This window comes from Paroedura picta, chromosome 4 (assembly GCF_049243985.1).
Source record: "Paroedura picta isolate Pp20150507F chromosome 4, Ppicta_v3.0, whole genome shotgun sequence".
Lineage (NCBI taxonomy): Eukaryota > Metazoa > Chordata > Lepidosauria > Squamata > Gekkonidae > Paroedura > Paroedura picta.
Genome location: NC_135372.1, coordinates 100194416 through 100482773, shown reverse-complemented (window position 1 = coordinate 100482773; position 288358 = coordinate 100194416). Strand labels below are relative to the sequence as shown.

Here is a 288358-nt window from a genome sequence, read left to right as displayed (position 1 = left end):
ATCTGTGGCGCCTTTGTTGTGGAGGATCTCCCACGTTACATTCTAACATGCCCATTGTATACAGATCCCAGGGCCAATTTTCTTGATGGACTGCTAGATGGGCTAAATGATAAATCCGACCAGGAAAAACTTGTGTTTTTGCTACCAGATACTAATGAATTTGTCTCTAACAGAATGTCATTATTTGCCCTTGCAGCTAAGAAAATAAGGGCCAAAGTGGTCCTGCAGAAAGCAAATACCTAGAATAATGGTAGGGTAAGTAATCTAAAATGTTCATATGGTGATTAATAATTATTATCTGCGATTGCTATTCTCTTATTTACTAGTTTGAAATGTTTTAAATCTTTTTAAACTCTTCTTTTTGTATTGCAATGGCCTATGGCTACATGCAATAAAATCTGACTTGACTTGACTAGAAGTAAGTCCTATTTTAATATTTGTTTTATTTATTTATTTGATTTTTATACCACCCTCCCAGCAAGCTGGGTCAGGGGAGTGCACATTGTTTCATAGATATTTCAGTTAATATAGTTAAAACAATGAATTAAAGCTAGATTTAAAATTAGATTAATCAATAGTTTAAAATAATATCTGCCTCAACAGTTCTGATTTCAAGGACCTGTAGCTTTCCTGGAATCTGACTATTATCTGAGGGTCTTTAATAGGGAGGGCCCAGTAGATGTTATTAGGCTCATTAGCCCCAACCAAAAGCCTGGAGGAAGAGCTCCATCTTGCAGGAACTGTGCCAGCCCTGGCAGGGCCCGGATCTGTTCCAAAAGCTCATTCCACTAGTTGGGGGCCAGAATGGAGATGCCCTGGTCCTGGTTGAGGCCACACATTCTTCCTTAGGGCCAGGGATCACCAACTGGTTGGTGTTTGCAGAGCAGAGTCCTCTTTGAGGGATATAGACAGAAAAGCAATCTCTCAAAAATGTGGGGCCTGGACCAAGTAAAACAGCTTCCTTCCTGGAAGGGGAGGATTTCAGCCACACTCTTGTAACATTGTACCAATGCTCAGCATCTCATTTAAGGCCTTCAGAGACGGCATGGAATATTAGTACACCTGCCCTTTGTGTGTGTTTGTGTGTGTGTGCGTGCATGCACACACACACTCAGACACGCACATGCTGCAATTTGCATTATATGTATAGTGGGGTTACCATGAGCAACAAATATCAATCAGACTAAAATGGTAGGTTAAAGGGAAGTGGAGTAGGTTTCAACTCTCCTACCATAAGCATAATCTTACTGGGATGATCCTGACCTCCTTGGCATGACTATCACCTTTGACAGTCTTCAGATACCATTTTGAGAGTCAGCTGTCTGCCATAAAAAGTGAGGGATCTCATACTTTCCTCCTTATCAGATTCTCTGGACATATCTGTTATTCTATGTAGGTACTCTTCCTGGTTTTCTGTCTCGACTGATTATGCTCCTGGGATTTTCAGTACATATGTTAATAAGCCTTGTTATCTGGCACAGAAATGATTGCTTGGCTCCAGTGCCTGAAGCCGTTCATGACTTGTTTAGCTCTTATTGGCCAAGGGACCTGGGCATGTGGAGATACAATTTGATTATCAAGATTTTGCTTTTAGAAGATGCAAGAACAGTAGCTTGTTTTCCCCATCACTAATGATTACTGTTAGCTAATGTAGCAAAACTCCTCAATTTGTCACTTCCTTTGAAAATCCTATGGGTCTATCAGCTTGGTATGAGTCAGCTTGGTGTAGAGGTTAGGAGCATGGACTTCTAATCTGGCAAGCCGGGTTTGATCCCCCACTCATCCTCCACATGCAGCCAGCTGGGTGACCTTGGCCAGCACTGATAAAGCTATTCTGACCAAGCAGTAATATCAGGGCTCTCGCAGCCTCACCTACATTGCAGTCTCACCTACATTGTCTGTTGTGGGGAGAGGAAAGGGAAGGGGATTGTAAGGCACTTTGAGACTCCTTCTGGTAGAGAAAAGTGGCATGTAAGAACCAACTCTTCTTCTTCTTCTTCTTCTTCTTCTTCTTCTTCTTCTTCTTCTTCTTCTTCTTCTTCTTCTTCTTCTTCTTCTTCTTCTTCTTCTTCTTCTTCTTCTTCTTCTTCTTCTTGAAAAATTATTCTGTCAGTTCCCAGAGTTCTCTGATCATGCAAACCGGGCACCTGTGACCTTACTTGTCTCACATATTTTGGCCCTGCAGTGCTCAAATGAATACAGATCCCTGTGAAAGCAACATCTTCCCCTGGGAGCTATCCTAGGTGCTGCTGACAAAGTTGGCTATCTGAACTTGCTACCTGTTTCTTGTACTGGAAAACTCAAGTTTACAGCTTCACCAGAGCAAGAAATTATCATGGTGGGCAAGAGGGAGGAAGCTACATATTGATAAAGAATATTACATAGACAGCTATGAATCATGAGAATAGGAAGGAAGGTTTCTCTTTGTAATTTCTTAAATTCTATTATTTGCTCATGCACCTGATACATTATTCAGCTAAGCAGAGATCAGTCTAAAGCAAAGAGAATGCATACAGCCTGAGTCAGATCACTGATCTATCAAAATCAGTATTGTCTATTCTGATTCGAAGTGGGTCTCCATGTTTTGGATATGGGTCATATTCATCAGCTTACTTGATTCTTTTAATTGAAGACATCTAAGGTTGAACCTGGTACTTTCTGCATGCAAAGCAAAAGCTGGGTCTGATGCCTTCATGAAAATGTAGGTCACCAAACACAGAGGAAATTTCTCCATGATAAAAACTGCTATGGCATTGGTGCATGTAGACTTATGAGGCTTTTAAAAATGTACTATTTACCATGTCTGTGGCTTTGAATATAACCCCTAGGATGCATGCTTTTTTGCTCTTCCAGGTTTTATGAAAAGTGATCAAATAGGGTGGTAGAAATAGCTCATGCTACATGTTTAAAGCAAAGGAAAAACTGCATCTCTATAGACTTGACTTCTTTGGAGATCTCACTAGGGTAAGTGGAATGGGATTTACAAGCCCTTATCTATTTTTTGCAAATGTCTAACACAAAGGAATTGATCTGGAAGTACAAATCCTGTGTCTGATGAACCTACAAAAGTGTGGATTTGATCATTGATCAGAGAGGAGACAATGGGTAGGTGAGTCAAGCTGAGTTACTAAAGGAAGAGCAAGAGATATAATATAGATAAAAAAATAAAATCTTTTGTGCCTCGACTAAATTTTGGAGTACAACAGCTGATGGGAAGCTTTCAATTTTGTAAAGAACACTATGGAACAGTAATGTAGGATCAAGCCACTAGGTAGCAGCAGAACATCATTATCTAACAGATAATGGTGGCAAAGTCCTGTTAATCTTTTTTAACATTTTTATTTCACACAGAAGTACAAAATCATGTTGACACATGCATTCACAGAAAACAGACAAAGAAAAAAAGAAGTTAATCTGAATTTCCATCATATATGTATATACATGCACTCAAACTGTATTAAACAACACAGTTGTAGTTAATAAACTAATCTGATGAATTTCCAGAAATTATTAAATCTGTAGCTAAAATTTGTCTGACAATACATAGAGTTCATTTATTTATTTTATTGGTCGATTTATATATTGCCCCTCTCAGACTCAGGGCAGGTGAATAACAAATAAATTATAACATTAAACAATGTAATAGAACAACAATTAAATTATAACATAACCCCCCTCCCCCCAAGCTGGCAGGGTTCTGTAATGACAAATGAGATTGAGAAAACTTCATTCATCTGTCTAAGATCTATGTAACTGGCCGAAAGCGATTCTTGCTTAACTCTTGACAACTTTTTAATTTTAATTCCAATTTTTTGTCATAAATGTTACTACTAAAATTTTAATAATTTATTTATATGCACACATATATATGTACTGTATTTGCCGGTGTATAAGTGGGCGTATAAGACGACCCCCCAACATTTCCACTCAAAATATCGAGTTTGTTACATTCCATTACAGTACTATGGGCCACTATGGGCAGCTATGTCTATCCCAACCGAAGTGCACCCGGCGTATAGAATGACCCACCACTTGGAGGCATGTTTTTCAGGGGGAAAAAGTAGTCTTATATGCCAGCAAATACTCTACTTTAATGTTATGCTTTGGCTGGTGTATACTGTTTTTCATTTCCTTTGTAATGTGATGAATGCAGAGCTACAGCCACGAATGTTCAGCTTCAGCCACAACCATGAAAGTCCCAGAAGACAGTCAACATCAACTTGTGAACAGTTGTATTGTGAATTTCTTTGCTACAGGAAATGATGGATGCTTCCATTGCAAAAGGGAGGAAGGATGACCCAGGAAACTACAGACCAGTGAGTCTGACCTCTGTTGTGGGGAAGATAATGGAGCAGATATTAAAGGGAGCGATCTGCAAACATCTGGAGGACAATTTGGTGATCCAAGGAAGTCAGCATGGATTTGTCTCCAACAGGTCCTGCCAGACCAACCTAGTTTCCTTTTTTGACCAAGTAACAGGTTTGCTGGATCGGGGAAATTCAGTTGATGTCATTTACTTGGATTTTAGTAAAGCTTTTGACAAGGTCCCCCATGATGTTCTGATGGATAAGTTGAAGGACTGCAATCTGGATTTTCAGATAGTTAGGTGGATAGGGAATTGGTTAGAGAACCGCACTCAAAGAGTTGTTGTCAATGGTGTTTCATCAGACTGGAGAGAGGTGAGTAGCGGGGTACCTCGGGGCTCGGGGCTCGGCCCGGTACTTTTTAACATATTTATTAATGATCTAGATGAGGGGGTGGAGGGACTACTCATCAAGTTTGCAGATGACACCAAATTGGGAGGACTGGCAAATACTCCGGAAGATAGAGACAGAGTTCAACGAGATCTGAACACAATGGAAAAATGGGCAAATGAGAACAAGATGCAATTTAATAAAGATAAGTATAAAGTTCTGCATCTGGGTCAGAAAAATGAAAAGCATGCCTACTGGATGGGGGATACGCTTCTAGGTAGCACTGTGTGTGAACGAGACCTTGGGGTACTTGTGGACTGTAAACTAAACATGAGCAGGCAGTGTGGTGCAGCGGTAAAAAAGGCAAATGCCATTTTGGGCTGTATCAACAGGGGCATCACATCAAAATCACAAGATGTCATAGTCCCATTGTATACGGCACTGGTCAGACCACACCTGGAGTACTGTGTGCAGTTCTGGAGGCCTCACTTCAAGAAGGATGTCGATAAAATTGAAAGGGTACAGAGGAGAGCGACGAAGATGATCTGGGGCCAAGGGACCAAGCCCTATGAAGATAGGTTGAGGGACTTGGGAATGTTCAGCCTGGAGAAAAGGAGGTTGAGAGGGGACATGATAGCCCTCTTTAAGTATTTGAAAGGTTGTCACTTGGAGGAGGGCAGGATGCTGTTTCTGCTGGCTGCAGAGGAGAGGACACGCAGTAATGGGTTTAAACTTCAAGTACAATGATATAGGCTAGATATCAGGAAAAGGTTTTTCACAGTCAGAGTAGTTCAGCAGTGGAATAGGCTGCCTAAGGAGGTGGTGAGCTCCCCCTCACTGGAAGTCTTCAAGCAAAGGTTGGATACACACTTTTCTTGGATGCTTTAGGATGCTTAGGGCTAATCCTGCGTTGAGCAGGGGGTTGGACTAGATGGCCTGTATGGCCCCTTCCAACTCTATGATTCTATGATTCTATAAACTCTGGTGCTTGCTTTTGGGCTTGCAATTGTGAACCAACATTTCATTACCAGTGACTATCTGCTGCAGAAAATGGTCACCTTCTTAACGATACCTGGCCAAATGTTGAGAATGAACGTCTAAGCACTTGTGCTTATGCTCCTCTGTTAGTTGCTTAGGCACCCACCTGGCACACACTTCACTGAACTTAAGGCTGTCACAATTCAGGGCATAGGAAGATCCAACACTCACATTCAGTTTTCCTGCAACCACTTAAACTGTTATTCTTCTGTTTTCATAAATCAGTTCCAGGGTTCTTTCTTCATGTCTTGTGGTCATGGCTGTCCGTCACACTAGTACAGCCCTCTTGGAACATGTCAATCCATTCAGGGGATATGGAGCTAGATAAAACCATCTTCTCTTCTTATTTTCTCTTCCTCTTTTGCACTCTTTTCTGATTCATTTATCTTTCCCTCCCCCTAATTCTTCTGTGTTCTTTTGAAGTCTTGGGCTTCTCATTCTTATCCTTCTTGCCAAAAGAATGTACTTCATAGAAGTATAGTAGCCAACCTTTGTTAATATTATGAACAGATGGTGGGGGGAGGTAATATTTCCCCAAGACCTAACAAAGTAGTAAAAGTATACTCCCCCCCTCCACCCTTTAGATGCATGGTAACAGAGCAGTAATCTGTTTTAGTGGTTATACAGGTGGGACAGAAGATACATCTCCCAGTTCAGGCACTGGGTTGTTATCACTGTTATTATATAGGTGGAAGATGGAATAGCCCTTTTTAAAGCCCTTTCTTTGCTATATGAAAAATGGCACAATCTTTTACAAGTAATTAAACTTAGATTTATAGCAAATGTCATACTCATCTTTCTCCCCAGTGGGGACCCTAAGTTGCTTTGTTCTCCTGTTCTCCATTTTATCCTTACCACAACCCTGTGAGGTAGGTCCAGTTGAGGATGTGTCCCCAGAAAGCTTGCACGGCATACTGGGGATCTGAATATTAGTGACACATGAGAGGTTGCGTAAAAGCTCTCCTGTTACATGTTGCCTGTTGTGAAGATAATCTAGTTCATGATGTTCTAATTCCCTTCATTTTTGGCACTAAGACTTCCAACATTGGTGGCCCGTTTTCAAACGTGAAACATTATTTTCTGATGATGTTAAACCTGCTGCAAACGGGGATTCTTCTTAGCTTCCATTGCAAATAGCATGGGGGATTGTCCGGAGATAATCTGGGCAAGGCTATTCCATGTCTTTCAGTTTTGGACCCAAAACCCTGAAGCTGGTGGTCAGTTTTGAATCTCCTAGCTTTGTTCTCTCCCTTCAAGGATCGCTGCCTTGTTGTGGCAAGGGGGCTTGCGTAGTTCAGTGAAGCTATGAGCTATGCCGTGCAGGGCCACCCAAGACGGACAGGTCATAGCTGAGAGCTCTGACAAAAGGTGATCCACTGGAGAAGGCAATGGCAAACCACTCCAGTATCTTTGCCATGAAAACTCTATGGACAGTTCCAATAGGCATAACGATATGACGCTGGAAGATGAGCCCCTCAGGTCGGAAGGTGTCCAATATGCTACTGGGGATGAGCAGACGGCTAGTACGAGTAGCGCCAGAATGAATGAAGCGGCTGGGCCAAAGCCGAAAGGACGCTCAGTTGTGGAAGTAACTGGTGGCGAAAAGACAGTCCGATGCTGTAAAAAATTTTATTCCATAGGAACCTGGAACGTCAGATCCATGAATCAAGGCAAGCTGGACGTGGTTAAACAAGAAATGAGAAGACTGAACATCGACATTTTAGGAATCAGTGAACTAAAATGGACAGGAATGGGTGAATTTAATTCAGATGACCATCAGGTATACTACTGTGGACAAGAATCTCGCAGAAGAAATGGAGTAGCATTCATAATCAATAAGAGAGTAGGAAAAGCAGTCTTGGGATACAATCCCCAAAATGACAGAATGATCTCAGTTCGAATCCAAGGCAAACCATTCAACATCACAGTGATCCAGGTCTACGCCCCAACCACTGCTGCTGAAGAGGATGAAGTTGATCAGTTCTATGAAGCCCTACAACACCTTATAGAAGCAACGCCAAAAAATGATGTGCTTATCATCATGGGGGATTGGAATGCTAAAGTAGGAAGCCAAAAGATAACTGGGATAACAGGCAAGTTTGGCCTTGGAGTACAAAATGAAGCAGGGCACAGGCTGGTAGAATTTTGTCAAGAGAATACAATGGTCATAGCAAACACTCTTTTCCAGCAACCCAAGAGACGACTCTACACATGGACATCACCAGACGGTCAACACAGAAATCAGATTGACTATGTGCTCTGCAGCCAAAGATGGAAAAGTTCTATCCAGTCAATAAAAACAAGACCAGGAGCTGATTGTGGTTCAGATCATGAGCTTCTTGTTGCAAAATTTAGGCTTAAATTGAAGAAAGTAGGGAAAAGCACTAGGCCACTCAGGTATGAACTAAATCATATCCCTGACGAATACACAGTGGAGGTGACAAATAGATTTAAGGAATTAGATCTGATAGACAGAGTGCCTGAAGAACTATGGACGGAGGTTCGCAACATTGTACAAGAGGTAGCAACTAAAACCATCCCAAAGAAAAAGAAATGCAAGAAATCAAAATGGCTGTCTGAAGAAGCTTTACAAATAGCTAAGGAGAGAAGGGAAGTGAAAGGCAAGGGAGAAAGAGAAAGATACACCCAATTGAATGCAGAATTCCAGAGAAAAGCTAGAAGAGATAAGAATGCCTTCTTAAATGAACAGTGCAAACAAATAGAAGAAAACAATAGAATGGGGAGGACCAGAGATCTTTTCAAGAAAATTGGAGATATGAAGAGAACGTTTCATGCAAAGATGGGTATGATAAGGGACCAAAATGGTAGGGACCTCACAGAAGCAGAAGAGATCAAACAAAGGTGGCAAAATTATACAGAAGAACTATACAAGAGCGAGCTTAACATCCCTGATGACCACAATGGGGTAGTTACTGACCTGGAGCCAGACATCCTGGAATGTGAAGTCAAATGGGCCTTAGGAAGTCTGAGCAACAATAAAGCTAGTGGTAGTGACAGCATTCCAGTTGAACTATTCAAAATCTTAAAGGACGATGCAGTAAAAGTGCTACACTCAATATGCCAGCAAATTTGGAAAACTCAACAATGGCCACAGGATTGGAAAAGGTCAGTTTACATTCCAATCCCAAAGAAGGGCAATGCCAAAGAATGTTCAAACTACCGCACCATTGCACTAATTTCTCATGCTAGCAAAGTTATGCTCAAAATCCTACAAGCTAGGATCCAGCAATATGTGGACCGAGAACTTCCAGAAGTACAGGCAGGATTTCGAAGAGGCAGAGGAACTAGAGATCAAATTGCCAACATACGCTGGATCATGGAGAAAGCTAGGGAGTACCAGAAGAACGTCTACTTCTGCTTCATTGACTATGCTAAAGCCTTTGATTGTGTGGAGCACAACAAATTGTGGCAAGTTCTTAAAGAGATGGGAATTCCAGAGCATCTTATTTGTCTCTTGAGAAATTTATATGCAGGTCAAGAAGCAACAGTGAGAACTGAACATGGAATCACTGACTGGTTCAAAATTGAGAAAGGAGTTCGGCAAGGCTGTATACTGTCACCTTGCCTATTTAACTTGTATGCAGAGCACATCATGAGAAATGCGGGATTAGAGGAGTCACAAATTGGGATCAAGATTGCAGGGAGAAATATCAACAACCTCAGATATGCAGATGATACCACTCTAATGGCAGAAAGTGAAGAGGAACTAAAGAGCCTGTTGATGCGGGTGAAGGAGGAGAGTGCCAAAGTTGGCTTGAAACTCAACATCAAGAAAACAAAGATCATGGCATCCGGCCCTCTCAATTCCTGGCAAATAGAAGGGGAAGAAATGGAGATAGTGACAGATTTTATTTTCCTGGGCTCCAAGATCACTGCAGATGGGGACTGCAGCAAAGAAATTAAAAGACGCTTGCTCCTGGGGAGGAAAGCTATGGCAAATCTAGACAGCATCCTAAAAAGCAGAGACATCACCCTGCCAACAAAAGTGCGTTTAGTCAAGGCTATGGTCTTCCCAGTTGCAATGTATGGCTGCGAAAGTTGGACCATAAGGAAGGCCGAGCGTCAAAGAATTGAGGCTTTTGAACTCTGGTGCTGGAGAAGACTCTTGCGAGTCCCTTGGACTGCAAGGCGAACAAACCAGTCAGTCCTAGAGGAGATCAGCCCTGACTGCTCTTTAGAAGGCCAGATCCTGAAGATGAAACTCAAATATTTTGGCCACCTCATGAGAAGGAAGGACTCCCTGGAGAAGAGCCTAATGCTGGGAGAGATCGAGGGCAAAAGAAGAAGGGGACGACAGAGAATGAGGTGGATGGATGGAGTCACTGAAGCAGTAGGTGCAAACTTAAATGGACTCCGGGGAATGGTAGAGGACAGGAAGGCCTGGAGGATCATTGTCCATGGGGTCGCGATGGGTCGGACACGACTTCGCACATAACAACAACAAGCTTTGTTCTCTGATGAGTTATGCCTATCACAAATGGGCAGATGGATAGACAGCCTGATTCTTTTATTCATATAGATCCACAGTAACAGCAAGCAAAGTGATTTATCATATTTGGTTTGAATCAGGAAACCTATAGGGGCCACAAAGTGGAATCTTTTTCTGGGGGTCCATGGTGGCTCTCAGCAGCTCTGGTGATTTCTGATAATATGCTTGATATTGAACTTTTGAATGCTTCTTTTTTTTACTTCCTCTCTAAAAATATGAACTTATCTTGCTTTCAGAATGATGCATTTCAACCATTTGTTATAAAGCTTTTGCCACAGTTACAGTTCAAGGAAACATACAATAGCAAAGAAGATACTCTGCCTTAGAGAGGCTACCAGTACAAAGTCTAGCAATGGAAAAAAAATAGAAAAAAATGTTTTTTTTGACAGCATTCAAAATATCTCCTGTCTTCATTGCTACTGTTCATATAAGTTGATTAACTGCTGGATATTTTCTCTGTTCTCAGCAATATTTCTGGAATATTGTTTCACATGAAAGACAGATTTAATTTTTAAAGTTTTTTTTTTTTTGAAAAACCTTAAATAGAGCTGCATTGAGGGGAAAATATTCCATAGCGCCTGTGTCATTGGCAAATCCATTTCTCACTTTAGGGATAGTATAACTTTTCTCAGTGTATCAAGCATGGGGTTCAGGGCTGGCTTAGATCTTTTACACAATGTACATTTTCAATAAGCCATTATAGGTCATTGGCAGCTGCAGGTGATTTTAGAGGTTGATCTTAGAAGCACATATAAAACTTTATAGTACTTAGTAGCTATCATTATAGTTTGGGGCTAATTCCTCCGATCTAAAAATGTCTCAGTGGTTACCAGCTACTGAAGCTACCTACATCATCACTGGTCAGGCATGGCCCTGTATATCATTAATACTTAGACAGTACTCATTGAGAGGGCAGCGATGTGACTCAGCACATAAAGCTGCATCATGTGCTTTGACTTGGGAGGCAGGTCATCAAGGAGGTGCATGAAAGCTAATGTAACATAGAAAACAGTCCACCAGGTAAACCTCTGGCAGGACTGTCATTTTAGGCTATAAGTGTGGCGTCACAACAGAATGCTCCCCTGTACAAAAACAACCCCTCACACAGAAAACTAGCCAGTTAGGAGGCGTTTAGGGTAGAACTCTCCCCCCTGACAACTTGCTTGCTATGTGGAGTTCTTTTTTAAATATGGGAAAGCTTTCCATTTTGTGATATGGTAGAGAGACAAGTTTACCATCCATGAGGGTAAGATGGACAGTGAGTGGAAGACGGAGAATGTTAATAAGCAGGGAATGGCAAAGACATGAGAGGGGCTCTTAATGCACGACTCTATCTTGTTCTCTGCTATTCAGTGGTTCTGGCACAGGATACTGCCTTGCATGGCTGCCTTGGCATTACAATGGGGGCAACCGCAGCCATCAACTGTGAGGCTCGTTGCTCAATAAATTCTTTGCTATGCTGCAGGCTGGCCTGAAGAATTGTTTTAGTGTTCCAGGCCAGGCTGCAGTGTGGCAGAGCCTCTCTGACCCGGAGCAGCAATGCGGGCGGGTGTCATGCATTTTTACTTTTAAAAGAGGGTATTGCGACATCCGGCCACCCCACTGCGTGGCAGATTTCTTAGAAATCACAAGAATGCGGTGGCAGGGCCAGGTAAGAGGAACGGGGCAGGGAAAGATTGGAGCAGAGGAGGCCCCGGTAGAGGACCATCCTGTTCGGCTTTCCTTGCTGTAGCAGCCTCTGATGGCCCATGGAGCGTCCGGGAAGGAGGGCGTCACAATCCTCCATTCCAGGACATGGCTTCTGGGAACTGGTCATTATTCAGCCATTATTTTTATTGATTTACAATTATGGAGGATGAAGCAATTGCTGTGGCTTGTTCAAGTCCCCTGGAAAGGGGGGGGGGGAGGGAACTGAGGTGGGATTTCATTATACTGGAATTGCATTGTAACACAACTCCAGTCTATTTAAAAAAATAATAAAACCAGATTGATCTCAGCCTCAGAAGGGGTGGGTGGGGGTGCTCAAATGTGACAAAATGCTGCTGGAAGATGATTGGTGGTTCTCACCTCATGACAATGATTGATGCATAAAGCAGGACACTTCTGGGGCCATTTCGCACGGCTTCAAAATAGCACAATGGTTGCTAATTGGAAACGCTACTAATTTGCCATAACCCACGACGTCGTAGACAATCTGCAACAATCCTGAAACCGACCCGCAAAAAGCGCTTCGTTGTAGCGCTTTCAGGGGAATCCAGAAAAGTGGATTCACCCTCCGGATAGCGATACACTCCTGCAACCAATCTGCAACAGTAGCGCTAAAGACCTGTGCGTTACCATTGTTGCTGGTTCTTCAAAGTCCCTCCCCCTGGCTCTCTCCTCCAAACTTCCGGCGAAGCGATCGCCATTTTTTTTTCTCCGAGCGAGCGGGGATAAACGCACCAGCGAGCCTCTTTCTGTTTAGAGGCTTCCCTGGCTTCAGTCCTTCACCTTTAGTCACTAAGCACAAACCACATGAAAGCCCGTTTGCTGAAATAAAGTCCCTTTATTTTTTACACATAAATTCATCCGAAAATCGGGCCCGTGAGAGGGGGGGGGATTTTTTTTTTATCACTCGAGGCAGCGTGCCAACGATCATACAATCAAACGACAGCTCACATTAGGCAGCTGGATGGGTCTCTCCGTAGCAACGAATCTACCTAGATTCGTTGCTATGGGTCTGTTTTTTTTTTTAAAAACCTTTCTTAAAGGGAAAGGGGCTGTTTGGGAGCATGCTAACGGCTGCCCATTGGCTGCTTGACGGCCAGGGGCGGGACGAGCTTGGCAATAGCGCTTCCGTTCTAGCGATTTCTGCCGAGACCGGAAGCCTGTGGGAAACGCTAAAAAACGCAACTGATTCCACTACAAAGGCAGGTATGCATAACGACGAATTCCACTATTTTAAATGGTGATTTTTCATTCCGCAAACAATTTGCAACAAAGATCCCCGTGCGAAAAGGCCCCTGGTTTCTGTCCATTGACTGCCTTGTGCAGGAGCAAAAATCCAGGGTGGACAGGTGGAAATGAGCCAAGCATTACCCTGGGCAGTAATGGGAAGAACTCGGGCAACTAACCGCAGGCCAAGAACCAGAGGGCAGCGTGGCATAACATCCTCCATGCAGTAACAGACTGAGACCACTTAGCTCTGGCCAGGCCAACAGCTCTCTTTGCTTCTGGCCACTGCTGGCCCACCAGATCCGTGGCCTACTGGGAACTTTCCTGGTTAAATTAATTGGCCAATCTAACCTTAGGGACTGAGAGTGTTCAGGTGGATTGCTGTATACATGCACATGAAAGCTCAGAGCTTGAATAAAACTTTCTTGGTCTTCAAGGTGCCACTGCACTCAAACTTTGTTCTTAGGGAATGTTGTTATTGTTACTCAGGCTGAGCTTTCGTGATGGGGAAAATTAGAAAGGAATATGAACAAGATTTCCTGTAAATTGCCACTTGCTGAGTGTTAAAAAAAAAGAAAATTGTTGGTCTGAGGTTTGGAGGGCCTGGGGTGGATGCCAACCCTTTGACAGAGCTCCTCTGCTTCTATCAGGAAGAAATATTGGAGCGAGTGCTTCATCTAATTTGGATCTATCACAATAGTGAAAGCTTAACCTACTAAAATTTTCTGTGATAATCAGCTGCAAAAGGAAGGGACATTTTCCAGGAAAAAGGTATTACCCTTAATTGGGTCATCTTCCTAATAGGATTGATTCTGCCACAAACATATTCCAGAATGATCCATGTATGCCAAGTTCCTTGCTTAGGGATCAGAAAACAACACGTGAGGTGCAATGTTGTGAAAGCTAACCAGTTTTTAGGTGCCTAATGTGGAGTAAAAGGCAGATAATTAAGCAAAAATCTCCTTTGGCTGTCTGCGGGAGAAATGTAGATCACTCTCATGACTGGCACCAGCATTTGGCAGGTTTGACCCACTGTCTGGGCAACGTATGCTTCAGAACCCACCAAAACAGACCTACTGCAAGGCCTGCTTCACACACTTTTGACTCACAGATAACCTGTAGGAAGGGTGGATTAACAATTGCACTCACATCCGTGCCAGCCCTTACCGTGGGAAGTGACTAGATGGTCCCTGCATCATATTGCAGACCACGCCCACCATGAATAGCATTCTTGCCTGGTCCCTAATAGAACCATCCTGCCCCCTTGGATTTGGGAGGACAAATGAGAGTGCAAGTGGGGTTATCTGAATAGAAGAGGGCAAGCATTTTGCTTATAGACTGCCTCAAACTCTTAAATTGGCCATTCCAGTTGTACTCAGTTGGGATATGACAGCATTCTGAAGGATCCCATGCTATGGTTTGAAAGCACTTGCTACAGCACCTTAGCTGAAGGTAAGCAAGAATACATGAACACATATGAAGCTGACTTACATTAAACCAGATGATTGACCCAGCATGGTCAGTATGGTCTACTCAGACTGGCAACAGGTAGAGGTATTTCATATCATCTACTGTCAGATTCTTTAACTGGAGATGCCAGGAACTGAACATGGGACGTATATACCAAGCAGATGCTCTACCACTCTACCATATAGATGCTCTATATGTGTGTGAGAGAGAAGCACTGTCAAATCACTTCCAAATTACTGAAATCCTATGAATTAATGACCTCCCCAAATTTCTATCATTAACAGCCTTGCTCAGGTTTTGCAGACCCATGCTGAGTTTCCTTTTTCCTGCTGTTCTTAACTTTTCCTAGCTTTATTGTCGTTTCTAGTGAATCTTGTCTTTTCATAATGAAACCAAAGCATGATATCCTCAGTTTAGTAATTTTAGCTCCTAGGGAGAGTTCAGGCTGGATCTAGAACCCACATATTTGTCTTTTTGGCAGTCTATGGTATCTGTAAAAATCTCCTCCAACACCACTGAGCCATGACTCTTCCCTCCAAAATGAGTGTGGTCAGTTTGGATGAAAATCCTATGTAAGCTTCTTCGAGTTCCATGTAACTAAGCTGTGTATTCTGGAGCATATTGTCTACAGCAAGAGTTCCCAACCTTTTGGAGCTTGGTGGCACCTTTGGAATTCTGACACACCATGGTGAGTGCAGCCACAACATGACTGCCACAGAAGTCAGAGTCAACCTCAAATGGCTGCTGCAGCTGGTCTTCAATCACACCTTGAAGCTCCTTATGCTGCAGTGGCAGCTGCTTTCAAAACAATGCTTTTAAATATTTGTACAGCCAAACTAATCTCCAGTGACCAACTAGAAGCCTTGCTGGGCAAAAGCCCTACCTGGCCCTGCCTACTTTCCAAAGATAGTTGGTGGCTGCCAGAAAATGAGTCATCGGGAGCCATGGCACTCGTGGGCACATGTTGGAGACCTCCTGCTCTACAGATTAAAAGGAAACATTATACTGCTGCCTTGTTTAAACTCAGATATACAGTTTGCTTTGCTATGATAACTGCAAACTTTATACCTTTATGTGACATTGAGCTGTTTCCTGTTCACAGCTTCTATATTAATTTCATTTTGATTCTGTAGGACTGTCAGCTTGATTAAACATGTATTAGTTGATCCTAGCATGAGCAATATTTCTAAGCATTTTGTGCAGTCAGATCACATTGTATAAATGCATCCCAAATGAACCATATGCATGATTAATAAATACTAAGTATTTTGTTTAATCTTACAGCTGTCAAAATGTCCTGGTCTTCAATTAATTTTATCAATTAATTATGGATCTCAAGTTATATAGACTTGATTTTCTACAAAAACAAATATAGTATTTGGAGGTGTGTAGCCAGTCATTTCTTTTGACACCTTGTGATACAGCATGGTCATGGAGCTAAAGATAGCAGATTTCAGTCCCAAAATCTAAATAAGTAGCAGAAGATTTTCCAAACAAAGTCTCAAAGATGAAAACAAGTAGTGTAATAAGCCATTTTACTTATTTGGACCCAAAATTGCTTTGGCAAACAGATTTTTAAAAGTCATTGTTCTTCCTTCCCCTGCAGATTGTTACTCACTATGGTCTCTAGGTGGCAGGAACTTGCTTTGCAATCATGGTTTTCAGATGCCGTTATTGAAAAAGCCTTCTGGTTACCATGTTGATACACTTGCTGTGGAAACTGACCCTTGGATTTTCATGACAGTAGGGCTGATGGTGATCATTATTCATCCTCACCTTCAAAACCTTCCATAGCATCGCTCTTCTCCCTTCCCTACTCTAATATCTCAGAACACCTTGGCTCCTCCATCCTCACCACCTCAAACAACTCCCCCTTCCTCATTTGCTGCTCCTTATCTGAAATTGCTGCCAGAGTTCCAGAAAAAAACTCCTGTCCTTCAAATCCTTCTTCAAAGTGGTTGACAACCTCCACTCTCTGTGCCTAAGAATGTGTAAAGAGATGCAGATTCTTCTCATGTTTATCCCTACCTCTGCCTTCCTCTCTTCCCTTTATCGCATCCCTTTTGGCATGTTTTAGATTGCTAGCTCCTTGAAGCAGTGACCTAACTCATTGTATCTTGTAAACTTCAATGCAAGCTGATCTTGCTGAGGGGCGATGAGTCAGACGAATCTGCAGATGTTCTGAAGTGTTGTTTGGAGACAATAACAGGCAGCCTGGGGGGTCAGAAGACTACAGCCAATGTGCAAGCCACAGCTGCTTCTAGACTAACATGATTTAGTCACAGTTATCCACACGTAGTGGTGATTCAACAAGTAGTGCCACCCGACACCCCCCGCCCTCGCCGCTAAAGTATTTCCCCAATTCTGTACTGCTTGCCGCATTTTTTGGTATTATGCCCCCTCTTGACATTCCATCTTATTTTCATCTGCCCTCAAATTTCAGAAGGTTTTTTATTTTGTCTAGGAAAGTCCAAAGGCTTTCCCTACTACTGTTTTGGTGGGTAGATACTGGAGACTGTTTCCACATGAGGAATCTGCTCCTGGACAGCCTCCAGTTGTTGGTGGGTTTTAGAGCCCCCTCTGCATGACATTGTCCACATCCCAAGGCTGTCTAGGGGCTGGCTCGAGTTTTGGGCAGATTTGCCTTGGGTTGAGGGAAATTGCAAAAAGTGGATTTGTCACTCTTTATCTCACAGCCATTGGAGAGCAACCCGTGAGCAACCAGGGGCAACCCCATATGAAGTGGAAACACGTGACAGTCTCTAGAGTTTTAAAGTATACAAACTTTTATTTATTCAACAGGACAGAAGCAACAACAAAGCCCACAACCCACCCCACCAACCCACTCTGAAAACACCAACAGCTCTACCTTTAGTTGTCCTGATCCCCTTTCCCTTCCATCCCCAGTTGAGCTGCCATGCATTCAAGCATGGCCTTTATCTCTGCAGCTTCTTCCCTCCCAGCCCTCCTCCAATGCTCATGGGCTTCCAGCCTCTCGTTCAAGACATGCACATGGGGGGGGGGGACACACAGGGAATAATAATGGAAGAGGACATCCAATCCCCATGCCTGGGGAACACACAGAAGCCCAGATGGCCTTCACAGGCTGACATGGTCTTATTCTGTAGGCCATCGGTGGCTGGCATGAGCTCCTCCACTGAGGGGTCTGCCAAAGGAGCCTCACCATGCTCCTGCCTCTCCTTGGCTAGCAAGTTTTGGCCTGCATTAGTCTGAAAGCTCTGCCCATGAGGCTGGGAGTTCAATCCCAGCAGCCGACTCAAGGTTGACTCAGCCTTCCATCCTTCTGAGGTCGGTAAAATGAGCTTGCTGGGGGGTAACGGTAATGACTGGGGAAGGCACTGGCAAACCACCCCGTATTGAGTCTGCCATGAAAACGCTGGAGGGCATCACCCAAGGGTCAGACATGACTCGGTGCTTGCACAGGGTATACCTTTACCTTTAGGGGAAAATAGTTGTAACTATGGGCCCATAATCGCAATGGACCTGCTCATAGTGGACAGGTGACAGGACCCAGCAGGCACTTAGTTTGTGGGTAATGATCATCCTCCTCCACATCTAGCTCCTGAACCCCCTCTGCCTCTCCTTCTGGTGGGGAGGATGCCATCTCCTCCTCAACTTCTTTCTCTGGTGCCTTGGGTGGTGATGGAGGGTGCTACCACTCTCCTTGGTCCCATTGTTGCTGCAGAGGTTATGCAAATGGGGGGAAAGGAGTAGATACTCTGGTTAATCAATTACAGTGATATTTATGTCCACCACTGACAAAAAAGATGAGCATGACGCTCCACCACATTCCTTGCATGGGCATGCCTCATGTTGTAGTAGCTCTGCTGGTTGGTGTATGGCCGCGTGTAGGAGGTCATGAGCCACTTCTTCAGATGGTATACCACATCAGTCAAGATCAGGGTGGGCACATGAACTCCCTCTATTGTTACCATCAGGTTCTGTGGGACAATGTTCTCCAACCAGTTGATGCTTCTCCTGTCTACCAGCACCTGTTTTGGGAAGCTCATCTCTGTAAGAGCGAACCAGCTTCCCTTGTTTTGATGCCTTTCCTGCTTTATTTATTTATTTTATATATATTAGAATACAACATTAAAACCAATACGGTAACAACATAGAATATAATAAGACTGCCAGTGAAGGGGAGCTCACCACCTCCATAGACTGCCTAAGGAGGTGGTGAGCTCCCCCTCAATGGCAGTCTTCAAGCAAAGGTTGGATACACACTTTTCTTGGATGCTTTAGGATGCTTTGGGCTGAGCCTGCGTAGAGCAGGGGGTTGGACTAGATGGCCTGTATGGCCCCTTCCAACTCTATGATTCTATGATTCTGTGAAATGTCAAATATTAATATTAAACTATTAAAATATGCAGCTATCACCATATGTTTCTTATGGCCCCTCCTTTACCACATGTGTTCCAGTCCTCTGATGCATGTTTGTCCCATGTCCTGGGGGAGGCGGGATATAAATTAAAGAATAACAATAACAATAACAAAAGATAACAAAAAAATAACAAAAAATAACAAAAAATAACAAAAAATAACAAAAAATAACAAAAACAAAAACAAAACAAAAACAAAAACAAAAACAAAAACAACGTTTATCCCTACCTCTGCTTTCCTCTCCTTCCTTTATTATGTCCTTTTTGTCAAATTTTAGATTCGAAGCTCCATGAAGCAGTGGCCCCTCAGGGGCCCCTAGAGGATGAGCAAAGGGAATACAAGGGGTTGTAGCAGGAGAGGAGGTCCCATAGGTATTGGCGTTCCAGACTGTTAAGGGCCTTAAAGGTTAATACCAGCACCTTGAATTGGATCCATAGACTAATTGGTAGCTAGTGCAGCTGCTGCTGAATTGGAGTAATATAAGCTGACCATGATGTTCCAGTCAGCAACTTGGCAGCTCCATTCTGGACCACCACCAGCTTCCAAAGTGCTTTCAAGGGTAGCCCTACATAGATCAAATTGCAGTAGATTTGGAGCTCAATTGGTTCAGTATGTAGAAGTAAAATTGCCGACAGGAACAAATTACAGGCAATATATTTTGTATCAAAAGGACTGGTTACCTATTTGCACAACACTGGTTCTTTCCTTGAGAGCCCTATGTGGTTTGATTACAAAGTATTTTAAGGAGCACCTTCTGACAAAGAACAAAGTCATAGGCTGAATCCTTTCTTGATGTGCTCTTGCCTCCAGAAGAAAGGTGGACTTCCACCAGGGAAAGGTGGACTTCCACCAGTGGTTACTTACAGTGCTTCTATGTGCTACCCAGCTGACATTGTGTTCGTGCACTGATGTAAAATTTTTAAGATTTACCTGAACATATGGCTATTCTTGTTGAGTTGTTTGGCTATTATTGTGGCATTTTCCTTTCATTGCCTCTTTCCACCCCAACACAGTCTAGTATCTCATCTTACCCTTTTATATTGTTTGGGCTGCTGAGTAGTTTTTGCATGTCTTTAGGTATTTTATATGTAAATCTTGTTATTTTGTGTGTGTGTATATGATATATATATATATTACATATATAATGTTTTATCAACCTTTGGGTGAGAGGTGGCATATATGTGATTTAAATAAATTAATAGTGTTGCCTTGATTCCAGGAAACAACAAGGGCTATACTAGGGGCTTACACTCACTTAATACTTGACAAAAACAATTTGTCCCTAAGCTCCCACTGATTATGGTAGTTATAAGGGAAATCCCTGTCCTTATGGCTGAAAAAGGCTTTCCTGATTTGAGTCATTAGTAGTAGCGTAGCTAGACTTCCTTTTCAATTATGCGTGCCAACCTCTAGTAGGGGTCTGGGGATCTCCTGGAATTACAATTGACCTCGAGACTACAGAGATCAATTCCCCTGGAGAAAACAGCTACTTTGAAGGATAAACTCTATGGTATTATGCCCTCCTAAAGTCCTTCCCTAAACCTCACTCTCCTCAGGCTCTATCCATAAATCTCCAGGAATTTCACAACAGGGCATTGACAATCCTATTGTGCTTATTATCTCTGTATAAATTGTTGGATTTTAAAGGCTTCTGCTTATCTGGTATGTGGTTACATCTCTGTATTTGTGCATGACTGAGAACAGGGTCAACAAGAGAGGCCTGGAGCACTGGTCTCCAGCTCAAATTTATTCAAATTATGTTGCACTCCATGTTTGATGGCATGTTTTGCTTTCCTCTATTGTTTATTTGTATTATTCCTCTTGGAAGCCTCAAAAGCTATAAGTGAACAGGGTCTCTTTCAACAGCTTTGGAGAGCTGACTCTATGGGCATCAAACCCATGCTGAGCTCCATCCCTTCCACAAACTCCACCCTCCCCAGGCACAACCCCAAATCTCCAGGTATTTCCCAATGTAGAGTTGGCAACCCTACTTCTGAGAGATCTAAAAAAGAGATACAAATATGAGGATTTCTAGCCCCTTATTAAGGCCAGCTCTGCCAGCTAACACCAGTGCAGTACTAGAGAGCTTAGAGTAAAGTTTTGCCCCTTTGTTTTCCCTTATGAGTTGCCAGATTGATTGGTCTCTATATCTCTTATGTTGTACTAAAAAAAGAAAAACTGCCCTCACCAGTAACCTTATTCTGCAGAGTGAGCATCTTGATGACAGTGGATGCTAGGGAAGAAAGAAAGGTTCAGTGCTCAGAGGCAATGGGAGCCATAGTTCTATGTTACACATTCTGGAGCCCCCTCCCCTACTTAGGGGAGATAAATAATCCATTGAGGCCTCTTGCTGACACACTGGCTGGAAGGAGAGATCAGGATGTCTAAGACCTAGATAAAAGTGATAAAAATGAGTATTTAGGAAGAGTCTACTAGTTTTAGAATGAGGTCTCATAGTATTAGCACTTCACCTAGAAAGTACATTTTTGCATGTTCTGGTTAACATGGGTTATGCTCCACAATTCTGATATTTTTCCATGTAATTTTCGATAAAGCTTGCACTGACTATTCACAAAAATCAAAAGAGAAGCATCAGTGGAAAGAAAAAAAGGTGACTGATGTCAATCAGAACACAGAAACATTCAAAGTAAGTCTTATGATCAATATTTCTTTATATTCAAGGTCTAATTTATTTAAAATAAATTTTTATTTAAAATAAAAACAGACTGCTTCAGTACCAATTCCATGTGAAAATGAAAATTATAACAAGGAATCAAAACAGGCTTCCTAATTAGACCCTACACCCAATGCATTCCAAGCAGAGTTGCCAGCTCTGGGAAGACTTTGGGGGTGGAGTTGGGGGTGGGCAGGCTTTGGGGTGGGGAGGAACCTCAGTGGAATAGAATGCTATAGAGTTCATCCTCCAAAGCAGTCATTTTCTTCAGGAGAACTGATCTTTTTAGTCTGGAGATGACCTGCAATTCCTGAGCATCCCCAGGCCGCACTTGCGGAATGACATCCCTAATTTCAAGAGCAAGCTCTGTTTATCAGGAGAAAAATAAAAAGGAGTTTAATAATGCTGAGCCCATTGATTCCCACTTAGAGCTGCAGCCATGCATCTACCAGCAAGCGAGAAGGTAAACAGAAACAAAGCATAATTGGACATTAAGAACACCTGTTTTAAAATTTAAGTTGACTAGTAAAGCGCAACATTTCAGAGATCTTGCTTCAAATATGTCATTACAATATATTTTACAACTCTCTTATACCTCCCCATGTAAAGTGTGTTTTGGTATTTTAACTTGGTGTTTGAGTTTGAACAGAAAATTTTGTTCTGAACATGCACACCAGTGTATGAAAGCCAGCATGGTATAGTGGTTAAGGTTTCTAATCCGGAGAAGAAGAGTAGGATTTTATACCCTGCTTTTCACTACCTGAAGGAGTCTCAAAGTGGTTTACAATCACCTTCCCTTTCCTCTCCCCACAAAAGACACCTGTGAGGTAGGTGAGGTTGAGAGTAGGGTTGTGGGTGTCAGTGTCAGCACCACACCGCGGGGGGGGGGGAAGGGAGGTGCAGGCGCCACTGCATCAGTTGATTTACACATGCAGGCTTGGAGCTCCGCGCCTGTGTGTGTGCGCCAAGTTGTGCACCGGCACCCACACCTCCCCTTCCCTCCTCTCCCCCCCATGTCGCAACACTGGCTGCGTCGGTCTGGAACAGCCACTTTGGATGCTGCCGTGCACAACCCTAGTTGAGAGAGCCCTGATATCACTGCTTGGTCTGAACAGCTTTATCACTGCTGTGGTGAACCCAAGGTCACCCAGCTGGCTGCGTGCGGAGGAGGAACGGGGACTCCAACCTGGCTCTCCGGATTCCAGGCAGCCACTTTTAAACACTACACTGGGTTTGATTCCCCACTCCTCCACATGCAGCCAGCTGGGTGACCTTGGGCCAGTAACAGTTCTCTCAGCCTCACCTACCTCATTGGGTGTCTGTTGTGAGGAGAGGAAGAACAGGTGATTGTAACATGCTTTGAGACTCCTTCAGGTAGTGAAAAGCAGGGTGTAAAAACCCAGGGCCTTTTCGCACAGGGATCTTTGTTGCAAATTGTTTGCGGAATGAAAAATCGCCATTTAAAATAGTGGAATTCGTCGTTATGCATACCTGCCTTTGTAGTGGAATCAGTTGCGTTTTTTAGCGTTTCCCACAGGCTTCCGGTCTCGGCAGAAATCGCTAGAAAGGAAGCGCTATTGCCAAGCTCGTCCCGCCCCTGGCCGTCAAGCAGCCAATGGGCAGCCGTTAGCATGCTCCCAAACAGCCCCTTTCCATTTAAGAAAGGTTTAAAAAAAAAAAAAAAAACGACCCATAGCAACGAATCTAGGTAGATTCGTTGCTACGGAGAGACCCATCCAGCTGCCTAATGTGAGCTGTCGTTTGATTGTATGATCGTTTGCACGCTGCCTCGAGTGATAAAAAAAAAATCCCCCCCCCTCTCACGGGCCCGATTTTCGGCTGAATTTATTTGTAAAAAATAAAGGGACTTTATTTCAGCAAACGGGCTTTTCAGTGGTTTGTGCTTAGTGACTAAAGGTGAAGGACTGAAGCCAGGGAAGCCTCTAAACAGAAAGAGGCTCGCTGGTGCGTTTATCCCCGCTCGCTCGGAGAAAAAAAAATGGCGATCGCTTCGCCGGAAGTTTGGAGGAGAGAGCCAGGGGGAGGGACTTTGAAGAACCAGCAACAATGGTAACGCACAGGTCTTTAGCGCTACTGTTGCAGATTGGTTGCAGGAGTGTATCGCTATCCGGAGGGTGAATCCACTTTTCTGGATTCCCCTGAAAGCGCCACAACGAAGCGCTTTTTGCTGATTGGTTTCAGGATTGTTGCAGATTGTCTACGACGTCGTGGGTTATGGCAAATTAGTAGCGTTTCCAAATAGCAACCATTGTGCTACTTTGAAGCCGTGCGAAATGGCCCCAACTCTTCTTTGGTTTTCATTCTCACATCTCCAACACATTGGCTTGGATCCTGTGACATCATTCCCCTCACACTTCTGCCTGTCTGCTACAAAAGCTTTCCTGTACTATGACACTCACTTCCTCTGCTGCTTGCACTTCAGTGTGCACAGGGCTCCTTGAAAAACATTGACCTTGTTCACAGATGCTCAGTGGCAGAGCAAGCAAGTGCCACAGCAAAGGGAAGCCTCCTCAGGGGCTGGAAAGAAGCACCATGGGAACCAAGTCAACAGATCCAAGTCATTCTTTTATGATACATTTTCCATCTTTCATCATCTTCTTGAGTAAGAATAGGAACTCCTTATTTCAGAATGATAGACTCTGTTGAATTAATAAAACACCACAAGAGCTTTGTTCAGGTTTTCAGTATTTGGAAACTAGACATATGTAAAAGAGGAGAAGGACTGTAACAGTAGGTACTTCCCCCAACCTACCTTCATTTTCTAGATCATACCCTATGCATATGCATGCACATGTAATTGTGCCTATATGAACAGTGCCTATATGAACAGTGACCGTGTGTTTGGCAGTGCACCAGATTTCTCATACAGCCTGGATACGTATACATTTTTCACAAGCTTGTACTATCTACTGAATGCTCATGGGTTAGGAGTGAAGTCTGCCATCATGATCTGCCCCTTAATCTTTGAATGCCTGAATGGGGATAGTGCCTTTGAGTTGTGAAATGGCACTTACCATGCAGACATCTCCTTCACATATGCACTCTGACACATGCACATAGCACACAATGTGGAAGCTGCAATTTCAGTCAGTATTTTTCCAGTCTGCTGCCACTGCTTCTTAAGGACATGTATTTTCTAAAATAGAAAACAAGGATCAGACTTTAAATTGATGGTGCTCTGTTTTGGTGCACGAAATACTTTCCTTCAGTCTAGTCTCAATCTCGCAGCTTTGTATGTTGTTTCTCCACCAAAGAAATGTCTACCTTTTCTGAAGTTGTTCAATTAATTTTGAGATTTGAATATCTGGGATTGTTACACAGAAACTGGGCTTAGGGAGTGGCATTCATCAGGCAGGGGGGTATTGATTGCTGCCAACATTCATCCCTATAGTGTCAGATGGAGCATTAAGCAAAGGTGCTCCACAAACAGTCATCATTTCAAGAGATGGATGTAAGTAAGGAAATCTTATTTCACCTTCTCCTGAAGCCCTTGGTTTTTCATCCAGATTATAGCCCCTTTTTCTTATTACCCCTTTTTTCTCATGTTTTTGTTAACCTCCTGATTTTCTCCTATCCTGCTAGCCTTGGAATACAACATCCAAACACTCCCAATTTCCAGCCTGTTAGAAGACTGGGCTTGAAAATTCCCCAATATACATTAAAACCTCAGTTTTCCTTCTGGAACTCATGTCTAAGAGAGCCAAGAAAAAAAGTAGAACATGCTACAATGTGATATTTCCCTTGAACAGAGATCACAAACACTTAGAATGCACTTTTACAATATACTTCATCTGAATTTTGAATTATGCTCTGTCACAACCCAGGAAGCCCATCTGGACTGATGTTTTATCATAGACCTCCAAGCCCTGGCTTCTTCATTCATGTGCTGGACAGCATGCTTTCAAAGTGCATGGCAAACCATGCATGTTGGGTGGCCTACAAGGTCTGGTCTCAGAGTGTAGTTCATTATGTAGTTCCATAGTTCAAAAGGTTCTGACCTAAATTCCAGACACTCTCATCTCTTCATTGGAAAGGACTTGGAGACTGGAAAGGCAACTTCTTTATTGGTTAATAACTTCCAGCTAGAGGTTGACTGAACAGGGATAGGAAAGCATCTGGAAAAACACTTTCAGGGACTTATGGTGTGGATTCATAGTAGACTTATGCCTCCAAAACAATGGAGGAATACCACAGCTGAAAACACTAGCTGGAAAGTGAATCCAGGCCAGTGTAATCTGTCTGGATCAAAGGGAGATCAAGAGATAACCTAGTTTTCCTCTGAATGGCAGCTCCCATGGGTAAGTTGCCAGCCTCATTTATAAAATTCTAATGGCTGCAACTAGAATGGCTGCAACTAGAAAAGGAAGGAGTGGCTCCATTAATTCACCACCTGAAAAACAGTTACATCTGAGCTATTCGAGCAGATGGGTAATAGGATGGAGGCTTTTAAAGAAAGAATGGAAGAAATACTTGGTAACATTGAGTCAAAACTTGCAAAAGTGAAAGAGAAAATGACAGAGGTCATTAAGAAGTTGGAAAGCTCTTTAAATCAAACAACTGAATGCAATGGTTAAGTAGAGATTTTAAAAAAATAAGAGAAAATCATAGACTGAGAGTTGAAAAGAGAATTAGACTGCTTGGCTTTATTAGAGTTGAGAGAGAAATAATTTTTTTTGCAATTCAGATCCATTCCAGATATGTTTGATGAAGGTATTAGACAGATTATTAAAGTCCTAGAATACTTTTGGACCTGGAAGAGAAAGATATAGATACTCAAACTGACAGGATTTATAGATTAAATTCCAAATTTGCCAGAACAAAAAAAGTCCCAAGGGACTCTCTGGTATACTTTTGTTTAGGAAAGACCCACGAACATTGCAACAGGAAATGAAAAAGGAGGATTAGTAACCAGACAATATAAGAATGGATTCATCCCACAAACGATACTGTTGCCAGCACACCTGAGCTGCTGCCTGGACCTTCACCACATCATTCAGGTGGCTGCTGCTGAGAGCCTTGCTGCTGGAGGCTCATGAATACCCTGCCATCAAGGGGGGAAGACAGGGGGGCAGAGACAAAGGGGAGCAGGTTACAGAGAAGAAGTGGTGGGAGAAAGAGTGAGGATGGGAAGATTGAGAGAAGGGATGGGGAGATTGGGGAACCTCTGACAATCTGCTGATTCCCATGTCAGCACTACAATGAGTGTGTGTAAGCTAGGAAAAAGGATGCTCTTTGAAAAGCACAGGTAATGCATGCATGTTTTCTCAAGGAGGCAGGGATGCTGAGTTCATGAGAGAAGTCAGTTAATTATGTCAAGTCTTAAAGGTAAAGGTAAAGGTATCCCCTGTGCAAGCACCGAGTCATGTCTGACCCTTGGGGTGACGCCCTCTAGCGTTTTCATGGCAGACTCAATACGGGGTGGTTTGCCAGTGCCTTTCCCAGTCATTACCGTTTACCCCCCAGCAAGCTCGGAAGGACCTCAGAAGGATGGAAGGCTGAGTCAACCTTGAGCCGGCTGCTGGGATTGAACTCCCAGCCTCATGGGCAGAGCTTTCAGATAGCATGTCAGCTGCCTTACCACTCTGCGCCACAAGAGGCTCTGTCAAGTCTTACTGATGCTTTTTTTGGAAAGGTTGGCTTGACTTTGCTTTTGTCTTGGCCAATGAGAATGTTCAAAATCCAGAGTCCAGAGTCTTGATTGAAGAAGCACACAAGTGCCAGTCCAGTTCACTGACAAGATCTGTTGTTATGGGTACTGATCCAAGGGTCTGGTAACATAGGCTACAATCCAGAGATTGGTATCACAGGTTACACTGGTGAATGGCTGAGGAGAGAATGAGGCAGGCAAGAGAGAGAGGATATGGGAGTTGCCAGTAAGAGAAAACAAGGAAATATGTGGGGAGGGGGATACAGGGAAAAGTGGGATGCCCCCCACAAATCCTTGCGGGTTTCCTAACATGCCAGTAAACCTGGCACATAATTTTCCCAGGTAGAGACTGCCAGAGGGAAGAAAAGCTAAAGACGGGCAGATAGAGGTAAGTTGGTTGTTGGATCAGGAGAGCTGGAAGCAGGAAAAAGGAGAGGCTATGGGGCTTTTGGGGAAGGGTCAGAGAAAATAGTACAGGAGGGAAAATAAGGTACACTCTCAAAAGTCTTTGTGGCTCCCCTGCTTGTTCAATTGAAAACTAGCATTGTCTATGACTGCAGTGGTATTTCTCTGGCTCTCTGGTGTATTTTCATTGGGAAAAGAGTAGAAATCAATTTAGTTTTAGTCCCAAAGTAACTATGACAACTATATTAGGGCTATACCTCCTTGGTGCCATTCAGCAAATTAGAGTTCCTAGGGTTGAATTACTGCAACCTGGAAAGTGATCAGCATTTTTCAGCTCATGCTGTGAGTTGGTCTGAAACCTAGGTGACTACAGATGGTAATAGCTCTCTGAGCTCCCACCTTTTCTTTTTGTGCACTCTGAATATGCTGAAACACACTCTGTACCCTGATTTTTTATATTTAAAACCTGCTTCCTGACAGATGGGAAGGGCTTTTTGTACATGCTCAAATGCACATGCTCAGATGCCTGAGGGGACAGAATATAACAACAGCTGTTGACCCTGATATCACCTTTTTCATAGTCAATAAGGAGGGGGGGGGGAATCTTTAATGGATATTGACTTTTTCATGTAAGATGGGCAGTGGTGTTCAGATGGGAGGTCAAATTTGCAGGGAATGTTTCCTTTCTTTGAGTTTGGCTTTTTAATGCAAATCAGCAGTGTGAAATCACTATGCTAAAAATATTGTATGGGGTTGATCTTTTCCTTTGTGTGTGACTTCTGGGTGCATCATCCAGGGCTGATGTGAGAAGCTCAGCACAGTGGGCCATTTGTGCAGGCCCACAGCCTTGTCAAGAGCCCCCCCTGCCAACAAGAGACACTTGGTTCCCAAAAGAAATAGATTCTTCTCAAGAGGTCCATTTCATTCTGGTAAAGGTGTGTGAAGGAAGTAGAGCACTATACTTCACACTTCCTTTAGCCTTGCAGGCTCTAGCGTACCTGAAAGAATTGTAAAAATAGTTCTTCAGGAAGGGTGTGTATGTGTCTGCATGCATGAGCACATGTGCACATGATGGGGCAGGAGACTTTGTGACTGGGGACACTGGAAGATTGGCCCACCCCTCAAGCTGGAGCCATTACTGCAGAACCCCATTTGTTAAAGACTATACAACTCTGACACTTATGGGCAAGTGCACTGAATCAGCCACACATCAGAATCCCTACACGACCTTTGCCAACACCCATTCCGGCACTCATAGCCTCTGAGCTGATTAAAGGTGGCAGGCTGATTGTCTCTGGGTAAAGTGTACCATTTCCTTTCTCCTTGCACAAATAGGCGCTTTCACACCTCATTGAATTAGTGGCTGTTGTTTGATGGCAGAGCTCCAGAGCCTGAAGAGCCCTTGATGGATTAGATACTGCCAGAGACAATGCTGACAATCAGGTCCTGGGCTTTATTTTATTCTTATTTCCCTTCATTTTTTATTTCTTACCTTAATGACTAATGTGGCCTTAACGGTTTCTAAATTCCAGATTGCGCAAGGTGTGTTAAACTGCCCAGGCTTCCATTATTACTGCTTATTATTCATAACAGAACAAGACTCAGACAGCAAATTGCTTTGTTGATCCTGTGAAGAGAATCGATTCTCATATTCTTCGTATACTTGGCATATTTATTTCTGGATTGGAGTCATAGGAAGGATCAGGTTGGCTGTTAGTAATATAGGACATTGGTATGGGAGAATGCTTTGGGTTCTCTGGTCTCTGTAGGGATGCTAGACCTCTGGTGGAAGCAGGGTTCCCCCACTCCCAGGCACCATTCTCCACTGCCAAGCAGCTGTCTGGCATGGGTGACTTACAAGAAAAAAAGGGGAGGAACACCTGACATTCTGGCCATATGCCTATATGACTTCAACATGATCCAGAAGTGATTTAGGCATATCAGGGATATTGGTGTGAATGCTCTGGTTTTTGGGCAAAAACTGTATGGTAGAAGCTAATTCTCCCATAGAGTATTTGCTCCAAACCAGAATGCTGCCTCAGCATCCACAATGTGCTTATTTCACTTCCAAGTCATGTTGGAAATCAGCCTTCCTGCTCCCCATCCTCTGCTGGCTTTTAGAAGAGACCTGGCAACCCAAGGTCTCTGCATAGTAAGCCTGATACAGACTTAAATGAGGATTCATACAGTTCAACCCTTGATGCAAGACCAAATAGAAGCTACAGATGGTCCAGATTGCCTGGTTGAGCCATCAGCTTCATCCAGTTAAGAACAGATTGGAAGGAAGCAGCACAACTAAAGCTGAACCCCAGAGCCAATAGTTTAGCCCTCCCCATAATGCAATTCTAACCTCCTAGAAAAACCAGTCCTCCCAGTGGGTCTCAAGGTCATCATCACTTCATCAGGATGTCAGAGGACCTGCCAGGAGGTCACAGAGTACCACAAGGATGCAAGATTTTAGCAATGCTGCAAACATTACATTGCATATGTTTGCTAGGTGAACATGCCATGTTCAACAGCAGTAGTCACTTATGAGCTAAGCCTCAGAATCTCTGCTTTGAAATGCCTTGAGGAGCTGTTGAACCCCTTTGAGCCATAGCTGTACTGTTTCAGTTTCATTTCCTACTGACTTACAAACTGCTTTTGCATCTACAGAGTAGCTAAAATAAATTATCCTCCAGGGTCATTGATCTTGAGGTCAGGTAATTAAATGATATATGGGGAGGACAATCACTTCCATGAAAACACCCAAGACCAAAACAATCCTGAAAACATGGTCACCAAATGGTAAGTTTTCTCATTTTTAAAACAGTATTTATAATCCTAGGTGAACTAATTTGTTCACTACTTATACAGTTAAGTGTTGATTTGTTAGTTGCAACAATAAATTTCAGGGTTGTTCACCCACCATGCAAGGTTTGGCTTCTGTGATTGTTGGGATGCTGCAGTTCACACTAAAACTGACAAAATTGAGCACACATTTTAGCTTAAAACTCTAGTGCTTTTCAGATTAATATGTTAGGAACAACACCTTTTAAAAAAGTGGCTGAAGCCTTTTGAGTGTTGAGCAGGTCAGCAAAATGAAGAGTTATGAAATAAAAATAAAATTCAGACATGTAAAAAGACTGTCTGCTCCAGTCCAAAGAAGTGTTTAAAATTATGATTGATTTAAATACAAGCCATTTATATTCATGCAAGTGATTTATTTCCATCTCCAGATCTGCAATAACATCTTCTGCTAACCATCTGCAACAGAAACTTTTGCTGATCATTCTTACAGCCTGAACAGCATGCTTTGCACTGTGCAGACAAATGTGTGCCAGACTCCATCTAGTAGATTTACAGGGCCATTTTAGCTACACTCTTCTATGCCCACTGACTTCAATGGCTTTTGAGAGTGTAACTCTCTTTAGGATGGCTGTGTTACCATCTCTATATTAGAAGTACATGGAAACAAGTGATTAAAGGAGCAACTGAGGAGCAGGTGAGCTAAGTGCAGTGGCTGGGGTATGAAGCATCCATGGAGTTGAATTTGCAGAGAGGCAGCCAAGTGATTTTACCCAAATTATTTTCTCTTTAATCAGAGAAGTAAGCTGTGATTAATGAAAGCTCATATTGAAATAAACATTGTTAGTCTTTAAGGTGCCACTGAATGTTTGTTTCATGGATTTGTTTGCCATAGATATCTGGGCCTTGTCCATGACGAGTCCTGTATGTATGACATTAGGAACAATTCTAAGCAAGTCTGCCTGGAAGATATTCAGTGGGATTAATTCCAAGGAAAGTACCCTTAGAATCATAGCTATAGCTTTTCCCAAGCCAACACATGGGTGCTAGAAAGTCTGGCTTGGATTTTGTACAGCTGCGGTATTAGCATTTCATGGCAGTAACGTACAAAACAAGTCATTCTAAAAGAGAAAGAACAGGAAAAGTAGGTAAGCATTGCAGGTTAGCTGCCACTCTTCTGTTGAAAGGTTCAGACAAGGTCAATATTTTATTAAGCAGAAAAGGATGTACAGACACCTTGCTCTTGTCTCCCTGGTTCCTCTCACTGCTGTGCCATGAGAGAGTTCAAAGCACCTTGAGAGCTAGAGAAAATTAGAGGAGAGAAGCAACACAAAAGAGAAACTGGTCTGGACAGTGGAAAGGGAGGCAATTATTTGTTAATGGATCAGAATGTGTGCTGGGAATGTGGCCGTCCCCACACTACCATTCAGTCAGTGTAACCCACCCACTGGGAACTTTGGCTACAAACTCTTAATGAAACATTACAGAGAATAACAGATGATAAAGCTGTAGTGTGCACACTGATCATTAATGCATAAAGACGGCTGATGCATACACAAGGAGGTAGGTGACAAACACATGGAAAGGACAGCTTTACTTGCTTAGGCAAGACATCACTCTGCCCCTAACGTTAGTGCAAGTGGTAATAATAATAGGTGCAAAATATCCATCAACTATGCATAGACAATAGAAGCGAAATTTTGCTAATTAAGAATTGATCCATGTAACGGGCATTCATGTTATGCACAGATGGCACAAAGCTGTTTGTCACAGATCTCCAGTCACACACCACATAAAATACTACTTAGCTTCATTTTCAGTCTTCTAAGTGTGTCATATGCATTGCTTTGTAATTCCTTACAACAGACCTATAAAGCAGGCCAATATTATTATCCCCCAGATGCTCATTGGCTGAGGGTGAGAGATGGCGGCTTCTCTAAAGACCACCTAATAAATTTGTGCTAGAGGCGAGCTTTGATCAAGGGATCTCTGGCATCACGACTCATTCTCTTTGCCACTAGTACAACAGTTCATATATTTACATGCCATTTGACAGTCTGTCCAGCAATACAAACAGCTGTCTTTCCCTATCTCAATACTTCAGGAGAAGTGGTGGCAATCATTAGGATTGCTACACACTGCAATAGGATTTGCACTACCTTATATGTATTGCCTTAGCCTATGAATATGCAATCTGCATTTCAGTAGACCACTAATATATGAAGGATGGACCCCTGGTTTAATAAGCGTAAAACCCGTGAAGAGGCCACAAGTAATTAGGCAAGCATCTAAGAAGAGGTGTAGTGCAAGAGAATAAAGAATAAAGCTTGCAAGGAGGGAGGCTTTAGCCATGTAGTGTACACTAAAACGAAGCCCAAAGTATATAGTCTTTTTGTTTATTTCTGAAGCACCTAAATTAACTAGACTCTGTAGATAAATCAAAATAAGACAGCAGTCCTGCCCTCAGGCTTACAATCTAAAATGCAAGAAACAAAGGGAAGGAGAGTGTAGGGAAAAGCTAGAGGTGTGCAATCAAAGTTAGAACACAGGCATTAATATCTAGTTGGGGCCAGATTGGTCTTCCTGCTGGGATGGAGAAGGAGCTATTACCCATCTGCCCTTATTCTTCTGGCCAGTACCAGTGAGGACCAGAGTGCCCTTCTGTAGTTGCAGAGCAATTGACCGCAGGAGCAGAGTTCTTTCTGGCTGCAAGAAGGGAAGTAATCGACCTGCAGCTTCTCATAAAGTCTGTAAGTCTTTCCCAGACCCAAACAATTTTAAGAACTATTCACAATCTCCTTTTCAAAGTGTTTTTAAAGCATGAGGTGGCTGGATAGCTGTAGATTTCTTATTGTTCTGTACAGTTGTATGGAAGACAGCCAGTAAACTAAAGTGCAAGCCAGACAAACCTGAGACTTGTTCATGGATAAACAGGTGGCATCCGTAAAATGTATAATTTGGTCCACTAGATATCTGTGGAATCAGCTTGCGTGAGAGAGGGCTGCATTCCCACTCAAGGAGCAAGTCTGCAGTTTATGAGTGCTATCAGAACCAGCCCTGCAGATTTCACACCCTTGAGGCCAAGGTGGCTGATCTGGAGAAGCAGAGACGGTTGTAGCGTTTACAAAGTGTTATAATTCAGCTACATTTAAGTTGTGTGGAATGGACCTCAGTTAGGCACACAGATAAGACTCCCAGGGATTTGTTAGATGAGTCCCACTCTGAGAATGGCAGCCCCACTGCTGTCAGGGTGCATGAGGGTCAAGGGGAAACAGGGCACCATGCAGAAGAAGGAGGGAATGTTCCCTCAGGAGGGTTCCCTTCTACACTTGGGGAACAGTATCCTTTCATACCAAAGCACCAAATGTTCTTGGAACACACACACAAGAAATTCACTCAGGAAATGCAGGGTTGAACAGGAATAGTTTTGAGCAGTGGGGGAAGCTATAGTTACTATCATGATGTGGAGAGGGAAGTTAAATGACCAGCATCTTAAAGAAGGAAAAGGAGTAGCCTACACACAAGCAGGTGGTGTATACAGGATACCCAGAGAACACACAGAGAGAGACTGATGCTACGTGTTTTGCTTTTATAGGAAAATTGTATCCTCAGGCTATGGTTGATATGATAGTCCCTAAAACAATGTACTTGATGTGATTTCTTGTGTATTATAAAGAACTAGAAGGCATGTGAAGGATTTTTCCAGAGTGAAGACAATACCCAGGGTGGATCCTCTGAAGTTTACCAATAGAAACAATTGTTCTACTAGGATTAATGTGTCTTGATGACCCCTAGATTCCAAGACAGGAGATTGCTAAAGCGAGACAGGCACTCAGTTAGTGATCACTAATTAAACTTAATGAGTATAAGGGGGGGGGGGAGGAGAGATTGGGAGTTAGCATCTTTCCCAGAGAGCCTATTGTCTCAAAGCTACGCATCCCTGTTCTGAGTGAGGAGAAAAGGTCATTAGTTCATCAGCCCCTGTGATCTCACAAATCTAATCTAAAGAGTCCAGGTAAATCCTGGAGATGGGACATCTGGCTAGCTTTCATGTTTTCTGCTTGGGAGCCTACAATGTACCTTTGTGTTTAGATGCATTTGTCATTTAACCCAGTGTCCACTTCCTCTCAGACAGTACATGGTAAATCAATATTTGGGATGTTCTAGAAGGGCATCTATGCTGTTTATAAACTCCCCCTCACAGTGATTGCAGAACTGGCTACTAACAGTGGTGCTCAGTATTCTTGGAGGGCAATAGTAGGAGGGCTTCTGGAGTTCTGGCATCTCTGGGGGACCTCTTGATGGCATCTGAGTTTTTGGCCACTGTGTGACACAGTGTTGTACTGGATGGACCATTGGCCTGATCCAACATGGTTTCTCAAACATTCTTATGTTCTTATGACTGGGGTGTCATGTCATTTACTTTCCTGCCGATCATAGCAAATTAATTGCATGCCTACTGCTGTCCACATGAGTTTCATTGGACTGTGTGTGTGTGTGTGTGTGTCACTCGTTACAAGGCAGTTTAAAGGAACATTGCTTGGTGGCTGAGCCTGGGAAAGCTTGAAATCCATTATACACAATTTTTATTTCATTTTGCTTTATTTCACCCAATACCTTGGGGGTTTAGAGGTTCATCTGTGTGTTACTTCTCCAAATGGAAAAACAGAATAAATGCATATTCTAAGTAATAAAAGCCCTTTCATACCCACACCGAGTACAAATTAACAATTACTAGTACTATCTAATGCCTTTCTGCCCGAACATTTTCATTTAACGGCCGTACTTTTATCTTCAATGCTCCAGTTATTTTTTCCCTCCAAGATATTTATTGTTAGTCTGCTGCTGTTGTTGTTTTATTTTTATTTTTTTCCAAGTGAGCAGCAGGAGGAAAAGATTTCATCCTGTTTGCTGTGCAGGCAGGCAGAGACCGCGGGAGAGAAAGAGAGAGGAAAATCAATTTGATCCTGATGCAGAGGCTGTGTTGCACTGCATCTCTCTAGCTGAGAACAGGTTCTGGACTCAGTTTGCCTTTTGGCATCCCAGAAATGGCTTTGTTGCTGTGATAAGCAAGACCTAAACAAGGTGCCCTGAGGGTTGCCAGAGGAGCTCGCAGGCAGAGTCCAGCAGATGCTGGGAGTTCAGGCTGCAGGAGCCTCCCGGTCACAATATTTTTAATTGCCCCCATCTCCTAGTCTTCTGCTACTTCTTTAAAAGTCCTGGAATACACTTTCAGAAGTACCAGCACAAACAACACAAAGTGGTGCACAAGCTGTCTTAGCCACAACCCTTCTAAGGTGGGAGGGTGGAGCTCTTTCAGGGTCTAATTATGAGGCCTTTTGTCTGCACCCTTGGTAGAATGCTGGATGGGTTCAATCAAATAAAGTGACCATCGGTGGAGCTGGTAATCATTGTTTTACAAACAGTCATTGACTGAATGTCTCTTTGGTGACAGTTTTACTTTTCTCTCAGTACTGGCCATCGAATAAAACTGGACTTAATTCTGAATAGATGTGCTCTCTATAATACCAAGTGGAAAATGGAGGGCCCTTAAAAGGCTGCGAGATGTGTGTGGGCAGATTCTTGGTACCCATGCCCATTCAGGTGTTTTTTTTTAGCATCTCTGAAAGCAAAATGATTCACACTAGGCACAGGTACAGTGTCCTGAGGCCCTAGTAGCTATGTGAGTATGCAGACTCTCTAGTTAACTAGAAATGCTGCTGGGTTTTAAAAGCAAACAAATTCGGTTTCTGGCAACCAGCCACAATGCCTGGCAACTGATGGAAATAATCAGAAGGGCTGGTGGCAACTCAGGAGGACACCAGAATCCTCCAGAATGAGAGTGTAATACCCTTAAGCTCAATCCTGTGGCTCACACCACTGGTGAAGAAGCCCATAATATTAGCCACGGCATCAGCAGTCCAGCACAGATTTAAACACCCACTGACATCAATGGGCTCCAGCATGCCTAACCCTGCCTTGGACTGTGGCCAGATTTACTGAGCTTGGGAACACAATGCTGAAGCTGACTGTCTGCCAACTCAGGGTATCTTACCTCATTTGACAGCACCGCTTTGCTACCCATGACTCCTGCCAAGGGATGTGATGGAGTGTCTGGGCACAAAGGCTGCATGTTGGTAGAATATGAATGAGGGGAGGGCAGGGGCAGGATTCAGGATGGATTACTTAATGTGCCATCCTTAAAGTCCACAGTTTTCCCATGGCCAGTTATGGCAGCTCCATTATAATTTCTAGAGGTGCATTAGAGCGGTGAGTGCATGAATCTACAGCAGAGCCCCAGCTCAGGGACCTTGGTCAGTCTCTACAAAGCATACTGTGTATTTGCTGCAGTCCCAGTTAGGATCAAGGCTATTTTTTAATTATTATTTTAAACCTCCCCAACTACCTGCTTGGATCGGGTCATGAGGGACGGAGAAGGGAGAATAACTGAAAGAGAGGAAACAAACGGAAATTAGGTCCTCCACATCTTTTATTAGAAGTTTAAAGGGGAACGTAAAACAGACTTTCAAGGATATGTCTTTTCCCTTTAAAATGCTGATAGCAGAGTGGGGAGCCGGCTTGATTAGCAAGGAGTAAGAACTGAACAGTTAAATCCCTTTTTCTCTTCCCACACAGCCCCTAGTTTGATTATGTCTCGGTATGTACACAGGATTCACCTTTTACACATGGAGGAAGGTCTCTTGAGCACAGGCTTCCCAGAGATCAAAGCCTACACACAAGGGCAGACCTAGCGACAACTCCCTTTGCAAAACCAGCAAATTGTGAGAAACATCTGAGATACTCTAAGCCACCGTCACTTTCTAAAAAGCGAAAATATATATATACAGAAACCCAATCTAAGCAGCCCTTAGATTTGCTCCTTTGAGATCCCTGACTTATCTTTGTCCTGTCTTTAGCATCTTTCCCCTTTGCCACTAGGTGGCAAAGTGTGGTAAGAGACTAATCATAATCCCTTGGTGTAGCCTGCACAAGTGAAATGGTTTGAGAGCAATTCTGTTCACCTTTTGTATATCTTAAAAGCTATGGGGAAAATACGTTTGAGAAACATGAACAGACAGAGACAGGATAGTAAGTTCTTGGTATCCACTAGGGAAAACCCAGAAACACAGTTGTTTTTTGGGGGGTCATCTTGTCACATTCTTTTCCCCCCTGGAGCCTATTTATACAATATGGCTGTCACATGATGACTAATGGAATTGCTCCATGTGGTGGCTCTGGACACACCTGGACACATATATACATGGACACTTATACTAAATCCGACAATTGGTCCAGCAAGGTAAGTATTGGCTCTTCAGATTGGCAGTGGCTCTCTGGGATCTCAGAAAGCAGTAATCCACCTATTACCTGATTCTTACTTAACTGATGAAGCCACAGATGTACACTGGGGCCTTCTACATGCCAAGCAGATGCTGTACCACTGAGCCTTGGCTCCTCCTCATGTGATAAGATATGCAGCTGCTCCGGCTCATTATAGAGGGGGGCCTTTGAATGTTTGTGCCTGCATATATTACGAATGGATTACTGCATTCAGCACCTGACTGAATCCAATTAGCATCAGAATGCTTTCCAGCAACATGTTAACAGGAATGGGCACAGTACAGTGGTTGGACAATGAAGGGTGAAACTAAGCTGACCGGAGACTCAGCTCATGACCAAGAGTAGCTGTGAAAATGCCATATCTGTCTGTTGAATATGAGTGCTGTGAAGTTCCCAGCATGAAGGTTTGCAATGCTGACATAAAATATGTCCCACTCTTTTGTTATATTGCATGGGATCTTGTCTTGTATAAAGGGCAGGATTATTTGGCAATATGTTCTTGTTCAAGATTATTCTGGCACAGTACCTAGAAAGAAAAATCTAACAAGCTTTTCCCCTTGGACTGCCTGAGAAGCAGGCCTGGGTTTCTCGGCACTCTTCAGATTTTTGCCCCACTGAGGCCCAGTGTTGTCATGATACACACATGCCATGTACATACAGCTTACCTACATGGCGATACATGTTGCTGTTGTCATATTTGCAGTGGATCACTAGTTCCTGCTCTGCTGATGTTAATAAGCCAGTGCAATGAAGACCTAAGCTAAGGATTCATGATATGCAAAATATAGGTTCCAGCTGTCTTATTTAAATGCCACAGCAAAGACACATAACTCCCTGTGGATGGCTTTCTTTGACTTATCTAGTGTTTAGATCAGACTTAAGGGATCAATAGTTTGGCCTTACTGGAACTTTCCTTGTTGCTGTCATCGAGCTATGCTTGTGAAGAATTACATGCCTCGTTTGCGACTTTGTGGACAATAACACAAAGGCAGGAAACATGAATGAATTTGAAAAAGGAAACAGGCTTTTAACAACTCCTGCTGAGGCGAATAAGTTGCTCGCACAGACGGCCAGATCTCAGAGTTCTAATAGTTAAAGCTGTGTTCTACACAGACCCCTTACTGGCAGTCTAGAAACACTCTTCAGCTTTCCTGTCGGGGATGGCATTGAAACTATACATGAATAGCTATTGCTGCTCCTCTGACAACCGACACCTCTGAATCAAACGCCACCAGCAAGTGGTTGTGTGCGTGCCTTCTGAGCATTCACTCCCATCTGAAACAGCAAGTGGCGGGGAACAAATCTAATAATAAATAAATAAAAATAAAACAAGCAGTTGCCGAGCTGCAAAGCCATCCTGATCTTTTAGTCAAAGAAAAATATTATTGGGAGAGGAGGAAGGGGACTGGGGGAAAAAGGAAAGGCAGTATGAGCCTTTTAAAAAAATGAAAAGTAGCATCCTATGCAAATATCAGGCATACATATCAACCTGTAAAGTTCCCAGCCAAGAATGATGGCCTTTAAAGCTTGGGAGCAAATCCAAGAGACTTGCTCCAAAGGCAAGGGGACCCAGAAATTATGTGGGAGATATTTTCCTAGTAGTTATAAGGGTGACTGAAGTTACAGGGTGGAAAATGAGGAATATAAGAGTTGTAAGCTCACAAGACAAGAATAAATTAGCCAGATCAAAATGTAATGGATTGGGGGACCTCAGGTTGGTCTTTGATGGATGCAATTGTCATGGATGTAATTGTCCATGATTAAAAACCTCTTAATGAGAGGGAAGCATTCAAAGAACAGCATTTAAGATTAGACATGATACTAAGTCTCTCAGATTTCACAGCCTATGGCATACTGTCTAACAGAATTCATGATAGGAATGGATATGAAACCAAGCTGGTTCTAGTGAACTATATTTTAGTCTTCCCCAGCTCTATATAACCAAAATGAAATTGAAAGCCTTATAACAATTTCAAGTTGTGACTTTCAAGCTGTGACTCCAAGGGAGTTGTGCCAGAAAGCTAGAAAGTGGGGAATAGGTTTATAGCACTGTCTACAAAGGAGTCTATTGAGAATGGAGAATCTCTTAATGGCCATGCTGGCTCAGGTTGCTTCCATCATCCAAGTCATCTCTTCCACCCTTGCTCAGATCAGAGGGAACATGGCTTATCTCTATGGGAAGATGACCCATCTAAGGCACATGTGGACCCCATGCAGACCTCACTTATGGTGTGCCTGGCTCTGCCAGTACATTAGGATCTCCCTGAGGTATAGGAGTGCAGTAAGATGCAGGTGGTTTGCTCTCACAGAGGTGCACTTCCCAAAGCAGGTGTGGGTGGATAGGAGAACCACCGACTGGAGAGAGAACTTGGTCCTGTCCCCCTGGATTGATGACTAATGGATCCTGAACTTCAGGATGACCAGAGGCACCTTTGGGGAGATTGTTTCTGTGCTTACAGGCAGCTGCAATGCCAGGCAACCAACATGCGCCTGCCCATCATGGTGAAGAAGAGGGTGGCCATGGCTCTATGGTACCTGGCAAACTGCATCCTATTCAGACACCTCCCTGCAGTTCGGGCTGGGCATGTTGGAGAAATCATGCTGGAAATCTGCTTTGTAGTGGAGGCCGAGCTCTACAGCAAGGTGGTGTGCCTGGGAGAAGACATTGGCATGGTAGGTAGTCTGGGGTCCTGGTGTGTGCTTGTACATTTCTTTTTTGGCACAAAGACATGCAGCAATGCAGATGTGCTGATATGCCCCACTGAGCATCTGCATGGAATACTGACGAGGTTTGGTGTGCAAGGTTGCTTTTGTCTGTTTGTGTGTTTCCTGTAGAATATGGATGGGTATGGCCGCCTGGGATTCCCCCACTACATTGGAGCTGTGGGAGTATTGCATTGGAGCATATGGGAGTATTGCAACAGAAAGAACTTCTGCTCCGTTCTCCTGCAAGGGACTGTGAACCCCAGTGGATAGTTCAAAGATGTGGAGGTGGGCTGGAGTGGCAGGAGACACGATGTGTTTGTCTTTCAGAAGTCCCACCTGCGCACTGCCAAGGATGCTGGGGCCTTTGTCCCTGGAAACCCAACAGTCACGATAGAGGAAGTTCAGGTGCCAACCCTGATCTTGGCTGATGGGGCATACTCCATGAGGAAATGGCTCATGACCCCATATAAGCAGCCACACACCAACCAGAAGAGATATTACAACACGAGGCATTCCCGCACAAGGAATGTGGTGGAGTGTGCCTTTGGTAGACTCAAGGGATGCTGGAGGTGCCTTCTCACTAGATTTCATGTTCTACTGGACGATGTTACCCCTGCAGTCATTGCATGCATGATCCTCCAGAACAGTGGTCCCCAACCTGCGGGCCGCGGCCCGGCGCCGGGCCGCAAAGGCCATGGCGCCGGGCCGCGGCTCCCTCTCCCCGCCCCCCCCCGCAGTAAAAAACTTCCCAGGCCGCAAGCTTGCGGCCCGGGAAGCTACTTACTGCGGGAGGGCGGGGAGAGGGAATCAGGGCCGGGCCGCGCCCGCGAGGCCCGATCCGCGGGCGCGGCTCGCGGGTGCGGCCCGATCCGCGGGCACGGCCCGATCCGTGGGCGCGGCTCGCGGGCGCGGCTCGCGGGCACAGCCCGAAATGTGGGCGTGGCCCGATGCCCTGCCGGTCCCCAGCCTAATAAAGGTTGGGGACCACTGCTCCAGAACATATGCAAGGAGGAGGGGCATGAAATCCCATTGCATAATGAGGGGCGGGACAATATGCTTGTGGATGAGGAGGCACCAATCACTGACCAAACAAAAAGAGATTTTTATAGTGAGGGACAGAGATGCCATTGCACCGTTCCTATTTACACAGTATTAGGGGGAGATGAGCCTCTTGTGGCGCAGAGTGGTAAGGCAGCTGTCTGAAAGCTTTGCCCATGAGGCTGGGAGTTCAATCCCAGCAGCCGGCTCAAGGTTGACTCAGCCTTCCATCCTTCCGAGGTCGGTAAAATGAGTACCCAGTTTGCTTGCTGGGGGGTAAACGGTCATGACTGGGGAAGGCACTGGCAAACCACCCCGTATTGAGTCTGCCATGAAAACGCTAGAGGGCGTCACCCCAAGGGTCAGACATGACTCGGTGCTTGCACAGGGGATACCTTTACCTTTACCTTTAGGGGGAGATGAGAGTTCAACCACATGGGTTCTGTGAAAAAAAAAGTTGGTGTTGCTTTTTTAATATTTGAAATTCTCTTGTCTTACATAGCCTGTCTGTAATGGATCCATCATTCTTCAATGTACACTTTGAGAACCAGTGTGGTATAGTGGTTAACAATGGCAGCCTCTAACCTGGAGAACCAGGCTTGAATCCCCACTCCTCCACATTCAGACAGCTGGGTGGCCTTGGACTAGGCACAGTTCTTTCAGAGCTCCCTCATCCCCACCTACATCACAGGGTGTTTGTTGTGGGAAGAGAACTATTACAGACATTTGCAGATCCCATCCTTAGTACACATAGTTGTTCAGGGAAGGGAGGAGATGGTGACTCAGTTCTATCTTGCCTGTCTGTCTTCTTGAGCAGGAGATGCTGCCCATCCTCATTCACAACATGCTATTGTGCACCTATGTGAATGTGAGTCATGTATCCTCTAGACTTACCTTGCAGCTATTAAAAAGCCTCCAAAATGTTTGTAAAGCCTGGGGAGAGACAGACACGAAATAAGCTGTCAAATACAAAGAAAAGAAAGCACCCTATTTGCATTTTTGCATAAATTAGCTGGAGGTACTCACTCTGTGTGCTTTTCCTCTCCCAGCAGGGACACAATCCAGATTCTCTTTGATCAGATCCTTTAAATTGTCAGTACAGCACAGCAGCAAGGTGTCAGTGCCAAGGGAATGGTGGCACATTGGAACACCTGTGCTTGAATAAATACTGCTTCACAGACTCCCTGCAAGGTCTCATATTCCCTCACAGTCAACTGAGTGTGAAATCTGTGACACCACCTGTTGCATCATGGCACCTGCCACAAGCTGCCTACTTAGCCCTTGGCATATAAAGACTGTGGGCTGGGTCCAGAGGCCTTTCTCACTCAGTCTCAACCCATTTCCTATCCTCGCATAGGGTTTTTTACATGCAGACACCATCGTCCCCAGCATAACCTTTTGATGGTCCGAGGGGACCTTATTGTCTTCTTTTTTTGCCAGGGGGAAAAAAGGTTGGATCTAACCCTGTGATTTCAAGCATATAACCTCCCTAGCGATGCTAACCTGGAATATCCCTTCCAGCCATCAACAGGAAATTATAAACCAGTTCTACATCCAATGAGAAAGGAGAGTAGAGCCAACTGATATTGCTAAAAGGACTTCAGACTGCTTCCTGAAAAGTTTGAGATGCAGAAGTAACAAATAAACATAATGCTATTCATGTTTTTTTCTCCCTGAATGCAAGGAGGAGGAGGAGGAGGATGATAATGATGATTTAATTTATTGCCTACCACTCCCCAAAGGCTCGCGGCGGGTTACACTCCATTTTGCAGGCCCTGTGGAAAGCTGAAAGCTTCAGAATTTTAAAAACTCTAGGACCTTTTCTTCATGAGGGAAAAAGGCCAGGCCTGTGCTCATCTGGCAGCAGGGCTAATCCCTGCTTCCAGATGATGTTGGTGCTGACCCAGGCCTGACCCTCATCAGGCCCTTGTTTGCCCTGTGGCAAGGGAATGCAGATTCCTCCTGCACTCCCTTCCCTGCCACTGTACCATCAGGGCCTATCTCAGGCCAGGCCCATGGGGAAGGGGAGGAGTCGGGCCACCTACGATAGATTTTTTTTAATGCCCCAGTCAGCTCTGCGGTGCTTTGCGGCAGCACAAAGCTGACTGGGGCATTAAAAATATTTTTCAAGAAGGTTGCAACACAATCCCACCTTTGTGAAAATAATCCCCCACACACCATGAATTGGAGGGAGTAATCTGGAGCAGAGTGGGTCCAGCGGAGAAAATCTTCCCCCATCTGGACCCAGGAAGCAGCAGGGGTAACTGCCCCATCACGAAGAACCAGTGGCGGTCCAGCTAAGTGGAATGGGCCTAGCATTGTTTTCTGATACAGCTGCAAAGTAAAGCAGGCAGTGGACTGATCCATACATACATATAATCCCTTTGTTTTCTTCTTGGTCAAAATGGGCAGACAATTCTGCCCTCCCTCCTGTATTCTAATGTGTGGTTTGACTTGCTTGCTTGAGACATCTGAAGCTATTGTTTCTGTTCTATACATTTGACTTCTTGTTCTGCTCTGGTCAGCACAGAATGATTTTGCAGGGCTGGAGGTGAGTTATCCTATCTTTGTGATAAGTGCCAAAACTGGGTGATCTTTTAGACAGTTTCTAACTTCTTGGTTCATATTTCTTGTAAAGACTCATGTTCTTCCAGATGCAGAGTCTCCATGTGACTAAACGTTGTAAACTGAGTCTATTGCTTCTGTGAGCATCTGATGCTCTAATTCTCATACCTTTAAGGCAATTGTCATGGTTTTCACCGAAAATATCTTGATAATAGTGTTTTTTTCTGCTTCTGAATGGCCTGCGACTAGAGTTCAGTTCAGTTCAAACTTTATTACAGTCATTCAGACCAAGTTGTATGAAGTTAATACATAAAAGACCAAAAGAATATGGTCATTTGATATAATGCAATTTAAAACAGATCATAAAATAGAACTTAAGTCTTGAGGGCGGAGCCATGGCACTTGGATAGCTCGAATACTTCGAGCTCCTGTTCCACTGAGGGTCAATCACTGCTGTGATTGACAGAATCGGGTTTTGGGTACGCAAACCCACCTACCATCTTCTCAGGAATTCCTTGTGAATCTCTGGGGCCTTTCTGTTCCGCAGGGAATTTAATACTCCCTGGAACATAAGCTCAGTGTGCACAGGGTCCAGCAAGTGCCGTTCGCCATTTTAAAACTTTCGTCTTTTCTTACAACTCTGCAATCTACACAGCTTTTACTTTAATCTTCAAAGCTAATTGGATTCTTCCTTGCAAGACTTTTGACTCATCACAACTCCGGAGTGAAAACAACTGGCAGATATCGGATCGAGCCTACAAACAGTGAGTGGGGGTTTCCCCCGGCACCTTCTCCCTTTGGAACAAACTCTCGGCGTGAAGAGCTGCTCTCCTTAATTTAAGCAGCTAGAGTGACAAGGAGATAAGTGGGAGAAGGTAGAGAAAGGGGCTAAGACAGCCAGAACACCCCCTCACCATTGTTTATAAACCGGAGATTGAAAAAGCAGATATAAGGACTTCGCGAGAGTTCTGCGAGAGTTCTGTGCCAGAACGAGATTTCAGGCTTGGAAAAGCTTCAACAGGTCATCAAAGCGACGGACAACAGCTGGTGAAGAAAATAGTTTTGGTTTCCCATTGGCAACTACAGGGACTAGTGTGTGCAAAGAGACAAAATTTTATCTGGAGTGCTATTTTTGGTCTTGTCTTTCTGTTTTGCTCTACAATCGCTCCTTGTTTTTTAACTGTCTTTTGGCTGATTTCCCAGGACTCTGAGTTTTATAAGGAGGGACCTCTACTGGTTATTTGCAAAATTGCAAATATATTTTGGAAACAACATATGCATAATTGATTAAGTCTAACAAAATTCCAAACCTGGAACATGTTTTCGTTTAAAAAATTTGCATATCTTCTAGAGAAACAAACACAAGACCTGAAAGAATCTATAAATGGCTCACTTAAAAATATGCTCATGGAGTTTAAAGGTATTAAGGAAGAAGTCTCCAACAGGAATGATGAACCAATAGTAGTGGCTGATGATAGCTCTAAACAAGGTGGAAAATTATCAGCTGAAGAGGAATCTGAAATTATGGAGATGGAAAAGGGGATGTCAGAGTCTTGCAGCTCAGATAAGGACACCCTACCTGAGAAGATATATAGCCACTCCAAAGCAACAATACACAAGAATCAATTAAAAGACATATGGATCTGCGGTGAAAGCAATCGATTGAAAGGAGCTTCATGGAAAAACATCGGTACTGATATTGGAGTCCAGGAGGTACAACTGCTTCAAGATTTATCGATGTGTACTCCGAGGGAAAGACTACAACTGTACTTTCCCAGCGAAAGACCAATAGGACAGAACATTAGTCAATGGGAGCCACAAGACGTAATAAGCCTCGATATGAGACCCCCTTAAGAAGCTTGGGGAATGGAAATGTAACACAGTGGTTGAAATTCTTTTCCTCTTTTCCCTCCTTTATGTAGCCATATAGGCAATATAACTAGTTAAGAAGTTAATCTGGGGTCTAAGATCTTTTAAGTAAGCTGAATTTGTATTATTAAACCTAATTTCGCAGTGTCTACCAGCCCAAAATCAAAGCATAACTAAAAGAAGACACCTAATGGAATGGGCTTATATTATAGTGTGGGGTTTTAGATTTCCTATGATAGCTGAATTTGAATTATCTAACATATCTCTGTAGTGACTTTCAGCCTAAATTTAAAGCATAACTAAAAGGAGGTTTCTAACTGAGGAGGTGTAAATATAACCAACGAAAAATCTATTCTACTAATTAATGAAGACTCCATTTTATTATTTCTGGTATTAACAATGTACACTTATTGTTTCTCTTCTTTCCATACAACTAAGCAGGCTTATTTTTTTTCCTTTTTCCCTTTCTTTAGTGGAACTGTGGAGGGCTCTAGGAATACGTTAAGTATAAACTGTTTATGATTGTTAAAACTATCAGAAACTATGCAAACAAATGTTGAAATGATGGTAACAAAGTAGACTTCTCTTTTTAAATGTGGTGCAAACGTGAAAAAGTCTATAAGCTTTGGGTAAAAGTCCATAATATTGTAGCCAGTCTTATAATCTTAAATGGAGAGAAGAGGGTTTTTAAGATTGAAACGGAGAACCAAAATGTTTTTCCACAGTGCTTCCTAACCCACATACAGAGCTTCTTCTTCTATGCGACGATGGCAGCAAAACTAGAATTGGCCAAGAAATGGAAAACACAAGAACTACCCTCGACAGAAGACTGGCTGAATAAACTAGCTGATCTTGCCAAGATAGCCAAACTGACACTAATAGTTAACGGAAGAATAGAAGAGGCCTTTCAAGAACAATGGGGCCCTTACCTGAACTATTTACAAAAGGGATTAAAATGGGGAACCAAGTGTATCAAATGAAGAGCATAGCTCTCCTTTTCTGTATTAACAATGTAGATTGCATGTATCTCACTGTCTTCAACTTTGGAAAATAAAATAAAAACTTTCTATAATAAAAAAAATAAAATAGAACTTAAAATTATGCTACTTTAGAGCATCGGATTTTTGTGGTGGCGGCACAAAACTTAGCCAGCTAAGTTGTCACCTGGAGGGACTTGTGATTAGAGTTGAGACGGGGGGGGGGGGAGGGTTGCCAAGATCCATGTTGGAGGTTTGGGGATTGAGCCTGGGGGATAGGGGAAGGGCCTCAAGTGGGATACAATGCCATAGAATCCCCCTCCAAAACATCTCTGCAATCTCCTGAAGATGAGCATCCTAACTGACTGACTATAACTATCACTGTGTATTGCAGCTATTAACTATGCTAGGAGAGGGAAAAGATAAAGATAGAATGCCTGTCTTTTTCTCCCTTTCAGAGCAAATCGGTTTTGATCACCAAAACCATGTGTGGAGAGACAGGTTAAACATTCTCCTTCCCTGTTCCATGATCTTGATCTGATTTTGGATCCTACACAGCTCCTTTTGCCCTAAAAACACTGGGGAACACTGCGCCACAGAGCCAGCCAGGACACAAGAGGAAAGTATTGGAAAAATGTCAGGAAGTCCCTATTCTAATTATGCTAACTATGCATCTCCTTTGATGCCCCCTGCAGGACATTCCTCGTGTCCTTTTGAATCACACCCATGACAGATCTTGCATATTTCATCAATTGGCTGTGAATCCAGCCTGCACATTCTCCACAGCAAAAGGCAAAATGTCCTTGAGACATGATTTGTTCTTGGAATGGCTCATTCATGATTCATCTAGGGGTGGGGTAAGCCATGTCAACTACATAAATGGCTCTTCTTGACCTGCCATCATGAACTTTTAATACTGGGTGGAAAAGAGAGTTAAGTTACTTCAGATCTGTGTGAACCTTTGAGCCATAATGTATGGTAATATTAATGGAATGGCACTGTGGGAAACAGGTGTCCAGCCCTTAGCCCTCCCCCTAGGGTACATTAGAGGCCCTCAGTAACGACAAGGCAGAGGTGGAAAGTGATGGAGTACAATCAGGAGCAGGGCTGGAAGCAAATGGACTCTGTCAAGAAAGCAGAGATGTTGTCTCAGTTAATAAGATAACAATTTAATATGTTTCCTTTCCCCCCTTCTCCTTATTCCCCATTTTAAACAGACTAGCAAATGTTCAGAGTTGCCTTTAAGTAATTTAGTGGAAAGGCTGCTATGATTTCAAATTCCCATCTGCCCTGCTTCCCATCCAGCGATGTTTCTTGTCACCAGCTAACAGCATTTAAAATATTTACAGCCCTGGGGAAGGATCCGAATAAATCATCTTTGCCAACGATAAATCAAAAATTAATCTCCCGAAAGCACGATGCCTGTCCGATCTCTCAAATAACAAGTAGCAGAATTTATCAAGTAAATTGGTGCCGGTGTCTCTCTGGTGCCACTGTGGGGTATAATGGATGGGGCGGAAGGGCAGGCGGCACAGCCAAACCAAGGTGCTTAGTCGGTATGAGAAAAATGGCCAGGCATGGAAATTAGCATCATTAAAACACCACCTTACAACTCTGCCAACGTAACCTTCATTCATCTCCCTCATTTCACGGAGTCGTTTTTCACCAATCTCCATTCCCATTCCCAATCCCTTCTTTATGAAATATTCGTCTTTACTTTGGTTTAAAGGACAGCTGCTTAGCAAACAAAATTTTTCTCTCCTACATATTCTGCCAAGTTTCAATATGAATTAGGTATAGGGGGATTATTCCAGTTGAACTGAATTGGGTTTGAATTTTTTTCTGACAGGACACCTCAGTGCACCATGGGACATGTAGTTCCAATGTCATTTCCCCTTTCAAAGCATTAAAACTTGGCAAACTACAACCCTCATTGCACACTATGGAAACTCATGTCTAAAATTGGAAAAAATAATTTGACAATAGCAAAACATTTTCCAGTATACAGCTCCCACTTAAAAAACACTTTTCTCCACAGCAAATGTTGTGTTTACAATAGCTAATATTTTTCCTGTTCAATAAGCATACTGAAAGATTACTGTAACTAGTTTTATTTTTAAAGTAAACAGTTACAATTTAATATTTTAGTCGATGTAAAACATTGGTGGACCTGCTGAGTGAAGTATTTTTACGTTGAAAAATATAGAGAAAAATATGTATAATCTTGGGAAGCTAAGATATTGTGTATTTTTAAACTAATTTTTAGGCCACACTCTCACCAGATGTTTCCAGAGCAGGTTACCAAATTAATTAAAATGTCAAAACAATTAAAATCCCATTACTGAAATATACATGTATCCATATATATCCTGCTTTTCTCCGCAGTGGAGATCCAAAATGATAGATACTGTACTCTTCTCCATTTTATCTTCACAAAGACCCTGTAAGGTAGGATATGCTAAAAATATATGACTTGCCCAAGTTCACCTTCCGTGTCAGAGTGGAGATTTAAACCTTGGTCTTCCAGATTCTTGTCTGACACTCTGGCTGCCGCACCCTGCTGGCTCGACTCGCCATGCGATCCTAAGTATAGTTAGGTCAGTTCTATTTCAATCAGTGGCTTTAGACTGGAGTAACCCTGCATAGAATTGCATTGTAAATGTAAAGTCCACAAAGAGGCTAATGCAGTTATTTGAAATATACATATCCAACCAGATGACTACAGTGCATCCCACTAGAGTTCCTGCTGATTAAAATACAAATAACATTTCTAGCATTGCTTTTATTGAGTAGAACTTAATAAAATGGGATATCAAAGGAAACAGGATGCCTCTTATTTCCACTTTTGCAGAAGGAAAACTGAAACTTGAGGTCGCAGCAGACTTCGTGAGAGATGGCAGGGTCCCGGCAGGGGAGGCGGAACTCTGACTGCTATCTGCTGTTGCTCACCCTACCTCAGTCGCTGGCAGGAGAAAGAAAAAGTAATAATTACAGTTGATGTTACAGAACAAGTGTTGAGTCCAGTGGCACCTTTAAGACCAACAAAGTTTTATTCAAGGTATAAGCTTTCATGTACGTGCAGACTTCTTCATTATGTTATGTCCCTTTCAAGGAAAACCTAGAAGAGGCATCACTCCACTTCAGAAATCACCTGAAATACGATGGGTTTCCACAGGAGTGACAGAACAATACTGCCCCCATGCCCCAGGGCCTCCAAACTCCCTTCAGTTGCTGGCAATGTTAGATGGGGCAGTGATCACAGAACTCTTGTGGTCTTTTCTATTTGGATCAAGGCTAGGCAGGAAAGGAAGAGAGAGTCTGCTAACCAAAATTGTCTTCATGATCTTATTAACCATTTAAGGAGGGGGGGGAGAGACCATAATTTTTGTTCTGTCTGTTTTTCTTTAAGAAGCTATGGCAGAAAGGGAAGTTTTGAAATGCAAAATCATGCAGAAGTCCTTCCCACACAACTCTCATCTAAACCAGGTGGCTGAACAGCTGTAATTTTCTTTTAAGGGAAGACAAATCATTCAATTTCTCATCTGTTTAGATCCTCAGAGATAGTGAGGGACAACCATCTACTGAACCTTGCCTCCCCCTGTCCAGTCCAATGTTCTGTCCACAGTCACTGTAACATGAATGTTGGAAGCTGTCATTTTCCTTTGCAGTATGTGTTCATTATCATGTATATTTCTAAATCCCCTGTGATGGACTAGGAGAGATCCTGGAACATTAATAGGTACTTGATAAATGGTTCGTGCAAGTTAAAGGCTAGCAGGAACCATTATGATCAGCACATTTACCTTTCATTAGCACTACATCTGCCAATTTTTGCATCAAGCACTACATTACATAGACCTTAATCAAACCTGCATCTAATCATTCTCAAGCTACCAGAGGACTCTAGGTCCACATCAGCACTCTGAGCACCGTCTTTAATGAGGGAAGGGTGGGGGGCAGCCCTCATCTCATGCTTGCCTTAACAATAATCTCTGCCTTGAACCAAGACTATTTGTCTTTCAGTTGATTTACTCACAGAGAGCACCCCTTGATTGCAAGACCCTGCTGTGTGTGAGCCTTGTAAGCTTACATGTGTCTCTTTTAGTGGATGAAGCCATTTGATTCAGCCAGCCTTTCTCTGTGCTGCCTTGGTTAAAAAAAAACAGAAGACTATGTTACAGATTAAGAGGCAAAAATGGGTTGTATGCCAAGGGTCTCCTAAGCTGACTTATCTCCAAGGATGGGGCACACTGTCCCAAAGCATTTGTCCCTTTCTGGTTCAAATAACCTGCTTAAGAAATGGCAGTCAGTGAACTCTTGAAACAAGTCATTAGTCTGTTCAAAGAATTGGAACGTTCCTTCCAGTTTTAGAACTCACATCTTTCCCTGCTCTTTTTTTTGTAATATCGATTGTTACTTGACATTCAGTATTTGTGGCAGGTCATCCTTAACTGTTTTAATTTATTTTGCAATCACTGAGCACCTTCACATCCCACACTTGCAACTCCGTAGCTTCCAGTTGTTGAACTGATATTAGGCAAACTGATTACCATATTCTTCAATATGCAGATGTAAATTATGGAACCATTGCTATTAGTTTTAGCTGCCATAGACCTACCCTGGGTTGAAGTGTGTTTACATGTGTGTAGTGCATATGTGTGCATGTAAAGAATGTTTCTCTTCTTCGTGCTGCCCAATTGAAATCCAGCCTCCCACATTACCTGTGACCTGGGAAACACTAGTAAAGGCTGTCTCTGAGCAAGTACAAAAGCCAGAGTTTTTCAGTTACTTCAGCCTTTTCTCTTTGAGTGCGTATTTAGTGTCAGCATGTGGTTAAGGTTGCACAGGGATGAGTTTGAAACGGTCTGTCTTTCTTAAATAGGAAACTTGATTGCTATAGGTTAAGCCAGAACACAAGTCAGGGAAAATGCCTATTAATTTACTGAACTAAGGAAAAGAACAATTATCACCCCCCCAAAAGAAAGAAATTGTGGTGCATCTGCAGAACCAGACTCCCCACCTGCTTTGTGCAAGGGAATCTGACTCCTAGCATTTGAACAATGTTACCTAATGTCGCAAACCTTTTAACCCTTCCGATCTTAATTGGCAGGAAGCCTCTGACCCAGTTGAGATTTAGAGCCCTCCCATGTGGTAAGATGAGCCCTGATCTACCAATCACTGCAGGGTGTGTGTCCCACATATCTCAATACCCAGCTCATGTTTTACAACAGCTGTCTATCTTGTCCTTCCTGGCAGGAAAAAATGGGGCTGCCGGGGTACATCGACTGCTCTCCCCCGGGCTTCTTGAACATCGTTGACCTCCTTCTCCTCCCCCCCCTTTTTTTAGGAATGGGGGTAGGAAGGGGATCTTATTATTGTGCTGCCATGTTGTGACATTTTAAAGTCTTTTAATGGGAGTTTTAATGGGTTTTTTAAGACATTGTAACCCGCCGCGAGCCATTTGGGAGTGGCGGGAAATAAATCGAAATAATAATAATAATAATAATAATAATAATAATAATAATAATAATAATAATAATAATAATAATAATAATAATAATAATAATAATAATAATAATCTCTTGGAGATACACCTATGCTCTTTCTGACTTCTTGGTACATTTTGTATTTCTCTTCCCTGGGAACCCAAGTGTCTGTTGAGGTCCCAAGGAGCCCCCTGATGATCCTCAAAGCATCTTACATCTCTGAATAATGACAAGGGCAACCTGTTATTCAGATTGTCTGTTTACCACCATCATGGTTTGCCCATGAACAATAAATACTATTAAAGGAAGCGGATTATCTCTTCTTTAGATGTCAACTCAAATCTGCCTGAAGGGAAGTCATGAAATTGGTTTTTCTTGTGAGTATGGAGGTATATGACAAGAAATGTACAGTGTGATCCTAAACTGAGTCAATCCTGTTTGGTTTGGCTGAGGGTGATTTGTCATTTAGTTGGGGGTATTTGGCCCTCTTCAGCCCTTGTAGTTTTGGGGAATGGTGGTGTTCAATCTGATGCTGGTTTCTGAGACAATAAGCTAAGTTATACCTGTTGAACCTAATTCCTTACCTCTCCCAGATCTAGTAAAACCCTCTTAAGTACCGTATTTGCCGGCGTATAAGACGACTGGGCATATAAGACGACCACCCAACATTTCCACTCAAAATATAGAGTTTGTTACATTACATTCCAGTACTATGGGCCACTATGGGCAGCTATGTCTATCCCAACTGAAGTGCACCTGGCGTATAGGACGACCCCACCACATGGAGGCATGTTTTTCAGGGGGAAAAAGTGGTCTTATACGCCAGCAAATACTGTACATTGAAGCCAGTGGACTTAGAAGGTTATAACTTTGTGTAGAACTGCTCTGTTAAAAAAAGAAACCACCCAGCCAATTTAGGTAGGCAGTATACCAATTAACATTTATCTACGGTTAGATTCAAGTGGGTAGCTGTATTGGTCTGAAGAAGCACAACAATAATAGAGTCCAGTAGCACCTTTAAGACCAACAATGATTTATTCAAGGCGTGAGCTTTCGAGTGCATGCACTTCAGACTAAAATTGTTGTTGGTCTTAAAGGTGCTATTGGACTCTATTTTTGTTATTTTTCTACGGTAGTATTGTAAGCTCCAGAAGTTATGTTTTATTACTGACTAGGGGCAAAGCCCGTTGTGTCCAAGAATACAACGGGCGCTAGAGCTTGGCAGTGGGAAGAGGAAGGGGAGGAGTTGTCCAGTCTGTAAGGGCATGGGGTTGTCATGTGTGTTGTGTGGGAGGTTGTGGTGGCATGGTGGCAAATGAGGCCATGGGTGTGGAGATATGGGTGTCAAGAACCTGTGGTGTGGAATGTTCGTTGATTGTGGGAGAGGACTGACCTTTGGGAATTGTGGCATAGTGGTTACAGATGAGCTTTCCAGAGCCATGTCCTCAGATATGTGAAGGGAAAATCAGACTGGAGACTCTTCTTAGGGGAAGATTACATGGCAACCAATTCCCCCCAGTTCTGCGTCATTTCCCTTCTTGTGTGAATTAGGCCACATTCACCGAAATGCCCCTCTGCCCTAATACACATAGGGTAGTCACAGTACACAGGTGTCCACCCTGTTCCTTTTGTCTCCCATATTTTCACTGTTGGTAAAATGTTTTGTGCCCACATGCTTCTTTCATGGTTGCTCCTTAGAAGAACGGATTTTTGTACCCTATTGCTTACTACCCAAAGGAGTCTCAAAGAGGTTTACAAAGACCTTTTCCATTTGTCTCTCCACAATAGTCAACCTGTGAGGTATGTAGGGTTGTGAGAGATCTGAGAGAACTGGGAATGGGCCGCAGTGACCCAGCAGGCCTCAGGTGTCTCAAAGCATTTTCCAATCGTCTTCCCCTTCTCTCCCCATAGCAGACTCCCCATGAGGGAGGTGGGGTAGCGAGCCTCACAGGGAAGCTGGCAACCCTAAGAGGAAGACTGTCTGTGCACAGCAGTCTTGACCTTAGTAAGGTTTTTAATACTGTTTTTTTATTTGCCAGGCCAAGGTTATTTGCCAGTTACTATTTCAGTTACGATGTGTCTCCAGACATTTACTTGTTCTCTATTTAGTTTCAGGCTGTAAATATTTATTTAGATCTTCCTGCACTTTCCAGACTCACAGGACTGATGCTGGTCTGCCTGTCTGCGCCCCAGAATACAAACAGTTGCTGATAAGGGCTGGCCATAACCCATGGGCCAGGAGGGTCACTCCTGCACCACTCCCTACCAACTGCAGGCAAAAATGGCTCATTTGAAGGCTGGACTCTGAGGCATTGTACGATTTTGAAGTCCCACCTCCAAACCTCCAGGAATATTTCCAACCCAGGGGTAGCCAACCTACAGGTGTGGCCTGGAGAGCTCCTGGAATTACAGCTCACCTGCAGAGTATAAAGATCAGCTCCCCAGGCAGAAAGGGCTACTTTGGACAGAGTTGTGGTAGAGAAGAAACATTTAAGGCTTCCCACACAGGTTGTTGTTGAATTGAAAGACTTGAGGCCTACTGCACAGGGTTGTTGTGCAGATGAAACAGGAGACAAAAGAACCAACTTCCTCTGCAGAATAATGCTGTGCAGTGGCCTCAAATCTGCAGAGAGTTGCAAAGAAGAAAGACACATGGCTTGGCTGTGTCTAACCCCCGGCCAGAGCAGTATTTTAAGTGAGAAGGGGCTTTTCTGTGGCCTCCCTGTCAGGCAACTGTTTGGAAGAAGGGGAAAGTCCCCCCCCCCCTCAAAAGGAAGGCCCTCAGGCTCCCCTGCGTTGCTCTTGGAAAGGCCTCCTTCCCTCAGTCAGGGCCTGTCAGAGGCTCCTTTGCAGCAGGCCTGGAGGGGGGAGGGGGAGCACTCTGCAGCCTCCTGCCAGCTCTGTCAGGGTTCTGAGGCCATTTGCAGTTGGACATGACAGTTAGGACAGCCTTGGGGCGAAAAGGGCTGGCACAGCCTCTGTTCTCATGCCCCTTGGCAGCCCTACTGACCTCCTCTCCCTGCGGTGGTCAGGAACAGATTGGCAGCCAGACTGGGCTGGGTGAATGGAATTTTGGTCTGTCTTGGTGAGGGGCCAATAGGAAGGAACTTTGCGCGCTTCCCCATTGGCTGCTTGGCCCTGGATGGACACTTGGAGGGCCCAATCAGGAGCCGCTTCGCGGCTCCTGATTGGGCCCTCTGAGTTTTTATCCAGGACAGGGCCCGCCCTAACTCCTCCCCAGGTGGCCTTACTCTTTTATTTAATAGGACCCTGTCCTATTTAAAGATGAGTTTTCTGAGCTCCACTCTCATGGCAAAAGTTTGTGTTCTTCCTGTCAGGTCTTAAATACTGGCCACCATTACATACATAAGCCATTTGAATGACTACGTGTTTGCTAAGCATGGTGCACATGGTGCATGTGTGTCAGCACTAAAGCAGTCAAAGGCTAGCATTTGATGATTAGCATTCGGGACTGCTCTTAGCTTGAGTCAGATTGAAGTGGCTGCCTTAGGAGGCAGATCTTGGGTGGCATTAAAGGATAGCACATTTTGGAAGCAATGAAATTTTGTTTATCCAGGAGAGGCATTACTTGGCATTTCTTCCTCAAGTGGCAAAATGTCTTGGGCCAGCTTGATTGACTGAGATGCACAGCAGGTAAAGACTCTGCCATAAAACTGCCAAGTTTGGAGACCTTGGGGAAGACCGTGTAGTTCTGCAATCTCCTGCCTAAATAGGAAAATTGACAGAGTTGGGACAGATTGAAAGATAAGGCCGAGGTATTCCATGATGTGATGATACCAAGAACATGAAAAAAGATTGGCCTGCTTCAAAAGAATTTGCTTCAAAAGAATTTGGTGGTGAAAGTTGATTTAAATTGTTAAGATGATTTATTTTATACAATTTGCTAAATAAGTATACGTGGGAGTATGTGTTGATGTGAACCCCCCCCCCCCCCGTCAGTCTGGAAGTGAAGAGTTTTTCTTTACTACCACAATCCTTCCCTCCTCCATAATATTTTTATGGCCTATCTATTTATATTTATTAGTCTAGCTGTATGGTCTCCCTCCCTGCCTCCTCTTACCCATAATGCCTGTAGGCTCCCTCCATCGCTAACTGAAATTCACATAACTAAATCAGTTGTAATTCATATCCTTAATTCGTCTGACTCTGGGTTCTGTCTGAACACACTTACTGCAGATTAAGAGCATCCTGTTTTGATTTAGTTTAATAGTCTGAAGGAATTGCTTGTAATTAACTTGAAAAGGGATTCTTCATTGATGCTGCTGGATTTAGGCAGGCTTTGTGGTTTTCTCTGGCTGTACAGCTCTGAAAATGCTAAGGTACTGTTTAATATTTTAACAAAGAACCTTCTCTTCCCTACGTGCAGGGTAATGACTGTGGGTTTGTTTGGATGCCCATGAAATACAAGCCTATAGTGCCTATATTTGTGCAACTAAAAAAATCTAAATGCTTTGTTGAGAATAATTATGGCAACAAGGAATCAATATCCTGTTTGTTGAAATACTAAGCTATCGGCGATGGTTAAAAGTTTACTTATTTAAAAGTGGAACAAGGCGGCATTATCAGTTATTTAATTTTAATTTTTTTTAATGTTTATAGCCCAGTATTCTCATGGAGAGTTGGCAAATTGCACAGTGTAAGTACATGTAATCAATAGACATCTAATAAACAATTTACTAGGACTATGGAAATCTGAAAGAAGCATAGAATGATAGACACAATTCAGCATGTGGATACAATACAGAATAATGGTGCCGCATCATTAGATCCACTATAGTACAATAGTATTACATCAGTAGAATATAATGCTGTGACAGCAGGGTAATACCTACAGTAAACAGAAAATTTATCCTACGCAATCAATTTCCCCTTATGAGCACCTTTTTGAGCCATTCAGTTCTAGTATAGCCCAATTATATTTGTAGAAATATCCTCTAAAACAATTCTTATATATATATCCTTATCCATGTTTCCTCTATATATTTGTGAAACAGCCTGGGGGTGGAACTTGTCCGGCTGTCCAAGCTGGAATAGGGCCAATCAGGGTGCAGCCAGCAGCACTGTCTGCACCCTGATTGGCCCTGCCCCTTCTGCTCCTGCCCTCCCTCCCTGGGAGCTAACTACGTTCCTCTCAGATGCACCAGAGGCAGAGACACACAGAGCCCTGCCAGACTGAACATGAGCCCTCATTCCCTCCTATCGCTCCTGCTGCAAGGGAGGCATAAAGAGACACACAGAGAGCTGCCCAAACATCTGACCAGCCCTACTTCTCTCCTAAGAACGAGCCCTAATTACCTGCTATGGCTCCTGATGCAATGGAGGGAGAGAGAGACAGAGAAAGAGAGCTGCCCCAAACTGCACACCAGCCCTGCTTCCCTCCTATAAACCAGCCCTGATTACCTGCTATGCCTCCTGCTGCAAGGCACACTGAGAGACATGCAGCGAGAGGGAGAGAAAGAGACACAGAGAGAGATCTGCAACTCCCGGTGTGCCCTGGGTCCTAGTGCCCATTGCATTCTTGGTTGCAATGGGCTTTCTTGCTAGTATATATATGTTGTGGGATGATGGAAGCATAGGAGTCTTCCTGACCTTCTTACACAAGTCATTCCACTAGGTGGGGGCCATAACAGAGAATGTGTATGTATGGCCAAAGAACATTTAGGGCTTTGTATGTGATAGCCAATGAGCCTCTTGTGGCGCAGAGTGGTAAGGCAGCCATCTGACAGCTTTGCCCATAAGGCTGGGAGTTCAATCCCAGCAGCCGGCTCAAGGTTGACTCAGCCTTCCATCCTTCCGAGGTCGGTAAAATGAGTACCCAGCTTGCTGGGGGGTAAACGGTCATGACTGGGGAAGGCACTGGCAAACCACCCCGTATTGAGTCTGCCAAGAAAACGCTAGAGGGCGTCACCCCAAGGGTCAGACATGACTCGGTGCTTGCACAGGGGATACCTTTACCTTTACCTTTATGTGATAGCCAATACCCTTCATTGAACCCAGTGACAGATGGGCAGCCAATAGGATGACTAAAATAGGCATAATAGTTCCTAATAATAACTGAGCGGTGGAATTCTGTACCATTTTGTGTAGGTGCATGAATTGCTCCAGCAGTAATGTAACCCCCTAGGCTCTTAAGTCAGTAAGGGTCAGCTGAACCCCAATGAATATAGGAAGTACAATGTTGCAGGGATGACTTGATTAACACCCTCTGCAGCTGGAGACTTGGTCCTTTGGTCTCTCACTGGAGGGTTGGCTTAAAGGACCTGGTGGTGGCTTGTCACCTTGGGCTGTGAAGATTCACTCCCCAGTATAATGAATTTTGTTCTTGATCTTCACCCAGAGCTTTCTTTTGGGGCAAGGTGGCTTTGACAATGCAGGACTAAGTATTACACAACTGGTTTTTACTCACCTGAATGCTTACAAATAAAATGTAGGCCTGCAAGTAAGTATATCATGCTGGGTTCAGGTAGCAGAAGTTGTAGGCACATCATTAGTACACTGGCTTTCACTTAATTAGGAGGGTTCCTATTTGTTTGTTTGTTTAAATGGTCGTGGATCAGCACAATAAAAAACAAAGGCAAATATAAGTAAAGCAAGAGGGGAAAAGCAAGAGGAGAAAAAGGAACAACCCCTATCCGTAAACTAAAACAATACATGAATTTAAAAAAATTACCCAACTATAAGACAGAGGATTTTACAGGCAGCACAAAACTTTACTCCAACAGCTGACGACTCAAAATTCTTATCTTTCAATAACATTTGTACCAAAACAGAGTCAGAACAACCAGGAAACCTTTTTAACACTGGTTAATCAGGAGGGTTCATCTCTGGTTTTAGCCACACCCTGGCTTAATTGACATTCTGTTAGTCACTACAGTTTTTATGGCTGTCTGCTAGGCTTAGGGCATTTCTGCACATTGAAAAAAAATAGCGTTTATACCAGCGCCATGGCATAATGCTATTAAATAACATGCCTCCAGCCATTCCTCACCTCCTGGCTCTTCCCCTTCCCTCTGCCACCTTCTTGCACTTCTGGGCACTCTGCACAGTGTCTTGAAATGGCAGAGGGGGGGAATGCACTATATTTGCGACTCTCCTCCACCTGTCAGTCAAGCCAGGCAGCCAATCACCTCTCTCCCTGTTTTAAAGGGCCTGCAATACAAGCTAATTTTTTAAAGTAAAATTTCTCAATTTAGACACTTGTGCATCTAATAATAGATGCATAGAGCTTTTACTAATGCTATCCCTTTTGGAATCAATAGCCTTGAAACAATCTTGTTCCTGATTTTTTTTGGGGGGGGGACTTTAGAGAGGCATGATTTGTGTGTTAACTGGTGGGGAATTTTTTTTTTTTTTTTGCTTTGCTTGGGCGATTTAATGCATATTCATTGCTCCAGGCAGTTTTTTTAAAAAAGAAAATCTCCATCCCTGGTTGAAGGGAGAGGGAGGCAGGTGCGAGGGTGGGCACTGAAAGCAGAGATAGCGCTACTTCGGCTCCGCACTTCCTTGGCATGTGGTTTGCTGGGTTGCTCACGCCAGATAGTTGGGGGAATCCACTTTTTGGGATTCCCCAACTTGTGCTTTAAAATGGAGGATGTAGCTGCCAGTTTGCTGCTGGGATGCTGGAGATTGGCGACATCATGCAAAATGCCAAAAATGTGGCTTCTGCAAAAGGTAAGCCTTTAACTTAATTTTACGGGTGCGAAATGGCCCCTATTGCCTGAAGTCATGCTCAGTTTCTGAGAGATGGGAAAAGGGGTGTCACAGAGAATAGGAAGAACTGATGATACAGCAGGTATATTTCTGATGCACCTAAATTTAAGAAAGATATTTAAAAGCCAATCATAATTCTAGAAATGTGTTTGTAGGACTGTGATGTAGAGGAAAGGGGTTTAACCATTTTCCCTGTATCATTTTGATGTCCTCTGTATTTGTCATTGAAGGGAAAATAGCCCCTAGTGTTTCTGTATTGATTTCCTCAGGGTAGCCCCAAGCCATGATTAAGGCTGCAAAATGACATGGAGAAAGTGTTAGAACCTTGTTCCCTTGGCTTGCAAAGCCAATTCATATCTACTATTTGCAGTTTTAAAAAATACCAAGGGATTTATTCACAAATCACCTGTTGTCATGTCTAGATAAGTCCTAAAATTTTAAGGATAATGTTTAAGCCTCCAATCCATTGCTAGAAAACAAAAACTTGCAGCACATCAATGGTTCTCTCCTACTTCCAGGCCCTTCCACTATAAGGCCTGTTTTCTGGGGAGTTCCTTGAGTGGCTGAAGTAGGCTGTGGTTCACCCTCTCATTAAAAAACCATCACTGGACCCGCGGAACCTGGCCACCTACCACCCGATAGGTGCTGCTGTGGACCTGCTCCTGGCATTCTTGGAGGAAACTTTAGCTCTCAGTCCATACCACTCGGGCTTCTGTCTTGGCCATGGGGTGGAGAAAGTGCTGATCACCCTGATGGATGATCTCTGATGCCAGCTGGATCAGGGCGGATGGGCCATTCTTGTAATGTTAGCTCTTTCTGCCACCTTTGATGTGGTCGATCACAAGCTATTGGCCCACTCCCTCACCAGGGATACAGGGCACAGCCCTTAGTTCCCTATGCTCCTTTCATACCCATGCATTACTCTCATAACTAGGGAAGATTTTATGTCAAAAGGTAAAACCTGGCAATACTTCTTATGCAGGGAGCCTCTCTAATCAGGTCTCAAAGCTACAAAATCAGTCAAGGAAGAGATTTTACCAATGTGCTTACCTTCAAAAGGCTCCCTTATTTTGTTAAGATGTCCTTCACTGAATCTCCCCTTTATGAGAAAAATCCTTCTCTATAGATTAATATAAAATGTAAGCACAGCTAGGTCATTTCCACTGTCTTCAAAGAGTCTTGTCAGCATGCTCATTATTCCATACAGGCCCATCTCTTTGATAAGGTTAGATGCTGCATGGATTGAGAGACCCCTTTGCTATGTGTTTGCCATTACTAAGTTCACACTGCTGAAACACCTTACTGTTTGTATTGGTCTAAATCAGGGGTAGTCCAACGGCGGCCCTCCAGATGTCCAGATGCCAGCGAATGCTGGCAGGGGCTCATGGGAATTGTAGTCCATGGACATCTGGAGGGCCGCAGTTTGACTATCCCTGGTCTAAATGACCAATAATAAAGAAGTACTTACTTACACCCCTGAAACAATGTGGATTGCTTGACATCTGTGGCATGCGGTTTTACCCTGCTCCCACTACCATCCATTCCCCTTTGATTGTGAGGGCATCGGAAATTACTCATTTATTAGTTCCACGACCATTGCTTTCCCCCACACCCATGGCTCTGATACCTATTTTTAAGTAGGGTGTACAGGACTGAGATGGAATGGAGACAAACATTTCCTTAGGACTTTTTTTTGGGGGGGGGTGTATCTGAGTGCTGTGGCACTTGATGAAATCAAATGATGACATTCAAGTTGGGCATCCTGGATAAGGCATGAGGTGAAATTGCACATACATGAGACATATGATGAACAGCAACATGGATGCTGGACAATAAAAGAAGCGGAATGCAATGACAAGATTTTAGAATGCTTCAGATCCTCATTCTGGGGAGATCCTAATAGCATTGGAAACCAGGATTCTGCAGCAAATCCCATCCTTGTTGATTATGTTGTTTAGGGAACTAGCAGAGAAAGAGTGAGTAGATGAAGGAGTAAAGATGGAAGAGTAGCAAACAGAAGGAAAAGAAAGAAGGATGAAATAGATTTACAAGTCCCTTAGCTTGTCAGCAAGCAAGGAGCTAAAATTGATGTCTACCTGATGTGCAGCAAGGATTCTGAGGCTGCAGCACTAGTTCTCTTTAAAATACACCGAAGTTTATCCTGTAGCAATTTTCCATAATTACTCTGACAGTATCTGACAGCCCCATGTCATCAGCAGAAGGAACAGTCAGAGTCAGCCAATGTGTGGCTGTTTCTGTGCCTTGCTTATCGCTTTTTCCTCTCCCAAAAAAGTATTTCTCCCAATTTCCAATTGTTTTTATGCTTTCTGTCTGAGCTGAGATTTTGGTTTCATGAGTTTGTTTTAGCATGTGGATTTAGGATTAGGTTGCAATTTTCAGAAGATTTCAGCATCCTCTAAAGCAGGGGTAGTCAACCTGTGGTCCTCCAGATGTTCATGGACTACAATTCCCAGGAGCCCCTGCCAGCATTGCCCATTTTCTGGCAGGGGCTCCTGGGAATTGTAGTCCATGAACATCTGGAGAACCACAGGTTGACTACCCCTGCTCTAAAAGGTCTGGATTTTCCAGCTCTCCTCGCTGCTCATATAGGTATGGAACGTAATTATCGCACGGATGCAGGAGTTGGCTAATTCTAGCCCTTCTCAAAACCATATAGCAAGGAAGCCAGTTAAGTAATCATCTTGCCAAGTGTCTAGCCACCAGTAATTATTTCTATGGAGTGTGCAACGAGTGGAAAAACTATGAGCAGTTCCATTCATACCTATGTTATCCCCTTGCACTTTCCAGCACAGGTTTGAAGTACATTTTTTCATATGGAGCAGACACAGAGGATTGGTGTGATACTAGCAGATGTTGGACAGACTGAAAAATCTTTGTTTCCAATCCTCACTGGGCTCCAAAGTTCCCTAGTGAAAGCCAGTGCAGTACAGTGGCCAGTGGGTTGGACTAGGGTATGAGGCAGGCTTAAACCTCCACTCTAATATGGAAGCGTGCTGGGTTACTTTGAGGTGGTCACAAGTTCTTAGCCTCAATACCTCACGGAGCTGTTGTGAGTGAAAAATGGAGGAGACAAGAAAGGTGTAAGGCACTTTTGGTCTCCACTGGAGAGAAAGGCAGGGTCTGCCCTTACCCCGAGGGTTCTGGGTGGGCTACATTGGGTCAAAACATACCATTTGACACTGCATATTGCATAACATTTAAATAAAAATTATTTATAAATATAAACTGTAAAATATATAATACTAAAACAGAATTCTACGATAATATCAAGTGGCACAGTTTGCCCAGATTCTACATTCTGCCTCAAGGGGGTGGGATATATAAAGATGTCAACTCCTAATGGAGTTGGCTTGGTGGAGTCAGGCAGGGAGGCCAGCTGACATCAGCCGCACTCACGGCCTCAGCCATGCAGCAAACACGTACATTTTCTTATGACAGTGAATTCCACATGTTAATTCACCCAAAGGATAATTAACACATAGAAGCCACCGACCCAAGAAGTGGTGGCAGCTGCAAGCCTAGATTGTTTTATGAGAGGACTGGATAAACATATGGAGCAGATGTCTACCAGTGGCTGTTAGCCATGAGGTATAGGTGGGACACTATGGGAGGGATAAACTGGGGTGGCGCTCGCATAGCAGCAGGGCAAATCCCTGCTGATGAACAACGTCACCATTAGCCCAGCCTCCTCCTGGTCCTGGCCTGATTTAGGGCCTCTGATGCTCTGCGGTAAGGGAATGATGAATTTTGTCATCCCCCCCATCCCACTGTCATATGGGGAACCCCCTGCCCCCTATTTCCCCGTTAGTACATCAGAAGCGGCAGGGCATAGTGCCCAACTGCTGGAAACTGCCAGCAGCCACCATGCATAATCGATCACTGTCTGGGGCAGTGATGCTCTGCATTCTTGCTGCCTGGGGCAACAGTGGGAGGGTTCCTGAAGTTTGGGCCCTGCTGGTGGAATCCCTGAGAGATTGTGGGTTTTGGCCACTGTGCAAAAAAGAGTGTTGGACTAGATGGGCCACTGGCCTTCTCCAGCATGGCTTCTTTTATGTTCTTATATTAAAATGTCCTTGGGCAAGCGAATAGGACCCCAAACACATTTTGTTGGCATGCAGTTAATACATGTGAGAAGAATGAGGCCCTGTACATTCATGTGCTGTGTACCTGTTTTTTGTGGGCCTCCTGGTTTCATGCACAGATGCCTCATGTGATATGTTCAATATGCATAGTGGCAGGAAAGGAGCGAGGAGACATCATCACCCTACGTCCCTTCTATACGGTTGATTTTACATCAGTGGAATGTATATACAATTTCTGAGCTTAGCCTAGCTCACAGGGTTATTGTGAAGATAAAATAGGATAGTCCCAAGTATACCATTTGAGCTCCCTGGAGGAAGGGAAGAATACAAAGTACCTTTTTAAAAAGGCAAATAGCGACGGATGTATTTTTCTTCTATGAATTAGTGCTCACATTATCATATGGCAGTGAATTGCAAAGGTTCCTTTGAATTATGCATTAAAAGTTTGGTACCATAGCGAGAGACTTAAACACGCAAAATATACAGCGCTAGCCTAAGCAGTCATACCTTTCTAATCCACTGATTTTAATGAATTTAGATAGATGTAACTCTGCTTAGGATGTCATTATTAGGAAATGACCTCTAGTCATAAGGGAGTGGCTAAGCAGTAGAGTGATATTCAGAGTCACACAAATGCCTCTGCTAAAGGAAGCATAAGTGGGCTGAGTACTTAAAGCTTCATGCCGTGCAGGTAGGCCAGCTAAATGAGGGATGGACAGAGACAGCCTCTGGAATGCACCTTTCTCCATTAGGCTGACCTTCACTTCCACATCTTCCTCCCAGATGGGCTCTGAAGTGTAAATGCATCATCTGACCTAGCCTTAGTCTGTATCCCTAAAGTGGTTTAAGAGAGGACATTGTAACTTTTGTCCTTTTTTCTCCAGAACTACCTTGCCCTAATCTACAGCTGAGGTTTCTCTTTCCTACGTTTCCTTCTATTATTCATTGGCCACCATCCCTATCCTTTCACAAATAATATGGTGCTGTTCTATTACTTGGATAAGTCTCTGTGTGACAGTGGATTTTGACAGTCTTGTCTCCTTTGTAAGCTCAGTTCCATGAACAGAGAATCATAGAATAACAGAGTTGGAAGGGACCTTCTGGGTAATCCCCTGCACTACGCAGGACACTCACAATCCTATTGCTCATCCAGTGTAACCTGCCATCCCCTTGAACCTTCACAGAATCAGCCTCTCCGTCAGATGGCTATCCAGCCTCTGTTTAAAAATGTCCTGAGGAAGCCTGTTCCACTGAGAAACCGCTCTAACTGTCAGGAACATCTTCCTGATGTTGAGACGGAATTTCTTTTGAATTAATTTCATCCCATTGGTTCTGGTCTGTCCCTCTGGAGCAAGAAAGAACAACTCTGCTCCATCCTCTCCATAGCAGCCTTTTAAATACTTGAAGATGGTTATCAGATCCCCTCTCAGTCGCCTCCTCTAATACTAAGCATGAGTCACTAAGACACACTTGATTTCAATTGCATTTGTGCCAATTAGCTTAAATTAATAAACTAAATCAATTAATACTTTTGATACCCAGCATCTTTCCAAGAAGAAGTATTCATTCTCTCTGAACATGCTGGACTCATTCCTTTAGATGCTTGCTTTCCATGCATGACATATCAAGATCCCTGTGCCTTTTGTGTGTGAATATGTTAATTCTGTGAATGAATGAAGAGCAGAAGAAAGTGAGTGTCTGTTCTAGGTGGTGTAGATCTGGCTGTGTTTATTGATTTTGGCACATTTCTTTGATTCCTCTTCAGAGTCCTACTTCTATAGTTTACAGTGTTTAAAGGTCACAATATAAAAATAAACCATTGTACATAAATAATTAAAACATAAAAATTAAATGTAAAACAGAAGCAGAGGTTTAAAAGCTGTGTTCTTGATGATCCTGATCAGGTCTGATTCAGGTCTAGGCGTGCACTTAAGAAAGCCTGGGCATTTAGTTAAGCTTTCCTTGATCAGATCATTTATCTCCTAGCCACAGTTACACCTCAGTAACACTCTAGGTTTGTTATGTGTATAGCTCACAAATAAATACTGTTAGACCATTTATGCACTGGAGGTTTCATGCCAGGCTGCAGGCTGGAGTTTTAGTCGTGGCAGGTTGCCCCACCTCTTCCTGCACCCACACGGGGGAGCATTTGGCCCTATGCACATCATACGCCCCTGATTTGTGCTCCTGCACGGGAGTTGGGGCAGTGAAGTTCCCAGTGCGTAAATGGTCTTAGAGAATTTCTGCTTAGATTCTATTAAAACATATTTATTGCCTTCTTAAGATAAACTAAATCAACAAAGCATTATACTGTCCACCTATCACTGTTAGGCTCCCTTCTTGGCAGACTTCCTTGAGAGGCTGGATTTGTTCTGACTTTGTGTGCCACAGCATCTTGATTTATCTTTTGGGAAAGTCCAGCAACTGGTTTTTCTATATTTCTGACCATACCTGTAACAGCTGGTAAAGTAAAACTAATAATTAAAAGCCTGGATAGAAAAAAAGTTCTTTTGGTCTGACAGTAGGTATAAGGTGAGATAACAGGGGAACAGCATTGCAAAAGTGAGGTTCCACCACAGGAAATGCCTTGTTTTTAGTCACCACCTTCCTCCCCTCTGAAAGCAGGGGCACAGAGAATGGGGCTTAGCAGGCAGAGCTTAACTGGCAGGCTGGACATTGTGGGAGGAGACGGTCCTTCAAGTATATTTAATTACATTAAAGACAAGGGAATATCAAAAAGTTCTTCTGCTATCAATGGTAAGAGGCATCTTGCAGAATAGATATTTGAGGTTTATCATATTCAGGGAGATGATAGCATCATGACTACAAAGCCATACAGCTCATATTCAGCAATATCTTTAAAAAAACCTTTCACTGTACTGAATGAATGCAGGTCACAGTTTCTTGGGAAAAGGTTTCTAGGGCCATTTCACAAATGATCTGGCAGCAAAACTGGATTTGCCATATGGAATGAAGCTACTGCCAATCAGACCTTCAAAAGTACCAGATTTCCTATAGAGCATGCTGTATTAAAAACAAACAAACATGGAAACCACACATAATCGTCAGGAGTAACAACCACATATATGTCTATTTAGTTGGGTGTACACTTTGAGGGAAACCATGACCATTTGCACTCAGCAGTCAGATTAGAAATGAAAGATCATGATTTTTTGGAATGGACAGACATTTGACAGATGCAGCTTCTCACAGATTGGAAATACAGTCTTATGGTTGCATCTGATGAATTTTGCCTAAAGTAGGCCCATTCTGCTTGTCACGCTGGGCTGCCGCCAGTGTGTTGCTGCAACACTGCATACTCCACAGCAGTCTGTGTCCAAATGGGGGACACAGGTGACCCACTGAAATGCCCCCCCAAAAAAAAAAGCAGTGGCTGACTAGTTCCGCTGTGCAAGGGGATTTTTTTTTTTTTTTGCAGGAAGGTGGGATTGCATTCCACACAGTATCACCTTCCTGCAAAATATACATAAATGCCCCGACCTACCCCATAGCACACCAAAGTGCAGCAAATCCAACTGGGGCATTTTTCGCCCCCTCTTGGCCACTGAGGGACAGGCCCTGTTGGCTCCCACAGTGGAAAATTCCACATTCTCTTAGCCTGGGGCTTCTGGGGCCTGATCCACGCCAGGCCCAGGAGGGTGGTGGCCTGGCGGCAATGACATATGGTAACAGGGATTTGCCCTGCTTCCATATGATTGCTCTCTTGACTTTTTCTGATTGGCCATACAGAGCAAGAGATAAACAATAATTGCTTCTTGGTAGCTAAGCTGGAGTGGATATGGCCATGAACAAGGTTCCTGAATGCATGAAGTATCCACACACCTTTAAGCCCTCTAGAGACATTACATTCTGTTCTGTTCCCCAAACCAGGAGCCCCCAAAATGTGAAAAATCCTTTTATCACCCAATTTACACAAGATGATGATTGCACACATCTGATGTATCATGGAAACCCACACTACTCCAATACATGTGGTTGGTAGACTCCCAGTTTACATAAATAGAAAGGAAAGGAACAGGATGCCTGCAGAAGGCTAGAGGCCAACTCTTGTTCAAATGTAGGTCAAGGAAACAACTTACTCTTGTGATCCTACTCTTCCCCATAAGCATTCATTCTTCCACTGGAGAAGTCTGGAATTTTCTCTGGGGAATTTGGCACTTTGACTTCATCGATTTATTTGCATTCTATTTAACATAGCTTTTGCTCTAGTCTTCATGCTTCTTTACTGTGAAAGAACACATTTTTTAAAAAACGCACATGCTGTTAACTTTTACTTTTTAATTTTTCTCTGAAGAACCAAGCCTAATGAAGAGTTTGTAGTTTTAAAAAATGGCCCCCAAAGACACAGGGCTTTCTTCGTGTTCAAGAGGAAAATGGGATTAAGGAGCTCAGGGACTTTGGGTTCCCTGTATTCAGATACAAAGGAACTTGATAGCTACTCTCTCTGGCAAGTTGGTCACATGGTGAAGTGAGATAACGAAGTAATCAGATGCACAAGATGTGATGGGTCCTTCACCAGCTAAAGTTACCTGGAGGCTTTTTGCTATCAAACTGTTACAAATTTGGGGCTAGCTTGTTTGCTGCAGAAATGGGAGACACAAATGCAAACCAAAGGGGCATCATGTCTGACATTGTTAACACAAGCACAGAAAGTTCACAACTGAACTTAAACCTAGAGATCAAACTGGCAACTAGCTTAAGGCTATTCCATTCATTGTCTTTGATGTAGAACATATTTTCCAAGTTATGTAAGGCCAGGCTTCATCACTGCTAGTCAAGGAAACCTAGAGTGACATAACAAAAAACTGTTGGGTGAATTGGTAGGCTGGGCTAACCCAGACCCCTACTGGTGTTCCCAGAAACAGAATATGTAGGAAGTGAAGGGGGGCTTTAGAGAAAGAAAATTACTAACAGCTAGTAACACATATTCTGATTTACTAACTAAACCCTTGAGCATGTGATGTAACATCCCTAAAGACATTTAACTGCTTCACTAAATCATGGGTTTATCTGGGTGGAAGTGCCACTTCAGTCCAGCTCCAAATTTGCAGAAGTAAATGTTGATCTAGTGAAAGACTACTGTGTATCTGTTTTTTGTGTGTTTGTGTGTGCAATCTGATTACTGTTTGGGTCTCATTAAAATAGCAAAGCGCAATATCCTTTGATATCTGGTGCTTTACTAGAAAAACAAGGGATTGTAAAACTGTGTGCTGTGCTTATTTATTTATTTATTTTTCAATTTATTTCCTGCCACTCCCTAAGCAGCTCGTGGCGGGTCACAATGTCTTAAAACCCCATTAAAACTCCCATTAAAAGACTTAAAACCCAGCACAACATGGCGGAAGCAAAAAATCCCCTTCCTACCCCCATTGCTAAGGGGGGGGGGGTGAAGAAGGAGGTGGTCAACGATGTTCAAGGAGCCCAGGGGGAGCAGTCGACGTCCCTAGCCGACCCCAGCCTCAACCATAGACCTGGTAGAAGAGCTCCGTTTTGCAGGCCCTGAGGAATGCTGAAAGATCCCGCAGGGCCCGCAGCTCATCCGGGAACTCATTCCACCAGGCAGGGGCCAGGACCGAAAAGGCCCTGGCCCTGGCACTGGTTGATACTAGGCGCACTTCCCTAGGGCTGGGAATGACCAGTAAATTCTCACCCACGGGGGGCATAGGCGGTCCCTCAGGTATGTGGGTCCGAGCCCGCATAAAGCCTTACTTGGTGTAGATACAAAACAGACAGGAATCCAAAATCCATGATTCAAGGCACTAGTCCATGTATTTCAGTACTGCCCTATACCATTGCCAGGTGTTCATGAAGAAGCTATTTAATGAGCTAGCCATCCTCATCATGTATTCCCACATTCTCTCGCTGCAATATCCTTAGTGCATAGGTTTTCTCATGACACCTGCAGCATGATCATGAAAGGACAATAGGTCTGAGCCAATGCTGCTTGAAAACTAAGATGAGCCAGCTGGCAGTCCCTTTTCTTTCTCTCATTCTTTAGGATCCTCTTTTAAAAAAATTATTAAAGATTTTAATACAGATAAAGAGGGACATGAAAAATACAATAAAATAACAGAAATACCAAGTTCATTGCAATATTTTAATTAATACAGATAAAGAGAGACATGAAAAATACAATAAAATAACAGAAATACCAAGTTCATTGCAATATTGTTTTAAGTTTCAAGTCAACCAGATGAAAAGCTATAATCTATTATTCAAATTTTCCATAATTTATTCCAAAATTACTTCTTTGAATTAAAATTAAATTTATTTCCATGTTTATTTTCTTTAATCTATAAAGCTGCAAATCATCTAATCTTTTTTCTGTTCCCTGCAAGAAGTCAATGAGGAGTTTCCCATTAATCATAAAGGAACTTGTTAGATTCTTTCTATTCCAGTCTTTCTCAACCTTTTTACCATTGAGAAACCCCTGAAACATTTTTCAGGCTTCAAGAAACCCCGAAAGTGATGTCACCAGGCTACACCTTCCTGCCATGCCCCTGGAAGTCACATATCGCCACAAGTGACATCACTTGAACCGTTTATGCACTGGGAACTTCACTGCCCCAGCTTCCATGCAAGAACACAAATGGAGGGGGGGATGAGGTGCACTGGGCCAAATGCTCCCCCATGTGGGTACAGGAAGAGGTGGGGCAACCTGCCATGACTAAAACTCCAGCCTGCAGCCCGTCATGAAACCTCCAGTGCATAAATGGTCTTAGACGCTCTCATAGCTTAAGTGGGCTGGGTACTTAGAGCTGAAGCAAAGGTCTGGGGCAGGCCTATGCTACTGCACCCATCCAAGCCAGAAACAGAGCTGGGATAGGCTTGTGCCACTCTGTTGCTCCTACCTCTCCATTCAAGAAACAGGGCTGGGACAGGCCTGTGCTAGTCCACCTGCTCAGCCGGTAAGTTAAAATGAGAGCATTTGCCTCTCTGGACTCCAGTTGCTATCATGTGCAATGAGCTCAGCCAGCAAGGATTTTTATGTCTGGGGCTCCTCCCTTTCCCACCCCCTCTAGGCCATCATTGGCCTTTTGGGAAGGGGGGCAGGTCAACATGACCACATTTGGTCATATCACTTGATAATTGCTTATTTTTAATAAATTAAAAATTAACTTCTACCCAATTAGCAAAACCCTTCTGAGGCTGTCACAAAACCCTAGGGTTTCATGAATCTCTGGTTGAGAAAGGCTGTTCTAATCAGTGATGTAAGTTGAGTCTTTTTTTTTTTTTTTGTCGTCTTCAACAACCAATCTTCAGTTGTTGGTATTCTTGTAATTTTCCAGTTGTGAGCATATATGTGTTTTACAGCAGTTATCATACAGACAAACAAAATCCCATGGCTATTTTCCAAGTCTTTATCAATCAATCCTAAAAGAAATGATTCTGGTCTCATTTGTGAATTAATCTTTAAAATCTTTTCACATTTCCAGGGCCAACTTGGTATAGTGGTTAAGAGTGGCAGCCTCTAATCTGTAGCACCAGGATTGATTCCCAGCTCCTCCACATGTAGCCAGCTGGGTGACCTTGGGCCAGTCACAGTTCTCTCACATAACCTCACCTACTTCTCAGGATGTTGGTTATAGGCAAAGGAAGGATAGACAATTGTAAGCTCCTTTGAGAGTTCTTCAGGTCATAAAAAGCTGTGTACAAAAAAACAGCTCTTCTTTGTCTTCTTCTAATATTTATTTGATGTATGTTTATATATTTCATCCAGTTTATCTGGTGTCATATATCACCTATAGGTCATTTTATAAAATTTTATTTGAAGTTCGAACTATGTAAATTTGATTCCGTTCAGCCCTTTCCCCCTTTGTTCTATTAATGTTATAACCAAAATTCCTGCTACATTTTATCATAGTTTTTCACCTGTTCATCTTCTGAGTCGTATTTCAATAAAAGTTTATATATTTTTGCAATGTTCATCATTCCCTCTCAAATACAGATTTAGATTCTTCAAAATCATATATTTTCTTATCTGCTTTAAATCATTCAAATAGTTGACAGTTAATTCCTTCTCTTATTAGATTTTCTGTTGATTTCATTTTACATTTTACTTGGGAGAAATCCAGTATATTTCAATAAATTACTTATCTTTCATTATCATGTCATGTCTATAAAAAGTTTCTTGTGGTGAAATCCATAGCAGTGTTTTTAAAAGTCTGGTTTAACATTTGTTTCAAAGCCTCAATCTCACATGCCTACTATAATAACTTTTAAAATCTATATTAACTTTGTCATATCATAAATATCCATGCTAACCAAACCTTAAATCATGACTTTCTAATCCCAATAATCTTTGGTTTTTCAATAATAGCTATTCGTTCAGTCATACCAAACATGCTACAAAATATGTCTTCCAGTAAACTCAAGCCTCCTCTTTGTTTAGTGACTTGTAGTATCTTGTATTTAATCCAAGGCTTTCCCCCTTGCCAAATGAATTCTGAGAACTATTTTTACCATTGTTTAAATGTTGGATCTGAAAATAACACAGGTTTTGTCTGTGCTAGGCAAAGCACTCGTTTTAATCACCTCTGTTCTCCCCATAAGGACAATTTAAGTTTATTCAATTTTAACAAATCTTTAAAAACTTAATTCCATACTTTAACATAATTATTTTGAAACTAGCTTCAAAGCCCATTCCTAAGAATGGGCCTTGAAAGGGATTCCTCCCCTGGCCCCCGGCCTTGCAGCTTAAGGTGGCTTTGGGGCGCTTGGACTCCAGAGCAGCTCGCAGCTAGATCAAGTGGGGTGGGCGGGGGCTGGCCAGCTCATTAGCAGGGCCATGACAAAGCTCTTGAGGAGGCAGTCAGCAAGCTTGGAGGCCCTCATTAACAGGCCCAGCCAAGCAGGCCAGGAGGCCCTTCTTAGCAGGCCCTCCACCAGGACCCTTTGCCTAGGGCCCTCTCCCCTTATCTGCTGCTGGTTCCAGGCATTGAGGTGCATCTGAGAGCAAAGAGGCTAGATCCAGGCACAGAGGCGGGAGCTGCAGGACAGGGCCAATCAGGGTGCTGTCAGCTTTGGCCCTATTCCAACTTGGACAGCCAGACACGTTCCACCCCCCCCCCCCAGGCTGTTTCACAAATATGTAGAGGAACCATGGATAAAGATAGCGAACAATTCTTATTTGTCAACATTATATCCAAATATTTCACCTTTTTCTAAAGTTTAAGATCATTTTATTTTGTTTGGTCTTGTATACTCATATTTTGAGTTAACATCTTTGTTTTTTTAAATCTGCAACTAGATCAAATTCTTTCAACTTTGTCATTAAAATCTCTAATCTTTTGAAAGAAACAAGTAACCCACAAGGACTCGCCATTTATAATTTTCTTTTCTGATGTTTTTACCTCCAATATTCTTGTCTTGTTAATACTAATATTCAAAATTTCTAAATCCAAAATAAACAAAAGAGGTGATAATGGATAACCTTGTCTAGTTCCTTTTTGAATCTCATGTGATTTGGTTAAATCTCCATTTACAATTCTCTCTAAAGTTCATATTTTCCAAAATCTTAAAATAAGAAAGACTTTTTCTGCATCCAAAAACATTATTGTTGCTGGCTTTTCATGTTTTTCCAGATATTCCAATATATTAAGAACTGTTTTGACATTATCCTTTAACTGTCTTTTAGGTTGAAAGCCACTTTGCTTTTCATGAATAAAGTCCATTAGAATTTTTTTCAGTCTTTCTGCTAAGAACATTTTAAACAGTTTATAGTCATCATTATTTAGTAAAGATATTGGTCAATAGTTTCTTATCATATTAAGGTCTTGTTCTTCTTTATATATGTATTAGCCTTTCCCCATGTCTCTGGTATTTTTCTGTTTGCAAAATAGAGTTCATTGTATTCTGTAATGACTATGAAAGTTCATTTTTAAAACATTTATAGTATACTCCTGGTAAACCTGATGCTTTTCCTGGTTTTATTTTCTTTATAGCTTCTACAACTTATCTTATTGTTATGGGGATATTCATCATTTGTCTTTGTTCTTCTGTAATCTGTGATAATTTTTGCTTTTCAAGATATTCTTTTATTTTTGCCAGTGATGTATCATGCCCTTTATACAAATTTGTATAATATCTATGAAGGGCTTTATGAATAGATCCATTATCAGTAAAAGTCTTATCACCTTCTTGAATCTGAGTAATCCTTCATTATGTGCACTTGTAGAGAAGAGAGCAGACCTCAATTCATTCATGTTCCTTTTAATGCCTTTGGGTCCAGCATGGCAGAAAGGAGCTCAGAAGATCATCCTCCTCCCCCAGCATGAAATCAAAGAATGCACCCCAGGCTCTGGCTATTTCTGCTTCCTGATAGGAATGAAACAGTCAAGCATCTATGGTTAGTGGTGAGTTCTATGTCAGGCAGAGACATATCAACTCCTGCAGGTAGATAGAAAGCAATAGAAAGGCAGATGAAGATGTGACTAGAACTCCTGGTAAGATTCGCATGCACAGCAAAAGAGAAATTATGAGATTCCACATAACCTGTCCATTAGATGGTCATTGTCACAGGGTTAGGTATGGAACTGTAAGTATTTCAGCTAAGCAGGGCCTGGCTTCATTGCATTATAGCTGGTGTTTGGAGAACATACTCATGGAAGTACCATGTCAATAATATCTTTGTAGTGAGTGTGACATTTCATCCAGTTCTTAAGATTTAATGTTCATTTTTTAAACAATAATAATAATCGCAAATAGATGGTTGTGCTTAATTCAATTCTCCCTCTCCCTTAAAGTCAAAATTATAGAGCATCAGTCTTCACAGCACAGTGCAATGTTTCCTGAAAAATAAAGAAAATTTAAAAACTCTTCCTCCACCCCAGCAAGATTTTAAAAAGTTGGAGAAATACTGTTTAGAGATAGAATATACAATGAACTTTCAATGGGGATGCCTCCCCAAATGGTATCCCTGTGATGAGCTCTTCATACACCCACACGTAGCAGTAACATATGGAATGGCTTATTACATAGTAATTTCCTGGCAGCCAGGGATGAGAGCTTGGGGACTCGAAATGTGATGGCAGATATCCATGTGGTAAGTTGCTCTAAATGTTACAGCTGGAGGTTGGAGAATGCACCACAGGGATGCCATTTTCAGTGTAATATGTTCCAGCCCTTAGGATTTTTCTGACTGATAACAGTCACAAACGGATGCATTTCCATACTGTACTCCTCCATTCCACAAAAAAATTCACAATTCTAAAATATCAATAGACTTTGCAACATAGTGATAATGTGTTCTGCAGGTTAATTAACTCTCCTTGGGAAAAATCCTTCCTTTCAATCCCATCCACTTAATCATGTGTATCAAGGAAACCTGGCTGTGTCTGTGTAGCATTATGATTTGCCTTCTATGCTGTGAGCAAAATCATAACCACTCAGTGCAATCAGTGGTCTGTCAGCAGAAGGCACGGAATATTATGGATCTCCCTTGGCTTTTGCTGCCCTCAAGCAGTCTCTTCTGATCTCGGGAATGTTGATTCTCAGCATCATGGGGCCTGCATGGACAAGGAAGGGGGAGATGTTGCCCTTCTGACCTCTTCTGACAGCACAGCCTCACATATAGGTGACTTTTCCTCCTTTAACAAGGGGGTGGGAATTTGGGGGCCCACAGACAGGGTGGGCTGTATGACCATTGACAAAGTACCATGTCACAAAATTTGGAAAGATTTTCCTTCCTAAAAATGCAAATATAACTCCATTAGAATGAGTCATTCCAGTACTTTGGATTTCCTTTGCTCTCCATTTATGAGGCTGCTGGCATCAGTAGAAGGTTATGCTCTTACCAACTTACTCTTACTGACTTTGCAAAGTCAGAAGCCTGTGGAGCCTGCCTCCCATTTAAGTACCTTTGCTGTGGGAGGAACAGCCACTGGGCATTGGCTAGAGACTACGCTGGATGCAGTGGTAGGACACAAGCAGACACCATCCTGTTAGGCTTGCTAATTCCATCAGCATTTAATCAAAAGGGCCTGATATTCTTGTAATCCACCTGAGTAGAGTATATAAAGGCTTTAAAGGAGGGAAGGAGGCTGGTGGCAGTGGACTACCACAGGATTAATGACAAATCAGTTACCTATCCCTGCCTTCTTAGAAATAATCCATGGCCTAGAATATCTAGTATTGATGTAGATGTTACATTATCCTTAGGGATTCATTCCTATGACCTCCATTGATGTGGATTTGTGGCAGGGAACCCTAACTTGGATAGCGCAAGCAGGGCTGACCCTGGATAGTATTTGGATGGGATTTGGATGATAGTTCCTCCAAGGAACACTAAGGGTCATGATGCAGAGGCAGGAAATGGCAAACCACTTCCAAACATCCCTTGTCTGGATGCCAGACAATTCTCAGAACTTCTGGTTATACTACACAAGCCATATGGTAGATAAATAAATAAATGTGGCAGGGAAGCCAACTATGTGATGGCTTCAACAATATGGTGAATATGCCATCTAGACTCACTATAAGGGGGGATAAAAAGAACACCAGTAGAACAGGCTGGTTCTATCATAATCCATATACATTTTTTGTTTATTAAATAATAATAGTTAATTCCCATGCATTCGGGAAACACTTCCATGGCTGTCAAGAAACCCCAGGGTTGAGAAAACCTGATTTAGAGAGACCAAATATTCACTTCCTTCATGATGTGAAGTCTGGTTACTGCAAACAGGTCTGCCCTATGTGCTTGGTCAAAAACAGCATGGTTTGGGGAAAATAGATTCTACAAAAAAGGAATGCTAATGGTTCTTAATGAATGTAGGCATTTTTCAATGGGTTTTAATTATTAAGAATGCCCAAGCAACCACTGGAGACCAAATGAGACTAGTGTGAAATGGATAACAATACCAATGATATCTGAAGAAGTGTGCTTGCACAAGAAAGCTTACACCTTAAATAATACTTTGTTGGCCTTGAAGGTGCTACGAGACTTAAATTTTGTTCTGCTGCTTCAGACCCACATGGCAACCCATCTGAATATATCACTTCACCTGTAACCCTCTTAGATGTTCATTCACACTGTGAACAGTTTAAGAAATTTAGTACTTCCAGAAATGTAATGAAATGATGTTCATAGGGCAGTGTAGTGCGTATTATGGCTTACCTGTATGATGTATAGAATCATAGAATCATAGAATCATAGAATCATAGAATCATAGAATCATAGAGTTGGAAGGGGCCATACAGGCCATCTAGTCCAACCCCCTGCTCAACGCAGGATCAGCCGTAAGCATCCTAAAGCATCCAAGAAAAGTGTGTATCCAACCTTTGCTTGAAAACTGCCAGTGAGGGGGAGCTCACCACCTCCTTAGGCAGCCTATTCCACTGCTGAACTACTCTGACTGTGAAAAATTTTTTCCTGATATCTAGCCTATATCATTGTACTTGAAGTTTAAACCCATTACTGCGTGTCCTCTCCTCTGCAGCCAACAGAAACAGCATCCTGCCCTCCTCCAAGTGACAACCTTTCAAATACTTAAAGAGGGCTATCATGTCCCCTCTCAACCTCCTTTTCTCCAGGCTGAACATTCCCAAGTCCCTCAACCTATCTTCATAGGGCTTGGGCCCTTGGCCCCAGATCATCTTCATTACTCTCCTCTGTACCCTTTCAATTTTATCTACGTCCTTCTTGAACCAGGTCCCCACATGCAGTTTCATTTGCATAGCCTGAAAAAAGCTCTGAACTTTAATATATTTGATATATGCCCCTTTTTAATTTATTATTTATTTATTATTTATTATATTTATAACGCATTGAGTCTTCAATAAAGATCCCATTGTTATAGTCCATCCACTTCTCCAAGTGACAAAGTGTCCCAAGGGTTATGCTTACACGGGATGGGTTCCCCCGAAGGAGAGAGCGCTGGAAATTTGCAGTAGTTTTGTGGGATTTCCCCTCTGTTATTTGCAAATATTACAAGTAGATCTGTAGTTCACAAATCCAATTAAACCTCATTTAAAGCTGTTTATTCCTGTGGGCATCCTCTGATGATAGGCACAGGCAAAGAAGCACTCCTACAGAACAGTGTGCCCACTATTCCACTTCAGATCCCCAGAGCAAGCAAAAGAGATTCAGCAACACAAATTACTTCAGCCTACTCATAAGCAGAATCTTTCTACTTCATTCTCTGACTCTTGCAACATTTAAATTATAGTTTCTTCACATTAAGACTCCAGTTTCCCCACTGGAGGCTCTGCACCAGGCTGCAGGCTGGAGTTTGAGTTGGAGCAGGGTGCCCCGCCTCTTCCTGCTCCCACACGGAGGAGCATTTGACCCAATACACCTCATCTGCCCAGGGTTTGTTCTCCTGCACAGGAGGCGCGGCAGTGAATTTCCCAGTGCAGAAATGGTAGAGACACACAACTGCCCTCTCCCTTCAGCTGGTATAGGGGTCACTTCCTCCAAATGGTGCTGGGTGATGGACAGAGCCATTTCATCACAATTAAGGCCTGCTTGGGGTAGTATCTACAATCCTTAAGATACATTTCTGTTCCTTTTGTCATGGACTCTGATTTCCTCCTGACATGCCACTTTAGAACAAGCCCATAGGATAGACTAATTCACAGTATCCCATTCTCTGGAGCTTGCAACATCATTATCCTGTGCTCTGACCCAGGAAGCAACAAAAGAGAACAGTAACCCAGCAAATATCATAATCGTTTTGTTCTACTGGCATTACTACAACATTATACATTTTGCTACTGCCTGGGAGAGCTGAGAGAATAACTTGGGTTTTATGCAGAGTTGCATTGCCAAACAGTCTGCCTAATTAAGCTCTCTGACAGGCAACCCCATAGTTTAGTAAGTGGAATAGTTATTTCACAGCACCACTTCTGAAGCTGGTGTGAATATTTTGAGAAACAAAAGCATAGTGAAGAAAATGCAGCTGTAGATGCAGAAAATGGTCTTGCCACAGGCATTGCAACATCAGATACTGGTAAGGCTGGCCATAAGAAACTGTCAAGCCCATGGAAACCTGCATAAGCCACAGCACTGCTTATTAGAAATACTTCTAAAACAAGGAAAGGAAAAAAAGATTTGTAGTTCCATGTTTGGTAATTCTGTGTTTTCCTGCTTAGAAGAAGAAGAAGAAGAGTTGGTTCTTATATGCCGCTTTTCCCTGCCTGAAGGAGGCTCAAAGCGGCTTACAGTCGCCTTCCCATTCCTCTCCCCACAACAGACACCCTGTGGGGTGGGTGAGGCTGAGAGAGCGCTGATATCATTGCCCGGTCAGAACAGTTTTATCAGTGCCGTGGCGAGCCCAAGGTCACCCAGCTGGTTGCATGTGGGGGAGCGCAGAATCGAACCTGGCATGCCAGATTAGAAGTCTGCACTCCTAACCACTACACCAAACTGGCTCTTAGAAAAATAATTTATGAAGACTAGAATTTTAATAACAAAAACAATGATTCTCTAGATATATATAATAGTATATCCAGAACATAAGAAACATAAGAAGATCCATGCTGGATCAGGCCGGTGGTCTATCTAGTCCAGCATCATCTCATATAGTGGGCCATCAGTTTGTCTGGAGGGCCAACAAAAGGGCAAAGAGCGGTGTGAGAAAGATGGTTTTGCAAGCACGTGGGTCCAAAGCAATTAAGGGTTTTGTTGGTGGTAACCAATTCCTTGAACTAAACCTGGTCAAAAAGTGATGACAGAATGGATATCCCCTGAATCTCCTAATTATGGGAAGCCAGCTTATAATGATGAATACCTAGTTTAAGGTGACCAAATTTTAACATTGGTAAAGCGGGACACCCTTGACTGGGGGGTTCTTGATTTAAAAAATGGTCTATATGGAGCAACAAAAATTTTCATAGAACGCATAGAACGCAAAAATAGTATTGTAATATATATTTTTACTTGTAACATAAGTACAATTTGCCAGGTGCCCCCAGATGTCTCTCAAAAAGTGGGACAATATGGTCACCTTAACCTAGTTGGTCATCACCTCGGCCTGCTCTGTATCAAAGTAACATCATTTGAACTGATGGGATTATTTGGACCAAAATGTTACTTTTAATCTTTGAAGTTCAAGTCTTTGGAACTGCTTCACATGGGCATGCTTCCCTTGATCACGGTATCATCTCTTTATGAAATCCCCAGACGATTATGAGCATTTTGCCAATGTGATACTACGACTACTACTGTGACAGTATATTGGAAGAGCAACCACTGACAAAGATAGAACAGAAAGCGGGTCACTTAACCTAGGATCCCATTTTGGTTGACTCTTTATGTTTGATCATATGTTTGACCATTTAGACTTTATGTTATAACCTTTTCATCTATAAACATAGAGAAGACTACTATGTGCCTCGTGATTTCCTTTTTTCTTCTGAGTTCACATTGAGGAATTCACGGTTCTATATTTGACACGGTATCATCAAAGCACAATTGATCTGTGTGAATGACCGGTCCCATATATGACAGATACAACAGATAGAACATATTTGCTCAAATTTTTATTGGAATCAGTTCAGATATTCACCTGCGATTCATCAGCAGCTGTAAATGTTAAGTGTGAGCCAGTCCTAAGAAAGGATTCTCCCCCCCCCCTCCTTCCATTTCTGTATCTTTCTAGATAGTGCAAATGACAGGCCATGTGAAAGTGAGGGATGTCTTATTACATATCAGGCCTAGTAAATGAAGATGAACCTTTACCACCTCAGGGGAAAATAAATGCATTTATGTCGAACTACAATGCTAATAAAGCCTATCCAGGGACGCTAATGTTATGGTTTAGTTGTTTATATCATTTGCCCGCCCCCCCTCCCCCCGGCTCTGAAGGCAAGGAACAAATTTTTAAAAAGTACTTTGAAGGAAAAGCTGTTCCTGCAGTTTCTGCCTAAGGACCTGGCTACGTGTGCGTCATTACAAGAACCAGACAAGCGTTTGCATTTAATTTTTAATTGGGGATGGGAAGAGAATGCCAAATGATTAGTTACTGTTAATTAAGGAATTAAAAGGCTTTGTTTTTGAAGTGTAGATAAGCACATATTTGTTGCATTTGCAAATGAAGCTACATGAAGCAAACTGTAAGGATATCTTCTCTCAGGTCAGAACTGCAAGTTCAGCAGAGATCCAAGTCCTCACCAAACAGGTGTGAAATGCTATGGATTAGGTAGGGAGTGCTGAATCTTTCTCTGCCTTTCCTTTCACTGACTTCTCTGCTGCCAAAGATTAAGCTGTCTCCTCCCACTCTCCAATTCTGCTTCACTTCCCCATGCCCGTTTGCAGTTCTTGGGCAGAAAGCCAGGCTCCTAAACCTTGGTGTCTCTAAATCATGTTGTTCTGGGTATAATTGGGCCAAGGACTGCACTGAGATAGTATGTGATTAAACTGAAGTATTTAACCAGATCCAATAAGAGAACACAATTCTATCTAAATCAGAAGACCCTTGGGAAATGAACAACAAAAAGGCTATTTCCAAGTTTCTAAAGAGGAGTATGTCTCATTCTTCTGGGCCAAAGTCAATCTATAGTTTAAAGATTTTAATGCAATTTCCATGGGAAGCTTATCCCTCTTTTCCATATTGCAAAGATCATGTCAGTTTCTGAATAAAGCAGCACGGCGTCATCCATTTTGATTTCATCTACCCTGTATTGACTCATAACTGAAATGTCTAAATGCATAACTGAAAACTTATTTTGGAGACCACAAAAGAAAATTCAGTATCACACCATTGTGATTAAAATGGGAGTATAGCTTCTGCTTTTGAAATCTCTGGGATGTATCCTTTCCTACTGCCAACTAACCATAATGCCCCAGGCAAGGATTTTACTGAGCTTTCCCAACTCTTCCCTGGAAACATTCACCAGATGTTTGATGGTCTGGCTCAAGCAGAGTTGCCTGAAACTCAGCCCCTCCAAGATGGAGGTCCTGTGGATGGGTAGGAAAGGACCAGCTTACCCTGACCACTGCACAATCTGCTAGGCACTTGGGTGTGATTTTTGATGCCTTCCTTTTGATGGAGATGCAGGTCACTAAAGTAGCACACCTGGCATTTTACCACCTTGCCAAGCCAAGCTACTAGTGCCCTATCCGGCCCCAGAGCACCTAGCCATAGTGATCCATGTGACAGTCACCTCCAGGCTAGACTACTGTAACTCACTCCATGTAGGCTTGCTTTTGGGCACGATCCAGAATGCAGTGGCTTGAGTCCTCACTAGAACACCTAGGAGGGACCATATTCAGCCAATCCTTAGGCAGCTACACAGGCTCCCAGTTGAATTCCAGATTAAGCTCAAGGTTCTGGCAGTAACCTTTAATGTCATTCATGGTCTGAGCCCAGTGTAACTGAGGGGGTGCCTAGCTGACTATACCGTCTGAAGAGCACTTCACTCCACCAGTTACAACAGGCTTGTGATCTCTGGCCCTAGAGAGTTACATCTGGCTTCAGCCTTTCCTGTCCTGGGCAGAGTCTGCACTTTGTTTATTCATTGTCAATCCTGTTGAATTCAGATCGCTTTGAACTCGGATCTTCCTCTCCCCCCCCCCATTGAAACAGGAAAGTCTTCACGTGGTTAGGGTAGTTCAGAAGGGGGGGGGGAGCCAAGCCTCTTTCTTTCTTTTCTTGAAGGGTGGGGGGAGAGAAGCCAAGCAGGGAGCCTCTTTCTTTTCTTGGAGGGGGTGGGGGAGAGGATCGAAAAAGGCAGAGAAGGGAGAAAAAATCCTGGACTGACAGAAGTTGAGAGAAATTAGGGGCTTCTCCTTTAAGGCAAGTTTGTCACATGACCACCTGTGGCCAATCACGGGTCCTCTACCATGAAGGAGAGCCCAGATTCAAAACAGCCTTAAAATACTGAGGTTTAAACGCACTCTAAGATATCGCACAATAAAGGTAGGGTCACTCCGGATCAATCCTTCTTGCTGCATAAGGAAATTTTAAATCGCCCCAAATCCAAATGGAAATCGCATTCTGTGTAGAGGGCAGGGACTGAATCGATCTGGGGTTGGAATAAAAGCTCCATGAAGTTTACACCCTGGCCCCTATGTGGTGGAATAAGATCCTGGAAAAGTTGAAGGCCCTGCCAGAACTGGCTCAATTCTGCAGGGTCTGCAAGATGGAGCTCTTCCACCAGGCATTTTGTTGGGGCCTGTGAGGGCATAACATTGACTGGGACCCTGCACAAATAAACCCCCTGAATGCAAGGAGCAATTAGCAGTCCGGATGCCAGAAGTACCAATAGATACTAGCTTTTATACTAAATGTTATTATTTTATTGTTATGTCATGGATAACATGTATGTATGGTTTTAAATGCTGTAAACCGCCCCAAGCTAGCTATAAATAAATTCAGGTTCCTTCCTGTTTAGAGATGCTAGGTCCCCCTGGACACCCGGGGGATAGGGGAGTACAGTTGCCACACTGGGACCATTTCTACACCAGGTATTTAATCTGACTCACTTCTCATCTGGTCATGGGGCTAAGTCCTGCTTCTGCATGATCTTGGTGCAGGCCTGGGGCCGTCCTAGGTCTGGCCCAAATCGGGTCCTTTCCTCCCCCCCCCGTGTGTCATTAGGGCCTATGCCGGGCCTGAGCCTTGTGTCTGCAGAAGAAGTGGGCCATCTTGGCTAAGCTTCTTCCCACCTGCACCTGAGTATGGCATCCCAAAAGGAAAAAAAGAAATGCCCCAGGGGGCTCCACCATGCTGTGCAGCGTGGCAGACCTGCCTGGAGCATTTTTTGTTTTGTTTTGAGAATGAGCTACTGTGTTGTTATGAAATACCACATTCTTTTTTAAAAAAGGCCGCCCCACAGCACAACGGAGGTTTACTGCCCCAACTGCCATCTGGGTTGGATGGGGTACAGTGGGCTAAATTCTCCCCTGTGCAGAGCCAGGAAGAGGCGGGGTAAACTGCCCCAAGCCAACAACCAGGCAGTGATGCGGAGCAACACCTCCCATCTGGTAAAGTCCTGGGAAAATCCTGGAGATTTAGGGGTAAAGCCTGGGGAGGACAGGGACCTCAGTGCTACGGAGTCCACCCTCCAGAGTAAACATTTTCTCCAGGGGAATTGATTGCCAAGTCTGGAATGTGGAAACAAGTGGTGATGGGAATCCCTAGGTCCCACACCAAGGCTGGCATCCCTATTCCTGTTCATCTATCATTTTTCTGTTCTGAGAAGTGGCGTCCACAGTCTTCTCTGCCCTGGAAGATAAGCTGAAGCCACACAACATCTCTGAAGAAATAACAGTCACTCTTAATTAGTATTCACAAAGGACAAGCTGTTATATTCCCATGTCAATGGCTGAGACACTGATTTGAGTCATGTACATAATAACCAAGTGCTTATTATTTCTTAACAATCCACTTTATTCCATCTTCAATCATGTATGCAAAATTACTTCAGAAGTAATTTTTCATTGGGGAGGAAATGAGAAGTGCTCTGAGGAATAAGTACGCTTATGTCCAGATTCCATTTTTCCTAGGGTCAGAATCAGTATAGCTTGAGTATCTGCCTAGCCCTGTGACCCAACATGGTTCATTTTCCTGGTGTGACATTGCCCAGTGACACACACCAGTCTGGAAAATCTTTTTTATGAGTTTTTGTTTCAGCTGCAACAAAAAGAAAAGGTCACAGGGGGGCTGTGTCTAAAACTCCTGTAAAGGATAAAGGGTTACATAGGGTTTTATACATCTACCTGCTATCTACCTCATAGGGCAAACAAAGAAAACATTGAATGCCTATTAGGGTTGCCAAACCCAGGCTCCACCTGGAGATCTCTTAGAATTACAAGACATCTGAAGATGACAAGATTGGTTCTGCTGGAGAAAATGGCTGTTTTGGGGGGGGGGGGAGTGGATTTCATGGCACTATACCCACCTAACGTCCCTCCCTTCCAAACTCTGTTCTGCCCTGGCCAGGTTTCACTTCCAAATCTCCAGGAATTTCCTCACCTGGACTTGGCAACCCTATTTATAGTACATTAGTATGCACATTGAATTTACATCATTGCCATGTAGAAGTGACATCTATAAATATTTGATGGATAAATGGATGCATGCAGCGAGCCATGTATAAAGAATAATGGTCCCACTTGGTATATACATGAACCCACTTTCAGGCTGGGTAATGCAATGCAGAGGGAAAAGCAACAGTTGTATGCACTAGACCGGCCAACTAGCCAGGAGAAAAAAGTTCTATCCCTTTAATAGAGGCTTGGTAGGAAGCTGTGTACCAAGTGATATTATATGCCTCAATGCCATGAAGAAGCTTCAGCTACCCAATGCCTCAATGAAGAAGCTTCAGCTACCCATTTCCACACATTAAGCCTCTGTTGAAGGGACTAGGACATTCTCCTCCAGGCCAGTTAGTAATCCTGGTGTGCACAGATTCCTGCTTCCCAGTGTAGAAACAGGTAATTAGATATTAAGGGTGCAAGGATGAAATTCTCTTGTTCGCTTTGTGGTGATAATCTTGGCAGAATGCTGCCAAGCTCCAGTTGATCTCCAGACTACAGCAATCAGTTTCCTGGAAGAAAACGGCTGCTTTAGAGGGTGCCCTCTATGACACTATACCCTGAATAGATCTTGTCCCTCCCCATATCCCAACCTTCTCAGGGTCTACCACTAAAATGACCAGGAATTTCCCAGCACAGAATTGGTAACCCTATATCAGTTGTATGTTAATTATAACATTGCTTAACTGAACACCTTTGAAGATTAGTCTGTTCCCTGACCCCAAACAGCCTTATATATTACTCTCTCACTAAACACTAGAGAAGGAGAAGGCTCCAGAACAGAGCATGCTGAAAAGTAGATCAGGTTCTCGTACCTTTAAAGCCAGCTCGGTGTAGTGGTTAGGAGTGACCAGCTGGGTGACCTTGGGCTCACCACAGCACTGAGAAAACTGCTCTGACAGAGCAGGAATATCTCAGCCTCACCCACCTCACAGGGTGTCTGTTGTGGGGAGAGGAAAAGGGAAGGCAATTGTAAGCTGCTTTGAGACTCCTTCGGGTAGAGAAAAGCGGCATATAAGAACCAATTCTTAGAGGAAGTGCTAGTTTTGCAGTTGCAACTTCTCATGCAAAGGTCAGAAAAATTGTACATGCTCAAATCCCATTTTTACAGAATTATTAAAGGCAAAAAAGGCTGGACTACTATTGAATATGATGATTCTGTGCTCCAGATCCTGGCCCCTTCTCCAGTGTTTTGTGATTCCTGGAGATGGAAAGAGACGAGGCCAGCTGGGCCAGGAGACCTCTCTTCTGTTCCTAGGTGCAGTTTCACATGCACGGCCCTTAAGCCTCCGTCTCCCTGGTGAAGGTGTCAGTGTCCATTAATAATACCCTGAGCTCCCGCTGCACTGCATATAGATTGTTGGTGAGCACAGGCTTGAGCTAATTAGCAAAGTTAATTAGTGCTATACCGCAAAGCACAGACTAGGAGGGAAAGGATGCGTATCAGAGAAAGAGAATGAGAGACGGAGAGACTGGAAGATAAAAGGCCTTTAAAAATAGGAACTGGCTTGTTCTCCCTTATTTATGTGCGACACGGAATCGAATATCAGCAGCCAGAGACAGGCTCCCTACCTGGGGATCTGACGCAGACCTTCAGGGGAAACATCTATTACATAGACAAATCCTTTCGCACTCTCCCATCTCCATCAAAGAAATGAGCATTCCTGCTGGGAAACCAGAATACTTCATTCCTCTCCATATTAACTGGCGTACCCACTCACGATGCTCATTTTGAGGGATAATTGCTAAAATTATAAGCACCAGGGCAACAAGGCTTGCTGGAAAAGATGCTCCTTGGCAGCCTCCTCTTAACTGGGGCAGGGGGGTAGAGGGGGGCAGTCTCCTCTTAACTGGGGCAGGAGGGTGGAGGGGGGCAGCCTCCTCTTAACTGGGGCAGGGGGGGTGGAGGGGGCAGCCTCCTCTTAACTGGGGCAGGGGGTGTTAGTCTGGTAAAGGGCAGCACTCTACATTTGCTCAGAGGGATGGTCCCTATTACTGTACAGATTCCTAGACTGAGTTCTGGCAGTGACATAAGGAGTGAAGCTCTACCTTCTGCTCCTCTTTATTTCCTATTCAGTGTTGCATGTAGAAAGCAAAGAAATAGACCAGGAAAACCAGCACAAATTAATGGCTACAAGAGTCAAAGGACTTCTGGGTTAAAATCTGAATGTGATGTATATTGATGGCTGATTCTACCAAGTACACAGGACCTTCAAAATCATATTAGCTGCTCCTGGTTCAGTTATGTTGGCATTTGATCAATGCTTTATATGTAACAGGTAACCCACACTGGAACAAGTATTAGCAAGAATCTGAGGTGCTCTAAAGAGGTTTATGTCACACAGACACACTCCGTTAGTCGAGGAAGCACTTCTTCCCCCCTTGCCATGTTTAACTGGTGCAAGATTGAGCAGGGGAAATCTTTTCCCTGTAGGAAGGTGCAATGAAGATGGAAAGCTCTATTAATTAAATATGTGCAGGTGTCATGCAGCAGCAAAAGGCACAGCACTCTTATCAGAAAGAAGGTAGCTAGAAGTTGTTTATCAGCTCCTAATCCAGAGAAGTTCACCATTCTTTTCTACTGTGCTCAAGTAGATCTTTGACAGACTAAGATTCTACAGTTGCAAGAGAAGCTCCATCTCTTGGTTATTAATCAAGTCTCCTTGACAAGGAGAAAGGGGTAGGACTGCTTTTTGCTGGTTTCTGTTGCTGTGGTAACACATCAGGTGTCCCTTGGGCTCCAAAATGGAGTGTGGAATGCTCCCTGAAGGGTCTTTGTGGAGGCACTGTGTTCGAAATACCCCTGATAAATTACCATGTAATTAGCACTGAGGGTAGCTTCCTTCTCATAGTTGGGGAATAGCTCAAATGATGGTTGGTTGCTGTCTGGAGGAGCTGAAGCTACCCATTTTGATGCTGAGGTAAGTATATGAGTCTTTCTTGTGTAGGTTTCAGTGAGCAGAAAGATCATACAGGACTTATAGCAACTTCATCTAAAAGGCTCACATTCCCTTACTCATAAATGTAAAAACATGAAATTCTGAGGGATATTTCACTCATGCAAGAACCAGTGGTTATGGTGGTTCGAATAGACTACAAAGACCTGAGTTCAGATCCTTGCTTAGTTTACTGGGTGACCTGTGAATCAGTCATGTTCTCATCCTAACCCATCTCACAGGGATGTTGTGGAGACAGAATGGAAAATGATGTATGGTGCCCTGAGGGAAAGGCTGGGTGATAGGTATGAAGCAAGCTTATTTGCTTCTCATTATTGTGGGAGTAGAATCAAAAGTGCAAGAATTGTTTGTTTGTTTATTTGTTTGTTTTAGTATTTATATGCTGCCTTCCCCTGAGGGTCAGGGGAATGTGTTAATATGGAAATACCCAGGAAATGAGAAAAGATATATTAAATCAGAAAATGTGTAATGAACAATCTGATTCTGGCAAACTATAATTGATGATAAATGTGTCTAACAGACATGCAATAATTATTGGCAAGGTTTAGACACAAGAAATAAAGTTGAGATCCTAGAAAATAAATTCCATAACATAAGAAGAAGAAAAGCTCAATTTAACTACCTAGTTTCTTTTCTAGATGCAAACCCTTTGGGCACCTGTAAACAGCACCTCCATTCTACCAAAGGTATGTAAAGTTCATACAGCTCACCCAGATATCAAAATTCTGTAGCCCTTGGTGAAGAGTTCACTCCTCCAGCCTTAAAGAGAATCAGGGCCTATTAACACTACCTTCTTTTGTATCTGTGGACATTCAGAGATCTTGCGCTTGGAACCAGAGACTGGGATTCTGAACCCTTGTTAAGGATTTGCCAGTTCCCAGGTTGCAGCCAATCACCTAACAAACTTATGGACCAATCATGGGCCTCCGTGAACAGCCAAACACATGTCTTGGTGGGAGGCTTGTGTATGTATATAAGTTCCATAGTTCTTATAGTTGTTGTTCAGTATTTCCTGATTCCAGTAAAGTTGTTGGTTGTTTGGTATCTTACTGATATGCCAAAATATAATGTAGTCCTATTTGGAGTTATACTATTTTAAATATATTGGCAATCAGGAGATTTAGATGGGTGTAGCTTTGATTATGATCACACCATCTATGAGTCCTTCAGGAAGCTAAAGTTTTTTTAATTATTGATTTTTTTCTGGCTTCTTTAAGAATGTTTCTTCATACTAAGTCCCCCAGGCCTTCTTTGGTCCTAGAGTAGTATGGACCAAATGTAAGCTTCCTTCACGAGGGAGCAGAATAACCACAAAAACGCCAAATTCATAAAAATAAAAAAGTAATTATATTTGCAATTAAAGTCATATATTACAGAAAAGGGGTAAGATGTGAGCAAAAGAAAAAATAAAAGGATGATAGGCATAATTGTTTCTAATGTATACTTCTCTGTAAAAGTTAATTAAGAAACAAGCAGAATAACCAAATTGTTAAATGACACTGTCCTGCATTTTGTCATGTACATGAAACCACTTTTATTTCTTCAGCTAAACCATATTGTGTCATCTGCCAGAAAAGGAAAAGAATAGCCCTCTCCCCTATCCATCCATTCTCTGAAAACTCTCTCAGAATCCCTAGCCTCCCAGCAAATGAATCCTCTCTCCTTTAAATGTCCTGGTGATTCTCCTTCCTGAAAAGACAATTGTGGAGGGCCTGCAAAATGGAGCTATTCCACCAAGCCTATGATTGAGGTCAGACAATAACTTCATGAGATGCTGGCTTCCCTACTAAAAAACTCATTCACAGACAGGAAACCCCTCCAGATTCTCTTCAGTACTTATAGGAATTGCAAATAAATTGCAAATAAGAGGCAGTTTTGTATTAATGATGCACTGTTTTTTATTGTTTATTGAATTTTTAAAATGTTGTTAACCGCCCTGAGTCAACAAGGTATAAAAATAAAATATTTATTTATATCATCATCATCATCATCATCATCATCATCAGCAGCAGCAGCAGCAGCAGCAGCAGCAGCAGCAGCAGCAGCAGCAGCAGCAGCAGCAGATGGTTCTCCTACCTTTGAAAAACCACTATTTGGCATCAGGAGACTTCTATGAGTTCATGGTTGACATGAATATCCTGATTCAAGTGGTAGCCAATGAAGTGTACATGCACATTAAAACTTTTACCCAGAGTTAAACTTTGTTGGTTTTAAGGGTGGTTCAAATTTTGTTCTACAGCTAAGTAAGCATTGTTCGGTTGGCTATCCACCATTTACATGTGAAATGCTGTCCTTCTCATGCAGTCTGAAAGCTACTTTGAAAAACAGGTCTGACAACCCTCCATTTGGCTGAGAAGACTATATTTTGGCTCCAGTATTTCCAACTCTATCTTGCGAAATTGCTGAGATTTGGGGAAGGGGCCTACTGGCTTAGGAGGGCAGAGTTTGGGAAGGGGATAAGCTTAGTGGAGATGTGACGTCATAGTGTCCACCCACCAAAGCTGCCATTTTCTCCAATAGTCTGGTGATCAACCAGAATTCCAGGGGAGCTCCAGGCTCTGTCTGAAGGGGTTGGCAACCATCCTCTAAGAATCAGCAGAATGCAAATTAAACATTTCTCTTCCAAAGTTGTAAGTTTTGCAGATTGGCTTGGATACAATGGAGAATTTTTGTAGACTTGCTTGCCTCCCCACCCCAGTGCAGCTCCAAATGCCTCCTGAATTGCTATTCCTGGATAGCTGAAAGCAGAAGGTGAGAAAGTTGATGACATTAGAAGCACTATGTTGGATCCAAGCCACTACCTGTTGGATGATGTGCTGTTTCATAACACTTGCTCAGACACATTGTGATACATGTCTCAAATTATGAAACTGAAACATATGTCAACTCTCTGAAGGAGCTGTAAAATCAATACATCTGGCTCAAATATATACATCAATGAGATGTGTTTGGCTAAATAGTATTGCCAAAACTGTAGGTGACAAATACACACTGTATTTTGTTGTTGCATTTTAGAGCAGATTGTATGCCAGTTATGTGAGGACAGTGAGATTTTTTAATGGTATCACTCACAAACCTCCTTTCTCTTCCTTAGGGAAAAGCCATTTGCCTTTAGGTGGGTGCAGAGTATGCTATATAAAAAGGTCTTTACTTCTCCTTCCTTCTAAGAGATCAAACACATATTTTGCCTCAGGCCTGTGCCTCCTCTCTGCAGTTTGTAGGAAGTTTGCTTTTCCCCCTCTAGGCAGTAATAACATGAAGCTTTCCTAAAATGCTTTTAGCTGGAGTTTGACAGTTTTTTAAAGGTGGGGAACAGCAAGCTTAATGCATTTGTTTTGGATGAAGTATTTCTCAAAAGTGGGGCCCTCAGGCAGTCAGTACATGACCATCTTGTAATTAAAAAATCCCAGCCTTCTCAACTGAAATACCACAATGTTTCCAAGAAAGAATTTACTTCCCACCTCTCCTCAGCATGACTGGCAAATGATGCATTAAGATGGGTACCTTTGTCCCCCAAATGCTCTATCACAATATGCCTCTTTGAACAGACCCTGGCTTTCACAGGTTTACTGTGGCAGCACTTCTGCAAAAAAGCATCCAAATGGAAAGCTGGGAACCTGCCAAGCCTGAGTCTCTGGCCATTTTAGCTTTACAAGAATTGTCTACTTTTTTGCTATTACTTTTGGAGCCTCTTTGTTGTTTAAACAACACCTCTTGGCAAATGGGAGGCATTGTGGCAGCTCTCGGCTATAAATGAAAGATACTCAAAAGAATTCCTGGTGGTTCAACAAAGTCAAAAACGAAGAAATAGGGAGGGACCGACAATTGCTGTGCAAAAAAGTCTTTGAAATAAAGTCTGTGTATATTTATTAAACTTGTTGAACAGGTATAAATGCCAAAACAAGTTTCCAGATACACAAAGCTCATTTTCACACCCTTCTTCAGTGGCGTTACCTAAACACAAATAAATCTCATAATTATACAAAATATGTCTAAATAAATAAATCAAAGATAAACTATGGTTATAGTCATAATTTGAAGATTTTGCAAAAGACATCAGTAGTTGGGAGTGGTGGTAGACTTTTAATGTGGAGGTTAGTCAAGATTCATAGCTAGCCAAACGATAGTCTATCAGAAATCAGTTTTGAGGCATTTGTGAGCTAATTCACTGATAAAATTTCAGCATTCCACCACAACCTCCCACCAACTTTGGACACAGAAAATGAACCAGAGGCTTCTTGGCCGCCTCTGGAGGGAACACTGAATGACTTCAGACAGTCACACTGACTGAAGGGGACAGGATGCTAGCTTCAGTAAGACCAACCCACACACCCACTAGACCCCCATCCCTCATGGCTACTCAAAACAGTTGAAGAGAAGGTAGTGGGCCTCCTACAGGAGATAATTAACCTCTCCCTGTCAATGGGAGAATTCCCAGAAGGGCTGAAAGAAACAGTGGTTCATCTACTCCTGAAAAAACTATCCTTGGATTTACTGCCCTGTCTCACATCATGGGGAAGATGGTGGAAAGGTCTGCCATGGACCAAATATTAGCATTCCTAGGTGAAGCTTCAGTCTTAGATCCATTCCAGTCAAGTTTATGGCCTGCCCATGGGGTGGAAACAGTGCTGGTCACCCTGATGGATGACCTACATTGCAAGCTGGACTACAGTGGGTTGGCACTGCTTGTATTAGTCGACCTCACAATAGTGTTCAACGTAATCAACGATGAGCTCAGCTCATCATCTTACTGATGCCAGGATATATAGGACAACCCTCCAGTGGCTGATCTCCTTTCTCTGGGAACGCAGACAGAGGGTAGCAATTGGAGAGAAACAATCGAGCTGCCGTCAACTCATATGTGGTGTGCTGCATGGAGCAGTCCTCCCTCCAATCTTATTTAACATCTTTATGTGCCCTCTTGCTCAGCTGGTACAGAGGTTTGGACTTGGGTGTCACCAATTTGCAGTTGACACCCAACACTTCCTCCTAATGGACAGCTGCCTGGATTCACCCACATAATCCTTAGCCAGATGTCTAGAAGTAGTGACAGGATGGCTCAAGCAGAGTCATCTGAAGCTCATCCCTTCAAGGATGGCAGTCCTGTAGCGGGCAAGAAGGGCCCTAGTGGCGAAGCATGATTACCTGGCCTAGATGGGGTGCAGCTGTCAATACCCTATTCTGCCAGGAACCAGGGCATGATCCTGGATGGCTCCCTCCCTAAGGAGGCACAAGTCACAAGAGTAGTATGGATGTCATTTTTCCACTTGTACCAAGCCAACCTATTAGTGCCCTACCTAGACCCAGAACACCTAGCCACAGTGGTCCATGCGACAGTCACCTCTAGATTGGATTTCTGCAACTCAATCTATGTAGGCCTACCCATATCCGTGCTCTGGAAACAACAACTGGTTCAGAATGCAGCAGCCAGGATTCTCATGGGAACACCTAGGAGGGCCCACATTTGGTCCGTGCTCCAACAGTTGCTCTGGTTACCAGCTGAATTCTGGATCAAGCTTAAAGTCTCAGTAACTACCTTTAAGGTTATTTGCGATCTGGGCCCAGGGTGCCTGAGGGACCATCTCTTTGCCTACACCCCTCAAAGAGTCAACCAATCCCAACCTGGCCCCAAGGAAGCACATCTGGCCTCAACCAGGGTGTTCTCTGTCCTGGCCCCCACTTGGTGGGATGAGTCGATACCCAGAGCACCTCCTTCCCCCAACAATTGTTTTATGGGGATAGTAGTTTCTATAAAAGGCCCAGCTAAATATGCAAGGCTGCCAATGTCTAAAAAGGACATCCTTATCCATTGTTGTTCCTCTATATATTTATGGAACAGCCTAGGGGGTGGGACGTGTCCGGCTGTCCAAGTTGGAATAGGGCGAATCAGGGTGCAGCCCGCTTTGCCCTGATTGGCCCTGCCCCTGCAGCTCCCACCCTCTGTCCCTGGACTCTAGCCTCTTTGCTCTCAGATGCCTCAGTGCCTGGAGCCAGCAGCAGGTAAGGGGAGAGGGCCCTGGGCAAAGGATCATGGTGGAGGCCTTGGTAACAAGGGCCTCTTGGCCTGCTAGGCTGGGCCTGCTGACGAGGGCCTCCCGGCCTGCTGACCTGATTAAAGACTGCTAAGGAGCTAAGGAACTCTATCCCAGCCCTGATGAGCTGCCCAGACCCCGCCCGCCCCACTTGATCTGGCTGCGAGCTGCCGCCCAAGGCCACCTTAAGCTTCTAAGCCAGGGACCAGAGGAGGGGACCCTTTCAAGGCCCGTTCTTAGGAACAGGCTTTGAAGCTAGTATTACATAATATAGAACCACCAGATGTGTAAAATTCTATTTAATGTGATGTCATAGTTTACAAAGTCTGCTATTAAACTGAAACATTTTGAACAAATGTCTCCAACTGCAATGCATAATTACCAAGTGGCATAAACCCCAACAGATATTATATAGTAAAAAACAGCATAGTAACCAGACAAAATATGTTCATAAGCAATGATAGTTGCAACAGTAGCACTGTTGCTAGAGAAAGGTAGAAGGAATCTCCGATAACTCCCCATTTCGGTCTTGCCTTTCTCTATTATCTTTAAAACAAGTGCCTTCCAAAAAGTATCCTGTTGAAAAAGGTAACTGATTAAGAACAATGTTTTGATGGCAAATCGTGTCTTCAAAACTAAGTAATACACAGCTTGCTTCTCCATTGTAATTATATTCACATATATTTACGTATCTTTGTGGACATACATCCCTCAGTGTGTTAATGATCTCAACCTTATATAAAAAAACAAAAAGGTATTGAGAAAGGAGTTTAATCAAATGTAAACTACAAGCGCATAACCATGCAATACCTAAGCTCATTAATGCTCTAAACCAGTTAGTCTTTCCAATGTCACAAGATTCCATTGTTTAAACCAGGGGTAGTCAAACCGCGGCCCTCCAGATATCCATGGACTACAATTCCCATGAGCCATGAGGCATCACAGCCCCCAACAGGAATTCCATCTCTGCTCTGTAGCTAGAACCCAATTTTTGCAGAGAAATGCATTTAGAACGAACATTGAATAATGGTTGGGTGTCTCTGACAACTGTCCCATTAGTACTGTTTGGCTCAGTTCAATGCAGGTCCTTTTCGTCAGTCCTACTCAGCTGAATCTGATTCTGATGGTTTTTACAAAGCGCTCTCCTGGTCAAAGGATATTAACTTCCACATATCCCACCTAGAGTAATTAAAAATCCTCCTAATGCCTGACCCTACTGATTAGCCAAAGCATGTCTGATGGAAGTGGAAAAGCCCAGGGAGATACAATCCTAGCTCCTGCTGCCCTGATTTCTACTCAAATAGCATCAGATGCTCTTTACTGTTTGCCTTCAACCCCCTTCTGATGTGGTTGGCATTGCAGGACATTGGGAAATTTTCACTGGCTTTTGGGCAGAAATGCTTTCAGAATGGAAAACCATATGAGGAATGACAAAACCCAAATGTCCAAATGGGGTGTGCATGCACCAAATGGGTGTGTAACCCTGCCCTGTGGATGCAATAGCTTCTGCAAGCTCAATAGTAGCAATTCATCTGACTTCAGCTTAAGTCCTCCTTGGACAACGTGGTGCAATCACCCTAGGCAAGACTGTTGCAAGTGTCTAGATCGCACTTTTTCACACTGAATGGTTCACCCTATTGTGTTGTAGGCATAACCACCCATACTGTCTGAAGTATCTGTCCTTAAAAAGGATCTGTTTATTTACAAAAAAAATTAGCAGGAAGTTCCAAGGCAAAACATCAGGCTGTTGCAATCAACAATAAAATGCTTCTCTTATTCCTTCAGATCATAGTTTCTCATGGGCTATGATAAAAAGCAGCAACTGGTGACTCATAGTTGCAGTGACTTGTCTTGCCAGTTCACATTTCCGTAAAGCTACCATGAAACACTGCTGGAAAATGAAATAAACCAGAATACTTTCATTCCCCTGACATCCTTGTGAAAGGGTTACAATGTCAAGAAATGTGAAACTGCCTTAGCTGTCTGAAATGTAGAACCCAGTTTTTACCCCTCCTGCAGAATATTGGACAGCAACTAGATTGATGGAAGGATTGTTTTATACTGGGGATGAAAGCTAGTTAGCCAAAGTGGAATGCTAGCAGGACACATTGTTACAGCCACCCTTCTGCCTCTGCCTTTCTCTCTCTCTCTCTCTCTCTCTCTCTCTCTCTCTCTCTCTCTCTCTCTCTCTCTCTCTCTCTCTCTCTCACACACACACACACACACACACACACAGAGGCACATATGCACATAGTTTCCCACGTGCAATTGCATGACCTCTTGTGTAATCACTTACACCAGGAACATTAAGACTAAGCCTTTCCCTTTGAGCACCTGGGCTTGCAGGGGACTATTACTTGATGTAAGCAAGTTACTGTTTGGCTTAATAACTGAAACACCACCCTTGGAGCATCAGTCTGGGTGAAAATACATTGCTGCGCTTTTCAGAGGTTGTATCTTACAGCATCCCTGCAGGCATGAACTTCTCTGGCATGACTAGAGCAGACTAGGGTATCTCCTTTGCTTCTGGAACATACAGTTCACTTGAACAAAGTTACTAAATGCCCAGTTTTCTCATATGGTCACTGACCTGGAAATTAATTGAGCTCCTTGCAAATGAAAATTCCTCAGGTACATGCAATCTTGGTAAAAACCCTGGAGAGATGAACTGCTGCTCAGAGAGAAGGGGGAGGGAGACAGGAAGGAAAAGAGAATATTTGTCTAGAGAATGTTGTAAGGGTCACTGATGAGAAACTCAATTTAGTCCTAATCTTAATCAAGAGTAATAAATATTAATACTAACTGCTTACAAGGCTCCATTAGCCTCCAAAGCACTTCACAGTACTGATTGTGCTGATTAGCCCTCAGCGCAATAGCTTTACAAGGCAAATGAACAGGATAAAACTTGGATCTCTGTTCTGCAGGAAAAAAAGTGTGTAGACCTTCAAGACACCATGATCTGGATGGTGGCAGCAAGAATTTCTTATTTTTTATTTATTTATTATATTTATATACTGTCCTCCGATGAGGCTCAGGGTAGTTTTCATGGAACTGGAGAAAAAAAACAGTATAAATAACCTGATAAATTGAACAATAGCAAAACAGTCATAACAGGAGAACAGTAACATAATGGAACAAACATAATGGATGTGAGAACATCCAATTTTAACTGTAACATACTGATGGCCCTGTGGGATGGACATGTTGGTGGTGGTTTTCATGGGGGGGGGTAGGGTCAGGGGCCAATGGAAAGTGATTGAATTCAGGTCGACCTCAACCAAAAGCCTGGCGGAAGAGCTTCCTTCTGCAGGCCCTACGGAACTGTTTTAGCTCCACTAGATGCCACCAGAATTGATTGGTAGGGGACTCTGTTTCCAAATATCCAGCCTCCATCTTGGTAAACTGAACTCCCATTAATCTGACTATGTTCTTCTGAACACAACACACATCTAGCAATTGGTAGAAGAAGAAGAAGAAGAAGAAGAAGAAGAAGAAGAGTTGGTTTTTATATGCCGCTTTTCCCTACCCGAAGGAGGCTCAAAGCGGCTTACAGTCGCCTTCCCATTCCTCTCCCCACAACAGACACCCTGTGGGGTGGGTGAGGCTGAGAGAGCCCTGATATTCCTGCTTGGTCAGAACAGTTTTATCAGTGCCGTGGCGAGCCCAAGGTCACCCAGCTGGCTGCATGTGGGGGAGTGCAGAATCGAACCCGGCATGCCAGATTAGAAGTCCGCACTCCTAACCACTACACCAAACTGGCTCTTGAAAAATTAAGGCTACAGTTCTAAGCCTTGATAGTATTTCCACATTAATATGTTAGGAATCAGGTTATAGGCATGAAATCAAATGATCTCCATGGGCTTTCTAGTCAAGAGGCTGATGGGTACATCCTTTTGAAGGAGACAGTACTAGAGAAATGTGTGTGTTTACCAATAGTGTGTTTACCAATCAGCAGGCTGAGTAGGCAAATCAAGGGAAAAGAAGAAAGTACACTGACTTACTATTTGCCTAATAACAACCAGTTTAACTCCCCCAAACCTAAGCCTGCCCAGCAAATTCTAAAATGGCCTTTTAAAGTCCAGGTACATCTGAAACCCTTTGGAGCTGTACTTTGTTGTTTGTTTTGTGTCTTATTGTTCTTTTGTGTTATTGGTAGCTGTATTGGAAGTACATACAGGGAAAGAGCAGCATGGAACACTGAGAACTCTGGTAGAATTAATATCAGTGGATATTGTGTTTTTGTGATTGTATATCTTCTGGATTTTCCTGTCTGAACAGGATTTTCAGCCTTTTAATGGAACCATTCGTTTATTTTATGCCAAGTACTTTGCTTTCAGGTTCTGCAGCCATATTATTGTATTAAAGAACTGAGACTGGATGCAACTATGGCCAGGGCTTTTTCAACCTTGGCTCTGGTCTGGTGAAAGGCTCTGCTTTGTGAAATCAGGGCCCACTGGGACTTTAAACAATTCCAGAGAACCTGTAAGGCAGAGCCGTTCTGCCAGACTAATGGCTGAAGACGGGAAATTAATATCCAACAAGATGTTGGCTTCCTTATCTGAGAACCTGTTAGAAACTATCTAAGAAAAATCTCCCTAACACTGACTAAGCCCCCTTTCTTCGGTAAGATTCTAATTATAATGAGGCAACTTTTAACTTAATTAATTTTAAAACCTAAACCAAATTTTTCTGATTAATGTTGTATTGTTTGTGTTAATTATTGTAATTGAATGTCTTGATCATGATGTTACCTTCCCTGAGCTGACTAGGGAAAGGTGGGCTATAAGAAGATTATTATTATTACTATTACTACTATATCATTTAGGACAACTTCATACTCAGAGAAGCCAAGCATGTAAAGACAAAAGAGACCACTTTTTGCCAATCTGACTTAAGACATTCCACTTAAGACATCCCCTGAGCACTGTAAATATGGATATCTGGAACCTGGAATTTGCCTGGAATTCTACAGTTCTGCTTGTTTTAATCTTTGCTCCCTTTCTCTTTTGTTTCCCTTCCCAATCTGGCATCGCCCTTGCTTATTCTGGGTGAGGGAAGGTGAGTCAGCAGCCCTGAAAGAACTAGTCCCACCAGGTTACTCGGTCCTTCACCAATCTCAGACCCACAAGAGGGGAGGGGGGGTGGCAATTGTGGTCCAGGAGGTCCTCACCTGCAGGGCTCTCCTGGTGCCGGAAATCAGTGGAGTGGAGTGTGTCGGTATTGGATGGTACTCGGTTGAGAGTGTGGCTATCTGGTTGGTATACCGTCCGCCCAACGTGCCACCAGATGTCCTGCCCCGCCTGCTGGAGGCGGCGGCCGCCTGGGCGTTGCAGTACCCCAGGCTTTTGATCCTGGGTGACTTCAACGTCCACGTGGACTTCAGTCCATGGCAGAGACCTGGTGTCATCCATGGCGACACTGGGACTTTTGCAATTTGTTGCTGGACCCACCCATCACTCCGGCCACACACTCAACTTGATTTTCGGCGCTGGGATAGAGGTGGACCTGGATACAGCTCTAGCTATGCTGTGGTCAGACCACTATGCCCTGCGGGCCTGGCTCAGGATTCTAGCCCGCCCACAGAGACTCATGGATCCAATTGGATTCCGGAATGCTCTGTGGGATCCGATGCCTCCTGGCGACTCACTAGCGGCTTTGGTGGCGGACTGGCCATCCCGCCTGGCAAAACGTGAATTTTTTGACACAGAAATCGCGTCCAAAAGCTCTCGCCTGGCCCAGTTATTTAGGGTAGTTAGATCTCTTACCGCCCTTGAGGGGCGCCAAATAATAGCAAATTGGAACTCGGCCGTGAGGCATTTGTGAGCTATTTTGCGGACAAAATCTTGTCTCTCCGCCGCGATCTTCTCACCACAGTTAATACAGTAAATGAACTGGAGGCCTGTTGGCCGCCTTTGGAGGCGACGTTTGATGGCTTCAGATGGCTCTCTTCATCCGAAGTGGACAAGTTACTAGGCTCGGTTAGGGCAACCACTTGCCCCCTTGACCCTTGTCCATCATGGCTCCTCAAAGGAGGTGGCCAGAAGATAGGAGGCCAGCTCAGGGACATTATCAACCTCTCCCTGGAGTCCGGGGAGTTTCCTGAGCAGCTGAAGGGGGCAGTGGTTCACCCTCTCCTGAAGAAATCCATGCTGGATCCGCGGGACCCCGCCAGCTACCGCCCAGTGTCGCACTTTCCTGGGCAAGGTGGTTGAAAGGGCCGCGGCAGACCACCTCCTGGCATTCTTGGAAGAAACTTCGGCACTCCTGGCCACGGGGTGGAGACGGTGCTGGTCGCCCTGTTGGATGACCTCCGTCGCCAGCTGGATAAGGGCGGGTCGGCAGTGCTGGTTCTTCTGGACCTGTCGGCCGCTTTCGACATCGTGGACCACGAGCTGTTGGTCCACCGCTTCGCCGGCACGGGAATACGGGGCACAGCGTTACGCTGGATACACTCCTTTCTCCAGGACCAGACCCAGAGGGTTGCAGTGGGGGATGAGTTCTCGCGCTCCTATAGACTCCCTTGCGGGGTCCCCCAGGGCGCGGTCCTCTCCCCCACATTATTCAACATCTTTATGCGCCCTCTGGCCCAGCTGGTACGGAGTTTTGGACTGTGTTGCCACCAGTACGCTGATGATACCCAGCTCTACCTCCTCATGGACGGCCGCCCAGACTGCCCCCCGAAACCATTCACCAGATGTTTGGAAGCAGTGACAGAATGGTTTGAGCAGAGTCGCCTGAAACTCAACCCCTCCAAGACGGAGGTCCTGTGGCTGGGACGTAGGGGGCAGGACCAGGAAGCGCGCTTACCCACCCTGGCAGGGACGCAACTCACCATCACGTCCCAGGCCAGGAACTTGGGTGTGACCATTGACGCCTCCCTGACTTTGGAGACGCAGGTCAAAAAAGTAGCGAGCCAGGTGTTTTTCCACCTTTGCCAGGCCTGACTACTACCGCCCTACCTGTCCCCCGAACACTTAGCCACAGTGATCCAAGCAACGGTCACCTCCAGAATAGATTTCTGTAACTCGCTCTACGCGGGCCTTCCCTTGTCCTTGATCCGGAAACTTCAGCTAGTGCAAAACGCAGCTGCTAGGGTCCTCACGGGTACACCTTGGAGGGCCCACATCCAGTCAGTGCTCAGGCAGCTGCACTGGTTGCCAATTGCTGCCCGGATCCGGTTCAAGGTTCTGGTTCTAACCTTCAAGGCTTTACGCTCTGCGGGTGAAAATCTGTTGGTCGTTCCCGGCCCTAGGGAACCACGCCTGGCCTTGACCAGTCCAGGGCCTTTTTGGTCCTGGCCCCGACCTGGTGGAATGAGCTCCCAAGGAGAGCTGCGGGCCCTGCGGGATCTTTCAATGTTCCGCAGGGCCTGCAAGACGGAGCTCTTCTGCCAAGTTTATGGTTGAGGCCGGGGCTGATAATATAGATCTATGCCCCCCCCCGGGGACTCGGGTTCTGGACCCGAAGCAAAACATCATCAGGACCTCCTCTCCACCCGCTAGTAGTGGGAGGGGGGGGAGTTGAGCTGCCGTTCTTGCCATGCCGGTAATACTGGTAATGTTATTATTGTTTTAATGGGGTTTTAATGGGGATTTTGGGATACTGTTACCTGCCACGAGCCGCAAGGGAGTGGCGGGAAATAAATCTAATAATAATAATAATAATAATAATAATAATAATTCTGGAACCTTCCGTATATGCAAAGCTAGTATAGTGTCACCAAAATCCTTTTAGACTATTTTGCATCCCCTTCCATTTGGCATCTTAGGAAATATAGTCCCAAATGTGATGTGCTTGTGTATAAACCTTTCCATCATGTTGTGTTATGAGTTGGCACTCCACCTTAGAACAGTTTCAGAGCTCTATCACATCGCAATAAAAATATTTTAAGAATTCATGTTCTCTATGGCACTTCCTGAGGCACGGGGGATCAGTCACTCATCAGCTGCATGCAGCATTCCTCTGAAGATTTCTGAATTGTGAAACCAGTAAATCTGTGGACACTGATCGTGCTCAACCAGCTTGATTGTAGCTTCAGACAAAAGAGATTTGTCTGGAATATTAACCTCACACTGGCAGCATGTGTGCAGGGCTGCTGAGGCGGACTGGAGCTGACTAGAAGCAACCTTGGAGGTCAGTGAAGCTTTTAAGAGGCATAAGAACTGAAGGGAATGGCACATGGAAGAGACTGCCAGAACTGATGCCTGAGGAAACGCCTTAAGACCTGTGAGTGAGAGATTATAAAATCATGCATATCCACCACTATTGCAGAAAAATTTATCGAGCTTGTACAGTAGTTTTCAAATTTTCTGGAAATGCATTCTGAAAAAGTGCTTTAAAATCAAGAGGAATTTGGATCTGCTGTATGCCTGGAGCTTTGTGCTGAAAATCAGCCCAGGTTAGGACTATAGTTGCACATAGTTATATAGTTAACGGTTTAAATGTTTATACTGTTTATAATGTTCATAAGCTATGAGTACGTAATGTTAGCACATGTAAAGTTCAACTGTACTGTACCAATATTAGAATGGATTTGTGTGCTGTGAATTCACATTGTAAACTGCCCTGAGCCGCAAGGGAGGGCATTATAAAAATGGAATAAATAGCTAGATAGATGATAGATAGATAAATGTCTTAATCCATTCCCTTGCAGTGTTTTCCTGACCTGAAATGGCCTTGGGGAGCTGGTGTTGACCCCACTGGGGAATCTTACACATTCTGATAGCTGTATGTAAGACAAATCAAGACAAATCAGGTGCTTAATCCGCTTTGTGCCCTGAGAATTAAATTTTCAATACAGAACTTCATGATTGTATCTGCTGACAGTCCACATTTCCACCAAACTGAATCTCCCCCCCCCACCCCCATGATTATGGGACTGAGAATTTGAGCACTACTGAGTCCAGAGAGTTGGGTGGAGGGACTTGGAAGTATGCCTTTTGATAAGAGGAGTCAGGGACCAAGAGGAGAAGCTTTTTGCCAATGTGACTCTGGAGTCAAATTATCCCAAGGACCTAGCTTTGGTAGTAGCTGTTTTGATAGGCAAATAAAATTAGCACCCATTAAGCCTATTTGTGCAATGAAAATGTGGATTGAAAACAAAGACCTTTTTATAACCCCAGGGAAACAAGAGCAACCTTCCTTTAGAATCACCTGATAGTGACATTGGTTTCAAGCTACGCAAAAGTGTCTCCAAGCATGTTGGGGAGAGTGTGCCAGAGTCCCTGCTTTGGGATGATAGCAAGTAGCTCTCTATTGGCTGTGGCCTGTTCTCCAAACTGACTGCTGAAATCTAAAGAAGGCAAATGTTCTCCTGCACTTGTTCAGCTCCCCTTTCCCGCCTCAGCCTATCAACCTATGTTATCCAATCAATACATCCTTGTGGCCGGAAATGGCTGATTAGCACTAAAAGTAGAGGCAGCAGGCAGAAAATCTCCTTAGAGAAATTACACAGCGGCTAAGATAAGGTCTAAGGACCCTCAGTGCTTTGAGATAATGTTCCCCCCCCCTCTTCTTTTATTGGACATGTGTGCAGTAGCTGATAGAAACAGGTACATAATGTTTTTTTCTAGAGAAACAGAGCCCTGCAGCTCAGAGGAAGGCATTTCCTCATCACAATGTAAAATTGCTGGGAAATTCTCCACTGATGTGAATGGCTTCAGGGTTGAACCCTTATTTTCTGAATTTATGCCCTAGAAGGTTCTAACAGTTGCAAAAACTCAGCTGATATTTTCCTTATGTTGCTGCATGTGCATATGCATGTCAAGTATCATTAGGAAATATGGCAGCTGGACACAGGAAACCTACAAGTGTGTGTGGTGTTTGATAGCTTCAGAATGTCAGATAAGTCAGATAAGTAAGACTGACTTACTCAATAATTTAATAGATTAATCCTGTTCAAGTCACTGTGTATCTTTACAGTGAAGACTGATGATCTTGGGATCCTTAGCCTGACTAGTAAACAGGCTGTGGTAGACTGTGGGATGAATCTCCTCTGGGTGATGAGGCAGATACATGTTTATGAATGGAAAGAACTGGTCTTTTTTCTTGGCATAGCCAGAGGCACCTGCTTTTGCATGTGAGACGAGGAGTTCTTGGTGGGCTGACGTGTTCAATCCATGATGATTTGTGTACAGATTTTAAATTTACAGAGTATTTTATTAATTCACATGTTTTATTCCAGTTGAATTGGTATTTTTGAATGCTGGTTTGTGTCCTCTTTGGGGAGAAAAGTGAGATGAGGGATACTCTAAATAAATGAAAGCATGAGATATCATCATACATCATACATATATAAGTAAGAATCCACAGAAAGAAGCTTTATCATAGAAAATGCAACACTCTCATGAAGATAGTTTCTGCCTTTTTCAGTGCTAGATGAACTAGAAAGCACGTTTCATAAATCCTCTCTGTGGTGCAGTCCAATTTCTTATATATTCCTAGATAAGTATCGTGTTCGTGTATGTGCGCAGCTATTCTGCATGTCAGAGTTCACCCCTGTAGCATGAGAAGAAATTTAAAGGAGAAAAGTAGAAGAAGAAGAAGAAAAAGAGTTGGTTCTTATATGCCGCTTTTCCCTCCCTGAAGGAGGCTCAAAGCGGCTTACAATCGTCTTCCCTTTCCTCTCCCCACAACAGACACCCTGTGGGGTGGATGAGGCTGAGAGAGCCCTGATATCACTGCCCGGTCAGAACAGTTTTATCAGTGCCATGGCGAGCCCAAGGTCACCCAGCTGGTTGCATGTGGGGGAGCGCAGAATCGAACCTGGCTTGCCAGATTAGAAGTCTGCACTCCTAACCATTACACCAAACTGGCTCTCAGTACTTCTGGGCATAGGGTTACATTTTTCTTTCAACTGTACAACCATGAAATGGTCCACACACTCATGGGATGAGGCAGGGGGGGAGGGGGGAGAACTTCTAAGTCAGAGTGTGGCTTTCAGCAGTCCTGAGCCTTGACACTTGTCTCTTCTGAAATTGGCCTCTCACTTGTCTACTTCATTTTAAGTTTTCTCCTTAAAATATGAAGTGTGGCTGTAAAAACATGCCTTGGAAATCAGCTGAGACAGGCTGTTTGAATGTACTCGCCATGACAAAGTTAAGTGTATTGCTCTGTAATATGTGAAAGGCCTTAGGCCAGCCTCCAGAGTTGAGCTTTCTCTCATCCAGGCAGGGTCTCTCTTGTCTCCCAGGCAACCAGTTCATAATCCTTTCTCCAAGCAGTTGCAAAAGAGGAAGATAAGATAAGGCTCATGTTCTAAAGCAATCAGATGGTGTCCAGCTACCCATCAACTGTAAGGGAAGGGCTCTACTATTAAATTTAAATTGAGAAGGGAGGGATAATTTCATTCTTCAGAAGGGTTATGAAATGGTCAGTTTAGCAAGTTTAAAGTTAACAAGGTGCCGGTATCCATGTGCATAGCCTGTATGCCAGTCTTCAGAAAGCAGTGCATTCCTCCCAGTGTCACTGTTTCTGCATTCATTGTTAAAGGGTTGACTTTTTTGTCTGTTTTTGCACTAAAATTTGCTTCTTCAGGTTCAGTCCCAGATTCTTCCCCCCCCCCCCACACACACACACTTGTCCTGCAGCAAAGGAATTCCCAGAAAATCAGATGTCATCTTTTCAAGCAGGGTCTAATTTGGGACTGCCCAATGTGGAAATGTGTGCAATAGGGTTTTCCCCTGTGCTCACCATTTTGAGTAATTTTGGAATGCCCCTTTCCTTATTGCCATCCTCCCCCCCCCCTCCCTTCCTACCTCTCCCACCTTCCATTCCAAAAAATCTGCTTTTTTAAAAAGGGGGACGATAGAAACAATGCTGTTTCTATGGTTTTTTTTTTTTCAAGCAGTCTTGTACTCTTGCACAGCAGTGTTATATTTTAACATTATAGCCCAGGGTTTTTTTTTAATTACATTCAGGACACATTGGGGAAAGGAGGAGAGGCAATCAAGGGTGCAGAATAGTGAGATTAATGGGCACAATGAAAATAAAGATGCAAGCAGGTACCGTTTTGCAAAAAAAACCAATTTTTTGAAAAGGGGAAGGGAGCAAAGTATGTTGGGGGGCTATCTCCATCAGACTCAGTGCAGAAAGCATGTCATGAATTCCAGCCTGAGAAATAAGGGGAGGAAAGCCCAAATGTGGAAATGCTAGAATTGATTCAAAGCATCCAAAGGAAGTCCAAAGCGAGGCTAAAACAAGGTATGGCTCCTAATGGGGAAATGGTCTATGTGTTGACTATCCAATTATCTATGGCCAATGGGGATGTGATTACCTTAGCAAAGAAAATCTCCATGTATCATGGAGTAGGTGTCACTTAGTTTTGAAGATACTAAGGGCCATTCCGCACAAGGATCTATGTTGCAAATAGGTTTCGGAAAGAAAAAACGCCATTTTAGATAGTGGAATTCGTCGTTATGCATACCTGCCTTTGTAGTGGAATCCAGTTGCGTTTCTATCGTTTCCCACAGGTTTCCGGTCTCAGCAAAAATCGCTATCCAGGAAGCGATATTTGCCGAGCTTTGTCCCGCCCCTGGCCGTCAATCAAACGAGCAGCCAATGGGCGGCCATTATCATGCTCCCGAAAAGCCTCTTCCCCTTTAAGGCAGGTAAAAAACAAACACGTTGCAACGAATCTGCGTTGATTCGTTGCAACAGAGAGACCAATCTAGTTAGCAGGTGGCGTGTGAGCTGCCGTTTCATCGTTGCCACGCACCCCCCGAGTGAAAAAAAAATCCCCCCACCCTGCACGGGCGCGATTTTCGGCCAAAAATAAAGGGAAAAATAAAGGGAAAATAAACCAGCAAACGTCGCTGTGTGGTGCTTGGTGACTTAAAACAGCTCTGGGGAGGGACTGCAGCCGGGGAAGCCTCACTGGGTGAATGAAGGTGAATGAAGGCTCGCCGGTTCGTTGATCTCCGCTTGCTTCGAGAAAAAAAAATGGCGATCGCTTCACCGGAAGATCAGAGGAGAGAACCAGGGGGAGGGACTTTGCTGAAACCGCAGCAATAGTAACACACAGAACTTTCCCGCTAGTGTTGCAGATTGGTTGCAAGAGTGTAGCGCTTTCCGGAGGGTGAATCCACTTTTTGGGATTTCCCTGAAAGCGCTACAACGAAGCACTTTTTGCGGATCAGTTTCAGGAGTATGGCAGATTGTCTACGACATTGTGCATAACCGCATTTTTGTAGCGATTACAATTTGCCACACTCCTGCTACAAAGAATCTGTGCGGAATGGCCCTAAAAATTCCATGACACTGACACCTTAGTTATAGGGATATTCTAAAAGTAGCAGTTACTTGTAAGCGCTAGGTCCAAGGGCGTGTGACCTGTGTATTGAGTCATACTCTAGTGCCCCATCTTTCTGAACTGATTTTCCTTCACTGCTGCTGCTATTGGAAGAATGTTTGCTCACATGAAATCTGGGGGGGGGAGGGGAGAATCTAGAAGCATGTTGCTTGTTTTGTTTATTTTTAGCTTTTATTGTTTTATTTTTAGCATTGTAGTTTTTGATTTTTATGAACAGAATTCATATGACCACATTGAACCAGTGTTTTAAAATGGAGACATGGTACAGAAAGGCTTTAAATAAATAAGAGATTCTTTTCTGCCAGTTTTCAAACAGGAGGTCACACAGAATTATCCTCTTTCACAATAAATAAACAATTGCTGCTCTTTAGTTGTTTAGGATCCAGAAGAAGGATCCAGACTCTTGAAGGTTGTATGGTAGAACTGCTACTGTCCATATTAATGCCTTTTGTTTCCCTTTTGTCTCCATTCAAATAGGTATTAATGTTTTGAGGCTTTGCAGAAAATGAAGAATTATAGTGAGAAAAAGAGTAATATGCATACCATGTGCAAAGGTCATGCCACTTTTGTGTTGGTCTGAAGCAGCAGAACAAAGTTTGAGTTCAGTGGTACCTCTAAGTCCAACAAAATTTTATTCAAGGTATGAGCTTTCAGGTGGTAGCCATGTTGGTTTGAAGCAACAGACCAGAGTTCGAGTGCAGCTGCTTCAGACCAAAAAGCCTACCAACCTGAACCTGTCTTCATGGAAAGCTCCACATTAAGCCATACAGAATGGAACTCCATCAGCCTTATAGTCTCTGAAGAAGTATGCTTGCACATAAAAGCTTATACCTTTAATGAAATTTTGTTTGTTTTAAAAGTGCCACTGGACTCAAACGTTGTTAATCTACATTTATCTTTCACTTAAGTAGTAGCTTATGCTGAGTCTGCAGTTCTGTGATTGCTACACGAAGAAGAAGAAGAGTTGGTTCTTATATGCCGCTTTTCTCTACCCGAAGGAGGCTCAAAGCGGCTTACAGTCGCCTTCCCTTTCCTCTCCCCACAACAGACACCCTGTGAGGTGGGTGGTGAGGCTGAGAGAGCCCTGATATCACTGCTTGTTCGGAACAGTTTTATCAGTGCAGTGGCAAGCCCAAGGTCACCCAGCTGGCTGCATGTGGAGGTTTTATTCAGTGTTTTTTCCTGATTAGAATATGGTCTTGTCTATGAATCTAACTGTAGTAAGATTAACAGCAAACATCATCCTCTCTTTAAAAAAAAAAGAAAAGAAGAGATGAACAATAATACAGGCATTGTTCCATTGCCCCGTGTCAATCTACTCAAAATTGAATTGAATTGCAGTATTGCCTTTGAAATGGAAACTGAAGAACTATCGCAAAAGGCACAATGGGGTTAGAACAGAAATAAGTGCTCATTTGAGGGGAATCCAAAGAGTTGTTACCATGGAATTGGAGTCATACATGGGGTGTGTGATTTGGCCCTCAGCACTGCTTGGCCTCTTCTGTAGTATAGACTATGTTCTTCTATTCCTCATACAGGTCAACCTACTAATCTTGTTTCTTTATTATTGGAAATCAGATTCTGTATCTTGTACTCTGAGAGCAGCCACTATGTTCTGATGTGCCAGAAGTGTTAAAGGATTGAGATGCAATGATCATGCAGGAGAAACATTTTGTAATGATACCACAAAAGGAGACCTACTTTGAACCTCCTTTGATCTTGCTTAGCATATTAGGTCTGCATACTGGGATTCACTGTTCTGTGGTTTGGCACAGACTGAGTGTTGCATCTGTCAAGCTGAGGACCAATCAGAAGTCTTTGTGTTCACTGCCAACATCTTTGGCTTCATGTAAATGGAGGAGCAGGCAAAGGTGCCAGAGTTACAAAGTTATCACGTACTCAAGCTGCTGCAATTATTGCTGCAAGATGGAAGATGTATTTCTGACCCAACAGCTCTGCCAAAATCCCCATTTACTATATATAACTCATTCTTTTTGTTTATAATGCCAAGTGTCTGAAGACCCAAATGCAACTTATCAGAGTCAGATTGCCTGAGAATTCCAAATGGGTTTTGCCTGGTTGAACATAAATTGTCAGGATAGGACTGTTACTGATAAAACACTTGGCATAGCTATAATTGGTGGACTGCTAAGTGCAGAAGCCTGTTTATTTAGAGGTGATGGTTGTACTGTCTGTCAGAGGGAAAGTTCATTTTCTTCAGATTAGTAAATAAGGCTCTTTAAGAGCAAGATAGATCATGAGTTTTATTCTAAGTAAGATTCTTTGCTATTATAAATCAGAATGGTGGTACAGATATCTATGGAGATGCACTTACTAGCATATAATGAGGATCCAGCTTAGATGATTTCTTTGCAGTCTTGACTTTTGCCCAAGTCACCAGACCCAGTACACAAACTGTAGCTTGCCCTTTACAGTAATGATGGTGGGTAATGAAGAAACAACAGCAATTAGCAATCAATTACTTGACCGACATAAAAGCCAGGCAAGTAAAACCACTCAATTTTACAAGTGTATATAGGTAATTTAAAACAAAAAGCCAAAGCCATCCAATTTGCTTTATAGTTTTCCTGGAATCCAATTAGCAAATGAATGCAATTAGTCAAACTTTCTTAAAAATGCCACATATTTATAGTGTCTTTAGGTCATTTACTGAGTTCAGCGTTGCAATCAGCCTGACCAACCATATGTAAAAAAACAGGTCAAAGCATTGTGACTTCACCCACAGAAGCATTTAAAAGGACGACCTTTGTCTGAAATAATACGCATCACCCCCTGAAGTCAAACAGAAGACTGAATAAATAACTCCAACTCACTGTAGCAACTGGCATGTTATAGAAAAGCTCATATTTTCTTCAGTCTGTCCCCATTTGAAACTGAATTGATGTCAAAACTAGCATAATTAAAAAAACCAAAACTGTATAGTTGCTATAACGGTACATATTGTGGGTACAAACTACAGGCCAGTAATTTGTATCTGTTCAATTGTGTGATGCAGTCTTAATCTTCAGAGAGATGATGAGGCCCAGGCCATTCAAAAATTCTCTTGGAGGAGCTAGAAATCACAACAATCTCACAGGCACTCTTTGTTACATTGTTACAATTTCCTTTTGCTTCCAAGTAAATTGCTGAGTGTGGCCGGGGGGGGGGGGGGGGCTGTTTACAGTGAGACATGAGTTTTGTCATTTTCAGAGTGCAGATGATATACAGTTAGTGTGGACAAATATAGGCTGTTCTGGGGAACTGTGTTCAGAGCAGTACCCAAGGGGAGTCATCAAAACTGCAAACTGTCCAAATATGAAATAAAAGTGTTGATTCAAACAGAGCTAAGCCTTTGAATTTGTACCTGTAGCCCGTTTGAAAACAGAGAAACAATGTTGGATATCACCAGAAAGATTATACCTTCTAGGAGTAAGGAAGGTGGAAAAGGTTAGCCTGGATATCAGCTGATTAATAAAAGAGGAAGCCTAATAACAGTGACCTTTAAAGCTGTAAAATGCTCCAGGTTTGCAGAAAAGTGTGAAATAAAAAACCCAAAATGTGTATGTTGAGGAAACCCTGAAAATGATAAAAGGAGTGTGTGTAGCTTTAAGTAATGGGTTCCCTCTCAGTGGTTGTTGCTATGCAACCGCAGTCTTCCAGGCTCAGTTCCTGTGACGAAAAAGACAGGGGGAGCCAGTAGAACCGTTTTAGATACTAAGGGAGGACTCAGTGGGGCTAGGCCTAGCTAGGGTTGCCAGCTCCAGATTGGGAAATTTCTGGAGATGAAGTATGAGGCAGCCAGGATTTGGGGAGACATCTGCTGAATGTAATTCAATAGACTCCCTCCTGCAAAGCAGCCATATTCTTGAGTGGAACTAGAGTTGCCATCCTTCTTGGGTGGGTTTGAGATCACCCAGAATTACAACTGATCAGTTCCCCTGCAGAAAATGGCTGCATTGGAGGGTGGATTCTATGGAATTCTATGGTCTTTTCCTTCCCTAAACCTCATCCTCCCAAGGCTCCTCTCCCAAATCTTAGGAATTTCTCAACCTGGAGATGATATGGAGGATTAGGCCGGAATATTGGTTGCCAGACCATGGCAACTTGCAGGAGATGACAAGCTGGGGACTTACCTTGCTGGCTTTGTGCCAATGCCATTCTATCGCTTCTAGCATAATCTGGAAGTGATAGCATAATGCTGGGAATAATGCCCTAGCATTTGCATAAAACTGTATAGTAGAACCACAGGGATTGCCAGAGTGTTGTCTGATGTGATGGCATCACTTTTGGGCTGCCCTGGAAGTGACATCATGGTGATGGCATGCTGCCAATCATTTCTCACTCCATTTTGCCTGGCATTTATCCTCCAGTGCCCAGCTGAGCAGCAATGGGCAGAGCTGGTGGGTGGTAGGTAGGGGGGACATCTCCTGCCAACATGAGAGCCAAGGTGGTGTACTGGTTGAAACCTGCAGATTGGAGAGCCAGGTTTGATTCCCTGATCTTCCACATGCAAGAGTGACCTTTATCCAGTTGCAGTCCTGTTAGAGTTGTTATCACAGAGCAGTCCTGTCAGAGCTCTCTCAAACCTACCTACCTCACAGGGAGAGTAAAGCAAGGTAATTGTAAGTTGCTTTGGGATTCCTTTGGGTTGTGACAAGCGGGGTATAAAACCAACTCAAGGTGAGTGATCAAGTGACTGCTCTTTAATTTAGTAGTTGAAAAGGGAGTTGGCAAAAGTGGGGAAAGATAGAACATGAACTGGTAGTTTGGTTCTGGAAACTCATATTTATTCTGTCTAAAAAGAAAAAAAAAGGAAACGAGGTTTCATCTTCATTCAACACAATACAGAGACATGCCCTTATAAGGAACCTAGAGGATGGGAGTGTCCAGAGGATACAGGGGCACAGCTGCAGACAGCTATGAATTGGAGATCATTAAGAGAAGGCAGGGGAAATGGGTGTTTGTTTCCCAAAAACTATTACATTTCCTTTTCCTCTGGTGTGTTCCTCATACAACTGAGCCCCTAACTTATCACACAACATATTTGAAAAAACTTATTTGAAGAAATAATTGAGTGAAACTCATCAGGGTGGGTTATTATAGGGTCAGTAGTTGGGGTAATATTGTTCAATTTACTCTTTAAAAATCTTTTGAAAAATGTCAATAGAACATAAGTAATAAAATAAATGATTATTTATGTCAGTGAACGTAATTCAGTGCATTTTCATGTAGCCTGTAGACTTATTTTGTTATTCAACAAATAGAATTTTTCCCTTTGATACGGAAAAGAAATTCTTGTTTTTTAATGTTAAATGGGAACACATTGAAAATATTCTAAATAAATGAAAAGCACACTGAAAAAGATGTTGGGCAAACATTTTCCCCTAATGAAAAACTAGGTCACCAGAATTGAAGATATGGGTTCGAAACTGGTAGGAAAGTTCAGTAAGAAACTTTAAGGTTGGGCATAAAAGAGATTAAAATAAAACACATTTATTATCTAGTGCACATAAATCAGTTTAAAAACACCATTAAAATATAGATTCTCATTTACAGCAACCTATAAAATATCGCATGTACAATTTCCCATATTAACACCAGATATGACCAGATATGTTTCAACCTTAGGGTCTTCTTCAGTGGTCAAATAAATGATATACACACATATATGCATATATAATATTATATAATTAAGGCCCAATAGGTAGTATAAGGCTCATAAAAGTGAAGCTCCAAATGCTATATATAGTCTTATTCTCATACACGGAGTCCACAGTCAAAAATTATAGAACTGAATAACCACCATTCTATCCTGGGCCAAGATCCAATTCTGAGTGTGTGTTCTCATGTGTTTACCAAAAAGAAAGGCAAATTCAGTAATCCACCCCCATCAAGTCACAGCCAGCAAATGGCAACCCCATTGGGCAGGAGTTCCCAAGTTGGTCCTCATGGGTACTGTGGTACCCACTGACACCTTTCATGGTACCCACCAAATATTTTTAGTAAGTGGATGCGGGGAGGTAAAATACTTGCCCAACATGGTGTCTGAGTGGCTACTAGAGATACAATTAGTTGACCAGATTTTTAAAAGGTTGTTTTAGCAATAGCCAAGAACACAGTTTTGGTGCTATTCTCTCCCACTCTAGTTTCCCAGTGCATTTTTAAACTGGTTGCTCATGAGCTACAAGTGGTTTGCCAGTTGTTCCAGGGTATCCGCAAGGCTTGGAGAAAAACTATGAGATTTGCTTTAGACTTTATATTTAAAAGCTTTTATTTCATAGGGGTTTTCTATGCCCTCCTGAGTTTCATTTCAGGTGTTCCACATTGTATTTGTAGCATAAAACCAAACCTGGAAACTATTGGAATATGTAAGATCTGCAGTGGGCATAATTGAGCAGAATGTAAAGGGCATTGGAAGAGATGAATATGTAGCACAATTAGGATAAGAACTTCCTGATGGTTTTCAAATTATCTCCTCCAGTGTCCTGATTGGCTCAACAGGGGACTTCCTGCTTGTTTGAACATACTTCCTCCCTGCTTGCCTCCAGGACAGCAGTTGAACAGACAGAAGGGCTGCAGACAACAGCCAGCTAGGCAGTTACATCTCTTCTATCCTCTTTTTGTACATAGTTGTTTCTCTTCTGTTTTATAAATATACTAGATTTAAAGCCCATTGTATATTGAAATACAATGGATTCTAGCATGGGCAGCCTGGTGGCCTTGGAGGCCTCCTGGTGGAGCCCTGCCGCCTCCCCCCCACCCGAGGGCCCAGCATTGGCACGGTGAAAGGAGCAGGCCCTGTTTCTTTCGCAGCGCTGAAGCCTTTCTCCCCTTTCCTGTACCCCCCCTCCCCCCTGAAGTCCTGGCAGGGCTGCTGTGACTCCTGCTCCTTTCGCTGTGCAGAAGCCTTTCCCGGCAAGCTCCCAGATGGCTTCGAGGGCCACCAAGTCTGCAATGCGGAGGGGCTGTCCCCTTGCTGGGGGCTAAGCCTCCCCCCCCCACGGCCTCCACCAGGATGCCCTGGCCGGGCACCTGCCTGCCTGTTTTTGTGGCGGGCATCCTGATAATGGCGGTATGGGGGGAAGGCGGTGGACATTGGGGGGTGGGCAGGTCAGGCCGGGGCCAAGGCACCAATTGCCAGCCGTGCTGCACACGGCTGGCAATTGGCCCCTTGGCCCTGGCCTGACAAGCAGAGAGCCCTCCGCTTCTCAGTCTGGGGGAATGGGCCAATGGGCGCCCTTCCCCATCACGGACAGGGCCCACCTCAAGGGCCCTTAGCGTTTTATTTATACCGCTCCCACGGAGCAGTTACAGATATTTTATTTTATAGCTTAAAACTATATTTTATAGTTTAAGCAGCTTGATACTCTCTGCATAGTCATACTCTGTCAACAGTAAAATGCCCCTCCCCAGTGTGAGGTATGAGGATATTATTCATTACTCAGAAATAGCTCTCATTTAAAAAGATGGCAAACCCTGACCTAGAGGAATCCTGCCAGCTGCGAGGCCTACCTTTTGTGTTAAAATTCAGTATGGCCATTTGAATAGGCTGACTTCACAAGCCCTTGTGGCATATGGCCAGACATAACACAGTTTCCAGACTGGGGTACTACTTTGGCACACCAGCCAGCCAGGAGCTGATAAACTAAAAAACTTGGTTGCTACGTCATACTTTTTAGTCAGTCCAAATAATTATGCTATTATTACTCCTGATTTTTTTTACTGGACTGCTAGCAGCAATTTTTGTCTGCAGTGATTTCCTACTGCTTAAAATCCTAATTATACTAGGAGACAGAGGAGCAATGAATGTCAGAGAATACATATTCATCCTGGACTCATCCTCCGGGAATTGTTGCCCAGAATCAACAAATGGATGGGCAGTAATTAAGGGCTGAGGAGCCATTACCTAGCAAGGAAAAACACCACCACCACCACCATGGGTTGTAGCAAGAACATTATGTAGAAGACAGAGAGGCTTTGATCTGTAGAAGAAACATTTCAAATAAAAGGTAATTTGTTTAGGGTAAGCACATTGTAGCTGATACTTCTGGCCTGTCAGGAGCAGGTTAAGGAAGAACAAAGACATGGCTACTCATTTGTTAAGATCAAAGTGCAGAATATTGACTTGCTATTACAGCTTATTCACAGTTTAATGCTCAACAGATTCGACATTCAGGAAGACTCTTAATCACTCCATGAGGCTATGATGCAGCAACTGACCCCAAACAGCTAGGACCACATTGAATGTAGAACTTGTATTAGAGTATGGATCTAATATCTCACTAAAATTCATTACTGCCAATATATTTATACACCAGGTATAACATATTTCCTGGTGATATTTATCTCAAGAGGGGGACTTACAAATATTTGTGCAATAAGAAGGGATGCCAGCCCTCAGGTGGGACCTGAGGATCTTCAGAATTACAGCTCATTTCCAGGCAACAGATATCAGATCACATAAAGAGAATGGCCACAGAAGGTGGACTGTATGGAATTATACCCCATTGAAGTCCTTCCCCTCCCCAAATCTCCAGCTTTTTCCCAACCTGGGACTGCCCACTGGTTACACCCCCCCCCCAATCCCCCCACTGTGACCTTCACAGCCCTTCACAAGCAGGACAGTTCTCTCCTGCCTAACAAATGTTTTTACGTATTTATATGTATTTTAAATCTGTTGTGTCTGTAATTTAACTCTGTTTTTAATTTGTTTTAATGATAATGATATGTGTTTGGAAGGGGGGTTATTTTAATTATTTTTAATGTAATTTTATCACGTATGTTTTCAATTGTTGCCTGTCTTGGTGGCCTGTAAGGGCAGAAAGCTGCAATACAAATTCTGTAAACAATTAATATGAATGCAAATGAAGACAGTAGGGGTCCTTCCCACTTAAATTTGTTGTATCACAGGAAACCTGCATTTAACACTTCTGTCTTTAAAATGTAAACATCTAGCCATGAAGAGCTATAGAGAGTTCAAAAGCCTGCATAAGGTTTTGTGTCAATTTGTTTGGTTATCATGAAAGGTATCACATGGATTTCGTTCATGTTTTGGGGGTTTGAACAGATCAATAGCTCTTGTTCTGTATCAGAGGGAACCAGGTGCAAGGAAGGAAAAGGACAATTGTCTAACAGAGGTGATTTTGTAGAGGCAGCCCTCATTGTCAAGGGTGTGTGCATGAACCCCCTCAAAATCACCACTGCTGCACAATTGGCCTGTTCCTCCTTCGCAGCTTGTCATCTTTTTCAATCTTTTGTTTTTAAAAAATGTTTACTAATAGTCAAAAGAAAATGGAGGTGGTGGTGCCAGCAAAACACCCTTATTAAGGTCAGGGAGGGATTGACTAATGGGTCCCATTCCACTAAGATCTAAGAGGAAAGAAAGAGAGAGAAAAACTTTCTTCCTTTCATTTAAAATATTCTCACCTGCCTTTCAGCTGATGGCATGACACCAATAAAATCACGTATCCATTTTGATTTTTGAAAGGTAGAAATATGAAGCTCCAAACGGATGGCTTCCTCTTGATTACTTGGAATTCCTCTTTGATTTAGAAGCTGAATGCTGCATTAATAAAATACCTGCAATGCACAACCCATGCAAATTTGCTCAGAAGTAAGCCCGGCTTTGTTCATGCATAGGCTTTATTCACAGGAACTCAGGATTAGGCTGTATTCTTCAGCTTATATATTAATGAGTAAATGTTCTCTGCAAAGTGAGGTAGAAAGTTTTCCTTGACCCGCAGAGCAATCCTAAACAGAAAGAAGTCCCATTAAGACCAGTGGGATGTATTAATGACTAAATTGCACTGGATTTCTTTGTTTAGGATTGCACATCATGTCAAGGAAAGTTGTCAACCCCCTTTGCAGAGAACATCTTTAGCAAAAAACCTTCTGAGCTCAGGGCAATCGAGAACAATTAATAAACTCTGAGAATTCTATACAGGTGCCCTGTGTATAGACTGTGGATGGGCATTCTTGTACTGCGGTCTTGGAAGCACTCAGAAAAGGAAGAAGGTTCAGCTGGCATCTATCTTGGGGCTGCAAATTCATTTGGGAAACTGATTTTGCCTTTTCAGTTGCTCTGGTCTGTTAGAATAGGAAGAAATAGGAAACTGAAGTACGGGTTGTACTTCATGATTTTTTTTTTTAAGTCTAGGAAAATGACTAACAGTGTACAAGATAGAGGTTATATAATTATGTATGGTGTGTGAAGTGCATGACTAGAGAGAGATGATTCTCTCTGAAAACACTTGAACTCAAGTCACCCAGTGAATTTATTGGTACTGTGTAAAGAATAACCAAAATAAAATGGTTTTTCTTCAAGCAATGCATAATCCATTCATTTAAAATACATTTTATGCTTCCTTTCTACCCAATCAGGGGCGACATGGCAGTAAACATTTAAAAAGTTTAAATGTTTTAAAGTTAAAATTATAAAATGTAATTAAAACACACACATTTATGGAGATCTAACAACATGAGAAGAACTGACCCACCTTGATCCAACTGGTGCCAGAGGTAATCTATCAGGGCAACCAACAAAGAATATATACTTCTGATTAATAGATTAGGGGAAAACAGGGAGTATCACCATCGTGCCCATATAGTGTTGGACTAGACAGAACTGTGAAATAAGGCCTAACCTATATAGTGCAGATGTAGCTATACAGCGCTTGTGACACTGTAGTTATTGACTTTATGATCACTTCCTTTTGTACATCCATTTGGGGGATAAGTCATGTGTTGACTGGCAGCTGATCCACAATTGACTCAATAGATTTGTGGAAATGGGAAGAAGGTTAGGGCAAGGGACCTGTAACATCAGAAAGAAGGTAGGCAACAGCTACATGTTCAGATATAGCATACTAATCAGTCCTACCACTGCAAAATGTAGATGGGAGGTCACAAAATAAACAAACTTGCCAATGCAAGTTAGCATTTGTTGGAGGGGGATGGTAGAGTGGTTTCCATGAGATGGGAGAGTGTAGAGTCATTACAAGCTCTGTAGTTAATTCCTTTTCCTCCATTCTGAAGTGATGCAAATCAAAGACAGGCTGTTCCTCATGATACTTTTGAACATATACTTTGGTGCTTCAAAGGTTTTACCAAGTTTGAAAAGAGGGCAGGGAATAAATGTAACAATAAATAAACAAGTCAGGGGCCTATTCATAGTTTTAGGAAGAGGATACTGTGCAGTCCTTTGAGTCAAAGGCAAATAAAGGCACTGGGATTACCTTTTGCATAACATGAAAAAAATATTGCTTCACAGATGTCTCAGTTCGACAGTAAAGTACTAGTTGTTGCGCTGCCTGTCCTCACTGGAGCTTGGAATCACCTTTGTTCAAGGAAATCATTCCCATGCACAAGGACCAATTGGGGCAGTCTGGCATATGTGAGGGAATATCTTCCTTATGTTTATCCATCATATTTTTATTTCACCCTCCCACCAAGGAATTTAGGATGGTTGATGTGGCTTTCCCATCTTTAATGGAATCCTCAAAATAATTGTGTGAGGTGGATTAGGCTGAGAAAGAGCAATTAACCCAAGGGCTTCCACTGAGCTTTTTATGGCTGAGAAGGAATTTGAACCTGTTTTTTACACTCAGAGACCACAACTAAATCACCTCACAATATTGGCGCTGTATGTTCCATACTAGAGCCTCTTGTGGCGCAGAGTGGTAAGGCAGCAGACATGCAGTCTGAAAACTCTGCCAATGAGGCTGGGAGTTCAATCCCAGCAGCCGGCTCAAAGTTGACTCAGCCTTCCATCCTTCCAAGGTCGGTAAAATGAGTACCCAGCTTGCTGGGGGGGTAAATGGTAATGACTGGGGAAGGCACTGGCAAACCATCCTGTCTGCCATGGAAACGCTAGAAGGCGTCACCCCAAGGGTCAGACATGACAGTGCTTGCACAGGGGATACCTTTAACTTTATGTTCCATGCTATATATCACTATGTTTAGGAAGCATAATATGTACCTCTGTCCAGATTACTAATTCAGCATGGCAAAAGATTATTATTATATAAATTATCAAACCAGGTCCATGTGCTTGTTAGACATACCAAATGGGTAAGTCCCTTTGCTTCAAAACAAGTGATGTAATTCCTGGGAGGAATTTTTAACTTTTTTTCATAAATACTTTCTCAGTTTATTGGGCATTTTGTTTGTAATTTAATCCTGATTTGAGTTTTTGGACTTTGCCAGGTTCCCCATCCACACACACCAATACTTCCTAATCCTTGTGTCCAGGTCTCACAGCAATTATGTGGTGCCTGATGTATACACTTATGCTGGGTATTATGGACACTGCAGCATACCATGACGTTACAGCAACTGTCAAAAATGGTCATGGCTGTGAAGGCACAAAGGGCTGGAGGCAAAAGCATTAGAAGTATGAAATGTTGAAGTCCTGTAACAACAGGGGCTATATAAATAGCAGAAATCAGGCTTAAAGGATTAAAATAGATGTGTTAATGGGTCACACACCAGGGCAAACACTTATCTGGCATTACAGGCACCCTCTGAGCAATTACTGAAGATACTCAAGCAGCCATCTGATTGCCGTCTCCTGCTCACCCAAGGCACGGCCCTTCCAAGGCTACCAGTCAGTTGTCATGCTCTGCGGCTTTTGTCACAGCGTGTGTCACCAGCAATAGCAGCTGTCGTTTTAATACGACATTTTCCCTGGCTTTCCCGAACTCTAGCCACCGAAAGAGACAAAATTTACATTTCCAATTCACAGGCAATCCAGTCCATTAGGTTTAACAAGTGAATGAACTTCGTATGTAACCTACAGCAAGCATCAGCTCTGTGGCTATTCATTTTAACTGATTGCCTCATTCGCTACATCTAGAAGCCCCCGGCGTGGCCATGGCAACTGGTTTTGCTTAAATGCAGCTGAACAGTGGAGTTAATTTTAGACTAGAGGAGGAGGAGGAGGAAGCTGGGAATCTGAGGGGAAGCTACAGTATTGCCTTCCCCTCTCGAAAGGAGTGGATGCTGCCTGCCAGTTTGTTTGTAGATAACTGTATGGCGGCAGAAATATATGAAGCCAGAGGCATGCACGTATGCGTACCACCATATTACAGATGACCGCTATACTACATATACTCTACACAAGCCTACAAGTGTATCCATATGCAGTCATAAATAGTGGGACAGCATATGAATGAAACAGACCGCTATCCGGAAGGATCCTTTACATGAATATAACAGCACGTACAGGAGAGTTTTCTAGGGTCGTGAGCATAGCCTCTCCTCACAACAGTGGATGGAATCAGAAAAAGCTTTTCAACTCAGAGAGTGTTTTCAGAGCCACTTGTGACCAGCTGAAAACCAGCATGAAGCTACAGCAACCTCCCCCTATAAGGCTGTCAGCTCTAGCTTGAGAAATTCTAGAGGGTGCTGCTAGGGAAGGGAGCTCAGTAGAGAGTCCAGCCTCCCAAGCTACCATTTTCTCCAGGGGAACTGATTTATATAGTCTGCAAACTGGGTAGTTGAGGGAACCCCACGTGGAGCTTTCCAACCCTACTTACCCCCCCCCTCACACACACACACACACATTTAAAGAAATACAACCTGAAGGAAAAAGAGAAAAAGGGTGAACAGCGATAAAAAAGTATATTGGGGAAAAGATGGAGGAAGTCACCAATGCTTAAAGGAGAAAGCCTGTCTATGAATCCAATCTCTCCTGTTTTAACTCTGTGCTTAATTGGATGACATAGTAAGTTCAGTTGACATGAGTTCAATGGAAGGAAACATTTAGTCTCAATAATGATGGATTCCTAAGGATTCTAGCTGTTGTTAGAAGCTCCGTGATTGAAGCTATAAGCGAGAACCAATGAGCATTCTCTTGGCATTCTTTCCCTTCACATGAGAGCTCAGTGAGGTAAGTGGATTGCTTGCTTTCTTGGTCCCCCCAGAGCAACCTGGCCCCTGAGAATTTTTCATTCTTTATCTATCCTGACTACAGCAACCATGTTTATGCTACGGCACTTGTAGAAGTGAAAGCTTCTCTTCGGGAACAAACAAAATCCGAGGACCATTCCGCACAGCGTTAATGTTGCTGAAGTGTTACCATTGTGTAACGCTATTTATTTTTCATTATTCACGACGTCATACACAATCTGCAACACTCCCACAACACTCCCACAAATACTGCTTCGTTGTAGCGCTTTTCAGGGAATCCACAAAAGTGAATCCACAAAAGTGGATTCCCCCCTAAAAAAATGCTAGACTCTTGAGAACAACCTGCAACACATCCAAAAAAGACATGTGCGTTCTCAGTATATCGGTAGCAAGCATGTCCCTCCCTAAGCTTTCGCACCCAAGCTTCCGGCGCCGCGATCGCCATTTTTTCCTCTTAAACTGGCAAAAGCAATGAATAAGCGATGCTTCTTCGGCTGAAATCCCTCCACAAGCAATTGCCTGTGAAGTTTCCAAGCACAATACAGCCCCCCGTTCGACACTGACCGTAATTTCAGCAAGAAATAGCACGGAAGGGGGGGGATTTTTTTTTTACTTTAAGAGCTTGTAAATGATTAAGTACCAGCTCCTACGCTAGTGAAAAAGGCCTTTCAGATACATCGAATAAACAAATATGCATTGCTACTGGTGTTTTCGGGTTTTTAAAAACCAGTTTTTAAAGGGAAGCACGAACACAACAGTTAATTGGCTGTTCTTTTTGATTGATAGCCAGGGAGAAAGCATGGAAAAATATTGCCTACTTTGTTGCAATTTCGGTGAGAGCAGAAACTTGTGCGTTACCAGAACAGCGCTAGTGGGAGAGCCTTTTTTACAATAGAAACAGCTGTGTGCGTTACCGAGACCTGTCGCTTTTGATTGCAGCAATTTTCAATAGCGCACAGATTTATCAACATTGCCTATTACGCGGAATGGCCCTTGTATATGCATGGATATCCACTCTTTTAAAACAGGGTTACCAGCTCTGGGGTTGGAACTGGGAGTGGGCAGGATTTGAGTAGGGAGTATAATGCAATGGATTCCATCTTCCAAAGCAGCCATTTTCTCCAGGGAAACTGATGTCTGTCACCTGCAGATGTGCTGTAAGACCGGGGGATCCCCAGGTCCTACTTGGGAATGGGCATCCCTACCTTGACATGTGCGTTCACAAATAGCCATATGGCATATTTCAAGAATCCACTGAACATGGTTTTCTAAACCTAAAGGCAAATTTGTGCCAAATTTGTGCCAAAATTAATTGAGAAGAAGTCCCCTCCAAATGATTTTACAGAGGCATGGGAATGATCACAGATAGTGCCCCCTTTTCACCAAAATGAATATAATGGATTGAGAACTGCTTTACTATAGGTATCCTGTTACACAGTAGCCATTTGAGATAAAAATGGAAGGCCAGATGGCACTAGGATTCACAAGAATTGGGCCACTAGGCACACAAAATTAGGATTGTTTGATTTCTATGGTCTTTATTTTATTGTGTCATTGCCATATTATATGAATTAAAAGTCACTGATGATACTGTCCCCTTACTTAAATGGATGGTTTATAGTAACTCCTATAGCTGGCAAAAATTTGCCTACACTGGGTACATTTGGCCTTCTAATGTGGGAAGAACCTTCAGAGTGCTTTTCATCCCTTCTTGTAAAACATGGGAAATAGGGGGAGGGGGAGAAAGGTCCTGCTCAGTATTTATGCAGGTCCATAGTAGAAGCTATTGACTTTAGATAAGCATAGGAGTGTACTGAGGCTCCCAGAGGCAGCTGTGCTAACACATCTACCTGATCTGTGTACTCAAGCTCCAGACTCAGGAATACCTCTGCAGTTCTAGGCTTGCCAAATGTCAAAACCATTGACATCAGAAAGTAAAACAGCCCAATGTGTTTGCTATACCATTACAGATTCATCAATTTGCTTGCCTTCTGACATGAAGGCCATTTTCAAATTATCTTTGTTTTCCATTTTAGTAACTGGTTGCTCATGGATTTTTCCCTGTAATTTCAGACAGACCAGTTTTAGTAAACAGCTGCTCATGAAATTTATTTACCTGTTCATACAAACCTGCTTGCATTGGATTAACAAACCATGGTTGATCCTTTTCTAACTCTTTATTGTGCTTCTGAATCACCATCGCATGCTGTTTCAAATAGCCATAGCATTTCCCCTCACTCTTTTGCATCACACAATTTTCCTCAGATTTTTTTTAAACATTGAAAGTTAAAGATTTAACCAATATATCTCTTAGAACTACCCCCCCCCCCCCGCCCTGTTCTGAAACTCTCCACGTAGGTCTCTCCATACTTATAAATTCCTTCTCAGCTTTACCAGAAGTGGGCCTTAATACACGGCTAATTGATTCAAATGGTGGGGAAAGAATGAGAGTCAGCATATAAGGGAAAATGTCCCTTGAAAACATTCTAGAGGAACATTTGCAATCTTTGAAAAACACCTGCTAGCCTACAAAGAAGTAACATTACAGTAACTAATAACAGTCAAGAAGTTTCTTTAAAAACATAACAGTTTTCTATAAGTGTTGATCCTCAGATTTTGTAGGCCTTGGCCTTTTTGGTCATGTCAGTTAATCCAGGGGTGTGAGTCTGCCCTAAGAAATTGTTTCGTAAACTGATTGTTGTATGTGGACACACTCTATGCCAGAGAGGCTTTGATGAATTTATGTTTTCTGAATCCTCCCTGTCAATACAAAGCATGGATCTTGGAGCCAGATTTTCAGATGTTCTCAAGTCTGGCTTTTGTGCCCTCATTTTAAGCATTGAGCTTCCCCCAACTTCTACACCAGGGCAACTCATGGGGGCAGGCTGTGCTTCTTCCCCCTCCCAAATTCTACTGCAGGACAACTCAGTGGGGTAGGCTTTGCTCCCCCCCTCCAACTTCTACACCATAGCAACTCATTGGTTCAATCCATCCTCCTCGCCCCCGCCCCCGCCCCCGCCCCTGTCCCCGCCACCGCCACCGCCACCGCCCCTGCCCCCGCCACTCACTGGGCCCAGCTATTCTTCTTCTTCTTCTGCTACTGCTGTTGCTGTTTCTCCTCTCCATCCATGCCTAATCTATTCAGTAGGGTCTCCTCTGCTGCTGCTACTCAATGGGGCCAGCTCAGCTTCCTCCTTTCATGTTCCAAAGGTGGCAGGAATTTTGAGGCGGAAGAGATAATCAGCCCTTCCTGGCTAAGGGCTCCCTCCCAATAGGGGCTCAGGTACAGGGGAGGGCCTTTCATGGGCAAGGGGCAATCAGGTAGTGAGTGGCAGCACTCATTGGGACAGTTCTCTTTCCCTATCTGCACATAATTTGAACTGATTGGCCCTCATTGAGACAGTGCTCTCTCTCTCCCTCTTGGCAGCACTCATTGGGACAGTTCTCTTTCCCTATCAGCACATAATTTGAGCTGATTGGCCCTCATTGAGACAGTGCTCTCTCTCCCTTTTGGCAGCGCTCATTGGGACAGTTCTCTCTCCTTATCAGCACATAATTTGAGCTGATTGTCCCTCATTGGGCTAGTGCTCTCCCTATCTGCCTGCAATTTGAACTGATTGGCCCTCATTAGGACAGTACTCTTTCCCATCTACATGAAATTTTAACTAACTAGCCCTTATAAGGACAGTGTTCTTTCCCTATTGGCAGCACAACCCCAGGGAGGGCCAGTCAGGTAGGGAGTGAGTTGTCAACTTGAGCTTTAATATGTTTAGTGATGATGATATCAGTAAATAAGGTTCTGAAAAACAAAGGATAGATGATTTAGGTTCAAAATAAAATTTTAAAATAAATTGGCCACATTTAGAATGGTCATTAAATAAAGCACAGTAAAAGAAAACAAAAGGTTCTGTATTTACCCATCTTTATGCATGTTTGCATAACAGCTTCAAAACAGATACAAGTAGCATCCTCTCCAGCATGTACCTTGGGAAATGCTAAAATCCAGTAGCTACAGGCTTGCTTGGATTGAGTTTTCTGTCCTTTCCTTTTTAAATGGATGCAGAGAAACCTATTGAGATTGATTAGCCAACATTGTGATTTGTAATTTTGCTTAATGCTATTAAAGAAAGGCATTGACCGATTGTGCAAGAGAGTTTGGGTGAGTGCCAAGATTTTGCATAATGAATTCAGAGGATTAATCTCATTAGTTTTCCACCACCCCTCCTCTTGTTACTGGTCTGCATCTCGGAAAGCCCGGCACAGATACAAACCAACAAAAATGCCTGTTACTCACTGGACTGCATCTGATATCTCAGAGACCTTCCTTCCTGTGCTGTCAGATAGCAGCATGACTCAGCACACAGTGGTATGTGAACAGAACAATGGCAAGATTATTTGAGAGTCTGGATGTGCAGTCGAAAGGTTGATGGCAGCTGAAATATACAGAACAAAAGGAGAATAAGGATCCGGTTCTTATAAAGTGTTAATACCCGACAATAAATGGATGTGCATGTGGGTAGATGGGTACTCTGCAAATTGGGGCCCCATAACAATAACACTTTAAAGCACAGGCAGTCCCTCGGCCACCCCATTAGCAAAGGTTATGGCAATATGGTGGATGGCTTTGTAGTCACAACTTGAAGTGTGGATGGCATCAGGACACTGGCAATCATCATGGATTAATATCATCAAGGCTGTGAATCACAGAGCCTTTGGAAAGATAGTGATGTTTCCATGTGCAAATGGCAGGAATCAGAGAAAATGAGGTAGTAGTGAGTCTTCCATGGTTTTTAAAACGGCAAAACTGTGGAAATCAGTGGTAGAGCATCATCTTTGCATGCTAAGGGGCCCCGTGTTAGCTAAAGACGCAGTCTTCTAATTGTTGTTGTTGTTAGGTGCGAAGTTGTGCCTGACCCATTGCAACCCCATGGACAATGATCCTCCAGGCCTTCCTGTCCTCTACCATTCTTCAGAGTCCATTTAAGTTTGCACCTACTGCTTCAGTGACTCCATCCAGCCACCTCATCCTCTGTCGTCCCCTTCTTCTTTTGCCCTTGATTGCTCCCAGCATTAGGCTCTTCTCCAGGGAGTCCTTCCTTCTCATGAGGTGGCCAAAGTATTTGAGCTTCATCTTCAGGATCTGGCCTTCTAAGGAGCAGTCAGGGCTGATCCTCTCTAGGACTGACCGGTTTGTTCGCCTTGCAGTCCAAGGGACTCACAAGAGTCTTCTCCAGCACCAGAGTTCAAAAGCCTCAATTCTTTGATGCTTGGCCTTCCTTATGGTCCAACTTTCACAGCCATACATTGCAACTGGGAAGACCATATCCTTGACTAGACATACTTTCGTTGGCAGGGTGATGTCTCTGCTTCTTAGGATGCTGTCTAGATTTACAATAGCTTTCCTCCCCAGGAGCAAGTGTCTTTTAATTTCTTTGCTGCAGTCTCCATCTGCAGTGATCTTGGAGCCCAGGAAAATAAAATCTGTCACTACCTCCATTTCTTCCCCATCTATTTGCCAGGAATCGAGAGGGCCGGATGCCATGATCTTTGTTTTCTTGATGTTGAGTTTCATGTCTTCTAATTAGCTGAGGGAAATTAACTTAAAGAAGACAAAGCAAGGTGGAAGTAACTGGGATTCTAAGTCTATGTCTATGGGAATTATTCCCCCAAGAGAACTCTTGAAAGAAACCAGGCTAGGTTCACTGGAATTGGGGGGAACTATAGGTGCTTGATAGGTAATGACTGGGGAAGGCACTGGCAAACCACCCTGTATTGAGTCTGCCATGAAAATGCTAGAGTGCGTCACCCCAAGGGTCAGACATGACCTGGTGCTTGCATAGGGGATACCTATACCTTTACCTTATAGGTGCTCGATGACCTTGTGAGTACCAGATAGTAAAACTACCAGGTTTGGTGATCAGTGCTAAGTATTGCTTAATTAGGGTAAATGGCTGGGGGTAAGTGAGGCTGAATTGATGAGAATAAACCAAGGCAAGACAATAGGCTCTTGGGATGCTCAATGAGAGGTGATCAACTGATCAATGCCAGCTGATCAGTTGGAGTTTTCATAAAAGACCCTCAGAATTCTTTGTTTTCAACCTTGCTTTCTAAACTTTAAAAAACTTTTCAAAATTATTCCTTTATACAGGGCTGAGGGTGGGATGGAGAGACATTCAAATCATTCTGTGGTCCTTCTCCCCCCCCTCCCCATCTATATCATAAGCCAGGAGTGGGCCAGAGGTCATTCAGGAGTGACCAGTCATTCTCTAAGCAATTATAAATACTCCCCCCTCCATTGTTGCTCTAATCCCCTTCAAAATTTCCACAGCAGCTTCTCTCCCTGTGCAAAGGAGAAAAATGAACATGTTTCATCTGGTTGGGAAAGCAACAGCACCAGTATCCTATCCCATCCACCCCTCCTCTTCCTTCATCTATACACACATGTACCCTGGATAGTGGGAGAGGAGCATGCTATTATCTCTTTCCCCCTGCACCAAAGCTGGGAGAACAGAATTAATTGTATATTTTCTATTTGTAGGGTATGTTGCCCTGACCTGACCAGGTCAGGCGAGACTGGTCTCATCTGGAATAGCTTCGCTGTATAATATAAGAAGCTAAGGCCTAGGCTGGGTGGAGAGTGGGTGGGGCCAGTCAGACCTTTGGACCAATCGGAAGGCACTCCCCCTGGACTTTGGACCAATAGGGAGGCAACACAGCCAGCCCCCCCCCCCAGCCCGGCCGGGGGCAATTTGGCAAGCTCACAGCCAGTTTGCCCCTGGCTGCTGACAGGGACACAGTAGGTAGGCTGGGGGTGAAGGTGGTGGCCTCCTTTCTCCCTTAGGCTGGGAAGCCTTCATGCCACCTCACAGAGGTGGTGTGAGGGCTTCCCAGCCCAATGGATGCTGTTCTGGAGGTTCTTTTGCCTCTTTTTTCATCTACACAACAACCCTGTGCAGTAGGCCTCAAATCTGCAGAGAGTTGCGTGGAAGAAATACACATGGCTTGGCTATTTTTTTTCCTCCAGCAGTGAGACTGGCCAGAGTAGTATTTTAAGTGAGAAAGGGCTTTTCTGTCAGCCAACTATTAGGCAGAAGGGGAAAGCTCCCCCCCTCAAATGAAAGTACCCCCACAAACTCCCCTGAATTGCTCTCAGAGGAAAATGCCTCCTTCCCCTCAGTGGGGGGCTGTTAGAGGCTCCTTCACAGGAGGCCTGAATGGGGGGGGGGAGTGCTCTCACCAGCCACCTGCCAATTCCCTCAGGGTTCTGAGGCAATGTGAGGGAAGTTGTTGGACATCACAGTTAGGTCTGTGCAGTAGGCCTCAAGTGTTTCAACTCAACAACAACCTGCATGGGAGGCCTTAATTGTTTCTTCTCCACAACAATCCTGTCCAAACTCCAAAGCAGCCCTTTCTGCCTAGGGAGCTGATCTTTTTACTCTGCAGATAAGCTGTAATTCCAGGAGCTCTCCAGGCCCCACCTGGAGGTTGGCTATCCCTTGTTTGGAATATTCATGGAGGTTTGGAGGTGGGACTTCAAAATTGTACAATACTCCAAAGTCTGGCCTTCAAAGTAGCCATTTTTGCCTGCAGAGCTGATCATTATAATCTAGAGATGAGGAGCAATCCAGAGACAATGGTAGAGGCTCGCAGACTGTGGTTGGGGTGGAGTGGTGCGGGTGTGTCCCTCCTGGGCTATGGACTTTGGCCAGCCCTTACCAGCAACTCTTTGTATTCTGGGGCACAGACAGACAGACAGACCAGCATCAGTCCTGCGAGCCTGGAAAGTGCAGGAAGAACTAAATAAAGATTATTTACAGCCTGAAACTGTAAATAGTGAACAAGTAAATAGTTGGAGATACATGGGAACTAAAGTGACTTTTTTCAAGCTTGGCCTGGTAAATAATATTTAAAAAGTATTTGCCAGGATGGTCCTATGAACTCAAAGGCCTTGTGGACAACAACAGGAACTACAGTTGCCAGCAGTAGGCCTCAGGCTTCAGAAGGGCAAACATCACCAGCCAAGCAACCAAAGGGTATCTGGGGCCACGTGCATTACTTTTGAAGGGATGCATGTGAGGGGACAGAGCTTTCCCTTCAGCCTAACTTCCTAGAAATGAGCTGTACTTCCAGGGAATTCCAGACCCCACCTGGAGGCTGGCATCCCTAAATCTCATTAGGATACAATACTACACAGTCACCCCTCCAAGGCAGCCATTTTTGCCTGGAGAGCTGATCTTTATAATCTGGAGATCAGCAGCAATTACAGGAGATCTCCAGGCCCAATCTGGAGGTTGGCTGTCCTTGGTCTGAACATTTTATCAACCGTAAAAAAATGGAGACAGAAGGAGCAGGGCAGACACCTGTGTACTGTGACTACCCTATGTGGATTAGTGCAGGGGGACATTTCGGTGTTTGTGGCCTAATTCACACAAGAAGGAAAATGACATTGAATGCAGAACTGGGAGGAATTGGTTGCCATGTAATCTCCCCCAAAGAAGAGTCTCCAGTCTGATTTTCTCTTCACATATCTGAAGACATGGCTCTGGAAAGCTCATTTGTAACCACTATGCCACAATTCCCAAAGGTTAGTCCTCTTCCACACTCAACTAACATTCCAAACCACAGGTTCTTGACACCCATCTCTCCACACCCATGCCCTCATTTGTCACCATGCTACCACAACATCCCACACAACAGACACATTCAACCCCGTGCCCTTACAGACTGAACAAATCTTCCCCTTCCTCTTCCTGCCACCAAGCTTTAGCACCCGTTGTATTGCCCCTAATTAAATCATAAAATCTAAACAGGGTCAGCCCTGGTTAGTATTTAAATGGGCAGATCACTAAGGAAGTGTTGCTACATAAGTGCACGCAATGACAATCCACCTCTGAATGTCTCGTTTTGAAAACCCTACTGTGGGGGTCCCCAATAATGTGCCTGCAAACTCTATGGAGCTTACCAACATTTTGCCTGATGCCTGCCATGTGTATTTAGAAAGTAGGGCTCCCACCGAGGAGTCTTCTGACTGGACATTGGAGAGCTGATTGGCTGTGCAGGTTAAAGTAGTGTTGTTTTGGTGACAGCTACCACTACAGTACTGGTTTTACTCTTTTCCAGTGTATTTTTAAAAATTACTCTTCTCGTCTCTTGCATTTGGACTTTGTATTAGCCCCACCTCTCATGACAGCCATTTTGTGATTCACTCTACCTTCCATTGAAGTCATTTTGATAGAGGCTCCTGCCCTACAGGGCTGCTAAAAGTAAGCTGTGATTTGATAGCAATTTATACTCACACATGGCAGGTTACAATTTGGTCCAGTGGTCTGCTTTGTGAAAACAGCAGACAATTTTTTTCCTCCTGAGTGCTGTAAACCTACTCTGAAATCTTTATACTATTTTGTGACCACCTCCATCTACCAAGTTGTCCTTTTGTGACTAGTAGTTCCCAAGACATTTTGAACAAGCATTAAGTAACGACCAGATACACAGCCTACCTACCCTTCCCTGCCATAAATCAAGAAAGGGACTCTTAAGAAAACAGCTGCAACATTACAGAAAACAGCTGGTTTTTCTCATCTAAGGCAACTGTGAGGTAAGGGCCCCTTTTAGACAGCCTTTTGTGTAATTTCAGACACAATAGTTTTAGCAACCAGCTGCTAGCAGATTTTATTTACCTTTTCTTACAAAGCTGCTTGTGCCTGGTTAGCAAAGCATAATTGAGCCGCTCTTGAGGTAAATTGCTTTATTCCATTTTCACCTCTTTTTTGCCCTTCTGAATCACTGTTGTGTGTGGTTTAAATTGTCTGCAGAGTTTTCCATAGCATCACATTTCCCCCTGCCCCTTTTTGCCGTGCTGTAGCATTCAACTTAGAATGTGGTTTGAGAAAGTTTGGGCGGTTAAAAAGGGCAAGGGCGGAAAGTGCAGCTCTGTCTCAAATGGCCAGATCACTTTAGAGATGGCTCAATAATGGAATGAAATTCACTGCATGAAACCTCTGGACCAACAACAGATAACATCTGGCTTGGAATGTTAATGTGAAAGGAACCTAGGTTTATGTGCAGTTCCTCACACCTAAGCTAATTTAATAGAGTGCTGATCCCCTCCCCCTTTCAAAACCCTTCACCTTTTCCATGATTTTTTAACTTTCTCTGCCAGAGGGAAACAACCCACAATTTAACTTTACAAATTGAAAAAAGGAAAGCATTTATCCCCGGTCTGCTGCTGTTGCACATGTTGTTAATGCTGCTGTTGCTAATGCTGCTGTAACTCCCAAGATGCTCTATATGGAATGGAAAGAGCGAAGAAAGCAGAAAGCAGAAAACCAGGAACTGTGGAGATAGTAAACCTGTGTTTCTGTTCCTCCCTGGGGTGTCCTCTTTGTCAGGAATTAACTAGAAAAGCATGCTTTCATGGTCAGGCTGGCCCACTGAGCTGCAGCACCAGGCCAGAACCTTCTTGGATTCCTGTTTAGAACTTTGTGGGCAGCTTAAGCATTTCTCAGCCTAAGCAGCAGTGTGAACATAGCTGTACTATACACCAGCACCTTCGTCTCTTTGGTCAGAGGTCAGTGCACTTTGTAAATGTTACTACTGATGGAAGTTCAAAACATAGCAGCCACAGCTTTCTCTGGCATGCCCTTGCAGGCTTATGCATATGTCATCCATGGTGCCAGGTCCACCAGCAGCCCCCAGGTCAACACTGTTGCCCACCATCATCAAGTCCTCTCAGAGGCCTCAGAATGGGGTTTAGCCAAGCAGGTAGCTCCGGCTCACCACCCTAAAGAAGGAGGAGCTAGTCTCACTACCTCTCTATCCACTGCCTCCGTAGCTTCTGGCTTGCAGCCTCCTTTTACATTCTACTACTTCCTTCCTTTGCCCCTCCCCATTGCAATCATAAGGCTTCCCCAGGTCCACCTCCCTGCCCAGCTGCCTTTTATTTTTAAAGCTGGAATCGGTATGGCTAATTTGTTTCGCTCTTTTTTGTTCTTGCATTGACATGCCGTCACTTAGCTTAGATTGTCTATTTCTCCCTTCCTGGTCATCCTTGTTGCTGGTACTTGGTGGCATGCTTGGGTAGAGTTAATGTGGTCAGAGTGGCTGAAACCATGCATGCCAGTCTTCACTCCCCCCTGTGGTGGCCTCTTGAGGAGATTGGGCTATGGCTCCAGCACGTCATTCTCCCTATGGTTCTCAGGTGGCTGTGGGTCCATGAACTCCAGCTTGCTTCTCTCATCTCTTTTGAACTCAAAGGAAAGAGCCTGGCCCACTCCTGTGGAGTCAGGATGGATGTATCTTAGGACATGTGAAGATGCTTCTAGGGCTTGTTTCCTCAGGAAGTTCCAAAAGGGCTGCTGGCTCTTGAGGTATTGGTGAGAACAAGAGTTAGTGTGGTGTGGTGGTTAAGAGTAGTGGACTCCAATGAGAGAATTAGGTATGATTTCCCACTCCTCCACATGGAGCCTGTTGGGTAACCTTGGGCCTGTCACAATTTTCTCAGCTCTCTCTCAGTACCACTTAGCTCACAGGAAATCTGTTGCGGGCAGAGGAAAATAACATGATTGTAACTCACTTCAAGACAACTTAAGCTGAAATTGCAAGGAAGGATTTGCACACACAGACACAATCTGACAATATTGTCCTGTTAGGGGCACTTCATTCATCTGTTGTAGTGTCATACCTCATTAGTATTTGTTGTCGATCGTGGGAGGCGAGAGTGACTAATGTGAAATGGCTCTCAGAATATTCCAGTGAAAAAACAACAGCAATTGATACTAGCATGATCTTTTGCTGTTTCAGAGAGATTTGTTGCCTGGACAGCAAGGGCAGCCCAAATTTCTTTACAAGTTTAGGGGTCAGCAGCAATAGAGATGGAAAGATAATAGCTTACTGACCAGTGAATGAATTAATGGCTGGGGGAAAGTTTGAATCAAGGCCATTTTCATTGCAGTGCCTCAATTCAAATTTGGGGCCACAGCTCAAGTGGATGGGTGGATAACTGGGGCTCCCCTCACATTGTAAAAGCTGTGGGAGATTCAGATGTGGATCTCCTGAAGCCATCTGTTTGGCCTTTAAACACGAGCTACAAAGCCCCTCCCCTGTTTATTGTTTTTCTGCATTATTATCTCACCTTCTTTACAACACTCAGGACAGAATACATAGATCGCCCTTTATTCACACAGCATCTCTGTGGAGAACATTAGAGAGTGTACATGGGCCAAGGTCACCCAGACCTTTACTGCATGGGAGGCTCCATACTGAGCTGCCTCCTGGTATTTGAGCTGGGGCAGGTTGCCCCACCTCTTCCTGCTCCCGCATGGGGGAACATTTGGCCCATTGCACCTCATGCACCCCAGATTTGTGCTCCTGCATGGCAGCTTTGGTGACAAGGTTCTGTTGCGCTGTGGGGTGGCTGGAGCCTTTTTTTTTTTTTTGCTTATTTGTGGTATTATGTACCAATGCAACAAAAAAATAAAAACAAAATAATGCCCCAGGTTTAGCCACCTGGGATTTTTCTTGTCCTTTCTGGGATACCATACCAGGGTGAAGGTGGGGAGGAGGCAGGTCAGGACAGCCCGGCTTTTCCCTTCTGAATACCCCTGGCTCAACGTAAGGCCCTCTTGATGCCTATGGCAAAAGAAGGAACACAGATATTTCCACATTCCCTTGTTGCAGGGCAAATGAGGGCCTAAGTTGGGCCAGGCCTGGGACAGCCCCAGGCCAGCACTGGCATAATTCAGAAACAGGAATCTGCCCCGCAGCCAGACAAGCGGTGAGTTTGGGCAAATTCCTGGTGCAGAAAAGGTCCCAGTGAGCTTCAGTTGCTCTTGCATTTATGCCATTTTCTGTTGTTTTAACTAAGAGAGCATGACTGTGGCCCATTTTGCATGGCAGTGGCCACACTGGGCCACTGCCAGTGCACTGCTGCAGAGCTGCATGCTCTGCAGCAGTTTGTATCCACACAGGAGACACATTTCACTGCTGGAGCAGATCCCACCGGGAAACGAAGCAGTGGCAGATTAGTTACACAATCCCATCTTCCTGCAAAATAAAAATAAATGGCCCAGTCTGCCACACAGCACAGCAAAGCACCATGAAGCTGACTGGGGCATTTTGTGTCCCCTTTGGGCCATCTTAGGACAGGGAGGAGCTGGGCATTGAAGGCTGAGCTCTTCCTTGTCTACACAGGCCTGCACAAGACAGTGGGCTAAGGGAACTCGGAAGAATCCGTGTTCCCTTAACCTGGGGCTTGTGTGGCCTGATCCATGCCAGGCCCAGGAGAGCGACGGTGTGGCAGCAATGTCATGTGGAAGTGGGGATTTGCCCCACTTTCCTATGACTGCTCTCTCTGCCTTTTCCACCCATGCAGAATTGGCCTGTGCGATAGATCTCCTTCTGTAGTGTGCCACTCAACTCAGGTACTTCTGGCAAAGCATTTCAACCTACACATCACCTGCAGACAATGTCATGTTAGTTTCACATAATCACATGCGACAAACTTCAGTATTAGATTCTATAAATATTTATTAAGCACTGACATAGTGAAGGAAAAGGAGCAAAGCCTTTCAAGCTCCAAAAAAAGAAAAGAACGAAAAGAAACAGATGAAAGATATCTCTGAATGCTGTGAAGCAGGTATCCCTGCAGAGATATAAACAGCTGCTAGAAGAAGTAGGTTTCAGAGGCTAGTCATGTTGGGCAGAAGAGCTATATTTTTATCCAGAAACACCTTAGAGACCAACAAGATCTTCAGGGCATGAGATTTGGAGAGCTCCCTTCACCAGAGAAGAAGTAGGAGGACCTTTCTAGCCGGTCTTAGGTGTGGTATTAATCTTGATGGGATCAGGAGACTTCTTTGTCAGTGTAATTTGATATGAATAGTTCCATCAGTTTTGGTTGATGGTGCTTGAGACAAATTTGTCAAGCGATTTTTTTCTAGAGCCTCTTTCATGGATATGTCAAAATATGCAGTGTTTCATGTAAGTTTCTTCCTCGTCATTGTCCTATGGCTTAGGAAAGCCAAAGAGCTGATTCCAGTGAACTTAACTGAGGTGGAAAGAATTTTTACAAGCAGGCCAATGACAAAATCACAGGAAAGCACAAGAGTTTGATTCTTTCAGCAAGTGAAAGACAGTCTTCCCTAGGAAACAGATTTCCATCAGTTTTGATGGAACAAAATAATTTGATCTACCGAAAGAAAGAAAGAAAGAAAGAAAGAAAGAAAGAAAGAAAGAAAGAAAGAAAGAAAGAAAGAAAGAAAGAAAGAAAGAAAGAAAGAAAGAAAGAAAGAAAGAAAGAAAGAAAGAAATCCAGTCTGGTCAGAGGAAGGAGAAGCTTGGCATACTTTTTTATGATGTAGGAGGGTTGCCTCATCAGGTACAATTTTTCCCATGATGGAAATTAATACCTATCTAAAATTGAAGATTATACCATATACATTTTTTTAGAACTGTATACTATCTGATTTCACTATGTATAAATCAGCCCTTGATATGCTTAGGAAAACTGATTTCTTGGCTCATAGAAACTGTGTCTAATAACTATCTATTTAAGGTATTTCAGGAATTTCTTTATACATTTTTGAGGGCTTCTCTTTACTTTTTATTGAGGCTTTCATTGTAAGGTTTTGCAAACTTATCCTAAAGAAATCAAGGGATCAGATATCTATCATCACTGTGCCTCATCCTTAGTACATGAAAAAGGACACATGAAACTGCTGGATACTGAATCAGACCGTTTGTCTATCAAGGCCTGTATTGTCTGCTCAGACTGACAGAAGCTGACAGAGTTCCAGCCTTTTTCAACTGAAATATTTTTCAGGATTCAAAGTACTCCCAGGAGTGATGGGTCCCATCCACCCAATGCACCGCCAGCTGCCCTGTTGAGCTTGCTGGAGGCAGTGATGGGCTAGAAGCTGCAGTATCCCAGGCTTATAGTCCTGGGGGACTTCAAAGTCCATGCCAATTTACTGTACTCTGGTTCAGGTTAGGAGCTGGTGTCAACCATGACAACGCTGGGCTCTACTAGTTTGTTACTAGCCCCACCTATCAGTCCAGCCATACCCTTGACCTGATATTTGGCACAGACATAAAGGTGTAACTGATAGCGATAGATGTTGTCCCATGATCAGACCACTATGCCCTGAGGGCCTGGCTGCAGGTGCTACCCCCTCCTTGTTCAAGCGGTGGACTTATGGATTCAGTTAGATTCCTGAATTCTCTGGGCCTTTTCGCACATCTTTGTTGCAAATTGTTTGCGGAATGAAAAATCGCCATTTAAAATAGTGGAATTCGTCGTTATGCATACCTGCCTTTGTAGTGGAATCAGTTGCGTTTTTTAGCGTTTCCCACAGGCTTCCGGTCTCGGCAGAAATCGCTAGAAAGGAAGCGGTATTGCCAAGCTCGTCCCGCCCCTGGCCGTCAAGCAGCCAATGGGCAGCCGTTAGCATGCTCCCAAACAGCCCCTTTCCCTTTAAGAAAGGTTTTTTAAAAAAAAAAAACGACCCATAGCAATGAATCTAGGTAGATTCGTTGCTACGGAGAGACCCATCCAGCTGCCTAATGTGAGCTGTCGTTTGATTGTATGATCATTTGCACGCTGCCTCGAGTGATAAAAAAAAAAATCCCCCCCCCCTCTCACGGGCACGATTTTCGGCTGAATTTATTTGTAAAAAATAAAGGGACTTTATTTCAGCAAACGGGCTTTTCAGTTGTTTGTGCTTAGTGACTAAAGGTGAAGGACTGAAGCCAGGGAAGCCTATAAACAGAAAGAGGCTCGCCGGTGCGTTTATCCCCGCTCGCTCGGAGAAAAAAAAATGGCGATCGCTTTGCCAGAAGTTTGGAGGAGAGAGCCAGGGGGAGGGACTTTGAAGAACCAGCAACAATGGTAACGCACAGGTCTTTAGCGCTACTGTTGCAGATTGGTTGCAGGAGTGTATCGCTATCCGGAGGGTGAATCCACTTTTCTGGATTCCCCTGAAAGCGCCACAACGAAGCGCTTTTTGCTGATTGGTTTCAGGATTGTTGCAGATTGTCTACGACGTCGTGGGTTATGTCAAATTAGTAGCGTTTCCAAATAGCAACCATTCTGCTACTTTGAAGCCATGCGAAATGGCCCTCTGTATGACCTAATGCCTTGGTGGAGGACTTGATGGAGGACTGGCAATCCCACCTGTTGGCCACAATTAACAAGATCACTCCCTGATACCCTCTCTGCCCTTGCCTCAAACTTGCTCTGTGGTATACTGCGGAACTATGGGAGGGAAGAGAGAAGTGAGATGGCTAGAGAGAGTGTGGAGGAAGATTTATGACGAGGTGGTAAGAACATCTTATTGCACACTTATGAAGGCACATGAGATGGCAGTGAAGTAAAACTAAATGAGAGTTTTATGCCACTTCTGTTGCATCCACAAGCTCTCACCTGACACAATTATTCACCCTCAAGAGCACCAAAATTCTATTATTCATTCATTCATTCGCTCGCTCGCCCATTCAGTTCATTCATTTGTTTGTTTGTTCGTTCGTTCGTTCGTTCATTCATTCGAGTTATATTTTGCCACTCATGACAAGCCATCTCATGGCAGGTTACATGATAAAATGCTACATAACAAAAGATAATTCCCCATTAAAATCCCCATTAAAACAATTACATCAGCTCATTTCTGTTCATTTCTGGTGGCAAAACTATCACCTCCTCCCACAACCGATGGTTGTCTTTCAGTGTGCCAAGGGGACTCCTCCAGCTGAGAGCCACCAGCAATGATGGCCAAAAATCTGGTGGCAGTATTTTCCAGGGGGGCATGTCTGATTTTCCATGCCCTGTCCTCAACCATAGACCTGGTAGAAAAGCTCTGTCTTACAGGCCCTGTGAAATGTAGAAAGTTCCTACAGGGCCCTCTAGTCCAGTGGTCCCCAACCTGCGGGCCGCGGCCCGGTGCCGGGCCACGAAGGCCATGGCGCCGGGCCGCAGCTCCCTCTCCCCACCCCACCCCCCGCAGTAAAAAACTTCCCAGGCCGCAAGCTTGCGGCCCGGGAAGCTTCTTACTGCGGGAGGGCGGGGAGAGGGAATCAGGGCCGGCCGCGCCCGTGTGGGCGTGGCCCGATGCGCGGGCATGGCCCGCGGGTGCGGCCCGATGCGTGGGTGCGGGCCGATGCGTGGGCGTGGCCCGCGCGGGCCATGGGCCACGCCCCGATGCCCTGCCAGTCCCCAACCTCAGAAAGGTTGGGGACCACTGCTCTAGTCAATTGGATCTTGGCTGTGAGGCATAAGTGAACATTTTTGCAGATAATGTCTTGTCACTCTATTGGGACCTTCCTGCCATTCATGATACATTAAGGGAACTGGAGGACCCTTGGTTGTCTCAGGAGAGTATACTTGATGGCTTCAGGTACTTCTCAGAAACTGAAGTGGACAAGTTGCTGGGGAAGGTGAGGGTGACCACTTGCCCCCTGGATCCCTGTCTATTGTGGTTGCTCAAAACGAGCAACCAGGGGATAGAAGGTCCTCTGAGGGATATTATCAATCTCTCTCTGTCTACTTGGGAGTTCCCAGAGGTGCTGAAGGGAGCAGTGGTTCATTCCTCACTGGAAAAAAAATCACTGAATCTGTGGGACCCAGCCAGCTACTGCCTTGTCTCACATCTTGCATTTCTGGGCAAGGTGGTGACTTGGAGGAAGATTCAGTGCTCGACCTGTACCAGCCGGGCTTCTGTTCAGGCCATGCGGTGGAGACAGTGCTAGTTGCCTAGGTGGATGATCTCCATCGCCAGCTGGATTAGGACATTTCAGCCGTGCTCATGATGCTAGATCTGTCAGCCACATTTGATGCAGTTGACTATGAGTTACTGGAAAACCACCTCACCAGGGCCAAGATACAGGAGACAGCTCTCTAGTGGCTGTGCTCCTTTTTCCAGAAGTGGACACAGAGGATTGCAGTGAGAGAGGAGTTATCACGCTCCTTCCACCTCCCCTGCGGGGTTCCACAGAAAGTAATACTCTCCCCCACTTTGTTTAACATCTGGCTTAGCTGGTTTGGAGTTATGAGTTGGGTTATCACCAATATGTGGATGACACCTAGCTCGTTATGGATGGCTGCCCGGACTCCCCCCCAGATACATTTGCTAGATGTTTAGAAGGGGTGGCTAGTTGGTTGGAGCAGAGTCACCTGAAACTCAAACCTTCCAAGACAGAGGTCCTGTGGCAGGGTTGAAAGGAAGCAGGTCAGGAAATGTGCCTACCCAGCCAGGGTGCAATTTAACACTGCTCCTTCAGCAAGGAATTTGGGAGTGGTCTTGGATTCCTCCTTATCTATGGAGGCCCAGGTCACAGGAGTAGCCTGCTCAGCATTCTTCCAACTGCACAGTCCTAGTGCCCTACTTGTCTTCAGAACACTTGGCCCTAGTGATTCATGCAATGCCACCTCCAGACTAGATTACTGAGCCAGAGAGCCTTTGAGTGACAGGTTGTTCAAATGGATTTCATTGGATAGTGTCAGTTGAGAAGAAAGAATTGGGAACTGATTGCTGAGGAGAACTCAGTTTATCAGTGACTGAAAACTAGGAAGGTGCAAGGAAGAATGGGAGAATCACTGAAGACCCCCATTTGGGCCAGAAAAAGGAACAGAGCTTCTAGGGTAGAGAAGTCCTTCCCTGCCCAGTTAAAAAAGGGAGACAGTTCTAAATAGTGGAGTGATCCCTAGTTTGTTCATAGAGAAGGATTCTGGGTACTTGGTAGAGTATCCCTGTCTTCTGAAATCTGAAGAGTTAGTTAAATCAGGAACATGTTTCACAGACACTGAACCCAAAGCCTCTCATCTCAAAGATTCTAACACTTTGAGAAAAGCTTAAAACTCTTACTTGCTAAAAACATATTAACTGGAGTTTGTGAATTTACTAAGCTACCTCAGAGTTATTATTAATTCACCTCAGGCATTTTACTCCTGATTCCATCTGACCTTTTCCCCTGTATGTTGATTTAAAAAAAATTTGAACTTTCAAATGCCTCTTGTGTGCCATTTTCAGAAGTATAAAGAAGGTGATCTTGTCTCTTCCTTCAAGTCCCTGAGATAAGCCAGCATCAAAATATAACAACATGACAGGGTGGGACAGCCATAAACCTTCAAATAAGAAGAAAATAGAGGTTGTTCAGCCAAGAAAGTACAAAAATAGAGGGAAGATCCTGCATGTGAGGGAGGGAAGAGAGCAAGATTCTCATAGCTGAATATGAAGATTCAGATGGAGAAGCCTCTAAATCTAAAGGTTCATACATGGCATTGGTACTGCTAAACATTAAACTTCAAAATGTGAAATGTAAATTGACAGTACTGTGAAACTCAAGTTTCAACATAATGTTTCCACGTTTAAAAAGATATGGAAATGTTTAATTTTCAATGTCACATGTTCAGTATTTGAAATGTCAAAACCCCATAAATTATGCATTTGATAAGAACATGGAGTTTGCATATTCAAAATTAATTTCAACGCCATTAACAAGACCTCTAATATTGCTATTATCCAAATGCCAAGTGAAGAAAAGCAAGAGTGGGAGTAACTAAATTTATCTTTCTGCTCCTAAAGAAACTTGTTACAAAGCTCCTGCTATCTTTCGATTGACTATCTTGGAATGTTCCATTTGGTGCAGCAGACACATTTCATTAACTGCTAGATTTTGCAGTTTTCATCTGGATGCCTCCCTTTTTAGCTTCTCTTTTCCAGAAGGGCAAGGACACAAGAACCATTCATTACTGGTGTCCTTGCCCTTCTGGATAAACATCCATGTAGCCTTTGTAGCACATGCTATGGGATCCACAGTTCAACGGGGTGAGTGAGCTGGCCAGATCTGGGGCAGTTTTTGGATTCCATCCCATTAGGTACTTTGAAGTGATTTCTTCATTGCATTGTTGCAGAAGATGGGTTTTGCAAGAAGTCCTCCCTCAATCCCGTCTTTAGGTGCTCCCCTTTCGGCTCAGCCCCACAGGAAAGCCTGGTTTCAGCTAAGATCCCAGAAAAATCCCAGAGGCTCCTTTTTGTAATGGGCAGGGGAAATAAATCTATGTAGTCATAGGAGCTGCAGAATGCAACATTTTATTGCAACCCAACTCCAACAAACATAGGAACTGAAAGCTAAGGAAAAAGAACAAATTCAGGGGGGTGGAGTTTCCCTCCACTTTTAATCAGGTTTCAGTTAACTCTTTGCTATACATTTCACTACATTCACACACAAAGGCACAAAGCACAACAGGAATAAAGGGGACGGAATGCTCTAGTGCAGTGGTCCCCAACCTTTCTGAGGTTGGGGATCGGCATGGCATCGGGGCGCGGTCCGCGGGCTGTGCCCGCGCATCAGGCCGCACCCGCGGGCCACGCCCACGCATCAGGCCGCACCCACGGGCTACGCCCACGCATCGGGCCGCACCCGCGGGCCACGCCCACGCATCAGGCCGCACCCACACGGGCGCGGCCGGCCCTGATTCCCTCTCCCCGCCCTCCCGCAGTAAGAAGCTTCCCGGGCCGCAAGCTTGCGGCCTGGGAAGTTTTTTACTGCGGGGGGGGGCGGGGAGAGGGAGCCGCGGCCCGGCGCCATGGCCTTTGCGGCCCGGCACCGGGCTGCGGCCCGCAGGTTGGGGACCACTGCTCTAGTGGCAGTGTTTGCTTCATTTGATGGCCTCCACCACAGCCTGTCAAGTGACAACTCAACCCATCTCCAAAGAAACAGACTCCCACACAAGAAAACCTTTGAAAGGAATGCCAGAGCCCTCCCCTCCTCCCAAATGTGGAACAGACACTGAAGGACAAAGCGGAACGCAGTGTGTGTGTGGGGGGGCAGCTGTGGGCAGCTTGGAGCTGAGGTGTCAGCTGAGGTAGGAGAGTGCCCTCTGAACTGCAGTGAATAGCTGCCACATGTAAAAGGATCCCTGAGAGAGACATTAATTCTCTGGAATTGGAATTACAGCCCACAAAGAGGATAATAGTTCCTGAATGTACTCAAATTTAGAAAATTAAGTTGTTTTCTTTTTAATGTTAAGGAAGTTTAGGTTTCAGGATAATACTAGGAAATGTTTTCAGCAAAGTGAAGATAACACTTGCTTCCAAAGTTCCAAACTTTCCTTGGGAAAGGTGCCCCACTGTTACTTGTTCAACACAAATAACAGTGCCAGTTGTGATCTGCTAGGGCCTTGCTGTCGTTGGTGAAACAGGCCCTGCAAATCCTTAGAACCAGTGGTCCCCAACCTTTCTGAGGTTGGGGACCGGCAGGGCATCAGGGCGCGGCGCGCGCGGGCCACGGCCACGCATCGGCCGTGCCCGCGGGCCATGCCCACGCATTGGACCCTGACCCGCGCCCGCGGGCCGCGCACGGGCATGATTCCCTCTCCCCACCCTCCCGCAGTAAGAAGCTTCCCGGGCCGCAAGTTTTTTACTGTGGGGGGGGGCGGGGAGAGGGAGCCGCGGCCCGGCGTCATGGCCTTCGCGGCCCGGCACCGGGCCGCGGCCCGCAGGTTGGGGACCACTGCCTTAGACCATGCCTGGAACCATTTGCAATCTTAGCATCTCACACAGAAAACTTACAAGACAAAACCTGAATATCAAGGCCTTAGATTCCCCACACTCACTTTTAAAAAACACGCAGCCAAATAAAGAGTTCTACAAAACATGAAAATGTGCATGTGTGTTTAATGTGTTAAGTACCATTAAATTGCTTCCAAAGTACAGCAACCCTATACATTAATGACCTCCAAAATGTCTTATAGCCATACTCAGGTCTTAATTGAGGGCCATGACTTCCTTATCTGAGTCAATCCATCTCAAGTGGAGTCTTCCTCATTTCCTGCTGTAGCCATCACAGCCAGACCCAGAGTGTCCAGAGTACCACTGCCAGAATAATTATTTGGGGGAAATTAAACTTCCATTTAAAGATGGTGAGTGGTTTGGAGACCAAGTCGTATGAGGAAAGGTTGATAGAAATTGTTCTGTTTATCTTGGAGAGAAGACAACTAAGAGGTTATATGATAGCCATCTTCAAATACTTGAGGGGCTGTCATATAGAAGATGGAGCAAAGTTGTTTTCTGTTGCCCCAAAGGGTAGGGCCAGAACCAATGGGCTGAAATTAATTCAGAATTTTCGCCTAAACATCCAGAATAAGTTCCTAACAGAGTGGTTCCTCAGTGGAACAGGCTTCCTCGGGAGGTGGTGGCTTCTCCTTCTTTGGACGTTTTTAAGCAGAGGCTAGTCAACTTACAGAAATGTTGATTTTATAAATTTAGGCAGATTGTTAGTGGGTGGGCAGGAAGGGATATGCCAGTGTTTGCCTGTTGTGTTCCTTCTTTGAATACCCAGGGAATTGCTAACTGCTGCTGTGGGATGATAGGTGAATTTCCTCCAGGCCAGGCTGGATTCTGGAGAATTTTGTTGGAGGGATCACTTGGGCATTAAATTGGGGTCACTGTAGTTGGGCAGGTATTTGTGAGTTCCTGATTTGTGCAGGGGATTGGACTAGATGATCCTGGAGGTCCATCAAACTCTATGATTCTAAGATTTCAGATTTTTCTGCAAACCTCTTTAGTGTCTAAAGAGCCAGTTTGGTGTAGTGGTTAGGAGTGCAGACTTCTAATCTGGCATGCCGGGTTCGATTCTGCACTCCCCCACATGCAACCAGCTGGGTGACCTTGGGCTCGCCACGGCACTGATAAAACTGTTCTGACCAGGCAGTGATATCAGGGCTCTCTCAGCCTCACCCACCCCACAGGGTGTCTGTTGTGGGGAGAGGAATGGGAAGGCGACTGTAAGCCGCTTAGAGCCTCCTTCAGGTAGGGAAAAGCGACATATAAGAACCAACTCTCTCTCTCTCTTTCTATGTGGCCCTGATCCACAAATTTAAATATCCACATATGGGGCCATACATTGCCATTAGAGATAGAAATGATTTCCAGTGACTCTTTTCTGAATGTTGCTCGAACATCTCATGTTTCTTGTTCCATTTATAGTAACAGTCTTGTTTTAAGATTCTTAGCATCACTTTACTCACATGAGAAATCAATGCAATGGTCAGATGGTTGCTGGAGTGTTTGACATGTGTTTTGTTTTGGAATTGGGATTTAGATCAAACTTTTAGATCAAGCTTATTTTCCATATTTGTTGGTATATTCATGTTATGATTTTAATGGACTCTCTTTCTGTGGCTTGCTCTATTGCTATCCCATCTACTGATTTGTACCTATTACTCTCACTGCAGCTTTCATTTTACCTTCTAAAACTGTTCTTTTTCAAAAGCTTCTTCTTGGAAGGAATCTATTGTCCTTTCATCTCTTCTATACACTTCTTCAGTGTACTGTTTTGATATTTTCTTTATTTTGTCCCATTCAGTTAATGAATTTCCATGTTAATTTTCCAGCAAGTCTAGCTATGGTTTAAATTCCATTTGATTTCTTGGATCTTGTGGAACAAATCTTTTATTCTTTCTTTTCTGTTGTTCTTTTCTATTTATTGACATTGGTTACTATAACAGTTCTTCGTCTCTTCATTTCAGTTGCCAGAACACTGCATCTTGACTTTTGATTCTATTTCAATCATCTTTTTCTTTTGCTTCTCAATTGTCCTTAGCAATTGTAAGGGATTCATCAGTCATCTGTCAAGACCTTTCATTTCTTTTAACTACAGGACTAGCCTTTACACATTCTTCCTTGGTAATACTTCTGGCCCATGGTTCTTTCAATTTGCATTCACTTGAACTTGTTGGATGTAAAGAAAGATTTTCCAGTTTTCATCCCTTTATTTTCACTGAGGACCTCTTGATGCTGGATGGACTGAATCAGTTGTTTGTACTTTGAAACTCTATTGGACTCAGTTTTGTCAGGTTATCTCTGGATTTAGAACCGATTCTTGTAAATGTGCTTAGGATAGATATTTATTATTTTATCCTTACTGTTTATTGCTTTTTATTGTATGTTCCTGTACATTATTTTAATAGTTCGCATTAAGTATACTTTGTGATATTCTTGAATTGGGGGGGGGGGGGGGCTTCAGCCTTAATCTATCACTGTAGCCCATAATTGGCTACAGCTGCCAAAATAGCTGTTTTTTCTGGAACTCACCTTTTTAGCATCCTACCTTTCTCCTTGATTTTATATCAGAGAGGGCTCAGTCTCTTGGTCTCTGGCTAATGGGCTAGTAAAGGGACTGGTGGTATCATTACCCTAGTGTGTGTGGATTCATACTTTAGCTCTTTTGGTTTTGTCTTTATTGACCTATCATCCTTAAGGAGCACTTTCACATTTGATACCTCCCTTGCTCTGAGGCCATGCAGAAGCAGGGATATCAGTGAAGATAAAGTAGGAATCCTATCTCCCCCAAAGTAGTTACATGGCTTTTGGCCTTGTGCATATTTTCAGTAGCAATAATCCCAGAGTAATCTTGCTTGTCTAGATACCCAAAATGTGAGATTTCTACTGAGCCAGACTACTTTGCAGTGAAAAATAAAGCGAAAGAGCCAGTAGTATTAATGGACTGCCAATGGGACATTGATTAACTGGCACTTTTCAGCTACTGAGATGGTAATCCACTAATTGCTTCATCTCTCTTAACAGGCACAATGCCAGATTGGGCGGGACTAAAGTCTCTAAGCATATGCCTTCCATCCAAAGCAAATGTGGAGATTACTTCTTACGGCAAAATAATTATGCTGCTTAAGTGCCATAAGTATCTAACACAAATAAAGCACCTGTAGACTGAATCAAGGTTGTTTTCATGATGATAAACTGAGGAAGCCGGAGACATGAGGAGATGGCAGCAGCAGTGAAAGAGGAGACTTTGGCTCCCCTGAGGTCATTGCCTCATCTTGCCTCTTTACAAAGATGGCCATGCATAGATATGGGAAAGTTCGTAAGATAAGGGTGAAGGCTCACTGTATTTTCAAAAATCCAGTGTGGCAGGGAATTCACATGTCTTGCATTAATTTCTCATTAATCCAGAAAACTAGTTTATTGGCGGGAATAAAAGCAAAAACTGCCAAATCAGAAATAAGCCGCAGTGTTTTCACAATCAATAAACCTTCTATTTATATGTATTTTTCCATGTTTTTCCATGTATATTCAAGAATTAGCAAAAGCATGCATGATCTCTGTGTGACCAGCACAAAAAAATAGCCAAGAGGACTGTCAACAAGAATTAGAATACATGATATTTTGCTGAATAAAAAGGCAAGGACAGAAAATGTCACAAAGATTTCCTTGCAAATAATTTTAAATGGGGTAGTATGTAACAACTGCTTGTAACTTGTGAAAGAAAAAAAGGATAGCATTTCTCCAGGAGAATGATTTCTTGCAATGCCTTTGTTTAAACCTAAGGCTCAGAGGTCTTCAACCTTTCCATAGACATGAGCCTATATTTTATCTGAGGCAGCAGCATGGGACCCATTGAGCTGCAAAGACATGACAGGAAATCACACATCACAGTCATGAGACAGGAAGATGAAGAGGCAGAGTCTCTGCACCTGTTTGAGTTATAAAGAAATCCTATTCACTGCTGAGTATCCTCACATCATGTTTCTGATTCTTCTCTCTCTCTCTTTCTGTTTGTGTATGTGCAAAGAGACAAGAGGCCTGGTAAGTGTGGTTTCTGCCCACTTTCTAGAAGCAGCAGGCTCTTCCAAAAAGCTGCAAAAAAGACAGCTCTAAGGGCTCACAACCCAGCAGGTGGGCTGCATGGCCCACCTGAGAAGCACAACTAGACCACTAATCTAGATGGGCCTATGAGAGGCTTATATTATTTCCAGTAGTCATTTGAAGAAACAACCAATGAATAGTCCAAATAAATATAATACATTTCCATGAACCCTAAACATTGAATCATTACTGAGAGGGGGGAATATTCAACAACAAATACCCTCGCTAGCACTTGGAAGGACAACTTCTGAAGAATACCTGGGTTGTAACATGGGGGCAGGCAATAGCAAGCCACCTCCAAGCATCTCTTGCCCAGCAGCCAGACAATCCGAGGATCTCATGGCTATATGACACATATTCCACAGGATAAATAAATAGTCCACAGCTCAGATTTGCTCAGGCTGGGCTTTGAGTATGTCCTCCTGCTGAATTCTTCCTCTGCTTCTTACAACTGATTAAAATGCTCTGGTCCCTGCATGGAGGCTTCTAAAAGTGTTTACCCAGGTTGCCACTCTGGGGAGTATAACATTTAAAATTTCCAGGGGGTTAGTTGTGTCAATCTGTTGCAGCAAAAATAAGTGAAACTGAAAATTAAACCTTAACATTTAAAAGACTCTTATCCTATGTGCAGACCCATAGCTCTGGAGCATTTGTATGCTAATAGATTTTTGCCTACATAACTGGCTCATTAACATTAGAAAAATGTCAGATTCTGAGATGAACGTAAGTAAAGATCAGTAAACTTAACCTACATACAACTATACAAACTTAAAGTATCCAAAATAAAAACTAAAGATGATGCTCTCCATGGAGTTTTCAAGGAAAGAGACATTCAGAGGTGGTTTGTCATGACTGCCTATGTGTGGCCACTCTGGTATTCCTTGGAGGTTTCCCATCCACATACTAGCTGGAGCCTGCTGCTTAACTTAAGGTATCGGTACTCACCCATAGGGCCATTTGCAGTCCAGGCCCCTCATACTTGAGAGATTACCTTTCTGTCTAAAACTCCTGAAGAGCACTCCACTCGGCCAACATCAACCAGTTGGCGATCCCTGGCCCTAAGGAAGTATTTCTGGCCTCAATTTATTAATTTAAAAGGTTATTGCCAACTTTTTCCCCAAAGAGATGTAAAACTTCTGAGATTAGAAGGAAGAAATAGGTGACTGGAGAAAACAGTGAGCTTCTGTACTCCAAAGACTTGTACAGAAGAAGGAGTTGTTGGCAGCTGCTTCCCCCGCCCTTCAAGACGGTGACATGACAAACTCTGCCTGTCAAAACAGCAGGGTTCTGTCTGATCCCTGGGAATGGTTTTCCAAGGCTGAAGACATAATTTCTGGCATTCAAGGATCTGAATTGGCTTCCAGGTCATTTGCAAAATGTGATGCTATAAATAATGCTATAAAAGGTCTGGGGTCAGTGTATTTGGAAGACTGACTGCTCTCGATAAATTTTCTGCTAAGAACGTCTGTGGCAGAATAGTCCTGCTCCAGCCTGCAGGCCATGTCCCATTATGCCCAACAAGATTTTCTCAGCATCTGCAGAGGCTTTTCTGTTTCTCCAGCAACCCACTACCACCACCTGAGCTCTGTAGGAGTTGTCTGCTGGGTGGGACGGGGCCTTTCCAAGTTCTGTGTCTCCTGCTGCCCTGTGCCTAGTCACCTTGGGGTCTGTTTACTGTTTTGTATGTCCCTGGAGAAACAGCCGTTTTCCAACTGATTGCCCTTGCCCTGATGCTCCTGATGCTCCTTTTAAAACAGTGGGGCATTTCCCACGGCTTAAAAATAGCACAATGGTAGCTGATTGAAAACGCTACTAATTTGCCATAACGCACGACGTCGTAAACAATCTGCAACAATCCTGAAACCGAACCGCCAAAAGCGCTTCGTTGTAGCGCTTCTAGGGGAATCCAGAAAACTGGATTCACCCTCCGGATAGCGATACACTCCTGCAACCAATCTGCAACACTAGCGCTAAAGACCTGTGCGTTACCATTGTTGCGGGTTCTTCAAAGTCCCTCCTCCCGAGCCTGTCCTCCAAACTTCCGGCGAACTGTTCGCCATTTTTTTTTTCTCCGAGCGAGCGGGGATCTACGAGGCAACGGGACAGCGACTGGCTTTCAAGCACGATCACTTTCGGAAATTCTGCCCGGACACCACAAGAGTTTTTCACAAGCACAGTGGCACACACCGTCACGTTCCCAAAATTTGCCCAAAGCTTAAAACCCCGTCTACCATCGGCCAGTCCTAGCGGAGTCAACGTACAGGGAGCATTTTAAAAAATTTTCCTCTGAGCGTGCCAACGAACGTTCGCCGCTCGCAGTCTCCTGCTTAGCTTAGAGGGGTTCAATAGACATGATTCGTGGTGATATCATGAGGGGCGGCTTATGTGTAGTGGGTCTTTGTGTGGTTCCCGGTGCGTGCTTGTGCTTGGGTGCGGACAACCCCTTCCATTGGCGGCTAGACCTCCGGCAAGCGGAGTCGCCGTCCCCCGTTCATTTTAAAAAACATTCCTCTGAGCGTGCCAACGAACGTACGCCAGTAACATGTCATGTTTGGTTGATTTATGCTGTGGCTGGTGAATATTATTGGGGAACTGCCGAGTACTGCCGCACTTGCTCTCGGTTGAACACCGGCATGCGTTTGTGTAATGGCGGACATTTTCCTAAAATGGCTCCCGCTGCATGTTCAAACTGCTCTTCTCGCGTGTAAACGAATACGCGCATGCGTTAAGTCAAACAACAAGGGCGCCAATCTGGCCATTAGGAGCAGATCCTGTTCCCGCGCGAGGAGTTTTGAACGTGACATGTGACCTGATGTGGCCAATGTGCGTGTCCCCTGCTGCCCTCCACCAATCAGGAGCCGGCTAGTCCCTTTGTCTTTGTGTGCGGGAAGGTATATGATCCGTTGCACCCTGCACCTCCCACCACCATTTTGCTCAGCTACTAGCGAAAGCAACATGGAATCGTCTTCTCAAGCCTCGTCCGTCCCTGCAACCGGCCGTGGCCCTACTTGGAGGGACGCGGAGATCAGGGACCTGATCGGGATTTTCTCGGAGGAGAAAATCCAGGACGCGTTCCAGTCCTCCCACAGGAATAGGGAGGTTTTTGAACAAGTGGCTATTAAGATGCGCGCCCTGGGCCACAACAGGACCGGCCTTGAATGCCGGTCGAAGACCAAGACAATGAGGGCAGAGTACATGCGTGCCGTGAACCATAATAAGGGTTCCGGCAACGAAAAGGTTACCTGCCCCTACTTCGAGGAGCAGCGCCAGCTGTACGGGGACGGGGAAGGATCCGGCAGGCCGAAGCGCGTCGGCCGGAGCCTTAAGGTGGTTCGGAAGCCGGCTGCCCCGGTCGAGGAACCACCCGCTGAGGAGGATCCCGGCGAGGGAACCTCGTCCAGCTTTCGCCCTCCACCCCCCGTCCAGCAACGAGCCGCGGAATCGGTAACGCTGGACCTGATCGCCATCGCTCCTGGGGAGCAAGAGGAGGCTCCTGAGCAAACGCCCCTTGCCTCCGGTAAGTGATTTTCTTTTTATTTTATATTTCCTTTTGAGCAAATGTGTGTTCTGACGTTTGGGCATCGTTTTCTCGTGTGTTCGTTGCAACGCATAAGATGGTAGGCTGTGGAGTGCTTGCTGTGGTTACTATTTGAAACGGTTTTAATTTTATAATTTTATAATTTAATTTTTAAAAGATTTTAAAAGAAGGTAGGCTGTGGAGTGCTTGCTGTGGTTACTATTTGAAACGGTTTTAATGTTATAATTTAATTTTAATTTTTAAAAGATTTAATAAGATGGTTGGCTGTGGAGTGCTTGATGTGGTTAGTATTTTAAACGGTCATGTTTAACCCACAGCCCCAAAATATTTGCTGCATGCCTCGCCCATAGGCCTTCTGCAGTACTTTGGCTCACTACTTTGGGAGCTTGCTTTGTGGTTCATGGTGTATGCTTGCTCATTTTTCACTATTTTCTGCTCTTGTCCACAGAGACACAGTTGCCAGGGACGGGGCCCCTAGAGTCTCCAGCAGCACCTGACGTGGATAGTGATTCGGGGGCATCAACTAACATTGGTAAGTATTAGTAAAAATAGGGGGGGGGCTGTTTTAACTGCTTTGTGCTTTTCTGTTTGTGCAGGGCAGCAGCACTGCTAAGAGAAAGAAGAGAGTCCCTCTGCGTTGCTGGTGTAGGCTTTGAAGCTGGCTTTGCCACCCTTTGGTCCTAGATCTGTTTTTTTTCCTTTTTTTGCAGATTTCATACCCGGAACACAGGAGGAGGAACAGCCTGGGGTGCTTGGACCTCCTGCCCGGCGCAGGCGGATACAGATTCAAGATGGTGAGCGTGCATGACCTGTTCCTTTCGAGCCATAGCTGCAGGACAATGTCGCTAGGCACTAACCATGTGCTCCCTTTTAATTGTTGAGAGTCCTGCTGTGAAAGTAGGCAAAAGTAAAAGCACAACATGGGCAAACAAACAATAGCCATGTGCTCACCGGGGATTGTTTAAATTCTTGGCAGGAAAACACGGGGACAAAAAAGGACACCATGTCCACCATGGTGTGTTTTGACTTTTTTGATGTTACTAACAGTTTTGTTTCTCATTTTTTGCCAACAGAGGTTCTTTCAGATGAGGAGGAGGAACCACCCCTGCCTCCAGGCAGCCCACCACCTAGAGGTGCGCTCCCAGCAGAGGAGAGGCTTACGAGGGAACGCGGCAGGCTGAGGCGCGTCTCCGTCTTGACAAGCGTGGGAGAGAGGCTCCTTGAGCACTGCTATGAGGAGTCACGGCGTGCCGCGGCCGCTGACCAAGCCATGCTCACACTCATTGCCCAGGAGGGGAGAAAATTGAGGGCAGTCCTTAGAGAGACAAACCAAATCCTACGCGAAGGCGTGGAGGAGGTGCGACTGATAAGGAGACTCATGGAGAGGGCTGTAGCGGTCATGGAAAGGGCCTACCCTCCACAAATCGCCCCCCCACCACCACCCACACCAACACCACCACTTCCAGCACCCACCCCACCAACTCCCTCTCAGAATGCCTCCACCCAAACAAGAAGGAGGACTATTCTCGGAAAGAGAAAAATTAAACCAGCAGACAAGTACTCCCCCTCCTAGTTTTGCCCACTTTTTCTATTTCATGTTATCTGTGTTTTGTTGTTTGTTGAATAAAGTTTATATTTTTGACTCTGTCTCTGTGTACCCTACTGTAGAATCTGCAAGGCTGAAAGCGGCCTCTCTAGTGATTGTGTATATTGTGGTACTGCTGTGTGGGTTGGAGGTTGGAGGGGTGTTAGTTCAAGGAGTTTTAGGAGTGTGGTGTGGGGTTAAATATGTGCGAGTTTAAGAAGTCACACTGGAGTCTTGTTATAAAATTTGCAATAACATTTTATTTTAAACAACATTTTAACAGGGGAAAAACATTAGGGAATGAAACTTGGAGCCCCACCAGCACCACCACCCCCCACCCCCCTGGAAAACCTATTTTTTTTAACAAAGGTATACATTTAACAGGGGAAAAACATTAGGGAATGAAACTTGGAGCCCCCCCCCCAACCCCTACCCCAAAACACAAACAGGAAACAAAACTCAGTTCCCACCGCTCCCCTCCCCAGCCCCTTCCATCGCCCTAACTCTCCTGCACAGCCGTCCCACGGTCCCCCTAACTTTGCGCCGGAAGAGCTCTTCGTCCTCCTTCTTCTTAACTGTGGGGAGGGAGAAAAAGTACACATTAGTACCACACATATTTTCAAATTTCTTTAGTTTACATGCATACACTTTTAAGTGGCCTTAGCCACAGTGTGAGATGAGTTGGGCAGTGGGGAACATAACCTACGTTCTTCCGCCTCCCTCTGTTGCCTGTGCTGCTCAATCTCCCCTTTCAGCTCTGCCACTTGAGCCTCCAGGGAAGTAACTCTGGCCTCCATGGCACGCAGCCTTGCCTCCACAGTTTCAGCTATAGAAATCAAACAAAGAATTTGATCACAGTCCAAAAGGAAGCATCACATCAGGCTCCCATATGGCTCCGTGTGGGTACACACACATGGGTCTCCCTCACAGACATAAAACTCTCACCTGCAGCCTGTCCCGAGGTGGAAGGTCCCTCTTCCTCCCCCTCCTCACGCTCAGGTGCTGTTGCCAGCTTGGATGGTGATTGTGTGGCTGGGCAAAGAAAAAGACAAATCATAATTAAAAGCACACAAAACAGAGATGAAACACAGCTGGTGGACACACCACAGTTAGAGTCTAAGCGCATAACCAAAGTGGTTCTACAGTACTGGCTGGCTAAGTCTGAGGGGGTTGACAGCATCTAAATACTTTCTCGAATTTCATTGGGGACAGTAGGGGAAAGAGGCAGCTAGTCATTCCATGCATGTTTAAGGGCAAAACACAACGAGGGCAGCACTCACCCATATGCCTCCTCATGTCCAGGGGGGGCTTCCCAGCCTTCTCCCATATTTTAACCATCTGGTCGTGGAAGACCGTCCTCCCACTTGGCTGCGGGATCCCCCCCCACTGTTCCAGACTGTTTAGGAAGTCCAGCTTAAGGCGCTTGAATTTTGTCCGGACCTGCTCCCAGGTCCGGACGTAGCCCCTCTCCCTCAGCTTTGAAGCCAACACCAGGTAGGCACCCTTGGTGTGGCAATGGGTGCTGGCCATTAGGCGGCCAACACTTTTTGATTGTAGCACAAGCTCCAGAAGTGCCTCAGCCTCGGCGCGCTGCCAGAAGGAGCCCTTCCGTGGCTTCGGCATCTTCGGAATGACGGTTAGGGAACGAACGTGCGTTGCTCCGATCGACCACCCCGTTTTTTAAATGTATCAAAGCTGCCCACCAATAAAATTATTCCTTGGAACATGAGTGGATTGATCCTCCGGTTTGACAGGGGTCGCCAATACTTCCTGGCTACCCGCCTCCCCGAACTTTCCCCATTCAGCGCTTCCGTATTGTGTTTGTCAATTTCAGTGGGGAGTTAGCATTTAGGGCTGTCAAAGTGCTTTTGGACCAGAGAATCCCCGTTTTTTTGCTGGCAAAGTACACAAACCGCACAAGACAAGGTTAAACAAAGAACACAAAACTTTATTCAACAACAGAGTAGGAAAAACAATTAAACACGCCTCCTGTTTCTGTAGATGTGGGTGGCTATGGCGTCCCGAACCTTGCACCCCTCAGCATATATCCTTTTTCTCCTTGCTTCAGGGATGTCCTGTGTATCCTGAAGGACTACAGGTTCAGGTTCGTCCTCAGGGAAGGGGATGTTATGTCCCTTGTCCTCGCATATGTTGTGCAAAATCACACATGCGATTATCAGCGGAGTCACATTGTCAATATGTACATGGAGTCGTGACATTAAACAACGGAACCGTGACTTCAAACGTCCAAAGGCACGCTCCACTACATTCCTTGCCCGGGAGTGACTGAGGTTGTAGTGGCTCTGCACGTCCGTCCTTGGCCGCTTGTAGGGAGTCATGAGCCAGCGTCGTAATGGGTAGGCTCCGTCCCCGAGGACCAACGCCGGCACACGCACGCCCTCAATGGTGGCGGTGGGGTTTCCTGGAACAAAGACCCCTTCGTCCATGGCTTTCCTGAGGTTGGATTCCCTGAAAACAAGGGCATCATGCCTCCTGCCACTCCACCCCACCTCGGCATCGATAAACCGGCCGGAGAAGTCCACTGTTCCTTGCAGGAGAACAGAGCAAAAGTCCTTCCTGTTCCCGTACTCTTTTATGCTTCCCCCGGGGGCACGGATAGGGATGTGGCTTCCATCGACGGCCGCAAAACAATGCGGGAATCCAAGCCTGGCAAACCCGTCCATACTCTGGAATAAGGGAAAGAAAAGAATATAAGCCATGGCATGTCAGCGTGGGGTGTATCGCGTCTTCGTTGCTGACCTGTCAAACAAGAAAAAAAATTTAAAGGGCAAAGGGGATAGAATGACACTCACCGCTCCAAGCCGGTCTCCGAGGCACACGACTTTGCTGAACAATTCCGCCTCCATGGCGAGGCAGAACTCCTTAAGGATATCGCCAACCGTAGTGACTCCGAGTCCGAATTGCTGGGCTACTGTCCGGAAGTACTGAGGGGTGGCCAAGTACCACAATGCGGCAGCCACCCTTTTTTCAACTGGAACGGGGCGCCGCATGCCAGTGACTTGCCTCTCCATGCGTCCACGTAGAGCCTCCACGAGTTCAATAAATGTCCCCCTCGACATCCTGAAGTTGGCAATCCAGTGGTCATCATCCCAGCGAGTCCACACAAAATTCTCCCACCAGTCAGAGGATCGTTCGTCCACCCAGAACTGTCTGGGGAACCGGACCTCTGCCAGAGCTTGCCAGCGTTTCTTGGCCGCCATGGTTACCCTTACAGAACGTCTTCTGCTGCTGGTCAGCGTTCCGGCCACCCGTTCTCGGTACTCCGCGATAGCAGACGTCCGACGCGACAAGGCGATATTCATGCGCTGGACCACCGCGAGCATGTAAGCCAGCAATTGAAAAATAAGCCTCTCCATTGCAACGTTGACCTGTGCTGCGGGCAGTAGGCTACGCAAACAAAAGAGTGAGGCCGACCGCGTGTCTGCCCAGGTGCATATAAGCAGGTAACCTGTGGGCGTGTACTGTGGGCGGGGATTAACCAATCAAACATGTCAATGCATCTGGTTCCTAGAAAACAATAGAAAACACGTTCCAAGGGCGCCAATGATTGGACGATAACGCGTTGCTACGGGGTTTCCTGGGTTTTTTAAAAAAAAAGGGAACCCCGACAAGTTCGGCTTCAGGGTCGAGGTCAAAGGTGTGCCTGCAGTTTGATTGACGGGCACGGGAGGCCAGAAGCGCTAAAAAGGGACCTCCTTTGTAGCGATAAGACGGAGAACCGGAAGCCTGTGGGTTACGAAAGTGGCGAGAAGTGAAAGTGCCAAATTCCGCAAAAACCGCAGCTGTGCGTTACGGGCACGGCTAGTTACATTTCGCTACTTGAAGTAGCGCTTTCACAAACGGCAACCAAATAGCAACTTTGAGCTCTGTGCGAAATGGCCCAGTGTTTCCACGATGGTGGAGGTCTATGTGATACAGAGAAACACTACCAGGATCAAAAGTTATAAGCATATTCTTAGCATTGCATCAGACTGAGCAGGGTATTCAAAAGAAATAAGTAAAATGCAGTTCATCTGTCCCTCTCTCTGTTCATGTCCTATCAGATGTTTAAATATAGTACAGGTTCCTTAGCTTAGAATGGTTTAGATCTCTACAGAATTTCCATTACCTTGCAGCGTCCTTCAACACTCCAGGCCTGGGGAGAGGGCTTTCTGTAGCCCCTTGGCCTGGGAAGGCCTCTCACAGATGCAGCCAGAGGCCTTCACTAGCCAAGCAGCTGCTCCTGTAAATGCTGGCCCGGGGGGGGGTGGCTTTCCATAGCCCCTTGGCCCACGAAGGCCACTTGATGTGTTGCAGACATGGCCAGAGGCCTTCGCGAGCCACGCGGCTGCTCCTATGAATGCCAGCCCAGCAGGGGGGGCTTCCCCTGGCCCCTTGGCCCATGAGCGCCTCTCGCCACATTGCACACACAGTGAGAGCCCTTTGCAGGCCAAGCGGCAGCGACTGCCATGTCCCACCCGGTATGAGGGTTTTCTGTCACCCCTTGCCCGACTGGGGGGCTGCCAGGGGAGGCCACGGGGAGGCCTTTCCCTAACCCTTTCAAGGCCCATTTTTAAAATGGGCTTTTCTGCTAGTAATAATAATAATAGTAATAAAAATAATCTTTGTTTATGTAGCCTGCCCTTCCCATAAGGCTCAGGGTGGGTAGCATCAACAGTAAAATACAACTATAGTTAACATTTAACTATGTCTTTAATTAAATTAAAAACATTTTATAATCCTTTGCAAGTTGTTGATATAATCATCAAAGGTTTTCTTGATGTAGTGGTTAGGAGTGCAGATTTCTAATCTGGCGAGCCGGGTTCAATTCTGCGCTCCCCCACATGCAGCCAGCTGTGTGACCTTGGGCTTGCCACGGCACTGATAAAACTGTTCTGACCGGGCAGTGATATCAGGGCTCTCTCAGCCTCACCCACCTCACAGGGTGTCTGTTGTGAGGAGAGGAAAGGGAAGGCGATTGTAAGCCACTTTGAGACTTCTTTGGGTAGAGAAAAGCAGCATATAGGAACAAACTCTTCTTTTTCTTTGGGTGGATGGATCAGCTCTTCATCCGATGTTTCCTCAGGGAGATCAGCCAGTTTGATGTTAAAAAGGTAAAGGTAAAGGTATCCCCTGTGCAAGCACCGAGTCATGTCTGACCCTTGGGGTGACGCCCTCTAGCGTTTTCATGGCAGACTCAATACGGGGTGGTTTGCCAGTGCCTTCCCCAGTCATTACCGTTTGATGTTAATGGGTGTTATATTCCTGGCCTCAACCATAGGCCTCGCAAAGCAGGCAAACTTTTCGCAAGCTGTGTTAGATCTGTACTTCACCTCTACCTTGAAGCAGTATTCTGCCCACCTACATATCTGGAAATAATCGATGTGTAAATGCTGCCAAATGAGTGCTGGTTCATTTTGATATGCTTCAGAGCTGACCATGGCACTAAATTAGCATCTAGTTAAACATCCCTGGGGCAGGAGAAGATCAATCAGCTGGGAAGGAGCTATGTGCAGCCATATATCAGTTAAAGAATGTCAAAAGGAAAAATGGGATGAAAATGAATCAGGATTTCTTAATCGGCTGATATGTAATGTTTATATTCTTGATGATGCCCTTGACAAATCAGCGAGCCTATGTCTTGCACCCAAAATTATTTTGCCAGTTCAGATTTCCAGACAGTTGCCCTGTGCCATTTCATTAAGACAATGTATTATCTCCCTCCCCCACATCCTCCTTCCACACTGTGCTTGTTCAGCTGTCATTGCTTATGCTTCACCTTTCCTGTATACCTCTATTATCATTTGTTGTTTATATTGAGCAAGTATCTTCCGCGTTTGCCTTAGGGAGAAAAATATAGCACTCCAAAAAAGCACGATCTAGCCAGACATGCCATTTATTGTGCAGCCACTGTACACTGATGCCCAATTCAATATGGGTTGAGGCTCCTGTGCCTTTTCATAGGACTATAAAAGGGACACTCGGGGTGGATACCATCTATCTTTAAAGGTAACACTATTGAGGCAAGTTGCACTCACTGAAATTTGCAACAGTACAAACTATAAACCCTGCCCTAATCTCACTCTGTATGTGGTAACCCAACCTTCATGAGATGATCTAAATGCTTGTTCCCTTTTAGAAGTCTGCAAGAAATTTTCTGGACTCCAAAATAGCTCTCTTGGCTCTCAGCCACTCCAAATGGACCAATTTCACATCTCTGATTTTTTTTTTCCTTCCATGCATGTAATGGAGGCCTTTGATGCACCCCCTTGTTCTTATTGGTCTGCTACTGGAGCTTGGAAAATCCTTGCTCGGAAAGATGGCATAGTCAATGAGGAGTATTCTGTTTGGAGAGAGGGGGGCTCTTAACCCATCCCATCAAGAGGCTAATGTAAGCATTCTCATTTACATTTCCTTAGCTATTTATGCAACATAAATTAAAATTCACTGATAAAAACTAAATAACACAGTATGGAAAACCATCTAAAATGCAGCATCCAAATTAACTCATCATACTTGTATCCTTATGCTGATAAGTACATTTAAAAAATTAGTACCAAGCAAAACATTCAATAGTTCTATATTGTCCCTGCTTATGCATGTGTTCGCTTCTTAGGGCATTTAATTATTTTAATATTTATGAAACTCGTGTCTTAAATTCTGTTATGAAATACTCAGAGGGTTGGAGCCTTTGGTAACGTTTTCTTGTCTTCCCCTCGTGTTGTAGACCAAAATTGTCATATTCCTAGGTAACGGGGAACTGCAGGGGATGAGCTGGGGATATAAAGTAGGAAGGGGTATCAGTGAAAAATCCTGTCTTTCCTTTAGCAGAAATTTACCAGTAGATCCAACCCATGAACAAAAAAGCCACCAAATTATAGTAACAGAAAAAAGGCTGAAACCTTATTTATACTTAAGTGGCCTGGTGGGCAATCTATCTTACAGCAGCAGAACTATCACTAAGCGAATCCTGTCCAAAGCATCACTTGCATCAATGAGGAAGCTCCCAGTATCTCACTAGATCTCAAAACTGGGGAAGTTCTGATGGGCATGGCCATTCCTGTAGGAAAGCTGGGCCAAGAACATTCAAGAATTTGCAGGCAATGACTAGTAATTAAAATCAGGTCTTAAAACTTCTAAGCAAGAGATGTTACTGTTTATGTGAACCAGGAACTGGCTAGCAGAAATCTGTATAAGCTGAGGTCTTGTTACATGAGCCAACAAATCAGACTGTTCAGTGCTATTATGTATATTCCATATTTTAGTGGCTACTAGGAAAAGTTATTGAAATCCTCGGTTTGATAGTATTTTGAGGTAGTTGTCTGTTACACTGTAAGTGCATCTATTTGAAAGCAGTGCTGCGATGTACTTAAAACACCCCCACTAGGGATGCCAGTCTCCAACTGGGAGCTGGTGGTGATGCCTCAGAATTACAGCTCATCTCCAGATTACAAAGATCATGTCTCCTGGATAAAATGGCTGCTTTGGGGGGGGGGGGTGGACTTCATGGCATTGTACCTCACTGTCTCTGTTCTCCCCTGTCTCTATCCCTAAATCTCCAGGAATTTCCCAACCTGGTTCTGGCAACCCAACCCCTATCTCTTACCAGTGGTTATGGGGACTTGACAACCCTAATCCCCACATTAATTAAAATCAGATTACCAAAATCTCATGTTGGAAGTGAATGCCACATGTATACCCCACATTTCATTCAATAAGGTTGAATCCCTGTTAGTTATTTTCAAAAGTACAAAACACTTCCACAGGTAGAAGAAAGGGACAATTTTCACCAGTTCCCTTAGTGCTCCCGAAGAACTCTATATCACACCCAGTAGTGTTCATAGGAGGACACAGTTCCTGTACTGCATGGCAGCTATAGAGGAGGGGGGAGTTCTGTTTCATGGGCAGATTGCTGGATACAACCCATAATTTCCACAAATAATTGCAGAAATAAAAGCAAATGGAGCTGTTTTGATTATCTATCCTTTTGTGTTCTGCATCCAGCAGAAATAGATTATACAGAAACAACATAATGCATACCTTATTAATGAGAAAAAAAAAGGAAAGGATTTCCTGTCAATGTATCCTTCTATCTGGCATGGCAACTGTTTTAAGTGCTCCCCACACCAAGCCATGGTAATTACATACTATATGGGCTTGGATAATTGCACAGCGGCTTTAAACCCATGAGAGAGAGAGAGAGAGAGAGAGAGAGAGAGAGAGAGAGAGAGAGAGAGAATGAATCATTCTTTGATGTGATTTATAACAGAAAAACATTGTGTCCATAAAGAGGAAGGTGCTCACTCCATACACCGCACAAGAGAAGCAGTATGAAGTCCCTAAAACTGTTATGAAGTATAACATACAGTATTCTTTTTTCCTTCTCCTAAATTGTGGCCTGTTTTTGAACAATATGTAAATGACCTGCTCATGAGGTCAGATACCTGTCCTTGAATAGGATGGGAATTATAATCCTTTCTCTTCCGTTCTTTGTGGTAGTGGGTGAAACACATTTGTTGAATCAGAGAAACAAGCATTAATTGATTCATCAGTGTTATCTTGTTTAAATGGATAGCAAATAGCAGAATACATTTGGACAGAAACCTCCTTTTCTAAACCTGGATCAGTCTTTGTCCCTCCCAAGGGAGAAATGTCTGCTCTATTCTTCCAACCTCAGCAGGTCAGTTGTTGTACAGATAACCTTAGACTGAAGTGGTGGCTGTCATTTTATCAATTGTTCCCTGTTGTGGCTTTAGCAGGTTTAGTTTCCTGCTAGTTTGATTGTACTTTATATGTCCTTTTAAAAAAAATTTTTTCTTTTTAAATTATATATGTTTTTTTTAAAAACATACATGTTATGCATATACATGGTTTGCATTTCATTGAACAGATGGTAGGGACCATACTGCATGGTGCAAAGTCTATTATTAATGAGAAGAATGGCCATGATCATTGCATTCTGCCTATTTCTGCTTTCAAAAGGTCCTTGTCATGGAACTCTCCTTTGCAATCCACTCAAAGAAGTGAACCCAGCCATCATTATCATCATCATCCTATACATTTTTATTTATATTCTACCCTTCCAAACGCTCAGAACAGATAACCACATTAAAGCACATACAAAATTTTAAATTTCAAACATTTACAGTTTACGATAACGGGTACCTTCAGCTAGATTCCCATATGGGGAAACTTTGTCAGGAACCGATCTTCTTCTTTCTTCTCCTCTCTCCCCTCCCAATGGTGAGGCCAGCCTCTCATGTGGATGTTATTTTTGGCCCTGACCATAGGCCTGGAGAAATAGCTCTGTTTTGCAGACCCAGCGGAATCGATTTAGGTCCCATAAGGCCCTGATCTCTCCTGCCAGCTCATTCTTGAGGCTGGGTTGGTCAAGGCCAACTTCACCTCTTTCAGGCCAGAGATCCTGAGCAAATGTTGTTCCATGGATCTTACTGCTCTTGGGGGATTATAGGGGAAAATGTGGTCCTGCAGGTATACTGGCCTCAGACTGTTTAGAGCTTTAGAGCATCAGCACCTTGGACCTGATTTGGTCTCCAATCTGGAGTCAATGCAAGGGCAAGTACTGGGCAAGCATTGGGGTTATGTGCACACTCCAACTGGGTCTCTGTCAGGACTTGGGAAGATGCATTTTGGAGCAGTTGAAGTTTCCAGAGCAGTCTCAAGGGCAGCTCTGTGTAGAGCAAGTTGCAGAAGTCGAATATAGAGGTCACCATTGCATGGATCTCTCTAACTAGGTATGGCTCTGAGAGGTATGGTACAAGCTGCCTTGCCTGGCGCAGATGGAGAAATTTTTCAATCAAACATTGAATCAAATCCAGATAAACCTTATGTAACAAGAGAAATCATCTGACCAACATGAAAGCCAGAAAGACAAAATAAGAATAAGCAGCGTCAGAAATCAGCAAAGAGTACCAAATGCAAGCCGGTATCTTTGTCCTTTTTTTTTTTTTCATACTCCAAAGTAGAATTGTCAACTCTGGTCTGGGAAATACCTGGAGATTTTGGAGGAGGAGCTTGAGGAAAGTGAGGATTAAGAAAGGGAGGAACTTCAATGGGGTTTAATACAATGAAGTAAGGTAAAGGTAAGGTAAAGGTATCCCCTGTGCAAGCACCGAGTCATGTCTGACCCTTGGGGTGACGCCCTCTAGCGTTTTCATGGCAGACTCAATACGGGGTGGTTTGCCAGTGCCTTCCCCAGTCATGACCGTTTACCCCCCAGCAAGCTGGGTACTCATTTTACCGACCTCGGAAGGATGGAAGGCTGAGTCAACCTTGAGCCGGCTGCTGGGATTGAACTCCCAGCCTCATGGGCAAAGCTTTCAGATGGCTGCCTTATCACTCTGCGCCACAAGAGGCTCCATGAAGTACACCTTCCAAAATAGCCATTTTCTTTAGGTGAACTGGCCTCTGTTGCCTGAAGATCAGTTGTAAAATATCAGAAGATCTCCAGCTACCACCTGGAGAATGGCAACCATAGTTCTAGATTGTTTTGTGGGCTTTGGACATCCATTTATTTGGGTACATTTGTCCCACTTTTCTTCACCCAATGTCGACTCAAAGTGGCTGACAATATGAGAAAAGGAGACAGCAGGTTAGGAGGTACAGAGCAGATGGTAGCAGATCTTACCCACCATGGAAATGATCTCTCCCTGTGCCATCCTTTGATGTAACATGTAGCTGTTCCTGATTCTGCTGGGGCAAACAACTTCTGTTAAGCCTAACTTGCCCGATCCTGGAAACTTTTAAAATTTAATTATTGTCATTTAGACCCATTATGCACGGGGGTTTTAGCCATTCGGGGTGGAATGGCGGCGACTAAAATCACCGATAACGCATGGTGCCAGCTGCAACTGGCTGCAGATTCGATGCATGCCATCGAAAAAGCCGCGTTAGCGGAACGGGGAAGAAACTGCAGCTTCCGGGTGACTGGGGCGCAACGAGAAGCGGCGCCGGGATTGCCTCGTGCATAATCGGTTACTCTGGGTTTTGCCACCGTTGCATCCCGTCCCATGCATAACCGGTTTGCTTCGCTTCTTCCCCCTCCATGTTTTCCATATGACCCGAAATCGCCGTTTCGGTGGCCGTGCATAATGGGCCTTAGAGAGCAATCTTAAACAGGTCTACTCAAAACCCTACACAGTTCTGTTCAGTGGGACTTACTTACAGGAAAATGCTCTTAGGATCAGAGAGTTACACCTTTCTAAACCTACTGAAACCACTGGTTTTAGAATTATAGTATGCCTTTCTCTCTGAGACTCAAGGTAGATTACCAAATTTGGCATGGCAATAGAAACTGTATAAGACATGACATAAAAATGCAAAAAAAATATTAAAGAAATTGGAAAACAACAAAGTAAAAACAAGAAATGCTTACAACAAAAAGTGCAATAAACTATAGCCATTATTCATTTATTAAAGTATTGAACTCAACAATTCCATGAAGATTCCAACCACAGTTACTACTGAAACATTAGGGACTAAAACTAGCAGACCACAGCTTAGAAAACCCACAGCAGCCAGTTGATTCAACCTGTAAAAGCCTTCGGCTATCTGGAGTTTCTGGTTTGTCTTTGAGGGAAGACCCATGTAGAGAACTTTATAACAGTCTAGCCTTGAGGTTATTGGCCAAATCAACCTGGTCAAGGAAGGGAAATGGAAACTTGCACCACCCACTGGAGAGTTCTGGATTGCTGTCGACGTCATGTGGAAGCAGCACTAAAACCCACAAGCAATGAGAGGTTGTCCAAGGGCAAATTCCTCAATACTGATAGAGGCTCAAGACATGTAAAACATGATGAAACATAATTTGCCCAACAACTTTAAAGGGTAGTATTAATAACAATGTCTCCATTCACTATACCCTCTACTATACTCCAACCACCACAGCAGTGCCATATATGTTTTTTTTTAACAGCTCAGTTTTGCAGCTTTTTCTAAATGTTAAAAGCAAGGGAACTTTCTTCTCATCTTTGCGAAGGTTATTCTAGAAGAAAAGGGGGGTGCAATTGTAAAATAATGTGAATGTGTCACAGCTATTCATACCTGCTTGCAGGAAGGGAAAGAAAGAAAAAGAAAATTGGTTTTAGGAACAATCTGAGAAACTTGGACACTTTATACCACTCACTAGATTTTGCCAGGAGATAGTAGAAATAATATTCAGCAAATATAAAACATATACTCTTCCTAGCAATTTATCTTCGCTAATCCTATTCTAACATGCAGTGCAAAGTTAGATAAAAGAATCTCAGGTAGTATAACATAAGCACATTGTTTACACAAGATCACCATCTGTCTCAAGACAAAACAGGGTCCACAAACTGGGTTCCAATTGTCTAGAAGTTCTTTCCCTTATTTTCAATGTGCTACAGCTTCTGCTTAACATATTGATTGTACAGGGAAACCATTTAAGAGGTGAATATTAGAAGTGAAAGGAATCTCCGATTCAGGCCTGACTCAGGCCTTCCATTGCCCGGAAGCAACGGAGCACAGATATATCCACAGTCCCTTTTTTGCCCCAGGCGACAACAGGGCCTTGGTCAGGGCAAGCCTATGCAGCAAGGGAAGAGTTGAGCTATCCTCTTCTTCTTTTGACAACTGCCTGGAAATAAGGGAAACAAAATGGGGGAAAGCTTGGAATGGTACTGCGGAAGTTTCTTATCTCTATTAATGATCTTTCACAGGAAGCCTATGGACCTCTCATAGGCCTATTATGCACGGCCGCTGAAACGGTGGCATGGAGAACAAGGAGGAGGAAGAAGCGAAGCAAATGCACGGGACGGAACACAACGGCGGCAAAACCCAGAGTATCCGATTATGCACGCAGATACTCCGGAGCCACTTCTGGTTGCGCCCTGGTCCCAGGAAGCTCCACTTTCTTCCGCATCTCGCTAATGTGGTTTTTTTCGGCGGCATACATTGACTTTGCACCCGGTTGCCGCCTGCAGTGTGCATAATTGGTGATTTTAGCCGCCGCCATTCCACCCCGAATGCAGACTTTCCACTCCGTGCATAATGGGCCATACTGACACTTTAAAGAACAAAGTCAAACTTACAAAAATAGCAGTAGAAGCAGGAGCTAATAGCAACATCAACAGCATTCCAGCACTGTGTGTGGCAACTGTACCCACTAATCACAGCACTGCTTACTAATAATACCATTAAGTATACACAGTAGTCACTAATCAATGTAGCAAATGGTGAACATTTCTGTGATGTCACCTGCACACAGGAATAAAAAATAATTTCCTTAGGCCCAATGACACTTCTAACATGACATCCCTAATCTATTCATTCATCTATCCATGATGCTGAACTACCCTCACCAGGGCAACATTCCCACCTTTTAGGTGGGCCATCAGCAAGAATGATTTTTGGTGCAAAAAGAAAGGGGAGAGAAAGAAGCAGCCTAAAACCCACTCACAGAACAACCCCCTAGCTACAGAGCCAAAGGAAACAGTCGTATGAAGAGAACCAGCTCATAACATGTGGCCTTTTCTTCCCAATCCAATATGGACCTAGCCACACAGATCAATACTGTATGGTTTTGTCTTAAGGTCTAGCATGGGGATTCTCAACCTTCCTAATGCTGCGACCCTTTAATACAGTTCCTCGTGTTGTGGTGACCCCCAACCATAAAATTATGCAAGTGTTCTTTCACAGAAATGTAACCAAAACTGACCAATGGTGTGAAGATCCATTGTTCATGATTGTATATACATTGTTTTTTTCCCCTGGGGTTTCTCAGTTCAGTTCTGCCTCTTATCCCACTGTGCTGATCTTGCTCTTTTCCACAGCTCCAGACAGATGAACGCTCTATCTCGATCTACCCCTCAAGGCTGTTGTGTGGATGGCACACCCCCCAGCCTATTTGTTTGCCCTGCTGCAACCCCTATGAAAGAGTAATTCGACCCCCAAAGGGATCCCAACTCTCAGGTTGAGAACCACTGGTCTAGCACAATGAATGCAGGTTTGATAAATATGAAGTCCTGGAGTCCAGAGTATGATCTCCCCACAAAAATGGCTGGGAGGAGCCAAACACACAGGCTCATGTCATCCAGCTTGGATTTTACATACTTCTGGTAGCCTGCCCTTTGGCTTTTACCCCACTCAGCCACACCTCCCCTATTTTCATTTGATTGACTGGTGTATGTGCTAGCTACAATTGTCTCTGCAGGTATTGCCCCACTCCCCTCCCCCTCCACTGTCTGTGTGTTCATTAGCACTCCCACAACCATTTGATAAATGAAATTGTCAGCAACTTTCTGACCTGCCTGGCTGACAATTTCATTTATCAAATGGTACATGAACCCACAAGAGGTTCAGCCATACTGGACTTAATACTGACCAACAGGCAAGAGTTGGTGGATGAGGTGAAGGAGGATGAGGTGGATGAGGTGAAGGAGGTGGGGACCCCAGGGGAAAGTGACCATGTCCTCATAGAATTCCTTTTGAGATGGGGAAGCAAGGAAGCTTGTAGCCAGATGCGGACGTTGGATTTTCGAAGGGGAAACTTTAATAAACTCAGAGACATGTTGAGTGTCATACCATGGACGAGAATGCTGGAAGGGAAGGGAGCTTGTGAAGGTTGGCACTACTCAAACAAGAGCTATTGCATGCTCAATCAATGACTATCCCAGAAACACGAAAACACTGCAGGAGCTCTAAGAAGCCTATTTGGATGAACAGAGAACTTCAAGAGGAACTAAGAAAGAAAAGGGAAATGTTCAGGAAATGGAGGGAAGGACAGAGCTCTAAACAAGAGTACCTACAGGTTACTAGGCACTGTAGATTAATCATCAGAAAGGCCAAAGCTGAGAGCTAAGATTGGCCAGGGAAGCCCACTGTAACAAGAAAAGATTTTTCAGTTATGTTTTCTCAGTGAGGAGCAAACGTAAAGTAAAGGAGGCAATTAGGCCCACTGTTGGGTGCGGATGGACAAACTCTAACGGAAGATGCAGAGAAAGCAGAAAGGCTTAGTGCCTATTTTACATCTGTTTTTTTCCCACAGGTCAAAGTGTTTAGGCACATCTAGAGATGGCCGTAGCCAAAGGTTAGTGTCTGGGTGGCAGGTTGACATGGACAGAGAGGTTGTCGAGAGGCTGTCATTTGGAGGAGGAAAGGATGCTGTTCCCATTGGCTACAAAGGACACGCAGTAATGGGTTTAAACTACAAGTACAACAATATAGGCTAGATATCAGGAAATAAAAATTCACAGTCAGAGTAGATCAGCAGTGGAATAGGCTGCCTAAGGAGGTGGTGATCTCCCCCTCACTGGCAGTCTTCAGGCAAAGGTTGGATTCACACTTTTCTTGGAAGCTTTAGGATGCTTTGGGCTGATTCTGCGTTGAGCAGGGGGTTGGACTAGATGGCCTGTATGGCCCCTTCCAACTCTATGATTCTATGATTCTATGAAAAGTGGAAAGGCAGGAATACAGTGAATTTTGGGGGTCCATCCTTTTCATGTTTACCTGTACTTCAGTTATTCAGCTCAAAGCAAGTAATGTATGTATCTGAGGATGACCAGGCCAGTAAAAACTGGTGTGACCTAATCACTTCCATAACTGATGCATGGAAGTTACAAGCTCACATCAAGGAAAGAATGGAATTCATACCATAGAATTTCTGGCAATTCCTAGAGAGGTATGATGTTCTTTCTGGATTTTTCCTGGAAGTGACATCATGGTATCACTGACAATATGACCCCCATAATGCCCACACCTCCTGCTGGTTGTCAGGCTGGATGTGGAAAACCTATCACCGGACTTTACAAGAGAAAAATCTAGCCGGACAAATCTATTGCAATATCCTATTTAATTAAGGGCTTTATATGGTCCATTTTCTTTGGCATCTCCTGGTTACTTCATGGCAAACAATAGACTGCCTGATCCATTGTAAATCATGCCACAGGAACATAAAAGAGCTGTAAGCACAGCCTCAATAAATTAAAAAGAGCAATTGGTACATCACATGGCATAAGAAAGTTTGGGATGATGGCCTAATGGTTTAGGTTGCAATGCAGCTGGAAGAAGAATGAGCAGAGCTGTTATTCATTGGGATTTATGAATGCAAAAGAAGAAACATCTTGGAAAATAGTTTCTGTCTTGCTCACTCAATGTGTTTTGTAATGAAGTTTGCAAGCCATAACATTTTCAATACTTCAGTGATTCTTCCCTCTTACATCTTGCAGTGTGCCTCTAAGAATTAGTTGCCTGAATACTGAATGTCAGACTCAGCTAAAAGAAATTTAGAAATGCAAGGCAGTATTCTGTCCAGACCTGCCCCCTCCTCACCCTTTTGCTGACTCGCTCTTCTCTGCTGCCATTTCAGGCTTCTCCTCCTCCACAAGTGCTGCTGGAAATGGTGGGAAGAGAGCAATGCACTTTACACACAACTCTCTTCCACCTGTCAATCAAGCCAGGTAGCCAGCCCCTTTTCTCCATGATTTAAAGGTCCACCAATGTCCACTACTTTTTTCTTAAATGTATACATTTGAACAGCCAGTTGCCCTAAGTTAACTACACTTATACTGAGAAAGTGTTGACCTTAGCAACATTCATGGCTGCACATGTAGGTTCCCCCCCCCCCCACACACACACCCTATTCTGCCAGTCTGTGCACCTGCATGGCTGCCGCTGCCCCCCTCCCCCGGCAAACACACAGATGCTCCCCAGTGAGGGCTTGCTGCTGCTGCCTCCACGGGGTTCCCTTGCTGTGGGTGGCCAGGATGCCTGCCTGGGGGCCTCTCGTGCTGGCTGGCTGGCTGGCTCTTGCCGTGGGCTTAGGGGCCCCCTACCCTGCCCTCCCCCAGGTGCCTCTCAGCTCTCTGTCTTCTCCAAGAGAGAGAGGGAGGGGAGGGAGGGAGGGAGGAGAGAGCGCCCGCCTCCCCCATGTGATCTGACAGGGAGACTTCTTCAAAGGAGATAATTCCAGGGGCAGGGGCCGGGCAGGACAGGAGAAGAACTTTCTCTGGGGAGGCTAGGGGGGAGATGGCAGGAGCTTTAGAGAGGCATGCTTTGTGCTACATTTGGAAAAAATATCTTTCTGCCATCGCCTGCGTGCTTGTCCACTTATTTGTTGCTTGACATGCTCCAAGATATGAGACATTTAAAAAAAAACTGTTCCTGTCCCTGGGAGAGGGGGATGGAAGTGAGGGCGGGATGAGGCAGGCGCCTTTCATGCATTTGAACCTCCATATCTTTCTTTGGCTGGTGGGCTGCTGGTTGCTCTCCATTAGCTAGCACTACATAGGTTGGTGAATCCACTTTTTGGGATTTGCCAGCTAGCATTTTAAAATGGAGAATGTAGCCAGCCATTTACTTCCCAGACACTGCATGTTGGCAATATCATATGGAGGGGCCGGAATATAACAACACCAAAAGGTAAGTATTTCACTATTTTTAAAGGGTGCGGAAATTCCCAGTCTTTCCAGCTCATAGAAACATCTCATCTCCCAACAATTCAGGAATGTTCCCAGATGAATGATCACACCAGGGGATCTGCTGGAATTATAACTCATCTCCAGTCAAGAGAGATCAGTTCATTTGGAGAAAATGGCTGCTTTGGAGGGTGGACTCCATAGCATTATACTCCACTGAGGTCCACTGAGGTATTTCATAACCCAGAGCTGGCAACTCTAGTAGTCATGGTGGTTGCTTGAAAAAAGTATATCAGTGGAAAGAGAAGACGTATTTTTTGATGGTAATAACAGTGCTTTGGAGAAAAAAAAAGATTCCTGTTTGTCTTTGAAATATGCTTGTATCAAAGCACACTATCTTAAGAAATAGACATTTTAAAATATGTAAATATAACACATTTCAGTGGAATGGTCAATATTCATGTACTAGTGGGGGGTTTTCTTTGAAAAGTACTCCAAAGTAAGGAGACACTTGCTTATACTTTCAAGTCGTCCCCCCCCCTAGACTTTAAAACGTTCAAAACATGCTTCTAGAGAACCGTAGACACTGAAATTCAGGGCCATTCTGCACATCTAAAAACATAGTGTTAAGCAACCACAATTACTTAATGCTATAAAAAGTGTGTGCCCTGCCATTTCTCACCTCCTCGCTCTCTCGCATTTTTCTCCTGCTCTCTGAAACTTCCAGGTACTCCACATGGCTGATTAAAATGGCTGCAATACCAGCAAGTCTCCCCATGCCTGTCAATCATGACAGCCAGCCAATCAGCTTTCTCCTAGATTTAAAGGGAAAGCTATCTTTTTTTTAAAAAGTACAACATCATTGCTATGTCTATGCATATAATCATAGATGCATAGTTTAGCCAGCCCATTTTGAAAGTTTGACACTTGAAGATGAACAGAAGGGGGAGGGTTTGAGAGGCATGCTTTGTGTGCCAACTGGTGGGTGGAAATTTTTTTTGTTTTGCCTCTATGGACCAACACTTATTCGTTGTTTCACGCAACTTGCTACAAAAAAAATAATAAAAGCCCCATTCCAGGGAGAAGGGAAAGAGAGGCGGGCATGTGGGTGGGCACTGGATCACGCTACTTCTGGCCACTTTGGTTACGCACAGCGATTTTGCTAGTGGTTGGGGAATCCACTTTATGCGATTCAACAACTATCGCTTTAAAATGGAGGATGTAGCTGCAGGTTTGCTGCTGGAACACTGAATGCTGACGATGTCATGTAAAACATTTTTAAAAAGGAATCTGCAAGTGGTAACCCTTTCACTACATTTTCGGGGCGCGGAATGGCCCTGAGTTTCCTTGCCTATCATGGGTACTCCACCATAGATTCCTCCAACAGTCAAAGTTCAACACTTATCAGTTGTCTTGCTGGGACACCTGGGCTTGGCTCTGGCAGAGTACTGCTTGACATGCTGCAAGCTGTTGCAAAATCAGCAACTATGCACATGTGTGCTGTGATCTCTCCAAGGCCATGTATAAATCAGGGGAGGGGGCATTTAGCAAGTGTCTGTACCTCACTGAAAACTCTGGAGGGACTGGGGAAATATTGAGCTCTAACCATGCAAAGCTGAAGACAAGTGTGTCTGATGCCTTCCTGTGGGCTATTTACGCAGCTCTGATTGATTCCTTGCAACCTGTAATTATTTTAGTGGCATTTGTTTTCATGCTGTGTGTGCATTTCATTCTCAGCCTGCGGAATGCTTATTTCTGTACTGTTAAAGCCACTTTGGTTATGGAGGGGAGTGAGAGAGCCACCCACCCGCTTTGTGTGCCTCAGCAGGCAGCAGACGCTCATTCCCCAAGAAGCAAGTTTGAGCAGGAGTAGATTTTACTTTGTTGATGCTTGCCTCTTGTTTCCTCCTTCCCAGTTGTTCCTCTCTGGTCCTTTTTCTTGCAAGTGCCAGTATCAGTCCATATTATTCTCTCTCCTTTTTATTCTCTTCCTGTTTTTTTCCAGATTGCATATCCATCCCATGATGGCTGACTGGCATATCAGGAGGAGTCAGTGCTAATGTCAGTGAGGGATGCAAGCACCAGTTCTCACCAGATGCCTTGGCACCGAGTGATGCCTATTGTGCCAGCCCCCCCCCCCCCAGTCTGCTTTCATCTCAGCTGGCTACAGGCTCCTACACCGTTATTCAAGTAAAGTATCAGCCAGAACTGGTATGATCCTGATATGGTACTCATACATAAATTCTTTTCATGTTTTGGTCAGAAGTCTCTAGTAGTGCTACTATTTATTTACTTTGGGGAAAATTCATATGCTGCCTCTCTAGAGACCTGCTGGATATACTTCCATTCAGTTGGTCCTAATTTTGAATGAATATGCTGAGTTACCCCTATAGAGCCAGCTTGGTGTAGTGGTTAGGAGCGCTGACTTCTAATCTGGCAAGTTGGGTTTGATTCCCTGCTCCTCCACATGCAGCCAGCTGGGTGACCTTAGGCTTGCTGTTCTGACCAAGCAGTGATATCAGGGCTCTCTCAGCCTCACCTACCTCACAGGGTGTCTGATGTGGAGAGAGGAAAGGGAAGGTGACTGTAAGCCACTTTGAGACTTCTTTGGGTAGAGAAAAGTGGCATATAAGAATCACCTCATCTTCTACTTTGGTTTAATAACTGCTTCCAAATACCTTTGGGTGCTCGGGTAGAACTTCAGTGGTCTTCTTCTCTTTAGCTCATTTTCCTGACAAGCATTAATTCATGTGTGTGTGTCCCCCCCCCCCAATATAGACTTCTGACCTGGCTGAATACAAAATGTAAAGACCTCTGGAGTTTCCAAGTAGCCCACCAAGTGCCACATTTTTGCTTAATCCGCAGTAGCTAGCTACCATCTATCTGCTACATTTATATCTAAGTAGGCAGCAGTTCCTGGTAAACACAAAACCCAGGAGTAGTTGGAATAGATGAGAAATATGTGATTGTCTTTCATATGTAATACAAAAGAAGTGATTATAAATCTCAAAATTCTCTTCTCGGTGTATTATATATCCCATTGGCTTTAAAAGTAGTGGGTTAGAAAGAGCTTTAAAATTGGCCCATACTGGAGTCCCTGCATTTGAGGAAGCTGAGTCTTATAAGTCACCACATTATATTTTTCTCTCTAGCCCTTAGTTACTGGTATTCAGTTGGATGGCATCCTTATTCAGTTTTTCCCCTGGCAAGGCAGGACAGAGAAGTATTTTTTCTTCCCTAGCCAGTTTTCTCAGTGTGCCTTAGCTAAATCCCCCAGAAGTCCTTGCAGCAAGCAGCCCAGGGAAGGTGCCTCTGTGAGATAAAAACCCTGCTACTGCTTTCTTGCTGCTTGTAGTCCATTGAGCCAGGAAAGCCATGCCAGATTTCCTGCCCTCTATTCCCATAAAGATAGCCAAGGCTCAGTTCCAGCACCTTGCTCTATGCCAGGCATTTACCAAAGCCAGAACAGAAGATCAGGTTCAAAAGCCAGATGCCAGCTGTATTTCAGTGACTTCAAAGATGGGAATGATTCAGAAGTTTATTATATACATCTGTATCAGAGATCACAAAAGAATATAGTACTAAGCCAGCGTGCAAGGAGAGACATTGATTTGTGATATCACCTTGCATGTCTGTGTATAGCGTATGTATTTTTAAAGAGGGCTTTGTTAAAGCAGAAAGGAAGAATAGGGATTGCCTCAATAAATACAAAAAGCCCCTTTGCTGATAAGACCCTAGCTTGTTGGGGACTTTTTCACATGTGATTAGTATAGACTGGCTCAGTCTGTTTTGGCTGCAGCTTGGCGATGATAGTGCAGGTGTCTGACTTTACTACCCATCCAGATCAGTTCACTGATTTATTGTGTCCAATTAATGCTAATTTTCTCAAGTGAGAAGTGCTAGAGCTCCAATTTGTGTAGAAACCATGCTCTTTATTCTACGTTTATTGGGATGGGTGGTGGCAAAAAATACTTTGCATTTAAAACCTAAATAAAACGTTGTCTTATTAGGATTGCTTTTTGCTTTTCAGAAGAGTTATCCACGGGTAAGTAAGGTTGTGTTTGGATCTTAGCACTCCATGGGTCCTTCCAGTAGCTGTTGTTGCTTCTCCTCTTTGCTAAAGTTTCATCTAGAGTGAAATCTTACATCTCAGCAAATCCAAGCAGCTCTGAAAAGCAAAGCCATAAATCAGGGTGCTGAGCAGACTGCTCAACAATGACAGGCCCACCCAGCGTTTCTGCAGGGCCTCAGCCATTTGTAGGGAGCACTGACAGATGGTGATAAATAGCTCTGGTCCAAGCAGTCTACCTGGCAATCATATTCCTTTGGCTTTAAGAATGCAGCCTTGTTGGGGTAGAGACTCAGAAGAAGGCACTTAAGGCTATTGTATTACCTGGAGATGAAATTCTGACCTCACTTTTAGCTTTTTGGATTTTTTTTGCCATTTAGTAAGAGAGGCCAAGTTTATAGCTTTAACTTCTCCATAGCAATAGTCACAATAGCAGAAATAATGCAGAGGCAGACTTACAAAAGGGCAAGTATTAGGCATGGCTACTTTGTTGATCCTTTCATTACTGATCTCTAGATCCCAGCACTGGCTGGTTAAATATTTGGTTCTCTATAAGGCACAACTGGTGAGTAATTTCTAAAACAGCAAATGGGTAGAACCCAAGCCTGCCTGATATTAACTGGCAAAGAATCTGGACTGTAACTCTAAACATCCAGAAGAAGTTCCTGACAGAGCGGTTTTTTTAGTGGAATAGGTTTCCTTGGGAAGTGGTGGGTTCTCCATCTTCGGAATTTTTTTAACAGAGGCTGGATGGAGAGGATGGATGGATCTGATGGACAGGCTGATTCTTTGAAGGTTTAAGGAGGTGGCAGGTTACAGTGGACGAGTGATAGGATTGTGACTGTCCTACATAGTGCAGGGTGGTGGACTAGATGACCCAGGAGAACCCTTCCAACTCTATTGTTCTCTGATTCTATGATTCTAATTGTATGGGATCTCATTAATTGGTGATGACTGAATGGCTGTCCATGTTTAGAGGCATCTTTGGGTTTATTTTGTATTGCATCACATGCTCTAGAACTTGTAACCGTGTGTCCTCCCTTTCACATATATCCTTAGGCATGCATGAACTTGGGTTTAGATCATTTAACTCGGGGGGAGGGGGTGACCATGTCCTCTTAGAATTTCTTTTGAGATGGGGGGCCAAGGAAGTTTGTAGTAAGATGTCTGTTAGACATTTATAGGGCATACTTTAATAAACTCGGAGACATGATGGACAAGAATGCTGGAAGAGAAAGGAGCAAATGATGGGTGGGCTGTCCTTAAACAAGAGCTATTGCATGCTCAAGCCATGACTATTTCAGCAAGATGGAAACATGGTAGACAAGAAGCCTATTTGGATGAACAGAAAACTTCAGGAGGAGCTAAGGAAGAAAAAAGAAATGATCTAGAAATGGCGGGAAGGATAGGCCTCTAAATAAGACTATCTGCAGGTTTTTAGGCCCTAGCCATCAGAGAGGCCAAAGCTGGAGCTCAGACTGGCTAAGGAACGAGCTTCTGGAAAAGCTAAGGGCCCTGCCAGAGTTACCAGCTTTCTGCAGGGCCATGCGTATAGTTGAATCTGGGCTGTGGTCCTGGAGTTCCCATCAGGGGATCCCCTAGAACCAATGAGATCAGGACACTTGCCCCTAATGAAAGAATGCACGCTGGACAGGAGAGGAGATAAAGGGTTAATTTTTAATGAATTGCTATCTTTTATGTCTGGGGATTTTAAGGGTTGTTGTTTTATTCTTTTACTAGCTTCAAAGCCCGTTCCTAAGAATGGGCCTTGAAAGGTTCCCCTCCCCTGGCCTCTGGCCAGGCAGCTTAAGGTGGCTTTGGGCCTTAGCTCACAGCCGGATCAAGTGGGAGTGGGCAGGGGCTGGCCAGCTCGTTAGCAGGCCCAGGACAGAGCTCCTTAGCAGGCAGTCAGCAGGCTGGGAGTCCCTCGTTAGCAGTGCTAGCCTAGCAGGCCAAGAGGCCCTCATTAGCAGGCCCTGCTTAGTAGGCTGGGAGGCCCTCGTTAGCAGGCCTTCCACCACAACACTTTGCCCAAGGCCTTCTCCCCTTACCTCTTGCTGGCTCCAGGCACTAAGGTGCATCTGAGAGCAAAGAAGCTAAAGTCCAGGGATAGAAGATGGGAGCTGCAGGGGCAGGGCCCTATTCCAACTTGGACAGCCGGACACGTTCTACTCCCCAGGCTGTTTCATAAATATATAGAGGAACCCTGGATAAGGATTGTAAACCACCGTGAGTCTTTGAGAGCGGTAGTATATAAGTTAAAATATTAAACAAACAAATAAACAACTACACTTCTGAGTAGCATTTTGTGTGAACAGCATCCTGGGATACTTGTGGACTATAAGCTAAATACGAGCAAACAGTGTGATGCAGTGGTAAAGAAGGTGAATGCAGTCTTGGTTTGTATCAATAGAGGCACCACGTCAAAATCACAAAATGTCATAATCCCACTGTATATTGCATTGATCAGACAACACCAGGAATGCTGTGTGCAGTTCTGGAGGCCTCACTTCAAAAGGGACCTGGACAAAATTGAGAGGGTTCAAAGGAGAGTGACAAAACTGATCCGGGGCCTGGGGACCAAGCTCTATGGGGAAAGGCTGAGGGACTTGGGAATGTTCAGCCTGGAGAAGAGGAGGTTGAGAGGGGACATGAGTGTTGGCTTTAAGTATTTGAAAGGTTGCTTATTATTGTTATTGTTGTTGTTGTTATTACTATTATCTGCCACTCCAGAACCGGCTTGTGGCGGGTTACAAACATCCAGTTTAAAACCCCATTAAAATGGACACAAAATACATGAAATACAGTAAATCAGACAACATGGTGGAACACCCCCACCCCCACCTCTAGAGGGAAGCGGAAGGAGGGACAAGATAACCTAAGTTGCTACTTGACACCAGGGGGGCCCCATCGATCTTCCCCACTGCCCCAACCTCAACCATAGACCTGGCAGAAGAGCTCTGTTTTGAAGGCCCTGAGGAATGCCAAAATGGCCCGCAGCTCACCTGGGAGCTCATTCCACCAGATCGGGGCGAGGACTGAAAAGGCCCTGGGGCTGGGATCAACCAGTAAATTGTCACCTGCAGAGCACAAGGCCCTGCAGGGGGCATAGGGAAATAGGTGGTTCCTCAGGTATGTTGGTCCCAACCTGTGTGAAGGTTAGAACCAAAACCTTGAACCTGATCCGGACAGCAAATGGCAACCAGTGCAGCTGCCTCAGGACAGGTTGGATGTGGGCCCTTCACATCCTGTGTTCCTGTGAAGACCCTAGCAGCTGCATTTTGTACCAGCTGGAGTCTCCAGATCAAGGACAAGGGCAGACCCGCCTAGAGCAAGTGCAGTGAGGACAGTAAGCGGTTTCTGTTGGCAGCAGAGAATAGGACCTGCAGTAATGTCTTTAAACTATGTGTAGAACAGTACTGGCTAGATATGAGGGGGGAAATTCATAGTTATACAGTGGAATCAACTGCCTCACTTTAAAAAGCAGCTGGACAGATACTTATCATGGATGAGTTTGGCTGATCCTGCGTTGAGCAGGGGGTTGGACTAGATGGCTTGTATGGTTCCTTCCAGCTCTATGATTCTATGATTCTAACATAACCACAACCAATTAAAGCTCAATGTCAGAGGGAAAATCTTTATGCTTCTGCAAACTGGCTAGCCTAGAAAACTGACACACTCAACAATTAAGGAGAACAATATGTGATTTAGGAATCTTTTCACTGAACAGTGGGCAAGCAATGCTTCTATTAAGCTGCCAGTAGCCACAAAAATAACCATATATTTTCCAAAACAAGGTTTAGATTTTATTTAAGAAAAAGATAAGGGTACCAGAACTGAATTTAAAGAAGGGAAAGGTGAGAACAAGAGAGTTTTGAGAGAAAATAAATGAAAGTTCAAGGCAGTGAAAGTGAAGCTTCAAATGTGGTGCTGGGTCAATTTAACAGAAGGCTGATTAAACAGAATTTGAATCTGAGTGAGATCTAACTGTACCTAAGAAGGCTGTCATGGACGTGAGCTGCTTGAATGACATTCAAAGGTGATTTGTCATTGCCTGCCTCTGTGTAGCAGCCCTGGTATTCCTCGGTGGTCTCTTCTCCAAATACTGTCCAGGATTGATGCTGTTTAGCTTCCAAAATCTGACCCTTGCAGGGCTAACCTGGGCTATTCAGGTCAGGGCAAGAGTTGCATACAAGGAGCAATTAAACAAGAGCTCTTTTTCTCCCAACTATATTCAGTTAGCCATTGTAGCAGGTTCTGCCTTTTGCAGAGCTTCTGCCAGGGAAAAGGTAAGAACCTCAAGATGATATTTCCCTTGAAATGTGTCATAGCCACTGGGCACATGCTCTATCAAACTTGAAGGAACCATTCATCACTCTGCCAGTTCTTCCTTTCCTTAGGAGTAAAGAGACAATGTGGACTTATTCTTGGGCCTTTGTTGGTGACCTTCCTGCCCTGATTGCACTGCAGACTTGCTCCAGGCAGTGGTCTCAGGTGCTTAGCATGGCAAGTTCAATATATGGGCTCTGACAATTCCTGGTCTGCCTGCTTTCTATTCCCTCTGACCCCACACACATCTTATTATCTTTCTTGCTTCTTTTATCTAACTGGGCATGTTAGGATATGGAAACTGACAATGGAATTACCTGGAATTGCAGACACTGTCAATGTCTATTAAGCCTAAAGCCAGAAAGAAATGGGGGGGGGGTGTCTGGCATCCCTACATCTTCCAGTGGTCAAGTCAGTCAAAAGAGGAGTTTAGAGTTTAACAACAGGGCTTTATGAAAGTCCTCTATGTATTGGAACAGGAGAGTCAGCCTTGCTCCTTCATCCCTGCCCTTACTGACAAAGATCTGACCACAGATCTAGATACTAAAGGCTTTTCCATTTTAAGCTCATTACTATGTAAGGGGCGAGAAGGGCATAAAATTCGGTATCATGCCTTCACTTTTATGCTGGAATAAATTCCTAGCCTTTATAGAGCTACTGGACTCTAGTTTTATTTTCCTAAACTGAAAGAATATGCTCCCATTAAAGATGCATTATTTATGCCTATTTACATTTTAACAACTAAGAATTTATTTGCATGGAGGACCAGGTCAACAATGGCCCGCCAGATACAGGTATCATCCTTACAAGGATGGACAACATTGGACCCATCTGGGTCAATTGTCTTTTTTTGTTTTGTTTTAAGTAGACAAAGGCTACATGTATTTCTAGGAGAAAGACTAATTCTGTACTCACTAATGCTAAGTATGCTGGCCACCATTCCTGGACCATACCCAAGTGACTTACTCAGTTTTATGAGCCTAATAAAAGCACTGATGCAGGGGAAAAAACAAAGAAAATGGAGGATGAACTTATAGTGGGGATGGCCAAATTGTGGCTCTCCAGATGTCTATGGACTACAATTACCATGAGCTCCTGTCAGCTGGTAATTGTAGTCCGTGGATATTTGGAGTGCATGGGCATTTGGCTGCCCCTGACCTATAGGAATATTTAAGGTGGTATAATATGTGTCCACTCTTCTTCCTCCATCTCTGATGCCCTTTCCTTTCTGCTTTCCCCAAATTGTTCAGTGTTGCATTGAACAAGGAGTGAGAGTTCCACATTGTCTTGATGTCCGTCTTAATGACTTTCAGATACCGAAACTTCATTTGATCCCAGTCCCACCACAGAAGACTGCAGATTTTTAAAAATTAAGAATATAATTGAAAATAATTTTTAAAACTTGCAATGAGGCCAAGACTCTGATGTTGCCTCTCGGCTCCAGGATTCAGAGCCTCGGTGCATCTGAATGTGGAGTCATCATGATTAGTAGCCATTGACAGACTTGTCCTACATGAATCTTTCTAATCCCCCTTTAAAACTGTTTCCTGTGACCATTATTAGTTCATTCAGGGGTCACTCAAGCCCAATTGATTAATTAATTGTGGCATTCAGTACTAGGCCACTATCATTTATGGTAGAATGTATAAAGGGGGTTGGACAATTTCATGGAGAGTCCTGTCTCTCATTCCTTTCCCTGAAGATAAATTGTTACATCTAAATACGAAAGATTAACAAATCGAGTTTCCTTTCCCAAGAACTGGCCTTTGTAATCACAGTTTAATCACTAAACATAATAAAGCTCAAGTTGACAACTCACTTCCTACCTGATTGGCCCTCCCTGGGATGTGCTGTCAATAGAGAGAGAGCACTGTCCTTATAAGGGCTAGTCAGCTATAATTGCATGCAGATAGGGGAAGAGTACTGTCTCAGTGAAAGCCAATCAGTTAAAATTGTGTGCAGATAGGGAGAGAGAATTGTCCCAATGAGGGCCAATCCGTTAAAATTGAATGCATACAACTCACTCCCTACCTGGTCAGCCCTCCCTGGGTGTGCTGCCAATAGGGAGAGAGTACTCTCCCAATTAGGGTCAATTGTGGGGCTTATCTGTCCTCCTCTTGCTGCTTGCTAGGTAGAAGAGGTTCTGGCCTCTCTGAAAGGCCCTGCTGCTGGTAAGTTGCCCCATCCTCAGCCTTTTCACACTCTGTATCTTCCCCAGAGCCAGGGAAGCCAGCTGCTTCCTTTACCTACTGTATTGACCTCAAGTTTCAGCTCCCTGCTGGAAAGAAGCACAGACAAGCTGACACAAGAAGGCAGAGAGAATCAGTATTTTAAAAACAGAATGCCAAGGAACATACAGAATGCACTGAATGTATTAACTCATTCTAGGGAGTCAAGGACTCGTCAGCAAAAGGAACAGGACTACAGCTCTAGCCTCCCAGATGCAAGTTTATATAAGGTGACAGCAGCCTTTCAGTCGTTACTCTGTGATGACTCACATTATTCCACAGTCACCAACTGTTTTTTTTTTAACATGGGGTGGTGCCTTTTAGACTGGAGTTATCTTTCATCACATAACTGGCATTGCTTCATTGGCTCAGGTGAACCAGGTGGGTTGACAAGGCAGGGAGCTACAAGTGGAGGATAGGCAGAAGAATCAGGACCTCCTGTAAGTTTGTCTGTAGCTCCATTCCCTCCTGGTGGTCAGAGCTCTCTGCCTGTTGACCATCTGGCTGTGCTAAGCTCTCATCCAGCTGAGGCTCAGGTGAAGCTGGGAGCTCCTAGCAAGGTCTTTCCTCTGAGGAGTCCTCACTAACAGGACCTGGGCTCACAACACTTGCCTGTGGCCCTGCAGCTGTAAGACCATCTAACAAGGAACTTAAAAAAAAACTGCCATGTTCCTACAGCTCACAACCCTTTGCCTTGAATTTGATAGAAAATTATAGATTTTTTTCCAGCATGGCAAGAAATGTAATGCTTGTGAAATTACAACTTCCTCAATATAATGACTGCAAATAAAAATCACTTTGCAAAATGTAAGGCTCTTTTACTGCAATCTTCACTGTCTGTAATGCTTCATGCAAACCTAAAATTAGTTGCAAGGTGTATGACTGTAATTCTGAAGTAGTAATACCTAGGCTTGCAAGGTTTCTACCTAGCCATGATGACTCAACAGATGAAAGTAAGAGAGGCTGTTGCAGAAAGTTCTATAGAGTTGAGGAACAAATTGATCATGCTTAATTCAGGAAGGTAGATGAAACAATTACCAACTGGATCTATGTATATAGTCTATGTATACTGAGCTTCTTAGTCAAGGATAAACAACTTACAACCCAATTTCTTTTTAGGACAAGGGAGACACAAATAATTTGTCAAAGCGGCAGCAAAATGGGATACCAGAATCTACACAGCCATCTTAATGGCATTTATTTGTTTTTAAATATCATAATTTTACAAAAAAATTGGATTATTGTGATTGTAATTGGGACATAATAGTGATTGCCATTTGATTTCTTTGCAATGGAAGCCCTTTGCTGTGCAAACATCTCTGGGTTATGTGCAATGGTTGTTTATTCCCCAAAGTAACAAACTCCTCATGGCATGAAAGTAATAATATCACCTGGTACATGAATCCTACAAAATTCCCATTAATATGATTTCCCCACCCCTAGACAGTTGACAATCTCACTATAGGTAATATCCTGCAACAACCAATGATTGAATGATTGGGGGGGGGGATACCTGGCTTGATAAGTAGTACTTGTGAAATGGAGTTGACGAGTTCTGATGGACAATTGAATATGAGCCAACAATGTGATATGGCAGCTAAGAAGATTAATGTGATATTAGGCTGCATAGCTAGGAGCATAGAATCTAGAGCAAGGGAAGTTATAATACCACTCTATTCTGCATCATTTAGACTTAATTTGGAATATTATGTCCAGTTCTGAGCACTGCAGTTCCAGAAGGATATTGACAAGTTGGAATGTTTTCGGGGGGTTGGAATCCATGAGGAGAGGTCGAGAGAGTTAGGTAAGTGTAGCTTGAAGAAGAGGGGGGCAAGAAGTGATGTGATATCTAAAAGGTAGACATGGTGAAGAAATGATCAACTTATTTACTGCAGCTTTAGAGACAAGGATGAGGAGCAATGGGCTCAAATTACAGGAAAGGAGGTACCACTTAAATACTAGAAAGCATTTTCGATCTATAAGGGCTGTTTGGAGATGGAGTATGCTGGAATAGATAGAGTCTCATTTGTTGGAAGTTTTAGGAAGAGATTGGATGAGCACCTGTCAGGAGTGTGTCGTTTTTAAGTCCTGTCGGGGACCCGCTTGCTAACTGAAAAAACAGGGTGCCCCTTTGAAGAAAACGTCACGCCAGGCCTGGTGAACGATACAACAGGAACAAGCTTTATTTCAGCAACGTGGAGTCCGCTGGTATGGAGTAAGAGCTTCCACCGAACTCCAGGTGGAAGCTCCCTTTTATACAAAACCCACCTCCTTAGGCTGTATTGCCCCACCCAGTACTTGCGGAGGGAACATGCTGATACAATCATGACTCATGCACATATGCGAGGTTTTCCGGGGTTCCTGATGGCCCATTTTCCTGGAACAAAGGGCCATCTCCGGGCCCTTGTCAAAAGGGGGACATTGAGGTTCTTTAGCGGCCATTGCCACCTCAACGATCGGGTGGGGCGCCCAGCTGCCGGCTTGCCTATGATCACCATGCCCTACCTCCGTGATCGCGGGCGCCTCTGATGGCGGGGTTCGGTCCGGTTCCCAAGCCACCAAGGACCGAACCACGACATTCTGCCCCCCCAAAGGTCCATTCTCCAACCCCCCGGGACGGCCAGGATACCGCTTGTGGAAACGTTCAGTGAGTCGGGGCGCAAGGACGTCCGCTGCCCAGACCCATTCCCGGTCCCCCAAAGCGAAGTCCTTCCATTCCACGAGGTACTGCAACTTCCCCCTGTGGAGTCTAGAGTCCAGGATATCCGCCACCTCGTGGTGCTCCCCCCCCGGCAGGACCTCGGGCGCTGGCGGGGAAAACACGGGGTGCCAAACGTCACCGTCCGGAGTTTTTTTTAGAAGGCTCACGTGAAAGACGGGATGGATGTGCCGGAGGTTCTTGGGGAGCTTGAGCTTGACCGAAACTTCGTTGATCGGGGCCAAGACCTCGAAAGGCCCCAAAAACCGAGGGCCTAGCTTCTTGCTGGGCAAATTCAACCGTAGGTTCCGGGTGGAAAGGTAAACTCGATCCCCCGGTCGGATCTCTTCAGCTGGTCGTCTCTTCCGGTCGGCGTCCTCTTTCTGCGCTGCCTTGACTTTGTGGAGCTGCTCCTGCAGCGACTTCCAGCAGCTCCCGGCACGCTTCCCCCACTCGCGAAGGTCGGCCGATTCCCGGGCGGGGACCTCTCCAAGCTCCGGGAAGTGTCTCAGGTCTGTCCCGTAGACGACGGCAAAAGGCGACATCTCCGTGCTGCTGTGGTCTGCGTTGTTGTACGCGAACTCGGCCAGGGGGAGCAGGGGCACCCAGGTGTCTTGATGATAGGAACCGAAACACCGCAAGTACTGCTCCAGTACTTGATTAACCCGCTCGGTCTGCCCGTCCGTCTGGGGGTGGTAAGCGGAGCTCAGCCCTTGCTCGATGTCTAACAGGCGCAGGAAAGCTTGCCAAAACCGGGACACGAATTGTGAGCCCCGATCGGAAATCACCTTGTCCGGCAGCCCGTGCAGTCGGAACACGTGATCCAGGAACATCCGAGCCAATTGTGAAGCACTGGGGACACTGGCGCAAGGAATGAAATGGGCCTGTTTGGAAAATAGATCTACCACCACCCAGATCACCGTTTTCCCCTTGCTGGGAGGCAAGTCTGTTATAAAGTCCATGGAGATCACTGACCACGGCCGGGTCGGGACCTCGAGCGGGTGCAGCAGACCTTTCGGCTTGCCAACCCCCGGCTTGCAGGTCAGGCAGACAGGACAACCACTGACGTAAGCTTTTGTGTCCCGCCGCAGACTGGGCCACCAAAACCGCCGCCGGGCCAACTTCCAGGATTTTACGAAACCGAAGTGCCCGGCGGTCTTAGCATCGTGGCAGAGGCTGAGGGCTTCCCGTCGTAGCCCTTCCGGGACGTAGACAGCCTCCCCCCTCCGCCAGAGACCGGAGTCCAAAATCAAAGAGTTCCGGAGCTCAGCCAGCTCCTCGTCTGTCCCGTAGGCTGCCACTAGGCGGTCTCGGAGCGGGGCGGTCGCCGGGTCGGGCTCCCATTCCTCCCTGGCCCGACGCCTAGTGACGACCCCCCGTCCCAGCTGCTCCTCACCAAACACGGACCTGGTGCAGGGAGCGTACCCCTCCCCATAATGCGGCAGACGGGAGAGGGCGTCCGCGAGGAAATTCTCTTTGCCGGGGATGTGACCAAGCTTGAAATTGTACCGCGAAAAGAACTCCGCCCACCTCATCTGCTTGGCGTTCAGGGATCGCGGTTGCCGGAGCGCCTCCAGATTCTTGTGATCTGTCCAGACCTCGAACGGCTCCTCTGTTTCCTCCAGCCAATGCCGCCATTCGGTGAGGGCGAACTTAATCGCAAACGCCTCCTTCTCCCAGGTAGACCAGTTCCGCTCCGTTCCGGCGAATTTTCGTGAGAGGTAGGCCGCCGGCCTCAGCTGTCCCGCCTTGTCTCGCTGCAGGAGAACCGCCCCGGCTGCTGCGTCGCTGGCGTCGACTTGTACCACCATCGGCTGGGTTGGGTCGACGTGCAGTAGCGTGGGCTCAGACGCGAAAGCTTGCTTGAGGGCCAGGAACGCTGCCTCCGATTTCTCATTCCAGCCGAGCGCTGCGCTGGGCCGCGTGGCGCGAGGACCTCTCCCCTTGGTACCTAGCAAGTCCGTGAGGGGAGCCACTACGGAGGAGTATCTGGGGATGAAGCCTCTAAAAAAGTTAGCAAACCCCAGGAAGCTTTGTAGCTGTTTCCGGGTGCGGGGCCTTTCCCAGGCCAGCACCGCCTGCACCTTCTCGGGGTCCATAGCTATGCCCTGGGCTGAGATGCGGTAGCCCAAATAGTCCAGGGAGGGACGGTGGAATTCGCACTTAGCCAGCTTCACGTATAGGTGGTTTGCCAGCAGGCGCTTTAACACCTCCCTCACCAGGGTCACGTGCTCTTGGGGATCTTGGCTGTAGATCAGGACGTCATCCAAATAAACAACCACCCCCTGAAACAGAAGGTCCTGCAACACCTCATTAATTAGACTCATGAAAACCCCAGGTGCCCCGCTTAAACCGAACGGCATCACTTTAAATTCGAATTGTCCCAATTGACAGTTAAACGCTGTTTTCCACTCATCCCCCTCCCGGATGCGTACCCGGTAGTACGCCTCCCTTAGGTCCAGCTTAGTGAACAGAGTCCCTTTGCCCAGCCGGGCCAGCAAATCCGGGATCAGCGGGAGGGGGTAAGCGTTCCCCGCTGCGATGGCGTTGAGGCCCCGGTAGTCCTGGCACAGCCGTCGGGACCCATCCTTTTTCCGGACGAACAAGACTGGAGCTCCCATGGGACTGGAAGCGGGCCGGATGAAACCTCGGGCCAGATTTTTACCCAAAAACTCCCGGAGGTCCTTGAGCTCACCCTCACTCATCTTGTAGATGCGCCCTTTGGGTAGTACCGCCCCCTCTGGGATGTTGATAGCGCAGTCCGTGCGGCGGTGTGGGGGTAGCTCGTCCGCTTCCCGCTCGCTGAAAACGGCTGCGAGGTCTCGGTACTCTGGCGGGACCTCGGGCTCTGGTATCTCCTGCTGCGCCGCCGCCGCTCCCCTGGGACGCGCCGCCGTCCTCTTGTGGCTGGAATTCTCGTGGGGGACCCGATGCCGTGCACCCACCGTCAAGTCGAACTTCAGGGTCCCCGCCCGCCAGTCCACCACGGGGTTGTGTTCCTTCAGCCAATCCAGGCCCAACACCGCCCGATATCCCGCTACGGGGACCTGGATCAGCCACCGCAGCTCTTGGTGGTCCCCTATGTGGATGGCGATAGGACCCACCTCCTCCCCGAAAGGTCCCCCCTGAATCGGGCTGCCGTCCATCTGGACGAAAACCAGGGGAACCTTCCGAATGCGCTTCGGTAGCCCCAAAGCCCGGGCTATCTGGGGGTGGACCATGCTGTGGTCGCATCCAGAGTCCAAAAGAGCCTCCCCCACCCAACTTAGTCCGTTCTCCGGGTTCCGGAGCTCTAAAATTACCACGTTCGGAGGTCGCGCCTCATGCTGTAGGGGTTTTCCCTCGCACCGCGGGACCTGCTGCCCGGCGCCGTCTACAGCAGGTCCTGGCCGTTTCCCGTCGCCTGGGCGCTTCCCGGTTCGTTGCGGAGGTCCTCCGCCCGGCGTGCCTGCTGGGGGCGTGTCGCACCTCCCCCCTGGGAGAGCCCGCGGTCCTCCCCCCCTTGCCGTTGGCACGCTGCTGCGAAATGTCCTGACCCCCCGCATTTCAGGCACAGACCTTCCCGGCGTCTCCTTTCCCGCTCGGGGTTCGGGGGTCGTTTGGGGCGAGAGTTGTCGGGGCCCGGTCTCGGCGCCTCGGCTGACCCGCCTTTGGCCTCCCGGGGGGGTGCGGCGGCCCAACCCAGGCTGGCTTCCAGCTTGGCGACCACAAAACACCACCCCTCCAGTGTAGACAGATCTTCTTCCGTCCCCTTGATCACGGCCCATTCCCTGAGCTTCGGGTTAAGGCCCTCCCGGAAGTACTCGATTTGGGTCTCCTCGTTCCAGGAGAACACCTTGCCTGCTTCCCTCCGGAAAATGTCTATATAGTCCATAACCCCCCTAGTACCCTGTCGAATTCCCTTGATCCGACTCTTTGCCTTGTCCTCAGCCTGGGGGTCCTGGAATCGTCGGCGGAGCGCGACCACGAAGTCCTGCAGGTCCCGAGTTGCCGGGTCGCCGCGCTCGGCCAACCCTAGGTACCACTGACCCGCCTTGCCCTGGAGACACGAGGCCACCCCCCAGACCAAGTCCTCGGAGTCCTCATACCGGTCTCCATACCTCCGGGCATGCGTCAGCGCGTGGAGGAGGAACTGCGGGAGGTCGTCCGGCGTCCCGTCGAAACGCGCCTTAAGCTCTGGGGGGGAACGTTTTGGAGAGTAGTCCGACCCCCTCCGGATCCGGGATTCTCGGCGTCCGCCGTCTCGTCCTGCTCCGCTCCACCGGCTACCAACTTGCCCAACGACGCCGTGCCGCTCCCTGCCTTGCACGTCGCTCCTGCGTTGGTCCGGCTCTCGCCGCCCCGTCGGCTCACCCGCTCCCCCGAGATCCTCTGCTGTCTCGCCTCTCCGCTGGCCGTCTCGCCTACTCGGGACTGAAAACTGCTCCGGGTCGGGGTCCGGGGCCCGCTCACCAGTGCCGGGCTCGTCCTCGTCGCTGGAGACGTCCTCACTCGACGCGATCCCCTCCGCCGTTGTATTACCAGTCCCTCCGGGCCCGGCCCGAGCTTGCTCACGGGCTTCAGCTGCCTGCAAGCGCCTGGCCAAGTCCGCCATGGCCCGCCGCAGGTCCTCTAGGGATTCCTCAGGTCCTACCGGGCGAAGCGCCTGCCTCAGCTGGGTGTCCCAGGTTGGGGCCAACCCCCCAGACCTCGGCGCGCTCCCCGCCGTGCTTGGGAACCCCATGGCCCGGCGCCTTCCCTTGGCCGCCGCTGCCGAGGGTCTCGGGGTCCCGGACAGCTGCTCCTGGCCCCCCGATTTTCGGAGGAAATCTCCCGGGGACATTAAACTCATGTTCCCGGGGTTCGTGGGGGTCGAGACCGCCCCGTTGCTTGAAAACGCCATCTCTGGATCCGTCCCGATAAGCGCTCGGATGCGATGCCGACCCTGGAGTTCGGTGGGAAGCTCTTACGATGTCGGGGACCCGCTTGCTAACTGAAAAAACAGGGTGCCCCTTTGAAGAAAACGTCACGCCAGGCCTGGTGAACGATACAACAGGAACAAGCTTTATTTCAGCAACGTGGAGTCCGCTGGTATGGAGTAAGAGCTTCCACCGAACTCCAGGTGGAAGCTCCCTTTTATACAAAACCCACCTCCTTAGGCTGTATTGCCCCACCCAGTACTTGCGGAGGGAACATGCTGATACAATCATGACTCATGCACATATGCGAGGTTTTCCGGGGTTCCTGATGGCCCATTTTCCTGGAACAAAGGGCCATCTCCGGGCCCTTGTCAAAAGGGGGACATTGAGGTTCTTTAGCGGCCATTGCCACCTCAACGATCGGGTGGGGCGCCCAGCTGCCGGCTTGCCTATGATCACCATGCCCTACCTCCATGATCGCGGGCGCCTCTGATGGCGGGGTTCGGTCCGGTTCCCAAGCCACCAAGGACCGAACCACGACAAGTCCCTGAGAAGATGAGGAAATTGTCTGGATGGCCTTCTGTGGTATCTTCCAGCTCTGTGTGATTCTGAACATCCCTCCCTCTCAAGAACTGTTCTTAGTTTTATTGACATTTCCCCTGAAATTTCTTAGCTAAAGAAGAATCGTTGCTACCTTTATGTTTCACTTTAGATATATATTTGGTAGCAACCTTCCAGTCAGCAAACCCAGAGAAGTCACTGTCTATAGGCAGACTAATTTTTGAAACCTGAATTGTCCTCTGATGGGCAAGACAGTGTAAATTACTGTTCTAAATTGATGTTATTAGTTGGCCCAGTTTTGAGTAAAGTTATATAGGGATGAGGGTTTCATATAGTGAATTTCCTTCCATTAATGAGCCAGCTCTATGGTCATTTTAAACAGTGCTGCTCTGCACCGCCCCTGAAGTTCAGGTGTCACTATAGCACTTCAGTGCTATATTGGCTTAGTACTATAGCGCTCAACTTAGAACATTAAAAAAAAACCTCAGTGGAAGATTTTATCATGAAAAAGTATGTTGGGGGGGATTGTAGGAAGCACTGGACATTTTAAACAGCATACCACAGCATCTCAGAAGCACAATGAAGGGGTGGAAAACATAAGAAATCAGTTTCCCTCTAAAGCAGCTCAGTCACAGTTTGGCAAGCGGGTTTGTATGAACAGGTAAATAAATTCTGCTAGCAGCTAATTACTAAAATTGGTCTGTCTAAAATGACAGAAAAAATCTATTAGCAACCAGTTACTAAAACGGAATACAAAGGCAGTTTGAAAAAGGCCAATGAAAAATTCATTTCTTAACTATATTTTCATTCCAGTCTGGGAAAAGTTCAGATCAGCCTTGAGAAAACTGTTTGCTTGCAGGAGATTACCTGTTTTTTCTTGTGTCATATCATTCTATTCTAGTTATAAGTTATTGCAAATATGAGTAATGCTTATGGGAGAACACAAACTAGAGAGGCATGAGACAGGCAAATGAAATATTGGCAGAAAAACATTGGGATCATTTCTGAATAAAGATGAGCATGAAGAAAACAGCAGGCAATGGAAGGGATAATGCAAAAAGGAATGGAAAGCCCTACTGAAGAAAGCACAAAGGGAACCAATAGGGGTTAGGGTTGCTAGCTCTGGTTTGCAAAATGCATGGAGATTTTTTTTTGGGGGGGCGGGGGTGCTTGAGGAGGGAGCTCAGCAGATGTATGATGCTCCTAAGCTGCTATTTCTTCATACTGATTTCTGTACTCTGGCGATCAGCTGTTAATTCCAGGAAAAAGCCAGGCTCCACCTGGAGGTTGGCAGCCCTAATGAGTTTAGAAGGTTATATTTCTACTTAGGATTGCATTGTTAGAACCCGATGGCTCCTTTTAGTATAACAGAATAGCTCCCAGTTTGTTGTGCTCTCATTTTTCATTGTATATAAGTCAGAAACACTACAGGATTAAGCCTTGCTCTAAAGTGCTCTAAAACTTCCTCCATAGCAATGGTTGTGGGTTTTTTTCTTCTTCTTGAAAATATCTATTGCCAGCTTCAGGGAACGAGATGGTTGTGCCTGCTGCTGCTCAGAGATGTTTAGTTTATGTACTCTCCCCAGGAAAGGAGAGGTCATCCCAAAGGCACATTTGAAATCACAGGTGCTTCAAAAGCTGTGATTTCCTATTTCCTGGAAGGAGAAGTTCGTAGAGAAGGGATGGAACATACATTTTCCTCAACATTTAAATCCCTGTTGTTGCCAGCTGAACTAAAAGTCTGACTCTGATTTTAGGAACTTAGGCAGATTGTGAGTGGGTGGGCAGGAAGGGATGTGCCAGGGTTTGTCTCTTGTGGCCCTTCCTTGCATACCCAGGGAATTGCTGAGTGCCGCTGTGGGATGGTAGGTGAATTCCCTCCAGGCCAGGCTGGATTCTGGAGATTTTTGGTGGGGGGAATCACTTGAACATGAAATTGGGGTAACTGTGGGTGGGCAGGTGGCTGTGAGTTCCTGCATTGTGCAGGGGGTTGGACTAGATGACCCTGGAGTTCCCTTCCAACTCTATGACTCCCTTCACTCTTGGCACCACTGACCCTGGAGGGTCAGGTAGGGAATTTTTTGCATATATGACTGACAAAGAGTAAAGAGGACAGATCAAATGGAGCCATAGGAGGTGACAAGGATATGCAATTGTGAGCATCTGACCCAGGATCCCTCTTACTGCAGCTAGCCTCACCTGGACTACCTACAATGAAATAATAGGGGTCCACATGGATCTCGCACTACGTTGCTTTCAGTAAGCTTAGTTCTCATTGAGCTGTACTATTTCAGACTCCAGATGGGAGCTCAATTACGTGTTCTAGCATACAAAAGTCCCCTCCCCGTTGTAGACTCACCCACCCACACAATCTGAGGTCTAAGCCAAAAGTCCCAAAGAAGCACAAGCAACCAAATCCGAAGAGCCAGAAAGCAGCCAACCCCAAAATCACAAGCCAAAGTCAGGCTCACAAGGCAAAAGGGGTGAGTAATCTGGTACTGGGACTCCAGTGACCAGGCCGATGCCAGGGGACTAGAGCAGTGGCCCCCAACCCCCAGTCCTGGGACCGGGACTGGTCCATGGATCAGTTGGTACCGGGCCGTGGCTCCTCCTCATCCTCCTCCCTGTCTGCTGCCTTGGGAGTTGCCCTGCCACTCTGCCATTGCCTCATCTTTGGTGCTCTTCAGGGGCCACCATGGCTGGGGCTCCCCCTCGGCGTGGCACGGCACAGCTGCTGCTGGAAGTGCCCCCCAGCGAGCTGCGGGAAGTCAGGGTTGCCGGCGAGAAAGCAAGTGGAGCAGGGGCTCAGGTGGTGGCGGCAGCGGTGTCCCTCAGCAAAAGACTACCCCCCCTCCGGGCCTCAGTAAAATTGTCAAGCGTTTACCGGTCCTCGGTGATAAAAGGTTGGGGACCACTGAACTAGAGTAGCAATCCCCAACCTGTGGGCTGCAGACCACATGTGGTCCTTCGACTAATTGGAGGTGGGCCCCGAAGGACGCCTTCTCCCCCCCCCTGGCCCTGTACTTCATCCCCCCCCCCAGCCCTTTACAACACACTTCATTGTTGTGGCGTGTCTGTATTTTATTTTGAAGGGATGTTTAAACATTACCATAGTGATCAGAGAGCATTAGGGCAGTGGTTGAGAGTAGAGGAGTAAACTACCCCCCCCCCCACCGGGCCTCAGTAAAAGGCATTGAGTGGTCCCCGGTGAGTGGTCCCCGGCGTTGAGTGTTCCCTGGTGATAAAAAGGTTGGGGACCACTGGACTAGAGGACCTCAGCAATTGTGGTTCTAGTTTTGATTCTGCCTGCACTTCCTGAGTCTCTGAGTCTGGTCTTGCAGAGACTCTTGAAGGTTCAAGTTCTGATCCTGCAAGTAAAACCTCTCCTTCTGCAGACTAGCATGCAGCTTTCTGGGTCCTCTGATTTTGACCATTTCCTCACAGAGGGGTAAAACACAAGTGGCTTCTTGCTTACAAATGTGGGATGGTAAATCTTGCGTTTGCAGCCCTCCTCATGGGGAGACTCTGCTTGTGTTTTCCCTCTGCCCCATTGAGGTTTTTTTGCTTCCTGATGAGGCTACAAGGTTTGCTCCTTGGTTTGTCAATCACAGCAAGCCACCAATCACAGTACAGCTGTTCTCTCATGGACTCAAACTTTCTCCCCTCCCCCCAGCCCTTAAATTATTATTATTTTTAAAGGCACTTCTGTATTGCTACGTGGTAATGCCACAATGCACATGGATTTTTAATAGAAATCAACACTGCCCTGTTGCTGTGGAGAAACTCCAGCACGACATAGCATCCCCCTCCCCCTTTTTGGAATGTATGTTCTTTTGCAGTTTATTTCTGCCTGGGCTGATTTCTGAGATCCTGAACATGATAACTGGACATTTTGTGCTAATGGTTGTGTCAGGATCAGTCCCTGCTCTCTGCCATGTTTGAGTTCAGTGAACCTAAGAGACTCCATCTTGGTGTATTGTGTCTTTGTTAACTTTCCCATGTAACCAGAATGCTTATGCCTGTAGTTTTCCTTTGATTCACCCCTCTGTTTGATATTTTCATTTTCACACTGCATAGTCCCCCTGCTGTGATACATTGTTTCCTGTGTTCCTGTAAACATCTTATCTGCTAGCCTGGGGCACCAGCCTGACCAAGGCCGTGCTAACTTTGGCACCTTGGCAGGAAGCCTGGGATGGCACCTGGGTGGGAGGGTAGCCCCCTCCTCTTGGGAACGCTTGGGTTTCGGCAGGAGAATTGTATTGATAACTGCCTGCTCTTCTGATATCGAACAGTCTTGAGTTCGAATGTTATAGTGTTCAGATCTACTTCCAATTAAAGCTTACTTTCTATAGAAGCTTGTTTGTGAGTTTTGTCTGCTCTTGACAGGTTGGCTTTAAAACAATGTGCTCAGACCCCTTCCACCAGATAGGGACCAGGACCGAAAAAGCCCTGGCCCTGGTCAAGGCCAGGCACGCTTCCCAAGGCCCCGGAACCTTCAGCAGACTCATCCCCGCAGAGTGAAGTGCTCTGTGGGGGGCATAAGGAGACAGGTGGTCCTGAAGGGGATAATAACAGTTCTCTTTTAGAAGTATTGGGGGAGGCAAACATTTTCTTGCATACAGACAACCCCCCTTCCCCAATCTCAAACAACTCCTCACCCATAACAATTCAGCACCTAATGTGAACATGGACACTGGTACTAGAGCTTACAACAAACCCAGATGCCAGCTTTGCTGCCATATACATTGTATATGCTATTAAATGCCAACAATGTCCCTCTGTTCTCTACATAGGACAAACAGGTCAAACCCTCTGCTAAAGTATTAATGGTCATAAGTTTGACATCAAAAATCACAGGACTGAAAAACCTGTAGGGGAACACTTCAGCTTTCCAGGACATTCAATAAGGGACCTCAAAGTAACTGTTTTATTGCAAAGGAAGTTCAAGAACAGACTAGAAAGTAAGATTGCAGAAATGCAAGTTATCACAAAACTCAAAACAATGGCATACCCTGGACTCAACAAGGACATAGGTTTTTTTATCTTACTATCTATGCTAACCTTGTTCAACTCTTATTATCCACATTCCTTACAATCCTCTCTTCTCTTTAATTTATTTTATTTGGGGCAATGTGACTGTAATGTGATGTTAGTAATATGTAATGTAATTTCGAATTTAACTCTCTGGTCTCAGGACAAGCTAGTTGCCAGCACAGCTTGTCACTTGTAGGGATGTTTCCATGCTTGGGTGGAGATGGATGGGGCCAGCAACTAGTCTAGTTTAATTATTTCTTTATACAACTGGGAAATTGTCAGCCATTAATTACTGACATAGGCAGTTTTATTTCTCCAATATTTTTGTGAACTACAATTGAACTCAAAAGGACTGATTAGCCATTTTAGCAAAGAATTATCATATGGCATATGGCTTAATTTGGATATTATGACACAGTTTACTAAATTACCGTAATTTGCTTTTACTTTATATCTCCACAGTTATGATGGTTGTTCATTTAGTCTGAGAAAGACTGCATACACTTGAAAGCTCACACCTTGAATAAATCTTTGTTGGCCTTAAAGGTGCTACTGGACTCTGATTTTGTTGTGCTACTTCAGACCAACATGGCTACCCACTTAAATCTATCCATATGTCAAGGGAGTTACTCATTCCAAGTTGAAGGAGCACCTCCCTCCTGTTTTTCCTTTTCCTCAGCAAGTGATCTGTTGCCCTAGCCATGAGCCAGCCCGTCTATCTAGCTTAAACCAATCCCCTTTTCAGGAAGGATGTCCAAAAACTGAGGAGGCAAGCAAGGGGTAAAAAAGCCCAGCAGATGGGGATAAACACATTCATGTCAATTGAAGTTCCTAGGAAAATGGTGGTCAGGGAAGTCAAAACTTAATAAGACATTAAGACAACAAACTCATTAAGAAGTCATTAGTCTCTGTCAAGAGCTGCTTTAATTAACAAATGCCAGGAATTGCAATCTTGCCTTACTGCTGTCCCTGTGCAAAACACCATTATGGCCACCTGAATGCAGCTAATTAAATGCCATTTAAATCTCCCCAAAAGCTGGCAAGGGGGAGATTTGCTTTGCCAGCTTCCTCTGCCTGCCTCTGAAGCGGCCTCATTTTTCATTGTTTTCCTGAGATGAATGGGACAGGGGCTTCTTGGAAAACAAGTTTTTAAAGAGAGGTGAAGGACTACTTTTAAACATTGCCTTTGTCTTTTAACTTAAGTTATTTCATTCATCTTTGTTGCCAAATGTATTTTTAATTTGAGTTACTGAAGGTCTTTTGGCACTAAGAACTAAATGGGGGAAATTCACAGAGGGATTCTATTAGCCAACGTCATAGAAGGAGCTTTGGGGAGTGCAGACCTATCATCAGCATCATTAGCTGGTTGTAGCTTAAATCTTGCATATGTCTTATTTTAATCTCCTTAATTCTCAGACATGCAGCCAGGACATGGCCCTTGTAAAATAGCAAAAAATATATATTTGCTCAACTCCCTACAACGTTCCAGCTCAGCTTTTTCTTTTTAAAGCACACCTCTAGGCCTCCTGCCAGAATTTTCTGGGTATGAGCCAGAAATTTGGGCTGGTTGCTAGAATTTTTCATGAAAGCCATTTTTTCTCTTCTGATAAATCAGGTTAGCAGAGGCATTTCCCTTCAGTGCACCAAGCTGAACATCGTAGACTAAAGTACCAACCAACTGATGGAGCTCAGCCCCATGGGAGAAATCTAGAGCATGCAGACATTTAATTTCTGAGCAGCCACCTTCTCCATAGCCATCCTGGGATGGGGGAAGGTGAATAGATGAAGTCCAAAAGGGTGTGGTGGCAGACCACTGTGGCAATTGCAGCTCTAGGGACTGCCCTCACACCTGATTCCCCATGGTGGGTCTTAGCCATTCCTTCTCAACCTTGCAAGAGACTCCTTTTTTAGAAGTTCTATGAATTATGTGGAAACATGGTCCCAAATATTATCAGTGGTGGTTTTGCAATTCTGCTTCCTGCTGATACCTGGAGGGCATTTTTCATTCCATGCCAGAGTGACAGCAAGAGTTATTGCCCTCCCCCTGATTTGGCATCAAGATGATACAATGTAGTCAATTTGATGTCACCAAATCAAATCAAGTTGAAGCTAATGCTTCTCACCCTAACCTAATCATTGATGCTGAGCAGCAGTGGTGAGTGACATTACCACTTCCACAGGATACACAAACAAGCAATGATGAAGGGGCACAACAGAAGAAGCAGAGGGATATTTGTAATTTGGAGTAAGGATTGCCAGCTCTGGATTGGGAATTCCTGGAGACTTGAGGGTAGAGCCTGGGAAGGGCAGAGTATTGGAAGGAGAGGGAGCTCAGCAGGGATGTGATCCCATGCAGTCTATCCTCCAAAGCTGCCATTTACTCCAGGGAACTGATCACAATCTGGAGATGTAATTCCAGAAGAACACCAGCCCATATCCAGAGGTTGGCAAACCTATTTAGAACCAATAATGCTCTTTTTAGAACATTCAGTTCAGCCCTAACTGGAATCTAAGCATGCTATCACTACATAAGCACAGCAAATGCTTTTGCTACTAACTCCACTGGATTACTCTGTAGGGTGGCTCTCCCATCCCAAGCTATGGCTAGACACATTGTCATAGGTGTGATTGGGAATACAAGCATCTGTTTGTGTATGTGTGTAAAAGTGCCGTCCAGTTGCAGCTAACTCATGGCAATCCCATAGGGTTTTCAAAGACTTACAGAAAGGGTTTGCCGGTGTCATCCTCTGTATTAGGGATGGGCATGAACTGCATTTTTGCAGTTAATTTCATGGCTGAACCACAAACTGATAAGCTGGTTCACAAACCAAACCATTTTGTATTTGTTTGTGAGCCATAAAAAGTTTAAACTCCTGCTTTCTGTTCCCCATGGCTCTACATGGGGAGCAGAAAGCAGGAATTTCCAGAGAGCTGATTTAAATTAAATAGCTCTGAGCCATTTAGATGGAACAGCTGAAGTAACTGCCTTCTCTGCTGGGAAAAATGTTTTTTTTGTGAAGACCATTCCTGCTCTTCATGAGCAGCCACGAACTACATCAAAATTTATGGCAGTTCTTCAGTTCATGAATATAACTTCATGACTCATGAACCAGTCAAAATTTATGATGAACTTTAGTTCATCAGCCAAACTAAATAATGATGATAAACTTTAGTTGGTTCATACCCATCCCTACTCTGCATAGCCACCTTGGAATTCTTTGGTTGCCTACCATCCAAATACTAGCCAGGGCTGACTCTATTTAGCTTCTGAAATCTGACAAGATGGGGTTAGCCTGGGCCATCTGGGTCCAGGTTGCATGAAGTTAGGTGAGGAGATCACAAAAGGATCTTATTGAATCTTCCTACTCTAGAGAGATATAGCAGAAGAGAGTTCACTTTTAAAAACCTCAAGGAATAAATATTCACAAAATATTGGAGAGGTGGGAAACATGGCATGGGCAAGAGCACCCCCTTAACAGGCATGAAGATTTGGCACTATCCAGTAGGTGCTCATGACATTCATGCAGCCACGTCTCTTATAAAACTCAGAGAAACAAGGTGTGCTCACTCCCTTTTCCTGGTAATCCCAGAGTGTTGAAAATGCTTCAGTTGGAAAAATGGTAATGGGTCTGCTGAATGTCATCCCAGTGATGAAAAGGGCTCTTTTTTTCCCTCATGAGGTATGGCAGGTTGCCAATGAACATCACATCTGTGATTGCTGCAGGGAGCACTCCTATGAGGAAATAACAGCCGAATATTAGTTGCAGGCAAAAAACTTAATTAGCAGATTCAACAAAGATACCAATTAAATAACATATCAGCAGCAGCACAGTATGCTTGCCTCATGGCTTTTCCAGAGACACGGAGAGGGGACAGCATCCTTGATCCAGAGTTCTGAAAGGCCTCTGATGAGAGGCCATAATGGCAGCCAGGAAAGAAAGGCTAATGGGATTACTGGAGCTAGAAGTAGCTACATTCCAAGCCAGGGATGATGATTAATGGAGAATCTGTTTTGCTTAAGAAGGCAGCAGCTGCAGGGCTGTAGAGCAATGAAATTGAGGGGGGGAGGGGGCTGTTACTACCTTCTCTGCTGGGAAGGAGGCGGAAGCACTTTTAAAATCTTAGTTTAAATCACAGGTTACAGCAAGCATGGCCTCTAAAAGAAGCCTGGCTATCTACGTAAAAATCCTGACTCTTTCACCGACAAAGAGGAGATTTGGAGTTCTGCTTTATTTACATCAACATTCTAAAGTACCTTAGTGCTAACTTGAGATGCTAGCGGGAGAATGAGATAAGTGACTTGGGATGGATATGAAACAGGAAAATTCTGTTCAGTTTGTGGCATGTCTGGTTTGTAAACTATGGAGAATCATGAACCTTTTAATGCTAGACAAACCAGATCTGTTTGTGAAATTTGTGATATGGTGCAACAGCTCCCCTGGCTTGATAGAGACACCAAGCTTGCAGGCAGTCTCTAGCAGTCTCTCTTCTACCTGCCTTTTAAGTTTGGTGAGGATTGATGAGGTCTGAGTTACAGCCCCCCAAAGAAAAGTGTTTTTCCCTCAGGAAAGTGTTTTCTGGGGAAGTGACAGGCGCAAGTTCAGGAGTGTTTAGAGCAGATCTTGTGTGAGCTAGAGATACCAAATGCACTGCAAATCTATGACTGGGTCTCCTATACCAGCCCTGCTAGTTTGGTGATGACTGGATTTATGGGGCCTAAGTTATGCATCCCAAAGAAGGCATCCCCTTTTCCATTGTTTCCAGTGGAGCGGAAAAAGCACCCACACCCTCAGTCAGTAGAGAGCCAGCAGAACGGAATCAAAGTACCTGAGAATTTCTGCAGTATAAACTGAAGGTGGGGGTCATTTTTTGCAAGACCAGTAGAACAAGCACAAGGCAAGTGCTGAGCACAGGCTTTCTCAATATACTTTTAAAATTTGTTAAGTTTTTATTGGGTCCTCACCCAGCTTGCTGGGGGGTAAACGGTCATGACTGGGGAAGGCACTGGCAAACCACCCCGTATTGAGTCTGCCATGAAAACGCTAGAGGGCGTCACCCCAAGGGTCAGACATGACTCGGTGCTTGCACAGGGGATACCTTTACCTTTACCTTTACATTCAGCCAAGGCAGCCCCTGTGCTCAGTGTGAGTGGGGTGATGGGGGTGGTTCCGACTCCTGAGTCCACCTAACCCACAAACCTCAGGAGGGAACAGGAATTCACAGCCAGGAGGTCATAAATGAATGTGCTCTGCTAGTTGGCTTTCAATAAGTTCCCTGCCTTTCTGTGTAATTGCGATGCTGACAGACTAAAAGGAGTGGAACAGAGCATACATATAGCTTTCTGATCCCTTAGAGCAGAAACTCTGTTATTGGCAGCCAGCAGTGCCTGTTAATCTTTGGAGGGCTCCTATTGGTGTTTCCAGGGCTACAGAATTCTAATTCCATGTTGCCTTGGAGTTTTGCAAACCGTTTAATTGAGCAAAGACAATCTGGAAATATATCCACTCACAAACCACCACAAACTGCCACAAACAGCACCAAAGTTTGTGAAACGTTTTGTGCCAGACACCCTTCCTTGAAAATCGTTTCGTAAACTACAAACCACCCCAAATGCAGTATGTGAACTGGTTCTTGTCCATCTCTATAAGTCACAACCAACAATGGTAATAATAATTGGCTTTCCACTGTAGAATCAAGTATTTATCGACCTAGACAAAACTTGGAATTCATATAAGTAGTGATTGAAGACAGTGTCATCTGTGTTCAAAACAGTTTCAATTCAACAATGTGTGCCGTGTATTTGAAATCTAAACCACTGCTATCTGAAACTGCATCCCATAATTACCATTCGGTTTGCTTTTGAACAGTGAACCAAGAGGACCTACACTTCCAGCCGTGGTGCTGAGTTCAAATATGACTGCAACAGAGGCGCTCAGGGCAGAATGTTGGTTCATCATAGAAATGGAATGTTAGCCTGATAAAGGGCATGGCAGATTAGCCCCGTCTAAATCTGAGATTTCTCTCTGATAAAGGGAAGTTGAGTTCAGATGTCAACAACATTTTATCAAATCGGTGTAAAGCAGCAAACATTCACAGAAAGCTCTACTTTTGTTCAGTTCCTAGACATCATTCTTCTCAGACCATATTTCCAATAACACTTCTGTCAGAACACGTTCTTATTGACCCTACCACCTCTTCATCTTCCCACAGAATAAGTGGGTTCAAAGTAAGTGATAAACAGCCAAAGGACTATATTAGTGCTTAGCAAGGGACCAATTCGTATAATACATGTATTTGAGGAACAATGCAAGGATTGCATATTTAAGTTTGGATATTAGTTGAAGAACAGGAATCTGTGCAGTTTCACTCAGAAGTAATTGCCTTATGATCAGCTCAAACTTTCAGATAAACCTGTGTAGGGCTGCATGCTTAGCTGAAACTGGCTTATAATGAATCAGACCAATATAAATTATTAGCATGGCTTTCTGGATGCACATGTTTCCAAAATTATGCAAAAAACTTCTTACTAAACACAAGAAAAAGTTGGGGGGCACAGAAGTCCCCTCCCTCACCCATCCTGCCCTTTGTCAGTGAAACAAGCTTCTTAAGCTTTTAAAGTGACATCTTCGAAACTGATGTGCAACTCTGCATCAAATCAGTGAACTTGGAGCCAACTCATAAGTAAACATATGGTGTGGTTTAGCCCTGAGTCTGGGAATCATAACCATTTGACCTGATATAGGACTAGCACACTGAGATGAATTTTTCAGAATTCAGGATGGTCATATGATTGATTTAAAGTACAGACATCATTCTATGTATCCATCAGTCAAAGAGCTGACTTTGGTTTGAACTGAGGTGGCCTTTTTTAAAAGGCCCTTTGGAGCCTTTTATTGTACATTTGTACAAAATATTAGCGCTATTGTCCTCCCTACCTGAATATTAGCTGGTGCTGTGGTCATGCAGAGAATAATAAGCTATATCCCCTCCTTCCAAATTCTTCATCAGGGAAGAAGGTGCTTCTCTCAGTATCCAGCGACCATACATTTCCTGTGTTCTGCACCTGCCAACCACCCCATGCTTTCCTTAATGAAGAGTCAGAGGGGGGAACAAATGGAGGGGTACCGTCAAAAATAAAAAGCTACATTTCATAAAGGGTTCTTTCTCCTCTGTAGTTTTCTCCCAAGCATTGTTCATCTGCAAGGGCCAACTCTAAAAGCAGCAAGCCCATTATTGTATTGTTACTAGCAAGCAGTGCCTGGAGGCCTGGGGAACCTCCCTTTCAAATGGAAATGAAAGATAAAAACAGTGCAGTACCACAACAGGGTTTTAAGGAGTATGTCTGGAAGGGAAAGAAGATGGATTGCTATGGCAACATAAACTTCACTCTCTCTCACACACACATTCAAAACTTATAATTGAACAGTGAGGCAAATGCCTTTAATGGAGAAAATGTGAGGAACAGCCGAAATATGTACACAGAAAATATTATATTCTCTTGTTTTCTCTTGTTTTCTTCTTCTGCCTTCCCTGTGTCTGGGTAGGACTTGAGGCCCAGTGTCTAGATTGCAGCCCTGCACTTACTTGTATATTCTCAGCAGATGTATAACCCAGACAGCTGCAGAGAGACACTGAGTCTTGCTTTGTGTTGTCTTCATCCCATGGGAAGGGGGGGACATCACAGAAGCCAGAAGGGAGAGTGCTGCCGTGTTCTAAAACCTGGCCTGTAGGGAAAATGAAGAAAGGGCTTGCCTGATTGTTGCAAAGGATTCAGTTGCAAAGTATTACCTCAATACTGATGTAAAAAATACAAGAAGTGCTAGGGAAACCACAAACAGGAACTGCTGCTCTGGTGACTAGAATGGCAATTACACATAACTCACCAGGGTTGCATGCAGCTGGTAGTATTTGCATTTGTACATTGATTTGTGTAAGGTTGTGCCACTCTACTAATTTGACAAGCCTGAAGGAGTAAAGACCATTTCAGCTGGAACAGCTGTTAAATCAGTTCTTTTCAAGGATAGTGCTCATCTCAGCAATGTGTCCATGAAATTTTAGACTGCCTTCCAGTGCTTCGGCTGTTTCTCCAACACCCCTTTCACTTATTCAGCAAGTGACTTACTAGCAAAATTCCCTGCTCTGCCACAAAGCTCACTGGATGATGTAGGGCCAGTCACTGTCTCTCAGCCCAGCTTATCCTACTGGACTATTGTGAGGATAAAACTGAGAATGGGAAATCAACATTGCACTGAGCTCCTTTATATTTATTAGTCATGTATTAGTCGTGTGGCATGTGTGTAATATAGCTAGGAGTTCCTAAGATTGTCGCCTGCCAGACAAGAGGTTTTCAGAGGTGGTTTCTCATTGCCCATTGGCATTCCTTGGAGATTGCCCTAACAAGTGCTTCTGAGCTCAGATGGGATCAGATTTGAGTGGGCTATTCGAGTCAGGCTTGTGTGGATGGCAACCAGAAGGAGGTGGCAGAGGCAGGGACTTTCATTGTCCTCACTGCTGTTGCTGCAATGGAATCAATTTTGGTTTGACCAGGAAGTACAGGGGCAAGCATGAAAGTTTGGGTCTTGAATGATGCTGAAACCTAGGTACATCATATAAAGCTTGATTAGTGTGGTGTTTACCACTGACCGACTACCTGACAAATTTAACTCAAGTGGCTTTCAACTGTAATAAGACCAGTACTTGAGAGGGAAACATGAAAAAAAAACACCCATGGATTGATTCTGAAAACAGGGTAAGAACAGGTGTAACAGTCTTGCTGGGCCTATTCCTTTACAAGGTTACAGTTGAATATTTAGGAGTGCGGAGAGTAGTTAACAACCAGCTTTTCCCCAGAAACCAGACTCTAAGTCTCCAGAGTCTTCTAGCAAATGTTTTTTTTTTCCCGCCCACTCCTTTGGAGGTAAAATCTTTACACCATTCTTATTTTTGCCTGCTCAAAAGGCAGATTGTCAGGATTTTGAAGTGTCTTGAAATGGGACCATCTTTCTGGATTTACAAGACCCATCTATAGGCATGACCACAATCTGGCGCATGGATCAAAACGCATCACAAATTTTGGCTGGTCACTGGTCTGTGAAGTGATGTTAGATGAATTCCACAGATGTCTCAGTCGTCATGAATTTTCACTAATTTTTTGGTGGGGTCCATGGCAGGCCATCAGCAGACACAGACTGGTCCCAATCACTTAAATTGAAAATGCAAGACAGTAGTGGGGGCAGAATTTTCCAGCCTTGGAAACATCAATAGGAGTCTTCTGAGGCTTAACAGGTGCTGCTGGATGCTAATAACCGAGTTCCCATTTTGGTGTATGATCTCAGGAGGCTATAAATTGAGCTGAGCTCCCTCCCCTTCTTTTGTTGGCTGATAAAACAAAAGAGAGCCATGGAGTTAGCAGAGCTGATTCATTGCTTTGCTTTCTGTTTGCTTGAGCTGTTCTCTGTTGATGGGGTTTGGGATTAGGATGCAGTAGATTCTGCTGGGCTCTTACTTGCAGCAGAGGGCCTTAGCTATTGCGCTTTCCTTCCTTATGCCACACCAGTGATCTCCTCTGCTCTCTGCTATGGGGCTGTGGGAGCTTTCTAGAACTAGGGATCTGGGTCTGCTGCTCTTAGCTATTACTGTACTCATGCCAAGCACAGGGGCTTAGCTATTGGGTGCTTTTATATTCCCCTCCCCCGTTAATTATCTTATCTGGTGTCTGCCATTGGAATTTGGGAGGTTTATGGAACTGAATTGATGGTCATCTTGTTTCTGTGCTCACTTTCCCAAGAGAAAACAGACATTCCGAAGAAGAAATAGCAGTGTTAGGAATGTCTAGACACTAGCAGTTGCTAGAATTCTTCAGAGAGAAATCCTCTGATCACAGAGGACAAGCATTTCCCCCTCCCCAGTTGCAACTCCCTCCTGCTGCCACACGCCTTGCTGCTCTTCCTGCATCACGTACGCCTTCCCAGCACCTTCCAGTGCCAGAAAGAAGTTGTGCCTAGTCCACCTGTTCAAATTATAGGACCTGTTTCCAGTAAGGCCCTGTTTCCACTACTGAACCTCTTGAACCTGCATCTCATTTCCAAGAAAGTCCTTGGGAGCATCTTCTTTGGTGTGCGTGTGTATAAACTGGACCCCTTAAATCCAGTTTCTAGGCTCAGGATATCATAATAAAAACATATGTTCTGTGGGATGGTCCATGATCGCTCTGTGGGTATACCACAAACCACAAACTGAGCCACATCCATCAGGAGATAGAGCTGGGTGTCATTAGCGTACTGATGACAACCCAGCCCAAAACCCCAGACCAGCTGTGCCAGAGGGTGCATATAGATGTTGAAAAGTTTGGGGGAGAGTATTGCCCCCTGCAGCACCCACAAGGGAGTGAAAAGCGTTTCTCCTTCTTTTTTCCAGAAAGAGCAGGATCTTTGTCCATCTGTCATAGCAACAGTCTAGCATTCACCCAAAACTTGACAGTTTAATCAGAGTTTTGCGTGAAGCTACAGCATCACCTGATATGATGACATCACTCCACAGTCACACCTGACAAGATGTAGCTGAATTGAGTAACACTGATTCCTGCCCCAGACACACAATGGCAGCAGGCCAAGGCAATGGGGAGCAGGACATTTCCTCCCCCCCCCCAGCAGGAGACCTACCAACCCTGAGATAGTCAGAAAGGCAGATAGACTATATTCCCAGAGCAGGTACCTCTATATTTCTCTGCATATTGATTTGACTTTTACATACATAAAGTTTGGATTGAGATGGCTGAACACTTTCTCATTTATCTTATGTCCTGTTTGCCAGTCACAGACAACGATCCATTTTTTTGATGGATCTTGCTTCCGGATCTTGGTTACTCGATTTGTGACTTTAGGGCAGGTTCCTCCACCTGTTTCTTCCTAATTGTTACTATCTTCTGCAGTGATTAAAAAAATATATCTAAAGGTTGTCCTTTACAAACAGACTGGGGAGTAATTTTTGCCATTCCCCTGTTCCCTGGAGACTACTTCTTTGCCTCCACTGTGCTCCCAGCGTTTTGCAGAGCTAACTGGGTTGTAGCTCAGGGATGCCAGCCTCCAGGTGGGACCTCCAGATCCCTCAGAATTACAGTTCATCTCCAGACTACAGAGATCAGTTGCCCTGGAGAGGATGGATGTTTTGGAAGGTGGATTCTATGGCACTGGTGCTGAAGAAAGGCATTGATAAAAAATCTTTCCATTGGTGTCAGAGAGTTATGCCAGCAGAAAATTATCTTTGGACACAACCACATATCTTGAAAAGACTATCACTTTTTCAGTCCCCTAGAAAATAAATCCTTACAAATAAAGCAAACCTTGTCTAGAGTTACGACATGTTTCTCCTGGCTATGGCACTGCTGCAAACCTTATACACTTCTTTCCTTCCATTATAATTATAATCATACATAAAACTTGCTGCAGATAGATCCCCTTTAATTGGTTATATATTTAGGCCTGAATGTGTTACCTTGAGAGCTGGCAACACTAGCAATCCCTAGAGTACCGTGCCATGACATACATTTGAATGCGAAATTTGGTTCTGAACCAGCCCTTTCTGTCAGAAACTTCATTCCCATTCTCTGAATGGCGTTATTGATGAACAGCAATCACCATTCTTGTCATTTGATAATCTAAAACTGTGTGATGAGAAGGTATTTTTGAACTTTTAAAGTATGGATTATGAAAGAAGAAGAGAAGGTTGTATTTTGTACCCTGCTTTTTACTATCCAAAGGAGTCTCAAAGAGGTTTACAACTGCCTATCTTTCTTCTCCCCACAACAGACATCCTGTGAGGTAGGTGAGGCTAAGAGAGCCCTGAGAGAACTGTGACTGGTCCAAGGTCAACCAGCGGGCTACATGTGGAGGGTGGGGAATCAAATCTGATTCATCAGATTAGAGGCCACCACTCTTTCTTGGGGGTTTGGGTGGATTTTGGGGAGGGTGGGTGGGGTTTTATGCCTGCTTAATTTTGCCACTTTTCAGGGAGGGTAATATTCATGTAGATAAGCCCTCATTGTTTCCCTTGGCTGGAACAATTAGGACTTTTATTCAAGTTACAAATGTTTGGGGAGCACTCTGAGGCTTCTCATGATGGTGCAGGCTTCCCAAACTGACTTCTCATGTCTTACTAATTGGGGGAGTGGATAGGGTCCCCTTGGAGTTGGGGCTTCACCAGCCTGAACCCAAATTGCCATAAGAGGAAGTGCTGGTGGAGTAACAGCTCCTTTCAGCATACCATTGCATGCAATCAAGGTAAAGTGATGGGTGGATTACAGTTGCTTTATGCTTGGAGCCAGGGTGGGATTGTCCATTATAACTGGCTTGCCATTGGCAGCCCAGTAGTTAGGATGACCATGCTGGGATCTGAGTCATAGTTAGATTTAGATCAGCTGTTTCATTTAGAAATCCCAGGTGAACCCATTTGCCTGTGTTGGCATCTTTATGGGGGGGGGGGGGGGACACACAATGATTTGCTACTTTGTAGAAAATTACGTAATACAAGTCCACAGTGGAAAACAATAGCCAGGATTCTGGGATCCAAACTATAGAAATCACATATGGACAACATTCACTTTTACAGGGAACTGTATGCAGAGCCTTCCCCAGAAGAGCTGCATTCTAGCAATCCCATTGACTTCAATGGACTCAGAATGATCTAATTTACACATCTTATGGCCCCAGGGTATGGCACATGGGCGGCCTCCTGGGAACTGTATGCATGCTGACTTGAGATCTGTGCTAGAAGATGGGTGGTATTTAAATAAATAAATGGTAGAATCATTTTGAAGCCTACATTTTAAAATCTATCTTACAAGACAGTATTATTAATATTATTTCACTATGTCCTTTTCCTTAAGCAATAGGGATTTTACAGCAGCCTTTGAAGATTCAATTTCTTCAGAGAATAGAGGGCTAAAACAGATCAATTAATTATAAATCAAATGTACCTGTTTAACAGGAGCCTGGGCAGCTTGCACAGATTCCAGACTGTTTCTAAAACAGAGTCCAGAAGGCCCAAAGCTTTACTTATTAGTAGCAAGGGCCACTGTTCCAGCTCCCCTCTAGTGGATATCAGCTGTAGTGAACATCTGTACATTCTAGGCGTAGTGGTTTAGGTTGAGAGTTTTCTTGTTGCCATTAACTGCTTGCTTAACTTTGTTTATTACAACTACTTCCAGGTTTCACCATATTCCAAAAGAATTGATGGGAAAAAACATGCATAATTATTATACATTTAAAATACTTATTGGTCACAGCTTACCAGCCTCATATTACAAGAAGCTATCTGGGAGTTTTCCAGTTGTATTTTATGTTCCATTAATATTCAGATACTATGGAAACTAGGGAACAGCATTGTCAAACATAAGCCAGGCAAATTTTTGATACCCTGAAAGCCTAACGGTGTTACCTGATCAACCTTCCTTCTGGTTTATGTATTTCTTATTTGACTTTTACCCTACCATTCCCTAAAAGGGCTCAATATAATCACAATAAAAATCTAAAATGTCTCTGTGTCTCTGTATGTCTTGCTATACATTCATGTTTTGATTTTTTGTTACCTTGAGAACCATAGACTAGGTGGAAAGGCAGCATTAAGATATTTTAAAAAAATAAATACAAATAAATAATGACATTGTGCAAAAGCTCCAAGCAGCAGGGATACTTCGGTCTGTTGCAATGGAAGGATAGGCAGTGTGCAGCTCTTCTGGGATGTTTGGAACTGCAACTGGTTGACCAGTTGGTGTGAATGTTCTTAATGGTACTTCCTTAAAACCCAGGAAAAGAGTTTGGAAGTTTAAGCTCAGGTGATATTTCTGTCATCAAGTATGTTAATATGTGCCAGTGTTCCAAAATCTGAACATCTGCTCACATCCTACTATAGTGCATTGAGCTCCTTTGAAAATGTACCTGCTGGTGAGATGTCATAATTTGGTAGGTGCAAGTTTTTGGAATACACAGTTTTAGGACTGGCAAATTGCAGAAGAGTTGAGTCCAGAGCAATGTCCATGATTTCAGTCCCTTGACAATTTGGAATGAATACCTGCACATTTCTCTGCCTTTTCCCTTCAGCTGAAGGCTTGGGGTTCACATCATTTCATATATACCTATCCACCTCCCAATAAATATGATGCAGTTTGCAAATGAAATGAGGAAAGCATTGGTGCTGATTGTGCAGAAGATCCTCGGACAAGTGGTGGCAGGACAGTGAAATAGGCATCTGCTAGTCACAATTAGCAAGTGAAATTAACATCATATCTAACTGAATGAATGCAAAAACGCTATGTCCCAAATTAGCCATTAATACTTTTGAAGAATAGAATGTGGAGGGTATAAGAGTAGGATGGTGCCAGTTGGAAGTTTTGGTCTTATTTGTTTGTTCAACTCATTTTTACCACTCCTTCAAGGAGCTCACAGTTGCATGCATCATACCCTTCCTTCCTCCATTTTATACTCACAACAGCCCTGTTAGGTAGGCTAGACTGATAAGTAGTGATTGGTCCAAGTGAGTGGGGATTTGAACTTAGGTCCTGACCCATCTGGACCATTTGAGCAAAAATGTGTACCAATTTGTAATGAGTTATAAGGCTTTGTCTTTAAAATACCAGGAGTGGGAACCCAGTAACTTACTGAAAGATGCACTGTGACTCATGTCTCTTCTTTCTGAGAATCTCAGCAGTCAATTGTGCAAAAAAAACACAAACAAATCATATGGTCTGGACTTGCCCGCAGGCTACATTCTGGGAGAAAGCAAATGCGTGCTTACATCCTATTGATTTCAATGAAACTGGAGCATACCACTGGTATGCGAGATTGTAGCCTAAGTAAACAAAGTCCAATAAAAATGAATGTCCATCCCTAAAACATGAAGCAAACTTGATTTCTGTGGCAGTCTTTTAATTGAATTTGGGTCTGACAATAAAATAATACAGAATTGACTCTTAAAAGAAGGCACTTGAGCTATGAATATATCTGGCAGTGTAATCACATTCAAAAACAAACAAAACACTAATATTGGGCTCTTATAAAGAGTTTATTTCCCCCCTGTGCCAATTGCCAGACTGTAAATTTGACAAGGGGAAAGGGGAGGGGGTATAAAACTTGTCCAATGCAAAGCACCTCCCATAAAACTTAGCTGTGGCATTGCGCCTGAGCCTAGCAATACATGTGCATATAACAAGCAATTCCACAAGCTTCACCACTATTACTTCTTCTCTTCCAAGGTGCCTATAAAGAAGCTAGCAGGGGAAAGGTGGCTTCTCTTCTATCCCCCAAGCTCATGGAGGACCTCATCTGAGCCTCTGTGGAATTCATCTAACTACAGCTGTCCCTGTAAATTTTATGGCATAGGCCTTGGTTTATGGCCTGTTTTTATTGCTTGCAGTAAAGGCACAAAGTGACAAAATTAAGTAGCTGCATACGAACATTCATCCCTTTCCCCATCTCCTAACTTGCCTGTTTACAGCAGCATCTGAGCTTTGGCATCAGGTAAAATTCTAAGAAAATTCAGTTCCCAAACCAACTGCGTTTTGATATCCATCCATCATTGCAGGGCCAAGGTCAAATGACTAACTGGCAATATGTTAATGATATTGACTTGGAATTAAAGTCTCACACAAGTTGAACTGCAGGATCTTAATAGGAAATACAATTCCCTGGAGCAGAGGGCCACCATATCTTGATCAATGCCTTGGCAGGATAATCCTGGCCAGCATAACCTTTGCAGGGCCAGCCCTCAGTCAGCCTAATAGCCAAAGAAGTTAACTTGGGACTGATTCTCACATGCAACAGAATTTGGTGTTAAAGAAATAGCAGAGCTAGACTTGCTGGAGCCCCCACCCCCACCCCCACCCCACCCCCACCCCACCCCCCAAATACCCGAGAGCATTGCCCCAACATTCTTGATGTGCCTACATCATTTTTGGGTCATGTTGGAGTCATGTAGAGATGTAACTGGAATTTGTATTCCTCCATGGGTGGGGGGGGGGCTCCCAACACCCAGCTGATTGGCAGTGGAGAGGTGGGGCCTTCCAGTGGGGGACCTCTGCCCCTATCAGGATTTGTACAAACAAGGACACATTCCACTTTGTCTACATCCCTATTCAACTGTGGTGCCCAAAACTGAACACAGGACTCCAAGTGAGGCTGAACCAGAGCAGAGTAGAACGGTATCATCACCTCCCGTGATCTGGACATGATACTCTGTTTGATACAGGCCAAAATCCCATTTGCCCCCACAACAATACCATTCTCCTTTTCTACTCCTTTTATATTTACCCAAATACACTCGACTGAACTTTCATGCTCAGGTACTTGTTATTTCTTCATAAATATAAAGATTCCTATCATATATTACTACACCTCCCCCCTTCTTTACTTGTCTGTCCCTTTTTAATAGATTGTACCCCTCAATTCTAGTATTGTGAGTATTATCCCACCAAGTTTCTTTGATTCCTGTTAGGTCATAGTCCCCTTCCTCTATTAGGACTACTAGTTCTTCCTGCTTGTTTCCCATACTCTGTGCATTAGTTTAGAGACATCGTAATCCATCCATATGTGCCCCATAGTTTTGGTTTTTGAACTTCCTTGTTAGTTAGTAGTTCCCTGTTTATGTGCCATTCCCTGTATATTTGCAATCTTCTCATCTTCAGTTCTTGCTGAAGTTCACCTGGAAGAGTTAATCTGGAGGGCATTTTAAGAGACTGCAAGCCCTTTAGATGTCTTCTAACTATGGCTACCCAGTGTTCTCAAAAAATCCTGAATATTTTTGGCATTTTTTGGGCTTGGCCATTTCGGATAGTGGAGGAGTAGGGAATCAAATCCTGTTCTTCAGATTATTCACCACTCTTAACCATTACACCACACTGGCATGGAGGATGATTAACTTTCCATACCCTAGTGCTATGGTCTTGGTTCAAATACACTTGGACATGCAAGAGTACAAACTGGCACAAAGCATGAGGCTGCCGGTCGGTCCTTCTGTCTTGTTCGTCAACAACACAGTACTTTCTGCCTTTTGTATTTCAGCCTTTAGCTCCATCCACTGATCTCAGTTCAGAAATCACAGGATATTCATTCCTACCTTTCAGGTGTTATTTATATGGAAAAGTGGTATATAATTATTTGAAACAGATTCTAAATTTAGCACTATGTCTGAACCCCATTTGGAGAAGAGAAGCTTCAGGTGCTGGCTACTTAAACTTTCTAGCTCCCTCCCCCTTTTCTTTTCATTCACACATAACTGCTTGCCCCATCACATTCCCTGTTGCTTCTTTCCTCTAAATATTTCCATTCTGCACATTTGTGGCAAACCCACACTAGCAAAGAATTACCTGAGCCTGGAGACCCACTTATCAATGGCTTCATTCTTGCCACTTACAATAGTTTCCCTTCCTCTCCTTGTAGTATTCAAGTATGTGTTGGGTCAGAAGTTACTTCCTCCACATGACTGTGTCCATGCATCAGCTCCACATTTTAAACTCATCACCTGGGCATATAACTCACAGTAGGGTCGGAAGATATATAGAGACACTGTCTCAACACTGACAGCTCTGACAGGGGTTTTGGATGCCTGCACTTCTCTGTAGTGCAATGAACAGCAAAGCGATATGAAGACTTTGTAAGGAATCAAGAAGAGTTAGACTTCAGCATTATATTATTGCAGGCTTTAGCAAGTATATGTAACTTTAGAGAACTAGAAGACTGGAAGAACTGTCCTTTATGAAATAGGCTCCCTCTTAGTGGACCTAGATATGATTTTTAAAACATAGGGCTGCTGTTAGAAATGGCAACCCCATGTTCAGTTCCTGCTGCTCTCTTTGGTTTATTATTGATTTACCGACTTCATTTATACTCTGCCTCTCTCGCCAATGGGGACTCAACTTCTTCTCCATTTTATCCTCACAAAAACTCTTGGAATCAGTTTTGGTTGAGGATGTGATTGGCCCAAGATCACCCAACAAACTGCCATGCAGGGTGGGGATTTTAATCTGGCTTTCCCATATCCTAGTCTAACACCTTAACTAGATTTCTGATATAACATCCATATTGCCTCCTGAATAGCCATTGTTCCATACATCTGCTGCAGTTCATTGGCTGCTGCAGATTAGGGACATGAGGGACACTGCAGAATGGGAGAAGGGGTTGCAGTGTACCTGATAATGTTTAATTCTTCTCTGAAAGCCAGAGTTCCTAGTAAATGTCTCCATAACACGAAACATATGCTAGCCGGCTAATGCAACCTCTTCTCCTTCATCCTTTCTCTTTCTACTTTTGATTGTAGCATAGTTTGAGAGTACTGGAATACACACTGCTTCCTTTATCCACTGATGTTAGAAGCCAAGAACTGGCATCATAGCATTGGCAGTCTGCGTTTTCAAATTTATGTACCTCTCAAGTTGATATTTTCTGCACCAGACATTTAATTAGCTTTGACATGCTCACTGACTTCAGAAGTATACTTTGACATGCAAATACTCTTCAAGCATAACAATTTTGGTGGGGACTGTAGCACCCAAATCACCACTGTCACTTCTAGAATTCCCACAACCTCAAATGCTGTGGCCCTCCTCCCACCAAGTCTCACCCAGCTGCCTTTCCATTGTCTTACTGTGAGCTCTGGGGACTCAGAACCGAAAGAAGAGGGGGTTGCTTCTCCTTGTTCTCCTTGTTCCTCTCTTTCACTAACAGGAGCTCTCATAGCCTTGAGCTGAGCTTGCTTTTCTTCCCTGGCCATCATCAGGAGTCTCCCTTTTAACTCCTACTGTCTCCCCCATTGGCACCGAATCTCAAGATGGGCATCTGCTTCAGCCTTCTCAGTCTTTGGCCTAAGAGGCTAGTGACCTTCATCATGTCTTCCCCTTGCCTACTTTGGGGCTTCACAGCTAGCCAAATGTAGGAGTTAAGAGCAGCAATCTCTGGTCTGGAGAACTGGATTTGATCTCCCACTTCTTCTCATAAAGCCTGCTGGGTAACCTTGGGATAGTCACAGTTCTCTCAGAACTCTCTCAACACCAATGTATCTATTATGAGCAGAGGAAGGGAGACTATTGTAAGTCACTTTGAGATTCCTTTTAGCATTCTGTGCATTCTATGAAAATTTTTGTTGCTCCATATAGACCAAATTTTTAATCAAGAACCCCCCCGGTCAATGGTGTCCCACTTTACCAATGTTAAAATCTGGTCACCTTACCTTTAAAGTATAGATGCTCGGTACTCTTTGGATGCAAAACAGATGCTGCACCACAGAACAGCTTCTACCCCCCATTCCATAAAGGCTGCAACTACCTACTGTTTATAAGAGCCTCTTGTGGCGCAGAGTGGTAAGCAGCAGAAATGCTGTCTGAAGCTGTCAGCCCATGAGGTTGGGAGTTCAATCCCAGCAGCCGGCTCAAGGTTGACTCAGCCTTCCATCCTTCTGAGGTCGGTAAAATGAGTTCCCAGCTTGCTGGGGGGGGGGGTAAAATGGTAATGACTGGGGAAGGCAAATTGAGTCTGCCATGAAAACGCTGGAGGGCATCACCCCAAGGGTCAGACATGACTCGGTGCTTGCACAGGGGATACCTTTACCTTTATCTTACCTATTGTTTGTCCTCCAAAAACTGGCTTTCATATTTACACTGCCATGTAGAAGCTAATAGCCCTTGATAAAGCATCCTTAGATTAAAAGATGACAATCTCCAAATCTGGTGGATATTCAGAAATGAACGGAATTCTGTACGAATTGCTCCTGTTTGTCTTGAATCTGCTCCCAGTCAGTTCATTGGATGACCCCAGCCACCGAAAGAGGGTGACTTGAGGGACAAACGTGCGGGAGGGAAAACATTTTTCTCAACCAGGGTTTCGTGAAACCCTGGGGTTTCTTGATGGTCCTGGAAGGGTTTCCCAAACTGGTTGGAGTTAATACATTTTTAATATATTTTTTAAATTTGTTAAACATTTATCAGGTGATATGACCATCTCTCCCTCCCTCTCCCTCACCCCCCCATAAAGAATGAGAGAGAGAGGCTGGAGCTCCGTGTCCTCTGTCTGCCCCTTTGTGTCCCTGTGAGCCAGCGAGCTAGCCAGCCAGCCTCACACTCTGCAAGTTGGGAAGGGAGCCTATGCCTCATGTGCTCCTTTTCCCTTGTACAATGATCTGTAGGGCACCAGACTCCTTGCATGATCAGCCTTACAAAAAGCCCACCATTTGCTCTGTTTCCTGACCCATTTCCTGAGCTGCATAGAGAAACGTCTCTACCACAAGAACAGGTTTGTCACCTGGCTGCAGGCAGCGAAAGAGGTGGAGACCTCAATTATCTCATACCCCAGAGATGAATCTGATGGAGGAGGCATGGCTGTTCAAACTCACATTGTGATACCACAGAGGCAAAAAAAAAGTTTCCAGGCAGTTATTCAAAATGAGTATTAAAGGGAAAAGATCAGTGTCTAAAAAGATCAGTGTCTCCATAATGTTGCCAACTCATCAAGAAAGAGCAGCCTTTTTCACTCTTTTGACGATGGAGGTACACCTGAATTTTTTTTCAGACTTTGAGGCACACTGGAAGTGATGTCAGCTGGACATACGTCCCTGCCACGCTCCCCAGAAGTGACATGTCATTGGAAGTGATGTCACCCAGACACAACTGACCTGCAGTGCTGGGTTGCCAACTTCCAGGTGGGGCCCAGAGATATCAAAGAACTATAAATTGGTCTGCAGCAAGGATCCTCCATAGTCAAGAAAGCCATGCCCCTCTGCCAGTTCTGAAGCCCTGGAGCTCACCAGGGGCCTGGTTCGCTCTAGCACTGGGCCAAATCCAAATACTAGGCAGTGGCAGGCCCCTCTTCTGCCCCCCCCCCTGCCCTGGAGCTTGTCAGAGGCCTTCTGTAACCTAACACCAAGCCATAGTTTTAACTCCAGGCCAGAGCTAGCCACTCTTACCTTCTGAGTCAAAACAAAAATACTCACCTCCCTCGTAGATCCCCCACCAACACATGTGAGATGAGCCTCGATCTGATCGGCAAAGATTTGAATGATCAAGGCCCCTCCCCTTCCCACTCCCTCCAGACCCATCATTGGCCACTTTGGGAAGGGGTGGGTTGACTTGCCTATATAAGGGGAAGGGAAAAAATCTTATTCATTTTTTAAAATTAAAAATAACAATTAACACCCCCCCCCTACTGCAGCATGCCAGTTGGGAATCCCCAAGAAAGTGGGTTGATTTTTACCTCTGCTTTTAGTGGCAGCATGATCTCAATATAGCAACTTTTGACAAAACAGAGCAAACACCTATAACTGGCTTATTCAAGATGCTGAGAGAGGCATAGGAGTAGGAGCCAGTAAGGAAAACATTGGCAGCCCTTAGATCTAGGCCAGGATAATTACACTGTGTTATGGGGGTGGCATTTGGTTCTGGTGGGTGGAAAGAAATAGATGCAAAATGGATTTGGGAGCGGGGGATGAGGGAGGGAATTTAAGGCTGCATAGTAAGCCCCATCATACTCATTCATGCTTTGAATAAACAAGGACAGGATCCAACTAACTGGATCAAGGCCTAAGTATAGGGAATGTGCTCATTAAAAAAACCAGCAATCTTACACTCTGGGAGAGGAGATTGGGGTGGTCTCTGTCTGCTTTCTTTTTCTTTCTGTTTAGGAAAGGGGAAGGGAGAACTGGAGCCAGGTGGATTTCACTATCTAGGGATCAGAGTTTTTAAAAAGTTAGTGCAGATGTGGGACTCTGATCACCTGCCAAAACTCATTCTTTGTTTCAGAAAAGAGAAACTTCAGAGGAAGAAGAAGAAAGTGCTTGCTAACAAATGCGCCTGTGGGTGCTATGGTGTTCATGAGTGTCAGCTGCAAAAAACTGAAAACAAAACAATTAGCTGTAATCATCTCTCTTCTTTTCCAAAGCAAATCAGTGAAATAGAGAGAGTGAGACCTTGCAAATTACTATGAGCTAGATTTCTTCAAATTGCTCTTCTTGTTTAATGTAGACACATGCTAAGTGGTTGTTATTTGAAAGTGTGGGGAAGAGATTTTTGCACCAAATCTTATTGCAATGTGTAAATAAATTAAATCGGTTCTTTAATAATTCTGCTCATTTCCCTTTGATGTCTCTTACCTAATGAACAATTGGTATTCTAGTATTCTATTAATGGGTATCAGCAGCAAATAAATAATATTTGGTTTTGATCAGGATCACAAGGGGAACCCAGTTGGATTCTTTGTCCCTGGGCCCTCTTGGCAGCTCTGCCAGTTCTAAAGGTAAAGGTAAAGGTATCCCCTGTGCAAGCACCAAGTCATGTTGACCCTTGGGATGACGCCCTCCAGCGTTTTCTTGGCAGACTCAATACAGGGTGGTTTGCCATTCCCTTCCCCAGTCATTACTGTTTTATCCCGCAGCAAGCTGGGTACTCATTTTACCGACCTCGGAAGGATGGAAGGCTGAGTCAACCTTGAGCTCCCAGCCTCATTGCCAGACAGCTTCAGACAGCATTTCTGCTGCTTACCACTCTGCGCCACAAGAGGCTCTCTGCCAGTTCTAACATTAGGTAAAAGACGAAAAACAACCTATTTCCTCCAGTCTAGTAATGATGTAACATTATTTCTTTTGCTCATTTTTCTCATAGAATCATAGAGTTGGAAGGGGCCATACAGGCCATCTAGTCCAACCCCCTGCTCAACGCAGGATTAGCCATAAGCATCCTAAAGCATCCAAGAAAAGCGTGTATCCAACCTTTGCTTGAAGACTGCCAGTGAGGCGGAGCTCACCACCTCCTTAGGCAGCCTATTCCACTGCTGAACTACTCTGACTGTGAAAATTTTTTTCCTGATATCTAGCCTATATCGTTGTACTTGAAGTTTAAACCCATTACTGTGTGTCCTCTCTTCTGCAGCCAACAGAAACAGCATCCTGCCCTCCTCCAAGTGACAACCTTTCAAATACTTAAAGAGGGCTATCATGTCCCCTCTCAACCTCCTTTTCTCCAGGCTGAATATTCCCAAGTCCCTCAACCTATCTTCATAGGGCTTGGTCCCTTGGCCCCAGATCATCTTCGTCGTTCTCCTCTGTACCCTTTCAATTTTATCGACGTCCTTCTTGAAGTGAGGCCTCCAGAACTGCACACAGTACTCCAAGTGTGGTCTGACCAGTGCCGTATACCAGTGGTCCCCAACCTTTCTGAGGCTGGGGACCGGCAGGGCATCGGGCCGCGGCCGCGCATCGGGCTGCACCTGCAGGCCGCGCCCGCACGGGCCGCGCATGCGTGATGCGCGGCCCGGCCCTGATTCCCTCTCCCCGCCCTCCCGCAGTAAGATGCTTCCCAGGCCGCAAGCTTGCAGCCTGGGAAGTTTTTTACTGCGGGGGGGGCGGGGGGGAGCCGCGGCCCGGCGCCATGGCACCGGGCCACGGCCCGCAGGTTGGGGACCACTGCCGTATACAATGGGACTATGACATCTTGTGATTTTGATGTGATGCCTCTGTTGATACAGCCCAAAATGGCATTTGCCTTTTTTACCGCTGCATCACACTGCCTGCTCCTGTTTATTTTACAATCCACAAGTACCCCAAGGTCTCGTTCATACACAGTGTTACCTAGAAGTGTATCCCTCATCCAGTAGGCATGCTTTTCATTTTTCTGACCCAGATGCAGAACTTTACACTTATCTTTATTAAATTGCATCTTGTTCTCTTTTGCCCATTTTTCCATTGTGTTCAGATCTCGTTGAACTCTGTCTCTATCTTCTGGAGTATTTGCCAGTTCTCCCAATTTGGAGTCATCTGCAAACTTGATGAGTAGTCCCTCCACCCCCTCATCTAGATCATTAATAAATATGTTAAAAAGTACCGGGCCGAGCACCGAGCCCTGAGGTACCCCGCTACTCACCTCTCTCCAGTCTGATGAAACACCATTGACAACAACTCTTTGAATGTGGTTCTCTAACCAATTCCCTATCCACCTAACTATCTGAAAATCCAGATTGCAGTCCTTCAACTGATCCATCAGAACATCATGGGGAACCTTATCAAAAGCTTTACCAAAATCCAAGTAAACGACATCAATCGAATTTCCACGATCCAGCAAACCTGTTACTTGGTCAAAAAAGGAAACCAGGTTGGTCTGACAGGACCTGTTGGAGACAAATCCATGCTGACTTCCTTGGATCACCAATTGTCCTCCAGATGTTTGCAGATCACTCCCTTTAATATCTGCTCCATTATCTTCCCCACAACAGAGGTCAGACTCACTGGTCTGTAGTTTGTAGTTAATTAAAGACACTTCAACTTTCCTCAATTAAACTCAATTAAAGACACTTCAACGTTCCTTGAGAGAGAAGATTCTCCAACATTTGACAGTTTTGGTTGCCCTTTGTTCACCTTTTCCATTTGTACCGTAGATTTCTTGAGATTAGGAATCTGATCTTCCTCAAAAGCCTTTGTTAAAAATGCCTTTTGAAGCCCAGATATCTCATGGCTACCAGATTTACCTATATGTTTACAAAAACATTCTGAATTAATTTGATAATAATTGATAACTATATTGTTACAAAGCCATCTTTAACACTGAGGGGAAAATTCCCCAGTCCCATTATTCAACCTTTTAAGATATTCTGTATGATATATGCTCAAAGACGGGTTGTTTTTCCTTACCTGTATTTCTCTGAGAGGTTTTGCCTCTATCTTTTATTTTACTCACCATTATCATCTCAGTGAGGTTGCGAGAAAACACAGACTCACTCAAGCATCCTTCAGAATGGCCCACATAATATAGCTCAGGGGATTTCATCTCTGCTAACCATCAACAATCAGCTGCCAATCCACTCCATACTATAAGAAGAAATTTCAGAAAGGAAATGAAGGGTTTCTTCCTGGGACTTTTGTCCAATGAAACTAGAGATTTATCCCAAGCAATAAGTTGTATAAAACACTTTATTTCTCAAGTTCTTCCTTCTTAATGGGAATATTATATCATTAAGCATAACTTTTATCATCCTCCCCCCCCCTCCCACCTCCTAACAAAGGCTAAAAACAGCTTGAAGTTATTCAAGGACCTAGCTAAGTATTCCTTTGCTTCGTCATTGTTCCAGCTGTAATCAACAACTAATACAAAATGCAAGCAATTTTTATTAGCAAACATGTCACAGTGGGCCTTGAATTTTCTCCCTGTAGGCGGCTAATATGAGTGGATACTAACCTATTTAGTACCTAATAATCAGTTATCATATCAATACAGCGCTGCTGGATGACTGCACATAAAATTCTGCAGGATGGTGTAGAAGGAAACTTTCTTTGCCATCATCACAGCCCTGGCATGGTTCTTCTGAGGGTCTCAGTGAAATGATTACTTGGCTTCAGTGCATATTTCCAGCCAGCTTTGGGATAACCCCCTTCCTAGCTGGCTCATAGACTTTGGCACCCCCAGCAATAATGTAGGATTGCCCTTTTATTCTAGAGCCCACTTGAGCCATCAGTACAGCCAACACATTGGGGCAGGGGTAGAGTACTGAAGAATCACAACACAGCAGTGAAATTTGGGGTTCTGTTCCCTCCTGCCCAATCTCTTTCTCCAGGGTTCTTGGGACCATTCCACACCCGGTAAATATAGTGAGATACTTACCCTCTGCAGACGCCATAATTTTGGTGTTTCAAATGACGTCGTCAGCATCCAACATCCCAGCAACAAACCGGCAGCTATATCCTCCTTTTAAAAGTACAAGCTGGGGAATCCACAAAACTGGATTCCCCCAACAATGTTGCATGAGTCGGAGGAGAGCAAACAGCAAGCACTAATGAAATAGCTGTGTGTAACCAAAGTGGCCAGAAGTAGCGTGATCTCCATCTCCAGCGCCCGCCCTCCTGCCTGCCTCCCTTTCCCTTTGCCCTGGAATGTTTTGTTTTTTGTAGCAATCTGCCTGGAGCAACGAATCCACGTTGCTTAAGCCAGGCAGACGGGGAAAAAAATTCCACCCACCAGTTGGTGCACAAAACATGCCTCTCAAACCCCTCCAAAATCAGAAAAAAATTACTTTTGTGGATACTCAAGCATCATAATTCCAAAAGGAGGTGGCGTTAAAATATGCACTATGCATCTATGATTAGATGCATAGGCATAGCAATGGAGAATTTCTACATTTAAAAAAAGGTCGCTTGCCTCATTTTTCCTTTAAAACTGGGAGAAAAGTGATTGGCTGGCTGCCATGATTGACAGGCAGGGGGAGCCTCACTGGTATAGCCAGTCCCTCTCCTCCCCCATTTTAATCAGCTGTGTGGAGTGCCAGGAAACACGAGAAAGTGGGAGAAGAAACCAAGAGAGCGAGGAGGTGAGAAATGACGGGGGGCGCAATTTTTAATAGTATTAAGCAATTGCGCTGGCGTAAAGCTATGTTTTTAGATGTGCAGAATGGCCCTTGAAGCTCCTGAGGGCTTGAACAGGCTGATCTCCTCCACACTCATTTACCTGTGTACATTCCCTTTTGGATGTCTGTGGATAACCATGTTTTGCTGTTCACATAATTTACACAAGGCCAGCCAGTTTATTATTTGATATCCTGTGGTTGGGTCCCAGGAGGATACGTGTTCTGACCCCTCATGGGCAAACCATGCCTCTCTCTGCAGTGATCTTTGTCCTGCCCCATATGGTTGCTGATGAGATCAAGATTCCAATGGGGTATCTAATGCTTGACGTCATGTCTCTTTTGCAGCTTTCTTTCAGTAGTCAGGTATCCCGAAGCTAGTCTTGGTGAGGGGGACTTTGGGTTCAAGTCTGGCCTTTGTCTCCAGCTTATTTTCCCCCTTCATAGGAATGGTATGTCTGGCTTGGAGAAGAGCTGGCTGTATGTGGGTGTTTGTTGGGCACAAACCAGGAAAATTCTCAGTTTGTAAACCACAAGCCATCATAAACTTTTTGAGACTAAATGAACTGGTGAGGTTCAAGATACAGTAGCATGCTCCTGCATGCTAGAGACACCAGACTCACTGGGGATCTCCAGCTAACTCTCCTCTTCCTGCCCTCCAATTTTGGTGAGGACTGGGTTTACAGGGTCCAAGTTACAACTTCCCAAAGAAGATCCTCCCCGGAAAGTGCTTCCTGGGAAAATGGCAAAAATGACAGGCTCAGCATGGTGATGAGATAGCTCAGCCCTGAGTCCACTAACATGCAATCCCAGCAGGAGATAAGTGTTCCCAGTCAGAAGGGTATGGGTCTTCAGCCAAGGCACCCGGTAGTTAAGTCCCTGTGCTTGGTGTGAGCTGAAAGATGGTGTAGGCTCAAAGTCCACCCAACATCCAAACCATAGCAGGGAAGAGGTGTTTACAGTCAAGAAGGTATGGGGTCCTCAGACATGCTATCCAATAAAGCCCCTCTGCTCAGTGTGAGAAGAGAGATGGGGTGACTCAGAGCCCTGAGTTCAGTAACACCCAAAACTCAGCAAAGGAGAGGAGTTCACCATCAGAAAGAATGTACTCTACAACTGCCAACAGCCAACAGGGGAGGAGCTGTGGAGCCAAGCCATAGCTTTTCCCATATAGTAGAAAGAGAAATCTTTTATTGGCAGACAGCAGTGCCTACTAAGGTTTGGAGGGCTCCAATTGGTGTTTCCACAACTGGAGAAGTCTGCCTCCTCGTTGCTTTGAAGTTTTGTCAATAGTTTAATTACGCTAAAACAGTTTGTCTGGAAATGCTTCCAATCATGAACCATCACACACAGCATCAAAGTTTGTGAAGTGTTCATGCTGGCCACCCTTCCATGAACATAGAAACATAGAATAACACAGTTGGAAGGGACTTCCTGGGTCATCTAGTCCAACCTCCTGCACAATGCAGGACACTCACAACTCTGTTGCTCATTCACTGTAAGCTGCCAGCCCCTTGAACCTTCACAGAATCGGCCTGTCAAATGGCTATCCAGCCTCTGTTTAAAAATTTCCAAAGATGGAGAACCCACCACCTCCCGAGGAAGCCTGTTCCACTGAGAAACCGCTCTGTCAGGAACTTCTTCCAGATGATTAGACGGAATTTCTTTTGGATTAATTTCATCCCATTGGTTCTGGTCCATTCCACTGGGGCAAGAGACAACAACTCTGCTCCATCAGCTATATGGCAGCCTTTTAAATACTTGAAGATGGTTATCAGATCCCCTCTCAGTCATATTCTCCCTAGGCTAAACAGACCAATCTCCATGATTTCATGAACCAGCCACAATTGTAATGAACTTTACTTTACAAGCGGGTTTGTACCCATCCCTTTCTCAGTCATAGGGCCATTCTGCACCTGGAAAATATAGTGAAATGCTTACCTTTTGCTGACACCATTTTTTTGGTGTTTTACATGACATCATCAGCATCCAGAGTCCCAGCAGCAAACTGGCAGCTACATCCTCCATTTTAAAGCACTAGTTAAAGCCATGTAGCGTGAGCAAGAAGAGAGTAACTGGCAACCACACACTAAGGAAAGGTGTGGAGGCAAATTAGTGCTATCTCCACCTCCATTAAATCATCCAGGCAGAGCAAAAAAAAAATTCCCCCCACCAGTTAACACACAAGACATGCATCTCTAACCCCCCCCCCCCCCTGCGCAAATCAGGAACATGGTTACTTTTTTAAAGCTTCAAGGCTCATAATTCCAAAAGGTTTGGCAGTAAAGTAAGCACTATGGGTTTATGATTAGATGCATAGGAGGTTTTAGCTTGCATCACAGTCCCTTTAAAACAGGGAGATTGGTGATTGGCTACCTGGTTTGATTAACAGGTGGAGGAGAGCCGCGTATATAGCACGTTCCTCTCTGCCATTTCAAGCAGGCGTGCAGAGTGTCAAGAAGCACAAGAAGGTGGCAGAGGAGAGTGAGAGAGCCAGGAGGTGAGGAATGGCCGGAGGGGCATTTTATATAGCGTTGCGCCAGTGCCTTTGCTAAGGGGATGGGTGAGCATCCTGTTGCCACATAGACATCCTTACACTGTGGGATGCTCAGGAAATGTGCTTCTGTTAGAGTTGTGCTGTCGCTGGGTCTTCCTTTCCTCTAGGGGAAGTGGCTTTGAGGGGTGGTGGCAATACTGTCAGGTGGTGTTGGCTGTGCCTATGTGTGGCACGTAGAGGGATGTCTCCAGGTTAGTAGGTGGTGCTGAAGTTGCCGTGTACTCCAGAATGCTTTCTATGCAGTCTGCCCCCTGTGTACAGACATATGTTGTTCCCCCCACCCAGAATGTCCTTAGGGATCAGACCAGTGCTACCAGTTTAACATTGGCAGTTGCCAGACACTGCCACAGTGGCTGCCCATTATCAGGTATTGTTATTGTGAGTGATCACTGTGCATATCTGGTACAAACCTGAGGAATAATCTTTTTCTCTCCCCCCCCCCACTTAACTTCTCATAACTTCTCCTTAACTTCTCCTTCCTCCTCCAGTTTTCCATTGTTATGCCTGCATTTCCCCCCTTATCCTGACCCACTTTGCAGCCAGAGTCTCTTGATGGATGCCTCGGTATGTATTTGTGGTTGCTATGGCAAGCCACAAGGCTGCTGGTTGAACTCTGGGCAGACTGTGTTGATATCAGTGCATATGCAGATGCTGCTGCTAAGTTTTGGGCTGTCCCCCGTGAATCAGTTATTAGTCTTTATGATGTCACAAGGCTCTTCTGGTGGTTTCTTAAAGCACATTTCCATTCATAGCTGGCTAGTTTCAATGGTAGCAAAGAACAGCAAATCCCACAAGTTGTGGAACAAACTGGTTAAACACAGGGGAGCTCTAATATTTCCCTCAGTTATTCTTGTAAAGCAAAGTTGGACAGCATGGCTGAACGACTCCTCTGGACTTCCCGAATGGCCCCTCGTTGTACTTCAGGTCACAGGCAGCACTGTCTGAAGCCAGTCGCCTCTCCCAACCCGGACTTCAGGGTAATCTGCTTTGAGAAGTGCGGAGCACAGCTGAAGGCTTCCCCCAGAGCCTGTGTTAAATTTACAATTCCAGCACTGCTGAGCATTTTATTGAACGATTAAGGAGAAGTCCTAGAAATAGTGTTGGGTGAGAAGAGATGTGAGGGAAGAGAGCAAAAGAGATATGTGCAAAAAGAGAGAAAGGTGAAAGAAGAGAAGTTTGCACAGCAGGCCCCTTAAAATATGTTTACTGAGATTGATGGAGGTAAGCGTCTAAGCCTGGGCAGACCTGGCCTGACAGTGTTTTACAGAGTCCATTTTTCTCTGTGTTGTTGCCAAGGGAGGCAGGATTATCGACCTTTGCTTAAAACCAGCCACACTGGGAGCCCTGAATGCCAGGGGTAAAGTATGGTAGCTCTGCCAGGGGCATGAAGGTGACCATAATTCAGGAGCGTGCAAGGGGTGTGTGAGTTATGAGTCTGTCCTACACAAATGACAAGCCTGCAATCATTTACTTGGTGCTGCCAGTAGGTGATTCAGTTTATTCTTCACAGGGGAGAAGGAGGGGAGATTAGGCCTTGGTTGATCTGGGAAAGGATTTTTTTCCTTTTTTTTGGCAGCCTTTTCTATTTATTATCCTCTCCCTCCACATGCAGCTGCTTCTTATTTCATTAAATCAATAAAAAACATTAAAAGATTTCTGAATGCGAATAGCAATGAGATTGTCTTTGCGATGGCTTAAAAGCTTCTGAATTAATTTGCCTTGGCTTGCCTGAACCTGTACTGGGGCAGCCAGAATTCCCTGGAAAAGGCTGGGGAAGAAGAGGATAACGCAAAGCAAGCCTGAGTCAGCCTCTGCACGTAAATAAATCCTCTTTCTCAAATGAGATCTGCTCTCAGGCCTCCATGTGTACTACTCATCCCAATTCTTGCAAAAGGGGTTAAATGGCATTTGTACTAAAAACATGCAGCATGTCAAACTGGTTCTGACTGAGACTGCTATCAGAGAATATTGCATATAGGCCCCTGTGGAGGCATTGCCCTCAGTCAGCTGGGCATGGGCACCTCTCCTGAGAAAGATGGTGGATAACTGGGGACTGGTATTATTGGTTGTGGTCAGGGGAAGGGGAGGGAAATAGATTTGCTCTACCTGCCATGGAGGACTGTTGTTGTTGCTGTTTTTATGGGGTTTTTAATGTAAACAGCCACAAATCGGCTCGGTTCAGGAGTGGCGGTGTATAAATCCAAATGGAAATAAATCAGAGACTCCAGACCATAGACTATTTTGCCACTGAACCACAGCCCCTGTTCTATTGGTGAATCGTGGCAAAAGAGCTAGCAAGAAGCAACAGAAGGCTGACTGGTCACTTTCTTCTTTTCATTGAGTATGGAACAAAGAAGCAAGACTGAATCATCAGTTTGGGCCATTCTGCACCCGATAAATATAGTGAAATACTCACCTTATGCAGACTCCATAGTTTGTGCCCCTTTGAAGTCCCACCATCCATCACCATTGTTTACCATCCATGTTTACCATTGTTTACCATCCATCACCATTAATTTGGAGACCTGTCAAATGAAGCTAAGAATCGAAGATTTGTGCTTTGACCTATGTGATTTCCAAGATTGTGGATCTTCAGTTATTTTTCATATTTTACTTTTACAAGGGCTTTTTTGTTTTCATCTACGGAATCTAAATTTATTTGCTTGGAATTGGAATATGCAGGATCTAAAGTGTGCATGAGTCAAAAGCATATAAAGAATATCCTACAGGAGGCATCAGAGGAGATGTAAATTTAGCATAGCTAGATTAGGAACTTCCTGATATTTTTCAAATTATCTACAAATTATCCAGTGTCCTGATTGGCTAAATAGGAGACTTCCTGCTTGCCAGCAATCACAGCACAGCAGTTCTCTCATGGACTGAAACTTTCTTTCCCCCCAAGCCCTGAAATTAATTTTTTTCAAAAGATACTTCCACGTTGCTATGTTGTAATAGCACAACACACATGCATTTTTAGTAGAAATCAACACTTCAACATTGCTATGGAGAAACACCAGAAAGATATGCCGATGACACCCAGCTCTTCCTCCTGATGGATGGCCGCCCTGACTCCCCCCCAGAAGCATTAGCCAGCTGCCTGGAAGCAGTGACGAGATGGCTGAAGCAGAGTCGTCTGAAGCTCAATCCTTCAAAGACGGAGGTCCTGTGGCTGGGTAGGAAGGGCCCATGCAAGGAAGTGTGTCTGCCTGCCCTGGACGGAGTACAGCTCTATACAGCTGACTCCGCCAGGAACCTAGGCATGATTCTGGATGCTTCCCTTACAATGGAAGCCCAGATCACAAATGTAGGGCGGCTGGCATTTTACCATCTCCGCCAAGCCAAACTACTAGCGCCCTACCTGGCCCCGGAACACCTAGCCACAGTGATCCATGCGACGGTCACCTCTAGACTGGACTTCTGTAACTCGCTCTACGCAGGCCTGCCCTTAGCCTTGACCCGGAAACTACAGCTGGTCCAAAACGCAGCGGCCAGGATCCTAACCGCAACACCATGGAGGTCCCACATCCGGCCCATTCTCCACCAACTGCAGTGGTTGCCAGTTGAATTCCGGATCAGACTAAAGGTTCTGGTAATTACCTTCAAGGCCATTCGCGGTCAGGGCCCAGTGTACCTGAGGGACCACCTCCCTGCCTATGCCCCCAAAAGAGCTCTGCGCTCCAGTGCCACCAACCGGCTAATGGTCCCTGGCCCTAAAGAAGTCCGCCTGGTCTCAACCAGGGCCAGAGCATTCTCTGTTCTGGCCCCCACCTGGTGGAACGAGCTCCCGGAGGAGATCAGGGCCCTGACGGAGCTTAAACAGTTCCGCAGGGCCTGCAAAAAGGAGCTCTTCCGCCGGCATTTGGTTGAGACCAGGCACAACCAACAGCGAATGAAGGCCCCCCACTCTCCCCCCTCTCCCCCCTTCCTCCCAGAACTCCACCAGAGCACTCTGGACCTGTTCTGGCATTGCACTGTTGCATCGTTATACTATTTTATTATCTGTACACCGCCCGTGGCGCCGCGGGCGCCACGGACTAAATAAAATAGTAAGGGGTTCTGGGGCGGGATGTGTCCGGGATGAGGAAGGGTCCGGATTGGACCCTTCCTCATGACAGACAATCAGAGACAATCCCTCTGATTCCCAGCCCCAGTAACTGCGAGTAACTGCAGTTGCTCCCGGCCTGACGCGTCAGGCCGGCCCCTGAGGGAGCCCCCGGCAAGACTCCAGCCGCCGAGAACCTCCAGCCGCCGAGACTCCAGCCGCCGAGAGGGAATCAGGGCCAGGCCGCGCCCGCGCGGCACGATCCGCAGGTGCGGCTCGCGGGTGCGGCCCGATCCGCGGGCGCGGCCGGGCGCGGCCCCGCGGGTGCGGCCGGGCGCGGCCCCGCGGGCGCAGCCGGGCGTGGCCGGGCGCGGCCGGGCGCGGCCGGGCGCAGCCTCCGAGAAGCAGCAGAAAGAACCCACCCCCCCCCAGCCGCAGAAGATCAAAAAAACGCAGAGGAGCCGCCGCAGCCCAGCGCACCACGCCTGGGACTCCCCACCAAAAACCACGAGACGCCGAGGAGCCGCCACCCGCCTCCTCTTTCAGGTAGCCTGTCCCTTGCTCTGTCCCTCGCCTGCCCCTCGCTCTGGTCCCTGCCTGCTAGCGCCCATTGTCTTCTGGATACAATGGGCTTTTTTACTAGTATTATTATATTGTTATACTGTTATGTTATTCTGTTATATTGTTACAACCACTGTTATTAATTACTGTATGATTTTTAACAAAGACTGTTTCATGTATTGTTGATTAGTTTAATGTAAACCGCCTTGAACCTTTGGGGATGGTGGTATATAAATCTAAATAAATAAATAAATAAAATAAATATAGTATCCCCCCCCCCTTTTGGGATTCATATTGTTTTTGACTTTATTTATGTCTAGGTGGATACTTGAGAGACTACACTGGAGCTCCAACTGGAGCCGAAAAAATCATTTTGTGTAAACAGAAGGCTTTAAGACAAGGGACATGCATGCCTGGATGATCTGGAGAAAGCTGCTTGATCACCTGCCCCCCTTCCCAGCTCCAGAAAGCACTAACTAGACTGTGTTTTGCCTGCCTGATCCCAAAAAGACTGTGAACACTTTAAATATGATTTTATTTTACCTTTGACAATGTAACATTGCGGTCAAAGTGGACCATGCCATTTAAAAAAAATACTCAGAGCAGAAAATGGAGAGGGAAGGGTGGGTGTGAGGGCGGGACAACACTACAGAGACTATCACGCCTTTCCCCCTCCATATGAGCTTGCCTCTGGTTGCTCACCAATAGGATGCGAGATAAAATGGTATATATGCTGCCCGAGATGGCCAGGCCCATGGCAGCTGTACTGGAGGAGCCTGGGCTGCAAAGTCCATCCGAAGCAAAGTCAGAGTCCAGTCCACGTCGTTAGTGCCTGGCCGACTCATGCTGCCTTCCCCGGCTGCACTGTCAGAGATCCCTGTCTCTTCTGTCAGAGCTGACTCAGCTGCTGGCTCTGGTTGCACTGGCAATTCCTGGGAGATGGGAGGAGGCAGCGGGGGCGTGACAGTATATCCACTTTTTGCAATTTCTCTCATCCCAAGACAAATGAGGGCAAAACTCGAGCCAGCCCCTGTACAGCCTTAGGATGCAGACGACATCATGTGGAGGGAGTTCTGAAACCTGCCAGCAACCAGATGCTGTCCAGGAGCAGATTCTTCATGTGGAAATGGTGGTAGACACCCACCTGGTTTCAGTGGAACTGCCACAACTGAAGATGAGAAGCCTTCCATTTCTTTTCTTCTTGTCTTACTACAATCCCACTTGCCTAGCACGAATGGAGCTTCCATTATCTTGATTCCTGATGAGTGATTGACTGATTGCATATCTTAGGCTGCATTGCTGGATACTGAGCAATCATTGAGCTATTTAGAGTAATAATTTACAACTAGGCTTTCATGGGAGGAAAAGGCAATCCAGGAGGAAGGTGATTACAACAATGCAAAGGTAGTGTGCTGTGTAATAATAGGGTTGCCAACCTTCTGGCGGTGGCTGGAGATCTCCTAGAATTACAATTGTTACACAGGCAACAGAGGTCAGTTCACCTCAAGAAGATGGCTGCTTTAGAAGGTAGAGCCTATGGCATTATACCCCACTGAAGCCCCTCTCCTCTCCACACCCTGCCCTCCTCATGCTCCACCTCCAAAATCTCCAGGTATATCCCATCATAAGCTGGCAACCTGATGGAAGGACACATTCTTACTTTCAGGAATGGGGTGGAATGTTAAGGCTTTGCAGGCCTGCTTCTCCTGTGCGGTTCCTAATTATTACAGGTGGTGGTAGTACTTACAGAGGAGGTAGAAAAAAAGGGGATCCAGTCATATTTTTTTTTCCTAAGGGAAAAGGGTTAAGATTCCTGAAGGAAAAGGAGGAAAAGATCCCAAAGACTGCTCCCAAAGAGCTGTCCCCAGCACCAGCAGCCCTCCAGAGAGAAGTGACAATCAAAATTCTTGCTATTGTATATGTATCCAGTCTCTGAAACAAAGGCAGTGCTGGTGCCCCCCCCCCCCGCCCCTCGGACTTTGTACAGTGCATTTGGGACACTTTATATGGGTATGAGAGGGAGCTCTTCTGCCCTGCCACAACAAGCCAGGTTTCCATACACATCTGTTATACCTTCTCTGCCTCCAAAACAGGAGCAGAATGCAAGGAAGGATGCTTGGCAGGACCAGATAGCCTGGCTGTTCATATCCATAAACATCCAAGAACATTCCCCTGCAGCATGACATGGACAGAAAATCTGGCAAAGCTACCACTTCCCAGTATCCAACCTGGATAAAAAGGGATTTAGGAGATCAAATGGTCAGCTCCTGGCTTGCCAGCTAGTTGTATCTTTTGAAGCACTTTTTAGCTGGCCCCAGCAGCCATGACCAATTTTGAGATCAAGGCATGGGAAAGCATTTTCTCCACAGTTTTGCTTGGAGTTTAAACAGTTTTCAAAGGGCGTGTGTGTGTGTGTGTGTGTGAGAGAGAGACAGAGAGAGAGAGAGAGAGAGAGAGAGAGAGAGAGAGAGAGAGAGAGAGAAAGGGGGTGAGAGGAGATTCTGCGCTAACACACATACTAAAATGCATAGCATTTATGTACTGTTTTTCAAATGTTCATGATGCTTGCTGTACATTATCATGTTGTTATCCTAACAGCCACCATGTAAGGAATACATTAATATTATTACTATATTGGGGGGTGGGGGAGATAATGCTGAGAGTGGTTTGCGTACAAACCTCCATTTAGGAAGTTTGTACCAAACGTTTGATTTTGAACAGGGATGCAATATAACAAAGCCAATCAAAGTCAAAGCCACACCAAATGGCAGGACAACATCTGCAAATTATTCTGCTACAGCAGGGAAATTATAAATTATAAAAAATACAGTCTATAAATAACAGAGTGATAGTCCAACCATTATATATAATATAGCTCATGCATTTATTAATTTGCAGATGTTGCCTTTGTAATTTCTGTGATTCTGGCATATATTAGTCTTTGCAATTGACTATGATTCCAATCCCCCCCACCCCCCATTTAGGGGTTGCTCTTGTTTGTCAATACTTTGGCCGTTTCCGCATGAAGAAGCTGCCCCTGGACAGCCTTTGGTTGCTGGCAGGTTTTAGAGCCCCCTCCACATGACACCACCTGCATCCCAAGGCTATCCAGGGACTGGCTCAAGTCTTGCTTAGATTTGCCTCACTCTGATGGAAACTGCAAAAAGTGGATTTGCCACTTTATCTCCCATCCAATCAGTGAGCAACAAGAGACAACCCTGTATGGAGGGGACAGTGTGCAACAGTCTTGGCAGCAATGTCCCATGTTCACACCCTCTCTCTGGTCTCTCCTCTTTGCTGGTGAGAAGGTCCAGATGCTGCCCTAGATGGCCATGCCCAGTGCTTCTCATTGGAACCGGGAGGTTTTGGAAGAGGTGGCGAGGCAGATGAGGGCTCTTGGGCACAACTGGAAAGGGCTCAAGTGCTAGATGAGGACCAAGAGCCTCAGGCAGGAGTACTTTCATTGTGTGAACCACAACAAGGTCTCTGGAGCAGCACCAGTGACTTGCCCCTATTTCCATGAGCTGCAAGACATCTATGGAGAGGGGGATGGCACTGGTTGTGCAAAATGCATGGTTCACAGCCTGAAGTTAAAGGTCAGTAAGCCTGCCATCAAAGAAGGCAGCCAGTAGCACTCAGAGGACATGGATGAGGAGTCCTCCACATCCCGAGAGCTGCCACAGAGTCATCGCCTTGGAGAGAGACCCAGGGACCGAGTTCAATTTCCTAGACCTCATCCCCATCTAGCAGGGGGAACTCCATGTCCATCGGTGCTCGATGCCTCTCACTGCAGGTAAACCAGGAGCCCCTGGGTTGGTATTGGGGTGGCCAAAGCCTTTGACAGGTGCCCAGTGTCCCTATGTGGCTTCATTGCTGTATTGAGGACACTGAAGGAGAAGTCCCTGGCTGTCTGGGGCTCCTCCATCTCCAGCTGCCAGGTCACTGGAGACTTTCCTCCTCATATTCCCTAACCCTCCCAATCTCTGAGTGTCCAGCTGGAAGCCCAGGCACTTTTCTGGACTGTTGGCCACAATCTCTGCTTTAATTCACAGCACATCCTCATCCCGAACCAATACCCCCTGAATCTCAGGTAGTGATTCCTCTGCCACAGAGATAGGTGGGTACTGTTGCCCCCCAGCTATCATTGGGAGGGGGTGGGAAGGTCTTGGTTCTCCTGGAAGCTCACAAGGGAGGATTTTCTGTCCAGGAGAAGGCTTCAATTTGAATAGAAATCTTTGCAAAACCTCTGCTGTGCTCCTCATTGCTTGCTTTGAACTGCTTCTGATGTCTTACCAACATTTTCTCTCCAGACTACATCCCATCAACACCTCTGAGGGTGCAGTGTGTGGCTCTGGCCAGGAGGAACCTTGCCCCAGCATGCCAAGTGATGTCTGGTGGTAAGCATCCCTCCCTCTGTCCCCAGCAAAGCAGTGGGGATCATTCCACTGGATCCTGCCTGTGGTCACACAAGGGGTGACCATGGACACTGCGCCTGCCCTGCCATGGAATGGCTAGTCCCTGCAGTGGGAATAGGCCTGCTGATGGGCAGAAGTGGGTGCTGAGTGGCAACAGGAAGAGTGTTGGTGGGAGAATTCCATGCACTGACCCTTCCCTCCCACCCACCCCTTTCACCCTTTTTTTCAGGTGCAAACTCAGGAGAGGAGTTTTCCCAGAGCTTTCTGCTATGCAGGTGGTTCATCCTCTCAGCTCTCCTCTGCCACTGCTCCTGGGCTTCCATAAGTTCATGCAAGGCACACACTGCGGGGTGGGGGTGGGGTAAACAGGCTACAATTAGTTAAACAGGATACCCAGTGGTGTTCTGAGTGTGCACTGGCTCAGGAGTTCTCCACAGTGACAATTGGCACTTACAAGCTGACATTGTCCTCTCCTGCAGGCCATCTATGACAGGCATGAGCTCCTCCACTGTGGGACCACCCACATGAGCTATACCAGGCTCCTGTTCCTTCCTGGGTGGAGAGCCTTGGCCTGAAATTTGGGGTGAGATTTGCAAATATGGACTCACACTTGCCATTGACATGTTCTTGGTGGCCCCAACCACCAGCCATCCCTGGACAGGTGATGGGATACAGCAGGAACTGGGGTTTAGTGGGTGATGGCAGAGGCATCCACATCTTGTTCCTGGGACTCTCCTTCCCCAGCTCCAGGTATGGAGGATGCCATCCCCTCCTGGACATCTCTCTCTGTTGCAATGGGGTTGTTAAGTTTGGTTTTATGGCAAGATAATCTTTTAACCCTTGGTTGATGTAGAATATGTTCTGGATTATTTCACCCTGGTAAGAAAACAACAACTGCTGAAATAGCACAGAAAATATAGTAGTACCGCCTCAGCTAAAATCACTCCCAATTTAAACCTGGATTGGAGTGTACTTGTCCATGCAGAGATAGCATCTCAAAAAATGACATGCATTAGTCATTTGCTGCTGTCAGCAGTCTGCAGGTACACCACATTTGTTCTCCTGGAAGCAGTGCAACCGCCTTCCAGTCTGACAGGGGGAAGGCTTTCCCCAGTCTATGTTTAATGCAGCAGCTGCCTGTTGCACATTGGAGCAGATCAAAACAATGGAAGGAGGCTAGTATTGCACCACTTTCAATAATAATTGCAACACTGCAGGTAGTATCAGTGTGTTCCAAATGAAGTTTGGCATAGACTCTGTTATTTTTGCACGAGTCCAGGTGATCAGTCTGTACAGCTGAGAAAGCTTTTTTGTGCACATAAATTTCAACATGGGGCTGAGCAAATATATTTCTCGGCCCACCATTACAAGTTCTGGACATGGACTGGCATGCAGGTGCTTTGCCCCTGTTAGGAAGCTTTGCTGTGCCATGAAAAATTGTGCCATGAAAAGTCAGATGACGCATTTGGACATGGGCACACTGCAAGCTGGATGGGTGATTCAGCGCTTGGGATCCTGTTGTTCTCAAATGAAACAATCAAGGAGCTGTGGCACAGAGAGATGATGTAACTATTGGCTTTGGCCTAAAATTTTGGGGTCTCGTGTTAATAGCCTAGCTACCGCAGCACAGTTGAGTACAGAGTCAGCCAGTTCTTGACTGAGAGTTGCTGGGCATGTTCCATGAAATAGTAAGGAAGGGTAGGCATCATTTCAGGCCTTGTGATGCTTACTGAAGCCAACCGGAATCTAACCTGCTCAGTGCCTGCCTGGGAGAATTCCTGGGAATCCTACTTATACTGCCTTGAGATCCTTGGAAGAAGAAAGGCAAGCAGGGATGGCTTGGCTATTAAGGCTACTAGGAAAAGCTCTAGTGGAATATTGTCTCTGAGGGGGGGGGCTGCCTCCCACCAAGTCCACCCCTACTCCAAGGTAGCCCCAACATGATGCTGTCAGCCCCCACCACACATGGGGGGGCAGGAACTACTAGAGATGTGCGCCTCGGCTTGGCAGCCTCAGACATCAATGGAGCTGTGGCACTGGCTCCCTCTGCACTGCCTCGGAGATCTCCACAGCTCCATTGATCTCCAAGGCAGCTGAGCTGAGGTGCACATCCCTAGGAACTACCACTGTCACAAGCCAGTGGCCCCTGTCCCACCCAAGGCAGACACAAGCTGGTCTTGCCATGAGCTGGTGATCCCTGCCTCATCCAAAATGGATGCAAGCTGCCTCTCTATCTCATGGGAGCCAGTGGTCCCCACCCTGTACCACGTAGGCAGGGGACGTGAGATGTACAGAAGCCAGGAGGAACCAGCTTTTTCCTTCCCACTGTCCATCAGGGGAATGCCAAGGGCAGTCTGTGGGATGGGGTGAGCTTCAACAGCCATTTTGGCCTCCTAGTCTGCCCCTAAAGTCAGAATATAAATGCCATAATAACAGAAATGTAGGAATGCCTGGAAGTCATCTTATGAATGATTTCTGTTCTAGATTTGCAAACAAACAAGGTATGAAACAGGAATAAGTACAGATTTCCCAAGCTGGTTGAATTTGTTTTTGTCTTCTTTGTTCATTTCAGTTTCCCAAGCAGCAGAGAAAGAAACTCAGACTTTGAGATGAAACAGAACGCTGGAACCAAAATCCTATCCTGACAAATGCAACCATTTTAGCAGGGCTGCCAGCTCCTGCTTGCAGAAAAACCTGGAGATTTGAGGGCATAGCCTGAAGATTCAGAGAGGAATCTGATTCAGAGAGGGGAGGAACCTCTGCTAGGCATAATGCCATAGAGGTCACCCTCAAAAGCAGCCATTCTCTTCACAGAAACTGACCTCTGTCATCTGGACATCGGCTGTAATCCTGGGAAATTTACAGCTGCCACCTGGAGGGTGACAGCGCTAGCAGCCAACACACTGGATCCAACCAGAAATCAATGCTTTCCTTTCAAAGTGATTATCGAAGTTCTGATTCTGTGGGGGAATGATGCTCCAGTCCTCGCATCGTAATCCAGATATTTGTGAATCCTTGCTAATATTGTAATATACATCCATGAAGTCTCATGCACGGTTCACTGGAATTTACTTTGCCGTGTGAAGCTTGCTAACCCACAGCTATGTTTGACATAAGGTCACCGCTATACCAGTGACACTTGGTCAATGGACTTCTGGCTGTGGAAAGCAGAGTCTCAGCCCATGTTCATTTTCTGGTCCTCATCAGTGCTATTCCACACATTTGGAATTCTCTTTGGTTTTCAGCATCTGCTGCTGATGGCAGGGGAATTATATACTGGGGCAATGCAAAAATCTGCAAATATTGGATTTGTTACACTGGATTGAAAACAAAAACAAGACAAGTCCCATCTGGTCTAGAGCTCCCTTATAAAAATGCCAAAATAAGGGAGACAGCTGTAAGGCTTTTCTACACAAACGGATCCCCAATCACATTTTGTCGTTTTGGCCACCAGTACTGCTACGACCTCTGGAGAAAGGAACATGATATCCCATATCCCATCCTATGATGGAGAAGAAGCTGAAGAGAGAGTCCTGCTGCAGAAAGGTAGCTGGGTTGGCAACCGTAGCACAGGAAGGGAGACAGAGCCCAGTCTCCAAAGAGGGAAACAGAATGTAAAAACAGAAAGCTCCTGACATTCACAGTATAACCCTGGAGGGGGAGCTGATGCGCATACGTGCCTTGGCTAGATGAGTTTGGGAGTCCTACACAGGCCCCAGCCCAGTCATGGGGGGTGAGAAGGAAAAAGTTCCTATCATCAACATGCATTCCATATCTAGTGCAAAGTTCTGAAGTGTACTATTACTTTCTCAGCCACCAACAGACTATATTTGTAAAGCCACTGCTTGTTCAGTAGCTCAAGAGGACCAGTTAAGATTCCTTTGACAGAGGATAGGCTACTGAATGGGCAGTTCATTTACTAGAGTACAGCCTGGAGATTTTGCCAAATTCCTCAGTTGTTTCAACTTGAAAGTCCCCATTTTGTTTACGGGCTAGCTGTGTTACTCCTAGTCTACAATCATTGCACAGGTTGCCTATGTTTCCAGATCCATTTCAGGGTGCAGATGCTGACCTTTATAGCCCTAAGTGACCTTGGAACCACCTACTGAAAAGACCATCTCTCCCAGCCTGACAATATTTCTTCGCTGCTGTGAACCCTGTGAAAATTCAGGCCACTGCCTCTCTCTCTCTCTTTCATGAGCTTGGGGCGAGTGACTGCCTCAACCCTGTGGAATAGTTTCAGATGACAGGGGGGACACTTCATTTCTAATGCATTTCTGTAGCAACTGTAAGTTCTTGGGGGTTGCTTAACTGTGGTTAGGATTAGGGTGTAGATAATTTTTTTTTTATTAGGATGATTGTTGCTGGCTGTTTTTAATTTTCTGATGTTTTTGATTTCAACTAACTTTGTTAGTTGCCTAGAGTTCCGTTTCCTTCCATCTGTTTAGGAAAAGAGTGGGGCTATAAATAAACATCTAAATACATAGTTTTTACATTCCCTTTGTGCACGTTAAAGTCTTAAATGTGATGCCATTCTGTTCCCTCATGCCAAATTTCTCCTGTTGAATTTGTGCAATCTTAAATGTTAATTTTACATATAAACTGCATACTCTTTTTTTCTTCAGATTGCATATAAATAGCAGAGAGACAGTATAAAATGGATATAGATAGCAAATAAGGTAGTAACAAATGAATCAAAAACACCAAATGAGAAGTTTCAGAACATCAGCATAAAAAAAAGAAATGAAAAAGCACAGCATTATCCATCCTAGGTGCACTGAAATCACTACTTGGGGTGAGAGAACAAAATAGGGGTACCAACCTCCAGGTATGACCTGGAGATCTCTGGAACTACGGCTCATCTCCAAGCTACAGAGATTGGTTCCCCTAGAAAAAATGGATGTTTTGGAAGGTGGACACTATGGCATTGTACCCCACTGAGGTTGCAGTCTTCCCCAGGCTCCACCCTTCAGTCTCCAGGAGTTTTCCAACCAGGATCTGGCAATTTTACTTCCCCATCTCCCATCAATAGGCAGGGGGACTTGGCAACCCTAGGTCACATGGAAAAAATGTCAAAGGGGTGGTTGAATTATCAGAGATAAAAACTCTTTCATACAAGACATTCATTTTATTAAGTTTTCTATTGGTAATGACGGTTTTATCATGTATTTGTCATGATGGTTTTGTATTTGTCATGGCAGTTTTAATCCATTATGTAAACTTCCCTGAGCCATTATAGGAGGGTGCTCTAGAAATTTAATAAATATTAATAATGTTCATGGAATACATGGAGGGTGATATTACCCCTGCACCCTCTTCATGCATTCTGGAAAAAAACAAGTTAGCAACTATATAGATGAAGTAAATGTGTGTTGACTCTTTACATGCAGTGCAGCGACCCTGAAGAAGACAGGATGTCCAGGCACATGGACCAAGCTGCATTCACATCTTTGCCTGAAAGTCTGAAGACTGTGAGGAGGTGATGGTTTAGTTGCTGTGACCCTCTCTTCTTCCCATAAATGTAAACAGATTGTTTGAGAAGTCTATAGCAAGAGGCTGTCAAGCCCCCAGGGCCAGGGTCATGCTGCTATTCTCCAGCCTGTCCAATAAAAGGCTGACACCTGGGGAAAGATTTATAGCATGGTCTGCTGCAATAACAGAGGCCCAGGTTCAAATGCCAGATCACGGCTTGTCCCTCATTACCTTTGTCAAGTCACTAGTTTTGCTCCTCAGTCCCTGCCCAAAGTTCCTGAAATGCTGCCTCTCTAAGCACAGCAGCCTTAACACGGACTGAGGCAGCATTGCCATGGATGGGCACCATCAACGTGATAGTGACTTTTGGCTCATTTTCTCCCCAGGCACCCACTGAGTGTTGTCAAAAGTCAGAAACTACAGCAGCCCTAGCTCAGTTAGGCTTTCAAACAGGTCAACCCCAAGAAGGTAACTTGACACTTTCCTTGTCAGGAATGGCGAGAGCCCAGTGGGGACATAAGGGAGCAATATAAAGTGATGGCATGCCATTCCTTCTGGAGAAAACCCAGAAGTGACATCATGCCTCTTTAGTAATCACCAGAAATACCATCATAACATTATAAAACCATAGAGTTTACAGAGATTCCTGTTTTTTACTATAGAGATGGGGGTGGGTGTTCCTTGACCATCACCCAGCATTGTGATATATCACTTATAGATACTCAGAAGTTAAGTTGGGACATTGCCCAACACCAGGTTTTCCCTTCCATCTTGTTCCCACTGCTTCACCAAACATCAGCTGGATCATGGGGGCCAGAAGCAAGAGGTTGACTGACTACCACAGCAGTCAAACTGGTCTCGTTATAGATGTTTCTTCTCCTGCTCTGGCCTTTTATTCCCCTTCCTCCTGCCATGTCCACCCCCTGGCCGTCTTGGCCAACATATGAGTGGGTTTTTACTCCAAAAGCAGCTTTCCCTCCTTAGGCAGTAAGATTTTACCCCTAATATTAGAAGTCTTTGCCTCTGCTTGTTCTTCATGTGGCCTCAGCACCCAGTCTGTCCTTTCCTGCCTCCTGGTAGCTAAGTCTCTCTCGGGGCTATTGCTGGGCTTCCTTGCTTTACATGACATGGATACTAAACAGAGTTATATCCTTCCAAGTCCATTGAAATCAATGGACTCAGAAGACCATAACTTTGTTCAAGATTGTACTTTTATAGTATCATAAGTAATATTCCCCCTTCAAGGATTGCTGCCTTATCGTGGCGAAGGGGCTTGCGTAGCTCAGTGAAGCTATGAGCTATGCCATGCAGGGCCACCCAAGACAGACAGATCATAGCAGAGAGCTCTGACAAAAAATGATCCACTGGAGAAGGAAATGGCAAACCACTCCAGTATCTTTGCCATGAAAACTCTATGGGTCGTACCAAAAGGCAAAACGATATGACGCTGAAAGATGAACCCCTCAGGTCAGAACGTGTCCAATACAGGAAGGCCTGGAGGATCATTGTCCATGGGGTCGTGATGGGTAGGACATGACTTTGCAACTAACAATGGCAAAGTAATATTCATTCAGTGCCCATGATAATTGTGTGCCCTCCTTCGACCACACCAATGAACTGTCTCTTGGAGAAGAATCATTTTCCTCTAGGTGTAGAATACTGTGATTTGACAGCTCAGGAAACACAACGGCCCTACAGCAAAAGGGATAGTTTGATGGAAAATGATAGACTATGTGCTTTGAATGTGAAACATGTGCTATTTATTTTACAAAACACAACTGCATGAGAAGGTCAAATGGAGATATGGATTTTTGTTCTGTTGTTCCTTATGACGCATTCTATAATGATATGTGTGACTATTGAGTTCTAGAGGGATATAAAGATTCATAAAACTACTAACAGAATGATAAAGATATGTATGTATGTTTGTGTACAAGTTTGCACATGTGTTCTATGGACCACTGTGGAACTGAGCATATTTGTTCTATTAGACATAATGCAATCATAGATGTCTTTTCTAGCAAGGTGTCTTCTCTATTTGTTTTATGGCCTTCTCTGGGGCTTTGTGTCAATATTTAGTGAGATACTGGCATTTTGAAATGCAAAAAACCCTTCAAAACATGACTTTCCTATAAATGCAACTGAGCATGAGAGATTGCTTCTCGTGTTTATTGTCTAGCCAATGAATAACTGGCCACCTTATGTGACATTATATAACCCACCCTTCCCTGACCACTGAATGCCCTTTGGAACTTTCTTCTGGATAATTGAGAGGAATCTGATATTCCTTTCCAGCACTATCTGTTTACTGAAACCATAGGAGTGCATCACATTGTCTGTGACTCAGGTTTTCTGTCTGTAAAATGGAGAGTCACTTTCACAGAGGCACATACTAAAAAATTTTAAGCCCCAATGTGATCATATATTGCATTAATATATTGATTGATTGTTTAAGAGCCTCTTGTGGCGCAGAGTGGTAAGGCAGCCGCCTGAAAGCTTTGCCCATGAGGTTGGGAGTTCAATCCCAGCAGCCGGCTCAAGGTTGACTCAGCCTTCCATCCTTCCGAGGTCGGTAAAATGAGTACCCAGCTTGCTGGGGGGTAAACGGTAATGACTGGGGAAGGCACTGGCAAACCACCCCGTATTGAGTCTGCCATGAAAACGCTAGAGGGCGTCACCCCAAGGGTCAGACATGACTCGGTGCTTGCACAGGGGATACCTTTACCTTTACCTTTATATTGATTGTTAGTCTGTTTCAGCAAACACAATCAATTATGTTAGCTACCAGGGGCCAAACCCATTACATTCAGGAATACAACGGGTGTTAGATTAGGGGGGCGGAGTGGAAGAACTCTGCAGATGGCCTCCCCCTCCTCCCAGGACCTGGAAAGGCTGCAGGCAGCTGTTAGGGAACTCACTGACAGGGGCAGCTCTCACACGGCAGGGATCTGCAGACTCGGAGCCTCAGAGGGAAGTGGAAGGAGGAGGAGGTGGTCAGGGGTGGGGGACAGAAGGTGATTGGCTAGCCGCTGGACAGACAGGCAAGCTGGTTGGAGGAGGAGGCTCTCAGGGGTGGGACAGACACCTCGAGTGGGAGTTAGTGGCACTTAAACCATGGGACACGCTCCTCCTCCAAGGCCTTAACAGAAATATGAAGTGGAACAGACAAGGGTGCTGCACTTCTTCCCTGGAGAGCACAAGGACAGCCATACAAGTTTTTGTCACCTGTAGGGTAGTTTTGTTTTTATTGCAGTGTGTATGGGTGGCCTTGAAAATGATTCTGTAGCTCCGGTTGGTGCAGGAAGCAGCAGCTCTGTCCCTTTGCCATGAGGCACTTGGAGCTTATCTGTCAGTTTTGCAGGAGCTGCTCCGATTGTGGCCAAATCATGGAGTCTAGGTCAGATCAAGACATTCTATCCTGAAATCTTTCCTGGCTTTGTCATGCTCCTGACATTTGGAACATCATCTGTCCAAACATCACATTCCATGCAATCCTATGAAGAGTTACTCCAGTCTAAGTCCTCTGAAACCCATGGATTTAGATTGGAATAAATCTGCCTCAGATTGCATTGTTAGTCTTGTTCCCTCTGTGGCTTGTAAAGAGTTAAGATTTTGTATACATTTTGGGAGGTTTATTGCTCATGCAAGCATGACTCCGATAAGTACTAATTCAACTGGACATAACATGTGCGGCTGCTTTGGAAGCATCCTGTCTCCCCTCCCCAGTCACAGATCTAGGCAGAGTACATGTGGCCAGCGATTACAGCTGAACTGTATTTCTCAAGAAATCTCAACATATTCCCTCTGAAATGCTCTTCTCTGTGCATTCTGCACCACTTAATACATCTTCTTGATGGCATATCTGTTGTGTTAGCACTAGAAATCCAAAATATTTTACATTTAAAACATTAAAAACACGTTTCAGTATCCCAACCCATGTGCCCACTAATTGAGTAATGAGGAGAATATCATTTTGGGCAGGTGTAATAACCCTGAATGAGCCTCTTGTGGCGCAGAGTGGTAAGGCAGCCGTCTGACAGCTTTTCCCGTAAGGCTGGGAGTTCAATCCCAGCAGCCGGCTCAAGGTTGACTCAGCCTTCCATCCTTCCGAGGTCGGTAAAATGAGTACCCAGCTTGCTGGGGGGTAAACGGTAATGACTGGGGAAGGCACTGGCAAACCACCCCGTATTGAGTCTGCCAAGAAAACGCTAGAGGGCGTCACCCCAAGGGTCAGACATGACTCGGTGCTTGCACAGGGGATACCTTTACCTTTACCTTTAATAACCCTGAGAAGACTCTTGCGAGTTCCTTGGACTGCAAGGCGAACAAACCGGTCAGTCCTAGAGGAGATCAGCCCGGACTGCTCCTTAGAAGGCCAGATCCTGAAGATGAAACTCAAATACTTTGGTCACCTCATGAGAAGGAAGGACTCCCTGCAGAAGAGCCTAATGCTGGGAGCGATTGAGGGCAAAAGAAGAAGGGGATGGCAGAGAATGAGGTGGCTGGATGGAGTCACTGAAGCAGTAGGTGCAAACTTAAATGGACTCCGGGGAATGGTAGAGGACAGGAAGGCCTGGAGGATCATTGTCCATGGGGTCGCGATGGGTTGGACACGACTTCGCACTTAACAACAACAACAACAACAACAACCCTGAGTGTTCCAGTGGATATTTCCTCTAAGAAGGCGAGCCAGTTAGATGTTTGTGGATGTTATATTCCTTGCTGCAACCATAAGCCTGGTGGAATAGCTCTGTCTTGCAGACATTACAGAACTGATTAAAGTCCCACAGGGCCCTGATCTCAGTTGGCAGAGCACTCCACTGCAAAATCCCAGACCTGGCTGAGGCCAGTTTCACCTCCTAGGATCCAGAGACACTTTTATTGTTCCTAAACAAAAACTGAGACACTCAAATATCTCTCTGAGAATCACGGACTCTCTAATAATCACAAATTCAGCAAAAATGTAACACCAACATCATTTATTGTGCCACAGTGAAGCTCAAAATCTTTGGAGCCTTTAAACTAGGATCCTTACCTGATTTTTGTACTTTCAGTCTCTGGACTCAGGCACTGACAGTAAGTAATAATTGATTTGTGCTATGGTTTGGTAACACTCTGTGTTTTCACATTGGACCTAAACTGGCTTGACAAAGCAGCCTCCACAATATTAGGTACAATATGCATTTCACACTAGTAGACCTGTGCACAAGTTACAGTGAACACTTGTACAATTAATGTACAGTGTGCAGCTTTTTTTATACATGCATTAAGCAATTATGTTACACTCAATGCATGTACAACTGAACTGTATGATTTAAACTCCACATTTATCTAGGTAAAGGTAAAGGTAAAGGTATCCCCTGTGCAAGCACCGGGTCATGTCTGACCCTTGAGGTGACGCCCTCTAGCGTTTTCATGGCAGACTCAATACGGGGTGGGAGTTTTGTTTTACTGTTAATCACTTCTGTGGAGGGACTTTAGCTGGAGAAGCTTTGCTCATTCGTTGCTTTCGCCGGTCTAAGGGGAAAAAATGGCGATTGCATCTCTGGAAGCTCGGGGCGAGAGCGAGGGAGGGACATTCTTTCTACCGCTACACTGAGAACGCACATGTCTTTTTCGGATGTGTTGAGGTTGTTCTCAAGAGTCTAGCATTTTTTTAAGGGGGGAATCCACTTTTCTGGATTTCCCAAAAAGCGCTACAATGAAGCGATTTTTGCGAGAGTGTTGCAGGAGTGTTGCAGATTGTGTACGACGTCATGCAGAATGTTGAATTAGTAGCGTTAACCAAAGGTAAGACGTCTGCTACATTTAAATCGTGTGGAATGGCCCCTAGAGTTTAGAAGCATGTCACTCTGTTTAAACTGATGATGTTAATCTAGAAACAAATCACATGTGCAGTATGGAGCCTATGCTCACCATGTTTGTTACATGGATGTCCACAGGTGCCAGAGGCAATGAACCAGTAGGAAAAATTTGTTCAGCATGTCATGCAAATCTCTGTGTTAGGGCTGATTCACATGATTATTTCACCCTGTTAACAGCTATTTTTAATCAGTTATGATTACTTAAGCTAACATGTTGTAGGCTGAGTCAATCATGCATATTGATTTGCCTTGCACTGAACTCAATACAAAAGAATGCTTGCCCTCAGATCATAGCTACAAGTTTTTCCAGAGGTGTTTGTGGGTCAACAGTGTATCTGTTTAGCATTCAGTGCACAGTGTTTTGCATGTAATCAACTAAGCTCAGAGTAGCATGGTTTGAAGTCTACATAGATTGACTAAAAGCTGTTATGCGCTCAAAGAGCTGTGTTAATGTAAGTCCCTTACATTTGAGCAAATATAAAACTGGAGAAAGGAAGCCCCAAAAGAAACAAAAGCTTCAGTTTATGATGGCCCAGTGCATTCTCAGTTCTGCATGAATCAGTCATATGTTCTGTATGAAAAAAGAGTTTAGTCTTACAAAGTATTTAAAACTGGCCTACTCAGAAAGCTCCTCACATATATTCATTGGAACTTACTCCTTAGAATGTATTTTTAAGGTTGCACTGAGTTTCCAAAGGGTGGAAAGCCCAAAGCAAAACAAGAATTGAGAAGCACCTTCAAAACAAACAAAGTCTTTTCCCACATAAGCTTCCATGGGTCAGACCTCACAAAAACGAATGCTGGTTTTAAAAAAATGCGGTTGATCTTAAAGAGCCACATCATTTCTGAGGTAGTTTAGCAGAGAGTGGATTGTGTTCTGAGAACAACTCAACAAAAAGATATTACTGAAGTTGCATAGGAGTTGTTTATAAATACTATTTGGAAGTTTCAAGAGAAAATTGAGAGTGTGCAAGGTGCAAAGACATCTACCTATATTCAGCTTGTCATTGTGTGCACCAGCTCTTCCTGTGTCCTTTAAAGGAAACCTTCATTAGCTATTGACTGTGAAGGAGAAGGTCTCATACTTAAGCACAGTATTGCTAATATACTAGTACAAAGCAATTATGAATATGTTATATGTAACTTTTAATTGGGGTTTTTATGGGGATTTTATTGTGTTTTAACTATTTATGTTGTAAACCGCCCTGAGACCTATTGGGAGAAGGGCGGTCTAAAAATTAAATAATAATAATAATAATAATAATAATAATGAAGAATATTGCTTGAAAATGTAGTAAAACACAACAGAAAGGATGACAGTTTCATTTAGAAACATATTCAGCAGCCCCCAAGTCTCAAAACACTTTGAATTCCAGAACTTCATGCTTTCTTCTCGAGCAGGTTTGAGGCTTGCTTCTTCTTTGGTTCCTGGAATGCCCCCCCCCCTCCAATTTTGTAAATGATCTGACATTTCACAGACCAAAATAAGTGCATGTTTGTAACACCCCTGTTCTCAGACCTAGAATCACTGCCTGAGCCACCTCCATTCTATGCTGCTGAAGGCCCAACCCCGCCTTCCGGCTGCTGTATTAATTTACTCTGCCATCCATCACTGTCCTCTGTGGATTTAAGTGCTAGGGGGCTGTTTGTTCTTTGGGTTAAAGATATACTAGAAAAGGATTGTTGTCCTGAGATATGTTATCAACAGTTCAAAATAGACTTCAGCAGCTGCAGTGCATGAGCTGGCAAGCTGTGCACTGCATGGTGCCTTAGTATTCATGCGCTCGCATTGACACTGGAGAAGAGACATCCGCTTCCCACTTCAGTATTTAAGTTCTAAAGATCTTGTGGAGAAAGCTCAGCTTTGGCAAATGACAAGTCTAACAACTCATGTGAAACTTTTTGACAGGGCAAAAGTTGCCTGAACACCAAAAATAGGTACAAAATAGAAACAGGCACCAAAATATAAGGTCTGTTCTTGGTAAACAGGGACAAGACTTGTGGCAGGAATAAATGTTATTTGTCTTTATGGTGCCACTGAGCTTCAGTTTTATTCCCTTTATGAAGGTATAGGATCATAAAAGACAAGGCCTAGCACAGCCAACCTGGGAACATTCCTTAACTACATTATTAAGCTTGACTTCACAAGCTATTTCCTGACAAGACCAGAAACCAGTGGATCAAAGTTCCAGAACTTAGTTTGCCTAGCAGTAGAAAAGAGTAAGAGTCCAGTAGCACTTTAACAAAAATTGTGGAAGGGTATGAGCATTCGTGAGTCATTGATCACTTCTTCTGATACCAAAGTGGTTTGCCTAGGGTGTCCAATCTTTGGATGGGTCCCAGCATTAAAACTGATCTCTCGACTATCAAGATGAGTCCCCCCTGAAGAAAATGGCAGCTTTGGAGGGTGGACCCCATGACATCACATTCTTGCTGTCCTCTGTCCCCTCCCCAGGTTTGTCCCCAAATCTCCTGGAATTTTCCAAACTGGAGTTAGCAGCCACTCCAGGTTTGCCCCTGCCCACGTCCAGGAACCCAAGTTTAAACTGAGGTGATAGTGATATAGCCTTGAGTAAAGATGAGTGAACCTTAATTCCAAAAGTGTTATGGTAAAGTTGGCCACTAATATTCTTGAGAGCAAAGAAGCTTCTACCTCTTCCCATTTCTTATGAAGAAGACTGGTATAAGAGATGGAAGTTGCAGAAAGGATGGAAGAAGAAGAAGGGTTGGTTCTTATAAGCTGCTTTCTCTACCAGAAGAAGTCTCAGTGGCTTACAATCTCTTTCCCTTTCATTTCCTTAGGTGAGGCTGAGAGAGCCATGATATTACTGGTCGGTCAGAACAGCTTTATCAGTGCTGCAGTGAGCCCAAGGTCACCCAGCTGGCAGCATGTGGAGGAGTGGGGAATCATACCCGGCTTGTCAGATTAGATGCAGTCACTCTTAACTACTACAGCAAACTGCCTCACAGGCTTATCCAGGAGCTCTTGAGAACAGTTGACTGACCATTGAGAACTGGCTAAATTCATAGAACGGGAAGGGGGGAGAAGAGACAGAGAAAGCTGCAGTGCCAGATGCTGTGTATTTATGCATCTCAGCCTTAAGCTTAGTTGATCCAATTTAATTGAAAGAGGCAGTGGTGTGTGTGTCTGTGTGTGCACACATGTTGAGCAGATATCTGCACAAGACAGCTTCAGCCACTGAAGTTCAGAAAACTTTTAAAGATGTTTGGAAGAACAGAAGAAGCAACAGATAAAGTGGGGAGGGGAGTAGAGGGTGCCTGCAGGCAGTGCCAAGGCAGGAGAAGCGTCTGAATTAACAGCTTTGGCAACTTACATAACAGAGCTTGCGACAGGATTAAGAAGAGGCTCTGCATTCCACTTCTGTTCAGGGGGTTTTAAAGTGTATTTTAATTGAATTTTGTCCTGGGAAAGATAGTGCACTGACTGTGCTCAGAGAATTTTAAAAAACCTGTTTTCTACCCGTAAAGTGCAAAGCAATAGATGGAAAGCATTTAAACAGAAGCAAAGAATCGCAAAGAAAAGCCTCAAGGATCCCAGTGAATCAACTAGACCAAGACAGGACCAGAATTGTGGAACTAGGCATAAAAGTATGGATTTGTGTAAGTGGTTACTAGCCTTGTGTATAAGTTATTATCAGTCTTTTGTAACATGGACAGAGCTGATTTCTACAGTTGGACGTGTACTCTGGACACTTCTCATCTCTGCACTACATTAAAAAAATGTAAATAATATATTTTATTTTTATTTTTCAAAAAGGAAGGAAGGAAGATAGATTTGATACAGCAATTTAGGAACCATTGTTCATTATAGAACAGAATATAGATTAATAAGGATCTAAATTACTCCCTTCTCCACCTCTTCAGATTCCTAACATGAATAGCCCCATCTCCTTCTCATCTGAACCTTAACATTATTCAGTATTTTATATTTAACAAAGTATATCTCTATTCAATACTTTATTACTTATTTTGATATATGCTTATAGACTCTACAAATCTACATTGACGGCCATTGCGCACCCATTAAATGTAGTGAAATGCTTACCTTATGCAGATGCCATATTTTATTATTTATTTATTTATTCAATTTATTCCCCGACGCTCCTCGAAGGCTCAGGGCAGGTTACAACATCTGTTAAAACCCCAATAAAACCCTTATAAAACAATAAAAAGATCTCTTGCATAAAACCAGCAAAAGTAAAAAACCGGTGGTAAAACTCGTCTCAATTTGGTAGAACCCTAAAACCATCTTAAGGGGAGGTGGAGGGAGGGAGAGGGTGCAGATGGAATTTGCTACCACTGCTTCTATAGGAGCGGCCCTGAACTATTTTTTAAAATGTTTTTGGCATTTTGCACGACGTTGCCAACATCCAGCGTCCAAGCAGCAAACCGGTAGCTACATCCTCCATTTTAAAGTCCTAGCTGGGGAATCAAATAAAGTGGATTCCCCAACCCAACTGTGAGCTACAGGAGAGCAACCAGCAAGCCACGTGCTAAGGAAATGTGTGGAGCCGAAGTAGCTCTATCTCTGCCTCCAATGTTCCGCTCTCACACCCGCCTCTCTCTCTCTTTTCCCGGGGATGTTTTTTTTTTTTTTAAAGCATATTGCCTGGAGCAATGAATAGGTGTTAAATCGTGCAGGCAAAGCAAAAAAATAATTCTGCCCACAGTTTAAACACAAGGCATTCCTCTTTAAAATTTTCTCCCCCCCCCAATCCGGAATGATTCTTCCTCTGCCCCCTCCCCAAATCAAAGGACTCACTAAGGGCCCAATCCAGACACCTGTGCTTCGGCACCATAGACTATAATGGGAATTTCAGCATTCCAGCCTTTTCTGAGGTGTGGGGGGTTGGGGTAGAGCCTCCAAACTTCAGGGTAATTCCATGAGGCTCTTCCCTGACTCCTCTCCAAATATCAGAATGATTGGTCCAAGGGGTCCATGTCTATGGGCTCCTAAAGAGAGTGTCCCCATTCCTCCATTATATCTTATGGCAGTGGTCCCCAACCTTTTAATCACCGGGGGCCGGTCAACACTTGACAACTTTATTGAGGCCCGGGGGGGTAGTCTTTTGCTGAGGGACATTGCTGCCTGAGCCCCTGCTCCGCTTGCTTTCCCAGTGGTGCCCCTGACTTCCCGCCGCATGCTGGGGGGCGCTGCCAGCAGCAGCCGTGCAGTGCCACGCCGAGGGAGAGCCCCAGCCATGGCAGCCGCTGGAGAGCACCAAAGGTGAGCCAGTGGCAGAGTGGCAGGGCAGCCCCCGAGGTAGCAGCCATGGAGGAGGACAAGGAGGAGCCGCGGCCCGGTACCAACTGATCTACGGACCAGCACCGGTTCCTGGCCCGGGGGTTGGGGACCACTGTCTTATGGGACGAACTCTCCATAGGATATAATGTGAGGGATGAGGGCACCCTCTTCAGGAGCCCCTAGACGTGGACCCCTTGAAGCAATCATTATAGAATTTGGAGGGGAATCAGGGAAGAGCCTCCTGGAGCTATTCTGAAATGTGGAGGCTCTCCCGCAAACCCAACCCCCCCAACCCTGATAAATGTGGGAATGTTGAAATTCCCATTATGAAATATGGAGAAAGGGGATTGGTTGACAGGCAGAAGAGAGTCACATGCAAAGTGTGTTGCTCTCTTCCGCCATTTCAAGAAGACATGCAGAGTGCAAGGAGCATGAGAAGGAAGCAGACGAAAGTGGGAGCCAGAAGATGGGGAATGGCCAGAGGCAGGATATTTTTTAGCGCTACACGATTTTGCTGATATAACACTTTATAACAAAATGTGTGGATTTTGCTGGTATAACACTTTTTAACAAAAACCTTATTTTGCTTTAATTCAAAATAACTATTCAGCATAAATGAAGCATCAATAAGGAAACAGGGAAGAAAACATTGTCTTGATATAACTTTTAATTCTATATATAAACATATAGAGTTTCCCCCCTTTTTAATGTTTCTCACTATAGATTTAACTACTGTCATAGTAGTTTTTCCATCTTTCCTCAAAATTCGAAAATGATGTGTTCTTCAAATATGTCTTAAGTGTAGCCTTAACTACATACTCAGATGTTTTGGCATTCCAATCTTCTAAACTTGGGAAAATAGTGCTTTTCCATTTCACTGCATTAATAGTTCTAGCGGCAGTCACCATAAGTTCAAATATCTACAGATTTGACTCTGTGTCAGAGTTTAGAAGACAACCCAGAAGTTGTCCAGTTAAACAGATACATTCTGCGAGGCTGCTGTTTCCCCTAGGACAGTGCCAGAGCAGCCTGGATGTCACCTTTGAGAAATTTGGATTCTTAGCACAGCGTCAGAATTGCTAAACTCTTGGGATACTTGAGAAGAACATACTCTGCTCTTTCTTCCTGTAGATGTGTAATCTTTCATTTATCTCCTTCTTAGGTTATCTATGAAGTAGCCTCTACTCTTTCCATGACTGACCTTTGGAACATGCAGCCAACGATGTCATAATCACTATTTGAAACAACAATCATGGCAACTATTTTACTTGATGAACACAATAGTTTGGCTTACCAAATTTAGAGATTTATTTTTTGCCCAAGACCAATATTATCTTTCAGATAGTGTAGGCTTGCTGGCCCTTACATTGAATGCATTCCAAATATATGAACAGATACAGGTATTGTTCCAGAGTATACGTAATCCATCCAGATATGCATTCATTCATTCATTCATTCATTCATTGGACTTTTATGCTGCCACTCCTGGGGTCACCAGCTCATGTTGGCTCACAACATTCAATATACAATAAAGTTAAATACATTAAAATTACTCATAAAATAACAGTGACATAATATAGAATATAATAACAATAATATAAACTGCAGTTGAACCAAGCTGTGGTCTTCAAGCAGCATGAGACATCTAGATTTTGAGAAAGGGGGGGGGGATATGGAATATGTCACTGACCTGGCCTCATCCAAATACCTGGTGGAAGAGCTCTGAGTAAATGAGTCAGTTCTGCCAGAGCACTCAGCTCTTCCGTAAGCTCATTCTACCATGTAGGGTCAAGGACCAAAAAGGCCCTGGCTCTGGTCAAGGCCAGCAGACTTCTCTTGGGCTATTGGTGTTAGAAGAGTGAAGGGCTCCCCAGGGGAAATAAGCAGACAAGCAGTCCGTCAGATACACTGGACCCAGACCACGTATGGCCTTAAAGGTCAAAAACAATACCTTGAACTGATCTGGAATTCAACCAGCAACCAATGCAGCTGCCTCAGCATCAGCTGGATATGTTTAGAGATGAACTGATGAGGACTCAAAAGGAAGGGGAAATATGTGTGTCCCCAGTATTCCCGCCTTCTACGTGCTGTGGCTTTTCTCCTCACCTACTCACAATTACCTCTCCCTCCCCATGAACAACATTGCTTCATCCATTTCACTAACCAGTTCTGTGTCTTCATCCTCCTTGTAAAGTTACCAGACTTAAGGTGGAGCCCAGAGTTCTTCTGGAATTACAACTGATCTCCAGGCTACAGAAATCAGATTCCTTGGAAGAAACAGCAGCGTTAGAGTTGAATTCAGTGAAATACCACAGAGTCTAAGTGTCCTAGTGACATTACATCTCCACTGAGTCCTTCCCCAGGCACTACTCAAAAATCTCCATTTCCCAGGCACAGAGTTGGCAACACTACCACCTTGTCCTACCAACCTCCAGCTCCAAGACACCATGCCACATCTCCAGGTGGGTATCTCTGCATGTATTTGTCATTGTTAAGACAAACTCAATTTTTTAAAAAACTGCAAATCTGCAGATATTGTGACTAAGGATTTTTTGGGTGGGTGGTTTTACCTTCTATTTATGCTGTTGTTGCCATTTTAGATTTCCCCCATAAATATGAAGGTTCCTCTTGAGTTTTCAGAAGTTTAGAAGGTTTCCATGGCTAGCTGGTTGTGGCTCCATTGCTTGGTTACTAGATATAGTAATGATAATGTAATAAAATAAGGAATGGGCACTGAACAGGAAGCTGATGTATCCATATTTAAACCATATTTTTTATATTTATAAAATGCATAAGAGCTCAGCCTTGGGACAATCCCATACTGAAAGTACAACTTGTCTCACAAGATTAAAAGAACAGGGAAAGTCTTTGCCTTCCCTATTTTCTATGCCTTTAGGCCACGCTAAGTTAACAAATCATTTTAATCTCTTGTAGTTCCATGTGTAAATCTATGCTATGTTTTGATGCTTGACATGATCTGTTCTTGCAAACAGGACACCAAGCTTGGAAACTGAAGAGAGGAGTCCATCAAAACCAAAGATGAATGGTGTCATACCAGAAATCCTTCATCTCAAGCAATGGCTGCTTTGATATTTCCTCAGTCATATGAGACTTTGTCAAGGGCATTTTTGTTAGATCCACATCTGAACTTATATTAATTATAGACCCTTATGACAAGTCACATCTTTAGAGCTGGGAAATAGATCGCTTCATGGGTGAAAGAATCAGGTGATAAAGAATGCAATTTGCAGTGAATCACACAATAAACAAAATGCAGACTTTCACAATCTGTGCAGAATCATCTGGTAGATGGGTCCTGATTCTCCACCACTGACATGATTTAAAGCAGCTAGATTTGTAGCTAATTTACAAATCTTACATATCAGTCCTATGCAATACAATGAGTGGGGCATGCTTCTGAGCAAATGCTCACTGGATTGGACTGCATGAAAGCTTACAGAATGAAAGCTGCTATTCCGCCATGCTTCTCCTTGTCCTCGGTGTTCTCCAGTGCAAGTGTCCTTGTGCAATGGCAAGAGGCAATGCCACTACCTCCTTTCTTCCTAGAAGGATTCCTGGAAGATTCACGCCCATCTGAATTATGAAGGCCAGTATGCTATGCATCAACTCTGGCTGATACCAACAGGTTGAAGAAAGAAGTTGTTAGGCAGAGGCAAAATTTGGTTGGCAGAGCCACCGTCAGTACATTTGCACAGAGTACAGCAATGGCTCTGGAGGAATGGTCTTCCCATCCTACTGAAACTACTAGGCAACATCGAGTTAAGAAAAGTCTTATTCCAGTGCAGATTTCAGGCACTCCCCACTGTAGCATCAAAACTAGGCACAGCTAAAGCAGCTCATTTACCTTCCTGGGACTGCAAAAACAGTGGCTTGTTAAACACCTGGCAATCCACAGTATACATCTGGTGAACTACATTTGGTTCAGTAGATCACAACTTGTATGGTCTGTACTTAGGGTGTTTTATGCACATTCATTCCTATGTGTAGGGGACTGGACCAGGTAGATGTGATGCTTTTTTTTTTTACCAGGTAACCAATTCGAGGATATAATTTTGTCCTTTCCTGTAATAATAATAATACATGCATTGTGTATTCTTATTCAAATGGAAATATTCTTGTGGAGCTCCTAGATTTCAATAGGAGGCCAGTGAGTTCAGGGTCTCTGCAGCCGCACAGCATTGAAGACTGGGCTAGGTACCTATTGCAAAGCATGCTTCACGTTCAAAAGTCTGAAGAGGCATTATTTTGGGATATTGATCATTTAGGAGCCAGAGCCAGGCACAGGGAAACAGAAAATGGGTTTCCACACAACCACCAGTAATAGGTGCTTTTCTTCCAAATAAATATTACCAAATAAATATTTTTGAAATCTATTGAAACATTCAAGTCCTAGTACATTTAGTATAGTGACATCCTGTAATTAGCAAATTGGCATTGTGACTGAAGTAAACAAACAGTAAACTTCAGACAATGAGTGTGTGCCTCTTTTCTACACATACACATACACACACACACACACACACACACACACACACTCCCCCCCCCCTTTTTTAGGACAGAGATTGTTGTGCTATAATGGTCACAGAGGATTTCCACTAGAGGGAGCTTTTTGATACTGTAAGTGGCTCTTTCTACTGCTGCACAAGCTATCCTCTCCTCATGCTTTTGCTAGCCCACCAACTAACTTATATTATTGCAGATAAAAGAAACCTGTAGTGATTTGGAAATCATGGCTCAAATTAGAAAGTAATTGCTGATATTGTAGAAGTAGCTCCTCCTGAGGTCCATAAACGAGATCTCAGCCTTCTCTGGTGGAATTAATGGGCACGCAATGCCTACTCCCCTCCCACCTGTGTTGCTTCTATATTCAAAGCTGATATAAATGAACTGGCTGCTTTATTTGCTTTCCCCCCCCCCAAAAAAAAAACACGCATAACCCCCATGTGGCAAATGGCTTGTGTTGAAGCTGAGATGTCACAACCAGGCACGCCACTGAGGAGGCCTGGCCAATTGGGTGAGAGAGGTCGAACCCTCAGGTAAGCATAGGGTGGCCAACTGTGGGTTGGAAAATACCTGGGGATTTTGGGAAGCAGATCCTGAGGAGGGTGGGGTTTGGGCAGGGGAGGGGTTTCAGTCGGGTGTAATGCTGGAGAGTTCACCTTCCACGTGGCCATTTTCTCCAAGTAATTAGTGGTAATAGTAGGAGATCTTCAGCCACCACCTGGAGGTCGGCAACACTAGGTAAGGATCATGAACAAACTGAACCATAGGTTGGAGGGATTGGGGGAACTGGCTGAAAATATACCCAATAAATAAAGCAGTGAGCTTTGCTCTTAGTGCAGGACCACCTTTTCACCATGCGAATGAAACAAAAATGCCATGGTGGATATTCCAGGAAAACAAAACAAACCAGGAATGGAGATGATCTAGCACTTGATGAACTAGCACTTGGTGCTGCTTTTTACAGTTACACACAAACACACAGGAAACAAAGGAACAAGGACCGTGTTTTGGGATTACGCTGGCTAAGAGTGTTTAATATCCTCCAATACTTCACAGATGAAAATGCGAGCACTTGCATATCTGCAAAGCCTGTTTCTGTACCAAGAACGACTACGTGCACCCCTAGGGTTACCAACCCCCAGGTGGCAGCTGGAGATCTCCCTCTATGACAACTGATCTCCCGGCAACAGAGGTCAGTCCCCCTGGAGAAAATGGCTGCTTGGGAAGGTGGACTCTCTGACATTCTACTCCACTGATGTCCCTCCCCTCCCCTGCCCAAACCCGACCCTCCTCAGGCTCCCCCTGCCCCCAATCTCCAAGTCTTTCCCAAACCAGTGCTGGCAATTCTCTGCACCCTTCATTACATATTTGCTGATGCAATAGGGGCAGATGGACACATTGTGCAAAGCTCATCCCAGCTGAGATGGCCAATGTCCAGCTGGGTCCTGGAGATCTTCTGGAATCTTAATTGATTTCCAGCCTACAAAGACCAATTCCCCTGGAGAGAATGGTTTGTTCAGAAGACAGGCTTTAGGGCAATATACTCTTCTGTGGCCCCTCCCTTCCCCAGAACCCATCCTCCTCAGTCTCCATCTTCAAGTCTCCAAGACTTGGCATCCCAGACTTTATTTTATATTTATTTTAGTTTTGCTTGATTTATATACTACCCTTCCAGTGAAGCTGCCTCAGGGCGGTGTATAACATTAAACAACACAATAGTACAAATTAAAAATTAATAACAATTTAAAACATTTAAAACCGTTAAAGCGTTAAAACCACAGCAGTATCAGTTATAGCAGAGATTCTAGTACAGTCCCTTTCCATGGGTCTAATTCCAGACTGAGATGTTGTTGTGGAAGGCGTTTTTATAGGGGGGCCTGTTAGATGTTATAGAATCACGTGCCCCAATCAAAAGCTTGGTGGAAGAGCTCTCTCTTGCAGGCCCTGTGGAACGGTGCCAGCTCCAGCAGGGCACAGATCTCCTCTGGGAGCTCATTTCACCAAGTGGGGCCTGGACTGAAAACATCCTGGCCTTGGTTGGGGCCAAATTTGACAACTCTATCCCTACCTGCATATCAGGTAAAACAAAAAAAGGTTTCAATCTGTTGGCAGAAGACAACTCTAGAGGGAAATAGATTAATATCCCTGGAGAGGAATTTCTATAATGTTGGTGTCACGACCAAGAAGGCCCTTTCATAGTGTTTCACATGTTTGGCCTCAGTTGGCAGGTGCACCCGAAGCAGTGCCTCCAAAGGGGTTTGGTATATTCATATATGAGTAGGCCAGCCTTATGGCAGGGTTCCCCAACATGGTGCCCAACAACCTTTCTGGTAAGTGTTATTAGCAAATAGGTGGAACTGGTAGGGCTTATGCCCAGCAAGGATTCTGATTGGCATTTGGAGAACTGATTGAGTACTGGAGCCCTGGATCTGGATGCAATCAGCCTGTGGAACTCACAGTCTCATGATGATGTCCTGAACTGCTTCAGAAACAAGATCTGAGAGCCAGATTTGATGTCACTACTATAGTTCTACACTACCACAGTTGATACACACAGAGGAACCAGTGACTGCCTTAATTGTATGGGGAGAAGAGTCCAATTTCAGAACCAAAGGGGCAGGCCAGAGTCAGAGGACCTTCATTGGCAGGCCAGTAAGGACCTTCTGACCATGTGACCTACCTCCTGGCCTATTCCCCAACATAATTTAAGCCAAACTGTCCCACCATAGGTAACCCAGCCATATGTAAAGAGCATGGAAAGACATGCCCCAAGGACGTCAGCGGTAAGGTAAGGCATGCCCCTGCCCTCCTTTTTCTTTGTGATTCCAGTGGATCCATGTATAAGCACAGAAATCAGCCACTGTCAGATGTAGTTTAGTCATGATCACACCAGTTGCCTTTATAAATACACAAGACAACTTCAGAATGCTTAACACTGAATCCTACTCTAGATCCAGCACTAAATTCTGTACTCACAGCATCCAGCCCCAAAGCATTATAAGGAAAAGATAGCAACTGCAAGGGTGAAAGCTAAATTTCAGTTCCTTAACTCTAAGTAACTTTGATTACTTAATAATAATCCATAAGATGATGATGATGATGATGATGATGATGATGATGATGATGATGATGATGATGATGGGTAAAAGTATATATTTACCAGTATACCCAGAAAGGAAACTACAGCCACTTTGTATAGTCCAATAAGGCATAAATAAAAATGAGGAAACCAAAAGCAAAGAAGATGATCCCCAACAACTATTTTTCTAGCTTTTCTTTAAATTTCCCTTACTTGAAATTCATAATTAATCTAAGGCTTGAAACATGACATTTGAATAGTTGGCCATGCTTGAGCTGCACTTATAGCATAAAATACATAGGGGCATTTCCCACGGCTTAAAAATAGCACAATGGTTGCCGATTGAAAACGCTACTAATTTGCCATAACGCACGACGTCGTCAACAATCTGCAACAATCCTGAAACCGATCAGCAATAAGCGCTTCGTTGTGGCGCTTTCAGGGGAATCCAGAAAACTGGATTCACCCTCCGGATAGCGATACACTCCTGCAACCAATCTGCAACAGTAGCGCTAAAGACCTGTGCGTTACCATTGTAGCTGGTTCTTCAAAGTCCCTCCCCCTGGATCTCTCCTCCAAACTTCCGGCGAAGCGATCGCCATTTTTTTTTCTCGGAGCGAGCGGGGATAAACGCACCGGCGAGCCTCTTTCTGTTTAGAGGCTTCCCTGGCTTCAGTCCTTCACCTTTAGTCACTAAGCACAAACCACATAAAAGCCCGTTTGCAGAAATAAAGTCCCTTTATTTTTTACACATAAATTCAGCCGAAAATCGAGCCCGTGAGAAGGGGGGGGGGGGGGAATTTTTTTTTATCACTCGAGCCAGCGTGCCAACGATCATACAATCAAACGATAGATCACATTAGGCAGCTGGATGGGTCTCTCCAGTGCAAGGAATCTACGTAGATTCGTTGCTATGGGTCTGTTTTTTTTTTTAAAAAAGCTTTCTTAAAGGGAAAGGGGCTGTTTGGGAGCATGCTAACGGCTGCCCATTGGCTGCTTGACGGCCAGGGGCGGGACAAGCTTGGCAATAGCGCTTCCTTTCTAGCGATTTCTGCCGAGACCGGAAGCCTGTGGGAAACGCTAAAAAACGCAACTGATTCCACTACAAAGCCAGGTGTGCAAAACGACGAATTCCACTATTTTAAATGGCGATTTTTCATTCCGCAAACAATTTGCAACAAAGATCGCCGTGGGAAATGGCCCATAAAATCTACATTTCAAGGAACATTTGAAGGGTTTGCTGATGGATGCACAAGTGCCTCCATTTATTCTTTCCTCTTGCTCTAGGTGCTTGAGAGGCTGCTGAACTGGCTGTGCTTGAAATAGGCATCTGCCTGAAATGCAGCAAGCAGCCCAGTCCTTTTGTGATGGCTGCAGCTCAGTGTTACAAGCCACAAGGGCCCCAAAGGATTAAAGTGGAGCTAAGGCACCCCTCAACCTGCAGGGGTGGGATGTAGCTGCTGCTGAAGAATGGTTTAAAACCAGTTGAATATGAAGAGCAACTAAAACAGATTGTACAGCCTGTTTCAGAGGGTATCCATGTTGGTCTTCCGTAGGACAGCTAGATCTGAGTCCAGTTGCAGTTTAGAGACCATTAAGATTTTGGGGGTACTAGCTATTGCGAGACAAAGCTGATAAAGGGAGCCTGAAAATCTTGCTCGTTTCTAAGGCACTACTGAAAAATCTAGATATTGTATAGCTGTCTCTAAACCTTGTTCTGGGGCTAGATATATTTATGTGGGCAAGTCTCAGTTTCCTGGGTTGCCAGGCCAGAGATGGCAACCTGGCAGGAAATTGCTAGGGGCAAGGACATAGCTAAGCAGTGCCATGACAATGCCACAATATCACTTCTGGCATGAAAAAGTGGTACCATCACATTGGCATGGTTAAACCCCAAAGGTTTGTGTGAATCCTAGAGCATCATAATGATGTCATTTTCCATTTTGCACTGAAAGTGACATCATGAAGTTGACATGACTCCAAATAATGCCCCTAGTTCCCCTAATCCTGAACAGAGGGTACATACAGCAGGAGACTTGGTTGGCCAGCCTTCTAAATATGAGGGAATGTCCTTAAATGATTGATTCTGCCATTACAAGTATATTTATGGAATCATTTTGGCTCCCATCTGAACAAACTTTTAGGAGCCAATGAGGGATGGCAATTTATACAACTGATGATTTCACTTGCATGGCGCTGTGTCTTACCTCCTCTGAAGTAGCTGATTCCATCATCAGCAATATATGGAGGCCATGCTTCCCTTATTTTTTTTTTACCAAACCAAGGACAGATATCAAAGGGTTGCATACCTCCCCAAAAGAGGTTCCTGCTATTTTACAGGAAACAATCCAAAGTGATATGCAGAATCTGATTCTTTCGTTCCCATGTTTGCTTACTGATGCATTTTAAAAAATGTATTTATGTGCCACACTCTCCGTCCGATCGACTCTGGAAGCAGCTTAGCAGAGAGAGGCAGTGGATTGTGCTGCACGTCATGCTGGGAGCGGCTTCTTTTAAAGTGAATTTTGAAGCCACTTTAAAGGAGGCAATCTGCAGTGTGATGCTCATCATGATCTATCCGCTTCTCTCGGTAAATGAGAGGAGGGGGATCAACAATTTTTCAGCAAAAGGTGATTCTCCCCCCCCCCCGGGAAGCACTGCTCTTTTGGAAAAAACTTCACACTCCCCAGATGTCACCGTTGAGTGTGAATAACAATGCCTACAAACATTCAGCTCTGCCCGAATTATAGCCCGTGCTTTCTGCTCAATGGCATAGCCATTGTTTCTCTGTTTGCCATGCTGGTTGAAAGAACCTACAGGTGAGACTTGAAGTGTTTTGAGGATACCACTGGGATGAGTTGCGGAAACCACATTTGACCTTAGGGCTGAAAAGAAGCCAAAGTTGTCAAAGCACATGAGAGAAAACCACAGCCAGGGCATATGCATTCTGATGAGAGGGATGCCGCAGTCACACCAGAGAATCAGTTGGGGGACTTTCAAGGAGAAAATTTGCTCAACCAGGAGTTAAAGGCATGAAGTAGAGGCTGTTACTGTTGGATTAATGATTACTAGTACAACCCTTAGCAGAGTTATACCCTTCTATTGAAGTCAATGGGTTTAGATTTCTGCTGCTTAGGGTTGTGCTACATATATACTAAAAGCTGAATCGGAGTCAAAAGACATCATGTCTGTTATAGTAGAACAGAATCCTAAATTTCCACAGCAGACTTAGCAGCATTCAGAATGCTTTATTGAATTGGGCTAAATGTTCATCCAAAAATGCTCTAATATTTTTCAGCACCATGGCAACGATCATTCTGAATTCTTGCAATATCTTCATTCTTGCAACATTTATTCTTATGTGCCAAACAACAGTTCCTGTCAAATCTCCTGACAACCTTTTCATACCAAGACCATTTAGAAACCTGAACATGTACTCCAAACTTCACTAGCATTCACTAGAACTATTCAATCCTGACACATTTTTAATATAGTTTCCATGATGCAGTGTGACATCGAACACAATATTATTGTATGACCATGAGTAAGGCTGCAGTCCTAAGCACTACAGAGTAAGTCCCAATTGAGCTATGACTTTCCATGAAATTAAATATTTGTTTGCACAACCCTTGTTTATATAATGAACTCAATATGTTGATTTTTTTCCAATGGTTTATTACTCTTGAACTGGGGATTGTGAGTTTAAACCAATGATGTAACATTTCCTTTAAAAATTATTGAATTCAGCTTTGTATTGGGATATTGAGGAATGTAGTTTGGATATGGGCTGGAGATCAGTGGGCTAAAATAACATGATAGAAAAAGTCAGTGAGTTAACTTCACCATGGAAAACTGTGTATGTTGTCCCTAGACCTTGTTAGTTACAATAGTATTAAAGGTAAAGGTATCCCCTGTGCAAGCACTGGGTCATGTCTGACCCTTGGGGTGACGCCCTCTAGCGTTTCATGGCCGACTCAATACGGGGTGGTTTGCCAGTGCCTTCCCCAGTCCTTACCGTTTACCCCCCAGCAGCAAGCTGGGTACTCATTTTACCGACCTTGGAAGGATGGAAGGCTGAGTCAACCTTGAGCTGGCTGCTGGGATTGAACTTCCAGCCTCATGGGCAGACTGCATGTCTGCTGCCTTACCACTCTGCTCCACAAGAGGCTCTTACAATAGTATTAGTTACCTTCAGATTCTGTTGCAGTCTGTTTTCCATCAGAAGAGTAATCCACAGGTTTAATCCATAAAGCCCAAACTACTTGCAATAGGAGAAGTCCGTGGGCCATTCTGGACAACCACCAGTGTAGCTAAATGTAAGCGCTATTGTAATAGCGACAGGTCTTGACAACGCACACAGCCGTTTCTAGTGGAAAAAAGGCTCTCCCACTAACTCTGTTTTCGTTACCCACAAGTTTCCAGTCTTGTCAGAATCGCAACAAAGGAGGTGAGATTTTTCTGCACTTCTTCCTGCCCCTGGCCATCAATCAAACAGAACAGCCAATGAACTGTTGTATTTGTGCTCCCAGAAAGCCCCTTTCCCTTTAAAATCTGTTTTTTAAAAACCCAAAAACACCAGTAGCAATGAATATTTGTTCATTCGATGTTTCAGAAAGACCTTTTCCGCTCATGTAGGAGCTGGCGCTTAATCATTTACATGCGCTTCAAGTGAAAAAAAAATCCCCCCCCCCAATGGGTGCAATTTCTGACCGAAAATAACAGGCAGTGCTGAACAGGGGGCTGTATTGTGCTTGGAAAGGTTAAAGACAATTGCAAAAGGGAGCTTTGTTTTACTGTTAAGCACTTCTGAATTGCTTGTGGAGGGACTTCAGCCGAAGAAGCCTTGCTTATTCGTTGCTTTCACTGGTTTAAGGGGGGAAAATGGCGATCAGATCTCCAGAAGCTCGGGGGCGAGAGCTAGGGAGGGACATTCTTTCTACCGCTATATTGAGAATGCACATGTCTTTTTTGGATGTGTTACAGGTTGTTCTCAGGAGTGAAGCGTTTTTTTAAGGGGGAATCCAGTTTTTATGATTCCCCGAAAAGCACTACATTGAAGTGCTTTTTGTGGGAGTGTTGCAGGAGTGTTGCGGATTGTGTACGATGTCATGCATTATGTTAAAAAAATAGTGTTACACAACAGTTAGTCTGCAGCAACATTAGCGCTGTGCGGAATGGCCCTGTGATTTTTCAACAACCAACATATAAGGCAGCAACAGCTTTTTCAGGGTTCTTGATTCAGTCAAACTATTCCACAGCTTATTTTAAAAGCCATTTTAGCATCCATCTAGCCCCATTTGCCACTTCAGCTAGTTTTCATATAGATTTTCATATACAACTGGGAATCCATGATCATTGGGAGAAAATAAAATCACTGGCAGGGCAGGGCAGGCAGATGGAGGGAGAAGTTCTTTCTTTTCCTTCTGTTCCACTCCTAATCTGCCTTCCCTGTCTAGTCAACCTGCCAAAGAGATCTGATGAGTTTATGAACCAAAGGACAGTTTTATTACTGGTGCCCAGTCGTACCAAGGCTGTGATACCCCAGAACACGTGGAGTCAGTAAAGAACCAACAGACCACCAGTACTGCTACTGCAGAGTTGCCCAGTTCTGAAAGAACATTAAACATGGTAATTCCATCACAGCAGAGTCCCTCAGCCCCAGGTTCCTAGCTGGATCATGTTTGATCATTGTATAATTGAAAACTCAGGCAGCTTCTATCTAGCACACACAAGAAGGTTACAGCTATTTGTGGAGTATTCAGTAGGGAATATTTTCTGCTGTCTAATTATTGTTGGCAAAGTTAAAGGTTGAAACCTTTATCTTGGTCATGCCTCTTATCTTGCCTAGAGTAGGGATGCTGTAATTGACAGGCAAAGGTCCTGCCACTTGCTGAAAAAACACCAGTCCTATATAGTCCTGTTTAGCATGTGAGCAGATCAGCTAGTGGCCAATCAGGATCCATGAAAGGGCTGGAGGAACCACTTTTGACAGAGAAGTGTATGAGAGAAAATCTGTCAGGCTCAGGCAGTTAGGGTCTGAACCTTCAGAGATACTTTTTGGAATATATTTGTTTTGAAGATAATTGAGAAAGGCTAAACCGAAATGGGGGGTTACCAGAGAACCATTTTATCTTTTTCAAGTTACAGTGCTACTGTATCAATTACCATTACTTATGAACATATTTTGTCTGGTTACTATGTTGTCTTTTTGCTATATGGTAATTTGTTGGGTTTTGTGTCACTTGGTAACTATGTATTAGAATTGGAGACATTTGTTCAAAATGTATCAGTTTGATAGCAGACATTTTGTAAACAATGACATCATATTAAAAGGAATTTTCTACAATTGGTGGTTCTGTATTATGTAATGTTTATTTAGTCATTCTATGGATACTTAATACTTATATGTAACTACCACTTCATTACTTCATTCTCACAGAGTTTTCCCTTTTCTTGTTTAAATTTCCCTCTTCAGAGGGACTGGCAGGATCCTAGAGGGATCATGTCTCAGATTGCAGGCTAAAGTAGTGATTGTGTGGAGACAGTGTTTGCATTTTGAGGTAGGGCTGCCAGCCTTTGGGTGGGACCTGGGGATATCCCGCTATTACAACTGATTTCTGGCCTATAGAGATCATGCCTTCCCAAAACATCATCCAGGTATTTTGCAACCCAGTTTTGGTAACCCTATGGTATCTGGGAGAGAACTGTCTCAGGAGCTGTTGGAAGTCTCAGAATCCGACTTTTGTAATAAAGCGGGTAAGTTTGAGGGAGGAGACTGTAGCTGTCTTGAAGTCTCAGTTTCTGAGAAAGCATAAGAAGAGCCCTGCTGGATCAGACCAATAATGCATCTAGTCCAACATTCCGTTTCACACAGCAGCTATCCAGTTCCTCTGGAGGTCCAACAACAGGGCATAGAGACTGAGGCCTTCCCCTAATCTTGCCTCCTGGCTCTGAAAATTAGTGCCTCTGAATGAGTGAAAGATTTGTGGTCTCTGGGAGCACTGTGCACTGTGAGAATACAGAGATAGAAGGAAGGCCAATATTCACCTCAAGTATACAAATATCTGTTACCTGCTCCCTACTTCCTAAAACAGGGCCCAGTAAGAGTGCATAACACCTGTAAATAGTGTCTGTTCTGAACCACCTTATTCCCCTATCCCTGGAAATAAATGAAAGTTACTGTTCTCCTCATGGGAGCTGAACTTATTTTTTTCAGAAGCCACTTGGGTTAAACCTGTAAGGTGGAGAGCTGGGGCAGAAACCATACTGGTCAAGCTTTACATAATGCTACTTCAGTTTAAATTTTATTTTTAAGACTTTGATCTTCAGAAGAAATACAAAAATTATGTAGAGAATACCCAATTGGGAAGGTCTGTGCTTGTAGTGCAAGACTGCTAAACTCAGGCTGAGTGAGCAGTTTACCTGATACTGAGATCAAGCCGCTCAATGGCCTGGTAATACTTACAGTCAAAATTCAGGGCTGCGTAAACAGGAAGATTTCTATTCCAGCTAATATTCAAACCTAGGTTTGTTGGGGTTTCCTGAAAAGTAGTCAGAATGTCTAGAACTTGTTTGTGTGCACGTGTGAACCCATGCCTTACAACTGACACAGAATGCGCAGAAGTTCCCATCTTGTCTGTGAGTCACCCCATCTCACTGCCCCATTGATAGACACACAGTCATCAAGTTTGCTTATTAGAAGAAATTATGCTGATAAGGTTCCTTCTTCCTCTTGGAAAGCCAAGAAACCCTGGAGTGTAGAATAATGATCAGAGGTCACACCAAAGCTCTTGAGAACGTGAAAAGAAAACACTGCTTTAGCTAGGGCCAGAACTGTGTCTGCGGAAGCCATTTGTGTGCCTTTCCAGGCCAGATTTGAAAGCTAAAATGGATGGGTTTTTAAATAAGATTTTCATTCTGAAAGCCAGTTTTTAATTAGCAAAGGGTTTCAGAAACCTAGCTGACATCTCTCGCTCAAGGGCAAGAGCATCAACCATTTAAGCTGTGTGGGCATGTGGACCTCACCAGGCAGGGACAGTGTGTTGCTGCAGTGTTGCCAACAAAATCAGGTCACTGCATTCACTCCGCCTCACACTCTGACATGTGAGTATGTTCCCTCTTTCTCCTCCCCAGCCCACTGCCCCAGGCATCTTGTCAAAGAAGAAAACCAAGTTGCCATCTACAATCTGATGTATGACAAGAAAAACACAAAGCAAAATTAGTATCTGTTGGGACTCCCAGAATTCAAGATTCATGCCACCAGCAAATCAGGCTGAGAAGTCAGGGACAGTAGCCAGGCCTCTTTTTACCTCAGTCACTCAAATTCTGAAAGACTAAAAAGTCAGCTAAAGAGAACAGGAGTAGAACCCCAAGCAGAGCACATCCTTGCAGTTACTCCAAACTTTGATTTGGTTCTGAATTCTACAAGAGTTCTCCTGTTCCTTTCATGGACCTTTTCTACATTTATTTGCTGGTGAATTTTCACTGCATTGACTTCTGGATGCAGACCCTGAATTTGCTCCTGCCATTCTACATTTATGGGTTTCTCCAGAGCTGTCCAGGAGTCCATTTGCAGCTTGCATTTAGCAATTCCCTAGGGAGAGTGGGCATTCCTGATACCCTCCCTTCCGTTAAAAAAAAAAATCTGAGGTGCACAATAATACAATCACTTCCTAACCTGATGGAAACAGGAAAATGCCCTCCCTTTACCTACCCTCCACTTTGTCTCATAATTTGTCTCATCATTTTGTTTTACTCAGGGGTCCACCTGCTTTGGGAAAGAGAGCAGCCAGGAAGAATTCATAATGAAGGCACCTGCTGCCCCACTGGCCAGAGCATTGATTGGCCAGGATCATCAGAAGAGGCCTCTTGTGGCTGGCTGGCCACTCTGTAAGAGACTGGGAAGAATTTCCCAACCCCTTGCAAATCCAAACGGGAGTTCTGCTGGACTGGGCCCTCCACCTTGGAGCCATCTGCCAGTGCTAGAAGGGATTGAGAAGGACTCCCCCCCTCTGCAAAAGCTGGCTGCTGGGGCTTTACAAAATAATTTGGCACTTATAATTTTTCTTTTCCCTTTAGATTTGCCTGTCTGATTATGTTACAACATAAGTACATTGCTGCATTGCCATCTAAAAACAAGGGAATCCAATTCCTATGGTTTGCAAAAGGAAATTGTTTCTTCTAAATCTAGGGTTTCTGTAGCCTCTGACTATAGCCCCAGAAAGGTCAAACGCTTGAGCATTTTGTGGACGATCGCCCATGTAAGCATGTCCCACATAACTCTGTGGAGATTACTTTTGACTGAAGGAGCCCAAAGGAGCTTGGATAGAGAGTTCAGCTGGGAGAGGAAGAGGGGGGAGCTCCAATGCAATGCTCTTTCCTTAAAACAAAAAAGTCACTCTACTTGGGAACTGAGAAGGAGGAGGAGGAGGAGGAGGAGTTGGTTCTTATATGCCGCTTTTCTCTACCAGAAGGAGTCTCAAAGTGGCTTACATTTGCCTTCCCTTCCCTCTCCCCACAACAGACACCCTGTGAGGTAGGTGGGGCTGAGAGAGTCCTGACATTACTGTTTGGTCAGAACAGCTTTATCAGTATTGTGGTGAGCCCAAGGTCACCCAGTTGGCTGCATGTGGAGGAGGAGTGTGCTCCAGTCCTAACCACTACACCAAGCTGGCTCTCAACACCAGAGCAACTAGGAAAGGATGGAGGAGGTAGCTGTGGGAGGGGACTTGCCACAGTATCAAGGAGGTGGTATGCAGGAGACTGCAGATTAGCATTGTAATGCAATCAGAATGTTCATATGGAATGGAGGGGAAGATGGCGGCAGCCAGAGACACCGAGCATTGGTTGGATCTCAGTTTTCATTTGGCGGTGGGAAACAGTGGAGTAAGCCTTCATGACTCTTTTGAGCTTCCCCTTTAGGTCACTATGAATTCCCTCCCAGGGGATAGGGGGACCAATTTTAGCAGCAGTCCCAAAACGTGAGACAAACAGGGAGTGCATTCAGCACTGTGCCTAAAGCATTTTGTGTGGAATGCTGGTAATTATGCAGAGCATTAAGATGGCAATTGCATCATCTTTCCCAGGTGTGTAAAGGGTCCAAGAGTCAGAGTGACACATTTGGGAGTCCTGTCCCACCCTGTGCTCTTATTTCAGAGGCTCATCTCTTAAGTGGGGCAGATTAATAGACTTGGGGACACAATGCATAGACACAGTACATGAAAGGAATTGTGAATACTTCTTATCATTATAATTATTGCTATGTCTGAAAGCAAAGTTGATGACTCATGTCAGTCATGAGTGCTGCTAAACCAGGTCACTCAGAGAGTAGGGAGCTCCTCAGATATAAAGAATATTACTTTGTAAATTAACCTCATGTAACAAAAGGGTCAGGGCTGAGTATGTTCCACAAGGCACAGGCTATTTGAGAGTAACTAAGAGTCAGGAAAGGGGGAAATTGGCTTCCAAGTGATTGGAGAAGAAGATCTGACTGTGTGAAGGGGAAGGGGCATTTAAAAATGTTATGTTCCACCTTCCTCACATTATTTCCTTCAAGCACGCAATATGACAAGCAGGTGCCTATTAGTAGGACCATAAAATGAAGCCACTCAATGACATAACAAAAAATTCTGGATGCTGGAGGAGTTTCCAAAGTATGTACAAAAGTATGTACAACCCCCCCCCCACCTGCATCTCTCATAATTTGTAGTAATTAAGCATAGGTCACTATGGTTGGGGAAAGCCACATTTGAGAGAGGTTCAATTCCTAATCCTTATGCCACACCACTATTGTCCAGTATGCTATAAGCTTTTGAGGACTCTGGCTACTTTGATACCAGGGGATGTGGATGAAATTGGGGTTGGGGGATATAAATTGGTGTTGGAGCTATGAAATTTCACTCCTAAATTTCACCCCCTGCACGGGCGCGATTTTGGCCGAAAATAAAGGGAACTTGCAAACGGGGCTGTGTTGTGCTTGGGGACTTAGGGGAGCTTTAAAGCACTTCTGTGGAGGGACTGTAGCCAGAGAAGCCTTGCTGGGTGAATGAAGGCTCGCTGGTTCGTTGCTTTCTGCTCGCTCCGAGAAAAAAAAATGGCGATCGCTTCACTGGAAGTTCGGAGGAGAGAGCCAGGGGGAGGGACTATGCTGGAACTGCAACAATGGAAACACACAGGTCTTTTTTGCTAGTGTTGCAGATTGTTTGCAAGAGTGTAGTGCTTTTCGGAGGGTGAATCCACTTTTCTGGATTTCCCTTTAAGCACTACAATGAATCGCTTTTTGCGGGACTGTTTCAGGAGTGTGGCAGATTGTGTGCGACGTCATGCGGAACTGCAAATTAGTAGCGTTTACAATTTGCAAGCCTTTTGCAACATTGAAGTTGTGTGGAATGGACCTCAGTTCCACCTCTCCCAGTTCTTTCTCGGAGCACAAAGATGGAGAGCTCAGGAATCCTCTTGTGCCCACACACTTGGCTCTACCATTCAGCTTCAGAGTGGGATGAGTAGCTTTTGCTTCACTTATCCTTGGACCTAGTCTGAGCAATTGTGCTATAATGCTAGAGTTCTGAGGTTCATGAACAAGATAAGCTGCATGGAAACTTCTCTTTGAGCCATGTTGTTATGCTTCTTGCGCTACAAGAAGGGGAAATTTCCTAATCATTTCTTCCAGATCCCAACATGTGACTTTATTAAAGCTTGCTGGAGAGAAGGCTTAGAAGAGCAGCAAAAGACAGAATCCAAGTTGATTCTGTCAAAATCACACCAGCTTTTGTGGTATTATTTGGAGCTGGCTCTGAGATGTAGATAACAGCCTAGCATTTCTCTGCTGAGAGTTTATTCTTCCATACTCACAGTTTCTAATCTGCAATTTGCAAAATGGCTGCTATGAATAAAAGCATACTCTTTTTTGTGAATATTGGATCACAGGCTACCATTCATGCTCTATGTTGTCCAACAGCTGTGGTACCCTCTTTAAGGCTCTGGTATGCAGGGGCCTGTAGGGAGCTATTATCTCCCCACTGCTATTTAATTCCTATATGTGCCCCCTCGCCTAATTGATCTGGCATTTCAGAGATGACACCCAGTGATTTCTGCTGATGGATGACCATCCATCTGGCCCCCCAGATTCATTGATCAGATGCTGGGAGGTCATGGTGGCTGCTGGCTCTAGTGGAGTTGGGTATAGTTGAATCCAGCTAAGACAAAAGTCCTCTGTGTGGGTTGGCATGCCCAAGGGAGGTGGTACAACTCCTGGATATTGATGGGATCACTTTAACATTGTCAATCACAGGAGTTTGGGTGTGATTTTGGATACCTCTCCACCAGGTGCACCTGACCTTACCACGGTGATCCATGCAATGGCCACCTCCAAGCTAAACTATTATAACTTGCTCTAGGCAGGGCATCCCTTGAAGCAGGTCTGGAAGTTCCAATTGGTCTAGAATGTCCTTACTGGGACTCAATGGAGACTAAATATTCAACCTGTACTCTCAGCTGCACCAAAGACTGGATCAGGTTCAGGATTTTAGTATTAACCTAAAGGTAAAGGTATCCCCTGTGCAAGCACCGAGTCATGTCTGACCCTTGGGGTGACGCCCTCCAGCGTTTTCATGGCAGACTCAATACAGGGTGGTTTGCCAGTGCCTTCCCCAGTCATTACCGTTTACCCCCCAGCAAGCTGGGTACTCATTTTACCGACCTCGGAAGGATGGAAGGCTGAGTCAACCTTGAGCCGGCTGCTGGGATTGAACTCCCAGCCTGATGGGCAAAGCTTTCAGACGGCTGCCTTACCACTCTGCGCCACAAGAGGCTCTAAACCTATTAACCTACAAACCCCTATTAACCTACAAACCCCTAAATAATCTGGGACCCTTGTATCTTTGGGACTGTATCCCCCCAATATGCCACCTCCCAAGAACTCTAAGATCTAGTGACCCAAAATTCGTCAGGATCCCCAGCCACCAAGAGGTAAAATTGGCCTCAACCAGGGTCAGAGCCTGGATCTGGTCTGATGAAATGCTCTGCCAGATGACATCAGGGCCCTGCAGGACCTTAATGAGTTCTGCCAGGCCTTAATATGTTCTGTCAGGGCTATGGTTGAGGACAGAGCTAACATTGAGGACATAGTGGCCTCTCTGCCTGAAAGACCACCAGAAAGGTAACATCTAAGCACTCCATATATAGCCCCAGGCAGAAATTTATAAGAAGAGGCAGCTATGGGGTTTTTAGTTTTATTTGGATTATCTGGATTTTAAACCCAGATTTTAGATTTTAAACATATATTACTTTGTATCTATTTTATTGTAAGCCACCCTGAGCCCTTTTGGGAAACTGCAAGGTAGAAAGCAAATAATAAATAGAAAAAATAAATAGATGAATTAATTAATTAATTAATTAATGAGGAAAGTTTGCTATAGGCCATTTCCCCCATCTGTCATCACTGGATTCCCACAGGAATATATTGTGTCCAGGACATGAATTCTAAAGTCACCTGGCTCCAATGCTTTACTGTACCACTGACTTCTATACTTCTGTCATTCCAGAAACAATGTAAAACAGCATACTTGGAGGTCATTTTTATAAAGGAACTCCGGATTATACAATTGTTTGTAGTATGTGTTATCCTCATTGCATTATTGTCTACTTATGTAATTTTCTTAATTGTTTAACATTATATAATTTATACAATTGTTTGTAGCATGTGTTATCCTCACTGCATTGTTGCCTACTTATGTAATTCTTAATTGTTTAACATATATCTATCCTTTTTCAAATTTCTGAATTCCTTGTCTTATTACATTGCTTATAATATTCTGATTCTACTGATTTCATAATCTGCCTTGTGATTCAGTGTGGAAGGTAGACCATAAATATAGAAAGTACATATATAAATGCTTCCACTGTGTGTTTCCTGGGGCACTTCTAAACCTGATTCCTAGTTTTTGTGCTATTGGTTAAACCTCATCTTCTACCAATCTGGCATCTTCATGGGTGCATTTGTGTTCAAGTGTGATTTCAGGTTTATCATCACAGGGAAAGTTGTTCAGGCCGAATCTCCCCACTCCTTACCCCAACATAATAATTTCATATATACGCTGATGAAGTCTGTGCAGATGATAACAGACTGACAAAAAGATCCTGGGGTTCTGGAGGATCTCACTAAAAACATTGACTCAGCCTGGGGCAGCAATAAAAGAGGCAATTCCATGCTAGGATCATCAGGAAATGGATTGAAGGTAAAACTGCCAGTAGTAATGCCTTTATACAAAGTCCCTGCTGTAGCCACATTTGGAATACTGTGTAAAGTTCTGGTTGCTGCAGCTCAAAAAGGATACTGAAGAGCTGAAAAAGTGCAAAAAAGTCAAAATAATGAGCCTGAAAGGCCCACTCTATGATGGAAGGCTAAAGCATCCAGGCCTTTTTAGCTTAGAAAAACAGGCAACGGACAACTGATGTAATTGAGGTTCACAAAATTATGCATTGTATAAAAAGAGAGGACAGGGAGGGGGATAACTTTAGAATGCAGGGTCACCCTATGACATTGGCTAGAGCAGAGTCAAAATCCAAGGCCTCCCCTTCTGACTTCTTCACACAATGGACAGTTACTTTGTGGAACTTACTGCCACAATATGTGTGCTGCCCACTGGTTTAAATGGATTTTAAAGGGGGTTGGACAAATGCACAGAGCGATGGTCCCCAGTGTAGTAGATGTTGGTGCCATAGTGCTCACTGGCAACTGATGGGGCACTGGATGTGTGATTGGCAGATTTAAATAATATTTAAATATGTGTGATTGCAGATGTGTGATTGGCAGATTTAAATAATATTTCAGCAGCAGCTGCCACAAGTGTTGTTTTTATTCTCTTGTTCACTCTTTTTTTCCATTTTTAAAAAATCACCCCTTGTTTCCCCTGCATTTGGTCTATTAGCCATGATAGTTGCTTGGGGGCATCAGATTCAAAGGTAGCCAGCAGGTAATGGCTGTTGTCTATGGCCCCTGCTTTTGTGCTCTCCTTGCAGCATCTCCTGGGGAAGGCACTGGCAAACCACCCCGTATTGAGTCTGCCATGAAAACGCTAGAGGGCGTCATCCCAAGGGTCAGACATGACTCGGTGCTTGCACAGGGGATACCTTTACCTTTTACCTGCAGCATCTCCCTGGCCATTGCTGAGAACAGGATGCTAGACCAGATAAAGTACCAGTGTGAGCCAGTCAGGCTCTCCTTAGAGTCTAACGAAAGCTGGGACATGTTTAAACTTCATACAATTTAAAATCTATTGTATTAATATATAACGCAACTGCACGATGCAGGTGATGACTCCGTGGCTTTTCTCTGCAATGGGGATCCAAAGCATCATACAACATCATCCTCCTATCCTGCCTTTTGTCTTCACCACAACAAGCTTGTGGGGTAGGCTGGGTTAAGAGTGACTGGTCCATAGATATCCAGTGAGCTTCCGTGGCAGAGCTGAAATGTGAACCCATGTCTCCCAGATCCTACACTGTGCTTGGCATGCTATCTGTATTTCTGCTTTGGCTGTTGTGCTTTGGTTCCTCCTGTGTCCTTAGACCCTTTTCACCAAAACAGCAGAATCCTGGCTACCGTCATGTCAAGTTGGAGAGATTGTGTCTGGCCTGTCCCGAGGTGGCCGCTCACGGAGGCAGCTGCTCTTCTGAATCCTGTCGCTTGGCTCTGCCAGGGGTGCCCCCCCCCATGCTCGCCTGTTGCCGAGCCTCCCTCCGCCCCTTCCCACGCCACTGCCCACCCGGCTGTGTTTAAGGGGCAGAGCTCAGTGGTGCCTCAGGAGTTAATTGGCAAAGCCGGCCGGAGCTGATTCAGGTGGGTGGCACATTGCAGTGACAAGAAGACTCCAGCTTGGGGGGGGGGGGGGGGGAGAGCTTCTGAAGGGAGAGGAGAGGCAAGGGTTTGTGCGCCGCGTGCGCGCCCCCGCCCGCGCGCGCCTGTGCGATCACAAATGAGATGGGCGAGAGGGAGGAATGACAGCCTCTCTCTCTTGCTCGCTCGCCCGCCCGCGGACGCCTGCAAACAAGTAGCTGAGCCGGAGAGCGCGGAGGAGAAAGGCAGAGCGTTCGGCCGTCGCCTCGTCAGTGGCGGGGGAGCCCGACGCCCCCTCGCCTTCGCCTGGGCCGCCTCCCGTCTGCCAACTCCGCGCATCCGTCTGAGACTCAGCGGCGTGCCTCGATGGCAGCGGGGAGCCGCTAGGCGAATCCCCGCGGCGCCGGCAGCGGAGCGGAGAGGAGAGTCCAAGGGTAAGTTCAGGCCCGCGGCTTGCTCCGTGGCGGTCCCTGCTGGGCCCGGGGGACTCCTCTGGGGCTTCCTCGCACGCCCCGGATCGCCGCTGCGCTCTCGGGCTCGCCGGCGTTTCTGAGCGAGGCGGGAGTCGACGCGGGGCGGGAGGGCTGCGTGGGGGGGCGGGGGGGGGGGCGACGTCTCCTTTGCGTTTCGCCTGGCGAGGACGTGAACGAGGGGCGATCTGGGCGCGCTCGCGGGCGACCGGCGGCAAAGTTCAGGCGCGGAGCGGGAGCCCAGCAGGGCGATGCTGAAGGCGAGCGCCGGCTGGCTCCAGTGATGCCGCGGGAACCTGCGCTTCCTCGGCCCTGCCGACGGGGGAGCCATTGGCGTCTCGGCAGCCCGGGCGAAATTCTCCGCTGGCGGGCGGCTGCCCAAGGGGCCGGGGCACAACGGCCGAGTCCGCTCGCCCCCTGGCGTCCTCGCCTGCGGCTCTCGGGAGTGGCTCGTCTGGACAGAGCGCCCTCCCCCCCCGCCCCCCTCCCGCCGCCAGGGTTGCGGGTCTGCCTGGCGCTCCCGAGCCAGCCTGGACTTGCACTCCCTCGAGTGCTGCCCGCGACGGCTCGCGCGACTCCTTTGCCCCTCCCGAAGTCACAGCCTTCCACGGAATCAAGGCGATGGGGGGCGGCAGGCATCGTCTAGCCCTGCAGGCTGCAAGGACTGAGAGGGTAACCCCCCAGGACCCGCCAGGAGCCCCCCTCCCCGTGTCGGGGGAACGACTGGGCATGAACTTGGGGCATCAGGGAAGGGGGGGCCTTGTGCCCTGCAGGGCTCAGCCCTGAGGCAGACCAGCCTTTGCCCACCGTTGGCTGCCGGCTGCCCTCTAAAGCCTACAGCGCAGGGCAGCCAGCTCCATCTCTGAAGGAGCCGGGCTAGCCTGTGAATAAGGACCCGTCGGTGGGGAACGGGCTGTAAGCCAAGGAGGCGGCGGGTCAGCTCTCCTAAAGAGTTGGTGGAACAAGTGGTGGTGGGTGGGGGAGCTGGAGGAGGATGACTCCCGCTCCCTTCTGTACTTCGGAAAAATAGGGGCATGCTTCATGCTGTCTGGATAACCTCGCAGCGGTACTTACGCCACATAACAGGATCCCCCTTCCAAAGAACATCCCCCGGGCTTTGTGTCCCCACCCCACCCCCGTGTTCCTCTTCTCCCTGCCTCATCAGTCATGCTTCCGATCTGCTGCCCACCATGCTAAAGCGGCACAATCTATAGGCTTGGCGAAGCAGGGAGAGAGTTTTGCCACAGCTCACAGGTGGAAAAGAATTTGTATTTCTTTCACTTTCACGCGCAATATTGCAGCCTTCTGCCAATGGCTGTGGAAGAAATCCTCCCTAGTAACTGAGCAGGAGCTCCCACTGAAGGGGAGGTGGGGGTCCTCAGCAAAGGCGTGCGTGCACTCCACATCGGGGAGACAGGGTGGCTGAGAGCTCCTGACTAGAAGGCGAGAATCGGCTGCCTGCTGCCCCCCTTTATCCAGTAACCCTTTATCTAAGGGGCAAAACGCATATTATGTTGAGGATTAGTGAACTAACCCCCCCCTTAAAAAGCAGGAATGGGATGTGTGACAAGAATTGAGGCAGTGTCAGTGGGTAAGGGCACTGACCCAGCCCCGATTCTTATCACACCCTGTAGGCACTGTTTCCACTCCTCTTTCCTTTTAGACCCAGCCAAAAAAAGACACCCCCTGCTTTGCGGTTTACACTCTGGGGAAAAACCCTAGTAAAAAAGGCTTGCATTGTATTGACGATAGAAAATCTCCTTTCCCCCGTCTGACACAAGAGTGCTGCTCTGATGAGGCTTTTCTGTCTCACAGTCTCCTACCAGGAAGGGCAGGACTTTTCTAGCAGGGAATTTGTGCTGAGGAATTTGATGAAGACCTGCAGTAGTTTTCTTATTGGCATCCCTGAGTGTACGAGTGGCTTTGAATATTACACAGAAGACTCTCATATGTTTTTGTTGTTCCTCTGCAATGTTTTGCAACTGGAACTCATGCATCTCCACCGGGATTACGATGCATGGGCCATGTCTGGAACTTGCACATCACACCTGTGGAGATAAATGTGTGAAGAGAGAGCATAAATCACTCATGCTTCTCTCATCCTGTGAAATGTTTGTTCATTATAGGTGCTCAGCCCCCTCCATGTTGGACTTTTTTGTGGCCAGTAGCAGGGTCTGAAGAAAACACTCTTTAGAACTTCACTTAGGAGACCCTATCCTCCCCCATGATACTTCCCACTCCTGTTCTAATCGATCCGAAGATACCTATGGGTCACAGGCAAAATAACCGGATACCTCAAAAAGGAAAAGCCTAGGTTAGCCCCAAGCCTTGAGCAAGGAGATATCAATGTGCTAGGACTCAATGCAGGGCTAATGCTTTTGAAAGGTAGCAGTGAAGCAGGGGTAAAAGAGGAAAAATGCCCTTCATTTTCACCTACTGTGGTTCCCTTAGTCATGCTAGCGGACAGGTGGCATTTGGCTGTGGGAGCTGGGACTTCCTTGTCTTTTAAGAGTATCCAGAAGGCAGACTGTGCTAAGCAAGCTGTACTAATGCTGGTTTTTGCAGGCTCTTGTTCCTTCATCAAGTGGGGTGAATTCCATTCAAACTGTCACAGGTAGGATGGGACCCTTTGAATACGAGTCCCCTCTCAAGAAAGGAACACTCTCAGATGTGCCACCGGGAGTTTCTCTTACAGAGTGTTTTCTCAGTGGAACAGGCTTCCTCAGGAGGTGGTGGTTCTCCATCTGTAGAGATTTTTTAAACAGAGGTTGGAGAGCCATCTGACAGAGAGGCTGATTCTGTGAAGGTTCAAAGGGGTGGCAGGTTACAGTGGGGGTTGGACTAGATGACCCAGGAGTTCCCTTCCAACTCTGTTATTCTAAGATTCTAAAATGACCCAAGAATTGAGGACAAAACTTCACACTCCTTTCAGGGATTGTCCTTTCTCCAAGGCTTTCCCGTGTGTGGGCTAATGATAAACGACTGCAGTGTTCTTCTTTGACCTGATGTCACTGTTCACCTTGGGGAAACCTCTCCCTCTCAGCTGACCTACTTCTGCACTGCTCCATATTCTTGTATGTTAGACAGTCACACTTACAGTAGAACAACATCAGTGTTAAAAGCCAGTCAAAACAGTTGTCAGTTTGCATTGATACAAAATGACTGCACATGAAGCTAACATGCTGGCAGGAAAAGATGCTGGCAATTACTTCTCAGATAGGAAGAGCTGGATAGCAGTATACAGGACTGGAAGAATGAAATCAATTGTGAGGACTTTGTACTGTGTACGGTCAGATATTCTTTTCAGGGGGGTATTGACTTGTATGTGGTACAGTGGAGGTCCACTGTTTGGTGAATGCTACGATTCACATGTAGCAGTCATCTCTAGGTGTTTATCAGAACCCGGCATCTTAAAAGTGGAGAAAATTTATACCTATACATATACGTCTATGTTGACACTTGCCCACTTCTGAATATCCACTGTAAGACTTGAATTTTTGACAAAACTTGGCAACTAAATTGAAAAAAAAATCATTTTATTTGTAGCAGATTGTAATATTCCAAGAGAATATTACAGGCAGTGTAGGCAGGAACTATTGATTGCATCATCTCCTGTTGTTTCCATTGTGCAAACTATTGACATTCACAGAATTCAGCTTCAGGGAGAAAAACAGATTGTTGTGTTGTTGGTCTCAAGGACCAAGAAGGCTAAATATTGACACATTTCATTATAACAATTTTGTAATTTTTTTCAGAATGAACAGGCTGGAGAAATATGATTTAGTAAAATTGTTCCATAACCCTTCATAAAAATGTATGTATTTAGAGAATGTATAGATATTTTGTGTGTTTAAAGTATCCTTCTTTTGATGGATTGAAGCATGGCTAAATTTCCCATGAAAGGAAGGTTGCAGAGAACTTTCCTGCCTCCTCCCTTCCCAGCGCTGCTCACTGATCTCCAGCCTGGCCTTGGGGGACAGCAGATCCCCACGGTCAGTTTGAGATGCTTGGAACAAGAGCCTGCGGGGAGGTAGTGGAATTAGCAACAAAAAAGAGGCCCTCTTTCCATTAGTGGAAATGCTGGTAATTACTTTGGAAATTCTTACAATTGTACAAAACTGAACAACACTAATCTCCATAATTTCATAGCCAATTTTGGTCTGCAGTAAAAGAGATTTGAGTTCAGCGGTGCCTTAGAGACCAACAAGAGTTCCAAGTATAAGCTTATACTTTGAAACTCTTATTGAATTCTAACATGCTACTGAGTTGGAATCTATCTCGTATGGATGGGATCTTAAGGCTGAGGAAAACTATATAACTAATTACCAACACCACTGATAATTAAAAAATGCAGGAGCGGGACCGGAAAAGAACTGCCCTACTTTGGGAGCACTAAGCCAGTAACAAGCCCAATCGTTTTTGATGTTTGAAAGAGCTTGTAATGAGTTCAGCCCAGTGCTAGCTAGCTACTGCAGCTGCCCCTTTTCTATCTCAGCACAGAGATGGCTGCAACAGGAAGGGCTCATCATGCCGTTTCCCCAATTGACTCAGTGGCTCCGCAGTAAAGTCCTAGGCTCCATGCTCTACTGGAGATGGTTTTTACACTTGGGATCACTGGAGCACATCTCTCCCACGGATGTTGCCTAAATCACAGACGCTCTAATGGAGGCTTCACAGAGCACAAGGCCTCACTGTCATCAGTGCTTGCACCAGGTTAGTTATAGTGAGAAGGAAGTGGGCAGCAGGATTGAGATGAAATGAAGAGGGCTCCTCTGGTCATGCTCCCAGCAATATTATCAGGAGAGCCAAGGGGCTTTACTTTATTAGGTCCAAGTACAAAGGAGTTTACTTCAGGCTGAGACAAATCAAGTTCAAATTTACGACCCTCTCTCTCCCCCCCCCAGCCAATTGGGAAGGGCAGGCTATAAAAATAAAGTTGTTGTTGTCAGTTTAAGACAAGCCCTTCCTGAATCAAGCCTAAGAGTTTCGTTTATTACTACCACTGCTGCTCATAGCCACTGTGTCCTTTGTCGACTCATAAACATTTCTGGGTAGATTTGTTTTCAAACAACAGAAATGCAGATTCTAGGTTTTGGCAACTGAAACAAATAATTGTGCCTCATTGACGATTTATGCACTCGGAACTTCACTGCCCCAGCTCCCATGCAGGAGTACAAATTGGGAGCAGATGAGGCGCAGCAGGCCAAATGGTCCCTCATGTGGGTGCAGGAAGAGGTGAGGCAACCTGCCACGACTAAAATTCCAGCCTGCAGCCCAGCATGAAACCTCCTGTGCGTAAACGGTCATTGGGAGTTTTCAAGGCAAGAAGAAGAAGAAGAAGAGTTGGTTCTTATATGCTGCTTTCCCCTACCTGAAGGAGGCTCAAAGCGGCTTACAGTCGCCATCCCATTCCTCTCCCCACAACAGACACCCTGTGAGGTGGGTGAGGCTGAGAGAGCCCTGATATCACTGCCAGGTCAGAGCAGTTTTATCAGTGCTGTGGCGAGCCCAAGGTCACCCAGCTGTTTGCATGTGGAGGAGTGCAGAATCGAACCTGGCTTGCCAGATTAGAAGTCCGCACTCTTAACCACTACACCAAACTGGCTCTCCAGAGAAAGACAGGCTTGCCAGTGCCATCATAAGCATGATGCCTCTGGAATTCCTTGGTGGTTTTCCATCCAAATCTTAACCAGGGTCAACCTTCCTCAGCTTTGAAGATTTGATGAGATCAAATTATCCTGGGCCATTCTGATCAGGGCCATCTTTGCAATAAGGTTTATCACATTATAACTTCCTGGTGACTTTCCTGTCACTTACTCTGTTACTTTTTGAAAATGGAGACCAATTGGGTTCTATATGAAGTATTTATATAGACATCTACATATTGTGATGTAGTCCCCTTGAATAGGATAGATGAGATTCTTCATAAGAGATTAGTTTGAAGGTACCAGAGGAGTATCTTCAGTGACTCAGCTCTGAGACTACTGAATATCAGTAGGGGGTTTCAGTTCTCATTTCTGAGTGACCACCTTATAGCTGCTGTAATATGATACTGTGAGGTTAAAAGGAATCACAGCTGGTTTTTTGCTCTCTGATGGCTCAAAGAGCTCGTCTGCTAAAATTGGTCTTGAAACTACTGTACCTATGTAAGCATAAGTCCGATTACTAACAGTTTAGGACAAGTATCTAAGTTAGAATTGCAGCATTATGTTCTCTTGTTCCTGATATGGTTCTGTAAGAGCTTCATTGCTCTGCATTTGTGGCTCAGCTTTTTTTGTCTTAAGTTACTGGAGCAAGTGGTATATTCTGTCTGAGAGAATTCGGCAAACCATGATTTAATTTCCAGTAAGCCAGGCACTGAATCTTCATGTTTGGTTTTCTCAGGTTCTCAAGAGTCTGAGGCGGCTGCTAGTGATCACAGTGTGTGCAGCACTGCTTTAATCTATTTCTTAAATCCCTATTATCAATTTGAGTATGAGTACCAGGGTAAAATGTGAAATAGTTACTACTCCGAGACTCCAGTTCAAGTTCCCATAAATGCAAAAGCAGCTTCTGTGTCTTGGGAAGTCAGCCTAAATCAGAACAATTTTTACATGGTCCCAAACCTAGAATTACCAGCTCTGGGTTGGGAAAAACCTGGAGATTTTAGGGGTGGAGCCTGAAGACGGTGGTGTTTGTGGTTTAATGGGGTATAATGCCATGGAATCCACCTTCTACAGTGCCTGTTTTTCTAGGATGAACTGGTATCTGTCACCTGTCATTCAGGAGGCTGGAAACCCTTACAGAACCAAATATTCATATTATGATTAAAGTGCTAGTTTAGAGTCCTGGGTTCAAATCCCAAATCTGCTATGTGGTTTACTAGATGACCTTGATTCAGACACACTCTCTCTCAGTCTCATCTGTGTTGGGAGGAGATAATTAATAAGGGAAGATGCATGTATGCATCCTTTAGGATGCTTTGGGCTGATCCTGCGTTGAGCAGGGGGTTGGACTAGATGGCCTGTATGGCCCCTTCCAACTCTATGATTCTATGATTCTATGATCCTTGAGCTTCTTGGAGAAATGTGAAATTAAACCGTATGGATAACTAGCAGCAGATGGTTTCACAAGAAACCAGAGAGATGTCTCAGTCCATGCAGGCTATAACCATAATGTACATCAAACAAATATGACTACATAAAACAAACTGGGATATTCCTCTTGGTTCCACTACAGTGGAAACCTGTAGGGTTTCTGGGGGTACCAAGAGGCTCTTTTTGTTCTATAGAAATAAGGAGTCACTGCAGATCCTACACCTGAATTATCTGCATAGGAAGCAGGAGAGGAATTATGAGAGCATGGGGATATGGCTGGGAGTCATGAAATGAGCATCAGAAAGGGGATAAATTTTAGTAAGCATCCAGGAAATAACAGTCTGACAGTAAGATCTGTTAGCCTATAATAATCTCATGCTGTGTGCTGCATTTAAAACCAGGCTGGAAGTTACTAATTCCCAGCATGTGGGCCACAGCTTCAGTCAAGGAGGTAACACATTGCTGATGCACTGAATTTTGTGGAACCATCACCAAATGATACTACCAAAATTCAATAAGAAAAGGTTATGTATATGGGAAAATGGGCCAATATTCAGTTTTATTTGACCTGATCAATGTTTTCTCTTTGTCTCCCTCTTCCCCTCGCATGTACACTCTAAACTATGATTTTCACTTTCTGGCTTTAATTCTTACATATTACTTTAGTAGAATCATAGAATCATAGAATAATAGAGTTGGAAGGTACCTCATGGATCATCTAGTCCAACCCTCTGCACTATGCAGGACACTCACATCCCAATTGCTCATCTACTGTAACTTGCCACCTCTTTGCCTTCACAGAATCAGCCTCTCCATCAGATGGCTATCTATCCTCTGTTTAAAAATTTCCAAAGATGGAGAATCCACCACCTCCTGAGGAAGCCTGTTCCACTGAGAAACCGCTCTAACTGTCAGGAACTTCTTCCAGATATTTAGATGGAATTTCTTTTGAATTAATTTCATCCCATTCATTCTGGTCTATCCCTCTGGGGCAACAGAGAACAATTCTGCTCCATCCTCCATATGGCAGCCTTTTAAATACTTGAAGATGGTTATCAGATCCCTTCTCAGTCGTCTCCTCTCTAGGCTAAACAGACCAAGCTTCCTCACATTCCAGTTTGTCAACATCCCTCTTCAACTGGGGTGCCCAAAACTCCAGGTGAGGCTGAACTATTAACAAGTACCCTCTGGGTACGATTTGTCAACCAGTTATTGATCCACCTGACAGAATTAGGATCCATACCGCATTTTACCAACTTGTGAACAAGAATATCATGTGGAACCTTATCAAAAGCTTTACTGAAATCCAGATAAACTATGTCCATGGCATTCCCCTGATCCAACAAGGTATTCACTTTCTCAAAAAAAGAGATGTTGGTCTGACATGACTTGTTCTTGCGAAACCCATGCTGAGTCTTAGAAATCACAGCTCTCAGTTCCAGCTGCTCAAGGACCGAGTATTTGAGTATTTGTTCCAAATTTTTGCCAGCTATAGATGTCAAGCTGACAGTAATATGAAAGCAAATAAAATCACATAATTTAAAGAAATATATCTGTGTCAAGGATTAATGTCTAACTGAATCTGAAAGCTTTTGAGTGACAGTCTGTTCAAACAATATTCTGTTGAAAGAGTCAGTTAAGGAATGATGGTTGGGCATTTAAGAACTGACTGTGGACTGGGAAGGAGGCTAAGACAGTAAGAGGATCAACGAGGATTCTCATTCAAGCCAAAAAGGGAAATAGTTTCTAGTAAAGTCCCTGCCCAATTAAGAAGGGAAATGTCTTTTAGAACAGAGGAGTGATCCTTGGCTTGTGTATAAGGAAGGATTTGGGAACCTTGGATGTATGTACCTGCTTTTTAAACTTGATGTGTCAGTGAAATTCAGAAACTTACACTTGAGGGTTTAAACAGAAACTGAAAAGAAAACCTCTCTCCTCAAAGTTTTAAAGATCTTGTTGAATAGTAGAAAAGTGTACTTATGGCACCAAATTACCTGGTGTTTGTGTGAAAACAAAGTTACCTGAGCTTATGATCCATTCATCTCATACATCCTACACCTGATTCCACCTGACCTTTCCCCCTCCAAATTTAATAATACATTTTCTTTATTTTGAACTTTCAAAAGCCTCTTATGTGCCATTTCAATAGCAGAGTATAAGAAACTGATTTTGTATCTTCCCTTATGTCCCTGGTGGAGACAGCATATATGTGTCCCTTAGTTCCTGGGTGGGACATCCACAGACAAACAAATGAGAAAATAGATATAGGCACTGCTCGACAAGAAAAAAGACAGAATAGAAAATCCTGCATGTGAGAGAGGGAAGAGGGCAAGATTGTCATAACATCAATTTACCCAGCCAACCTTTACCTCTTTAGAATATATGGACCTGCTTAAATCCATAGTGAAATACCTTAGGTTTTAAATGGAATGTATGTGTATAAATATTTCCAAGAATGGTAATGCTGTTATTGGAATATACAGAAATGTTTCCATTGGAATATATAGAAACTATGCCACTCTTAGTGGTAGCATATATTATTGAATCCTCCTGGCAGTAGTTTTGCAGCCAGTCTAGACATCTTGATATAAATGGAACTAATATATAGAAAGGATAACATTTCACTCAGACAAAAAGATAGTTGCTGTCTTTTGATTATGAGGATCGTTGAAGAGTGGGGATATAAATATGAATGATTTCTGCTATTGTGTCAATGCCTACATCACAATAATCACATATATATGGCCCCCAAAGAACATTAATAGGCAACAGATTTGATAAATCACATAATGAATTGTTAATCTGGGGAATATTTTTCCAGAAGACACTGTGAAGTCCAGGAGTCTGAGATCAGAGGTGGTGGTGGGGAAATGGAAAAACTCCTGAAAAATGTGGCAATTAGCCAAGAATGTTAAGTGGATTCACATTACACAAGATGATATATCAAGCATGCTATCTTCCGGAAGTTTGAAATGACCAAAGGATGATATCTCCATAATCTCTTTGTAGCTCAAAACTAGCAAAAAACATTCATTTGTTCAGTAAACACAAAGATTGACTGGTTTTCCTCTTGTTTGAAAGCATTTTCCCTCGAAGCTGCACATCACTGCTGTTTCATCTGTTCTGGCTAGCGACTGTATAATTGTTCTAGACTTACTATTGGAAGCTAATTAAGAAGAAGAAGAAGAAGAGTTGGTTCTTATATGCTGCTTTTCCCTACCCGAAGGAGGCTCAAAGCGGCTTACAGTCACCTTCCCATTCCTCTCCCCACAACAGACACCCTGTGGGGTGGGTGAGGCTGGGAGAGCCCTGATATCACTGCCCGGTCAGAACAGTTAAAAAACAACTATATGTTTAGGCAGATAATACAAATATGAACTGTTAAGCTGCCGAGAATTTGCCCCAAACCGCCCTGGGCCGTATGGGAAGGTGGTATAAAAATCTAAGAAAATAAATAAACAAACAAACAAATATGCATTTGTTAGTGTGAAGGTAAGGCATATTAATAGTCAGCTGGCGGGGGAGTGATCACAACCTCTTAAAATCAGTGATTATGTTGATAAAATACTGGACATAGCAAACTTTTGTAGACAGAGAATATGAACAATTTCAATGTTTGTTCACTAGTGGAAAGATAACCTTAATGACACCTAATGATGAAGTCTTTTCCTTTTTACTTTAATGGGAAGTTTCATTGGTAGTCATGTGTTACTGAGTTATGCTTATTATCGATCTAGATTTTTAAATTGGTAAAAATATAGTTTATTTGTTCAAATGTTGTGATGTCTCAAAGAATTTACATCACAATGAGAAACTATATTCTCCAGAATCAAGAAACTTACATACTCGATAGATTGTTCTAACTAAATGTCACAGTGATATCCTGGTGTTCTCAAGCACTGCCTTTTTCTGCTATACTGCATTATCTTCCCAAGCTATCCTTGCTAAAATTAATCCTTGTCACAAGAAGAGTATTCCTTTGGAATAGGTACCATTGTAGCCTAGTAACACAGAACAGATAATAAGTGTCAGATTCTCAGCTGGTGTAAATCAGTCTTTCTCCACCCCATCTTTGTTGTTGTTGTTGCTGCTGCTTTAGATCACATGAGAATTTGGACCTTAGGTACTTAAGGGATTTGCTAATTAATTCCTTACATGTAGAAAGTTGCTGCAGCAGCTTTTGCAATCTGGTCTCTGTGCTTGGAAGCACAATGGAGATCTGTGTCTCGCTTGGACTCTTTGCAATGAGGTGTGAACCACTGGCACCTTGATTGATGACATCTCCTTCTCTCTCTCGCTCTCTCTTTCTCTGAGAAGGATGGCTCAGCCACTTATCTTCTGCTGGGCGGATTTCTAAAAATGAAATTGTCATTTCCTGGGAAGTATCTTCACTCTCTTTTTCTTTTGGGAAGTTCTACCTAACACTCTCCCCTTGGAAATCCCAAGGAGATCAATCCCGCACCTGTTATAAACAATGTAGGTATTGCTTTTACAAATGTACCAAGGTAAAAACCACCTGTTTTTGGAGATCATGGGTTGTAATGTTCAAGAGAAAAGCTCAACACCTGAGGTCTTACTTGCCAGCAAACTTCAATTTCATAGGAACTGCACTTGGTGGGTTGAACCAACATGCTTCTCTGCAGTATTTTTTTTTATTTTTTGCTATACCTATTAGAGAAAAATGCCTCCTTATTTCCATAGTCACCCTGTCCTGTCTGGGATCTATATTCAGTAGAAAGAATGCAAATAACAGCAATAGAAACAATATAATAAGGCCAAGGCAGGAAAGAATTAGTCCTTGCAGTACAGAATTGATAATTCCTTTTTAAGGGCCTTGTGGCAGATAAGGGGATGCTGAGCAAAGGACCCTGTTCCTGCCTTTCCTACCTCTGACCTTCCTTGCCCCTCTCCTGACTACAATAGACAATTTTGATATAATGATCACATCTCTTTTCTTAATTGCTCCGGGACAGTGAGACCTCATGCAAGAATGTGGTCAGTGCTTATTTTCCCATCTGCTGTGGAGTGAAAATTAGGACAGTTATTACACAGGAGCAGGAGTCACAATTCTTAGACAGAATATAGCCATCTTTACTCCAAAGGTGTTAAAGAAGAATTTGGAATCTGAAAAAAAAAAGATATACAAGTTATCAGATCCTGTTCCAGACCAAATTATTTTCTTTCTTCATGCTGTGCAAGTGTCTTCCTAGTATTCCAGTCCAGAACAGGGGCCACTAGACACAATCGCTACAGGAAGATATGGTGTTCGTCACCAAGTGATCATTTCATGGGGCAGCTTTGTTTGAATGTGAAGCATGAAAGTGGTTCACCTGAACTCAGCTGTGGACACACAGCCAGAATCTTTGGTGTCTGTGATTCCCACTGGTCTGATTATTGACTGTCCCAAAAATTCAGAATAACAATATATATATATTATTTAATTATCTTTTACACTTTGATTTGCACCAAAACATATCAGATATAGCCAACTGTTGAGGTTCACTGACAAGTGTGCTATGATTATCAATATTCCCCCAGTCCCACTGAGAAGATCCCCCCTCTTTTGGGTACCTCCTCTTTCTTGCACCATAACCTGTTTTGAAATTAGCCTGTGCTCCCCAATCCTCTCCTTTTCCCCCTACGCCACAGAAAATAAGCAAGAGAGGGAGAGCTGTTTAAAAGCTTGAGTCAGTTCCAGGGCATCAATCAGTTTATAGGCAGTGAAATATACGTGCAGGTCTGGAGGTTGTTGATGGGGTAGAGCATTTTGAGATAAATATATTTATTGCAGGTTGTGTAAAAGGCAGTTCCAATGAATGGTTTTTAGTAAGGCAATAAATGGTCAAGAAAATTGCTCCGATTGCATCTCGGTGCATCTCAGACACCAAAGTCAATGGGGGTCTGTTCAAGCCCCTTGCTTTGCCGGAGGGGAAAGGCAGTGGGCAATAGTGACCCAAGTTATGTTGCTTCTGCTCGTGCAAGACTGATGCTGTTGTTAGCGATACTGTAATAGATATAAGAGTAGCACCTTTCAGATTCAGACAGCCATGGGGTCTGATTGTGCTTGTAATTGCTCATGTACACAAAGAGCGCCGCTTAACAGGATATTCCAAAGCCCTGTACCTGCACAATAAATATCATATGTGACATGTTGTTTGACGTAAATTGGGTTTTTTATGGGGATTTTATTGTGTTTTAATTGTTTATGTTGCAAACCGCCCTGAGACCTATTTGGAGAAGGGCGGTCTAAAAATGAAATATTATTATTATTATTATTATTATTATTATTATTATTATTATTATTATTATTATTATTATTATTATTATTATTATTATTAATAATAATACACTCTTTGTATAGTGTGCACATTTTTTCTTTATTTATCAATTGATTATTTCTCTGTTACAGTCAATACATGTACATAAAAGCAAACATTTGTCTAGGTCCACAGTTCACATCTTAAAGTGAACGAAAATTGGCTATTTCTTTCAAACAGATGTACATGTGTTCATGTAGGATGTACACACATCCACTGTAATGTGTGCAGGATTCAAGAGTATATGAGGGACCACCTCTGACTACGTTCTCCAGAGAGCTCTTTGATTGAGCAGTGCCAATTACCTAATGATCCCTGGCCTTAGGGAAATTCATCTGGCCTCAACCAGAGCCAGGTCCTTCTGCCTGGTGGAATGAGCTCCAAGGAGAGAGCAGGGCCCTGTTGGAACAGGAGCTGCATTTTTCTGCTGGGCCTTTGATTGAGGTCAGCTGGACAACAACAACAATTGCTTCCGTATCTCTTGCCTTCCTCCCTCTGCCCTCCTTTCTGCTCCGATTCCTCCTAACTGTAACATGAGTTATCTTTGGCTGATGCAACAGCAATTAATTGTGGCTTTTTAAATTCTTAAATTTTATATCTGTTGGTTTAACTGAGTTTTTAGACTGAGCCTCTTGTGGCGCAAACTGGTAAGGCAGCAGACATACAGTCTGAAGCTCTGCCCATGAGGCTGGAAGTTCAATCCCAGCAGCCGGCTCAAGGTTGACTTCCATCCTTCCGAGGTCGGTAAAATGAGTACGTGGCTTGCTGGGGGGTAAACGGTAATGACTGGGGAAGGCACTGGCAAACCACCCTGTATTGAGTCTGCCATGAAAACGCTAGAGGGCGTCACTCCAAGGGTCAGACATGACTTGGTGGTTGCACAGGGGATACCTTTACCTTTACCTAAACCACCTCAAGACAGTATGACTGAGAGGGGCAATACATAAATTCCTAAATAAATAAATAAGAGAAGTACTTTTAGACTTGATTATTTTAGTGATATTTATGATTTATCTTTGTGATGTATAGTAATGGCCTTTCGCTATATGTAATAAATGCTGTCATACCCTAATAACAGGAAGCAAACTGCTTGAGGTCATGCACAAAATTTGTTGTGGCCAGATGTTACTTGTTTTTGCAGGCAGAAGATGCTAGTTTCAGTCCCTGGCAGCTCCAATTAAAAGATCGCCACCAGCCAGCACTGAAAAAGCCCTTTCTTCAGGAGATCCCAGTGAACTGCTGCCAGTTAGGCTGTTCTGAAGCTCTACTGAACTATGTGGACTAGTAGTCTGTCCCTCTAATGCACCTTGATCTTTTCACTTCTCACAAAGGACAATCTATATGAAGAAGCATAGTAAGGGCAGAAAGCTAATTAATGATAATATCCAGAAGAAAAGGTTTGTGTTGGGCAACTTCATTCTGTGCATTCATCTGAGTTCCTTTAATGTTGGACCATGCAAAACCTGTACGATTGTGATTGCACCCGAACTTTATATCTATTCCAAAATTAATTGGATGGTTTTCATAAAATTTTCCTGCAAAAACCTGCTGGCACTGAATAAAGATCAAGTGCCTGGTATACCTGGGCTTCTCTAGCCTGTCTTTTCACAAACACATTTCTTTTTCTTTGTTATCTGCCAAAACTGCTGTGCTCTCAAAGGCATTTGAAATTTGACTGCAAGGCAGGGCCAAGTTCTGCACTCAGAACTCTGTACCTGAGCCACATTTGCACATGCATTTATATTTAATGTATATGAAATTTTCTTTCTGGTCACGGAAGTTGACCTTTCTGCTTTAAAAATTCACTTTGTTGCAGTCAGTGCAATTTTTGAAGAAGTAAGCGGCTCCTGATGCTGAGTCTGGGTCAACTAATGATAAGAACCAGGAATGGAACTGAATGTTCTTACAAATGAAGTATCCTTCCTTCAGGCAACGGCATGAATCGATTTTTAAAAATTGCCTTCTGTCACACTCCTTGTAATCTTAAGACTTTTTCATAATTTTACACACAAATCCCATTTCTGTGTCACAGCACTGTGCACTCATGAATGAGGAATACACATGAATACATACATGAGACCCAGTGTGATGTATTGTCTAGAAAGCTGGACCAGGATCTGGGAGACCCAGGGTTGAATCCCCACTCCGGCATGGAAGCTCTCTGGGTGACCCTAGGCCAGTCACATGCTGTCAGCCAAAACTATCTCACAGGGTTACTGTGAAAATAAAATGAGTAAGATGCCCATCTTTCCTACCTCATTCTTCTCAGCAGACAAAGTTCCCACAGAAGAAAACAAATTAGGCATTTCCAACTGTTGATACAATGTTCATATGATTTTGTTAAAATGAAATTGAATATTCATGTAAAATCAGAATTAACCAAAGGAATATGTGGGCTTGGTTTCTGTGATGAATGTGATTTGTTAAATCTAGAAATATCATTGGCTAGTCTTCATCACTTCTAGACAGCTCCTTCCAGAAGAGACATCTCATCTAATCCCCTCAATGAAGTAGGAGCAACACAATTCACCCAGCAGATTAGAACACCAAAATCATTTTCTAGTTTCTAGTCTATCAGATACAAATGCAACTTTGTCTCAAAGAGGCAGAATAGACAATTTTAAGTCAGCTTGTGAAGGGTAACACATATTGTCAGCAAGGAAGACTCTGCACAGGAAGGCACTGGCAAACAACCTCTGCTTCTCATTTGCCCTGAAAGCCCCTTGCTGGGGTTGTCGTAAGTCATCTGTGACTTGGTAGCACTTTACACACACAACCCAATGATGTAGAATTAGCCTACAATATCGTAAACCACGGGTAGTCAAAATACGGCTTCCAGATGTCTATGGACTACAATTCCCATTAGCCCTGCCAGTATTTGGACATCTGTAGAGCCACAGTTTGACTACCCCTGTATAAAATAATCTG

General features: G+C 44.5%; 2 protein-coding genes and 1 long non-coding RNA gene across 4 annotated transcripts in view; all 3 read left to right on the top strand.

Annotated features, from left to right (window-relative positions):
* Positions 1–102376: 102376 nt before the first annotated feature.
* Positions 102377–252578, top strand: LOC143836013 (uncharacterized). 2 transcript variants are annotated; one of them, XR_013230455.1, is made up of 6 exons: positions 102377–102616; positions 171784–171989; positions 231423–231509; positions 234100–235073; positions 250324–250591; positions 251123–252578. It is a non-coding gene; the product is annotated as an uncharacterized LOC143836013 (long non-coding RNA). The 2 variants fall into 2 exon arrangements; XR_013230456.1 differs by lacking the exons at positions 231423–231509; positions 234100–235073 and adding an exon at positions 246353–246484 and having other exon boundaries at positions 249292–250591.
* Positions 149029–152439, top strand: LOC143836012 (uncharacterized). Its single transcript, XM_077334669.1, has 4 exons — positions 149029–150776; positions 151246–151329; positions 151508–151591; positions 151871–152439. Exons 1-4 carry the CDS (start codon positions 150155–150157, stop codon positions 152368–152370), a joined length of 1290 nt encoding a protein of 429 aa, XP_077190784.1. The 5' UTR covers positions 149029–150154; the 3' UTR covers positions 152371–152439.
* A 19065-nt stretch (positions 252579–271643) lies between the features above and the next one.
* Positions 271644–288358, top strand: part of LRRN2 (leucine rich repeat neuronal 2) — a 178512-nt gene continuing 161797 nt past the window's right edge. Inside the window, exon 1 of the mRNA XM_077334668.1 lies at positions 271644–272001. The gene's annotated coding sequence lies outside the window, so the exon portion shown is untranslated. The remainder of the gene's footprint in view (positions 272002–288358) is intronic.

What these genes read in the sequence shown, in the direction of transcription:
- LOC143836012 (XM_077334669.1), top strand. Translation starts at nt 150,155, where the DNA reads ATGATCCGTTGCACCCTGCACCTCCCACCACCATTTTGCTCAGCTACT. An exon ending in GCAAACGCCCCTTGCCTCCG is followed by an intron (nt 150,777 to 151,245) that starts GTAAGTGATTTT and finishes TCTTGTCCACAG; the next exon opens with AGACACAGTTGCCAGGGACG. An exon ending in GCGGATACAGATTCAAGATG is followed by an intron (nt 151,592 to 151,870) that starts GTGAGCGTGCAT and finishes TTTTGCCAACAG; the next exon opens with AGGTTCTTTCAGATGAGGAG.